Source organism: Papio anubis, chromosome 14 (genome assembly GCF_008728515.1).
Source record: "Papio anubis isolate 15944 chromosome 14, Panubis1.0, whole genome shotgun sequence".
Taxonomy (NCBI): domain Eukaryota; kingdom Metazoa; phylum Chordata; class Mammalia; order Primates; family Cercopithecidae; genus Papio; species Papio anubis.
Genome location: NC_044989.1, coordinates 56,618,841 through 56,907,198, shown reverse-complemented (window position 1 = coordinate 56,907,198; position 288,358 = coordinate 56,618,841). Strand labels below are relative to the sequence as shown.

General features: G+C 38.5%; 2 protein-coding genes and 1 pseudogene across 11 annotated transcripts; 1 reads left to right on the top strand and 2 right to left on the bottom strand.

Annotated features, from left to right (window-relative positions):
• Positions 1-58,783: 58,783 nt before the first annotated feature.
• CCDC85A (coiled-coil domain containing 85A) lies at positions 58,784-256,315 on the bottom strand. Of its 10 annotated transcripts, none has more exons than XM_017947545.3 (7): positions 255,417-256,182; positions 246,907-247,870; positions 100,530-100,606; positions 72,552-72,686; positions 69,101-69,220; positions 65,065-65,163; positions 58,784-60,698 (listed from the first exon to the last, which is right to left on the bottom strand). In XM_017947545.3, the coding sequence occupies exons 1-7, from the start codon at positions 255,678-255,680 to the stop codon at positions 60,609-60,611; spliced, it is 1,749 nt and encodes a 582-aa protein (XP_017803034.1). In that variant the 5' UTR covers positions 255,681-256,182; the 3' UTR covers positions 58,784-60,608. The 10 variants fall into 10 exon arrangements, with proteins under 10 accessions (XP_017803034.1, XP_017803039.1, XP_017803037.1 ...); XM_017947550.3 differs by lacking the exon at positions 255,417-256,182 and adding an exon at positions 248,162-250,695; XM_017947548.3 differs by lacking the exon at positions 65,065-65,163 and having other exon boundaries at positions 255,417-256,315.
• LOC103876961 lies at positions 256,193-256,728 on the bottom strand. The gene has a single exon (XM_009184232.4). It carries the CDS (start codon positions 256,685-256,687, stop codon positions 256,196-256,198), a length of 492 nt encoding a protein of 163 aa, XP_009182496.2. The 5' UTR covers positions 256,688-256,728; the 3' UTR covers positions 256,193-256,195.
• A 3,236-nt stretch (positions 256,729-259,964) lies between these two features.
• LOC108581639 lies at positions 259,965-265,713 on the top strand (annotated as a pseudogene).
• The last annotated feature ends 22,645 nt before the right edge of the window (positions 265,714-288,358 follow it).

Below are 288,358 nucleotides of genomic sequence, written 5' to 3'. Positions count from 1 at the left end.
CATATGATATAGTTTTGCAAAGAAAAATACATTCATGTGTAATATTAGTGTTTCATATGGAAAACAGATTAGAAAAGTAACACAATGATAATTTTATTTTTATATTGGGGGTTGAGATTATGGAATATTTGGGGGCTTTGTGCAATCGCAAGTTTTCTACAATGACCATTAGTATCAAAATAAAAATTAATTTTTAAAAATAAATGCCAAGAATGGTGTAAACTTGGGAATCTCAGTATAATCAGAAATGAAGAAGATATAAATTCTAACTTGTGAAGGTTTGTTCCTGGGCATTTGCCCAAAGGCAATGGGTACATTTACAGTGTCCAAAAGGAAGTGGCAGTGACCTGCTAACTACTGGGCTGACTAGCCACATAGGAATTTTTTTACATGCCATTTTATGGAAATCCTACCTACTTAACTAGTTTTCCCTGTCCAACTTCTCTCTTCAGAAAATTGAGCCTCTTCTAAATCCTCTTCTCTGCTTGTAACTTACCAGAATAATTAAAGACAGTAATTTCAGGCACTCAGAAGGTAGAGATATCATGAATCCAAGTCATTCATACTTAGAAATTTGCATCATCTGAAAACAACGCGTCTGGTGCACAGCTGGAACGTGAGGTTGAGAATGTCTCATTCTATATAATTGCCTTTAGGATAAGGAGTTTTGACACCCACCTGGGCCACATTTTTTTCTGACTTTCAGCTAACATTGCCTGGAAACAATGTAATCAAACTGCAATTTTGACAGGTCTAGCTACCTTCTGAGAGTCAGTTTGAATAATATAGGCAAAAATCTCACTAAAAATGTTAATAATACTAATTTTAATTGTAATAATAACAATAACAATAATAATTAGCCTCTATTGAAAACCTGTATGTCCAGGAACTATGCTCAGCTCTTCACTGGTATAATTTAACTCTCCTGAAAGTTAAATTATAACTTACCCTCCCTATAGGTTAAATACTATTATTGTCTACACTGCAAAAATGCAGAAACTAAGTTCTAAAAAGTTCAAATCCAACCATTGCCAGTCCTCTTAAATGGGAATCTTATAGCTAAACATTAAGTGTCTTTGTTTTGTTTTATTCTGTTTTGAACGTTTTCTACCACCCAGTCCAAAAGCTAGGCTCCTGACATGTGCGTCCTTGCCTGTCTTTTGACACCACCATCCCCAATTCTAGCTTATGGGATTAAATGAAGTGACATCAGGCATTTACACCCAGTGGATCTGGCTTGTCCCCCATACATACTCAGCAGGGGTAGTCTCACATGACACCTTCTCAGAAACTCAGGCATCCCAACATGGGCTCACTCTAAAGTCTGCTCACATCTTTCTCCTCTTCCTGTCTCCCTGGATATTTGCTGCTGTCACGGCTACTGGAAGGTGGAGATTTGCCCCTGCAGCTGTCACTGCTGCCCAGGCCCTCTGTGGAATTACTGCTCTGCCCACAGGCTCTTGGTGCTCCCCAAGTTGGAAGACCCACCACGTGTCAAAACGTGCTGTCTTTATTTCAAGCCTCAAGGGGATTTGAATCACGCCATGTTCTGGACAAATGTGGAATTAAAAAGTTCTTTTGCTAGGGCTCAGACTAGACTTGAGGACTTCCTGGACTGGAAGGAGGCAGTAGTTCACACTCCCTTCCATTTTCCCAGGCACAACACTTTTGCTAGCCTGGCCCCTTGCTGGACACCTGCCAAGCAAATGAGCACCTGCTGAGTAGCCTGAGCCAGGCTAGAGCTCCAGTTCATTGTACACAGCCAGACTCACTAAGCCTCAGTTTGCGGCAACTAGGACTTTAGTCACCAAAAGTTAAAATACCTATCTCTTTAAAGCTAAAGGCACATCATTGTGTACATAAAAGATAGCTGAAGGAAAGAAACACAGTTCAAGTATTAAATTCTTGCTAGCAATGAAAAGCAAAGTCCATATGAGACCTAATTTACCCATCAATGCCACCTGATTCCATTGTGGATATTTTTCATTTTAGCAGATATATCACTTTTTATTCAATTTACCTTCAATGACATTTATTTTATATTCAAGGTATTAAGAAAAAAGTAAAAGGACTCTGTGGGAAACGTATTATCTAAATGTTATACATTCATTGATTTGACTCTTCTAAGCAGTAGGTGACATTGCTAATGGTACTATAATTGAATTTTAATTATTAAAATATTTTCCCTAATGCTTTGTCCACTTTTACAACTGAAGAGCAGATGCAATGTTTATGTTAAAGAACAATCTTATGCCTTTAATTCAGAATCCACTTAATTGGTGAGTTAAGGATTTCACATACTTCTAAGAGCATTTGGAATTTTAATAAACCAAAATCTTCTTGGAACCTACAGAATATTGAACAAGCTTGGGCGTAGGAAACTATAACACAGAGACCAAATTGGGCCCACTCCCTGTTCCTGTTTTTGTACAGCTCATGAGCTAAGGATAACTTTTACTTTTTTAAATAGTTGAAAAATGAATAAAAAGAATACTATCTAATGCATTAAAATTCACATAAAATTCAAATTTTAATGTCAATAAAGTTTTATTGGAATACAGAAAGTCTTATTTATTTACGTATTAACTATGGAAGCAGAAAGTTGAGAAGTGACAGAAACCATATGTAAACTATTTATTTATATAACAGCTATGAAAACAGCAAAGTTGAAAAGTGACAGAAACCATATAGCTCACAAAGCCTGAAATAATTATTATCTGGCTCTTTACAGGAAAGTTTGTCAGTCTGATTGATTTTAAAATTTGTAATTTCACATTTGTATTTTCGTTTCTTTGTAATTTGACACAAATCCTTTGTAGGGACATGGATGCAGCTGGAAATCATCATTCTCAGCAAACTATTGCAAGGACAAAAAACCAAACACTGCATGTTCTCACTCATAGGTGAGAATTGAACAAGGAGAACACTTCGACACAGGAAGGGGAACATCACACACCGGGGCCTGTTGTGGGGTGGAGGGAGTGGGGAGGGATAGCATTAGGAGATATATCTAATATAAATGACAAGTTAATGGGTGCAGCACAACAACATGGCACATGTATACATATGTAACAAACCTGCACGTTGTGTACATGTACCCTAGAACATAAAGTATAATAATAAAAAAAAGAAACACAAAATACAAACAGGTGGATAAATTACCTTTCAAAATACTTCTGAAAATGAAGTGAAAAAGAATCTCTCTCCCCCTCCATATATACATGTATATGTGTATGTGTGTGTGTATACTTATATATTTATATATATATATATAAAATAAAACTACATTCCCACAGATAACTATTAGGTTTTAAATTTTTAGAAAACTTTGGCACATAGAATCAAGGGAAAATAAAGAACAATATTAGAAAGAACATGAACTTTGGATTCTGATAAAAACTGGGAACAAGACTTAGCTTTTATACTTACTAGCTCTGCAACTTTAAACACACTGCCTAGCCTCTCTGAGTCTGATATCTCAACTGTGAAATGGAAATGGAAATACCCACCTCACTAAAGTCAGAGGAAGGATTAGAAATAACATAAATATCCATTCATCTGTTGATAGAAACTTAGATTGATTCCATACCTTGGCTATTATAGATACTAAATGCACAAAGAAAATATGGTATATACCCAGTGGAATACTATTCAGTCGTAAACAAGCATGAAATCCTGTCATTCACAACAATATTCATGAGCATGGAGAATATTAAGTAAAATGAGTCAGGCACAGAAAATAAACACCACATGTCCTTACTAATGTATAGGAACTAAAAATGTTGAACCCATAGAAATAAAGAGTAGAATTGTGGTTACTATAGTATGTAAAGGTCAGGGAGTAGTGAGAGGTTGGCTAATAAATACAGAATTACAGCTATATAGGAGGAATAAGTTCTAGTGTTTTATAGCATGGTAGGGTGATTATAGTCAACAACACTTACTATATATTTTCACATAGCCAAAAGAGAGCATTTTGAATGTAATTAACACAAAAAAAGATCAATATTTGAGGTAATAGACATGCTTATTACTTCAATTTAATCATTACACATTGTATACATGCATTGAAATATTGCTCTTTACCCTGTAAATATGTATAATTATTACATGTCAATTAAAAATAAAAGATAAATAAATGATATAAGTAAAGTACCCTGGTTCCATATTTGGAATCTATAAGTCTTTCAAATGAATACTACATACAATGCCATGGTTTTAGTCAACCCTTCCTAGCAACGTGTGTTCCTGAGAGAGGTCTTTAAAAGAAAGCTCAGATTAAAAGATTAAGCTTCTGAGTTGGCTACTTGCAAAAACTCAATTTTTTTTTTATCACCACCACCCACCTACATCTACAGGCATATATTTTTCTTGGGGCAATTATCTTAAAGAATATAGGAGACAGGCATGATGGCTCATACCTGTAATCCCATCACTTTGGGAGTCCAGAGCAGGAGGATCACTTGTGCCCAGGAGTTTGAGACCAGCCTGGGCAATATGGCAAGACCCCATCCCTACAAATACAAAAAAGTAGCCAGGTATGGTGGCATGTGCCTGTAGTCCCAGCTACTCAGGAGGCTGAGGTGAGAGGATTGCTTGTGCCCAGGAGGTTAAGGCTGAACCACTGCATTCCAGCCTGGGCGACAGAATGAGACCCTGTCTCAAAAATAAACAAAAATAAAAATAAAAAGTATACATAATAGAAGGAAAACATTCAAGGATCTGGGGAACTAAAGAAAAAAATCAAAGTAAAGAATGATGTAACCAATAAAAAGAAATTTTCCAGAGAGAGGCAGAGCAAGATGACCGAATGCAAGCCTCCAGTGATCATCCCCCAGGCAGGAACACCAAATTGAACAGCTATCCACACAAAAAGTCACCTACATGGGAACCAAAAATCAGGTGAGCAATCACAGTACCTGGTTTTAACATCATATTAAAGAAGGAGGCAAAGAACAGGGTAGGAGAAACAGCCTTGAATCGCCAGCACACCCCTCTCCCATCCCCTGGCAGTGGCTATGAGGCAAGGAGAGAGAATCTATGTGTTTGTGGGAGGGAGAGCACAGTGATTTTGGGTCTTTGTTTTGGAATTCTGGGCTGCCCTGTCACAGCAGAAAGCAACATGTGACAGAACTCAGCCAACGCCCACCAAGAAAGCATTTAGATCAGCCCTAGTCAGAGGTAAATCATCAATCCCAGCCATTAGAGTTCCTGCAAGGACTGCACCATTGGCTACAGTCCTAAATAAACGTGAAAGGTAGTTTCACGTAGTAGTCTAGACTACAAGAACTGCAATTCCTGTGCAAGTCCTGGTACTATGCTGAGCTCTGAGACAGTGGAAACGGGGTGCATGAGACCTAGTCCAGCCTGGGCAGCCAAGGGAGTGCTTATGTCACCCCCTCCCCCAACCCCAGGAAGCACAGCTTGCAGCTCCAAGAGAGACACCTTCCTTCTACTCGAGGAAAGAAGTGGGGGCCAAGACACAGATGAACATCCACAAGTATCAAGACCATTCAGGAAAACATGATCTCACCAAACAAACTAAATAAGACACCAATGACCAATGCTAGAGAGACAGAGATATGTGACCTTTCAGAGAGATAATTCAAAATAGCTGTTTTGAGGAAGTTCAAAGAAGGAAGTAAAGAAGGCTTTGTCTAGCCACTTGGATACCAGTTCAACCACAGGAGAACAGGGGACCAGGCAGGATCCTGAGGCCCCTATTCCAGGCTCCAGCTCCTGGATGACATTTACAGACATACCCTGGGCCAGAAGGTCACCCACTGCCTTGCGGGAAAGGGTGCAGTCCCGACAGGATTCATCACCTGCTTACTAAAGAATCCTTGGGCCCTGAATAATCAACAGTGGTAGCCAAGCACTACTTGCCACAGGCTTTGGGTGAGATTTAGAGCTGTGCCAGCTTCAGATGTGACCCAGCACATTCCCAGCTGTGTTGGCTATGAGGAGAGAATTCTTCTGCTTGAGGAAAAGAGAGGGAAAAGTAAAGGGGATTTTGTCTTGCAGCTTCAGTACCAGCTAGGTCACAGTGAAGCAGAGCAACAAGTAGGCTCCTGGGGTCCCTGATTCCAGGCCATGGCCCTTAGATAGCATTTCTGGGCCTTCCCTGAGCCAAAAGAGAGCCCACTGCCCTGTAGGGAGAGATCTATGCCTAAAAGTATTCCAGTTGACTGAAGAGCCTTTGTGCCTTGAGTGAACACTGGTGATAGTCAGGCAGTACTGGCCACAGGCCTGGGGCACCATGGAGAGAGACTCCACTGCTTGAGGAGAGGAGAAGAAAAAGTGAGACTTTGCCTTGCAGCATGGGTGCCAGTTCAGCCACAGTAGAACAGAGCAACAGGTAGATTCCTAAGGATCCTGACTCTAGGTCCTGGCTCCCAGATAATATCTATGGACCCACCTGGGCTGGAGGGAACATGTTATCCTGAAGGAAAAGACAGAAGCCTGGCTGAATTCACCACCTGCTGATCGTAGAGCCCTTGGGCCTTGAGTGAATATAGGTGCTAGCCAGACGGTGGTCATCACAGGCCTTAGGCAAGATCCAGTGCTATGCTGACTTCAGGTCTGCCAGCTAATCTAGAGAATTCTTCCACATCTTATCCAGGACCACCAAGGCAGTACTTTGATGCGTCTATAATAGCCACAGCATTACGAGGTTTGGAGTGCCCCCTAATGCATACACAGCTGCAGAGACCAAAAACTTAGATTACAACACCAAAGTCCCTTCAAACACTAGGAAAGCCTTCCCAAGAAGGATGAGTACAAACAAGCCCAGACAGTGAAGACTACAATAAATATTTAACTTTTCAATGCCAAGACACAGATGAACATCCACAAGTATCAAGACCATTCAGGAAAACATGACCTCATCAAACAAATGGAATAAGACACCAATTACCAATCTTAGAGAGACAGAGCTGTGTGACCTTTCAGATAGATAATTCAAAACAGCTGTTTTGAGGAAGTTCAGTGAAATCCAGGATAACACAGAGAAGGAATTCAGAATTCTATCAGATAAATTTAACACAGAGAGAAATAATTTAATAATTTAAAAGAATCAAGCAGAAATTCTGGAGTTAAGAAATACAATTAACATAGTGAAGTGATATGCTTTGGATTTGTGTCCTCACCCAAATCTCATGTTGAATAGTAATGTCCAATGTTAGAGGAGGGGACTGGAGGGAGGTGATTGGATCATGGGGGTGGATTTCCCTTTTGCTATTCTTGTGATAGTGAGTGAGTTCTCATGAGATCTCATTGTTTAAAAGTGTTTAGCACCTCCCCCTTCACCCTCTACCTCCTTCTTTAGCCAAACAAGCTGTGCCCACTTCCCCTTCACCTTCAGCCAGGACTGTAAGTTTCCTGAGGCCTCCCCAGTCGTGCATCATGTACAGCCTGTGGAACTTTCAGTCAATTAAACCTCTTTTCTTTAGAAATAACCCAGTCTCTGGTTGTTCTTTATAGCAATGCAAGAATGAACTAATACATGAAGAATGCATCAGAGTATCTTAATGCAGAATTGAGCAAGCAGAAGAAATATTTCGTGAGCTTGAAGACAGGCTATTTCAAAATATACAGTCAGGGGAGACAAAATAAAAAAGAATTTTTTAAAAATAAAGCACACCTACAAGATCTAGCAAATAGCTAGAAAAGGGCAAACCTAAGAGTTATTGGGCTTAAAGAGGATGTAGAGAGACATCAGAGTAAAAAGTTTATTTAAAAGGCTAATAACAGAGAACTTCCCAAACCTAGAGAAAGATTGCAATATACAAGTACAACAAGGTTATAAAACACCAAACAGATTGAACCCAAATAAGACTACCTCAAGACGTTTAACAATCAAACCCCCAACAGCAAGGATAAAGAAAGGATCCTAAAAGGAACAATAGAAAAGAAACAACATACAAAGGAGGTCCAATACATCTGGCAGCAGACTTTTTACTGTAAATTAGAGCGCTGATAGGAAAAATACTTTTATCCTAGAATAGTATATCCAGCAAAAATATCCTTCAAACATGCAGGAGAAATATTTCCCAAACAAACGAAAGCTGAGAATTTCTTCAGCACCAGGCCTGTTCTGGAAAAGGACACTAGTGAGCAATAAGAAATCCATCTGAAGGTACAAAATTCACAGGTAATAGTAAGTACACAGAAAAACACAGAATATTATAACACTATAATTTTGGTATGTAAACTACTCATATCTTCAGTAGAAAGACTAAAACATAGACCTGTCAAAAATAAGTGCAACAACCCTTCAAGATATAGTATGATATGGCATAATAAGTTAAAATTGAAACAATAAAATGTCAAAAAGTGAAGGCATGAAGTTAAAGTGTAGAGGTTTCGTTTGTTTTATCTTTGCTTGCTTGTTTGTCTATGCAATCAGTGTTAACTTGTTATTAGCTTAAAATAAAATATAAAATGTTACTTGCAACTGTCATGGTAACCTAAAATCAAAAGACACACAACAGATACACATACAAAAATAAAATTCAACAAATTAAAACACACCACCAGAGAAAATCATCCTCACTAAATGGAAGACAGGAAGGAAGAAAAGAAGGAGGAGAAGGCTACAAAACAACTGGAAAAAAATAACAATGTGGTAGAAGTTCTTACTTATTAATAATAACATTGAATGTAAATGGACTAAACTCTCCAATTGAAAGACATAGAGTGGTGGAAACGATTAAAAACAAAAAACAAACAAAAAAAACAAGACCCAGTGATCTGTTGTCTACAAGAACACATTTCACCTACAAAGACACACGTGGACTGAAAATAAAGGAATGGAAAAAAGATATTCCATCCAAATGGAGACTGAAAAGAGCTGGAATAGCTGTACTTACATCACACAAAATAGAGTTCAAGGAAAAAACTATAAAAAGAGACAAATAAGGTTATTATATAATGATAAAGAGATCAATTAATCAAAAGAATATAACAATTGTAAATACATTTGCACCCAACAATGGAGCACCCAGTTATATAAAGCAAACATTATTAGAGCTAAAGAGAGAGATGGACCCCAAGACAATAACAGCTAGAGACTTCAACTCCCCTCTTTAAGGATTGGACAGGTCTTCTAGACAGAAATTCAACAAAAAAAAATCAGACTTCATCTGCACTGTAGACTAAATGGAACTAATAGACATTTACAGAACACTTCATCCAATGGGTACAGAATGCACATTCTCCTAAGTAGATGGATCATTATCAAGGATAGATGTATGTTAGACCACAAAACAAGTATTTAAACATTAAAAATTGTATTAATATCAAGTATCTTCTCTAAACACACGGAATAACATTAGTGATCAATAACAAGAGGAATTTTGGAAACTATACAAACACATGTGAATTAAATATGATCCTGAATGACCAGTGGGTCAATGAAGAAATTAAGAAGGAAATTTAAAAATTTCTTGAAACAATGAAAATGGAAACACAACATACCAAAGCCTTTGGGATACAGTGAAAGCAGTAGTAAGACGAAAGTTTATACCTATAAACACCTACATTGAAAAAGTAGAAAAGCCACAAACAACCTAATGATTCATCTTAAAGAAGTAGAAAAGCAAGAGGAAATCATACCCAAAATTAGTAGGAGAAAGAAATAATAAAGATCAGAGTAGAAACTAATAAAATTGAAACAAAAAACAATGGAAAATATTGACAAAAATAAAATATAAACAAAATCAACAAACTTATAGCCAGACTACCTAAGAGAAAAAAAGTGAGAAGACCCAAATAAATAAAATCAGAGAAGTAAAAAAAAAAGGCATTATACCTGATATCGCAGAAATTCAAAGGATAATTAGAGGCTACTATGAGCAACTATATGCCAATAAATTGAAGAACCTAGAAAAAAAATGAATAAATTCCTACACACATATAACCTACCAAAATTGAGCCAAGATGAAATCCAAAACCTGAACAGATCAATAACAAGTAATGAGATCAAAGCTGTAATAGAAAGTTTTCCAGCAAAGAAAAGCCTGGGACCCAGTGCAATTCAGTGCTGAATTCTACCAAACTCTTAAAGAACTAATACCAATCCTACTTGAACTATCCCAAAAAATAGAAAATGAGGGAATTCTTCCATATTCATACTACAAAGTCAGTATTACCCTGATACCAAAACCAGATAAAGACACATTAAAAAAAAAAAAAAACTACAAGTCAGTGTCTCTATGAACATTGATGCAAAAATTCTTTTTAAAAAAATTAGCAAACTGAATTCAACAATACATTGAAAAGGTCAGTCACCAAGATGAAGTGGAATTTATCCTAGGGATGGAAGGATGATTTGGCATACACAAATTTGTTGGGTGCAGTGGCTCATGCTTGTAATCCCAGCACTTTGGGAGACTGAGGCAGGTGGATCACCTGAGGCCAGGAGTTCAAAACCAGCCTGGTTGATGTGGTGAAACCCTGTCTCTACTAAAAATACAAAAATTAGCTGGGTGTGGTAGTGGGCACCTGTAGCCCCAGATACTCGGGAGGCTAAGGCAGGAGAATTACTTGAACCCAGGAGGCGGAGGTTGCAGTGGCCGAGATTGTGCCATTGCACTCCAGCCTGGGTGACAAGAGTGAAACTCCATCTAAAAACTAAAAATAAAATAAAGTACACAAATCAATAAATGTGATACATCATATCAATGGAATGAAAAACAAAAACCATAAAATCATTTCAATTGATGTTAAAAAAGCACTTGATACAAGTCAACATACCTTTATGATTAAAAAAAAAAAAAAAAAACCCTAAAAAACTGGGTAGAGAAGCAACATACCTCAGCACAACAAGAGCCATATATTACAGACCCACAGCTAGTATCATACTAAGTGGGGAAAAACTAAAAGTTTTTCCTCTAAGATCTGGAATATGAATACCCATGTACACCACTGTTATTCAACACAGTACTGGAAGTCCTAGCTAGAGCAATCAGACAAGATAAAGAAATAAAGGGCATCAAAATTGAAAAGGAGAAGCCAAATTTTTCTGTTTGCAGATGACATGATCTTATATTTGGAAAAACCTAGACTCCACCAAAAAACTATGAAGACTGATGAACAATTCTGTGAAGTTACAAGATACAAAATCAGCACAAAAAATCAATAGCATTTCTGTATGACAACAATAAACAATGTGAAAAAGAAATTAAAAAGTAATCCCATTTACAGTAGCCACACATGAAATTAAATATCTAAGAATTTACTTAACCAAAGAAGTGAAAGATCTTGACAATGAAAACTATAAAACACTCATAAAGGAAATTTAAAAGGACACCAGCAAATTGAAAAATATTTCATGTTCATGGATTGGAAGAATTATGAATCATATTGTTAAAGTGTCCATACTACCCAAAGGAATCTACAGATTCAATGCAATCCCTATGAAAATATCAATAGCACTCTTCACAGAAATAGAAAAAAAAACAGAGGAATCACATTACCTGACTGCAAATTATACTTCCGAGCTATAGTAACCAAAACAGCATGCTACTAGCATAGAAACAGAAACATATACCAGTGGAGCAGAATAGAGAACCCAGAAATAAATCCAAACACCTACGGTGAACACATTTTAGACAAAGTCGCCAAAAACATACATTGATGAAAGGACAGTCTCTTCAATAAATTGTGCTGGGAAAGCTGGACATTCTTATGCAGAATGAAACTAGACCCCTATCTCTCGCCATAAACAAAAATCAAGTCAAAATGGATTAAAGACTGAAATCTAATACCTGAAACTATGAAACTACTACAAGGAAACATTGGGTAAACTCTCCAGCACATTGGTCTGGGCAAAGATTTCTTGGTAATATCCCACAAGCACAGGCAACCAAAGCAAAAATGGACAAAACAGATCACATCAAGTTAAACAGCTCCTGAACAGCAAAGGAAACAATCAAGAAAGTAAAGAGACAACCCACAGAATGGGAGAAAATATTTGCAAACTATCCATTTGACAAGGAATTAATAACCAGAATATACAAAAATCTCAAACAACTCTAAAGGAAAAAATCTAATGATCTGATTTTAAAACTGACAAAAGATCTAACTAGACGTTTCTAAAAATAAGACACACAAATGGCAAACAGGCATATGAAAAAGGTGCTCAACATTATCGATCATCAGAAAAAAGCAAATCAAAACTTCAATGAGATATTATCTCACCCCAGTTAAAATCGATTATATATCCAAAAGATAGGCACTAACTAATGCTGGCAGGGATGTGGAGAAAAGGGAACACTTGTACAGTGTTGGTGGGAATGTAAATTAGTACAATTACTAGGGAGAGCAGTTTGGAGCTTCCTCAGAAAACTATAAAAATAGAGCTACCTTATGATCAAGCAATCCCACAGCTAGGCATATACCCAAAAGAAAGGAAATCAGTATGTCAAAGAGGTCTCTGCATCCCCATGTTTATTACAGCACTATGCACGGTAGTCAAACTTTGGAGGCAACCTGTGTCCATGAACAAACAAATGGATAAAGAAAATGTGGTATATATACACAATGGAGAACTATTCAGCCATAAAAAAGAATGAGATTCCATCATTTGCAACAACATGGCTAGAACCAGAAGCCATTATGTTAAGTGAAATAAGCCTGGCACAAACTTAACATGTTCTCACTTATTTGTGGAAGCTAAAAATTAAAACAACTGAATTCACAGAGATATACATAGAATGATGGTAACCAGAGACTGGTAAGGGTAGAGGGTAGGGCAGGGAAGTAGGGATGACTAATGGGCACAAAAATACAGGTAGATAGAACACATAAGATTTAGTATTTGATAGTGCGACAGGGTAGAGACAACATTAATTTATTGTACATTTTAAAATAAAAGTATAACTAAATTGTTCGTAACACAAAGAAATGATAAATGCTTGAGGTGATCTATACCCCATTTACCCTGATGTGATTATTATGCATTGTATGCCTGTATCAAAATATTTCGTGTACCCCATAAATATGTATGCCTACTGTGCACTCACAAAAATTTTTCAAAAAGAAATGCTCCAAAGTTGGCAAGCTGTGACAGCAACACAATGGTAAAGATTCTCAGCTCTAGAATGAAAAAGGTCAGCATTCAGATTTGATTTCTGTTACTTACTAACCATGTATTATTGATGAAGTACTTAAGCTCCTCCACTCTTTCCCCTCATCTACAAATTGAGAATCATATTAATATCTACCACATCGAAATTTTGAGGATTGAAAAAAGGCTATATATAACTAATTGAATGAGTAAGCAAGTTATAAGTCACACCTAATTCTATGAAAGTAACAAATAGTGCTGGAATTCCAAAGGAAGGAGGGGTCTGCATTAGCTGGTGCATTCAGGTATCTCTTATCAAAGGAGATGATATCCTCCTTAAGGGTGAGAAGGACCCACATTCATACAAAGCAGAAGCTAAAGAAAATACTTATGTAGACTTTTCCTTTAAATGGCAGGGAGCTGACTGAAATTTGGTAAGCCAGGGAGAAAGTGATACAAGATGATGTCAGAAGTCAGATGATACAGAATTTTTGAAGCCTTCATGAGGAGGCTGATTTTGCTCTTTATACAAAGGAAAATATTTAATGGATTTCAAACAGGGGAGTAACAGTATAGCGGGAAGAAAACTGAACTTGGACCCAGGAATCCTGACTTCACACATAGATGCATACTCTTATTAGCTGTGTAATTCTAACTAAGTTTCTAAATTATTCTATACCTCAATTTCCTCATGCAAAATGGTAATACTACTACTATACCAACCTCAAGAGTTTATTATAAGGATAAATGAGATAGTATGTAAACAGCATAAGACATATCAATGTGGTAAACAGCAGGTGTATGGGGGTGGGGGTATGGGAGGGTGTGTGTGGTAGAGATAGTAGTGGTAATAGTAATATTTAAACAAAGTACAGAACAATTTAACATTCAAATGAAAGAGAAATTTGAGCCTTGAAATTGTTATATTGGCCAAATGCTTAAACAACAAATACTATTAAAAATGAAAATCCCCATCAAAGGAAAATCTCAGCCTCAATCATTCACTTTCTTATTATCTGAACTTTGTCTATCACAATGGGGCTGTAGTATTACAGGAGGTTTGAATGCGACTCCCCAGAAATCTACTTGACCCAATTCCATGAATTAGAGAGGAGCTACAATATCTGGGATATTATTAGGAAATCAGGCCATCTTTGGAGTAGACTTAATGTTTATATTGAACTATCATAAGGATCAAAAAATGCTACTTCAAAAATTAATTGAATTAAAATTAATTTGTAAGGTCCTGTCTTCTTTCAAAAAAAACTTGCTACAGCACTTAAAATTCATAATGCAAGCTTATGAAGAAAGTCTCCAGATCTTGAGGTTCACCTAACATCAGAGAGAGCAGCACTCACTTCATGTTGCGATCAAGAGACCTGGGCCACAGTTCTGAAGTTATACCCACAAGCACCACCTGGTTGCAAGAATATTACCAAGAACACACTAAGGGACACTTAATGTGACATGCTCTAAAATTTCCTTCTTTTAGGGCATTTCTTCTGCCTTCTCTCCTTGTAAAAGAAAAATACATTTTTACTCAGCCTATGTATGCATGCTCCCTTGATTTGATCACACCGAACAGCTTGTCTATTGACTATATCATCAGGAAAGTGCTTTGACTCTATATTGTCTTCTAAGAGACTAGAGAAGAGTTTTTTTTTTTTTCTGAAAACTTGTGTTTGGCTTCTGCAGCCACAAGATTCTAAGTTTCTTGGGGTCAGGAACTAAGGATCAGTTTGCTCTCGCTATATAGTAAGCCACACCAAAACTTAATAGCTTTAAGCTATTAATCCTACAGCTCATAATCCTACAAGTCAGTGAGCAGTTATTCTGCTCTCAGCTTGGCTCCCTTAGACATCTGTAGTCAGCTGCAGGTCAGCTGAGCAGCTCTGGTCTAGAAGTTCAGTGCCTATAGGCTGGGATATCCTTGTTTCTCTCCACATGGTCATTCATCCTCCAGCAAGGGGGATGGTGGCAAGGCTTTTTGAGACCTAGGCTTCAGATTACCTAGCACATTGTCACCTTTGCTGTACTCTGTTTACCTAAGTAAGTCCCAAGATGAGGTCAGATTCAAGATGTAGAAAAATATTCACCATTTTATAGCCACCAGGTCCCACTGCAAAAGGTATAGATACAAAGAAGAGTGAAAATTAGAGGCAGTTTAGCAGTTAATCTTACTTACTTGTGACTATAGCTCCAGAATCAAGTCTAGTGGTTAGGCTATAGAAAATGTTCAATAAATAATTGCTGAAGGAATGAATGAATGTTGTATTTGGACCTCAGTCCCAAAAGATCTCTTATTTCTCACTGTGATCCCTGACTGATATCACAGATGTAAGTTGTGTAGTCTCTTCTTCCTATTCCTGTTCTCTGGCCTCAGATCAGTCCTGATGTCAAGTAGAAAACTGCCAGTATAACTAGTCATCATATCATTATCAAGGAAAAAAATCTAATGGAAATATTTTCATTCTGACCAGGTTTAAAATATTTAAACTTTTTACTTTGCATATCAAAGTGGGTAAGATAATTAAATGATTTCCACAAGTTGATGTTTTACAAGGATGGAGGACAAAAATATCGTGTTACACGTACATACCAAATACTGCTAGAATCTTTAAATACATAATCTTATTTAGTCCTCTACTATTGCATGTATTATTGTCCCTATTATAAATATTAAGAGGTCCAAATAACATCCCAAAGGACACCCAAATAGTAAGAAGCACTAATGACTCCAGGTCATACTCTTTCTTCTACAGAATGTGTCTTCTCAGGTCTAATCAAAAGTCTTGAGTCTGAATCTTCAAGCAACCTACAACAAGAAAAGTCATGAAATCTGAAATGGGAGTGTTAAATTATGAATCCTTATCCTTGAGGCAAGCCAATACCAGCTTCCTTTAGTGAAGAGGTTATCTTGTAGTTATGCAGGAAGTGGCAGAGGAAGATAGCTTCATCTCTGCATCCTCCATAGCAGAAATAAGAATAAGCTAATAGACCAGATTGACTGTCAAGGAGTTCAGAACAAAATGGTGGCCTGAAGACATGCCTGGACCCCAGTGAGAGACCAGTCATGGAACCATTAGGAGATGAAATATATTTCCATTTGGTCACAGTATAAGTGTTTTGTTCATGGCATTGATGAAATTATCTTTCCTTAAAATCTAACCCCAAATAGAAACAATTCAAACATCCTCTCTTTCTGAGATCTTCTATTATAACAAACCTCCAGGACTCATTCAAATTCCTTGTATAAAGTAGATTTTTATTTCATCAAATCTTTTGAAAACAGAGCCAGGGGCAGTAGTTCATGCCTGTTATCCCAGCACTTTGGGAGGTCGAGGCGAGCAGATCTCCTGAGGTCAGGAGTTCGAGACCAGACTGACCAACATGGAGAAACCCCATCTCCACTAAAAAAATAAAATAAAAAGTTAGCTGGGCATGGTGGTACATGCCTGTAATCCCAACTACTCAGGAGGCTGAGACAGGAGAACCTCTTGAACCTGGGAGGCAGAGGTTGCAGTGAGCCGAGGTTGGGCCACTGTACTCCAGCTTGGGAAACAAGAGTGAAACTCCATCCCCCGCCAAAAAAAAAAGAAAGAAAGAAAGAAAAGAAAAGAAGTAGAAATTATGTGACAAGATGGCATGGACAGAGAACTGGGAAGTCAGGGAGTCTTGTTCTAATACCCAATTTTGTGTAACAAGGTTTGTTTCTGAGCAGAACTCTTCATATCTCAGAGTACCATTCACTTCATATGGCAAATCAAACTGAAAAAAAAAAAACAAAAAACTATCATTATTGGACTAGCATATACCCTGAGTGCCTGCCACCTCCAGACGTCTATTAAGACAAATTAGTTAGTTCATTTTCATACATAGATTCCCATGCTTTCGATCCTGAGACCACAGCTCTTTGGACCAGGATCATACCTAGACTCAAAGAGCAGGCATCAAGAGGATGGCTGGTGACCTCTGCCCAACAGGAGAAGGCTATCCTGGATACCATCGCTGGCCTCATGCACCCTCTACTAACCTGTATCCTGCTGAAGCCATTCCCCACATAACACTGTATGTCGTAGTTATTATTTTTTTATAAATTTCTCCAAAATACACACAACAATCCAAGAAACTTGCTACCTAAACAACGGTTGGTTTATTTTAACTCAAAAGACAGATGTTACAATAACACTACACAATGATAAGGTCTTATCCTATAAATGCAAATGAATGTTAATAATCCTTGGCAAAACATCTGATCCCTAGAATTCAGCCAAGAAAGGCCTCAAAGGATGATCCCTTGATGAGGTGATAAATGGGTTTATAATACCAAATTGCAATAATTGAACCAACATTTTGGGAGGGAGATATAGGTGGCTGAGAATCAGGTTTGTTGGTTCTGCAAAGCTGGAGTTTGACATTTAAATGATCTACACGCGCTTTTAAAATTTTGTTTAGTTCTGCAGGTGATACAGTGCTTTTCTGAAGGCTAGCAATCTCCACGGCGAGAGATGTCAGTAACTGGTTGGACATGACTGCATTATTACTGTGCTTCATAGTTGTCTACCCTGTACTTAAAATTATCTACATCTGGACCAACTGGTTGACTTTGTTAGGACTCAATTTACTTATCCTTAAATGTAGGTAACAATACAAGGTTGCTCTGAGAATTAAATAAGAAAATATTTGTAAAATTTCTAGCTTAGTGCCTAGCCCTTAGAAGGTGCACAGTATATTTTAGCAATTATTTTGTTATTAATAATGTTATCACTCCTCCTGACAGCCTTTCCTCAAAACTTAATCAAATATTCTCCCCTTTTTTCTCCCTACACTCCTTAGGAAAAGTCACCACTCCCAAGAATTCAATTCTTAGATTTATGTCCCCAAATCCTGTTTTTTTCTTTTCTTTTCTTTTCTTTTTAATTATACTTTAAGTTCTAGGGTACATGTGCACAACGTGCAGGTTTGTTACATATGTATACATGTGCCATGTTGGTGTGCTGCACCCATTAACCCATCATTTACATGAGGTATATCTCCTAAGGTTATCCCTCCCACTTCCCCCAACCCCACGACGGGCCCCAGTGTGTGATGTTCTCCATCCTGTGTCCAAGTATTTTCATTGTTCAATTCCCACTTATGAATAAGAACATGTGGTGTTTGGTTTTCTGTCCTTGTGATAGTTTGCTGTGAATGATGGTGTCCAGCTGCATCTATGTCCCTACAAAGGATATGAACTCATCCTTTTTATGGCTGCATAGTATTCTATGGCGTATACGTGCCTCATTTTCTAAATCCAGTCTATCATTGATGGAAATTTGGGTTGGTTCCAAGTCTTTGCTATTGTGAATAGTGCCACAATAAACGTACATGTGTGTGTGTCTTTATAGCAGCATGATTTAAAATCCTTTGGTTATATACCCAGTAATGGGATGGCTGGGTAAAATGGTATTTCTAGTTCTAGATCCTTGAGGAATCACCACACTGTCTTCCACAATGGTTGAAATACTTTACACTCCCATCAACAGTGTAAAAGTGTTCCTATTTCCCCACATCCTCTCCAGCACCTGTTGTTTCCCGACTTTTTAATGATCACCATTCTAACTGGTGTGAGACAGTATCTCATTGTGGTTTTGGTTTGCATTTTTCTGACGGCCAGTGATGATGATCATTTTTACTTGTGTGTGTTGGCTGCATAAATGTCTTCTTTTGAGACGTATCTGTTCATATCCTTTACCCACTTTTTGATGGGGTTCTTTGATTTTTTTCTTGTAAACGTGTTTAAGTTCTTTGTAGATTCTGGATATTAGCCCTTTGTCAGATGGGTAGATTGTAAAAGGTAGATTGTAAAACTTTTCTCCCATTCTGTAGGTTGCCTGCAAACTCTGATGGTAGTTTCTTCTGCTGTGCAGAAGCTCTTTAGATTAATTAGATCCCATTTGTCAATTATGGCTTTTGTTGCCATTGCTTTTGGTGTTTTAGTCATGAAGTCCTTGCCCATGCCTATGTCTTGAATGGTATTGCCTAGGTTTTCTTCTAGGGTTTTTATGGTTTTAGCTCTAACATTTAAGTCTTTAATCCATCTTGAATTAATTTTTGTATAAGGTGTAAGGAAGGGATCCAGTTTCAGCTTTCTGCATATGGCTAGTCAGTTTTCTCAGCACCATTTATTAAATAGGGAATCCTTTCCCCATTTCTTGTTTTCGTTAGGTTTGTCAAAGATCAGATGGTTGTAGATGTGTGGTATTATTTCTGAGGGCTCTGTTCTGTTCCATTGGTCTGTATCCATGTTTTGGTACAAGTACCATGCTGTTTTGGTTATTATTGTAGCCTTGTAGTATAGTTTGAAGTTAGGCAGTGTGATGCCTCCAGCTTTGTTCTTTTGGCTTAGGATTGTCTTGGCAATGCGGGCTTTTTTCTTTTTTTGTTTTTTTTTTTTTGTTTGTTTGTTTGTTTCCATATGAACTTTAAATTAGTTTTTTCCAATTCTGTGAAGGAAGTCATTGGTAGCTTGATGGGGATGGCATTGAATCTATAAATTACCTTGGCCAGTATGGCCATTTTCATTATATTGATTCTTCCTATCCATGATCATGGAATGTTCTTCCATTTGTTTGTGTCCTCTTTTATTTCACTGAGCAGTGGTTTGTAGTTCTCCTTTAAGAGGTCCTTCACATCCCTTGTGAGTTGGATTCCTAGGTATTTTATTCTCTTTCAAGTAATTGTGAATAGGAGTTCACTCATGATTTGGCTCTCTGTCTGTTATTGGTGTATAGGAATGCTTGTGATTTTTGCACATTTATTTTGTATCCTGAGACTTTGCTCAACTTGCTTATCAGCTCAAGGAGATTTTGGGCGGAGACGATGGGGTTTCCTAAATATACAATCATGTCATCTGCAAACAGGGACAATCTGACTTCTTTTCTTAATTGAATACCCTTTATTTCTGTCTCCTGCCTGATCACCCTGGCCAGAAATTCCAACACTATGTTGAATAGGAGTGGTGAGAGAGGGCATCCCTGTCTTGTGCCAGTTTTCAAAGGGAATTTTTCCAGTTTTTGCCCATTCAGTATGATATTGGCTGTGGGTTTTTCATAAACAGCTCTTATTATTTTGAGGTACGTTCCATCAATACCGAATTTATTGAGCGTTTTTAGCATGAAGGGCTGTTGAATTTTGTCAAAAGCTTTTTCTGCATCTATTGAGATAATCATGTGGTTCTTGTCTTTGGTTCTGTTTATATGCTGGATTATGTTTATTGATTTGCGAATGTTGAACCAGCCTTGCATCCCAGGAATGACGCCCACTTGATCATGGTGGATAAGCTTTTTGATGTGCTGCTGGATTCGGTTTGCCAGTATTTTATTGAGGATTTTTGCATTGATGTTCATCAGGGATATTGGTCTAAAATTTTCTTTTTGTTGTGTCTCTGCCAGGCTTTGATATTAGGATGATGCTGGCCTCATAAAATGAGTTAAGAAGGATTCCCTCTTTTTCTATTGATAGGAATAGTTTCAGAAGGAATGGTATCAGCTCCTCTTTGTACCTCTGGTAGAATTCAGCTGTGAATCCGTCTCATCCTGGACTGTTTTTGGTTGGTAGGCTATTAATTATTGCCTCAATTTCAGAGCCTGTTATTGGTCTATTCAGGGATTCAACTTCTCCCTGGTTTAGTCTTGGGAGGGTGTATGTGTTCTGGAATTTATCCATTTCGTCCAGATTTTCTAGTTTATTTGCATAGAGGTGTTTATTGTATTCTCTGATGGTAGTTTGTATTTCTGTGGTATTGGTGGTGATATCCTCTTTATCATTTTTTATTGCATCTATTTGATGCTTCTCTGTTTTCTTCTTTATTGGTCTTGCTAGTGGTCTATCAATTTTGTTGATCTTTTGAAAAACCAGCTCCTGGATTCACTGATTTTTTTGAAGGGTTATTTGTGTGTCTATCTCCTTTGGTTCTGCTCTGATCTTAGTTATTTCTTGCCTTCTGCTAGCTTTTAAATCTGCTTGCTCTTGCTTCTCTAGTTCTTTTAATTGTGATGTTAGGGTGTCAATTTTAGATCTTTCCTGCTTTCTTTTGTGGGTATTTAGTGCTATATATTTCCCTCTACACACTGCTTTAAATGTGTCCCAGAGATTCTGGTATGTTATGTCTTTGTTCTCATTGGTTTCAAAGAACATCTTTATTTCTGCCTTCATGTTCATTATTCAGGAGCAGGTTGTTCAGTTTCCATGTATTTGAGCAGTTTTGAGTGAGTTTCTTAATCCTGAGTTCTTGTTTGATTGCACTGGTCTGAGAGACAGTTTGTTGTAATTTCTTTTCTTTTACCTTTGCTGAGGAGTCCTTTACTTCCAACTATTAGGTCAATTTTGGAATAAGTGTGATGTGGTGCTGAGAAGAATGTATATTGTGTTGATTTGGGGTGGAGAGTTCCGTAGATGTCTATTAGGTCCACTTGGTCCAGAGCTGAGTTCAAGTCCTGGATATCCTTATTAACTTTCTGTCTCGTTGATCTGTCTATGTTGACAGTGGGGTGTTAAAGTCTCCCATTATTATTGTGTGGGAATCTAAGGCTCTTTGTAAGTCTCTAAGGAATTGCTTTATGAATCTGGGTGCTCCTGTATTGGGTGCATATATATATAGGATAGTTAGCTCTTCTTGTTGAATTGATCCCTTTACCATTATGTAATGGCTTTCTTTGTCTCTTTTGATCTTTGTTGGTTTAAAGTGTGTGTTATCAGAGACTAGGATTGCAACCCCTGCTTTTTTTTGTTTTCCATTGTCTTGGTAGATCTTCCTCCATCCCTTTATTTCGAGCCTATGTGTGTCTCTGCATGTGAGATGGCTCTCCTGAATACAGCACACTGATGGGTCTTGACCATATCCAATTTGCCAGTCTGTGTCTTTTAATTGGAGCATTTAGCCCATTTACATTTAAGGTTAATATTGTTATTTGTGAATTTGATCCAGTCATTATGATGTTAACTGGTTATTTTGCTCATTGATTGATGCAGTTTCTTCCTAGCATTGATGGTCTTTACGATTTGGCATGTTTTTGTAGTGGCTGGTACCAGTTGTTCCTCTCCATGTTTAGTGCTTCCTTCCGGAGCTCTTGTAAGGCAGGCCAGGTGGTGACAAAATCTCTCCGTATTTGTTTGTCGGTAAAAGATTTTATTTCTCCTTCACTTATGAAGCTTGGTTTGGCTGGATATGAAAGTCTGGGTTCAAAATTCTTTTAAGAATGTTGAATATTTTCCCCCAATCTCTTCAGGCTTGCAGAATTTCTGCCGAGAGAGCCACTGTTAGTTTGATGGGCTTCCCTTTGTGGGTAACCCGACCTTTCTCTCTGGCTGCCCTTAACATGTTTTCCTTCATTTCAACTTTGGTGAATCTGACAATTATGTGTCTTGGAGTTGCTCTTCTCGAGGAGTATCTTCATGGCATTCTCTGTATTTCCTGAATTTGAATGTTGGCCTGCCTTGCTATGTTGGGGAAGTTCTCCTGGATGATATCCTGAAGAGTGTTTTCCAACTTGGTTCCATTCTCCCCGTCACTTTCAGGTACACCAATCAGACGTAGATTTTGTCTTTTCACATAGTCCCATATTTCTTGGAGGCTTTGTTCATTTCTTTTTACTCTTTTTTCTCTAAACTTCTCTCTTCATTTCATTCATTTGATCTTCAATCACAGATACCCTTTCTTTCACTTGATTGAATTGGCTACTGAAACTTGTGCATAAGTCATGTAGTTCTCATGCCATGGTTGTCACCTCCATCAGGTCATTTAAGGTCTTCTCTATGCTGTTTATTCTAGTTAGCCATTCATCTAATCTTTTTTAAAGGTTTTTAGTTTCTTTGTGATGGGTTTGAACATCCTCCTTTAGCTCAGAGAAGTTTGTTACTACCAATCGTCTGAAGCCTTCTTCTCTAAACTCGTCGAAGTCATTCTCCATCCAGCTTTGTTCCATTGCTGGCGAGGAGTGGCGTTCCTCTGGAGGAGAAGAGGCGCTCTGATTTTTAGAATTTTCAGCTTTTCTGCTCTGGTTTCTCCCCATCTTTGTAGTTTTATCTACCTTTGTTCTTTGATGATGGTGACATACGGATGGGGTTTTGGTGTGGATGTCCTTTTTGTTTGTTAGTTTTCCTTCTAACAGTCAGGACCCTCAGCTGCAGGTCTGTTGGAGTTTGCTGGAGGTCCACTCCAAACCCTGTTTGCCTGGGTATCAGCAGTGGAGGCTGCAGAACAGCAAATATTGCAGAATAGAAAATGTTGCTGCCTGATCCTTCCTCTGGAAGCTTCGTCTCAGAGGGGCACCCTGCCTTTTGAGGTGTCAGTCGGCCGCTACTGGGAGGTGCCTCCCAGTTAGGCTACTAGGGGGTCAGTGACCCCCTTGAGGAGGCAGTATGTCCATTCTCAAATTTCAAACTCTGTGCTGGGAGAACCACTACTCTCTTCAAAGCTATCAGACAGGGATGTTTAAGTCTGCAGAAGTTTCTGCTGCTTTTTGTTCAGCTATGCCCTGCCCCAAGAGGTGGAGTTTACAGAGGCAGGCAGGCCTCCTTGGGCTGTGGTGGGCTCCATCCAGTTCAAGCTTCCAGGCCGCTTTGTTTACCTACTCAAGCCTCAGCAATGGCGGATCCCCCTCCCCCAGCCTAGCTGCCACCTTGCAGTTCAATCTCAGACTGCTGTGCTAGCAGTCAGTGAGGCTCTGTGGGCATGGGACCCTCCGAGCCAGGTGCAGCATATAGTCTCCTGGTGTGTCATTTGCTAAGACTGTCGAAAAAGTGCAATATTAGGGTGGGAGTGTCCTGATTTTCCAAGTATCATCTGTCACGGCTTCACTTGGCTAGGAAAGGGAATTCCCTATCTCTTACACTTCCTGAGTGAGGCAATGCCCCACCCTGCTTCAACTCATGCTCTGTGGGCTGCACCCACTGTCCGACAAGCCCCAGTGAGATGAACCTGGTACCTCAGTTGGAAATGCAGAAATCACCCATCTTCTGCATCACTCAAGCTGGGAGCTGTAGACTGGAGCTGTTCCCATTTGGCCATCTTGGAACCTCCTCCCTTTTTTCTTAAAAGATCCAAATTCAACATCAAAAAACAAAGTTAACTATCCAACTGACAACGTTCTAATATCCAGAATCTATAAGTAACTTAAATAAACCAACAAGCAAACAACAAATAATTCCATTTAAAAATGGCAAAGGAGCTGGGCGTGGTGCCTCATGCCTGTACTCCCAGAACTTTGGTAGGCTGAGAGTGGTGGATCATTTGAAGTCGGGAGTTCAAGACCAGCCTGCCAACATGGTGAAACCCTGTCTCTACTAAATACAAAAAATTAGCCAGGTGTGGGGGCAGACACCTGTAATCCCAGTTACTCAGAAGACTGAGGCAGGAGAATCACTTGAACCCAGGAGGCAGAGGTGGCAGCGAGTCAATATTGTACCACTGCACTCCAGCCTGGGTGGCAGAGTGAGACATCGCCTCAAAAAAAAAAAAAAAAAAAAAGGGCAAAGGACATGAACAGACACTTCTCAGAAAAAGACATACAAGTGGCCAACAAACATATTTTTAAAATGCTCCACATCCCTAATCATTAGGGAAATGCAAATCAAAATCACAACGAGATACTATCTCACACCCATCAGAATGGCTATTACTAAAAAGTAAAAAAACAACAGATGCTTGCAAGGCTGTGGAGAAAGGGCAATGCTTATACACTACTGATGGGAATGTAAATTAGTTCAGTCACTGTGGAAAGCAGTTTGGAGATTTCTCAAAGAACTTAAAACAGATAGAATATCATTCAACCCAGCAATCCTATTACTGGGTATATATCCAAAAGAAAAAAAAAATTATTCTACCAAAAAGACACATGCACTTGTATGTTCATTACTGCACTATTCACAATAGCAAAGACATGGAATCGACCTACATGCCCATTAATGGTGCATTGAATAGGAAAAATGTGGTACGTATACACCATGGGATACTACATAGACATATAAAAAGAATGAAATCATGTCCTTTGGAGCAATGTGGAAGCAGCTGGAGGCCGCTATCCCAAGCAAATTAATACAGGAACAGAAAACAAAATACCACATATTCTCAATTACAAGTAGGAGCTAAACATTGAGCACTCAAGACCATACACATGAGAACAATATACAGTGCAAACTACTAGAGGGGGGAAGGAGGAAGAGGAGAATAGGTCAAAAATTACCCTTTGGGTACTCTGCTCACTACCTGAGTGTAATATAACCATGTAACAAACCTACACATGTACCCCCATCTCTAAAATAAAAGTTGAGGAAAAGAAAAGTTATCTTCCCTGCACAAAATTGGCTCTTCTTCATTGCTTTATATTCTTAATTATATCTCTATTGTCTCTTAACTCTTAGATTCAGATCTTTAGCCACGTTTGTGTCCTCCCACTGTCACATTAGCCAGGGCTGCAAAATCTTACTCCCTTGGGTCTTTCCATTATTCAAGCTCAACTCTCAGTAGATAAGCAATTGAACAAGTGAGCTTCCTATCAAACATTTTGTCTGCAGTTTGTCTTCTCTCTAACAGCCTTCATTCTACCTAGATTATATCATACTCAAGTTCAATAGCTTTCATATTTCTCTGAATTATCTCCTCCAAAATCTGCCAATGACCTATTTAACATCCCCTACTACTGTACTACATGAGCCCCCTCTTCCAGACAGATTTCTCTATTTATTGTGTCTTGAATATACATTTCTTTATTCTTCTCCCACTGCCTGGAATTGTTCTCTTTCCTACAAAGCAGGTGAAAACTTTGTATCCAAGAAACAAGCCTTGGTATTCTGTTTTAAATCTTGACCATAATTCAGATTCTGGAAAAATGAAAATGCATTAAAAATTTTGTGTCTATATGTCAACACAGTGTCCACAACCACCAATCCACATTGTTGTAGAGTGTTTCATCAAGTGGTTGCACCAATATCTTTCATCCAGGACACTCTTTACAATGAAACTTTGGCATTTCTCTTACCAAAATGTGGAGTCTATTTCTCCTTCCCTTGAATCTGAGTTTGTACTGTGATATGCGTTGGCCAATAAAATTCAGCTGAAGTGACACTGTGTGGTTTCAAAGAGTAAGCTTTCAAAATTCCTCATAATTTCTGTTTTCATGAACTTAGAATGTGTTGCTACCTGTTTGAGTGCTTTTGTAAGACTACCAAGCTATGAGGAAGCTTAAGCTGGCCATATAGAGTAGATCTTAGATGCACTGGCCAATGCCCCAGCTGAACTCAAGCCCCATCCTATCTGCCAGCTAAACAGCAGCAAGGGTGAACCCAGATAAGACCAGCAGAAAAACCACTTAGCCAACCCACATAATCAGGAGAAATAATAAACCATTGCTTTAAGCCATTGAGGTTTAAAGTGACCTGTTACATACCAATAATTAAACTCACTATCTACTCCATATATAAATGGTTCCAATTGTCAAAACATTTATTAAAACATTTTTAATATGAATCGTATCAGTCATGCTTTGTATTTGGTTGGTCTGAGCTTAAGTTTCTTCTTATCTAAAACGGTCATCCTACATTTCCTTTCTAATGAATTTTTGAAGAAGTTAGACAAGTTGTATGTGAGTGTCCCATAGTCTAGATTTGTCTAATTGTTTGTTGATGGGTCATTTATTTTTATTTTCTATCTCTTACATTTCCTATATCCTATCAAGTCTCAGTTAGAGTTAAAGCATTGATTACACTCAGGTTTGATATTTTCTTGGCAAGATGTCATGGACTTCAAAATGTATCCTATCAGGGAAGTTACAATGTTAGGTTGTCTAACTATTAGTGTGATGTTAAGTGTGATTTCTTGGTTAAGTTGGTGACAACCACATGTCTCCACTGTATAGGTATATATTTTTTTGCAATTATCAAGTAATCTGTGAGTTTCTTTGCTAGTTTAGAATGACTTGTTCCCTAATGGCCTGTCTCTTAAATGTATAACATTCATTATTGACCTGTTATCCCTGTAATCAATTACTTCACTAAGGGTTTCAAAATGGTAAATTTTTACTTTAGTTATGCTTTACACATTCACCAGCTGTTATTCTTCTGGAATGAAGAGTTTTCCCTTATCAAATTGGGCTAAATTACAATAAAAAGTTCAATGTAAATGCTTTATTACTTCTTTTATTCCATCTGGAACTGAATGCCCTGGCTCCAGTCTATGAAGTTTTCTCTTCATGGAGAGACTTAGTTATCTGCAGTAGTATAAGGAGGGCAGAATACAAATTAGAATTACTTCTATCATCACTAATCTCATTGTGGCAAAATCACTGACTTCCTTGAACAAAACAATTCTCAACACCTAAAAGCTTTATCATGTAATTAATTCTGTTGAAAAAATAAACACATTTGGTCTGTTTTTCTGATTTTCATTTGCAAAAGTAATCAGAATAAGTTAGAAACCTGAAACTCAATTTTCCTACTCGTAGATTGTGCTGCAACAATTGCACAAACAAATGTATTGTCATTCTCGTAGGTGACTTCCTACTGTGGAGAAAGCTCTCCAGTGGTAAATGTTTGTGCTAAAGATGGTATATCCAGTTATGTGTGTGGCAACAGCCCCCACTGAACCATGAAAATAATTACTGAACTTAAAGAGGATGAATTTAAATTATCTTGTCTGAGAAACTGAAACAAATAGACAATAAAGAAAAAAGAAGAGATCTTCAGAGACCATCATACTTGCAAACATGCTCATGAGGGAAGTCTCAGAAAAAGATGACAGAGAGAAAACAGAAAGAATACTTGAAGTAATGACCAAAAAACAAAAACAAAAACTTTCCAAACTTGATGAAAAATGTTAATCTACTATTCAAGAAATTCAACAAATTCCCTGTGAGATAAACTCAGAGAACCATGCACAAATACATCATAATTAAACCGTCGAAGACAAAAAAAGAGCCTTATAACCAGCAAGAAAGAGGCTAATTAAAAACAACCAATTTCTGATCAGAAACCATGGAGGCCAGAAAGCAGCAAGATGGCATATTCAGTTTGAAAGGAATGTTACGAATAATTGTCAACAAGTTATATAACCTAGATGAAATCAATAAATTTGTTGAAGTCACTTATTAGCAAAACTGACTCAAAAAGAAATAGAAAGTCCTAAGAGATGTATAATAAGTAAAGGGGTTGCATTTAAAAAGAAGAAGAAGAAAAGGAAAGAAAAGAAAAACGCTTTCCAGAAAAGTCTCAGAATCAGATGGCATTCCTGGTGAGTATTTAAAAAAAAAAAAAAAAAATTAGTACCAATCATCACATCATTCACAAACTCATCCAAAACATAAAAGAGAAGAGAATACTTTCCAAATGATTTCATCAGGCCAGTATTACCCTGATACCAAAAACAAAGATATCACAGGAAAACTACAAACTAATATCACTTGTAGATATACAGGTAAAAATTCTCAACATAACACTAACAAACTAAGTCTATCAACATGTAAGAAGAATTCTACACCATGATTCAGTGGAATTTAGTCCAGGAATGAAAGCTTAGTTCAATACAGGAAAACCAATCAATGTACTTACACCACATTAATGGAATAAATAACAAAAATATAATTATACCAATAGATGCAGTAAAAGCATCTGACAAAATCCAACTTCCTTTCATGATAAAAACAGTCACCAAAGTAGAAACAAGGTGTTTCTTCAACCTGATTTTTAAAAAATTTAGAAAAACTCACAGCTAACATCTTACTTAATGGTGAAAAACTGCAATCTTTCCCCTAAAATCAGAAAAAAATACAAGGACCTCAACTCTTGCCTCTTCCAGTCAACATTTTGCTGGAGGTTTTATCCAAGCCAATTAGACAAGAAAAAGACATAAAAGGCATCCAGTTTGGAAAGGAAGAAATAAAACTATGTATACTAACAAATGGCATGATCTTATATATTGAAAATATTAAATAATTCACTGAAAAACTATTATAACTAATAAGTATTGTAGGATGCACGATGAATGTACAAAAATCAACCATATTTCTATACACAGCAATGAATAAATGAAAATGAAATTGAGAAAATAATTCTATTTACAATGGCATCAACAAATAAAATAGGAATAAATTTAACAAAGGAAGTATAAGACTTGTATACTGACAACCATAAAATATCACTTAAGGAAATTAGAGAAGAACTTTAATGAAAATTTAATGGAAAGCCATCCCATCTTTGTAGATTGGAAGACTTAATATAATAGTATTATGTTGAGAATACCCCCCAAATTTATCTACAGAGTCAACACAATTCTTATCAAAATCCTAGTTGCTTTTTTTTGGCAGAAACTGACAAGTTGATCCTAATATTCATATGGAATTGCAAGGGACCCAGGATAGCCAAAACAACATTGAAAATGAAAAACAAAGTAGGAAAAATATCTCAATTTCAAAACTTACAACAAAATTACTATAATCAAGTACACAGGGTAGAACTCATATAGGATAGGCACAAAGAACAATGAAATACACTACAGAAATAAACCTATACATTTATGGTCAATAGGCTTTTGACAAGGGTACAAAGATAATTTATTAAGTGAAAGAATACTCTTTTCAATATAGAGGCTTGAGTTAAATGGACACACACAAACACACACACACACACACAAATTGAACCCATACCTCACACCACATACAAAAGTTAGTTTAAAACCATAGACCTAAATGTGTATGCTAAAACTATAATAAACTTTTCAACAAAAATGTAGGCTCAAGTCCTCATGACTTTGGATTAGGCAATGGTTCTTAAATATGACATAGAAGCACAAGCAAACAAAACAAAACAGTCAACAAATTAAACATCAAAACTCAAAACATTTGTTTTAAAGGAGACTATAAAGAAAGTGAAAAGACAACACCCAGAGTAGAAAAAAAATATTTGCAAAGCATAGTCTGATAAAGGACTAGTATATAGCATATATATAGAACTCTACAATTCAGCAACAAAGCCATAAACAAATCAATTTAAAAATGAGCAAAGGACCGGGCACAGTGGCACATGCCTGTAATTCCAGCACTTTGGGAGGCCGAGGTGGGCAGATCACCTGAGGTCAGGAGATTGAGACCAGCCTGGCCAACATGGCAAAATCCCGTCTCTACTAAAATTACAAAAATTAGGAGGGTGTGGTGGCAGGCACCTGTAATCCCAGCTACTCAAGAGGCTGAGGCAGGAGAACCTGAGAGGCAGAGGTTGCAGTGAACCAAGACTGGGACATTGCACTCCAGCCTGGGCAACAGAGTGAGATTCTGTCTCATAAATAAATAAATAAATAAATAAGCAAAGGACTTGAATAGACTTTTCTCCAAAGAAGATAAGCAAATGGCCAAGAAGCACATGAAAAGATGCTTGACATCATTATTAATTCTGGAAATACAAGTTAAAACCACAGTGAGAAACAACCTCACCCCCACTAGAATGGCTATATTAGAAGGACAGTAACAAGTGGTGAGAATGTGGAGAAATTAGAACCCTCATACACTGCTGGTGGAAATGTAAAATGGTATAGATGTTTTATTATAGAAAACAGAAGCTGCTCAAACGATTAAATATAGATTACTATATGACACAATAGTTTCACTCCTAGGTAGATACCAAAGATAATATAAAAATTTTGCACACAACTGCTCATTGCAGCCTATTCATAATAGCCAAGAAGTGAAAATGAGCCAAATGGCTTATGATTAACAGATAAATATGGCATATCCATACAATGACCTACCATTCAGCCTTAAAAATGAATAAACTTCTGATACAGTCTATAATATCAATGAATCTTGTAAACATGCTAAGTAAAAGAAGCCAGACACCAAAGTCACATATTGTATGATTCCTTTAACATGAAATGTCCAAAATAGGGAAATCCACAGCGACAAAAGTAGATTAGTGGTTCCCAGGGGATGAGGAATGGGAGAATAGGGCTCATTAGTCAACGCTAATGGGTATCCTGATGAGTGATGAACATGAATACGAATTAGATAGTGGAAATTGTTGTACAACTTTGTGAATATATTAAAAACCACTGAATTGTGCATTTTTAAAAGGTCAATTTATGGTACATGATTATAACTCAATTTTTCAAAAGGAAAATATCCTTGTAAGGTCAGTGTTAGCATTATCTTTTTAAAAAATGAAAAAACATCTTGTAAGGTCAGTGTTAGTATAATCTAGTGTAAGTGAGTTGCACAGCTGGTTAGCTTAGATTTTGTGACTCCGAAGTATGTGTGCTTTACATTGCAAGACAATATATATGCATATATATGCATATGTGTAGGTAAGTATCTTTATTTTTATATCTAAATATGTATGTATGTTTCCCAGAGGAGAGATACATCATTGCATTCATTCCCATTTTATTAATAGCCATTTATTGAATTTACTCTGTGCCAAGTACTGAGGACACAGAAAAAAATAAAAAGTGACCCATGCCCTCAATGTGGATTACTTTAGTATATTAACTATGAATGAAACAATGGAAGAAAGTATACTCTAGATCATTAAATGAGCTCACCCCTCCCAAATGAGAACAACCAACTCAGATGCTTGCTGCTATCATAGGACTTTTTTGTTCCTGATCTATATACTCCTTTTAACACTTTATTCCCCCAGCTGCATTCTCTTGCTTGGTCCTGCTGTGGATTCTACCTCTGACCCTCTGGAAAGAGTGTCTGTCCTTGATCTCCCCATATCACCCAGGTATCACTAATGGCTTCAGCCCCGTTTCTCAACTGCAACACCACTGACATTTTGGACCAGATAATTGTGGGAGCTGTCCTGTGCACTTAGGAGGCTTAGTTTCGTTTCTGCCTCTACTTGCTAAGCAGCAGTGACACCCTCTGCAGTTATGACAACCAAAATATCTGCAGACATTGCATATGTCTCCTGGGGAGTAAATCACTCCTGGTTAAGAATCACTTAGCCTGACATTTTCACTCTAAGATTCTTCTTGGGCTGAACTGCTTGCTTGGGAGGCTGTCTCTCCTAAACCGTGCCTCTCTAAATCAATCCCCAACGACAGTGTACACCCACTGCAGTACCAGGCTGCACGTGAAGGGGTACGTTAAATTCCTTGAAAGCTTGTTTTTAGTACTCTTCTTCAACAGCATCCAATTAGCTCTATGTAGCCACCATAATCTAGGGTATGTCTCTTTATAAAAACCCCTTTCTACTCTCAGAGAAATGCCCCTGATGGATTATTTAGTTTCTGGATCCAAAAATGTCAACACTGAGTTGCTGTGAAGAGGAAGTAGGACAGGTCAGGGCAGACTTCTGATCATCAGATGTTCTGGTTGCTTCAGTCCTGATTCCTCCTTCCTTCACCTTTTATACATGCTCTATTTACCAGGCAGCACTTAACTGAGGCAGCTGCCTCAGCTGGAAAGAATGAAATTGGGCAGGAACAAGCCTCTATCAGGCCCTGACTTAAGATGTTCTGGGCCAAAATCTGAAATGCAAGTAGGAACTTTTAACCTAACAGGGGAAGGATATATGTAAAGAAAAGACCAGAGAAAAATGTCGACCAACGAAATCATTCCTGATGAACAGTACCATTCAAGAACTTTCCTGTTAGGAGAGGCAGCCTATTCAAAATAACTCAGAGGAAAAAAAAAAATCTACTGTTGCTGTCTGTGGGAGGCAAATTCTTACCAAAATTATGAAATGGGTTGTATTGGAACTTTCTTTGACAGAAATCCTACTCACCTAGCTTGGGAGGAAAAGGGACTGAATAGCTTACATCACTGGGAAAACCAATGACTAAGGGTGGACTGGTTCAAGCATAGCAGAATCATCAGGTCTCTCCTTTACTCTCTGTCCTCTTACCTTCCTGTTTGTTTCATTAGCAGGTACACTCTTTCTTTGTAGTGATAGTCAGTCATCACTGGCATCTTATTTTAAATTTAATTTTTTTTTAATTTGTGGGGCACAAGTGTAATTTTGTTATATGTTTATATTGTGTAATGGTTAAGTTGATGCCTCACCCAAATAACATACATTGTACCCATTAAATAATTTCTTGTCATTCATCCCCCCTCTCAGCCCCTCACCCTTCTGAGTCTCCAGTGTCTATTATTCCATACTCTATGTCCATACGTACACATTATTTCACTCCCACTTCTAAATGAGAACATGCAGTATTTGTCTGTCTATATGAGTAGTTTCACTTAAGATAATGGCCCCAAATTCCATCCATGTTGCTGCAAAAGACATGATTTCCTTCTTTTATATGGCTGAGTAGTATTCCATTGTGCGTATATAACATATATACCTCATTTCCTTTATTCATATATCAATGAATACTTACAATACAATGATTACATATCTTTGCTATTGTGGATTTTCATTATCTATATCAGCCCCAAGAAAGGACTCTGATAAGTCCTACTTGCATTGCAACTGTACCTGTGGACCCATCACAGCATCAGGAGTCAAGAGTGAAGACAGGCCCACCACTGTCTGATTCTGGATGCCAGAAGAGGGGAAGGGCTGCTGGGACGGTAAAAGCCACAGAGGTCTTCTGGACGGTGAGGTTACTTTAGGGCTTTGCACTACTTTCTCCACCCTGCTCCCTCTAGGCATTTATTATCTTCTCACTACTGATCCACTGTCCAGCACTCCCCTCTGCTCTTCTTCTCACTACTTATCCACTGTCCAGCACTCCCTTCTGCTCTCTTTGGATTTATAGCTACCTATCTCCTTCGGCTCCAACTTTAACTGTATCCTTCAACCCCTCTGCCTCCCTATTAAGGATGAAATGCACAAATTGGGAGCCTGTGACAGAAATACTTGGAGCCTCCTTGGGTGAAAAACTAAAAGGATAAGGATAGAGTGTAGCAGGGTGAAATATGTAGGCAGTTGCCTTGCCTCACTGAGTGTGTACTGACTCAGCTCACTCTAGCAAAAGATGAGATTTTATTTACAGTCATGTGCCACATAAGGATATTTCAGTCAATGACTGACCACACGTACGACAGTGGTGTCATAAGATTACAAAGGAGCTGAAAAATTCCTGTTGTCTAGTGACATTGTAGCTGCCCTAACATTGTAGCACAATGCATTATTCACTGTGGTAATGCTGGTGTAAACAGATCTACTGCACTGCCAGTCATATACAAGTATAGCATATATATGTATAGCATATAATGGTAGTGATAACAAATGACTATATGACTGGTTTATATATTAACTAGGTCATACTTTTTGTTGTTATTTTAGAGTGTACTCCTTCTTACTAAAATAATAAGAAAAAAGTTAGCTATAAAACAGCCTCAGGTAGATCCTTCAGGAAGTTTTCCAGAAGAAGGCATTATTATAGGCTGTTATCATAGGGTGTTATTGCTCCTGAAGCCCTTCCGCTGGAACAAGATGTGGAGGTGGAAAATTGTGACATTGATGATCCTGACCCCGTGTAGGCCTAAGATCATCTGAATGTTTGTGTCTTAGTTTTTCAACAAAAAAATTTAAAAAGTTAAAAAACTTTACATAGAAAAAGCTTATTGAATAAGGATATAAAGAAAGAAAATATTTTTGTACAGCTGTACAATGTGTTTGTGTTTTAAGCTGTATTATTATAGAAGAGTCAAAAAGGTTTAAAAGAATGTTTATAAAATTAAAAAGTAACAGTAAGCTAACATTAATTTGTCACTGAAAAAAGAAAACTGTTTTTATAAATGTAGTGTTGCCTAAGTGTATGGTGTTTATAAAGTCTACCATAGTTTAATGTTCTAGGCCTTCACATTCACACACCATTCACTCCCTGACTCATCCAGAGCAATTTCCAGTCTGACAGGCTACATTAACGTAGGTGCTTTATACAGATGTGCCTTTTTTTTTTTTTTACATTTTCACTATATCTTTTCTGTGTTTAGAAACACAAATACTTACCACTGTGTTATAATTGCCTACAGTATTTAGTACAGTAATATGCTATACAGATTTGCAGCCTAGGAGCTATAATCCATACTATATAGCCTAGGTATGTAGTAGGTACCATATAGGTTTGTGTAAGCACATTCTATGATGTTTGCACAACAATAAAATCATCTAACAATGCATTCTCAAAATGTATCTCCATCATTCAGCAAGGTCTTACTGTATTTGAATTCATGTCAAAAGCTTAGGAATACATTCTCTCTGAGGTGAGCCCTAGCAAAATACAACATATACTTGGAAAGCTTCTAAGGAAGCCTGGCACTTGCCTTATCAATTCAGACAACACCAATTTAAGAATCAGTTAACATTACACCAATGGAGGCCAGAATCTGGAAACAGAGCTTCCCTCAAGGCCAGGCCTGTCAAAGTGGCCTCTCAGGGCCCTCACTCAAGGGAAAGTCCCTCGGAATCTGATCAACATCTCTGAGCCTATTCTGTGTTCAGAGTGGATCAGGGGACTAACAACCAAAGAAAACACATCACAAACCGCCAAAAAGGGCCAAACTTAGCTTCCCTCATCCTCAGGAAAATGTCACCTTCCTTGTACATCTTTCACAGCTTCAGTGGATTACTTTTTGTAGTGTTTTGTTTTTTTAACAGAAATTGGATCAGAAGGATTGTAGAAAATTATGTCAAAACCAGATATCACAAAATTCGGAATGATATGTTGGACTCTCCAGGTTAAAATAGACCCAACATATGTTTTGTTTTCTTGTTATCCCATGATGGCCTTGGCCACTGGGGCACCAGCCACCAACTAGTTAAGGACTAATACTGTCATGATTACCAAAGGCATCACTCCTATGTCTGTGTGGACATCTATATCAGCTGCATTGACTATGTCTGTAATACATACATGAGAGGCCAAAAGAATCATCTCTTTCTGATACATATATTACACTTGGCAAATACCAGATGCTCTCAACCTCTGCCACACAGAATCACCCGGAGGGCTTTCAAAATATACATATGTCCTGCTTCATCCTCGGAAATGCTGATTTAATTAGCCTCAGGTGGAGCACAGGCACTGGAATTTATTTTCCCAGTGGTTCTATTGTACAGACAGAATTAAATACCTCTAGCATATATAGAAAAACTGCTATTTATTTAGTTCTTGAATTTCATTAAACTTAAGTTTAATGCATTAAATTTAAATTTGCATTAAATTAAATTCTTAAAAAGCATTATCTTATGCAATCTTTTAACAACTCTACTAAATAATTACTGTTATTCTACCCATTTCATAGATAATGTAATTTAACTTAGGGAAATTAAGCAATTTTCCCGAGATTAAATGGCCAGTAAGGTTTAGAAGCAGAAATTTGTATCTTGTCTGTAGGCCCAAAGAGTCATGTTTAACAATTACATTATACTGTTTCCTATATGCTACCTTCTGAATAGATAGGATTACAGTAACCAGCTTCAGAGTAGAGAAAAATATATATACCTAATAAGAACAGAGAAAGAAAATGGAAAGTCTCCAAATAGATCATGGAGACCTGCTAAATCTAAAACAAGTAAGTGTATTGTTGCCCTAGCAGCTGTGAGGTCACTTCCTTGACTTCACATACACTATAGAATTTCTTCTTTGGAGAAGGAAATGATGACAATGACAACTGTGACACGGCAATAACACAGGAATATGAGTACCCTTACTCTTTTAGGTATCAGAAAATTCATAAAAATAAGATAAACACACTCGCACACAATGCAAGATTTTAAACAAATCTTAGAATTATCCACATAAGCCCTCTAACTTTACATAAGAGGAAACTGTGATTCAACTTCACACATATTTGAAGAAACTGACACTAAGTCTCTGGAATTCTAGTCTGAGCCACTTTTCCATGTCTACCCCCTCAGGAAGATTCAACAGCAGCAGAAAATAAACAACATGGTAGAATAGCATTCCTCCAACCTGTGCCCATAACATTACCAACTGAGCCACACTCATGTGCTCATGCTGAGAGTCAGGAAACAGTTTGCAGGTACGTGGCCTTCTTGGGATAGTCTCAGATCTATGTTCTCCATAATCTGCATCCAAAACAAACAAACAAACCAGAGTCTGTTTTCCAGAATGGCTGCCTAAACCATGATAAATGAGGCCACTGAAGCCATAAGGATTCAGGTTCCACTTTGTCAGACTTTCCAAAACTGTGGTTCTAGACACTCAGATCAGAATTACCCAGGGTGCTTATTCAAAGTACATGTTTGTGTGCCATGAGCCAAATCCAAATTTCTGGATAAGAGGCCCATTTTAACGAACCACTCAACTGATTCTTCTGCACATGAATGTTTAAGAACCACTGATCTCAGATAACGGCCTTTCCTTCTCTGGTGAGTTCCCAGAATAATCTGAATTAAATCAGTAACTTCACAACCAAAACACACACACACACACCCAAAAATATGTGTGTGTGTGGTTTTTTGTTGTTGTTGCTTTCTCAGTTCTGATTCTGAACTCATGCTGAGGACCATGACATTCTACTAGGAAATTCCTAGATATATCGCAAGCCAGTCTGTAAGGTCTAGACAGAGTCCTGATTCTTCTCACCTTTTCATGCTGGATGTAAGAACCAGCAGAGCATGGACATGTCTGTACTCTGACTCCCTAGAGCCCCTCAGTTCACTGATACCTTATCTGTCATGAAGAGGACCATTGAAGAGGTAAATGGCAGACACTGAGGCTTAGCTTCTGCCCTGTTCTGCTGCGCTTCCCTCAATCTGTGGCTTCCCGGAGAGTGACCCTCTGAAACTCCTGCAGTCATTTTCCATGTTTATGCTTTTTATTGTGTCTGTTAGACATTCAGGCTTTCAATTTCTGCTAGCAATGGAAGTACTAATGGAACTCTCTGAACAACATGGAAAGGTCTTACCCCTTCTTTTCGTGCTGTTTAACCAAAAAAGCAAAAATTCATGAAGAACACCAGGGCTTGCTCTTTGAAAAGAAGGCAATTTCTCCATATAAAAGACATCCATTTATTTTCATTCTAAAACTGATTTTTCAAGGCATCGATGTGCCATCTGTGATTTTATAGCCTCATAGTACTAGACCTATCTGATCAGGAATGCAAACCATCCTGACAATTTGATGTCATATATTTGTGTCACAGGTAGAAAGAAGCTGGAGAACAGGGAAAGACAGAGGAGCTGCCTACACATACCATCTGTATAAAATGTGTCCATCTAGGTATGGAAGTGAAACATGTACCGTTATACATGGACCATAATACATTACCTAATCCAAATCCTTAGTGAGTCTCTTCAAATAGAATCAATCCATATATTAAAGGTAAATATACTAAAATAGAAAAAGACTGGAAAATTCTTATTATCCAGCATCCTGAATAAACAAAATCTAAAGTTCTATCTAGTTTATATCCCTAGTTCAAATCTAACTCAACATGATCAAGATTTCTACAACATGGCACCAAAAGAGATTACAAAAGGAAAACCTATTTTAAACAAACTGTTAAACTAGAATCTGATCATCGGTTATAGCTTCCAGCTCTTGAGAGAAATATGGTAGTGGTGAGAAATCGAAACAAAAGTTTGGGCCTGGGTAATGGGTATAAATGCACACCCCTGTGTTATGAAACCCTGAATCTGATTTGCTTCAAAGCTGCATGAATCAAATGGTTAATGCTGAGACCCAGTGAGGTAAAACTAATGTATTCCCTCCCTCCATCAGGAACTGGACCTAGGATTGAGCCCTTATGTGGAGACATCCACAGAAATATCTGTGAAGATCTGGAAAAAATGAAAGTGTAGTGTAGGCTAAGAAAGCAATTGAGGATAACAAGGTAGCCAATAATAGAGGATGCAGTTACACATAGCATTCTGGTACAATCAGCCAGGTGGAAGAAAGTCTCCCATTTAGTTCCAATTGAAAACTAATTTTCTTCCTTAATCACAAGACTTGTCATTTTACTCTGAGGTGACTATCTACAATCAAAGTTTCTCAAAACAGAGGACAGTAGAATTATGTGGCCAGACTGAGACACTGCCACTGGCATCAATACAGGACATTTGTGCTTGGCCTAAAGAGCTGCCCATCAAATTGAGTATTAAATCCAGGACCATCCAGCTAGAATACTTCATCTTCTTCCAGTTCTCTTAAATACAGAGACACCGGGCTCCCCAGTAGTGGGAGCATTTAAAGAGCACATCTTTAAAAGGCAATGATTATTAACTACCAAATGGTCTTATTCACTTTTTTTCTAGAAATATTTTAACACTTAGTAATACTTAATAATATGTCATACTCACATGTGCCTCTCACAGTATCAGAACTCAGTAAATGTTGTTCAAACCATAAGACAATGTTTTATCATACTTTACAACGAATATAAATATATTTTAATCATTTAAAGTAATAAAACTCTATGTTTACCCTAAATGTGTTTATAATTTATTATTAATAGTATTTTATATATACAAACTGGTAAAATAAAAGAGGAGCCCAAGCAAGGGGAACCTGAGTTTGTTAAAGATAGATAAAGCATGAACACATATTTCTAAATATCTACTGCTCAGCTCTCAGAGTGCTTCTTTTTCACTTTATGGAGGAAGACTGGAAAGCTTTGCAGATACAGTGGACATTATCAATCTCAATCCAATTTTTACCTATTATTTTCTCTCTGCCTTTTGAGTACTTTTGAGGAAATGTGAAAGGTTGGGAAGAGACATAAAGCTTGATTTAGTTAGTTAATCTGTCTATCAATGTACTTTTAAGTATACTTCTTTTTATCCTGTAGTATGAAGTGCACCATGTGTACTAGTCCATTTTCACACTGACGATAAAGACGTATCTGAGACTGGGCAATTTACAAAAGAAAGAGGTTTAATGGACTTACACTTCTGTATGGCTGGGGAAGCCTCACAATCATGGCAAAAGGCAGGGAGAAGCAAGTCACATCTTACATGGATGGCAGCAGGCAAAGAGAGAGAGCTTGTGCAAAGAAACTCCTATTTTTAAAGCCATCAGATCTCATGAGACTTATTCACTCTCTTGAAAATAGAACTGGAAAGACCTGCCTCCATGATTCAATTACCTGCCAGTGGGTTCCTCCCATGACACATGAATTGTAACTCCCACAATTTCCAAGATAAGATTCAGGTGGGGACACAGCTAAACCATATCACCATGCATTACAAGCAAGTGCTTTTTCATGCATTTTTCACATTCCTCACAAACACCCTATGAGACACATATACTTATATCCCTTTGATAACTTAGGCTTAGATTTGCCGAAGGCTATTGATAGCTTAGGTTTGCTGAAGGCTATTTAGTTAGAAAGCGATAGAGTTAGCAGTCCAGTTCAGCTCTGCCTAGCTCCAAATTAGTATACCTAGCAATTACCAGACATCACCTCCTGCTGTAACCAAGTACCTTGTACTAATGTAGTGTTAGAGATGGGGATAGAAGTGGAGAACTGTCCCAATTTGAACCGAAAATTTGCAGAATTTAGATATTTCCCAGCATATGTGCAAAACTGGCAGGATGGGCATAGTAACATATATTTTCATGAGGTGACTTAAAGTTAATTTGCTTTGATTATTGGGGGATTTTTTTAAACCCTTAAATTCACATAGCCACAAAATATTTGTACAAATTCACAAGGCTCATATATCTACTGCAGCCCATTTAGACCCAGTCAGAGCTCTTAGACTCAGGTCAAGAACTTCATTTCTAAGGGAAGAAAGAACCAGTCACAGCAACCTTGCAATATTAACAAAATCTTAATCATAGTGCAGGGTCATGTACTCACCTTTGCCTGTTGTCCCAACCATCCACTCTAATCCTATGGTCGTGGAAGCTGAAGAGGGGCGAGTACTGGAAAGATTACACACTTATGTGGAATTGGAATGCAACACAGGCTGCTTTTGTGTAACAGACAAAACCACAAACATACAAAAGAGAGCACCAAATCCTATCCAATTTAGTTCTAAAACCCCATACAGCTTTGGCACATTGGGCGATAGGCTTGAGAAATGGTAGTGAGGCCTCTCAGAAATGTATAGATATCATCAGGGAGTAATTAATATGACCTGGGCGGGACTTCCAAGAAAAATTTTGGAGTTGGTCCTAAATGAGGAGAGAGACCAGAGACTTGACAAAAATAGTGGCTCAAAAACATGGACACATGCACACACACACATACTTAGTGGGGGTGGGGGCGGGGAAGAGAGAATTATTATTATTGCTTATTATTTTTAAGAAACTTGAGGGAGGGATTGGAAAGTGAAGAAAGCTTTCCTCAGCAGTGAAAAATGAAGTGAGAAGACTGGAACATAAAGAGCAGAGTCTCCAGTGTGATCTAGGAACAAAGGCTCAACTTTAAAAATGAAATTACTTTTATGTATTCTATTAGGACCCTTTTTACTCTCCCTTTTCTAGTGGGCCCATTGAATTCTGTTAAAGCTCTACAAAATGATTTCTCAACAGATTGTTTACCAAAACCATAAATGTGTCATGTAAGAGCCTCCTATCTGCTATTATTTACTGTAATTCAAATAACTGTCAAAATAAAATGTTAGTTGCTTTTTCAGTCAGAAGAGTCCCTTCAGACTGGGAAAGAAATGGTAATTAAAAGAGAATCCCTGCTGAATGCCATTGATCTTTCACTCGGGATTGAAATCTTTCAGTAAGAAATCAGAACTGACATATTAAGTTAATACGTGCATATAAAGTGTCAGTATGCTACAAGTATTTAATTTCAAATACTGATTGCAAAAAAATTAGACTATAGTCTTTTCTTAAAGCACTAGAGATTTCTACTTAGTTTGCTATAAGTGGCTTAATTTTAAACGTAGAGCTTCATATGTGCTACTTTTTAACTTGTAGTCATTGTATATTAATTATTTGTATATTACAGTGTTTTCTGGTTTCTGTTTTTCTGTGGTTTGGTGGTGTTTTTGATGCTGTTTATATGAACTCATATCATACGGTAGAAATTGATTATGTTGTCATGGAAATAATCTTTTGTTGAAGAGTTTACTGTGTAAAACCATCAGTTATGATAATAAAACACACTATGACAGCACTAGGGTGGGATTTTGTTGTCTATTGTTGCTGTTGCTTATTGATATTCTAGGTTTTGGTTTTTGTTGTTTATCAGTTTAGTTTTTTTGAGTTTTTTTTTTTTTTTTTTTTTTTTTTTTTTTGCTTTTGGATACTGGAAAGGTTTTATTTGTTTCCAAACCCATTGGCTTTTTAAAGACATATTATACTCCATCTGCTACACTAAATAACCTGAACTGTTATTTTATAGTTGAGATTAAAGAAGACCATAATAACCAATTTAATCATCCAGAAATATCTGTTGGGCATCTACTACATTCCAGGCACTGTTTGGGGCACCCAGGACATTTCACTGAACAAATTAAGAGGTCAAATGCAGCTTCAGGAAAAAGATGACACTTAATCTAGGTCCGAGCATGGGTGAGTTTTACATAGGAATCATGACAATACTCAAAACACACAAGGAAGGTTTGTGGGTAAGAGGGAGCATGGTATGTTACTTATTATGAATAAACAGTTGGAAAAAAATAAACTGAATGTAGCAAAGACTCCATATTAGAAACTGATGAGAGGGATAGTTATTTCTTACTCTGATATTTTGCACCTATTCACATTTTACAATTATATTGTATGTATTTCCTGTAATTTTATACATGTATTCCCATGTATAAAAAGTGAAATTTATGTCTATGTCTGTATCTATACAGCTCTTCATGCTGGTCTTCAGAGAAATATCTGGCATGCTATTAATGTCATTTTAATGTTTAAAATTCTGTATTTGTCATTTACTCTGGACTATGCATACAGTTGTCTATATGTAGACCATACCCGGAATGAAAAAAAAAAATCCAAAGAGGTCACCACCCTCATGAGCTTATATATGAATAAGTAAGAGACATACAACCTAATATATAACAAATAAATGGTATGTTAAAATATAAGAAGGTGACTAGTGCTATGGAAAAAGAAAAAAAGAGCAAAGCAAGAGAGGATATAGTAGGAGTGGGGTTGCAATCTTATATAGGGCAGTAAGGGCAGGCCTCACTGAGATGATATTTGAGGAAAGACTTAAAGGAGTTGAGGAGGTTATCTATGTAGATATCTGGGAAAAGAGTATTCCCAGAGAGAAGGACAACCAGCTAGTCATATGACGTAAGGTGTAAGTACATCAGGTGAGCTCAAGGAATAACTAGAAGGTCAGTGTGTCTGGAATGGAACAAGCCAGGGGGAGAGTAGTAGGAGAAAATGTCAGAAGATAGGAAGACTTACAAGCCTCTATCTGGAAATTGGAATATTCTTTAAGTAGGATGGAAAAACCGTTGGAAGGTTTTGAAATAAGGACTGACACAATCTAACTTAGGTTATAACTAGATCACTGTAGCTACTCTGTTGGGACTGGACCGTAGGAAGTGAGGGCAAGGATAGAAGAAGGAATACCAGATAGGAATGAAGTTATCCAGATGAGAGAACATGGTAACATAGCTTTAAAAAATAGGTGAATGAAGGGGTGGCCTGCCCCTCCACACCTGTGGGCGTTTCTCATTAGGTGGAACGAGAGACTTGAGAAAAGAAATGAGACACAGAGACAAAGTATAGAGAAGAAAAAGTGGGCCCAGGGGACCGGCATTCAGCTTACAGAGGACCCATGCCGGCACCGGTCTCTGAGTTCCCTCGTGTTTATTGATCATTATCTTTACCATCTTAGAAAAAGGGAAGTGGCAGGATAATAGGATCATCCTAGGGAGAAGGTCAGCAGTAAGACATATAAATAACGATCTCTGTGACATAAGTTTAAGGAAAAGTGCTGTGCCTTGATATGCATATGCAAACATCTCCATAAACCTTTTTAGTGCATAAAGAGCAGCACTGCGCTAGCAAGTCCCACCTTTCGCCCTAAGGCGGTTTTCTCCTTTCTCAGTAAACAGAACATACAATCGGGTTTTACACCGAGATGTTCCATTGCCCAGGGACAGGCAGGAGACAGATGCTTTTCTCTATCTCAACTGCCAAGAGGCTTCTTTCCTCTTAACTAGTCCTCCTCAGCACAGACCCTTCACGGGTGTCAGGCTGGGGGACGATCAGGTCTTTCCCTTCCCACGAGGCCATATTTCAGACTATCACATGGGGAGCAACCTTGGACAATACCTAGCTTTCCTAGGCAGAGGTCCCTGCGACCTTTGGCAGTGTAGTGTCCCTGGGTACTTGAGATTAAGAGAATGGTGATGACTTTTCACAAGCATACTGCCTTCAGGCAATTGTTTAACAAAGCACACCCTGCACAGCCCAAAACCCGTTAAACCTTGAGTCACCACAGCACAAGTCTCTTGCAAGGACAAGGTTGGGGGTAGGGTCACAGATTAACAGCATCTCAAATACAGAACAAAATGGAGTCTCTTATGTCTACTTCTTTCTATATAGACACAGTAACAGTCTGATCGCTCTTTCTTTTCCCCACAATGAACAGATAATAGGAGGTGATGGGATTCTGGACATATTATAAAAGTACTGCCACAAGATTTGCTGATGGATTACATATAGGAAAGAGAGAAAAGAGAGTCAAAGATGGCTCCAAGGGTTTTGCCCAAAGCAACCAGAAGGATAGAAATGTTAACATTTGGAAAACACATAGCCAAAAAGTAGATTTACGTGACTCAAGAACTCTAATTAAAAAGTGTAGATTGGATTTCTGGTTTCTGGTTCAGCATGTAAGCAGCTTAGAAGTTGCTACTCTGTTTTAACAAGTAAAAAACCTAGGCCAACTGAAAAATCAACTCTTATTTCCAACAGAGAATTGAGGTCACAGGGCAAACTGCTTCCCCCAGAATTGGAAATACAGATAAGAAAATACAGAACATCACAACCTACTGGGGAGAACCCACGAACTTCCATGGGAATCAGTACTGAGGTAGGAAAACCTAAACGGTATTTGACAAATTGGGAGGCTCAGTGTGAAAAAATCAGATAATTAAAAACTCTAGGGGACCCAGTCATGAGGCAAGTGGTACATTTTTATAAGTTTTACCTCCAGAAGCTCTACAAGGTCCTCCCAGTGAATGTTAGACAAAAGTTTCTTCCTCCCTCTGGGATGGGGAAGGGGAGAGAAACTATTTTGAAATATGCCAGAGCATTCTGTTCTACATGAGGGCTACACTTAGGAGAAAGTATTTTACCAGAGCTTAACATGAAGAAGTTTTGTCAGAGCCTAGCCTACCTGGAGGAAGGAAAATATGAACTCCAGCCAGTTCTAGCCTTCCTTGTGAGGGAAAAGAAATAGCCAATTCCAGCCCCATCTATTCATTCTGTTCCACCAAAGCCAGGGAACCTGGGGTACTGAGAAACACTGCCACAGCCCAGGGGTTCAGGCTTACCAAAATACTGAGACCTAATCATAGGACTGTAGAATGTTTCCCCTCTCCCAGTACCCCACCACTACCTTACTAAAGATCTTTTACCCAGTACATTATGTCTCTCTTTCAACAAATATTACAAAGCATACTAAAAGGCAAAAAAAAAAAAAAAAAAAAGAAAGAAAGAAAACATCTTGAAGAGACTTAACATGCATCAGAACCAGAGTTAGATATAGCAGGAATATTGAAATTATCAGACCAGGAATTTTTTTCAACTATGATTAATATGCCAAGGGCTTTAATAGAAAAAAGTAGACAATATGCAAGAACACATGGATAATGTAAGCAAAGTAATGGGAATTCTAAAAAATAATTAAAAAGAAATGTTATACATTAAAAACTCTGTAACAAAAATGAAGACCGCCTTCTGTGGGCTCATTACTACACTAAATAGAGGAGGAAAGAAGCTGTAAGCTTGGGAAGATGGCAATAGAAACCTAACTGAAAAGCAAAGTGAAAAAAAGCACTGGGAAAAAAACAGAGCAGAATACCCAAGAACTGGGGATAACTATAAAAGGTATAATATACCCACAGTATAAACAGCAAAAGGAAAAGAAAAAGGGAAAAGAATAGAGCAATGTTTGAAGCAATCATGACTGAAGAATTTCCCATAATTATTTTCATACACCAAACCACATAGCCGGGTAACTCAGAGAACATCAGTCAAGATAAATGTCAAAAGAAAAAAATATGTATACCCTAAAACAAAAACTACATGTACACATATCATATTCAAACTTAAGATAAAGAAAAAAATATTGAAGGAAAACAGGAAAAGCCACCTCACCTATAGAAGAGCCAAGATAAGAACTACATCTAACTTCTCCTAAGAAATCATGCAAGCAAGAAGAGAGTAGAGTTAAATATTTAAAGTGCTGAGAGAAAAAAATAATCAACTTAAAAATCTGTACTCTATGAAATTATCCATCAAAGGCAAAGAAGAAGTTAAGACTTAGACAATCAAAACTGAAGAGAATTTGCCGTCAGTAGAACTGCCTTGCAAGAAATGTTAGAAGTTCTTCAGAGACAAGGAAAATGAGGTACATCAGAAACTCAGATCTACATAAAGAAAAGAAGACTATCAGAGAATAAATAAATGAAGGTCACGTAAAAATTTGTTTTTCCTATTCTTAATTGATCTAACAATAATATTTTGTTCAAAATAATAGCAACAATGTGTTCAATTATGTATGGTTATATGTGCATTCACAGAGACTTATGTATGATTGTGTATAAGTGAAACACATGATACAAGGGACAGAAAGGAAAAATTAGAAATATTTTGTTATCATAAGGCACTTCCACTACCCACTAAGCGGTACACTATTATTTAAAAGTGGATTTGAAAGGATGATTACCAGAGGCTGGGAAGGGTAGTAGGGGGGTGAAGGTGGGTGGGTATGGTTAATAGGTACAAAAAAATAGTATGAATAAATGAAAGCATAACAGGGTGAGTATAGTCGATAATAATTTAACTGTACATTTTAAAATAGCTAAAAAAGAGTATAATTGGATTGTTTGTAACACAAAGGATAAATGCTTGAGTGGATGGATACCCTATCTTCTATGATGTGATTATTAAGCAATGCATGCCTGTATCAAAACTTGTTACACACGCCATAAATGTATACACCTACTGAGAATCCACAAATATTTAAAATTTAAAATAAATTAAAATATAAGTAGACTTGGATTCATTGTAAAAGTATATAGCAAACTCTAAATCAACCACTAAAAAGGTAATGAGGTATAATTTATATTATGAAAAAGAAGAGAAAATGGAGTCACATAAAAGTCTAAATTAAAATCACAAAAGGCAGAAAAAGTATAGAAGACATTAGGAACAAAGAACAAGAATAACAAATAGAAAACAGTAACAAATATGGTATATATTAATGCAACTATATCAGTCATCACTTTAAATGCTAATGGTCTAAATACACCCATTAAAAGACAGAGATTGTCAGAGTGATCAAAGAAACAAGACCACAAGAAATACACTTTAATTACAAACACAATATAGATTAAAGTAAATGGATGGAAAAAAATATATCATGCTAACACTAATCAAAAGAAACTCAGGCAGAAAATCAGTAAAGACACATTTGAATTCAACAACACCATCAATAAACCGGATATAGTTGACATCTATAGACTACTTCAACTAACAATAGCAGATTACATATTCTTCTCAAGCTCACATGGAACATTCACCAAGATAGACCACATTCTGGGTCATAAAACATGTCTTAACAAATGTAAAAGAAAAAAACTCATACAATGACCTGCTCCCAGACAACAGTGGAATTAAACAAAAAATCAGTAACAGAAAGATAGCTGGAAACTGCCCCACCCCCCACAAATACTTTCAGCTTAAACAACAAACCTCTAAATAACATAAGTCAAAGAAGAAATACAAAGAAAAATTTTAAAATATTTTGAACAAAATGGGAAAGAAAATAGAATTTATCAAGATTTGTGAGATACATCAAAAGCAGTGATTAGAGGAGAACTTATAGCCTTGAATGTATATACTAAAAAAAAGAAGAAAGATCTAAAGTAAATTATCTAAGTTTTCTACTTAGAAAATTAGAAAAAGAAGAGCAAGTTAAATCCAAACTAAGCAGAATAAAAGAAATAATAAACATTTGAGCAGAAATCAGTGAAATTAAAAACAGGAAATCAATAGAGAAAAATCAATAAAAGCAAGAGCTGGTCCTTTGAAAAGGCCAATAAAATTGATAATCCTCTAGTCAGGTTAACCAAGAAAAAAAGAGAGAGGACACAAATTACTAGTATCAGAAATGAAATAAGGGGCGTCACTACAGATCCTATGGATATTAAAAGGATAATAAAAAGGAATATTATGAACAACTCCATGCCCACAAATTTCTTGATCTAGATAAAATGAACCAATTCCTTGAAAGACACAATCTGACAAAACTCACACAGGAAGAAAAAGATCATCTGAATATGCCTGTATCTATTTTTAAAATTGAATCAATAATTAATAATTTTTTAAAACAGAAAGCACAAAATCCAGATTGGTTCACTGGTTAATTCTATCAAACATTTAAGTAATAAATTATGCTAATTCTCTAAAATCTCTTTGTATTAGTACATTCTCACACTGCTATAAAGAACTTCCCAAGACTGGGTAATTTATAAAGAAAAGAGGTTTAATTGATTCACAGTTTAGTATGCTGGGGAGGATTTAGGAAACTTACAGTCGTCATGGAAGAGGAAGGAGAGGCAAGGCACCTTCTTCACAAAGTGCCAGGAAGGGGAAATGCTGAGTGAAGGGGGAAGAGCCTCTTATAAAACCATCAGATCTCATAAGAACTCATTCACTATTATGAGAAGCGCATGCAGGGGAACCGTCCTCATGATTCAATTACCTACACCTGGTCGCTCCCTTGACACGTGGGGCTTATTGGGATTATAGGGATTACAATTCAAGATGAGATTTAGGTGGGGGTACAAAGCCTAACCATATTGCTTTTCTAGAAGATATAAGCAGAGGGAATACTTCCCAACTCATTCTATTAGGATGGCATCATCCTAATACCAAAACCAGACAAAGGCAATACAAGAAAAGTAACATACAAACAAATACTTCTCTTAAATGTAGGTACAAAAATCATCAAAAAAAAAAAAAAAAAAAGCAAACGAAGCCCAATTATGTATTAAAAAAACTATGCACCATGACCAAATAGTATTTATTTCAGGTATGAAAGTCCGGTTCAACATTTGAAAGTTAAATAATGTAATCCAGCACATTAACAGGCTATAGAAGAAAAAACACATGATTATATCACTAGATGTAGAAAAAGTATTTGACAAAATTCACCACTCATTAATGATAACAACTCTCAGCAAGCTGGACATAGAGGAGAATTTCCTCAACTTGATGAAGAACATCTACAAAAAACCTACAGCTACATAGTACTTAAAGGTGAGGAACTAGAAACTTTCCCACTAAGACTGGGTACAAAGCAAATTTGTCTCCTCTCACCATTTCTTTTAACGTCATACTCAGAGTTCTACATAATACAACAAGAACAGGAAATAAAATATATATAAGTTGATAAGAAATAAGTAAGACTGTCTTTGTTCACAGATGACATAATTGTTTTTGTAGAAAATCCAAAAGAAACAAACAAAAAACTTCCACAGCAAATAAGCAATTACAGCTTGAAGGGTACACAGTTAATATGCAAGAATTGATTGCTTTCCTATATGCTATCAATGAAGAAGTGGGATTTGAAATTTCAAACACAATACTACTTACATTAGCATCCCAAGCAATAAACTACTTAGGCATAAATCCAACAAGATATGTGTAAGTCTATATAAGAGAAACTACAAACACAAAGAACTAAATAAGTAAAAAGCGATCCTATGTTCATAGATAGGAACACTCAATATTGTTACCAAATCAGTTCTTCCTAACTTGATTCCAATCAAAATCCAGCAAGTTACTTTGTGAAACATTGACAAACTGATTCTAAAGCTCATGTGGAGAGGCAAAAGGCCTAGACTAATAAACACAATATTGAAGAAGAACAAAGTGAGAGGATCAGCAGTAGTCAACTTGAAGACTTACTATAATGCTATAGTAATCAAGACAATGTGGTATTGGCATAAGAAAAAAGAGATCAATGGAATAGAATAGAGAGTCAAGAAACAGACCCATGTAAATATAGTCAAATAATCTTAGACAAAGGATCAAAGACAATTAAATGGACCAAAGAGACTTTTTGACAAATGGTAATGGGGCACTGGACATTCACATGCAAAAAAAAAAAAGAATCTAGACATGTAACTTACCACTCTTTACAAAAATTAACTCAAAACAAGTTATAAATCTAAATGTAAAGTTCAAAACTCTACAACTCCTAGAAGATTACAATAGAGAAAACCTAAATGGCCATGGGGATTGTCAATAACCTTCTAGATACAACATCAAAGTCATGATTTATTAAAGAAATTGTTGATAAGTTTAATTAAAATTAAAAACACAAAGACAATGTCATGAGAATAAGAAAACAAGCCACAGACTGATAGAAAATATTTTCAAAAGCTACATCTGAAGAGGGACTGTTATCAAAATATACAAAAAAAAAAACCCAAAAAACCCTCAAAACTTAACAATAAGAAAAGCAGCAATACAATTTAAAAATGGGCAAAAGACACCTCATCAAAGAAGATATAGATGGCAAGTAAGTATATGAAAATACATTCACATTGTAAATCGCTAGGGGATTGAAAATTAAAACAACAATGAGATTCCACTATACACCTGTGAGAATGGTCAAAATCTAAACACTGATAACACCAAATGTTATAGAGGATGTGGAGCAACAGGAACTCTCATTCATTATTAGTGGGAATGCATAATGGTACAGCCACTTTGAAAGGCAGTGTGGCAGTTTCTTACAAAACTAAACATACTCTTCCCATACAATCCAGCAATCCCACTCCTTTGTATTTATTCAAATGAATTGAAGATTTGTGTCTACACAAAAACCTGCACATAGATTTTTATAGCAGCTTTTATTCATAACTGCCAAAACTTGGAAGCAATCAATGCGTCTTTCTGTTGGTGAATGGAAAAATTGTGATGCATCCAAACAATTGAATTTTATTCAGTACTAAAAAGAAATGAGCTATCAAGCCATAAAAAAAAAAAAATGGAGAGAACTTAAATGCATATTACTAAGTGAAAGAAGCCAATCTGACAAAGCTATATGTTACATGATTCCAACTATCTGACACTTTGAAAAAGGCAAAATTATGAAAATAGTAAAAAGATCAGTAGTTTCCAGGTGTTGTTTGGAAGGGAAGGATGAATAGGCAGAGCACAGAGGACATTGAGGGCAGTGAAACTACTCTGTATGATTCTATAATGGTGAATACATGTCATTATACATTTGTCAAAGCCTATAGAATATACAACACTCAGAATGAACCCTAATGTAAACTGTGGACTTTGAGTGGTAATGTACTAATCATTCATTGATTGTAACCATTGTACTTCTCTGATGTGGGATGTCGTTAGTGAGAGGTTGTACGCATGTGGAAATAGAGGTATTAAAACTCTGTATTTTCTGCTCAAATTTTCTCTGAGCCTAAAACTACTCTAAAACTTAGTTCATTAATTTTAAAAACTAAAGAAGTTGGTAATTCTAAAGAAAATATTTTTCAGGAAAAGTAGAGATTGTTATACTAGATTTTTAAGAAGCAGGCCCAAATATATGCTATTTATAGGTGATGCACTTTAAATAGAAGCACAAAAGTAATTTGAGAGTACAAAGATTAAAAAAGACACTATGCAAACCAACAAGATTTAGAAAGCTGGTGTGGCTAAAATTTATATCAAATTTAGTAGAATTCAGGGCAAAAAAATGTTATAAATCTAGAGACATTTCATAAGAGTAAATGAGCAATTCGTCAGAAAGATATAGCTTATTTTCTCTTCCTTACATGGGTGTTGGTCACTAAAAAAAATTTTCATCCCCAAATCCATGTCAGCATTGGCTGCTGGAGAGCTCAACTGAGACAGCAGGGTTGACTCAACATATAAAAATTAATAAATACGACTCACCACAATAACCAAATAAAAGAGAAAAATCAGATGATCAACAAAGTAGACGCAAACGGTTGGCAAAATTCAATACCTGTTAATATTTTTAAAATTCCACCAACTAGGATCTTGGTACTCCTACACCTAGTTTGAACTGTGACTGGGCAATTATAGCAACCAGCGTCTGATAAGGACATGATGACCACACGATGATTGTCATGAGTGAAAGTCTAGGTTGCCCCACCAACCAAGCCACCTGAACCAACGGAAGTGCTAGCTAAAAATGAGAAAGCTAAAACTTTTTTTTTTTTTTGAGACGGAGTCTCGCGCTGTGTCACCCAGGCTGGAGTGCAGTGGCGCGATCTCGGCTCACTGCAAGCTCCGCCTCCCAGGTTCAGGCCATTCTCCTGCCTCAGCCTCCGAGTAGCTGGGACTACAGGCGCCCGCCACCACGCCCGGCTAGTTTTTTGTATTTTTAGTAGAGACGGGGTTTCACCATGTTAGCCAGGATGGTCTCGATCTCCTGACCTCGTGATCCGCCCGCCTCGGCCTCCCAAAGTGCTGGGATTACAGGCTTGAGCCACCGCGCCCGGCGAAAGCTAAAACATTTAATACAGGTGAGAGGAGAAGGATTATAAAAATCAGTTATGGCCTTGGGATCAACAGCAGCAACAAGAGTTGTAGCTCATCCCAGTAATGCTTGTAAAATTTTCCAAGAAATTATGATGAATTAAGCTGTGGCAGGGTAGAGTAAACTTAATATGAGATGCAAACTATCAGAGCAACGCAAGAGGAGGGACACTAATGGAAAATGCTCCTGTTATGCACAGATCCCCTCAGACCACTTTATCATTTCTGTTTTCCCTAATCCCAGTTTCTATACATTTTGCCACTGATGGGCTACACCTGCAGCTCTTCTTTGCCCTACTGCTCTCAGGTTACCGAGTCACTTGTGCAGAAAGGCAAAAGTGTCTGGACCGTACATTCTCACAACCACATGCCTACACCCTTTCTCTTCATTTGGTCCTTTACACTTAAGAGATAGCATGGTAGAATGAAGCCCATCTTACTTGCTCAGGACAAACTCTGAGGTGCAATTTACACTCCATAGTTTCCTTATAGTATCAGGTAGAGCTATCCTCCAGGCCGAAGCTATCCTCCAAAAATTTTTCTCGGCCGGGCGCGGTGGCTCAAGCCTGTAATCCCAGCACTTTGGGAGGCCGAGACGGGCGGATCACAAGGTCAGGAGATCGAGACCATCCTGGCGAACCCGGTGAAACCCCGTCTCTACTAAAAAATACCAAAAACTAGCCAGGCGAGGTGGCGGGCGCCTGTAGTCCCAGCTACTCGGGAGGCTGAGGCAGGAGAATGGCGTGAACCCGGGAGGCGGAGCTTGCAGTGAGCTGAGATCTGGCCACTGCACTCCAGTCTGGGTGACAGAGCGAGACCCCGTCTCAAAAAAAAAAAAAAAAAAAATTTTCTCTTGCTTAGATTCTTCCCTTCCCTTTCCTACTTCCCCCATTTCCTTTCTGGTTTCTCTGGAGAGCACTTTCCTTGCACAAGAGGAGAGTCTGGTACTGGGACACCCAACCTAAAATATTTTGTTATAAACCTCCACAACACCTTATATTTCTACTTCATATTACTCAACTCATGGGCAATGATTTGTTCAAAGCCTATCTTCCCTGCTAGTGTGTAAAGTACAAAAGCAGAGGGACTGGGTGCTTTTGTCAACCCTAGTGTCTAAACTACTTTGTGGCACATAGATTCAAACACATGTTGTATGATATATGAATGAAAACAAACCAAGAGTATCACAATTAATTAGTGAATTGGCATGTTTGTGATGTTTTAAAAAGAAACATTATTTGTTTCTTTTTACATAAAAAGACTTTTATACATAAAAATGCTTTACTGCTTGTAAGTGGATTTAGTACATTGCCTTAGGATAGATAAGCAAACACCACTACTAAAAATAGAAATTCTTAGGAATCCACTTGTGATTTTTCAACCCCTTGGGGCACCTTTCTGTAACTGTTATTGGTTTGTTCTATATTTTCTAGTCTGATTATTCTTTTTAAAAGACAAGAGAGACTCAAAACAAAAGCAAAGTTGGTACTAATTGCACCCATTACCAAAGTTATCCTGGGCATTCTTCTCCGTGGGTTCCATCCTTAAAGTTAGAGTGAATTGTATGATGTTCAGAATATCTGATTACTTGAACAACATCAGCAGGGCACAACACATGATGTGAGCCCAAAATCACCACAGTTGCTGTTCACATCTGCTAAGCGGGGCCTTAACGAATTGTTCAGGTCATTAGAGAGGAAAATATAGGACAGAAAACGTGTACATTAATCCACACACTGGGAGCTCTTCATTGAAGAAGGAACTGACTGGTGAGTGCTCTCAGTCACTTAATGACACCAAATTGCTACAAGTAGAGTTTCAGAGTAATTTTAAGGCAAAGAATACAGAAGAGATGAACAAATGCAAAAAAATCAGAGTCAGTTTTCTATGATAGCATGCCTAGAATTCCAACTACCAAACTGATCCAATTTGAATTCTTTGTTTTTAAAATCTTTCCTCAAGTCTTCTTCTTCCTCTGTGAGCTGAATACACTTCATCCAATATAAATGCCAATTAAGACATGTGCGTTAATCATGATACCTTGGCTCCACTTGTACTATCTTCCCTTTGGGAGCAAAAGGAAATTTGCTTCAAATAAAATAATTTGGGCCCCCTGTTATAAGTTGAAGAGGATCTTGGTGAGGAAAAAGTCAATGTACATTGTGTGTAGAGGTATCTTTATAAAAGCCTCATGCTAAAATTTTAGAGGTTGTTATGCCATCTTAGAAAAGAACGAGGACTATGTTTCACTTTATCCACTATAGAAATATATTATTTGGATATTTTTAACTCAGTTACTAAATCTGTTTAACTATAAATGCAAATTCTTTAAAAAAAGTGTGTATGTATATATATACACACACACATATATATGTATGTACACACACATACACACACACGCACACATACATGTGTATGACATATTTATTCCAAACTTTAGATGAAAAGTTTATTCACAACAGCAAATGAAAAAAAAGGGGGGGAAAAGCAGAGTTGTTTTATTTTTGTTCTGTTTTTATTGCGGATGCTTAGTATTTTATTGCGGATGGCTTAGTATTTCCTTAATTCTCCTGTGGAATGACAGTCATTTTTAACTACTGAATGTATTGATATCACAGCTTTTTCAAAAATATTTTTTTGAAAATGCCATTTTATATATATATACACATATACACACACACACATATATACACATATATATACATATACATATATACACACACATACATATATACACACACACGAATATACGTGTGTGTGTGTATATATATATCCTGAGTTACTTCACTTAGAATGATGGTCTCCAACTCCATCCAGGTTGCTGCAAATGCCATTATTTCATTCCTTTTTATGGCTAAGTAGTACTCCATGGTGTGTATGTATACACAAAGAGGGGAGGGCAGAAGCAGTTTTCCAATTGGACATGCCCACCAGTCTGCCATGTAAACTTATCATTGCCGTGGCAACACCTGAGAGTCACTGCCTCTTTCCATGATAATGACCCAATGACCCATGTATACACCATGTATACCCAATGACCCATGTATACATGCACATACCATGGAATACTACTTAGCCATAAATATGAATGAAATAATGGCATTTGCAGCAACCTGGATGGAGTTGGAGACCATAATTCTAGGTGAAGTAATTCAGGAATGGAAAACCAAACATTCTGTGTTCTCATACATAAGTGGGTACTAAGCTATGAGGAACCCAAAGACGTAAGAATGATATAATGGACTTTGGGGATTTGGGGGGAAAGTGGGAGAAGGGGATGAGGGATAAAAGATTACACATTGGGTACAGTGTACACCGCTCGGGTGATAGGTGCACCAAAATCTTAGAAATCACACCTATAGAACTTAGTCATGTAACCGAACACCACTTGTTCCCCAAAAGCTATTGAAATGAAATAAATAAACAAAATAGGTCAATTAAAAAACAACTAGGAAATAAAAGGAGAGAAGGATGAAGAGCAAAGGTAGAGAGTGAGAGAAAGCACTGTGGAAACTTACAAATGCAGACTCTATATCCCTTCATTGTCAGACTTTTAAAAATCTTCTGCTGAATTCTAGCAAAATGAATCTATTTTTATTGCTCTCTTCCTGAATCAAGGAGAGAGCAGTTAAATGCAGGAATCAAAATGCCTAGCTATTGTCAGTTACCCCAGGATACCACACAATGCATGTATCCAATTCCTCCTTGTTTGGAGCACCCTTGTAGCCATCTTCCTTTTTCAACAATACCCTTCGTCATGTACTTTGAATTATCGATTCATTCTTCATTCAGATAGTTTGTCTCCCTTCTTTCCAAAATTCATCATAACTGCTGGCCCATGGAGCACATTATTTCTTATGGTCTAGTGGGGTTATGCATTTATTTATCAAAATACTGTTTAAATCATTTTTAAGGTTTGAGGCAAGAAAAGGAAGCTGCAGCAGGTACTCATCCTGCCGTTTTGAAATGAAAGTTTTTTTCTTGTTTACTCGGTGAGATGAAAAACAAATACAGAATCAAATAGTTGTAGAGATTTTGTTGTAAAACCTACTGTTCATATGTGAGTATCAGACCAATGTCCTTTATTTCCCCTCCATTCACACAATCATCATCTTTGATTGGCCAGAAAAGAGCCTATGGTAGCCTGGATGATGTAAAAAGAACAGAACTTCACAGTATTTAACTGCACAGCTAGAATTACTTTATCTGGTAGTGACAGACCTTCAGCACTTATGTGATTTTTCTCTTCCAGTCTAATAGTACAAATTGCAACAGACCATGGGGTCTGGGATCCTATGTCTTTGACATAGGCTCAATGGTCTGTCAAGACCATTGAATTTTAAAATAAAGGCAGCGATAAAAACCTTACAACAACTCAGCAATATAGATGTTATCTCCATACAGCATGTGAGGAAATAGTCTCAGTGAAGTTAAATTGCTCAAACTCACAAAGCTAATTATAAAGTCAAATGCTGAACTTGCTGGCCCAAATTCTGCCTCTCTGAAGTCAAATGTTCTTTATTGAATGCTGCACTTAATACAGCATCTTTAAGATAGCTCCAGCCCAATGTGATGGCTCTTCTATAACTTCTACTGTATTCACTCTATAATTCCCGCCAAGAAAACTCTTCATCTTGAGAGGTTGAACCGTATGAAATTACTGTTTTAATAATCCAAAAGTGGTCAAATATTGGCAATTTCCTATTGTTCAACCTACTATACTGTCTGTAATTGTGTAACAGGGTTGATAATTTTTAGTCTTTAGAAGGAAAAGAATTAAAAATGTATATTAGCATATGAATTCCTCATAGCAGTGCCTTGAGCTTTGTTGGGCATCTACCTTGATAAGCCAGCTTGAGGTAGGCAGATCCTTTCCAGGAATAGATTCCAACCAAGGTTTCTACTGGGGAAATCAGGTTGCCCCTGTTATAGAGGTGGTATGAGGCAACAAGAAGCTTACTACAGAGTGTGAACTCTGGAAATTAGTGGAAATCATTTGGCTATTGCTTACTCAGATCAAGAAACTGGATGTTTGAGGCAATCCTATCTCGATCTCAAGGATCAAAAAGCTCCAGCTAGCATCCCAGATACTACTCTTACATGTATTTCTTGAGAGTAGTCCGCCCTATGAGTCAGGAACCAAAGCTGTGTTTACTCACATGGCAGTGATAGGCATTCATTAAATATTCGTTGACCTAAGGAACAATCATCCCAATTAGACTGTCGTTATTTTACTGGATATTACATAAGATGATCTGAATTCCCTACAGTGCCTTAAGCACGAGTTTGAAACTTGAAAGGCATGCATTTAAAAGCTCAGATTCGGATTGTCAGTCTAGCAGCTTCAAGGCTGGTAAAAATATTCTGCCAAGATAGATACATTAACCTTTGTCCCAGAGAAGATAAGATCATAAACTAATAACCTGGTCACATAAGAGAATGGTGCCACTCATTTTGATTGATAAAGGTATTAGGTAGTAGCAAGATTCAGGCACTTAGTTGTCCATCTTCTCTGTCATTTAAAGTTGAGGCTAATACTAAGTGTAGAAAGCCTTATTCCACAATCTTACTAGTGACATCCAAGAAGTATGTGTGTTCTCTGAGCACACTTGTGTGTGTGTTTTCCTATTGATCTCTTAGTCACATGTATCTATTATGCCTTTCCCAATAATGTATACGTTTCTTAAAGAGGCCAAGTTTTCCATTTATTTGGTGCTTCCCCTCCAAAATATTTCCTCCTGATGACTAATGTTTTAAAAATAAGTAGATAATAATGAAGTTTAATTTTAATCTATATAAATTAACAGACTAAGAGGATTTTATAACAGAAACATTTTTAAATATTTTAAAATATCATTTGAAAGCTTTAACTCCATTATAATGGAGAATGGTGCAAGTTGAGGAATATCTGAATATTTAATCCCTCATTATGAGCATATTTTAAAACATGCCTTTGGTTTATGTTTAAGATAATGAATCATCTGTATTACTATTATTACTACCATCATACAGGAGCATTAGGACATGTAATGACTATTACAAATGGACTTAATTTAGGAAAGACATTTTGAAAAAGACAAAAACACTGTGAGATTAAATAATTTATTACCATTGCTAAGATGAACACATATACTTAATACTCAATTTTATGCAGAACTTTAAAAAAATAGTTTTAATACAGTATCAAAATTTACACAACTTTATTTTGTCAAAAGACCAGTGTCCCTTGTATTAGCTTCTGCAGGCTCTGCTGCAGGCACAAAAGCTTATTTTAAATGTCTTCAGAGTATAGGAATACAACAATTTAAGGATGAAAGCTTTCCTAGGAAAGAAGGTGTAAATATAGCAAGCAATTTTCTTTTATAGAGTAATAACATTTTAAAATATAACATTTTTAAAGGGAAGCTTAAATTGTAACCCAATTATGATAATTAGAGAGATAATTCTATAGTAAATTAATACATAAATATTTTCTGAAAATAGAGGGATGATTTTTCATCACAGTTAACATTTTTGAAAGTATAACAAAATTCCTTCACAGTCTCCTACTAGTGACAATTAACTCATTGTGTAATGAGCCCATCTAAAACAACAACAGAGAATATCTGCTATGAATCAAATCTCAGAAATGTAGAACCTATCCCAAAACTGGGAATTGTTGCATTTCTACTTTTATAATCTTAAACTACCATAAAAACGTAGCATTCGGTCACAGGCCTCTTGCACATTCATACAAGAAACTATCATTGCATTTGGATAAACACAAAATACCTATCATAGCATTTCCAGTACACACATTCTAATATTATATATATGTATATGTATACCAAAAATAAGAAATAAACTAAGCAAAGCTAGCACACCTCTTTTTCAAACCTCAGGGAATCTGAACAAGAGCTTTTAGCCTCAATAATGAAGGACATGCGGCAGTTTCATAAAATGTTAGATTGCTGCAGTAGGCAAAGAAAGCTTTTTTCATAAATGCAGTGCAATATTTTAAAGTTTACATAAAGTTTATTAAATATACAGCATGTCTAGAAACTAAATTATAGAAATTGACATCTCACAACTCGAAACACTTAGAAAAATTATGTTTGCTAGTTTTTAGTTGAAATTGTTAATATGAACATCAATGGATCCACTGAATGAATATGAAGGCTTGTATGCCCCAAGATGTGTCTTTATGAGAAACTCATTAAGATGAAAAGAAAAAGATATATTTATATTGATCAATTGAAGTCAATGGTACTCTCTGATAAGCACTCTACAAAGTCTTGCTACCCTTCTAGCTGGTAGGGAGAATTTACGTGGTATTTTTTTAGCACCTAGAAGTCAACACCAAACTCCAAAAACTTAATCTTATCTTGCATCCAAATTAATTATGAATCCGGAATTAGTAGTTTGTTGGTTGACTGAAGTATAAGAGGTAGATGCCCAACTCTCAAACTTGGGAAGCTGGAAAATACCTCTTCATATCTTCAATATGACATGGTAGAAAACTCCCACCATTATGTGCAAGGAGTCAACTCTATTCAGAACACTGAGGCTCCACTGGACTCTTAAAACTATGCAGATTTCCCAATTACGATATTATATCTGGGGATAAAAACACTTAGTTCTAATGAAAACACTGGTACCAAAATGGTGATTTTCAAAGCTACTCTTTTTGAGATTTTCAAAGCTATCTTGTTTGAGATTGACTGTTGTGGACATTGAGGTGAGATACACAGAATATCAGCTTGAGGGTAGAAGTTGTACTACAGGTTTTAGAGGGGAGATATGTGCAATGTACAATCACTCCATGTTATTCCATGAGTCCAGGTTTGTGGAAACCCACTGTTTCCTTTTTCTTCTTCTTGTCTTCTATCTCTTTCTGGCAGTGGTGATCTCCTGTTTGAAAAAGAGCGCATCTCACATTGGTCCTTTGTACTGGTTTCCTGACAAATGTTGCCTAATTCCAGGACACGAACCTGCAGCATCTCCAAGTTTCCTCCACACAACCTTCAAAAAAACAGAAGATGAAGTGAGTATCTTACTTTTCCTCTTCCACAAGGAGATTTGCGTTTCTTAAGGGTAAATTAAGAGAGGAGCAAAGATGAAGTAAAGACAAGAGACAAAATATCCACATGAATGAGTTCAAATACAAAATAAAATGTGATGACAAGCTTCTTAAAACAAAAGAACTACTTAGTAGTTGGGACTACTAAACCTTGTTAGTAACCAGGGTCAAAATTTTAAAATGATATATTAACTTACTGTAGTTACATAAGTGGTCCCCAACTCTGACTGCACACTAAGCACTTGAGGAGCTCTTAAACAGTAATCCCCATCCTCGAAGATTCTGATTTCACTGGCAGAAGTGAGGCATGGACGACTGCGCTTTTTAAAAAAGCCCTAAAAGTAATTCTAATGTGTAGCCAGAATTAAGAACACCTTAGCAAGATCATAATGGTTCCTATATTATACACCCATAACAAAGGATATCAGTATTTAATGCGCTGAGGAAAATGAAGGAGCTTTTGTTATTGAGCTATTTAAGTCCTGAGGTGGTAGTCTTAGGGCCACTAGTAAATTTCTCTGGCTTTTTCTACAGAGTGGGGTCATCAGTTGTCACAAATCTTAGCTACCAAGCAATATGATCTCTCGGATTTCCAAAACAGAAAGCATCCAAATGTAGGAAGATGATAAGAATAAATTCAAAATCACTGAAAGAGATACAATTACAATATGTTAGAAGCTGGGCCACACAGAGAAACAAAAGGTGAGACCAAGAATAATGTAAGCATAAATGTAAAACTACTGAATTTGCCAATAATGTATCAATACACTAACATTGATTGGAATACACACACATGCACATGCATGTATGTGCACATGCACAGTAACAGCCAGACCCTCCCAGACTATTTCACGCAAGGGGTTATGATCAGATTGATTGATTGCACAAAACTTTACAATACTCTAACATGAACATAAAACTAGTTTGTTCATTAATTATTCACAACTATTCCTTTTGTTTGGTTTTGTTTTTGCTTTTAAATAGAAGTGGATACTACAGGGAAACCCAATATCATTAATAGTAATACACAATATAGGGTTCTGTTTACCTTCATTTCCAAGCCAAAGAAACTATTAATCTCAATGTTTCAGCATATACCAATACATGGGATAAATATCTTGTACTCAAAAGGAGCTGAAGTTAGGGTTCTTAAATATCTGGAAAGGAATTATTAATACATAGCAATGGATGGCTCAAGCTATACACAAGAGGGTTAGGAAAGTCTCATTTCTTAATAAATTGACACGAGACAAACACTGAATCAAGGAGCCAAAGGATGCTATGGACTTTCCTTTTCTAGCCCTTAAATATAATTACATCTATCCAGAATGCTTTGAATGTGTGGTTTAGAAGCAGAGGGTAGACTTAAGGACCTTACAAGGGTAACAGACACCAGCACCAGATGATTACAACTCAAAAGTGCAACTCCTCTTCAAATACTGAAATGTAGAATGCAATGAGCTTACCCCAGATATAACTATGTGGTGAAAGGAAACTCTTAAAGAAGGCAGAACTTTGAAATAAACCAACAATACTAAGGTTGACACAGGAGTAGTGACTTATTAACTAAAAAAGGCATAACAGGTGTGTGTTTGAGACTGTGACTGAGATGACCAATCAAGTATTTCAATTGTCCTCAGGGAATTTACAAGAGCCAGACAGACAAATCTAAAATAAAACAACTACTACAAAAAGACAGATTTACTATTTCTTAGGGGGCAGTATATTAATTTCTGTAGCACCGTTTGGGAAGAGAATAGCTAACTACATACTAACCCACATAAGGTAATATGAATAATAATCTTTTTGCTGTGTAGATGTCAACAACATCTTATCTCTAGGAGCAATACTAGAAACGACAGCAAAACTTCTATCGTCCCAAGTTCTATCTGAGTCTTATAACCCATCTCATATTATGAGAAAGCTTTATTTTTCTGCGACATTATTATAAAGGCATATAATTTCTCTACTAGAAACCAAGCCTTCATAATTTTCACTAGTTTCACAATTTATGCAACTGCTTTTACAATCTGCATTTTTCTTTATTCTGTGGCATTTACTATGTGTTTTTGATCATATAATTAATAACGGTGACAATAAAATTTTTTGATTGTTTCCAAATATATAAAATTGCTTAAGAATCAGATTTGGGTTTGTTTGCATTTTTTCCTCAAATTCTGGGGATCGAAGACAAAAGCAGACAGAAAGCATACTCCTAGAGAACTTTTAAAGGTAAACAAGGAGGGCAAGCTTTTGGCTTTCTGAAAGTATCTTACATAGTAAAAAATAAAAATAATACTGTATGGTGCCTTTCAATTCATTTTTGAAAATGCAGGCAAACAAAAAGATCAACATAAAACTAATCAAAATCCAATCCAGTAATGGGTCTCTATTGAGACTAAGATACGAATTTTCTAATGTCCAGAAACTGAAAGGAAGGAAAGGAAAGGGAAAGAAACAATCCTGGAATTTTTTGCAGAAATTCTGGCATTAAGCACCATGGAGATGGCCCCCTCTGTAAGATACGTGCTTTTCACTTTTCGTTCCTCAGGAAAGGTCCTCAAAGGAAATCTTGGTGTACTCCTGACTTCACTATTCATTAGAAAATAGTTTGAGCAAGTAACTTAATTTCTGGATCTTAGTTTCTTCAAATACAGAATTAGAGTGTTTGGGTTCTTACCCAGGGGTTCATATCTGAATTGCCTGAGGTCTGATGTTAAACTCAGAGATCTGAATTATGAAGGCGGTCCATATACTATTCTTTGGACAAACACTGGAGAATGACCTCTATGGCCCCTTCTAGTTCAACAGTTCCTATTGTCTGAACTTTCTCTCTCATTCCACAGTCAATAGATGAGAAGTAACAGGCATTCCTAGGTATGTGGCTTGCTTTTTAAAATTTATCTGCGGGAAATATTCAAACTGAAAATCTTAAGCACAGGTTGAAAAGCTACAGAAGGTGAATGGTGGTGCATTTAGGAAAGATGACATCTAGAACTAGTGACCTTTTGAAAACAGACAATAGATATGCAGGAAAGAAAAACAAATAACGTAGGAAGAGTTGGAAGAGAAAAATCGGCCACAACACAGGCAAGCAAGAGACTACAAATCTCATTCTAGCACATAAAAAATGCCCAGGGAACTTATGTAACATTTACTGGATTCCAGAAACATCTCGAGGAGGTAGATGAGTAAGTGTCTGAGAAAATCTGGTCCTAATAGATTTAAAGCTGAAGGGTATTTCTAAGCAATTTCACATCCTGATAGGATAGAGAAAAGAATATGAGGATAAAAGTATAATGTAAAGCCAATTAAAATCAGTGTTTAATATGATCAGTGCTTAACCATGATTTCTTGCTTCCTCTACAATATTCCATTTAGCTATTTAAAACTTCACAAATTATATTATTGATTAAATGATACATCCCACGTATATTACTCAAAAAATTAAAATTTAGTCAGGGATTAATAGTAAAATCCAAGCCATATTAATGATTGCATTGAATATGCATCATGAAAATAACATCTTTTTTTTTTCCTGTGGTCTCTGACTTCATAGACAGATTTCTATTTGTCTATCCTCTTTTTTCTTTTCTGAGACAGGGTCTCATTCTATTGCCCAGGCTGGAGTGGAGTGGTATGACCATAGCTCATTGCAGCCTCAAACTCCTGGGCTAAAGCATTTTTCCCTCTTCAGCTTCCCAAAGTGCTGGGATTATAGGTGACAGCCACTGTGCCTCACCTAACTATATTTTAGGTTCTTATCTGTTTTTCTTACCTTACTATATTCTGAGTTTGGGTCAACAACTGAAAGCTAAAGATAATACTTTGCATGACATGAAACACACATATATGATATATGAAGAACTAAGCAAAATTACCTAGTAAGGTGGCAATTTTTTCCAAGAATAGTTACAAGTAAATCTAAAGGTGGCTGTATTTTCTTTATCATAGGTTTTAAAACACTGATCTTTAACAAACTTCTTAGAAGTATAAAACAGAAACCCATTTATTTTTATCAAAATTAGAAACATATTTTAGACAGTAAATTTAGTATTTAGAAATGTTTGTAGAGTCTTCTGGAATACAGAATTGGCTGATCATCTCTAAATTGAATATTTTGTAACATGATTGTGTTAATAAAACTACAATAAAATATACTGAATATAAAACCAAGGGAAATTTGTTTTATTTTCATATAAAAATGTAAAGGCATTTGGTTAGCATTTTTAAAATATTCATAAAACAATAGCTAAGCTACGATGTGGCTTTCAACACAGAATACACAATAAAGCACATTAAACTTACATTGCACATTTCTCTGACTATAGCTTTTTCTGTCTCACTAAGGTCATGTTCATACTCTTTACCCTGTTGACGATCTATAGTTTCCTGAACATCCAAGACCTGGATTTGTTGAAAAAGAAAAGCAAATTTCACATGGAAAAAAGCTTGTTAGTTATGATAAAACCATCAAGGAGCTCCACTTTGTAAAACCTTTAGTTTTCTCCATGTCTACATATCAGAGTGGATTAGTATATGGCAACATACTTTTTAAGTAGCTGATTGTTCTGAAATCTATTTGAAATTATTCTATTTGATTTTCAAATGGCCATTAAAAGCTATCCACTGCATCACTAATAATCAATGGAATTCATTAATGTCTAAAATAAGCATATGCATTTACATTGGTCATTAAGATAACCTCACTGTGTCAACCATTTGGATATAGTCAATAACTCTTGCTCCACTGTAATGATGACCAATATAATTAACTATGTGCCAAATGGTCCAAATGATATGTAGACATGGCCTGCATAAAAGATGACTAAAAAAGATGATAGCGACAGGTGAAACTGGTCAAAACCCAGGAATATGCACATTAGAACTACTGACCTCGCAGTTCTTGCCTGGACATGTTCCCAGTGCCTGAGAAAAGGCATGTGGAGGTGGCTCTTTGATAGTATCAAAGAGAAGTACTGGCTCCTTATAGTGAAAATATTTGAACAACACTTTAAATATTTTTCATGAAAGCAAAATGTCTTGGAATAAAATGCCTTTTAAACAATTTTAGAGCCCTATGTTTCCACTTCTCTAAATTAGTCCTAAATAGGTTGAAAATAATATTCCTTTAAAAATATCTAAAGTTTTCTTGTGGGTACTTTTTATACTATAAAAGGAGAAAACAAATTTGGCTTTCTGTGTTGTTTTTATCTATATCAGTTTATAAATCAAAGTGCTGAAGTAATACAAAAAACTAATGCTCTTCCTAGAATTTCCCACAGAATCCACACCAACTGCAACACTGCTAAGCTACTTGATTCTACTGTCATCATGGTCAATGCTGATGGTCAAATCTAAAGATGCTACCTGAGAATTTACACCAAGTGAGCCAAACTAAATGACTTAAGCATGAAGTGGGACCTTCAGGTCAAGTTCATAGACACTATCTGAATTGAAATAGAGTTCAATCCTGTAATAATTAATCTAATCACAAACTACTCTCATTAATTTGAAACTTCTAGCCATTATTATTATAAAAATGCCACTTCCGAGCCCTGATACCTCAGATTACAGTTAATTTACCTTCTTTACATATTTAGAGAAAATCACTGACTGTTCTCGGTGAATATTCATAGAAAACATAAAGAGCTCCTTGAGCAAGCAGCTCATTTACCTACAAATTTGATTTGTAATGCACCTTAGAGAAGTGTACTTCAAATCAGTTAATTTTTACTAAATGAAGTAAAGTTCCAATGAATAGTTATCATAAATTTTAAAACAAGAAAAATATAGTGTTATTATAAATGTACTAATTTCTTACAGTGATTTACATTTCCCCACAAACCATGACCATAGATTTTATAAAGCCTAGCATTTTCTATAAAATCTATCAGAAAGTGAGAAACTGAGCCACTGTACTAATTATTCTTTTCAGAATAGACAAATCTCATGAAATAAATCAGCTCTAGATAGTTGGCTCTCAAAAACAAAACATGTCAAGTGGCCACAATTTCTTTTTCTTATATTGAAATCTTTTTAAGATGCATTTCCCAAAAATGATGTTTGTATATATTTCTGTGTCCTAACACAGTTAACTCATGGAAGCAAACACATTTGATATTCAAGGGCCCCAGTTTTCTAATAAAGATGTTTTAGTTGCTCAGTATCACTCATCTGCCAACCAACGACATTTGGTTGATATATATATATATATCAAGAGAGGGAGACAAATATACATATATCAAAATATATATGTAAATATATATCAAATATATAAATATATATCTCTCAAAATATGTATCTCTCAAAATATATACATAAATATATATATATATCTTTATATATGTATATATTTTGTTTGTTTGAGAAGGAGTCTCACACTGTCACTCAGGCTGGAGTGCAGTGGCACAATCTTGGCTCACTGCAACCTCTACCTCCCAGATTCAAGCAATTCTCCTGCCTCAGCCTCCCAAGTAGCTGGGATTACAGGCGCCCACCACCACGCCCGGCTAATTTTTTGTATTTTTAGTAGAGACGGGGTTTCACTATGTTGGCCAGGCTGGTCTCGAACTCCTGACCTCATGATCCACCCACCTCAGCCTCCCAAAGATAAAATTGTGTAAATTAGAACTAAATTCAGAGAAAACTGAGGAGCTCTTCCTTGACCTCCCCTTCCTTTTAGGCCACACTAACAGCTGCATTGAGAAATCTGGAAAAGATTTCAGTGTGACTCACTATGCTGCTCTGATTCAAATAACAATTGTCATTTAATAAGGCAACAGGCTGAAATGGCTTTCAAACAGTTTGAATAGGAGGACAAGCTGCTGCTGTTGGAGTGTGTGCAGATGCTATAACACTACAAGATAAAAGCCAATCTCTGGTCCATTTTCTACTTCTAAAAGGCTTTTCAGATAGCTAGTGCCTGATTCATGCTAAAGTTCATCCAAGTGCTGCCACAGAGAACAAGACTATTCAACAGTCCATAAACCAATACCCACCAGAGGCAAAGCAGTGCCCCCTCACACTGGCTGTGCCTTCCCAGGAATTCCTCTCAGTTGCTCACTTTGTGAATTATCCCAACAAAGACAGAAAATGCCAAGTGCATTGTCAATGGCCACTAGCATGGTTGCCCTACCTTCCCTCATCAATCATCAGTATATGTTTAAGAAAAACAAATTCATTTTGTATAAGCTAAAGCAAAATATCCTGAGGGAGCAAAATCTTCTGCTAAAACTTAATCATCTCAAAATGAAATAAACATTCTGAAGTTCTCATCTATGTATTTGTTTTGTGCAAGCCACAGAAAGTGCGGTTCACTCCAAAAGAGGAGTGCATCTTCAGGCTGATGATAAATCATTTTGAAATTGAAACAATTTTAAGAAGAGCTGTGAAACTCATGTGGTAAAAGCAGAATGGAAGCACTCTACCTGTTTTATGGGTCAGAAACGTTTGATCAAAGCTACATGTTAGAAATTATAGATAGATTTGTTAGACAGTGTTTCATATTCTGAAACTGATAAAATTTCAAGAAACCGTCTCAATTTTAAGATGATTTTTATTGCCTGCGTTAGTTTCTTCTGAGATAGGTAAATATTTATATTGTTTATTGTTTATATTATTATATTGTTTATATTATATTGACTATTGTTGTACTTATAGTCCTGATTTTTCATTAATTTTACTTATTGGAAAGCTCATTATTGGTAAAGAAAATAGATGACAAATTTTAGGCAAATTTTTGTGAAATCACTGCAAAACGTGAAGAAAGACACAAAAGTAAAGTAGCTTTCTGTATAAGACCATATATCTATTTTCTATTATTCTATAACGGGGCATTAACTGGAGTTTGAGAATCTAATTTCTACTTAGAAGAGGAAAGACTAAGTTTTTATTTATTTCATTACTTTATTTAAGTTGTATAATGTACTTCAATTGCGTCAAGAAAGAATAATGTGGTATCCTTCCATATTCTGACCAACTATTAACTCCCTATATTTGAAGACATCCATGCTACAAACATTGCACATAAAATACCTATCACAGTTTTTTACAAATATGGATATACATGCACAGACTTCAACTTCGATGCCGATAGATATGAATCACATTACTCAAAACAAAATGATAAAACTAGAGATTCAACCATAAGTACTCAAACTCAGTGTCAGTTTAGAACAATTAAAATCATACTTCAAAAATTAAGATTTAAAAAGTTACACCATAAGGAGTCAAAAAATAAAATATCTATGGTTCAAGCAAGACTGTGAGGACTACTAGACTACAGCGAACAAGCCACAACACAACTGAAGCTCTGGATAAATGGTTGCACACGATTGGTTACCTTAAGAGAATGTACCACAGGTTCAGGCTGCTGGGAAGGTGTGGCATGTCCACTGAAGCTAGCTGCAGAGTTGGGTGAACTGTTACTCCCATCAGCCCCTGATGACAACCTAAAAGAACCCTTAGTAGAAAATCAACAACTTTGTTATTAAAACAAAAGTCGTTTATAACTACAAAGATGTCATTCAGTATTCAATTTCACTACTAAATGAGAATTAGCCATTTTGTTACTTTTTCCTAACCTATTCTACAATGCTATCAGTCTGTTCATTGGAACACACTTGCTGATTGACCAGCAAGAAAACATAATGAAGAGCCACCTCAATACATTGCCAGATGCCATCTCTGAAATGCCCCACCCCCAAGGAATGGCCCTTAAACATATTTCAAGAATGATTTTTGAAACTCAAAGATACTCAAGAGTAGGAAATTCATGAGTTACTCCATAGCTGAGTTAAACATGCTCACTCAGCAAGCCAAATGCCATATTCCATATGTCTCAGAATATGCAGACACATCACATTCTTGTGTTGGAGAAACTGTGTCTCTCACAAAACCTTTTTTTGAGGGAAAGACCTATAATAAAGCATTTTCAAAAAAGATTTATCCAAATTCAACATTTTCTTTAAAAACTGAAAATTGTCCTTTTCTGGTCTTTTTTAAAGATGAAAAACATAATAGATATAAATTACATATTTTTAGTTTAGTGGTTCTTCAACTTAATTGGTGAGAAACTAGAACCTGTACATGATTAATTTGACATGTGCAGGCCACATTCTTCTGTACAAGAACTGGAAATTTCCCCTAAGGATCTGTACTTTTTCTAAAGGGTGCTTGGGGGAAGACTAATGGATCAGCAAAAAAAAAAAAAAAGAGAGTATCAGTTATCTACTCTTCTAGAAAAAGCAGTCACATGGGAATTTTCTAAATCTATTTTTACATAGATAGATCATTATACTATTAGGGAATCTGAGATTTTAATTTCTGCCTATCAACCTATTTACAGAATTTTTCATGACTAATTGATTAGTAATTGCTCCACTCAAGATGATTCTATCAATCTAATACCCTGAAGAGGAGTCACTGAAGGTGTATCATGAGAATTCATAAACAGAGAGACAATGGTAGTTTGGAATATTAATTTGCAGAATCTCTCCATCACCCAGGCTGGAGTGCAGTGGAATGATCATTGTTCACTGCAGCCTTCAACTCCTGGACTTAAGCAATCCTCCTACCTCAGCCTCCTGAGTATCTGGGACTACAGGCATGTGCCATTATGCCTAGTGACATTTTATCTTTTTCACAGAGACAGGGTCTCACTATGTTGCCCAGGTTGGTCTTGAACTCCTGACCTCAAGTGATCCTCCTGCCTCAGCCTCCCAAAGTGCTAGGATTACAGGCGTGAGCAATTATGCTCAGCCAAGAGAATTTTTACGATGTACATTTTAGAAATAAGAGGAGAAATCTGCACCCAGCAATTATAGGTATGGATTACATGTAAACCATGCTTTATAGGGAAAGCTTATTATTATTAACTTAATGTTATTATTATTGCAGATTATTATTTTTGCAATTTGGAAGACTTTCTCCCTTTCTTTCTTGCTGTCATTTCTCCTATGTCCTCAAAGACTCCCCCTGGCAGCTCACTAGCCTACTGAGGCCACATTCTGTTCCCTGCTCAAAGAGTTCTACAATCCAGTCAGATCCTACCCCCAGCCTCACTAGTCAACAAGGAGAGGAAGCAGTAGGATATGGCACTTAGGTGGTTTCCTCTGCTTCTGTCCTCCATTGCTACTAAAACTAAAATGTACAGCAGGTGATGAAACAGGATTGTCAATTAGAACAGCCCCAATCCCCTGTGGGAAAAGAAATTATAAAATTTATTTTCCTATATTTGCAACCCAGATCAAATCACATACAATAATGCCTAATACATCTAATGGAAGGGAAATTATCTGAAGTTTAAAGATGGTTAAGGGACACACCCTTCACCCACCCTTACATTTTGGACATCTTCTTCCTCTGTACTTTGGATTATTTGGAATCAAATGGTTCCAAAACTCAGGAGTTATAAAAGGAAGCTCCTCTTTCCTGAGTAATGCTGGTCCTATACTCTTCTCTTTTCCTCCTGGTACCACTCTTATGAACGATTCCCAAAGATTTCTCAGGTTACACAGATTTCACTTCAAACCTCTTGTTTAGGACCCACCACTGCAGTGCCATATTTCCTCTGACTTAAAAGTCATATTTCCTCTAATTTAGAAGCCAATAAACCTTCCTACTCTGAGCTACCTCCTTCCTATTTTTACTTTCAAATCCTTTTCTGCCCAGCCTTTCTGCTTCAAAGGTTCTCTTTCCAGACCTGGTAAAAAGATAAGCATATCAATAATACCATGCATGGGCCTCTATCGTTCAGGGCATTTGGGTTTAATAGAACTTCTAAAAATCAATGTAAACAACATCCTTAAACCAAATCATCTGAGCCATTTTCTATTGTTTAAATGTAAACGAGGTCCTGTTGTGGCCATATCTATTCAAAATCACACATTTTTTTAAATGAAAGTAGTTTCCTTAAAAAAAGGGCGGGGGCTACAATAGTATCTTGCCTAGAGTATGGGGGGGCGGAATTCATCATTTAGGGATGAAAGTTATACTTCAAACTAGCTTTGGGAGCCATGGACTACAAATCAACCAGAAAGATCAAGGCTTATATTTTATTTTGTTTTTGTGAAGCCATAAAGGTAACCAAATACCTGGTGAAGTTTAGTTCCAACAGATGTTAAATAATGTTCTAGATTGCAATAACAGAATGAAGCACCTCATTCTATTGTATCTCATTTAGTACTATAAAATAAAAGGTTAGTTTTCTATGCACTTAGTGGAATCAGACCAATATTGGGAGAATTATGAGGGTTCAATTTACATATACTCTCAGTTGACTAATATAATTTCACTGAACTATTTAAAAATATATGCTACTGAGCCAAACAGGGAATTTAAAAAGAAAAAAATCTTACTAAAACTGGAAATGTGATTTCCAGATTGAGTGGCTTGTTTTCAAGCTACATATGAACACACAGTGCATGCATCACCTCTGTCAGTAGACAATTTTAAAGGGCAAAGGAGTACTTTTCTGAGCTTGTCTAGAGGCATATGATTTTCAGGACCACTGACCTAAACTCCTTTTATCATGAAATGTCCAGGGTACCTTTGTTCTTCTCTCCTGCATGGGGTTGCTCCACTTTCACCCCCATATGTGGGGGGAAAAAACAGGAAAATTGTTTAGGAGGTGAAAAATTCTACTCCCATCCTCCCTCCCCAGACTTAGACATACAACTTTCTTTCATGTGTATGAACTTGTTTTCTACCCCCCAGTATAACTTTTTCTCTAGCAACAGAAGTCATCTGGTTATGCACAAGCAAATGCATCCAGCTGACTCATCTTCACTCACCGGGAGAGTGGGCAGGCATCGTCCTATTCCTCGGCACCCTTGCCACCACTGCAAGACCCGCCGGGCTCTGGGCCCCCAGCCTTTCTCCATATTTGAGCTGTTTCTAGTTGGAGGTTGCCTTCTATTCTGGCTGGCCTTATATTTGGAACAATATGGTACAATCACTCAGAAAAATACTGTTTCCCAAGTCTCAAGAAAGCAGATAGAACATGAAGCTTAATGAGATGAACCACAATGACCACAATGGCAAGCTGTAACATGCACCTGTAGCTAGGGAAAAAATCAAAATAAAAACAATCTAAAGTCCTATATATTAGACCTAATCCTGATTTAAGTTTCTGGTAAACATATAACTACATTATCAATTCTATCAAAAAGTAGATGATAAAGTCAAAATTACAGAAAAAACTTGAAGGTACTTAAACAACTTTATTTTATGGGTTTTACCAGCATAAAATAAGACTATGTCTTACCTGGATATTATATAGAAATAAAGTACATAACTTCAGAACTTAACAAAAGTTATTTGAAATACAATTGGCAGCACTATGCCCTTTTGTTAAGAAGTGCAATTTGGGTATACATATTCAATAATACTCAGAAAATTGAAACTGCACCAAATTTTTAACAAAATTTCTGCATATTGAAGAGTATGTAATCAGCTAAGAGGTCATCACTGCATTAAAATAAATATTTTACATAGAAAATCTACATAATTGTCAAACTTTCTATTAATAAGTTAACTAAAATTTTTTTGTATTTATTAGAACTAGAGCCATCACATAATTGAAATGAAAAGAAAAAGGTCCTTAATTTTAGCTTTTTCCATCACCAAACTATATAATCCTATTAAATGATCAGAAACAAAATGAACTTATTGGAACATGATTTCCTCTCCTGCCAACTTTCACTAAGACCTATAACTAAGAATATTATGTCCCATGGAATAAGAAAATAATTTTAATAATTTTGGCACCATTTTGTGGCTTTTAATTTTAATAATTTAAATTATTGTGCCTAAATGTTGAGGTTGACTTTAGAAGACTGAAAATAAGGACATAAAATTTTAGTTCTCATCAATTCATTTTTTTTGAAGTTAGTGCTTTATATCTGAATAGTATTGGTCCAATTTTCACTGTTGTCTAACTTTTGGAGGTTGAAGAAAGAAAATGCACAATGGTCTTAAGTGAAGTAAGAAAGAGAAGAAATAATGACCAGTAGTTGGTACTCACAAAACTCTTTTCTGAACCTATTAAATTGGCACCAGTTACCTATCAAATAAGTCACACATACTCTATTTCTCACATATAACAGAGGCAATTATATATTTGCACTTGGGTCATAATGTTAATTTCATCATAGCAACATTAATTTGAACATTGCTCTTTTGATAATTATTCCATGTGTAGCGTCTTATTTGTTTCCATCATCAAAAGAATTATCTCCAAAAATTTATAATATGGTTCACAGCTTAATACTCACCTCCCACCCCAATCTGCATAGTTCTATTTCTCAGATGATCATTAATGAGTAATGCAAATTTTATAGTTATTTTTACAAGTAAGGAGATCTAGTATCTGAATTTGATTATTTCCATAACATGCACCTCTCAGATCTTATCCTTTTTTGGATTTAACAACTGAGTAAAACATATAGGAATTCTACTTTCATTCTTTCTTAATGTATAGCAAGGCTAAATCCCAATGCCTCTCCATTGTAACAAAGTTTATCATCATACCCATGAAATCTAAGGTAGGATCTATGACCGCTTGGAAGCCAGCTGGCAAGAGCACCATTTAGCTACTATGTCAAGAATTCACGATCATTTCCAACTTTCAGAAAGTAGATACTACATAAAACAATAGTACTGTAAAATGTTCCTTTAAAACATATTAAATATGTATTTTATAGTATTATTAATTTCATAACGGGGACAATAAACAGGGTCTAGATCTTTGTGGAAGAATAAACTGACGATATAACCATTTTAAAGGAAAAAGTACTCTTTTAGAACCAGGATTAACTTTCTTCCCAGATCGGCATATAGTTTTTTTAATGTAGGTATACAGAAAAATGTGTTCTGGGCTAGCCATCATCTTTGACTTAATAACTACATCAAAATGGCATTTATAGACTAATGAAGGCTTAGTGTTTCGCCAGGCCTACAATTGCCAAACATGGTGTTTTCTGAGGACGGATTCATAAAACATAAGAAGCCTTCAGTAATTCAGTCATTAAATTTGTTTCTGGCAACTTTGGGGCTCAAAATGGTGGAACTCAGATTCCGGTCACTAATTGGAAGAACAATTCCAAACAGTGTTAAGACTGTCACTTCCTATTTTCTGAAGAATTCTGTTTTGCTTAGTTTTGTTTTCTGTAGTTTTCTAAACTTCCAAGTTTGTGAAAAAGAATTCCTGAATGACCTTAACACTCCCATTGTGTGGGAAGTAAATTATAGATTACTTACTCTGTGGTAAGTACTCATAGAAATCATAAAAGAATATGAAGAATTATGAATCACTGAGTCTCTTTAAGTTTCACTATAACTGTACTATAGTCAATAGTTTTTATTCCTTGAAAACTCTGGAAACTTCTATAGAGGTAATAGTGTAGGGTTTTTCAGAAAATGAAAATTTGTGAGGAGGAGGGAAAAGTGAAAATCAAGTACTGAAAGGAAGAAAAAGAGGGAAATCCAAACTGTACTTCTGACTCACCAGGCATCTCAGCAAACTTCAGACACACATAAATGTTCCTCTTGAATGATGAATAGAAAAAGTCCCCAAGAACTGTTTGTTGGAAACCTCAGTAATAAAGAAAGTATAAAGTGACCTATGTTTTAAGCTAAGAAGAAGAAGAAGTCAGCCTGACTTGAAGACTTTTACCTTACTGACTTTGAAAGGCATAAAGATGGGCAAATGAATTCACATATGGGCATTTGCATGGGTTTAGTATGAGTCAGAACCTTTAGTCCTCAGGACTTTCGGGGTCAGATTCTGGTTAGTTCTTCAAACTTCAACAGGGTATAAAATTCTCTGTACTTAAACATGAAATGAACATGAAGTTTTCAACAACAACATCTGCAACATTTTCTCTTCAAACTATGACCATTCTAATAACAAATAGTTCTCATCTATTTATTTAAAGATGCACAAGGTTCTCTAAGGCACTATAGCTTATCTTTCCCTTATTGCTCACAATGAGTTATATATGGGAATGAAGGAAACAAAAACCAATTTTGCAAAAAAAAGACCATTTAATTTTTTTACAGTCATGTTTCTTTTCTCAAATTTGCATGAATTAAGTGTTACTGTTCCTCATAGAAATAATAAAAAACACTAAGAAATGTCCAATATTATATGTTATCTAAAATACATGAATCACAAAATGATGATCACTCAGAATTTGATGTGTGATCTCTGCAATAGGGAAAATCACCCAAAAAATAAAGCTCCTAGAGAAATCCTTTAAATTGTTTTCATTAGTAATGAAGTCAAGGAAATTTTTTAATTTAATGAAAATGCTTCTTAAGAAAAAGTTTTGTTTGCATGCCAGAAAAATAGAAAACAAATATACTGGGTTTCTTATTGAACATATACATATACATATATGTACATATGTATGTGTATACATAAAAATATATATGCACTATATAAATATTTCCAATTGACTAAAAATCACATTCAATAGAGTAATATTGTAGTGTTACATAAAATAGTTTCTCACTTTGATATAAATCAGATGTAATGCACTTATAACAAACTTGAGAGCCCAGCCCTCTCATTCACTATAGAAGGCCAACTATGGAAGCCTGAAGATTGATCAGCTAAAGTGGTTTCCTGTTACTTAAAGATGCTTAATTTTTTATAACTCCTGAACTTGGTTAAACTATCATACAATGCTTAATACCTCATCAGTGTGTATGCCTAGTTTAAGGGGGAGAATAAATTCAGTTTTCAGTTATTACAGGGCAAGGCAGATGCTTTGCTCAATCTAATCAGGGAAATAATATTTTGTTCAGTTTGGCCAATCTTCATTCTGACATATTGTAAAACTGTTCTAGCACATAAATAGAAGCTCTGATTGGAAGAGACTTTAAAGGTCACCTTAGCAAACCCTTTCCAAGAGATTCTTGTGCATAGGCTTAGAAATGCTAAGATCCTCTTGCCTTACTCTAATGATAATATTTAGTTGGTTATGTCCAAAGAAAAGTGCATTTTTCATTTAAATTAACTAAAGAATCTATTCAATGCTGATTTAAAATAATAAGTAATTCCCTGGATGTACAGTCATTCATTTATTCACTTAATAAACATTAACTTAGTAACTATCAGAGGTGATATTGCATGCAATGGCATATAGATACCTATTCCAACAAATTGTTGTTAAAAGAGAAACACAGTGAGTTCAAATCATAGACTCCAGGGTCGCAGTGCCTGAGTTTAAATTCTTGATCTGACACGAGCTGCATGACTTTGGACAAGCTGTATGACCTTTCCATGCCTTAGTTTCCTCATCTATAAAGTGTAAATAATAATGGTAAAATGGTACAGTCACTCTATGGGTTTGGAAACTTACATGGAAAGAGCTCTTAAAACAGTGTCTGGCCCACATAAGTGCTCTATCAGCATTTGCTGTCCTTATCATGAATGTTTTTGCTTTGCTTGTCAACATATTTTATAACTTGTCAATTTATGTCCACATGTTTATTATTGAGAGTGTCAGTTCTCAACAGGGGCGGGGGTGATTTGGCCCCCAAGAGAAAACATTTGGCAAAAATGCCTGCAGACATTTTTACTTGTCAAAACTATGCAGTTTCTACTGGCATTTAGTGGGTAGAGGCCAAGGATGTTGCTAAATATCTTAAAATGCACAGGACAGTCCCCTCATAAAGAAAGGATTGTCTAGCCCAAAATGTCACTATAGCTGAGGTTGAGAAACCCTGATTTAGAGAAAGAGAACTATGTTGGGAAACTGCAAAGCAAAATTTCTGGTGACAGCTCTATAGCAGATTTTGCATATGAGGACATGTTGCCCACAGGATTTGGAGCTTGAAAGGATTTAGAAGGAAACTCCTTAAGCTTCAGCGCTCAAGTGGTCTAAGTATAAAGGCGGCCACGTTTCCACCCCCAAATAAGAAATTACTCTAACAAAAGAAACAGAATTGAAAATACCCATATCATCCTACTGTAACAACACTAGCAGAAAGAGGATACGCTGTGGGCAGCCACAGGGCAGTGGTCCAAAGAAAAGAGTTCTTGAGATAGAGACATATAGTATGCTACAGTACCTAGAAAATCGTGACACCAATCCCACATAGAGAATACAATCGGCAGAAGGGGCTCTGTGGAAGTTATAGAAGATCATAAAGCTTCCTTAACAATTTGCTGGGCAAAGATTCTGCACTTAACTTGAAGCAGTCACATTAGGAAAGAATAAAATTGCCAGCAAATAGAAGTGGGGGCCTTGACACATGAAACATCTCAGTGCCAATGAGAGCATTATAAGATAATCGCAAAAGATTAAATAGATAAAAAGATAAAAGGGAGATTAAATCGTAAAAGATAAAAGAAATAAGAAGGAGAAATCTGGACCGGGAGGCAACTACTCTCTCCATCACATGTGGTGAAGGATTGTAGCCTATGTACAGACTCCTCGGCGGGCAGAGGACTTCTTAAGGGCATGTTTTTGACATAACAGCTCTCAATCACTAAGCTCCTACCACGTTAGGACTACCTTAAGTGCTGTCCATTAAAAGATTACTAAAATTGGCTAATCTGAGCTCCTAAAATGCTAGGTGAACATCCAAAATATAGAAATAACTCAAACATCTCAATAGCAAGGAAACAACCCAACTGAAAAATTATCAAAGGACCTGAATAGACATTTCTTTAAAAGAAGACATAAAAATAGCAAAGGGATATATGCAAAAATTCTGAAAATTCTCTAATCAAGAAAAAAAAGCAAATTAAAACCACAATGAGGTATCATCACATGCCTTTTAAAATAACTATTATCAAAAAGACAAAAGATATCTTGGCAAGAATATGGAGAGAGGGGAACCCTTGCACACTGCTGGTGGGAATGTAAATAAGTATAGCTATTATGGAAAACAGTATGAAGGTTTTTCAAAAAATTACAAGTAGGACTACCATATGATTCAACAATCCCACTACTTGGTATACATTAAAATTAAACAAAATCAGTGTGTCAAAGAGATCTCTGCACTCCCATGTTAAGTGCAGCATTAGTCATAACAGCCAAGATACGGAAACAACCTAAGTGTCTGTGAATGGATGAATAAAGAAAATGTGCTATCTATATATGACAGAATACTATTCAGCCTAAAAAACGAAGGAAATCCTGTCACTTGTCACAACATGGATGAACCTGGAGGACATTATGCTAAATGAAATAAGTCAGGCACAGAAAGATAAATATTGCATGATTGTACTCATATACGAAATCTAACAAAAGTTGATTTCTACTTAGAGAAAGGTGGTTACCAGGAGTTGGGAGGATTGGGAAGGAGAAGGAAATATCAAAGGATGCAACATTTCAGTTAGACAGGAGGAATAATTTCAAGTGATCTACTGTACAGCACGGTGACTACAGTTAATAATATATTGCATTCTTGAAAAATGCTAAGAAAGTGGATGTAAAGTGTTCTCACCCAAAAATAACTATGTGAAGTGATGTATACATTAATTAGCTGTATTAAGTCATTCCACAATGTGTATATACTTTAAAACACCATGTTGTACACAGTAAAGACATAATTTTATCTATCAATGTAAAAAAAGTTTTTTTAAAGATACTAACTGTGGGCCTGGTAATGTTTTCAGTAATTTATACCCCAGAGTGATTTTTCTTTCTTTGGGTCCCAGAAGTCTCCTTCTAGTCTATGCGCTCATTCTTTAGCTCCTGGGTTGCAGAGAGATCCATATGATCCTAGGGAGGGTCAGGTTGGTTGGAATGGCTCAGCAGCCTTCAAAGGAATTGGATTAGAAGCATGTAAATATTAATAACTGATACAGATGAACTACTACACACCAGATTAACATCAGCTCTGTGCTCATTTGACCTTCTCCACTCTAGGTACATAACTGTGGCTGCAACCGTTACATAAAATGTGGGTATCTATCCTAAAAAACAAATGAAAGTAATATTAATTCACACACCCCTCATTTATTATGCCAAATAATGGCTGAGAATGATGTCTGTGGAGTCACAGTGGATGTGGTAAGCAGCTTCAATTCAGAGAACCTAAAGTCTTAGGTTGCTGACATGTTCAGGAAAAGAAAATTAGTTCTATCTGCCTGTAGTTGAAGGATGTGAGCACAGGATGTGAGGCCCAGAGTAGCAAGAGCTGAGTATGACATGACATGCAGGAGTTGCATGGGAAATCTCCCATGCCGTAAGAAGGATCTGAAATTTATTCTATGTGGAGCCACAGATGTAACAGGAACTGATTGGTGGTGGACAGATTGATCTGGTAGTAGTGTGGAGAATGATTGGGAGGGGCCAGACTAGCTGAGAGGAAATTCCAACTAGGAGATCAACAAAGAATTTGAAGGGAAAAAATATTACTTATTGCCTACACTGGAAAATAGCAGAAGAAATTAAAAGGACAATATTGATGGATTAGAGGGCAAGACCCTATGAGCTTTAATGTCTATTTGAATGTAGGCAGCGAGGTTGAAGGAGTTATCCAGGATGACTATCAGCTTTCTGGTTAGGTACTAAATGGTCATGCTATTAACCAGGATAGAAAATACTGGGGGAAGTAATAGACCCAGCTCCTTCATCAGATTTTTAAAATCAGGATCAAAGAGGTGATTAATAATGCAAAGCCCTGAAGCATTCTTTGTCACAAATACCCTCCAAAAGGTTTTCTTCTGACATGTGAAATAAGAGAGTTTGCAAAACATTTAAATTTTAAATGATTTTAACTTCATCCAGTGCTCACTGTATCACTAATGAAAATATCTCTGCAAACAATAAAATGTTATTGGAAGGAAAAGAAAGTAATTTTGAAATACCTGTTCCTCCAGGTGAAACTTACAGATACAGAAATATAGTTCCCAGAAAAAATAAAATGAAATAAAAGTAATTACAGAAGGTTAGCAGGATGCCTTTTTACAAAAATTACAAAGGGCAAACCCCAGGAAGAAAAGAATTAATATCTTTTGAAAGGGCTAAGACAGCAAACACCTAGTGTCTCTGCAGCCAGAGTGACAGCAGACAAAGAATAACAATGAAGGCCTGGTTGAAAAAAAGAAAAAAGAGGCTGTCAAACAATACCTAGGAAACATAGGCAACTGCTTTTAGGCAATGAGTCTATGTGCTTAATACTTGACTTTTATTAACTATAGAACTCCCAGTGAGAAACACTGAAATTCCTACAGAAAAAGACTGATACTTCTAAATTCCTTTTCAATCAGGCTGGTATTAAAGAGTAAAAGGTGATGGCATTGCCTTTCAGACATATCTGAATACTTTCAGGTGTAGGGCTTATTTTTTAAAAGGGAGAAAAGGAAAGCACAAGTAGGACAGAGAGTGTAAGGGCATGGAACTGAATTGCCAGTATGGATGCAATGGCAAAGAAGTAATGCTAATTAACATTGCATCTGACTTCCAGACCAGAGCCAATTAATAATTGTGTTAAACACCTCAGCATGCTATCAGGGCCCAGTGGAACACATGCACTGAGCTAGAGCCCCAGGAACTAAACAGTGACTTAAAATAAATCTTTGCTGGGTTGACTAAGAAATAGTCCACTGTGAGGTAGTGTTTGCTGCCCTAGCTTTGGCAAAAAGAAGGGTCTTAAAGTTCTTCGATGAATCTTCTAGTATGTGAAGCTCCCATGCAAAATAGGAAGGTCAAGACAAGAAAGATGCTAATAGAGAAGCAAGAAGAGTCAGTTTCTTACAAGGACAGCTACCTCTCTAGGATACATACAATAATACAAACAAGCACAGCTACCCATTAGGCTGTAGGTCCACCCATGCCACCTGCTGAAAGATCTATCATGGAGCATTAGCAATGATCTTATGCTTAAATGTTTACAAAAACGAGAGTAGCCAAAATGAATCTGGGCAGCGTGGCCTCTGCATACTTAGTAGTAGTAAAATCTCTGGCAGGAAAAAATGAAATCCACCATCAGTGAGACCATCATCAAAGCACAAAAGGAAGCATCATGGAAGCATGAGCTCTTATTGTCACAAACCAGTTCTTACTAGGAAGGAAGAAAATAAAGATATTTTAAATATATGTTTATCTGTGCCCTACCTTCTTACAAAAAAAAATTATGATGGAAAACAAAATTTTTTTATTCAAACTATATATACACTCATTTAACTGAATCATATTCAAAAGGATAAGTCTAAGGCACACAGAGTTAAAACAAAATATAAAACATCTTTGCAGAGTCAGTCCATTGAAGTAAGTTCCTAAATCATCTGCACCCCTGGGAGACTAAAAAATCTAAATGGGACTGGAAGCAGTGGCTCACACCTGTAATCCCAAAGTAAGCACTTTGGGAGGCCCAGGGGACAGATCACCTGAAGTCAGGAGTTCGAGACCAGCCTGGACAACATGGCAAAACCTAGTCTCCACTAAAAAAAATACACAAATTAGCCGGGTGTGGTGGCACAGGCCTGTAATCCCAGCTACTTGGGAGGCTGAGGAAGGAGAATCACTTGAACCTGGGTTGTGGAGGTTGCAGTGAGCTGAGATCACACCACTGCACTCCAGCCTGGGTGGCAGAGTGAGACTTCATCTTAAAAAGAAAAGAAAAGAAAAGAAAAGAAAAGAAAAGAAAAGAAAAGAAAAAAAAAAAAAAAAGCTAATTGGGTCTCTCTTTGCAGTCCACATTTGGCTCCTCTCTTTAAATCTTGGGGTGTCCAGGATACAGTCCACAAACCTCTTCTCTTTTTTTCCTCAACATTCATTGACAAGAATGGGAATTCAGTCCCATCGTTTATATATATATATATATTTCGTTCTTCCCAATTTTTTATCTCCAGCTCTGATAGCTCACCTGAGTTTGAGATGTACACATCCAACTCTATGTGACATCTCCTTGTTGATGTAAAACACCGCAAATTGACTATGTCCAACTTGATTCCCCCGCGCCTCCTAACCTGTTCCTCCCAGTCTTGCCTATCTCACTAAACAGCACCACCAATCATATGATTGCTGAGATCAAAATGCAAGGAGTCATCCTCAATTCTTCCCAGGGTTGACACTTGTATCATCCCTGGGTTGCCATTCACTGCATAGTCTCAGTGAATTGTTCCTTCTGGGGCTGTCAGTACCCAACCTGTGAAGCCACATGTAGTCCCTTTCCTTTACAGTCCACATCCCATCTGTCATTAAGCACTCTTAGCTCTACTTAAAAACACCCTGTGAGTCTAACCCCTCCTCACCATCTCCGCCCTACCACTGAGTTCAAGCCACTGTCAGATCTCTTAGACTACCAAGCTAGCTCCCTAATGAGTGTACCAATGACCCCTCTCCCTGTCTCTACCTTCTTTAGTCTAGTCTTTACCCAACATGGAGAGTGATCCTTCAAAAACGTGAATTGATGATATCACATCCCTGCCCAAATCCTCCAATTTAGCCTTCCGTCAACTCATATCCAAATCCACACGCTTGAGCTTGGTCAACAGGGCACACAGGGTCTTCCTGTTTCTCCAACTTCATCTCCTTTTATTCTCCATTTTACCCACTCTGTTCCAGCCACATTGGCCTTGTCCCTGTTTCTGAACTTGTGTCTAGCTGATTCCTAATTAAGGCTTCTATCCTTGCTGTTCCCACTTCCAGAAATATTATTTTCCATGCCATACTTCCTTTATTCAAGTCTCCTCAGATGAAAGGCCTTTCCTAAATATTCTCCTACTCTAGTCACTCTCTTATTCTATGCCCTGCTTTTGTTTTCTTCATAGTGATTACCTCTTTTGGGTAATGTATTATATATTTATGGTTTTAAAGATAATAATCTAGCTACTAAAATATAAGCTGCATGAGACAGAGGCCTTAACTGTCTTATTCAAGACTGTATTCTCAAACAGTATCTGTACATAAGAGATGCTCAAAAAAGACTCAAGGGGTGAAAGATTAAACGAACGGCCAATGCAAGCCATCAGCCTTCCATGACCTACAGAAATTCTACTCCCTATTTTTAAGGGATGTTTTGCTTGTGCTAAGAAAAGCAGTGGAAGCCCACTAATTATCTACCACTGAATAAATATTCCTGTACCAAACCAACAATAAATGTTAACCTTTCTCATTCCAAATAGTGAGGTCACTGCTTCTGTTTAGCCTATAAGAGATTCTGGGGATAATAGAGAGCAGAAGTAACTGGAATAAAAAATGGTTTCATCTCATCTCTCCATACAAACTTTGACCACAACTATTGTCACAAACTAAGGCTTCTTGCTTAACACAGTCTATTTTTTTCTAAAGTCTCTGGGTGATAGGAAGAAAATGGCAAAAATTTTCAGGGCATTACCCAGGTAAAGGTAACCCTTAACACATACAGCCAAAACTTTCTGAAAAGTTAACAGAAAAGTTCTGAAGAGTGACACTGTAAAGTGTTAGGAAAGGCAAAATTTTAAAAGAAACTTAAAAACTAGAATTTTTGCAATAGTATTATCCTGAAAAACAATCTGGTTAACCAGTAGTAAGTTCCCCAAGGCTGGTTAGAGATGTCTTTAAAAAAAAAAAAAGAAAAAAAAAAAGAAAAGCATTTTTGCTAACTCAAGAGAGAAATAACCCAGAGACTAATGAGCTTCATAAACCACTCTTTGGCTGACCCTCAGCAAGTCACTTGTCCTCAATGCTAAAATGGAGAGGCCTATCAATTAGCTTCACGTGGTAGCTGTGAAGGGAGACTAATAAGCCTGATTGCAAAGCATTCTGAAAACATTAAGTGCTACAGAGAGGCTTGAAAATTGCTAGGTTGACATCAGTCACTGACCAAGCATTGTGAATGTATTTGGTTAATCTTTTTTTAAAAAAGTGTATTTTATATTTAATTGACCAGTAGTAAATACATGTATTTATAGCATACAATGTGAACATCAAAGTGGCTAATCTTTTTAAGCTCTCTTCCACCATTTGGCTCTTCTGATGTCAATCGGTCCTGGTGAAAAAGACAAGTAAGTGAGGATTCTTCTCACTTTCCTCTAAGTCTTGTCCTGACCCACAGAAAACATGGTGAAGATGTGAACTAGCCTTTGTTCTCCTCTGTCCTTTCGAAAGCACCTTGCAGATTCCCAATGAACAGATGCTGCAGAGACAGCCAACCAAAACACCTTCACCTTTCCTTTACGAGAACACATACATAATGACTAAAACCCACATATATGACAAAGATCATGTGAAGGGACAATATTAATATGAAGAAACTGAAAAATGCAGAATTCACTTACTTCCTACTTTTTTCTGCAAGTTTCTCCTTTTTTCATGAAGTGCCTTCACTTAAGAGAAAAGGGCGATTGACTTCTGACTCCTCCTTAGCCAGAAATGGTTTTCTTCATCCATCAAAAAATATAGATTTAGCGTTTCACTTGTCTGTGAAGGTGTATATAGAAATTCATGTTCTTTCCAAGCTGCTGCCTATGTGGTATCTATTTCAAAGATAAGCCTGTGCCATGTTAGTTTCTTACCAATCTCTCTAAGACAGGAAGAGATCGCCAGGATACAAAAGTAATATAATCAATCACTCACTAAAGGGTACCTACAATCACCATAGACATATGTTTCAGAAAAGTACAAATTTCCTATTCGATGATATCACAAAAACTGTCCCTTCTATGTGGGAGGATCTTCCCTTTTCAAGTCAAATGCAAGCATCCTGGTCTCCAAAAAGTTCTCAGCCTAAAGCTAAGAGATTAATTAGAAAAAAAATACCTTGCCTCTTGCTCAAGCAACACTGGTTAAATCACAGCACACTTCAAATCCCAGTACTCATAACTCAGAGCAGGTTTTGGGATGACAGGACAAAGAATTTGAACTAATGCAAAAATAAGTAGCAAATACTAGGAAGAGCATTTGTATAAAGTCTTTATGTACAAAAGAAAACATACTCATGCCTGTAATCCCAGCACTTTGGGAGGCCGAGGCAGGTGGATCACCTGAGGTCAGGAGTTCAAGACCAGCCTGGCCAACACAATGAAACCCCAACTCTACTAAAAAAAAAAAAGAAAAAATACAAAAAATACAAAAAAGTAGTCGGGCATGGTAGCAGATGCCTGTAATCCCAGCTACTTGAGAGACTGAGGCAGAAGAATCGCTTGAACCTGGGAGATGGAGGTTGCGGTGAGCCAAGATCGCGCCATTGCACTCTGGCCTGGGTAACAAGAGTGAAACTCCATCTCAAAAAAAAAAAAAAAAAAAAGAAAGAAAGAAAGAAAAAAAGACAGTCATATAAGAGACAACCCAGAGACATGGATGAATAAATTATTTTAGTATCAAACAGGGATCAGCAAACTACTGCCAGAGTTAAATCCAGGCCATTGCCTATTTTGTATATAAAGTTTTGTCCTAATACAGCCACACCTGTTCATTTACATGTTCTCTGTGGCTGTTTCCTGCTCTTCTCACACTACAATGGCAGGATGTGAGTAACTGAAGCAGACCATATGGTCCATAAATTTGAAAATATTTACTACCTAGCTCTTTGCCAAAAAAGTTTGCCAACCCTGGTATAGAGAATGAAGAAGTCACTACAGATTGGAATAATCTGGGACATTTCTGGAGAAGGAGGCAAGGTGCTTAAATGAACAGGAAAATAAGTGATAAACAGACAAATGTCCTTTGCTGAGTAACTGTTTATTGGAAGCTAGAAATTTCTTAAGAGTTCTAAAAGGATAAGACCTTCCCAACTGGATAAAACATTAGTAGAGAAATGAACTCTCGTGGTAAATATCAAAACAGATGGACTAAAAACTAAATCAGGTTTCTTGGTCCAGGTTTCCTGGGATCTGTAGTATTCAGACCCCAATACTACAGCAGAGGTTTGTTTTGGCTGATGGTGGTGGAGGTAGTGGTGGTAGTGTTATTTTCACAGCTATCTTGCTTCAAGAGATACACGAGTGTCACGTGACAAGTCTGAGCAAAATAGAAATACTAGACCAGAGGTAACAGAAAATCTGGACAGAAACCTTGCCTCTGCCCATTAATAGGTGACATTCTCTCACCTATAAAATAGAATAACCATAGGGGGTCAGAATGGGAATCATCATCAAGATGGACTCAACGCTGGGCCAGTATCCAGGACCCCAGCTGATACTCAGGATGTGGTTAGTGCTTGAAACAGAAACAAAGCACCAGGTTGCAACTGATGACACACTGGTCTCCATATTGTACTGTGCCCTGTCTGTAACCTGAGTCAGATCCAACTGTAAGGGTTATAGACCCTTGTAAATATCCATCCTCCTCTGGCATAAGCTCTGTTTCTCACAGAAAAAAAGGTCCATTTCAGGCTACAACCTCATCATTTAAGAGAAAAGAGCATAGCAGAAAAAACAACAACAACAACAACAAAAAACAGAAATGGACACTATCCCTTCCATGACCTACAATGTCTCTCTCTGGGCCCTAAAGACTTAAGATACTGAACACACACTGAAAACCTAGTAGGACTCATGCCTTCAAAAAACATTAAAACATTAACACAAAAGATATATCTAAAATAAAAAGCATAGTTTAATAAGGCAATAAAAGTATTTAAAATGAATGTGATAAAACCACTGAATATTTTCAAATGCTTTAAAGACCAATTATTACCAATAAATTATGGCATCACCTGTAGCCATGAGAAACTACCCCAAAATACTTCTATCATGAATTGAAAGATGTCTTATCACACTCTCATGACTGATTCTGATGAATTTTGTCAATATTAAGATCCTGAGCATGGTGGATATTTAAGTGAACATTTGAGGGCAGCTGTCCCTACTTGCTCTCATGCCTATCTTGATCTCTTCTTCAAGTGACAACAGCTCAGTATGACTGGTTTCCCAACCAAGAGAATCCTCTCCAATAAAATCAATGAATCAATGCCCAGTAGACTGCATGAGACACCTTCTTCACAAGCGGCCATTTAGGGCTCAATCTTTTTATTTTTATTTTTATTTATTTATTTATTTTTTTGAGATGGAGTCTCGCTCTGTTGCCCAGGTTTGAGTGCAGTCGTACAATCTTGGCTCACTGCAAGCTCCGCCTCCCAGGTTCACGCCATTCTCCTGCCTCAGCCTCCCGAATAGCTGGGACTACAGGTGCCCGCCACCATGCCTGGCCTACTTTTTTATTTTATTTTGGTTTTTTTCAGTAGAGGTGGGGTTTCACCATGTTAGCCAGGATGGTCTTGATCTCCTGACCTCGTGATCCGCCTTCCTCGGCCTCCCAAAGTGCTGGGATTACAGGCGTGAGCCACTGCGCCTGGCCTAGGGCTCAATCTTAAAATGACCTCTCCAAAGTCCTTTTCTTTTCTATTTTTCCCTTGAGATGGAGTCTTGTTCTGTTGTCCAAGCTAGAATGCAGTGGCACAAACTCAGCTCACTGCAACCTCCGCATACCAGTTTCAAGCGATTCTCCTGCTTAAGCCTCCCAATTAGCTGGGATTACAGGTGTCTGCCACCATGCCTGGCTAATTTTTGTATTTTTAGTACAGATGGGGTTTCACCGTGTTGGCTAGGCTGGTCATGAACCCCTGATCTCAGGTGATCCACCTGGCTCAGCCTCCCAAATCCAAAGCCTTTTTCCATTGGCAAAGAACCTAGGCTGCCATCACCAATTATCTGACCATTTAGAGAACTTACTAACAAAAGCATGCGAGTTTCACTGGTTAAAGAATCACGTATTAAAATGGGAGAGTGGTAGAAACATGAGTAGAAAGTGAATGGGGCTTGTTCCAAACAAAACATTGCAAACTACAAAGTTGATAAAGTCCCCTTTGTTTAAAACTCTTTGTCAGAAATATTTCATCCAAATTTTAACGGTAGCTTCTGTTAACTTTTGGCACTCAATATTTGCTAGGCACCCAAAAGCATAACGACCAATCATTCCCACACAATTTAGTTGTGACCGAATGTACTGGTTAGATTTATTTCTGAGTGTGCATTTTATCTTTTCCTCTTGTGACATTTCTGTAGTTATAGACACTAAATTTCATCATATATGAAAATGCTTAAATTAAAAGAATTATCCCCCTTTGACATTAAGACACACCTGCCTTGGGTGTCACAAACAATTGATAGAGCTTGGCTATTAAAAAGCCTCCCTTCTTAGAGCCAGCTTTTATATAAGTCCAGAATGGCTCCCATCTGGTCCTGGGTTTATTGGTTATTTGTTATCTGTCAAACATTAGAACTCCTGCCTTGCAAGTTATTCTGTAGCAAGTGAGAGGCATTTTAGGTCATGAAAAGACAATACCCAATTCCTTTACTTGCTATGCTGCATTCGAGTCAGATTGACACGTCTTCTGTAATCTGTACATTTCTCAATTCAATCTTTTTCCTAATATAATTGCTAAGAACAACAGTTAAATTAATAAAACTAACAAACAATGTAATCCAAGGGCTTTAAGTGAAGACGTGAGCTGTCTTATTTTATTTTTCTCTTTTTTAATAATAATAATTCAAAGGTTGCTTCTATACCACTAACCTATATTATGTAAGTTACAAAAACTGTAAAGAGAAAAAAAAATTCTGAAAGAGGGTTTCATTATTTTGGGTCTCAGTTAAGCATTTCTGAAAACACAAATACCTGAAGTGAGTACATTTTTGTGAGATACTGTGAAGTTTGAGGACAAAGAGTTCTCCCAAAGGTAAGAAATGGACTAGGTAGACACATGTGAATTGAGGAGAATAGAGTGCTTTCAAAGGGGAAAAAAAATTCTGAATAGACTGTGTCTTGACCAATAGTAAATATTCCTTCCCGCCTCCATTTCCTGGGCTTAACACTAGACCCTGGGTAAGGTTGGGAGCCTGGAATAGGGTAGAACCCAGGTAAGGGTGGGGGAATTTTCTCAGCCCAGAGAATATTGGAAAACTTGGGAGCTCCAATCCTAGGAGCTGTGGGGAATGGCCAGACTGTGGCAGCCAGTCAGTAGCCAGTCAACAGCCAGGCTCAGGAATGGTGAAGTGTGGAAACCCACAGGACTAGACTTAAGACAGTAGGTGAAGACTTATATACCTGATGGGGGAACAGATCCCAAAAGCAGATTCAAAGGGGTTGGGCCCATGGAGAACACTGTGATCATCTCTGCGACCCCAATTTGGGCTGGCGTGGCCTGAGGAAACACAATCTACTCAGTAACGCTATGTTTCCAATTGTGGCTGGGATGTTTTTCAAAAGACTCCATTGATTATTGATGTCAGAATACTTTGTAGAATTTTTAATTCTAAAATAAAGCCTAAATCATCTTCTAGTAAGAATTACTTACCAAGCCATTGAAGGCCCTTAAGTAGTGAAACAATTAAACTAAAGCCTATAATTTATTTAACATGCTCTTTCTTCATCCTGCTTCTCCAACATGCTTTAATTAGTGTCATGTGTTAACACGCTACCAGGTTAGATAGGCTCGGAGGCCCTCAACCTAAAAGATCATGTACAAGAGCTTCTTCTAAACGGTAAAAGCTACACTCATTACTGTGTCACTGTGTGCCTCCTACAATTCTTTCATTATGTCAACCAGAAAATCTAAAGAAAGGCCTCATCCACTTCTTGGTGGCTATTTCAGATGCTTTAGTCTACAGAATGAATCCAGTAAATCAGGTATCCTTTGAAAAAAAACATTTTCTTCCTCTGTATGTTATTCTTTATGTGTATCACAAGCACAGATGACTTTGATTTATATGCAGCTTCTCTTTCATTATTCTCCCCAGCATAGCTACACTGAAAAAACTAATGTGTGATACCTCAAGTCTTTGTCATCTCTTTGTCATAACAATTTATTTTGGCCGGTCTCAGAACTGAATTCCTGAAAAGTATGCTACATTTAAAAATAAAGAATACCTATTGTTGGGTATAAATTACACTTACATAAAAGTTAATTTTCTAGCATTTCATATGTTAGCATTCTCTTTTGTCATAATTTTTTAAATTCCCTCTGTGAAATGTCATGCCTCCTTTTATTGTATGCAATATGAGAAATGTCATGTCTTCTTTTATTATATGCAACATGAGATAATATGTGGTCCCTTTAAAATATGTTTAAGTGTGATATTTTTAAATTTTTCACATTAGTTCATGAACTCAGGTGAGAATATCCTAAGTTTAGGTGATCTTTACCTGGGCCAGTATGGCCTGAGGAAACACAGTCTACCCAGTAACGCTATGTTTACAATCGTGGCTGGGCTGTATATACCACCCTTCACGAGGCATTTTCTTCTCAAATAATGCCTAAGAATTATTTCTTCTCAAATAATGCCTAAGAATAACACTGCATCTCCCCCAAATAATACGACTGTTCCTAGTCTTGGGCTCTCTTTAAAAGGTTGCATTGGATTTAAAGGACAGCTTAGTGATCTTCATTGGGTATCAGAGAGAACATAACAATACAAAGAGCTCTGCATTCACTGGGTGATGACCTGCCATGGCGGCTGTATCACCATTCCATCAGCACTTCCTGTGGGTTCCTCTTCACCAACTAGATACAACCAATTCAATCTTCACTGCTTCTCTCTATCTGTTCTTGAATAAACAGCCTTTATTCTGAGACTTGGTAGTTTGCAAATGTATAAGGCATGAGCCCAAGTCTTTATTTACACCGGGTCTCAGAATGTTCAGGGTTGAAAGGAACCATACTTACAAATGAAGGAAAGTTAGCTCTTTGGATCTAACCAGAGAGAAATCCACAGGCTTTTACCACACTTATTTTATTTTTAAATATGTATATTGTTAGGGAAAACTAGAACTCTTATGTTCATTATATATGATTTTATAAAAAGAATAGTAAGAAACATTAAGGGGACTGCATATTATCGCTCCAAATACACATAAAGCCAACACTAATTAGACTAGCGAATAAGCACATTATCTGTGTATCTGATATGGTCTGAGCCTTAAATATACATGCCCATGACTGTATGTTATTTAGATAGATTTAATAGCTATCTGATGAAATTTTATTAACTTTAGAATCCAGTGAGGTAGAGTAACTCCCATGATGTAAGTAGACATCTGTAAATTAAAGACCCAATATAGTGTAAAGTTGAGGTTTTAAGGAATCCAAGTATCAAAATAAAAAGAACACACCTGTTTTGTATATTCATTATACAGAAACACAAACTTTCTCTGGATAAAGAGTCATAAATTTGCAAAGCTGAGTAGGTCCTTCCATATCACCCGTGACAATTTTCTTTTATAGACAAGCTATATAAGACTTAGAGAGGTTAGGGGTGTCCTCCCGGTCTAACAGCTGATTAAAGACAGAGCCAGGCAAAGAACTAGTTCTTGTAACCCCTATTCAGTGTTGTTTCTAGCAATTCACAGTGCCTCTTTGAATTACTGGCAGAGTCCAAAGTCACTGCTGACTTTGTCTCAGCTTCCTAAACACAGCTCAGTGATGTTTTGCTTATTTTTCATACAATGACAGCTTTTCAAATGTAATTTAAGAAAGTCTTGCCAGGCGCAGCGGCTCACACCTGTAATCCCAGCACTTTGCGAGGCCGAGGCAGGCGGATCATTCCAGGCCAGGAGTTTGAGACCAGCCTGGCCAACATGGTTGGACTCCATCTCTACTAAAAATACAAAAATTAGCTGGGCGTGGTGGCGCGCGCCTATAATCCCAGCTTCTCAGGAGGCTGAGGTAGGAGTATCACTTGAACCAGGGAGGCGGAGACTGCAATGAGCCGAGATTGCGCCACTGCACTCCAGCCTGTAGAGCGAGTCCCTGTCTCAAAAAAAGAAAAAGAAAGTCTCAAATCACTTACAAATTTATTCACTTAAACTGTTTGATATTGTCAAAGAATATAGATCTTTATTTATATGACATTTGTGATCTATATTATGTTTATATTTAGGCAACATAGATATTGCCTATATTACATTTTTATTTGCTTTATATGTAAAGGATATGGAAGGCACCAACTTTAATTATTAATGTGTTATATTTGTAAGCATGTTCACTTTGCTCAGGCTACAGGAAAGAAAACAAAAAATGAAAAGTAGAAAACTTTTAAATGAAAAGTGCCTAAATCTCATTGTAGGAAAGGTCTCTGAACCACAGAGGAGTAGGGCAGCTTAGTTTAGACGCTTCCTTTCCATGAGTCAGAGATGTAGTGACCTCCAGCAGGAAATGGAGATCAAAGTAAGACTGCTCTACTGGGAATCACAGCATCTTTAAAAGCTTCCTAGAGGCCAAGATGTCATAATTTACTACTTTTTTGATATCCACATTGCAGTGGTATTTACATTTAATTTAATTAACTACATTCCAGAACCTAACACTATACAATGTTTTCCACTTTCTATGAGCCTGTTACCTTACTTCATTAGAAAACAGAAGACTGGATTACAGGCGCCCGCCACCACATCCAGCTAATTTTTGTATTTTTAGTAGAGACGGGGTTTCACCATGTTGGGCAGGCTAGTCTTGAACTCCTGACCTCAAGTGATCCACCCACCTCGGTCTCCCAAAGTGCTGGGATTACAGGCGTGAGCCACTGCACCCGGGAGGCTGAGGCAGGAGAATCACTTAAAACCCAGGAGGCGGAGGCTGCAGGGAGCCAAGATAGCACCACTGCACTCCAGCCTGGGTGACAGAGAGAGACTGTCTCAAAAAAAAAAAAAAAAAAAGAAAAAAGAGAAGAGAAGAGAAGACTGTTTCATCTTTAACTTTCAACTTTTTATTTTTGGTTTTATTTTTAAAGCAAAAGAAGAACAGAAAAGCATTTCTATAAGTTCATAGCAACATTAGCTTCTCTTATAATTCCCTTTCAATTTTTTTCCCCCAAATATTCCTTAGTATTGCTTCTCATAAGTACCTACATTTCTAGTTGATATTACTATATAGCCAAACCTAAGACTGATAGGATCCCATAATTTTTTGTGAAAAATTCTGCCAAGGACAGGTAACAATAATGCTACATCTTTATGGCTATTACAAATCAAAAAATATGTTTTGAATGTACCTTAGTGATAGAATTATTAATATACCAGTGTAGATATAAAAAGACCACACTATTAAATATGAATTATTGATAACACAGTCCTAAATAGTTTAGTACCTTTTAAATAATTCTAATAAGTTTAATCAGCAGCATGGCCATATTTTGTTTTAATTTCCCTTTCACCTATATTCTCCCATTAGAATGAAGATTTATCATCATGTATCAGAGGTTCTCAAACAAGAACCCTCAAATATGAGGAAATCTCTGAAGAATATTATGAACCCCCTCACTTTGAGAGCCTCCATGTGCCTTAGACATTTTTCCTGTGAATTATACTCTCTCTGACGTTTTCTCTGACAAATTTTAGGTTTTCCCTTAATCCAGTCTCCATTTATTTAGGTTTTCTAGCATAATTTTTTTCTCCATAAATTTACTTTTCATATCTAATTATCTCTTTTATCCCAACACACCCACACCACTTGTGCTGCTCCCATCTGTCTCCTGAAAGCTCTATTGAACTACACATAAAAGCCTTTTTCCTTTAATTATATAAATTATGTCAATTTAGAGAAAACGTTGTTCCATAAGACTATTCATTTGGTAGAGTCCATTTTTTCCCAAGTATGACTCCAGCAGCAACCAATCCTTAATGGATTTAACTGATTTTTCCTATCAGTAGCATCCAGATTCTACACAGTTTGTGCAACATAATTAGGGTCGCTCTTTATAAGAAAAAAAGTATAATTCTGCCCAAATGTCTCCTCAGGAGTGCCAGAATGGTAATTTCTATGCAAATAACAGTTAAGGAATACCATCACTTGCTTTAAGGATCCTGGAAAGCCTTACTCTGTGACAGTTTTTATACAACAGTTATAGATTTTTATTTTTCAGAGCAATTCCAGCCCTAAAAGAGGCATACATCTATGGCCCTATGAGACTAAAACAAACAAAAGGCAAAGCAAAGTCAGAAAATGTGAAAAGGATAAAGAGGCAAAACAATACATATCTATCTCCACAGCAAACGAGGAAACACACGAGGGGAATAATGTGTCTGAGAGAAGCCTCTCTTCTCTGCCCGCATGCTAGTAATTCTGCATAAACACCGAGGTGAGGTGAGGGAGGACTTCAGAGATGAGATGCTGGACCTGCGCTGTGTGTTGCCATGGAAGTGAGAGCTTGATTTCTTTAGCTCCTAGGTACCCTTCTCAGCACTTCTGGCAACAGTGACAAGTTCTTTTCCTTTGTTCAGAGACTGATCTGGCAACCACCTTGCCCCTTGCCAAGCCACTGAAAGACTGTACTGCAAGGCCACATTGTAACCAAATTACTTGAGAGGGAGACTTTTCATTTCCATTACTAAAATTAGACTCTTCTGTGTGTGCTAGCACTACGGAAATAGAAACACTTGCTGGAAGGGGCTCACTCAGGGGTGATCTGAGTTACCATGCCTTTCAAACAGGTTTGCAGATCCACAGTCCATGTTTAGGTATATGACAGTAGGCAATTCCGGGTGCCTTTACAGATTCAGAAACTGGTTTGCAAATGTTGACTTCAAGAGGTGGATGGTTTGTTCTTGGGAGGGTCTCTGGGCACAAAGAACATATACTGCTTTCCAAACAGATGTTGGCGCCAGATCATTTGATCAAAAAGAACAAATTTCCCAGTAGGACTTTTAACAAATGTCTTTAATTGACTTAGGAGCTACAGCAAACTGCTTGTTCATGCCTCTAGTCAAGTCTCCTTATGATGCAAAATCCCAAGTCAGCATAAAATAGGTGAGAATAGTTTAATAATAATAATTTTACCTCAGCATTACATCTGAATAGTAACTGATGTCCTAAAGGGTAGCACTATTTATTTATAATAAAATCATCAGGCAGGTATTCTATATCATCCATTTAAAGATATTTTCTAGTTGAATGGGCCTCATTGCAGATGCAGCATATAAACATATCGACTACGTCTGGATTACAAAATCTTTGTGACCATCAAGAAAAGGATAATGAACTGAGTAGAAAGAGCTAAGCAAGGTTTTTGAATTTGGGCTAAAAATCAAATTTCAATTTTAAAATTTCAGTTTTAAAACCATGACTGTAACTCTCAGTTCCCCCTACCCACCCTTTTGGTTCACTCTGAACCAAAAGGTCCTCTCTTACCACATTCTGTTAGGCATACATTTTCCATGCAGGGGTGGGTGGGTATTTGTGTGTATGTAATCAATCTTTATGATTCTCAAGTACTTTGGAAATGTGTCAGGGAGAAGACCCTGTAAAATACACTTTTTGTTTCATTTATGTTGTATACCATGACGTTAAGAAAAACTGAACATTCATTTTAAAGCAGGAATACAATACACGTCTAACAAATCTCAGATGGCTAAGTAGATCCAATGTTAGTTTTTAAGATAAATGTTGGAAAAAATGAATTTGTCAATAAGATAAAAATAGGTTTAGTAGCTTAATTACACTGAATCACATTAATGGTATTAACGGATTAAGGGAGCCACTGTGCACATGCTAGAAAGAACACTGAATAGGCCTACATCTTATGCCTGGCCTTCATTAGCTGCCTGACAGGAGGACGCTCCTAACCTCTGTGAACCCAATACACCTTGACTGAAAAAGGGGGTTGTCCTATGTATGTGACACACACAAAGTTCTATACAGCTCTGGAAATTGATGATTCTTTGTATAGAGAAAACCTGTATTTATTTGTAAGTATGTAGAGAAGATAGGTGTGTTCCTTTTTATTTTGATACAAAACTCCTTAAAACTACTTTACACCCTACTATGTCATTATTTACAAACGCCTACTTACGTTATTCAGAGTGACTCCATCTCACTGGATTCAAAAGTTAATGAAATCTCATAGACAGCAGCAACATTTATTTAAATAAATTTATTTAAGCACAATTTTTGTTTGAAGTTCACATCACATCACATATGCATGCAGTGGAACTGACAGCCAATGTGAGCAGTTTAGCATTATGTGTATTATGTGTACTGTAAGAGATTATATGCAATTCTTTGAAAAGATTTAATTGCAATCTTTAAAAAATGTTCCCATTTGTTCATGTGCTCGGAAGAATATCCTAATGTTCAGGTGACCTTTAACTACCATTTGTACTAACTTTGAAGAGGCATTTTCTTCTCAATAATAATACCTAGCACATAATGCAGCATTTTCTAAAAATTATAAGACTGGTTCTTACCTTAGGATACCTTCGAAATGTTGTATTCACAAACTGGATTTAAAATACTGCTCAGTGATTCTTGCAGGACACAGTACACACCATGGCAGATCAAGGAGCGCTACCTTCACTGGGGATGACCTGCCATGGTGGCTGTACAGAGGCTCCATCAGCACTTCCTGTGGGCTCCTCTTCACCACTGGATAAAACTAACTTAATCTTCACTACCTTTATCTGTTCTTCAATAAAGAGCCCTTCATTCTGGGACTTGAAAATTTTGCATATGTATAAAACATGGGCCCAAGCCTTTATTTACACCTGAGCCCACAAAATGTAAGAGCTGAGAAGAACCCCTTCATTTACAAACAAAAAAAATTGAGGTCTTTGCATCTAACCAGAGAGAAATCCACAAGCATTTATTATACTCATCATGTTCATTTTTAAATATTTCTATTGCTAGGGCAAAGTTGTGACTTTCTGTTCATTATACACAATTTTATATAAAGAATAAAAGGAGTATTGAGGAAGATTTCTTCCTCCAGGACAATGCTTTATGTAATTAGTCTAAGCTCTAAACTAAAAGCAAAAATCCTGGCTACAGACACAAAGGTATTTTACATACTTGGGATTCCCACTGCCAACTACATTCTTACTTCTGTTTATTCAAAGACAAATGGACATGCTTTAATAAACTTGGGAGTGAAAAGAAATACCTTCTGATCAAGACATAGCGAACAAGCTCTTACAATTGAAAATCAAGTATTCAAATACTGAGATTAACTTGGGCTAGGATGTCAGCTTTTCTCACTGAATTAACCTTGCAAATCAGCTAACATCATAGTTAGAAATAGTTTCTGCAGGGAAATCTCATGATACATTATTTGTAATAGTATCAATGACGCGTAAGAGTAAGTTGTACAGGTAAATGCCTTTGTGTAATCCAGCTGAAGTCTCAGTCTCTCATGAGAATTCTCTTTACATGATGCTCACTGTTCTGAGACCCATTTATTGTGTTCCATCCTAGGGTCTTACCCACTGTCTGTATTCATGTTAGTTTGTATTTATAGTAGTTGCAACTGGTACCTCTATTATATCTTAGTAGTAACTGACGGCAACACTCTCTGGATATAGAAATTTAACAGAAGTACTGTTTTTGAATTGACAGATCTACTGCATTCTTTGCATATGTCCAATAGCATATTTCAAACAATGGGTTCTCTTTGCATTAAATTTCTTTGACAAGTAAACAGCTGTTTAAAACTAAAACATTGTTTTCCCATTTGTAACATCACTGGAATCAGCAAGAATCTGGCATGGTATAACTGATATCATTTTTCTTTTGTAATGCTACATATCATGATGGTGCATCCCACATCAATAACATCTTAGAATCTATAAAACATGATCTTTCTTAGCCACTTCGTAGAGAGAAAAAAAAAAGAAACAAAACAAAATGAACCAAAAACCTTCTTTGGTAGCAAAATAGTAATGTATTTAAAAGGATATAACTGAACACTTTAAATTGAGTAGTTCTTTAATCTAGCTTAGTCTTAACTATGCAAGTACTATGTATTCAAATATACATCCACATATCAAGTATAGTTAAGGACTCTTCTGATTTTCCTTCAAGACTTCTAACACTCACTTTTACAGATTTTTAAAAATCAACGTTGTTATCATTTTCACATTTGTTGTGCCTCTTTTTTTTATATATATAAGATGGCATATATGCTTTTTGCTTTTTGATGTCAGCCTCAATTCCTTTTCAGAGGGAAAAATCATTTGGATTTTTTTTTCTATTTCTTTTACATTGCCAGTTGCCTGAGAGATGGCACAAACATGTTTAATAAACTAACTACATTTTGCTACATTTTGTAGGTTTCTTTGTAACAAGCAAGAAGTTAGATGTTTTCAGTCAAGGGCCTTAGCACAGTCATACTGTGAATTTAACATAAAAGGCAAAAAGGAACACAAAAAAAATTATAAAGGAAAATAATGAAGAGCAAAGAGAAAACAAACCCACCAATAGTATTTTATTTCATGGCACAAACAATCTCTTCTGTCATCATGAATTCTAACACACATACAGTTTGAGAAGAGAGAGAAGTACAGAATTCCACCCTTAGCCTCAGTTTCTATTACTCGTAGTCAACCAGGGCCCAAAAATATTAAATGGAAAATTCCAGAAATAAGCAAGTTTTAAATTGTGGGCCGTTTTGAGTAGTGTGATGAAATCTCATGCTGTCCTGCTCCATCCCACCTGGGCTGAATCTATACCGTCTACACTTCCTGCCTGTTAGTCACTTAATGGCCATCTCAATGATCAGACCAATGGTCACAGCATCTCAGTGCTTGCGTTCAAGTAACCCTTATTTTATTTTATAGTACTTTACTAATAATAACTTTGTTATTAGTGTTGTTTATCTCTTACTGTGTGTAATTCATGAATTAAACTTTATCATATATATTTATGTATAGGAGAAAACATAGTACTGTAGCTTGTGGTACTATCCATGGTTTCAGGCATCCACTTGGGGTCTTGGAATGTATTCCCCTTGAAAAGGGGGGACAACTACTGTAGGTTTATTTCACTTAATCTCATGATTTCCAGAAGACTGTTAGCCAATGGAAGAAAGAAAAAAGGATTCTTATGATAGCCCAAATCATCACTAATGAGCAAAAGTAGTTCAAAAACAAAACAAGATTTAAAAGACCTAAAATGTCTTTCTAAAGGGTCTTTGCATTAATGTTCAAATTTCTTCTCCTGAAATACCAACCTGAAGATTGGTTAATCTTTGACATTTTATTTAAACTACTGATTACTAGTTGTTTGAGGTTTAATTTTCCCTTAGTCATTTATGAAACAGAAATAATCACCAGAATGTAGAAAGAACCCTAGTGACTAATTTCTTAGAAAACTTCTTGTTATAAAACATTAATATATATTATTGTTCACATGCTTGGAAAGGAAATCAACCTAGAATCAGTAGATTTGTTCAACTCCTCAACAAAACATTTTCTGAAAACCACCTCCTCAAAAGGCGAGCATCATTCTCATCAAGTTAACAGCCCATGGAAAGAATTTTATAAGTGAAACATATAGGAAGACATTAAACATCCTGGAAAAAGTGCCACTTTAGTAAGGGGAAAGAAATGAAGTCCCAAAGAAAAACTGTCATTTACTGCCATGACTTTGTTGCACTGAAAGAGTTCAATTATACCGCAAAGAATTTTAGAATGTACTAATTTAAGTATAATGTGAAACCTTCCAACTACCTACTGCTTTGCCTAGTTCAGAAATTAGCAAATTTTCTATTTAAATAAGAATCCTGTATCCACCAACTACATGCATGATGTATACGAGTAACACTATCCACATGTCTTTATTTTCTGCTTCTCATTATTTTATCTTTCTCCTTTGTTCTTCCTTTCAAAATTACTTCACATTCTCATTTCAGACATCTGCATCCTTTAGTGTAACACTTAGAAATCTGGATAAGATGATGGCCATCATGGAACGTAATCACACTCTACATTGATGAATGGCTATTTACAAAATGATTTCTATGATTTAAAAGAGAAAACATCATTGAGCTTTTAAATTTCAAATAAAATGCTACAACTCAAATGGCACTGACTAGCTATGAGCTTCTGGAAGTCACCCACCTGGGGCAGCATGCGATTTTCTTCCTCCAGCTGTCTTACTCTTGCCTCCAGCTGCCTAACATAGGACAAGGTTGATTCTAAAATTAAAAAGAAAGAACTCACATTATACACACAAGTCTTGTTTGGTGCACTGTCAGGATATTTCTGGCTTGATTTATTCAAACCAGATAGTGACTACTTAAGTCTATTATTTAAAATAAGAAAAAAAAATATCTCCCAGAAAAAAACAGAAGCCACTGAAACGAAAAACAGTTTTGAACAATTTTACAATGTTAAGAAATATTAGATAAGATACAAACTGGCATGTTAACAGGTGGTAGTACACACAATTGACAGATGATTAGTATTAGGATTCTATACAGAACTCTTACAAACCAATAAGAAAAGACAAGTAAAGGTACGGAAAATATTTCTCAGAAGTGGAAACACATTAGACAAATAAACCTAAGAAAAGCAGTCCAACATCATTATTAATTAGTAAAATCACACACACTCAGAACAGGGCAAAACCAGAATTCAAACCTGGATCTAATACCGAAATCCAATCTCTCCAATGTCTAAGCCCTTTTAGCTATTTTTAATCACTAAGAATTGAGACATTTCAGAGGAAGATATTTCAGAGGAAGACATTTCAGAGGAAGTTTGATCCTCTTAAGATGGAACAAATATTTTTCTGAAGTCAAATCATTTCTCATAAATCTTTCTTAAATGTTTAGTATTTCCTGTTCCGAAATAAAGTGTATTGAGGTCAATTAAATATATATATATATAAGAGAAATTTATAGATGGTGAGATTGCAGGCTTTTTGCATACCAACCAGCCTCGGAATAATAGGCATCTTGAAGACAATTATACTCTTTTCTTCTGATTTTGTACATTTTGAGTCATCAGTGAGTTGTTCCACATATACAAGACTATTTTGTAATGTTAACTATAACCAAAATAAACTACAAAACTCCATTAAAAAAAAAACAAAACAAAACAGAAAATAAAACAAAATTTTTCAAACATCCAGTTCTCTTTATTTCCCCCAATAAAAATTTCAAGCCTTAAGAAAAATATTAGTTCTTTTCATAAACCTACAGATATTGACAGAAAAAAACATGAAAGAGCTATTTAGAGTTAGAATGAATTTTGACTGATTTTGGCTGTGACAGAGACCCAAGTTTTTCACACATCTTTAGGTAAACCAGGAGCAGACCTGAAATTGATTATTGTTTTCATTCCTTCACGAGCTCAGGCATGCGCTGAAAGCTCAGAATCATTATCATGCTTAGTTTCTGTTCCATACTGAAACTCTAAAGTTTACGGCTTTATGTCAGGAAAAGGGGTCACAGGTTAAGAAAAGTGAATTTTTATTTCTGGGAACAATCTGATAGTAGCTCTTCTTCATTAAAGTGAAAATATTCAAGGTCTTCACATAGTAGCAATTCATTCATCACACAAGAATAAACATATTTCAGGTGCAGTGAAAGGTACACAGCAATAGACTTTCTTCAGAGCACACTTGTGTTACATTAGGTAGCTAGTCAAACGTGAGCAAGGCAGGAGAGGGCTCCCCACAAGCCCACCCACCAAGAATGTCAGGCAACCATCACGGGATGGTCAGGTGGTTGTTAACTGTCTCTCTAAAATAATAATTAGCTGCAGCCAATACCAGGGAAAGGCAGTCTCCCAACAGATAGAAAAAACCTGGCACTGGTGATCAGCGGTTTCCCAGTAAGATCTCTGGGGTTGGGCAAGTGGTCTCAAGCATGTGTACTAAGAGGAAAAATAGCAGTTAAACTGGTATATGACCTTCCTCTGGGAATGTGAGACGGCTAAGGGAAGAATGCCTCAAGTGAGCACGCATACATCTTCAGTAAACACACTGTACATGCTCCCCTCCCAAGTGCTAGCAGGCCACTGCACATGTGGACAGTCCACCTCAAGGGAAGAATCAGGGTAGAAGGGATATGAAACCCCAAAGCACACCAATGTAAAAAACCCAAGTCAAAAGGTCAAACAGTGCACTAGATCTCTCAAGTCACCTACCTGACCCTCTTCCAAGTGTACTTTACTTCCTTTCATTGCTGCTCTAAAGCTTTTTTTGTTTTGTTTTTTGAAATGGGGTTTCACTCTTGTTGCCCAAGCTGGAATGCAATGGCGTGATCTTGGCTCACGCAACCTCTGCCTCCCAAGTTCAAGCGATTCTCCTGCCTCAGCCTGCCTAGCAGCTGGGATTACAGGCATGTGCCACCACGCCCAGCTAATTTCATATTTTTAGTAGAGATGGGGTTTCTCCATGTTGGTCAGGCTGGTCTCGAACTCCCAACCTCAGGTGATCCACCCGCCTTGGCCTCCCAAAGTGCTGAGATTGCACGCATGAGCCACCATGTCCGGCCATTCTAAAGCTTTTTAATAAACTTTCACTACTGCTCTAAAACTTGCCTCGGCTTCTCCTTCTGCTTTATGCCCCTCAGTCAAATTACTTCTTCTGAGGAGGCAAGAACTGGGACTGCTGAAGACTTATACGGTTTCGCTGCTGGTAATACTTCCACAGTTAATATTGAAGCAGAAGAACCTCCTCAGTGTTCACGTTCTTCAGCCTCAGACACACAAAAAGGGCAAGAGGCAATACAGTAGTGCACCTAAGCATTTGGAGCCCCTAAGGATCCACAGGATGGATATTGATGCCCTGATCTGAAATTCTTCATGGAAACACAATTATTTTTATGTGGAAATAGTTTATATGAATCCAATTCCACTTTTGTGACCTCTAAAGCAATGAGCTAACATTTTATTTTCCTTTTATTTTTTAAATTTTCTAAAATACATAAGCATCAGTCCTTAATTCACAAATACAACAATTAAGCTCATCTCTGACTAACTTAGAGCAGCCTGCTTTCCAAAATAGTATCCAGAAAGCCCCCATCACTGACATTAACATGGTGACCCATAGACCTCACACCATTGGAGAGGATTAGCTTTGAGCATTTCTCATATAAGAAAATAGAAACATAGGTAAAGAAAATTGAAGACATTTGCTAAAGATATCCTCTCATTTTTAGCTTAATAAAATGTTAAAACTCTGCTTTCTGGACTCTTCCAAAGAGGAAAAAAAGTATGCAGCATAAATGAATACCAACGTTATTGATTTCATGAGTCTGCTTTACTCTTGCAAATGAATAAGTGATTCGCAGATCATCAAAATGTGAATGTAGATTGCCTGATTTACCCTGTTTTGCAAGCCCTGCTCTTTCCTCTGGAAAAACAACCACTTGATAAGGCCATCCAAATGAAAAGTTGATCAGCAATATTCTATTTAAACCGCACAAAAATAAACTTATATTCTTTTTTGTTCACAATTTACACCCTATCTTTATTGCCCCTATGCTGCACTATCTATAAGGTTGTGATACTTAAAACAGCTGAAAAGACTACAGAGATTGATTCAGGTGATATTTTTAAAATGCTATTGAATGGAATTTGTTTTAATTTAGTGACTGTCTTCAGTCTCTTTATCTATTTCTCTTTTCAAAATCTTTGTAGTTTATATATCTGATGTTTTCACCAAGTTTCTACTTACATTATGAAACTATTATGTCAGTTCAGGAAAAAAGGGGTAAATTTCTGAGTTTGGAAAATATTCTCTAACTCCCATTTTTAACGTTCCATTACAATAGATCATGTCCACATCTTTTTTCTAAAGCATTCACTGCAAATATGGGCTGGGACAAGAAGAGACAGAGCATATTTTTAAATAGATGAAATAATGAAAAAAAATAGCTTTACAGTGAAGGCAAAGGCAAAAATATTTTGAGTTCATTCATTCAACAAATATTTATTGTCACTGATTTGTGTCAGGCACTATTCTAGGGTTAGGATGAAGATAAAGCCAGTTATTGCAAATCTTAATAAGTTTCTCAGAACACACATTCCCTATTAGATTACAGATGTTCCAGAAGGTCCTGTCAATTGTTCCAGGCTCTTAGCCCCTGTTGCAATTATTACTTAACAATTAATGGATACTCAAACAAAAATACACTCTTCCTGGGGGTAAAACACAGGAAGAATATCTGATCTACATGTATAAATAAGAGTACTCAGGCTGTTTTGTTTTATTCAGAAAGAAATTGATTATGCCATCCCTTAATGGGAGTGGAGTAGAAAAATATTTTTCTGGAATATACTGTGAAATCAGTATTGGGTCACCAAGTCCCTATAGGAAAAGCCATTAAATCAAAAAATCCAATCTCCCAATGTGACATGAGAAAAAAAGAAGAAATATTTGTTTAGTTAAACCCTTGGGATTTCGAGGTTTGTTACTTACCATAGATCAGCTGAGGCCAACTAGTAGTGCATAACCAATCATTAAATTTTTAAATGTAAGCTATATTTTAAATAAAATAGAATTTAAAAAAGTATGAGAAACTCAACACTTTTTTTCAAAAGGTCACATCCAAATCCACATCTCAGTCATAGCTAATTATTAGGAAAAATTGATAGAATTTTCTCATGGTGTGAGGAAGAGAAGAAAAAAGCCTTTTGGGTACTGGAACACATTGACCACATCCGCTACAACCCCCTTCCCCATGCTGCTTTTTCCCTTTTTTGTCCTTTTTCAAGGGTGTCAACTATAAAATAAGCCGATCTCCTGGAACACTCAGGGAACATGATGGATAGCTGTACCTAAGGGAAGTGTTTGCCTAAAACTGGCATTCATTTTATCATAAAGTCATTCATAGAAAGCTGCATTTGAATGTACTATAATTTAAATTGACCATTACATTTTATACCACTGGCTGACAGCTTCACAAAACTGAGATTTCAGAATGCCATTTCTGGCTTTTAGAACTCTGAGAATGAGGCTCCAAAAGAGAACCAAAAATAGCCAAATTCTCAGGTACAAAGTACATAAATATATAATGCATTAAAAAAGGAGCCGGCTGGGTGGTTCACGCTTGTAATCCCAGCACTTCCGGAGGCTGAGGCAGGCGGATCATGAAGCCAAGAGATTGAGATCATCCTGGCCAACATAGTGAAACCCCGTCTCTACTAAAAATACAAAAATCAGCCAGGCATAGTGGCGGACGCCTGTAATCCCAGCTACTCCGGAGGCTGAGGCAGGAGAATCGCTTGAACCCGGGAGGCAGAGGTTGCAGTGAGCCGAGATCGTGCCACTGCACTCCAGCTTGCGTGACAGTGCCACACTCTGTCTCAAAAAAAAAAAAAAAAAAAAAAAAAGGAGCCTATATTCAAGAAACTTATAAGCAGTTGGGGGGAAATAAGGGAAAAAACAGTAAGGTAATTTGAAATTTAGTGCTAAATCCTGTAAAAGGGGAGCAAAGAAAAGTCAGCATTAGCAGTAGTTCTTATGAAGGAGAAATTCAAGCTTAAAATGCATCAATAGAATTTTGATAGGCCAGAGAGATATGAGTGGAGCCACAGATGAACCTGGGCCAGAAGCCAAAAATGATCCTATTGTAAACACAGAAAGAAAGGAATCACGTGACAGAAAAGAAAGGGACATGCGGGTGCAGGAGGAGAAGCCAGGTTATTTCCCACAGTCACCTATCTGGAAAAGCTAACATCAAATCACGATAATCCAGTGGCAATTTGCTTTAAACCTCCCAAAAGTTATTTTATTTCTCTTTCCACCCTGGGAAACCTATGGGCATCTAGACATTAGAAAAGTAAAGTGAAGCAAACAATATTGATGTGAAAATCCAATGAAATCCTCAAGATGTTCTTCGGGTGAATCTCAGGCCCATTTTCAAAGCAGAAATGATTCTTTGAACCTACGTGTAAAAGTTTACAGCATCTCTTGCAAGAAAAACAAATTAAGAAACATGCAAAAGAATTCCACTAAATTCCGCATCTTCTAAATTCAACTTTTAGCGGTAGAATGTACCTTAGACGTTTTCTAATTCAACTTGTGCCACAATCCTCTGACTTGTTTTGCAAATGAGAGAACTAAAGCTCAGAGTGTGATGAACTTGGTTGCTAACAATGGGGACTAGTCAAATATATTCAAACAATTGTGTTTCATTACTCGAGCACCACATTAATTCTCATATTGGATCTACTAATCATGAAGTAACATACATACATAAATACTAAGTTCTTTTTTTTCTCTCTGACTTTAGATATTCTTGACAGATTTACCTTTATGGTAACTTGATATTTCCTTGGACAATATTCTTGACTTGATTTCACTTCAGCTAACCTGAAATGCATTCAATTGTATAAAGGAGCTCTGTTCATTTTTTCTGTTAGTTTGAAAACACTCTGATAAAAATGCTAAACCCTCTTAACTTCCCTTTTGTTTCTAAAGCAGTGTTTCCCCACAGAACATCTATCCTTGAAATCACCCACAAATCACACTGATGATTGTATACAAAAGGTTTATTATTGGTATCTGCAGCTGTCTAAGGTTTGTCACACTTCTGAATGGTTTTGATTAGATGAAGTGCTGTCATATCTCCAAAATTTCAGGGCAGAAAATAAAATCTGGTAATGGTCCATTCTAACACAAACTACAGCATTTGTAAGAGTGTATAGAAGGCTGGGCACAGTGGCTTGCACCTGTAGTCCCAGCACTTTGGGAGGCCAAGGCAGGCAAATCACCTGAGGTCAGGAGTTCCAGATCAGCCTGGACAATATGGTGAAACCCCGTATCTACTAAACATACAAAAATTAGCCAGGCGTGGTAGTGCATGCCTGTACTGCCAGCTACTCGAGAGGCTGAGGCAGGAGAATTGCCTGAACCTGGGAGGTGGAGGTTGCAGTGAGCCGAGACAGTGCCATTGCACTTCAGCCTGGGGGGACGAGAGTGAAACTCTATCTGAGATAAATAAATAAATAAATAAATAAATAAATAAATAAATAAATAGTGTATACGAGGAAAATTATCTGGAAGACTATAGTGGCCATGAGTTTACAGATGTTAGCTTTTATGTGGCTCTCAAAGAATTAGTCTCTGTGTTGGCTTGATTGTTTATCCCTTTCAAAAATCATGTTGAAATTTAATTGTCATTGTAACAGTATTAAGAGGTGGGACCTTTAAGAGGTGACTAGGCCACGAGGGCACCACCCGCACGGGCGGGATTGGTGCTCTTATAAAAAGATGAGTTTGGGCCAGGTGTGGTGGCTTACGCCTGTAATCCCAGCACTTTGGGAGGCTGAGGCAGGTGGATCACGAGGTCAGCAGTTCGAGGCCAGCCTGGCCAACATGGTGAAATCCCATCTCTACTAAAAATACAAAAATTAGCCTGGCATGGTGGCAGGCACCTGAAATCCCAGCTACTCGGGAAGCTGAGGCTGGAGAACTGATTGATCCTGGAAGACAGGGTTGCAGTGGGCCCAGATTGTGCCACTGCACTCTCCAGCCTGAGCGACAGGGCAAGACTCCTTCTCAAAAAAAAAAAAAAAAAAAAAGAGTTTGGCCCCCTCTTGCTGTCTTACCTTCAGCCATGACATGATGTAGCAAGAAGGCCCTTACTGAATGCCAACCCCTTGATCTTCGATTCCCCAGCCTCTAGAACTGTGAGCTAATAAATTTCTGTTCACTATAAATCACCCAGTCTGTGGTATTCTGTTATAGTAGCAAAAAGTGGACTAAGATAGTCTCTCTCAGCAAAAGAGGCCAATAGCCACATGCTTTCCAATTCAAACTTTTCAATAAACCCCAAGCTCTAAAGATATGACTTGCACTCATTCCATATGAATCCCACTATATACAGGGCTTTTCATATCCCTAAGGAAATTACTTCAGAACTGTGTATTTTAAAAATTATTACTGTTCTGAAACAAGTGTTTTTCTTCTTCAGGAAAGCAAAGGTCAGCCTCCTACTTAGAACCCTTATTAACTCCACAAGTATAAGTGATTATATTTCTCACTGAAATTTGATGCTTTTCTTATTTAAAAAAAAAAAAATTGTTAGAACCAGCACTTTCAGATTTGCCTGGATATTTAATTCATACTGCTTTATTAACAGAAATAGAATTTTTAATGGGGCTTTAATTGCCCTAAATAATCTAAAATTGATATCAGATCTTGCTCTAGTCCACTATTTATGAAGCATATTCTACTCTTCTCAGACCTTTTTCTCTCTGCCCACCCAAAAGAGATGACAGTTAGTTCCTCTCCCTCTCCTCCCATGCAGAAACCCTTTCAGTTTGTCTTTGGCCCAGAGCTCTCTTAGCTCTGTGTCTCTGCCCACACATTCCCCTAGCCAGCAGTACTTTCCTTATTCTTCTCTGCCTAGTCAAATACTCCCTATTCCTCCTTTCATGGAATGAAAAATAGCTTTGCAATAATTAGAAATGCCAAAGATTGGAATATACTGCTTTGCACCATAATGTGTTCATGTTGTTGGAGGTATTCAGAGAAAGCTCAATGAGATTTTGCAAAGCTCTCTACCTGTGTATATTGTTAGGCTGATCCCTTTAATTCTGAAAGCCAGTAATTCTACAATATCAAATTCTCCCACTCTGCAAGTCTCTTTCAATTTTCCTTTTCCTCAACTCATCTGTCAGTGAATCACATATTGAATGTCTTGTGATTTCTCTACCTATTTCTTACAGTATTGTTTTCAAGTTTTGCCCAAAAATGCTACATGACAATATTTCACTAACCCTCAAACACTGACTAGTTGTGTTCCCTGCAGGAGTTTAATGAATATTTGGTAATTTACTTTAATATTAAAACACTTCCTCACCCAATAGTAATTATCTGCTATGTGCCAGATATTGTTCTAGGTCCTGGGGATACAGTAGCAATCAGGAATGATAAGATCTGGGTGTTTATGCAGCCCACATTCCAGTGGGGAAGACAGGCAGTAAAAACCAAATAAGATATTCTATGAAGGTGATTTGTACAACAAAGCCAACAAAACAAACACAGAGTACTAGGATAGAGAGATCTGGGGAAGACAGCTACTTCAGGAAGCAGGGTCAGGGAAGAGCTCTCAGAGAACTAAGATCTGCATGTGAAAAAGCCAACTATGCAAAGATCTTGGAGAAGAGGGTTTTAGGCAGAAGGAAAGGTGGTGCTCAGAAGCACTGGCTGGGAAGACCCATATTCTGGAATCTAGTCATGGAGAGGGAAGTGACAGCAGCTGGAGACAGGAATCTGTTTGTCTTGTCACCTTCCTCCACTGCTTAAATTTTTAAAGCCTTGTGCTCTTTTTGGCTGTTTATACTTAGACCTAGTTTTAGACTCTTCAAGTTATTATGCTTTCCTTTTAACAAAAATGTAGCATTATGCGTGGCTCCTCTCTCTCACACCCCACTTTCCCTCCATTGGGAAATTTTTTTTGACCCTACCTCCAAAATATCTTAAGAATCCAACCTCACAATAGTTTCTTACAAAGGACCTGCTTCTATTCTTGCCTCCTCCTCCCCCAGGGCTATTTTCACTCACAGTCTATTCCAAACCCATGGCAGCCAGGGTTTTCTTTCTAAAATGCTAAGTCTGATCGCATCATTCTATATTCCAACCCCTGCAGTAGCCTCACTATTTTGCTCCAAATTAAAGCCAAAGTTCTTAAAAAGTCCATCAGGGTCCTATGTGATCTGACTACCTGTTTTCTCTCTGACTTCATGCCCTCATTCACTCTGCAGCAGCCACAGGGCCTCCTTTCTGTTCCTGAACACCATAGGTGTCTTCTTGCCTCAGGAATTTTGCCTTAGTTGTACCCTCTTCCTGGAATGCTCTGCCCCCAGTCCGCTGTTTGGCTAACTTCCTCACCTCTTGTAAGTCTTCATCCAAATCACAACTTCTTACTGAGACTCGCCCAGTCCTCTCATTTGATCCTGCCACCTGCCACACCTCCAACCCACGCTCCTGATCTGCTTTATCCTGCTGTGTCACCGTACTAACTTTATTTTCATCAAAATACTACACCACCTTCTACCATATACATTAGCTTGTTCATATGTTATGTGTATTATATAAGGTCTGCTTCTCCCTACCAAAATGTAAACTCCACAAGACAGGGATCTTTGTCTATCACGTTAAGTGACATAGTTGAGTACCTAGAATAGTGTCTGGCACAATAAAATTCTATTGAAGGTATCAACCAGTGATGTAGAAGGTCCCCTAAAGGAAATTATTTCATAGTATAGACCTATACTTTTCCATTATTTCAGGCAAAACAGGATCTGTATTTAAATGGGGCCTCATACCAATTCTGTAATGCCATTTGAAAATCACTCGATGGAACATTAAACTTCGGATGGAAACTTTGACAGGTTCTCAAATGATGTCAGATCCAACCATTTGTGGGTAATTTCAATAAAAATCTTAAGTGTTCACCAGGCTCAAAAAGGCAAAGGAGGGAGAGAGGGGGAAAACGGGGGCAGTGAAAGAGGGGGAGAGAGAGACAGAGAGACAGAGACAGACAGTGAGAGACAGAAAAAGGGAGACAGAGCACCTGTCGGGGAGTGCTATGTATGGCCTGAGTGTTGTGTCCTTCCAAAATACATATGTTGAAACCTAACCCCCCAGGTGAGGGTATCAAGAGATGGAGCCCTTAAGAGATGACTAAGTCATGAGAGAATGGGATTAACACCTTTATAAAAGAGGCTTGAAGGAGCCCTTTCCCCTTCATGGCAGGCGCTATCTATGATTAATGGGCTTCCACCAGACACCAGATCTGTGGGTGCCTTTGTCTTGGATTTTCCAACCTTCAAAACTGTGAGCAATAAATTTCTGTTGTTTATAAATTACCCAACCTAAGGTATTCTGTTATATTAGCTTGAAAGGACTATGAAGGGGTGACAAGAAGAGAGGGAGACACAGAATTAGGTATGGAGGGGTCTACACAATATAGACTATTTCTGCCACTAAAGTCTTGGAATACAATCTAAATGCCCCTCAGCTAGAAATCTGCTTAATAAGATTCTCTTTTGCTTTCAAATGCCCACTGGAAGGAAGTTAAACTTCACCTGAACATTCCACGCCATCCCACCTCCCATCCCACCCCGCTGGAGGTGTACTGAGGGAGCAGGAGCAGGCACAGCTGTGAGCAATGCACGGGGCAGGTGTCAGACACTGACTGAGGGGCTCTACCTTGCCAGAGAGCAGCCTGAGGTCAGAGGGGTGGAGGGGTGGGCAGGGGACAGCAGTCCATATCAAAAGGGCATCTTTTTGTGAAGAGAAAAATCTAAAATTTTCAAAGGAAGGGAAAAGCAAAGCTATGTGCTGTCCTGTATAATTATAACGAAGGCTGAAAATACTGAATCATTTTCCAAGAAGGGTTTGATGAAAAAATCATGAGTGCTGTTCTTTTACTGCCATGCAAGTGCTGTGTTTTCTGAAACAGCAGTGATTTTGGTTTCATTTAGTATCTTCTATAAAAGAGTAAACAAATGAACATCTAAAACTGACAGTTTGTACATAAATCAATTTAGAAACCAGAAAAAAATTATTAGGGTCTATTGTACCAGAAGATAATCACCACACATGTGTTCAACCCCCCAATCTTCCCAAAGCAAAGAGTTTTTTGGGTTTTTTTTTTTTTTTTTTTGTATGAATTTAAAAGGTACAAGTGCAGTTTTGTTACATGGATATATTGCAGAGTGCTGAAGTCTGAGCTTTTAGTGTAAACATCACCAAATAATGTACATTGTACCCATTAAGTAATTTGTTTTTAATTTTATTTTATTTTAAGTTCTGGGATACATGTGCAGAACGTGGAGGTTATGTAAGTATACAGGTGCCATGGTGGTTTGCTGCACCTATTAACCTGTTGTATAGGTTTTAAGCCCCGCATGCATTAGGTATTCCCATTAAGTAACTTATCACTCATCCCCTCTCCCACCCTCCTATCCTCCTCAGTATCCAGTGTCTATTTTTATTCCACACTCTGTCCATATGTACACATTACTTAGCTCCCACTTCTAAGTGGGAACATGTAGTATTTCCCTTTCTGTTTCTGAGTTATTTCATCAAGATGATGGCCTCTAGTTCCATCCATGTTGCTGCAAAAGACATGATTTCATTCTTTTTTTTAAGGCTGAACAGCATTCTATTGTGTCTATACATATACCACATTTCCTTTATTCAATCATCCACTGATAGACACTTAGGTTGATTCCATATCTATGCTATTGTGAAATGTGCTCCTATAAATATACAAGGGCAGGTACCTTTTTGATATGATGATCTCTTTTCCTTTGGGTAGATACCAAGTAGAGGGAGTACCAGATCAAATGATAATTCTATTTTTAGTTCTCTGGGAAATTTCTATACAACTTTCCATAAAAGCTGTACTAATTTACATTCCCACGAACAGTACACAAGCGTTCCTAAAGGAAAGAGTTTTTTAAAATGGGGCAAATGGCATTTTGTCACATATGTGCTCTTATTCTCCTGTTTACTTGGTCCTTGGGAATTGGTACCTGGTGGTTTCAGCTTCCATTTCTCTCTATATATGGGGCTCTATGTGGTCAAACTTTGCCTTATAGTTCGTTTCCAAACTGCCCTATGACTAGCACAATGCTACGTGCTAGAACAAGTTGAATAATGGAAGAAAGGAAAGAGGGAGGGAGGGAGGAAGGCCCTCATCATTCTGTTCCCAGATACTACTGAAAGTTTTGTGTTCCCAGGACAGTTTCAAGTAGTGACTCAAGATGCAATTAAATTTCCACCTATAAAACACACAATAACAAGCAATCTAAACAGAAGCCTGGCTCAGAGGAACTTTTGTATGCCCTAAAATTGCTTTCACTTTTACTCTTCCCTTTGAAAGCATCAACCCCACAAAGGAGGTGCCAGGTAAGTGGCAATACATTGGGCTACAGAACTGGGGACTACATGGAAAATATTTCAATCTCTCAGGAGCTATTTAGCATGAACACCGTCATAACAGCTATTCAGGGTCAAAACGTGTCTTACTTTCCACTGTAATGTTGCTGCTGTTATTGTCATTTCCCAGAGAAAATAACTGCCTTTCCTAATGCCAGAGGATAAAAGCGGATGCCATTTTAATAAATGTAACAATTTTCTTTAATGTATGTGACCCTCGTGTAAGTGCATCCAGTCAGTATTGTCAATGAATGCACAAAAAAGGAAATTGGTAAAAAACAGGAAATCTGTAGAAAACAAATTTTCCAAGGATAGTAAACCTATAAAAATGTTATTTTCTCTTAGGATAATTAGTGTGCCTTTTATGCATATTTAGATGCTTTTAAAAGCCTATGTATGGTTGGCTTTTTAGTTACACTTTTCAGAAAAACAAAAATAATTTTTGTCAAATTATACAGCAAAGCATCATTAATTTGAACTTGATCAATTGGAAATTCATAAACAAATTCATTGAATTTAGCCAGCATATACTCTGTACTGGCTATGAAACAACAGATGGCAAAACAAACTCATATACAACGTAACAACTGAGGAATGTTCCTTTATATAAGAAAAGCGAAGTTTTCACATTTTACTTAGCATTATCTATCTATACACAAAGTGATTATTTCAAATAAATCCAGTTAGTTTAGATAAACGAAATTAGAAATCACATATTTTAAACTTTTTTGTATGTTGGCATTTTTCATATATTTATCAACAAATACTTCGTAATTACTCTGTTAACATATTTATTAAGTACTAACTACGTGCTAGGGATACTCCATTGAAAAATAAGCAAACAGGACTCCTCTCCTCCAGGAACATTCTAGTAGGGAAACCAGATACATAAATAAGCACACCACTGCCCTGTATGCCCCACCACCACTTTAGCTTAGATCTACATCATCAGAGAGGATCTGGGGTATCCAAGTTGAGACCTAAATATAGACATTTGAGCTTTCCAAGCAGCAAGAATAGAACTTGAGAAGTCCCCAAGATGGCAATGAGCCTGAGAGATTCAGAGAAGGGACAGAAGACTGAAGTGGTCAAAGTGAAGTGAAGGAAATGAGGGGTGAAGGGAGAAGACAGGGAGGATGCAGTTGTCTCCTCGAACGGAGACAAGTCCCAGGGCATCAGTAAACTAACATAAGGAGCTTGGATTGTATACTGTTTGCAGGAACACACTGAGGAAGAGGGGGTGTGGTGTACTGTGGGCACATAATCTGATTTGTATTTTAAAATGATCATTCTGGCTGTCCTATGGCACCCAAAGAGAAAAGAAACAGGAGTGGAGAGTGGGTGACCACTGAGGGAGCTGCTGTGGGACTGGACCGAGAGATGACTGTGGGTTGTGCATGAGCCAGGGCAGTGTCGCAGAAAGCAGCCAGATTCAATATGTCTCCAGGAGGTAGAGCCAACAAAACATACGCAGAGGGTAGATGTGACGTATTAAGGGAAAATAAGGATTCAAAGATCATTGCTATATTTTTGGCATGAATAACAATCATGCAATGACTTGGAGAAGAAGCACAATTGGGGTTTGAAACCCAAAGTTCTATTTTGTTCATGTTAGGCTTAACATCTCCACCAGACAAGGAAGGGAAGATGCAGAGTACACAGTTACCTAGGTGTGTCTGGAGTTCAGAGAAGAGACCTGCAGTCTTGGTTTAAATGTGAAGTCCACAGCAAAGAGCTGTTGAAAGAAAGTACGGGGATGAACAAGGGTCTGACGACAGAAGTCAGGTGCAAGAGGCAGAGCTACAAAGCAGAAACCCTTCCCCAATTAACTTTATCCCCTTCTCCCCAGCCTCGAACCTTAGAAAGCTGAGCAAGTATCCAGCCTCCTTCAATAGACACAGACACAAATCTCCTGTGTCTTCCACTTGGGTGCATTTCAGTGAGTTCTCTCTATCCTTCAATCTTACCTCTGTTCTGTTCCTAAATCCAACCCTCTCCTTGTCTTGCTTATCTCCTGCTGCTTCCTTTCAGCATGCTTTTCTCATTCTTCTTCATCTGGGACCCCTTGCTCTTCAAGGGAAATTTGGAAAGAGTGAATTATGCACAGTGACAGAGTATGGGTTCTATTAGACTTCCTGGATTCAGATGACAGCTCTAATTCTTCCAGTTTGTAACTTTTAGCCAATGTTTTAACCTCAGTTTCCTCATCGGATAAAGGGGATAATTACAGTATCTTCCTTATTAGATTGTTGCAAAAATTAAGTGAATTAATAATGAAAAGTTCTTAAAGCGAGGACTAGCACAGATATTTAGCATTTGGTAAATATTAGTCTAAGCAGTCAAAGTGAGAGCTGAGCAATGCTTAAAACTCTTTTTTTTGGGGGGGGTGACTTACTCTACTCATCCCCAGTAATTACGGAATATTTCTCAGTACTTGGTCCTTGCCTTCCCTGATTTATATCAAGGAGAGACAAAACTCTTTCCAAGCATACAGACATTTTATTCCATGTATTCCTATAGATCTCTATGTTAAGGAACTGGGGCATACTAACTGGGTGAACTATACCATGCTGAATGTTATGTCCACTAAAATTAGAATAATTATACTACTAAGACACTGTATGCTGGGATATCATTTGTCACAGCTTAAAAATTTTTTAAATGTAACAACCATACTGATTTAGCATAAAAGGCAAATATGACAAATCTTTAGGAGTAATTCTAAATAACTGAACATATACACAAGGAAAGAAGAAGTTATTTTATTAGGGCATTTGAAGGGACCAAAGGCCAAATGCATACCCACCACAGGAAGGGATTTTACCAGTTCAAACAGCTCTGGGTTGGAAGTGTTCCCTTTTAATTCAAACTCTGTGAATGTCCAGGCATATAAGCATCATTGGGTTTTAATTTTCAATAATCATTCATGAATACTGAGGTAGATGATCTTTCAGGCTCTTTAACACCCACAATTCCTGGGTTACAACTGCCATGCATTTTACAATAAGCCTTATTACTGGTTTAACTGCTAAAGGCAGCTAAGATAGTCTTTCTAAAGGCGTATGTATATTATGTTACAATTCTTTCATTTCTTCATTACACAAACATTTATGGAATAGCTGCCATGTATAATATAAGGCTTTGGGAAAGCAGAAAATATTTAAGACAATGTTACAATGTTCTGAGAAAAAGAATAAAGCACACCCATGTGACAGATGCATACCAGTTCCGACTATGGTAGTTAAATATCCTTAGCTGAGGCTTGTTTACATTTCAAAACACTCTTCTTAAAAGTACTTCCATACAGATTTCTCTCCTAAACTCTGTATGCTTAAAAACTCTTTGCACTGAAAAAATTACCTGATTAAGGAAAAAAAAAAAAAAAAAAAAAAAAAAACCTTCACCTTAATCCTATTGTAAAGGAATATTACTTGATGCCAGTAACAACAAATTATTGAATGCTTGCAAAAACAGTCAAAAAGTTATGGAAGAACGACATACTCTAAGCTTTTTATTTGATAAAACTATTCTAACTAAACAATGTATCAATTTTTTTTTTAACTTTTGGTAGTAAAATTGAAATAAGAAACAAATCTCAAGAGTCCTCTTAAATCCAGCCAACACAGGGCAACCTAAATGTGTTTACCCAGTTCTTTATGCCTTTTAATTTTAGAAACACTTCACAATAGTGTGGTAGGGAGGAAAAGTTCTGGTCAGGAAAATTCCTGCTGACCTTGAAGTTCATTTGGGCCCTTCAAGTTTCACAAGGATTCCATCATTTTGTCTTCACTAAATAGTTACTAGGCAACAACAGACTAGTCAATTTGGTTAAGCAAGCAAATCAGATGACACAAAATAATGCTAATGACATTTATTTGATTTATTATGTATCAAGCACTTTGCCTAAAAACACACGCATTTTTTACATATATTTAATCTTCACTGCAAAACTAAGAGGCAAATAATATTATCCCTATCTTACAGATAAAAGACTGACAGCTTAAAGATGTTAATTCCTCAAAGTCACAAAGATAGTAGGCTGCAATTCTGGAACTTAACCTGAGGTGTGCCCAGCAAAGCCCACTTCTGCAGCATTATAAATAGTCCTCACTGCTGGAGAACATAGACGCTGCAGAGAGACAAAGTAAAGGCCAAATTAAGCAAGTTTCAAAGAATTTGAGCGGCACCAAGTCTGCTTGATTTAAACCCTCTTCCTTATCATTATACTTGAATGCAACACTATCCCTCAGTTAATGCATTTGTTGAAGGAATGAAAACCATATTTTGCCTAAGACACAATAACTGCATCAGGTCCTTAATCAATTCAGTGGTGCCTTCAAATAAACAAGAGTCAGCTGAAGTGAAGACGGCAAGTTTTAGTCAACAACCAAGCCAACCAAAGCAAAGTGCTTGAATCTGCTAAGTCATTAGTGGGCTTAATAAATACAGATGCCACTCACAATGCAGTCTGCAAAAAATTTCACAAAGTTCTTACAACCCAACTCTCAGAGGTAGATAGAAGAAAATGACAGACACAGGCAAAGCACAGTTTCTTCTGGCTTGTAAATGTCTAATTTTAGTTTTCAAATGAACTATTTTCCTGAATCTCTCCTGGATTTTCTCTCTTCTGGACAACTTGAGGAACCCAAGGAAATATTCACTCTGTTCAATTTAAATCCATGGCTATCAATACTGTTAACATTATTTTTGGTAGATAACAAAAGATAATTTGATATATATCACCTAACAGAAGTGATCACAGACATTAGAACAGAAGTTGCTTATTCCCCATAAATCAAATATCTCAATATGCTATTTTTAAAGTAATCCATTCTTGTCCACAAAATCTTACGGACTCTGAGAATATATATCAATATTTATGCTACCTGAGAAATTGGGGTAAATATAATAAACTTCTACACCTAAAGTAACTATTATCTACAAATGATGGTTTCTTAGGCTAACTACATCTCCATACAGCCTATAATTATACATATAATGACCAAAAGGATATTTTAAATTCATGCTGGCCATACAATTAATCTGTTAAATTTGGTTCTGCTTACACTAATTTTCAGATTGATTTTATATATCACAGAAATATTGTGTGCTGTATTATAAAATCACATTCTTAAATCAATAATTTTTATTCACCCTCACAAAATACAAGAGTGCTTCTTTAACTTTCAAAGCAGATAAAATAGAAAATCTTTAAGTTTTCATGTTAGTTATCCCTTTTCAGTGCATGGTCATTTCAACTGTTTATGGGAAACTTTAAATTATGAATGAAAAAGAGAAATATAAATAAAAAGTGAAGAAATGAATAGAACAATTAAATCCATGTACCATAGGGAGGGAACTGTGATTTATTCATGTTTGTAAGCCCAAGTCTGACACTAATATTTTACCCCAAAGAGTCACTAAACTAAGGTGCATGCCTCTTGGACATAAAAATACTACCTTTGAGTATTTAAAGAGTTAAAAATATCTCTGTAAAATTCAAGACTAGGAGAGCTAAAAGAAAATACAAGCAGTTGACTTCATGGAATAAATACAATTGTGAATGACATAGAAGTGCAAATAACAACAAAAACATTCCCCTTTAGAACACATTAAAATTATGTTTAAAAAGTCTACCCGGTCCCACATGGTTTGAGTGAGACATTCTAATTAAAAATAATAATAATTAAATGATGTTTTAATACACTTGGGAAACTTCCAATTCTTATCTAGTAAGATATCTCAGGGCATGCTAGGTGGAGGGAGGCTGGCCAGAGGAGTGTCTCCTGCTTGTATTTCTTTAATTAATAGCTAACATTATTCCATCCTGGCTACTCAGGAGTACATAGCTATAGGGAGCATCACCACTGTATAAAAAGAATTATGAATCTATTTCCCCCTTGAGAGAGGACAAAGTCATGCAAGATTTTAAACAATGCAAGAAATGGAGGGTCTGCTAACAGAACTGTCTATAAATACACCCTTCTCCCCTCTGTTGGCAGCTCAGCTTTCTGTCATTAGCACCAATGACCCAACTGGGGCCTCCGTTTGAGGCTCCTGGCTTAGCAGATTTACTGAGAAAGGCTTCTTAAATCATCATGTTATATACAGGAATAGGACAAGATGAATTGTTTTTAATTTGCAGTTTGTCCTTAAGAAGTACCCAAGAACATTAAGATGGAATAAAGCAATAGACCCATGGCCCCTGTAAATTCAAATCCATGAAAAACGATGGACACCTCCTACATTTATAAACGTATATATCTTTCCATAAATGACCGTTTTAATGAACTGATCTATAGAGAGATCAATCTTCTTAGTCTAAATAACAATTCATTTGAAATGTATTCTATTTGCTCTCTATGCGGGGGTGACTGAGAAGTCAATTTATCATCAAGAGACGCCAACTTCTCATATCCTATCATTGCTATCAAGCTAAGAATTTAGTTCCTAATACATATGGAGAAAAATGAATCGCTTGGAAGGGGTACACATAATAAGTCTGAAGCTACAGCTCCTCAATCCTATTCTAGTAAGAGTCAATCAGTCCTTTGCATAGAGGTTTAGAAAAATACTCGCTTTGTGACAACCAACATGATTGTGTATTTGTTAAATTTGTAGGGAGGATTCAGAAGCTCAGCCAAATAATCCACATAAGCTTAGAGAAGGTTCTTCCCCAGGAAGCAGCATCAAAAAGGGAAGCATTTGGAACTTTCTCAGACCCACAGGGTCAGAAACTTTCTGTCATTATCTTCTGTTCACTCCAACCTAAATAGCAAGCAGATGATATAGTAGCACCAAAGTTATCTATCTTGAACACAAAATCTCCCTGGAGCCCTAACCCATACACTCTCGCAGTGGTGAGATTCACCCCCCCATTTCCTACACCTTCAGAAGCGAAATTCTGTCTTGCTATTCAATACCTCTGCACCTGAATTCTAAGCTGACTGCCTAGTCACTTTGTGTGTGGTGCCCAATGAATTCCCCAGTCAACTTCCAAGACATTACACAGGGTCCTGGTCTGTGAATCTTGGGTCTTTTACTTGACTTCAAGTGCTGAAACTGTCAAAACTCAGAGGTCTCTCTTGAGATGATGGCTGGTACATGAATGAAATGCAGATTTACGAGGTATCAATTCCTTATACATTCAGCATCATTGTGGTGTCAGCTATAACCATTGTTTATTTATTCTATTGTCTGTTCCATATATTATATTTTACTTTTATCAGCATCTAAAAAGAGTGTGAAATATTTATTTACTGCCAAACAGCATTTACCAGGAGTTAATGAGTTCTTTTTGAAATTTGTTCTGGTGCTTAAGAGTTACCCTGTCTTTGCCCATATTCCCTTTATGCTACTTTAAGAACCAGCTCCCTGAAAACATCATCTGGAACTTGGTGTGGACTAGCAGTTAGAAGCATGGATGTGAGAGCTAGACTGTCTGGGTTTGAATCCTGGCTCCAGTACCTACTCTGTGGATTTGGGCACATTATTAAACTCCTGTGTCTCAGTTTTCCCATTTGAAAAATGGGTCAATAATAGTACCTACCCCATAAGGTTGTTGTACAGATTGAGTTGCTATGTGTAAATCACCAAAGACAGTGCCTGGCATGTAGCTCCTTCTAGCAATTTATTATTACCTGCTTCCATTCTAGTGCTAACTACAGTTTTGATATCACCACCCACGCCTCCCCCTCCCCATTTCCGGCCCTCTCCAGTGGAGTTGGTTACTCGCTTTACTCTGCTCCTGCTCCAGCACCATGACGGCAGATCTAGGACTATGCTCATCATTGGTGCACAATCGTCTACCCATTGCACCCCACATACTCTTCAGACTAGCTTCCTGTCCTTGGTTTTCATGGACTACTGTATCACTCAGCCATATATACTTAACACCAGCAAGAAAGAGCAGTTTTCACTGGGTGCGCTCACTACTGCATGGAGCACTAAACATAAGCATTGGGAATTTGAAATAGGAGTGAAAACCAGATAAATACAAATGAATACAAAGATTCAAAAGGAAGTGAATGTCTTATGCTTTGGAGTACCATTGAATAAATGACTGTGCACACAAAATTTGTTCAATTAGTGTTAGTAAACTGACTAACTACACTCTAGTTGTTAATAAACATTTAAATTGGGCCAAAAAAGGTTATCAATAAACAGTATATTTATTTATGCAATAAATATTTGAATGTTCCAGATGCTGAAATATAATGGAGAATAAATAAATAGATAATAATAGATGAGAAACAAGAAAATAAACAAAAATATTTTTAAATGTGTTAAGTGCACTGAAGGAATGATCCGATGATCAGAGTAGGCATCTCTGAGAAATGACAATTGGTTGTTAACTAATGAATGAATGAAAGCCAGTTGTGGTTAGAGGATGAGCATTCTAGACTGAAAGGACAGCTCATGCACAGGCCCTGCAGTGTGGATAAGCTTAGCACGATGGAGGAACTGAAAAACAGCCTTCCTCATTAGGGTCTAGCCTATGAAACAAGCAGGGAAAGGTGACACAGAGTGTCATAGGCCATCGATGGAAGGACAGCAAAGTATTTTTTAAATAGAGAACACAATGAGAAAGAAGAGTATTAAGCATTAAGTCTTATATCTGTCTCAAATCAGCTGAGTGATCAGGGTCATGTGATTCCTTCTCGCTCTAAAATTCTATTAAGTCTCTGTAGGAAGTGATGTATTGATAGGCACAGATAAGACATATTGGCTTTAACATCTTGGACTGACTATACAAAAATGCTAAAAGAAGGCGTTTGAGTAGATGAAATGCATAGCAGACATCAGCCTTTACTACAAGAATAAAGAAGATGGACTGGATTTTGGAAACTGTGGTAATCTGGTGAGTCAAGCAGAGAGTGAAGCGATAATAGGTAATCCCCCAACTTCATACATAAAGTCTCCTACTTGAGAATGGAGGTGGTATGAATAGAGAAAATGGGAACTGAAAAGATTACACAGCTACAGGCAAGCAGATTTGTAAACAACTTAAGAGTTTAAAAAATCATTTTCATTCCTTTTTCCAAACTAAAATGGAGACTTCTAAAAGTTTAATCTCCAAAGAATTGTTCAAGGGCATCAATCAAAATAATCTGCAGGGGAGCTTTGAAATAAACATCCCTTTCCAGTCCCTCCTGAAAAACTAATTTCTGATTATGAATACAATTCTAATATTTCAGGTAAAATTTCCTCTTAATGAGGAAAAAGAAGAGTCTGGGGACAGATGAACTGAGTTGCCTGGTTAAGTATTTAATTTTCCACTTAGCTTTGCAAGACAGGAGAGACAGCCTTAGTTCATACATTAATATTTATGAAAAATGGCATAATGTTTCATTTGGAGAGAAGATCGCGGAGAAATGCTATACTGGCAATGCCAGTGTAGATTTTTGGATCACTCCATACAAGGGTAGGTGTGTTCCTTAATATAGAAAGTAAAACCTCCAAATAACATGGAATTGATTTTGTGAAAATATATTTACAGATAAATTGCTTAAAAGGATAGCAAGGAAATCAGAGTAACTACATATTTTCATGAAAGTTTGCTGCTTGAAAGAAAAATCTAAAATAATTGGTGCCTTCAAGTCTTAGCTGAATTGACTTGGCTATGAGAAATACAGGCTTTTAACGATAAGATAAGGCTTCCACTTTGCCATCTTCCATTTACAGGTACATCTCTTATAACATGAGATAACCTTAGTTAATTTCCCAATATTTGGAGCTAAAATTTGCCCTCTGAATAGAAAGTCCACTTTAACAGAAAATAGAAGAAAAATCGTAACTCTGGTTTAGGGATGTTTTTCTAGCCATGTACAATAAGACATACAAAAAGAAAGACATTTTAAAAATATCTGTGGCAACTATTGTTAATACTTTCAATTTAATAAATGTCAATGATACCTGCTTACCATAAAAAAGTGACATTTTGCCATTTTGTGAATAACTGCCTGAAATAGAAGTGGGAATCTTCAACCACACATTTATTCGGCAAACATTTATGGGCAGTCAACTATGTATCTGTACAAAAATAAAAATCCTTAAGAGTATACTTCACAGAACATCCCCTTACTAAATAATTTCTCAACACTTTTTGCTTTATCCTTACAGTAGTCATTGTCTCTATTCAATCGATAGGGCAGATGGGATCTAGCTAAGTGAAGTGAGTTTTTTCAAGTACTAAGATCATATCTACACCAGTAAACCACTTCAACAGCTTCAAAAGAATTGACCACTGAGCTTCAAAAATAACTTGTCAATTATGTAAATAACAAAGTTAAAAATAAAATTCAGGTAAGTCACTGGACTGATCTTCGTATGCACTCAACAGGACCAAAGTTCCTTTGAGTGGGTCCTCAGACCCAGTATAAAACAGAACATTCTGAGGTTTTGCCTAATATACAAGAGAAAAAAATCCAAAAAATATATAAATCAGTTTTCCACTAATATGCAAAAATAGCTTATAGGAGAATTATATAAACCAACATATATATATAGATATATAGATATATAGATATATATACCAATTATATAAAACAATGTCCTGCCAGAGATTAATGGTTAAAAGCTGTCCAAACCAAATTTGATGCTGGGACAGTTCTTAGGATGATTCCAAATGAAAACTGCCAACATTGTATTTGAAATGTATAATCTCAGCTGTTAACTAACCCAAATCTCTATTTAAGTTATTTTGACAAATATGTCTAAGGGACAACCTTGACATTATGTTCCTTGCCAACATTCTGTCTGAATCCTGGTGTCCCAACACCAAGCTGACCCCTAGTCTAGCTGGCCTACAGAATTTCACCGAGCTGGGAAAATTCTGACTTCAAACTAAGGAGGGAAGTTGGGATTGGTTGTTCTCTCAGTTACACTCTAGTTACATGCATTCATTCTTACAGGTCCTACACACCTACTGCCTGCCTCAAAGAGGGAATTCTCACTGTTATCCATAATATGAAATACACTGCCTGACATACAGCAGAGTCTCAAATATATTTATTTGAGAAGGTTTGATTTGCTTGTGTGCATTCATCATCTAAACACTACCCCTTTGCAAAATCTACAAATCCCACCAATCTTTCAAGAGCTGGCCCTTATAGCCTTTTATTTTGGCAGAGCCCTCACTGACTAAATCAGCCTGTAAAGGTCAGTCCCATCTCTGAATTCATACCATACTTTCCCTTCACTCAATGGCATATCATACAGATTAACACCGAATCCCATTCTAATTGATTCCATATGGTGGTCTTACCTACTCAGTTACATGCATTCCTTGAGGGTCGTTTGGTTGATATCCCACAGTATCTGGCACAATATTACTCTCATGGTATAAACTGCAGAAGTATTTTCTATGTGAGTAAATATTTTTAGTCTCAAAGTTATTACCATAACTTGATTCAACCACTTAAAAAGTCACTTTTATTTGCACCAAGTTTATTTTACAAAATCTTCCCATTCCCAAAAGGAGGGGGGAGAAAAAGTGAGCTGTTCTTTAGTTATTTATGCAAAATGCAGTCTGCTAAAACAATTAGTATTTCTTCCTACTCTTGATAACAAAAATGTTTAAACAGATTGTATGTAAGGAATTACCTCAGTCAACCTCATGGGAGGTGGAATGAGATGGGCAGAATTCCAAAAGTTTATTTGTTAATGAGTTGTTTTGAAAGAGGAAAACACATTCCCAGTGGCAAAAATAATGCTCTATGTGGAGGTTAGTTTTCCAGAAGCCTATGACAGATGAAGCAAAGGGAGATGGCAGAAAGAGAAGTTCTTCTAGTAAGGGAATAGAAGCAGACATGGGGAGGCTGACTTTAAGACCAACACCAGGCTCTGGGAAGGGAAGGAGGAACAATTACAGTCACTATCCACACCCTTTCCTCTAAGTGATGATCTGGGAACCAGGGACCAGTGCTCCAGTGCTGGGAGACAGGAAACTCCAAACAGCAGTAGGGTCTATACTATAACTCTCAAGAGGAAAGGGAGAAGGAAATACCAAGTTAAAGTTGTGGGAAGGGAAGGAACCATCTGTGGCCACCCAACTGGACAGGCCATTAGTGTATCAACAGCCTCAGAAATGCATGCGTATGCTCCAATGGCAGGCATCTGAGAAATCAGTGAGTCCAGCCTTTTCCAAGTTATATCCCTTCCAATTCCAGAATCCCTCACCAAATCAACCAGGGGAAGAAATATTCCATGGTCAATCAGTTTCAGAATTGCTAGACTAAATAAAATCACAGAGCATCACTGGCTATTTTAAGATAATAATGAGCATTACAAATCTTAGTGATGTTGGGGTAACATATACTATGCAGCACTTCCAAAACTATTTTAACACAAAATGTTTTTTGGAAAGGAAAACTCTACACAGGTCATAGGTTGCAAAATACACATCAACCCACCCTTCTCATTCTACAGATGAGGAAACTGAGGCCTAGAGAAGCAAAAAGAAAAAAAATTCCAAAAGATAGCAGGCTTAGTATGTGGAAGAGCAGGGATCAGAAGTCAAATTTTTCTATTCTAGGTCAGTACTATCTGTTCTATACCATCACACATCTGACCCCAGCTCTGACCACAGGTTCAATTCTGCTGAACAGCTATGCCTTAGCCCTGACTTCTCTCCTGACAATCCTGAGGCTCTGCTTCCACTCTCCCACTATGGCTATGTGCCCGAGCTCATTCAAGACTGCCCTTGATTCCTGTCCCTGGTCTATTCTGCTTCATACTAGATCCAATCTCAACTCCTAACTCACCTGATCTCTGCAGATTACGTGCTTCCAGAATCCCCATGACAACATGACTGATCACCAGCCAAAACTTCACCTGTTGCCCTTAATGGACCTCCTCAATGCTAATTACCTGCTTGCAACAACACTATCTCCTGGTATCACATGCTCCCTGAACAGGCCAGGCCCAGCCCTGAATATCTGACTAGAATGCCTCTTATAGCTTCTGCTGGGTCCAACCAAAGTCCCTGCCCTCCCTGTGAGTGGCTGGCATTCCTGTCCCACCCCTGTTCCTTCTGCTACCCACTGAGCTATTTGTTGCCACAGGCAACATCATGTTCCATGCCTGTAGGACAACCTTCTGCCACAGCAAGTATCCATGGCAACCAGATGGGGCTGGCAAATAGAAGTGAAGTCCACAGGCAATTCCCCAAAGTTAGCTTAGCCAATAGATGATTTATTAGAGCAGTGAACGTTTGGCAAAACTGAGTATACAGGACTCCAAATCCTCTTTGTTGCACCATGGTCTGCTGTGCAATGACATGGCTTAAAGCAAGGGCCTGGAAAACGAGAGGGAAGCCCCAGGCTTGGCTGGCCTAAAAACAAAAATACCGCCCAGAGAATGAAACAAATGAAGGTAGGATGCAAATCAAGGTATCAGTTCTCCTTATTCCCACTTCAGATTCAATGACATTTACTGAAGGCTTACAATGTGCCAGGCTCACAACAAGGAATATTAAAAGAATAGTAAATGACGAGTTGATGGGTGCAGCACAGCAACATGGCACAAGTATACATATGTAACAAACCTGCACGTTATGCACATGTACCCTAGAACTTAAAGTATAATAATAATAAAAAATAAAATAAATAAAAAAAAAAAACAAAGATAAAAATACAATTAAAAAAATAGTTAATATTGCTTTATAATTTTAAAGAAATATAGCACACATGAGATATGCAGGCTAGTTGGGAAAACAAAACTGAAATGTATAAAAAGAAAATTTTACTTAAAGGCTATTAAGATAAAAATAGAAGACAGAGTTACAACAAAAAAGAACATGATTAGTTGCCAACTGGATTGTACAAAGAGCCATAGCCATGAATGTTCAGGACAATACAATTCCCCATCTATAAACATAATAAAAGACTTTCAGGATGCAAATGGCAACAAGTTCATCTAATGTATCATCTATCCTCCCATAAAATGAGCACGTTAAGACACAACTAATGTGAGAATTAAATAAGACAGAATCTATAGAAGCATTTTAGAAGCATAAAGCGCTCTCTACAAACTTAGTTATCCTGCTTTTGTATGTCGGGATGATAGACTAACAAGTTTATCCTTGATATATAAAACTAGAAATATTATATCAAATCAATTTTAAGACTTGTAAATAGTCAGATTTTCAAAATTAGAGATCAATTTACTTAGTGCATAATAGGTGCTGAATAACTAAAATAAATGAATGTTAAAACGAAAGTGCTACACAGAAAGTATTTCCTTTTTGCCAAGTTAAAATCCTTAAAAATCATTTTATAAAGTAGATATTCAAAAACCAAATCATGTTTTCTTAATGGGACTGTACTGTAATTGGGTGTTTGTTTCTGACCAAGGGTTTGGTATTATAGCTGTCACAGGTATGATCTATAATGTCATAAAAGCAAAAATAAAATCATCATAAATCTTTATAATCCTGTAAAATAGTAAAGTTATTCTTCAAAACCTGTATTACGGGCATCATGTATGGTATACTGATTATACAAAGGGCCCTAAATGCATCATAAATTGTAACTACATCACAAAATACAACTTTATTACATTATACATTCAAACCTAAACTTCTGGAGTCACTATAATAACCATTAAATATTTAATTATTAATGATTTCTTGCATTTTTAGCACTGTATCCAGGTGTTCAAACACAGTCCAAGGAATTCTAATTTAGGTCACATTTTCTCCTGATAAATTTAGAGTGCAAACAGGCACTGTAAATCATTCCATAAACTGACAGCTGCCCTCACGGTGCTTTGCTGTAACAAACATCTATCTACAAACATCGTGTTTGTAGTGACAGTCACGTTCCTACACCTCAAAACTTAGTCTGCAAAGTTACCAATTCCTCAATGTTTCTCTTAATCATTTTTTCCTATCCTTTGCTTCATTCAAAGATTGAAAAGCAGATCTCCAATATCATAGCCAAACAGGGCCACTCGGAAGCAAGTGCCCCTGATCCTCCTTATCTACTGCAGCCTCCAGTTTATCTGAACTTCCAAGTACAGCTGGGTTTCTCAAACTTTAACATGCACTCAAATCACCTGTAGATATTGTTAAACTGTAATGCTGGTTCAGGAGGTCTGTGCTGGGATGTAACTCCTGCGGCTGCTTTTCCACGGACAACCCTTTGAGGAGCAGAAATAGAGCACTATGAAACCCTGAATCCCTGCACCAATGGTGAGACCATGAGCAAGTTACACAGCCTTTAGAGCAGGTTTTACATCTGCAAAAGGGAAATTATATTGCTACATTTGGGGGAATTATTATAAAGATAAACTCATAGAAAAGCTCTTAGCACAGTGCCTGAACGTGCAGTTAGATTCTCACTAAATTTTAGTTACTTTCTCTTCATTGTAAAGTCATTAAAAACAATGATTAACAGATCATTAGCTTAAGCTTTTAAAAGCAGTCTCAAAACAACTCTCAGCAGAATAGCTAAAAGCCAGCAAAAGCCAAAATTCTATGTTTGAGCATTGACGGAAACTGTCAAATAAACAGGTTAAGGCATTGAGACCTGAGGAATGTTATGAATGATGCAGTGTTAATGAGGGCAGGAGGGAAATAGGAAGCGGTGGAAGAGGAAGTCTGCTCCAAATAATTGACTATAGAATTTGAGACATGAAAGTGTGTCTATTTCCCTCTCTCTCAGCCTTATCACCAGGGAACCAAGAATTCTAAAGAATTTTTAAAACCGGAACAAAAATAAGAATCAAAATCACGATTTCTAGATTATGTCATAAGTCAAAACACCAGCAGGTAGGAATAATATATCTATGGAAAGGTCTAAGGACACTGTCGTCGAACTTAGGGGAAATGTGAATGTCAAAAGTCACGTTATATGTTTTCTCCCCAAAAGTCACCAGCACTGCAAGGACCAACAGTTCCTTGATGATCTGAATTCAAGAGAGACAAATGGCTCAAGCTCTGGGGAAAAAAGGACTTTAGCAGTGTTCCTGGTTTCTGTCAATTCACACCTACCAAACCAAAATGGAAAATAGATGGAACTAATCCTCTCTTCCTGAAAAGCACATGCAGCTGTCCATATAACCTTGCTTCCATCTAGCATCCTGGAAGAATTCTGGGTGCTTTTCTTCTTAACAATACACAGTGCTGTAGACCTTATATAGTTAGATGTCAAGGGAACAGCTCTGATAACAGAAATTCCATTTTTCTTTTGTCATCTTTGGGGCACATCCTTAAATGGGCATTCTCAAATGCTGAAGTAGATCAAATTGTTTGTTGTTTGCTTGACTGGTCTGGTCTGGACTGACTTGGTTCCTAATACGCAATCATCACTGTGGTCCAAACTTCTTAGGCCATGTTATAAGTTGGAATAAAGGAAAGCCGTTTTGTCTAAAAGAATTATTTTGAGATGTCTTTCACATCCAAGATAAACACTGGGGATTTCTCGTTGCTTCTAGTAGCTGCAATTGACAGGACTGAGTACAAGAAAATCAAATTCCTGCAAGAATATGAGCTAACCTCCTCAGTATCCTAAGCTGGTCCTCAGTCAGTCAGAAACTGTGTCCTGTATTAGGGGACAGCTCTCCTACCTAGACTTCTCCCTTACCAAAATAAGCCAGCATCCACTCAACAATCAGGTGCATCAGTAAACACAGTCATGACATTTTACCCAAGGTATGTCCCTGTCTCACTGTAAAGTCTAAGTGTAGGTTAAACAGTGGTTAAAAATGGAGACTGAAAATGGCTCTACCCCTGTCACAAGTTGGATGAGACCTGGAGAAGTAATTTATTTAGGTCTTTGGTTCCTCACATCTCAAATGAAACAAACAGGTAAAAGGTGATGGTGTGAATAGTGTGACTCCTCCAGGACCTTGTGCAAATATATAAAGGGCAAAGAACTGAAGGATAAGGAAAAATAGTATTTTTCTCTCTTGGGCAAAGTGCACATTATATTATAATCACTTAAGATGCAGCCATAAAAAGTCTGCACATGAAGCTGACATTCAGCCAACCGTGCTGTAACGCAGCCAGCCTCAAACCCCACTGCCAAAACCCCAGAGCAATCTCAAAAGTATTCAAATCTTCAGCACGCATCCTTTTAGGTCCTCAGCACAATGGTCAAAGTCAATGACAACCTTTTACATCGGGATACACAGTAACTTCTTTAGTTTGTTCAAAACCCTTCCTAAAACTGTTTTCTAAATGTGACTGTCCAAAGATGAACCATTACCAAGGAGATTCCTGTTCCCCAGTTTACTAATCTGTCCTAGTTCATCCAACTGCCTCAAACTTTATTTTTAAAATCGCTTTCATTGTTCACCAAACACTATACACAATCTTGTCACATCTCACTTAGGATCACCATTATTTTCTGGGCAATATCTTACATTGTGACATTAAATAAACTATCACTATACCATAAAGTATTTTAGAAACATAGTCTGTAATGCCAACCAGGGTCTGTGAAGCTTTTATTATAATTAAGCTGGCAGTGTCGTTTAATGTGCTTCAAGCTGAAGTCCATAAAACACATTTGCAAAACTGCTATGATCTGTGTAGCTGCCTATTAGATTTAAGAGCTAGGTCTGATGTCAAGAAATCTAATTTGAACCATCACAGAAAGGTCTCATATCATAAATTGATTATTTTCTCTTTGAACAAGAAATACAACTCTGAAATTTTACTCTATACATTGCTACCCTTCTTATAAGAAGTTTATTTATTTTTATTTATTTTTTTTAGATGGAGTCTCACTCTGTCACCTGGGCTGGAGGGCAGTGGCGCAATCTCGGCTCACTACAAGCTCTGCCTCCCGGGTTCAGCCATTCTCCTGCCTCAGCCTCCTGAGGAGCTGGGACTACAGGCACCTGCCACCATGCCCGGCTAATTTTTTGTACTTTTAGTAGAGATGGGGTTTCACCGTGTTAGCCAGGATGCTCTCAGTCTTCTGACCTCGTGATCCGCCCACCTCGGCTTTCCAAAGTGCTGGGATTACAGGCGTGAGCCACTGCACCCAGCAAAAAGTTTAATTCTTTTACATAGAAATAATGCCCATGTTCCCATATGACCAACAAACATCATATTTTACTCTCAGTACAGCAGAACTATCATATTAATAATGGTATTTTCCTATTATTTCTATAGAAAGCACAATCCCAAGTCCCAGTTGGAGAATTTTGGAAACTGAGAAACCCACAGATCTCTCTTCCTCTGAAAGAGAGTTCTGGCTTCTAGAAGAGCTGCCCCTCACTTTTCCCAGCTCACTCTTGACAAAAGCTACAACCATCACCACCTTCTCTTCTCTTCATCCAACAGCCTGGAATTTACAAGGCCAGGATTCAATCCTAAGTCTACGTGACTCCAAAGCCAATCACATTGTCTCCACTACAGTGCAGAGATCAATGATTAAGTGTATGCAGCAGATCTGCCAAAGGAGTTGGGCCGGTGGACTTTCAATAAACATGAGTTCTCTTTCTTCCTCTTCATAAAAAAATGCCATTCGGAATGAAGTTTCCTCTTAAATTTCAGGGAATGTCAGTACCAAGTAGAAACAGAACCTTCCAACAAACATTCAAGGTGGGTATTATTAGGTCCTATTTTTCAGTTGAGGAAAACCAAAGCTCATAGAAACTGTGTTGTTGTGGTGGTTGTTGTTGTTGTTGTTTTCCATGTCTGACTACCTAGAAGGCAATAGAACCAGATTTTGAACTTCAGCTTTTATGAATCCAAAAGAAAGTTCATCTGGCCACCTCCAACATTAAGTCTATTTTCTAAGTTCAGCAGCTTCCTAAATAAAAACCCACTCCCTCAAACACACACTGAATGGGTCCAGACCTCTTGGATAAATCTGTTGATGAAAGCTCCCCCAACACTGTCTTCCATTTTAGTCCAAGATAGTTTGAGTGGGAGGAAGGGAGGAGTTCTCTCTATAGTGGTACAGACAGCTCAAAGATTGGGTTTCAGAACAGAAACATTTTGATAAATATGAAATGTCTTGCTTGACAAAATGTCTGAAAATGGTGAACTATACTGACTTCTCACAACTAGTTTGAGGAAGTGTCAAGAGTTGCCTGAAATGGTTTGGTACTGTCAAACCACCAAGTCTCCAGATATTCTCCTTAAACGGCGACTCATGCTATGAGAGTACAAATAGGATGATACTGGGGTAAATAAACTTCAGAATTAGAGTGACACATGTAAAACACACTTTCTAAAGACACTTAAGTGTTTACTGTTGAAAATATGTCATCATAGCTGTGTTCAGAAAGGCTTCTCTTTTCTGCATTCTAATGCACAGCCTAGCTCACTTTAAATGGCAAAAGACACTGCTCAAAGCACTCAGTCCTATCTATGAGTTATATCCACTTGTCCATACCCACCATCTTGCCTCGCTAAGTAAAAAGACATAGCATGAGAAAAAGACACGAATTTTAAAGCCATGGGGACATGTGTTTTAATCCTGGTGCTGTCAATTTTCAGGTACATTACTTTGGGCAGTCTTTACTCTCCCTGAGCCTCAGTTTCCTCACCTGTAAAATAAAGATAAGAATACCTTGTATAGTTACTACAAGGATAAGAAATAACCAAATTAAATAACTGCCATGAAATAAACATTCAATCAATGATATACTAATTATTACATCCATAAAGAAGAGCAAACCCAGTTTTCATGTGTCAGTGTCACTCAATATGCAAAAAAGGACCATTTACTCAACACAAACTTATTAGTTCATTAAATTTCTACCCTACCTCCTATCACTGGGTTAGGCACTAGCGTTACTCCTGTCAATGAAGGGAGACAGCAAGGAGCTTGACTACAACGACCTGATTGCACTGGGACTTGAACACAGTTTTTTTAAAAAAAGCATATATGATAATTTCTGCACTCTAGAATTAATATATTTCATCATGACAAACTTTATCTATCTTTTTTTCTTGCTTTGCATACTTAATAGTAGATAATCCCTCTAACTGATAAGACTGTATTGTGCAATAAAATGACAAATGAGTTTGAAAACAGTTTATTTATAAGAAACAATTTCTTTATAAAGGCTTGTATCTATTCAAAGCATAGGAACTAAATTATAAAGATAATCCCCTAGATTGTTCTGATTTGGGCTGTAGTTCTTGAATTTTTATAAAATGCTTAATCTTATCTCTATCTAAAATTAGTAGAGGGCCACATACATTTTGGAAGAAGCAAAACCACTATTCTAAATTTTCAATCAATCATTCCAAAATAGGCTAAAATTTCCTGAACTAGAAAAAAAAGTCTTCCTAACATGGCAACAGCTAGGAAAAAAAAATTAACTCATATCAGACAATAACCTCATCAAGTCTGGCAGTCTCCTACTAGATTGTCTTGTCTGAGAGGATAAGGCACTGCCTCTTTCTCACTGCTGTAACTCAACACCTAGCTTAGGCCTGGCACATAGTAGGGCTTCAACAAACAGCTATTGCCTAGCCAAGTGATGGAAAAATTACTTGAAATTTTAGTATACCTAGAAGATCTCCAGTTACAAATAGTATGGGTCATTAATTGCATGAGGCTACTGTATGCAATAAACATACAGTAATAAAGCATTTATAATTTATATTCATATGACATAACCGCTTATACAACCATATATCCAAATGTCATTAATTGAGAAACCCCACATTTTTTTCTGACATTTGGATGTATGGTTGTATAAGTGGTTATATAATGTGAGTTAAAATTTGAATATTTCTATAAAGCATTTTCAAGCTAACTCAGAAATAATTGTTGTTTAAAAAGATCTGGGCCAGGAACGGTGGCTCACACTTGTAATCCCAGCACTTTGGGAGGCCGATGCAGGTGGACCACCTGAGGTCAGGAGTTCAAGACCAGCATGGCCAACCTGATGAAACCCAGTCCCTTAAAAATACAAGAATTAGCTGGGTGTGGTGGCAGGCACTTGTAATCTCAGCTACTTGGGAGGCTGAGGCAGGAGAATCGCTTGAAGCCAGGAGGCAGAGGTTGTACTGAGCTGAGATTGCACCGTTGCACTCCAGCCTAGGAAACAACAGTGAGACTCCGTCTCAAAAAAAAAGGATCTCATACATTGGAAGTTTCGCAAAACTTACAGTAAAAGGAGAGACAGGCACAGCCTTCCTGTTATATTGATCACTGTAGCCGTTACACTTAGCACAGTCCTGGCACTTAGCAAGACTTAATATGATGTTTGTTAAGGCAATGAAAGAAGGAAGAGAGTAAGAGACAAGAGAATCACTTCTTGGAGAGAATTTATAGTCCAATTAAAAAGAAATGTGTCAATCTTCACATTGTCATTTTGGGTACCTAATGTCATTATCTGGGAAGCAGGAGGACTTGATTATTAAATCAGCAATGCTGATTACACAATCAGAAGTACTCTGTACTGAAATAAATTCAGCAATTAATCAAAGTCAATGTGCCCACTTGTAAATATCAATATTGAATTTTAAGCATATAAACCAGCCAATCAATTAAACCAAGACCATGACTTTAATCAGTGAATGCTGAGATACAATTTGCTGGATTCTGACTGTAATGAAACTTGTGTCATTGTTGAAACCTAATCCTGCTGCCTGTGAGGCAAATACACAAATTATAGAATCTTTTGAAAACATTAATATCTATGGACTGTGCCCTTGCCTTCTGAATAACTCTAGCAGTAGATGTTGCATACTACAGAGTACTCTTCCAACTTCCAACTCTATAAACACAGAGGGGTTACAGCATTTAACAGCATAGGAACCAAAGACTGCCCAGGTTCAAATCTCCACTTTACCACTTACTAGCTATTTGACCTGGGGCAGGTTACTTAACCTCTCTGTGCTTCATTGTACTCATCAGTAAAATGGGGATAATAAATAATACTTACCTCACATGCTTGTTGGAAGATCAAATAAGTTTATACTGTATTTGCTAAACTAACTGTTCAGTAAACACTAGCCATTACTAGTAAACATATGTATTCATCTCCATTCCTTAAAATGATCATGTATCAATAGTATAATGTCCTAAATATAATCATGACCACCATTATGCTTTTTTTATTTTCCTAATGATCCTGAGGATAATATCCTATACTTTTTTTTTTTTTTTTTTTGGAGACAGAGTCTTGCTCTGTCGCCCAGGCTGGAGTGCAGTGGTGCAATCTAGGCTCACTGCAACCTCTGCCTCCTGGGTTCAAGCGATTCTCTTCTCATTCTCTTCTCTTAGCCTCCTGAGTAGCTGGGACTATAAGTGGACACCACCACGCCTGGCTTTTCATTTGTTTGTTTGTTTGTTTGTTTTAGTTATTTTTAGTAGAGATGGGGTTTCGCCATGTTGGCCAGGCTGGTCTCGAACTCCTGACCTCAAGTGATCCGCCCGCCCTGGCCTCCCAAAGTGCTGGGATTACAGGCGTGAGCCACCGCACCCAGCCTTATCCCATACAGTTTTATTGAAGCATATTAAAAGGAGTATATTGAGGTCAGATATTTTCTTTAAAATATTTGAGAATCTATCTCACAGATTACCCCATGGATAAAAGTTTGGAGAGTGAGCAATAGGTGAACCCTATTTTTTGTACATTTACTATTTCATTATTTCTCAGTTTTACTTTCATCACAATGTTACTGTGGGTGATCCCGTCCCACAGTTCTCACAATTTGAATTTCCTATTCCACCACCAGCACAGTTGCAAATAAAATCACTTAGTGTTCTTTCACCTCATAATTAAGTCTACTTGGCCTGGTGAACTCTCACATAAATGTACCAGTCCTAGAGAAAATTTTTGATGCCACTGCACAAAAGTCAAATTTTTATGCATATCATATTCCTCAGATTTAAAATTCTACTCAGAATACATTTTCAGTGCCATTGTTCAGTATGAGGGCATTTCAGAAACATTTGTTTGAAATGTCAGTTCTATGAATTCTCCATAAATCAAGAAAGCCCAAATAACAGGTGCTATATCCAATTAAAAGTACAGAGTCAAAGGTCAACTTTATTGTAAGTGGCATTAGTCAGGAAATGGCTTTGGATTTTAGTTAACATGCCATATTTCCTAATAAGAATGCACTTAACAACAGCTTCGTTCATAGATATGCAAGGAACAATCACAATTGCCACCAAACTGAAATGATTTATGTAACTACTTTCATTTGATGAAAATCACTAGGGCATAGAGATCCAACATCCACTCTTCCATCATTTTGTTCCAATTCTTATCTCTTTCACAGATCCTTCTGGCTTTACCTGAGATGATGAACTTCCTCAGCTTTTAGTGTCAGTTCCCCAAAAGTCTGTGCAGACCGTTAGCTCCTAACCAATCTCCATTAGGAGACACTCACGTCGACCAATATCTTGCTTGCCCATTAATGATGCCAGAACATAACAGTTCAAATGACCCTTTATACTTGTCAAAAACTTGATCCTTGCATTCACCAAGGACATTTCAAAACCTTTAAGGATATGGTAATTTTCTACTCTCAATTTAAAAAAAAAGTATCTGGTAGTTTCTCATCTGCACTACAAACATAGCAACCATTCAGACAGAAAAAAAAATAATGATTTCGTCCTCATAAGGATCAATTCCTCATTCATTCTCCCAAGTCTTCTGCTCATAGCAATTACTATTCTTAGAAGCCCTTTCCTGCTTGGTGCCCTTTAGGAAATGCCTACTTATTCTACCAGGTTCAGGGTTCAACAAGTTCTCTTCTACCTGTGACAGTCCTTGCTCATCTTCCTCCATTTCTTCATGCAGTAAATACTGATTAAGCACTTACTCTGTGCTGTATTGTGCCAGGAATTCAGAGTATAAGAGAGAGAAAACTAACGACTAATGCCCCCTGGGTTCTCGTAGTCCAGTATTATGTCTTTTTGACTATTTTTAGCTTTAACCACAAAATTATACACACTCTTTCATTTAATACTACATCATAACTATTTACTACATGTCATGACTGGGGAGATACAGAGGAAAGAGACATAACCCCAGGCCTCAAAAAGTGCACTCCAAATCAAGTACAGGGGATAGACAAACAAGTCAATGAAGAATTCCAATGCAGCAAGATGGGTTTGTAAAAGATCTTTCAGGGGTGAGGATGAGGTCGGGGAAACCAGCAAGTTCATTCAAAGAAGCCATGGCATGTAAAGAGAAGCACTGGCTTGGGGATCCAGAAACCTCGCTCGACCTGCTTCACGGAGCGAGGCAGGACACTGAGCACACCACGGAACTTAACTTCCCCACCACCCCTACTTGGTTTTCACAGCTAAAATGCCCTAACTAAGCCTGTTGATTTGTCTCACAGGGTTAGGATGAACATCAAATAAGAGGAAAAAGAAACTGTGATTTACTAAGGACCCATTCTCAATTCTTACACTAGACTGGCTACAGAGAAGGAAATAAAAGAAAGCTGAAAAAGACCTTACATAACATACACAAATAAATGTAACACACACAGTGACTCTGACTTAGATATCTGTAAAAATGAGCTTTATGTTGAAATCACAACATGAGACTAAGATAAAGAAAGGTGACTTTGTATTGTAAAGATGGTGTCTGGACAGACTAATTTCTATCCATATCTCTTTGTGCTAAACAAATAGTATAAAACCAAATACATTTTTTCCCAAATGGTTTTCCTCCTATAATCATGTGGGTTCATTTTTCTGTTCCAAAATTCTAGAAATCATGCCCATTTCTGTCTTTGACAGGTGACAGAAAAAGAATTCGTGTGGGCCAAATATTACATGTTACCTTCAGTGGCTTTCCCCTTGAGCTCAACTCCAGTAAATTTATCTCAGAAGCTCCTCATTACAGCTTGCTTCATCTCACCCATACAAATATCTCCTTCTACTACCCTACGTGAAACAACTCTTTCACTTTAATGAGGCAGATCTATTTATGGTCTTATTTATTTATTTATTTGAAGATGGAGTCTCGCTCTGTCATCCAGGCTGGAGTGCAATGGCATGATCTCAGCTCACTGCAACCTCCGCCTCCCAGGTTCAAGCAATTCTCCTGCCTCAGCCTCCTGATTAGCTGGGATTACAGGCGCTCACCACCACACCCGGCTAATTTTTGTATTTTTAGTAGAGATAGGATTTCACCTTCTTGGCCAGGCTGGTCTCGAACTCCTGACCTCAAGTGATCCACCTGCCTCGGCCTCCCAAAGGGCTGGGATTATAGGCATGAGCCACTATGCCCGGCCTATTTATGATTTCTTTTTTTAATTACACTTTAAGTTCTGGAATACCAGCTTGGGAAGACTGCAAAAAGGAAGTGTAATATCACTCTTTCCATTCATCACTGCTTATAAAATAGAACCAGAGTTTCAAAATCCAGATTACTTAGATGATACTTAAGACTAAACTTTGGAGTTTGTGTTTGTAGGAAAAATAAATATGATTAAATGTGACTCAAACCAGATTTGTAAAGCAAGATTCATCAATGTTGCAAGGCAAACGTCACAAAGGCAATCATGCCACTGTTCCCTCGTGGGAGATTATAAAAGTGGGCCAGTCTCTCATACTGGCTGTCATGCCCAAGACTGCTACCTGTTTTTATCATGTGGGGTTATGTTGTATATACTTTGAATAGCTTCCTTAAATCCTCTGGGGAAAAATAAAGGAAGAGTATAAATTCATTGAGTTCACAAACTCCAAGGTATTCCCTTCTGGAAAGTCAGGCAGCAGCATGCCTGAGCATATAATGGCATCCCTGTGTTTTCTGCTCCTGTGTTTCTCTTGCATCTAATTAGTGTCACTGGATCAGATTCTAGAGTAAGCTGCTTCTACACAAACCAGGTTCAGCATCAACCCTAGATGACTAAGATTGCCCTTATTGGGGAAGAAAAGGGGAGAGAGGATTGTCAACTCACCAACATATCTGAGTCAACTTACCAACAAATCAGCATTAAATTGCCCTTGCTAATGGTCTATATCTGAATCTACTCTTAGCATCAAGAAACATTTTTTCCATATTCATTCACTTTTTCAACAAATATTAATTTAGACCTACTTTGCATGATACATGGTATTTACCCTGAAGGATCATCTTATGGTCTAGATACTAAAGTCCAACTGTATCCATTCCTTCCTCATAGGAAGGCTGTGTCCCTATCCTACTCCCCCAGTGTCTGAGGCTGTGCATTGATAACCTAACAGGCTAGCTCCTCTAGGTTTGGGAATCTCAGTTGCTTTGGAAGGGCCTAGTTTGCCTAGACCGAGGTGTACTCTCTGTTTCTGAATGCTGGCTGCCTCTCAGGCCACCGCTAGTATACACTATTTTGTCACCCAGATGCCTCTTGCTCACCTCCCACAATTCTCTCTCCTTTTTCTAGAACAGGGCCTGCTACACATGGCAAAGCTCATGTTACTTGCACAGCTGCTCACTTCTTACAGTTTTACTTGGTAAAAACTCACTCTTCAGCCCCATGTCAGACTTTTTCATAGAGTTGTAAAAAGAAATGGATGGAGGGGAAGGTAAGCACCAGCTGATTTCCTGAGGACAGCAGCAGGGAATCACGGGTAATATTACTTCGGGGATTTTATTTAATTGTCTTTTTGCTTAAAATGACCTGTCTCTTACTTTACCCAGTTTCTTGATTTTCTTGATTCAGTATGTGTATTCACTGATGATAGCCTTTTCTAATGTAATTGCAGCAGCTGGAATGTCCTTTTCTGAGTCAGACAGACTGTAACTGACCATCCTCCATTCCTAGCATTTTCTTTCTCATGTTCAATGCTGCTCATCCAACCATCAGCCAACGTGCCAGGAAATCTGTTTTCAGTGGCAAAGCTAGGAAACAAAAGACGTCTGGGCTCCAGAACAGAGTACAGCCTCGGGATCCCAAGCAGAGATTATGAATTTTAATTCTCTTATTGCAGCACAGATGCATCCAGGCAAGAACATTAGAAAAGACTAATCAAGGAAGAAATCAGCAGGGGGCATCCATGCAGTAGATCACTGACAGCACTCTAAACTTAATACAGCCAAGGCTAATAGCCTCCTCAAATCCTCTTCTCTCATTAAAGATGTCCTGAAAACAAGCTACCCAAGAATATTGCTGCAGTTATCACAGTTACCAAATTGGCAGGCAATATTCTCTAAGTGCACTGGGCCTGGAGCTGAGGATTTCCTGTGTAGCCTTTACTCTTCCAGACTGAGTGCAGCTGTAAGCGGAGTAAGAGCGGAGGTATCAGAAATAAATAATGCATGAGAACTACAGGGGGGAAAGCTTTATTCAGGCCTTCCACGCTGATGCATACCTAAACCCTGCATTTGCTAGAAGGTGACTAGATTTGCTACCCTGTGTGCCCCAAATGATAATGAGAATGACAGGGCTGAAGAAGAAACTGTACCTTTGATCCTGTCCTTAGCCTCTCTCCAGCTGTTCTTGCCCACTATGTGTCTCAGCCCCCTCCCAGGCCTCTCCCCTCCAGACTCTTGAAACTTGGCTAGCTAATAAAATCACAGCATTTCAAAGGCCACAAAAGTAAACAGAAGTGGTATGCATGGTTAAATATGTCCTATTTGGTTAATGGCCCAAATTTCAAACCTCCTGTCACTGCCTCTCCTAATTCCCATCTATTATCTGATCTCTAGATTAGTGATGTCATTACAAACCATTTTAAGTGATCTCCTAGATTCCAGTTATCCTAGAAAAAGTTTTCAGGGGAACATCACACACCAGGCTCTATTGTGGTGAGGGGGAAGTGGGGAGGGATGGCATTGGGAGTTATACCTGATGTAAATGACGAGTTGATGGGTGCAGCACACCAACAGGACACATGTATACATATATAACAAACCTGCACATTGTGCACATGTACCCTAGAACTTAAAGTATAATAAAAATAAATAAATAAATAAATAGATAAATAAATAAATAAATAAATAAAATAAAATAAAATTTAAAAAAATTAGAAACTAGAAAAGGGATAGTAACCTTAAAAGATTTCCTAAATTCATCAAATCCTCAGGAAATGCATGATACCATACACCTCAGAAAGGTGTTTCTTAAGAATTTCTTGACTCAAATTTAGCTGAGCCCTGAAACAGAATTTAGGACCTAAATACTCATTGAAAGTGTTAAAATGTTTCTTTAATGAATGGTGGATCAAGATCACTTCTTTTCCATAATGCAGCCTATAATTTGATTGAAATGAGGGCTCTCCTTCATTTAAATTCCTTTCCAACATGAAATTCCATGTTGCTTCCTAGGCAATGCAGGGGTCTGTCTAGCATTTATTCATGCACCGGAACCCTCACTTCTGTAATTACCTTCTATCAAACTCAGAGTAGTGGGCATCATTTCGGTCTTGTGCATTCCCTCTCCTGCTGCCATTTCTCAACCAGTGCTACTCTATCAGCTTCAAATGACCTGAAAAAACCTCCTTGGCACAAACTGCCATTCAGCCAGTGCATACACTAAAATAGAATCATTTTTCAACATAACATCAACCCAGGAGGTTCGTTGGCTATGCAAGATGGTTCTGATGCCTGGGGCATGACCTTATAAATCTCTTCTGCAGTCTGTGCAGGACGGCACTGTTAGGAATCACAGCTGTAACCATTTCCAGAGATGAATATGTTGTTGATGGCAGATCATCGTGTCTCAAACATGGAACAGGTTAGAAGATACTACCATTTCACAACCCTGTTTACACCCCCACACACTGCCAGTGGTTGGTGCCAAGCTGCAGCTAACCATCTGCCAAATGCCACCCACTTTGGCCAAATGGCCTGAAAAAGAATTAAGTCCTATACCCAGTTCCACACCAATATCCAAGTCCCCGACATCACCTCACACGGGAAGCTCTGACGCTCACCTGGATTTGCTGACCAAATACTTTGTCCACTGCCCTTTGTTGTTAAACTTCACTGACCTTACTGAGGAAAAGGCTTTCTCCTGGCCCTCAGAACTCACAATGTAACACAGAAAATCTACCAATGAGGGGCCACTTTCCATGGCCCTGCACTGTGATTCCACTTGAAATACAGCATCATTCAGTCAGTTAACTCTTGCCTACTGAATAGCTACATCACAAATGTGCCAACTCTTAGCCTTAATCCTTGGACAATCATATAAACACACTCTGGAAACAGAAAAAAAATACATAGTTGTTTCACACAAAGGTCACACAATAAAAAAATAGGCTCGTACAAAGACTAGTATCCAAGGAGCCTACGAGAAAGATGTGGTTTTCCAAGCACAGAGCTAGAAGAGAGGAAATGCCTCCCTGCTGTTCTGAGTAAGTTTCCCCAACTCATCCACAGTCCTCTTAGCATACCAGTAAGAATCCATTTCACAGAAGCAACCTTGCTCTTGGCTTCCCTCTCATTTCCTCTGATCATTTTAGTGCCACTGTGGGAAGCATTTGTAATGCACTTACAGACACATGCCCCCACCTCTCAACGAATAAGTATTTCCTTAGTAAATCCCACTGAGAGCACACTCCAGAAAAAAGCAGTGCTTGCAAAACATCTCAGGTTCATTTTTCAGAATTCAGAATGAAATGACTAACCCCTGGTATACAATAAAAATGATTAAATGCAAACACTACTGAGCCTGTATAATAAATATTTCATATATTAATATGTTTTCAAAAGTCTTATTTCATTTTTACTGCTTTTCTATATGGCGTTATTCTATTTTAGTACATGGAATGAAATAATCTTTCATGAAAAAAGTAGGCATTTCTGGCCCATTTTAAATAAGCAAATAGATAATTCTGCTATTAATTTGCTATGTAAATTGTTTAAATTGCTAACTCTTTCTTCTTTCCACTATTATAGCAGTTCACTTCTTCCCAAGGAAACTGGAAAATTCCCTTTCAAAGTAAACTGTTCCTTCCCTCACGCCCCAGATGTACAACCCAGGTGCTCTGTCCTATGATTCTTTTGTAAAACCAGCCAGAATCCTGATAAAAGCCCTTCTGAATAATGCCTGCTTAAGGTGCATCAAATATCAAAAGCCACCAAAATTCCTTTTCCTACTCTAGAAAGGAAAAACACACTGGTTAGGGATCACCTCCATAAAAGTAAGAAATAATAGGGTGCTTGGTGACCGTTCAGCTGCCTTCTCCTTCTGCAGGCTTATGTATGCTTCAAAAGGTCCTCTTCTCATTTTCACTTGCTGTTTATGGAAAAGGGAAAGAAGAAAACATTCCAGGAACTTCTCAGTAGGTATGTTATAAATAGTTTTTAAGTTATTTCATAACATCCTGGCACAGTAGGGCAAAAAGAAACCCTTCTGAACTATTAATGACTCTTTGGGATACACCTTTACCACAGGTGCTGTTGCAATAGCAAAAAAGGGCACCCAGGCCATCAGACACATATTTAGAAGCTTCTATAAGAGGGAAATATTGAGGAAAAGAATAAAAAGAGGCAATGAAAGCTATACCCATGAGATCCTGCCAGTGTGCTAAAGTTCCTGATGTCATTTTCACATAGAGGAAAGGAAAATTGCTGCCTGTAGATTTCACATTTTTAAAACCGACTTCTTTCTTCATTTTCAGGGCTGCCTGCCTCCTTTCTCCTTTTCATATATGTAAGAAAGATGTCAACACTTACAGACTTAATTAGAATGTCGTAGAAAAACCTGTCAGCTAGATTTGCAGAATCCTGACACAGAAGTTCTTGGGCACACATCACCTGGGCAGTGACACTGGTGGCTCTGCAACTTACCTTCTCACCTGGCCTTTGCCGGAAGCCGGAAGCCGATATGATAGGGGAGGGAGGGAGATTCCTCCAGGCACTTCCTTTTCAGTCTATCCTCCAAGGAATTTCCTGACACTAGATAATGATGCTAATACTCAAGAAGTCACTAAACAGATACCACCTTCTTAATTTGCAGAGAAATGATCCCGAACAATAGTGAGTGGCAGAAACTCACACTTCTAGAAAGAGGGGCCATTTCTTTTTGTAGGAGCCAAGCACTTGCCACGTATACCCCACACCTACTGTCAGCCCTCTGAGGGCCCTGATGGTGAACTCCAGTGGCATCCTTTCACAAAGAGGTCAACCTTCTTTCCACTAGCCATGTGGAAGCTGATTTGCTGCATCACAACACTGTAAAGCTATCAGCATATTATTAATCAGTTACATTTATGCCATAGGCAAAATCTGTCCATTTGTGAAGAAGTCAACTCACCATGAAAGATCATGGCTTAGTCAATGGAAACCTTAAGTCCCACTATATAAAAGAATGAAAACCCTGCTATAAAATTCAAAAACATTGATCTTAAAAACTGTGAGCAAAAAATAAATACTTAAAGGTCCAATAAACATACTGGTTAAATTGACCTCTTTCTTTGAAGCTCTGAGACAAGATTTATTGGGGGGTGGAGAGGGGGTATTTAGGGAGGTGTCTGATTCATTAAAATAAAAAAAAAAATCCAAAACAACTGGTCCATTCAATGAAAATCTAAGCACAGAAATACATAGCAACTAAAATCTGACACACTTCTTCAGCAATCTGGATGCCATAAACACAATGTTTTGAATTTACACCAGATAATGCAGACAATTCAATTACTTGAATTCAGGCTATCACGTATTTAGTCCTCAGCATTGCCAAAATCACTGTCATAATTATTACTACTTGCTAACACCACCAACCCATCCTGGGCATTTCAGGGAGCTAGCTAGTAGAGCTACCAGCCTTAGTAGTTACCATGTACTACTTTGCACCTAAAGTCCTCTTCAAAGCACCAAGACTTATAGCGACCTAAGAGTTTTAAATGTGATATTTTCCAGAAGTTCTCCTCTACAATCCAGCAACCCAGAAACATTATCACTTTTTCAAACATAAGTCTCCAAGTTCTGATGCTGTTTAGACAAACTGTTTTATCTGTCATTGTCAGTCAGTCCCTACATAATCATAGAGGAAATGACTGATAAAAGATATGAATCAAATTGTCAACTCTGAATAGAGTTATATGCTTGAGATGGACAAGGAAATAAACTAATTCCAAGAAGCCACTCCTAGACCAAGAAGATCAGTGAGTGTATAACACTGGCCTTAAACAGTCCTACAGAATGAATAAAAATGCCATGACTTGGAAATCTGATTTTTTTAAAATTTTATTTAAGTTACGGTATACATGTGCAGGATGTGCAGGACGTGCAGGTTTGTTACATAGGTAAACGTGTGCCATGGTGGTTTGCCACATCTATCAACCCATCACCTAGGTATTAAGCCCAGCATGCATTAGCTACTTATCTTTTTTTTTTTTTTTTTTTTTTTTGAGACGGAGTCTCGCGCTGTCGCCCGGGCTGGAGTGCAGTGGCCGGATCTCAGCTCACTGCAAGCTCCGCCTCCCGGGTTTGCGCCATTCTCCTGCCTCAGCCTCCCGAGTAGCTGGGACTACAGGTGCCCGCCACCTCGCCCGGCTAGTTTTTTTTTGTATTTTTTAGTAGAGACGGGGTTTCACTGTGTTAGCCAAGATGGTCTCGATCTCCTGACCTCATGATCCGCCCGTCTCGGCCTCCCAAAGTGCTGGGATTACAGGCTTGAGCCACCGCGCCCGGCCTAGCTACTTATCTTGATGCTCTCCCTCCACTGCCACCCCCACCACAGACCCCTGTGTGTATTGCTCCCCTCCTTGTGTCCATGTGTTCTCATTGCTCAGCTCCCACTTACAAGTGAGAACATGTGGTGTTTGGTTTTCTGTTCCTGCATTGGTTTGCTGAGGATAATGGCTTCCAGCTCCATCCATGTCCCTGCAACGGACATGATTTTGTTCCATTTTATGGTTGCATGGTATTCCATGGTGTATCTGTACCACATTTTCTTTACCCAGTCTATCATTGATGGGCATTTGGGTTGATCCCGTCTTTGCTATTGTAAACAGTGCTGCAATAAACATAACTGTGCATGTATCTTTATAGTAGAATGATTTATATTCCTTTGGGTGTATACCCAGTAATGGGATTGCTGGGTCAAATGGTATTTCTGGTTCCAAATCTTTAAGGAATTGCCACATTCTCTTCCACAATAGTTGAACTAATTTACATTCTCACCAACAGTGTAAAAGCATTCCTATTTCTCCACAGCCTCGCCAGCATCTGCAGTTTTTTTACTTTTTAACAATCGCCATTCCAACTGGCGTGAGATGGTATCTCACTGTGGTTTTGATTTGAATTTCTCTAATGATCAGTGATGTTGAGCTTTTTGCTTTTTTTCCTTTTTTTTTTTTTTGAGACGGAGTCTCGCTCTGTTGCCCAGGCTGGAGTGCAGTGGCCGGATCTCAGCTCACTACAAGCTCCACCTCCCCGGTTTACGCCATTCTCCTGCCTCAGCCTCCCGAGTAGCTGGGACTACAGGCACCCGCCACCATGCCTGGCTAATTTTTTTGTATTTGTTTATAGTAGAGATGGGGTTTCACCATGTTAGCTAGGATGGTCTCCATCTCCTGACCTCGTGATCCACCCGCCTTGGCCTCCAAAAGTGCTGAGATTACAGGCTTGAGCCACGGCGCCAGGCCAAGCTTTTTTCATGTGTTTGTTAGCTGCATTATATGTCTTCTTTTGAGAAGTGTCTGTTCATGTCCTTTGCCCACTTTTTGATGGAGTTGTTTTTTCTTGTAAATTTGTTTAAGTTCCTTGTTGATTGTGAATATTAGACCTTTGTCAGATGTTTCTCCCATTCTGTAAGCTATCTGTTCGTTCTGATGACAGTTTCTTTTGCTGTGCAGAAGCTCTTTAATTAGATCCCATTTGTCAATTTTTGCTTTTGTTACCATTGCTTTTGATGTTTTTGCTATAAAATCTTTGCCTGTGTCTATGTCCTGAATGGTACTGCCTAGATTTTCCTCTAGGGTTTTTATAGTTTTGAATTTTACATTTAAGTCTTTAATCCATCTTTAGTTAATTTTTGTATACAGTGTAAAGAAGGCATCCAGTTTCAATTTTCTGCATATGGCTAGCCAGTAGAAAACTGATTTTAAAGGTCTATGTCTGGTATAATTTTGGCTTTTCTCCACATGGAATCCTCCAGCCTAGAATGTTGTAACAAGTACATCTGGTAGGCAGCTAATGGGACCTAATATATGCCACAGATGTTGACTCCCCTTCTATCAAAGCTGCCAGCCAGTAACCAGGGGGCATGAGCCCTGACTCTGGTCTTCTCCAGCTGGGGGTAGCCTGGTCCACTCATTGCCCTGCACTGTACACCTGCTCTCATTTCTATGTGTGCCATGACATGGAAAAGCTGGAATGGTGTTCTAAGCCCCCTTGATTTCTCCCAACTTGGCTATCATATTGGGTTTAGAAGATTATCTGCTCTATTTTAAAATCAAGGGAAATGATGCCAATATGGGTTTGCACACTATCCTAGGTTCAGCTTCTTTTTATAAGCAATATCATATATGTCATTGATGGGCCGTGGTGGAATAGAAAGACACTCAGCCAGGAACAAAAATCCTTCCCTATGACAGCCACAGTACCTTCATGGCCCCTGAGAAGATGTATGCACCAATGATATATCCAGGGCTCTCATGTCCCATTGTAAGCCAGAATTAATCATATAGAGTTATTTATTTATTTATTTATTTATTTATTTATCGCCTATGTGAAAGGCAGGTATGAGTGGCCTACAACACTAAAAGTAGGCAAAACTAATCTCTTTTCCCTCATCCTACTTAAATCTAACTAAATAATCACATCATTCTCCTCTTTTCCGGAGACTGAGAGAGGGCTGTGGAGGGCAGAGGGGTCTATAGGTCCCTGTCAAGACCAAAACTGAAAGGTCTGGACCAATAGAAAATAGGAGAAAATGTGTATCCATTGTTAAGTTGAAAATTATGCTGCAACTCAAAATGTGCCTGTGCTGCAATAATAAATGTTTTTAACTCAGGCATTTGTTTTACTGAGACATATGTCTCAAATATGCCTAATTCCCTCCATCTGTCTCTTTAAATAACACTGTAGTGCAAGCTATCCTTTGCCATCTCTCACCTGGGCCTGCACCAGCCTCCCACTGGGCTCTCTACTTCCATTCTTCCTGGCTACAATTCTCCCTTCAGGAGTCAGCATGAGCTTTCTCACATGTCAATCAGGTTATGTCCTCCCTCTCCTTAAAACTCTAAAAAAAAAAAAAGCCTTCCCATTTTTCTTTGAGTAAAAACCAAACATTTAACTCAGCCTGCAGGGCCTTACATGTTCTATCTACATTTCCAACTTCATTTCATGCTATGTGTCCCTTTGTCTACAAAGCTCCCAACACATCAGGCTCTGACAGCCCACCAAACATTCTTTCCCACTTCAGGGTCTTTGTACTTACTGATCTCTCTTATCTTCTCCCAAAGTTTCAAGTGAACAGTATCTTTCTATCCTGTAAATCTTCAGCTTAAACATCATCTACTCAGGGAGGCCTTTTCTGATTGCCCTAGCCATAGTAGCTCCCACATTGCTATTTTCTCTGAAGCCACTGTCACTTACTTTACAGCACTTACCATCAGCTGTTTTCACTAACTAATGATATATTCAGTCCTTTATGCCTTTATCTCACTCTAACGCTGTCTTGTTCACCCCAGTGCCCAGCACAGTGCCTGTCTCCTAGTGGAGGTCTCCATCAGTACTTGCTGATTGACTAATAGATGAATAAACGAGAACCCACAATATGGTTAGATCCATCTATGCATCTTTTTGTCACTGAGCCTCTACTCAAAGATTAAGACGTTAAGGTTTTCTTAGTTCTCTCATTATTCTATGTGTACTCCTCAATATTTGCCTCTAAATGAGAAAGGAATACATTTACATTTTATGAAAACCAAAGTTTCACAATTCATCAATTGTGCTAATAGCAATTGCCATATAACCCACAATATAAGTTCTTCGAATAATCCCCCCAAAAGAGTTACATGGTCAAATGAATCTGCAAAATACTACACATTTTTTCTTTTTCTTGTTTTGACTTGGAAATCCACAGTGTGTTTTAGCATATTAAAGACACCAAAAGAATTCCAGTAAGGAAACCTGACTTTGTTTTAACCCAAGATTTTCCATGCTTGTGACAAGAGTCAATTTTTCTAATAATGCCAATTAACATCCCTACAAACTAGTATACCTCAAAATAGACTTTGGAAACAATTTTCTAGATAAATGTATAGAGGAAAATGTCAAATGTAGTTTTCTTGAGAGACGTCCTTTTGGTTCACAGTAAAGAAGCTGGTGATATAATTTGAAACACTAACAATGATAATTAAAAATCAATTATCTATAGACCAGGGGTTGATTACATAATTTCAGAACTATCTACACTATTTGCTTCTTCTGCCTGTCTTCTAAATAGTTAAATGATCACCATTAGTGATGTTACTAACTATGGATTCAACAAACAGCTAAGTCTGAAACAGTGAAACAGCAACATTTCACCATGGACACAAATAGGGACACAAATGTAATTCATTTGTCATAGTAGAGAGGCACAGAATCAGGCATATTTAATCTCCTATAAACACAGGAAATGGCAAAAAAAAAAAAAAAAAAAAAATCTGTTCTCTTTCCCACCCCACAACTATAAATGACAGATATTCATAGGGTCCCTCCCACCAAAACCAGAAAAAAAAAGCAGACTGAAAAAACAGAGATTCCATGTAAGCATGAGCAAAAAAGTTACACCTCTATCATTTACATGGATTATATAGTTAATAATTAACTATAATGGCTTAAATCTAAGACTGATCTTTGAGTGATTACAGACATAGAGATTGAGGACTCACTACAATTGAAATGTCAGCACTGATGCAAGAATAAGAGAAGAGAATTATAGAAGGATGTGGCCAGAATAGGGCAGAGCAGAGAAGCAGACTGTAGAATGACTCAGAACTGGACAATAACAGGAAATGAGGGTCTGGCTTGAACCAGGACAATCACCATCTCGACCCCTCTGGGATAAGGTTTGACCCATAGCCTAGTACCAGAGACAAGTTCTTCAATTTGATCTGCAGCTGAAATATAAAATATTAAGTATTAAAATAGAAAGCATCTGACAAAGATATCATACTTCACTGCCAGCATGTTCTTATAAGACTAGAATGTCCTGGTGGGCTTTACCTACACCCCCTTCAAAAATAATAAAACCATTAAATTAAGCTTCATTAATTGAAAATTCATGACAATTCAGACAACAGAGATAATATTTACATACTCTGTAAAAAGTAGATGGAAAGCAGACGAATAGTGGAAAGAAGATGGTGGGGATGACAACTGAGATCTTTTCAAGATCTGGTCCATGCCTATCTCTCCGCCCCACCTCTCACAATCTCCCATGCCACGTCTACCACTGTTGCACCCTGTGCTCCAAGCATACTAAACTACATAGACTCCTAAGTGTGCCACCCTCTCTCATGCTGCTCCCTTTGGTTATAATGTCCTTCTACCACCCACGTCAACCCCTTTGCCCAACTAAACCCTACTCATCTTCAAGACTTGGCTCGGATGTCTTTCATGAGCTCTTCTTCAATCCAACCTAGGGTAACTGCATCCCCTAGTCCTCATACAATCCTATCAAAATACTTACACTATGTTGGATGATCTATTTTCTTGACAACTTATTTGCCAGGCCGATATCCCCATGTCTGTCATATTGAATAGTAAACAATAACTAATAAACCTAGGTAGAATAAATAAATACATTAAAAAATCCATACTCAAAGAAGAGAGAGAGAAAAGAGTGGTAATCTGCAACCGAAGTCAGCTGATAATAAGAAATCCTGGGTCCTGTGTTGCCTACTGACTTATGAACCTGAATACTTTCATTTGGCATGCTAACTACAGCTTGGGCAGTTCTGCCTGTACCCTGGAACCTGGGTCAGCACTCCAGGTCCCTATCTCATCCTAGTGCTACTTAGGCCACCTCTGCTTACATTACTGAAACTCTTACTGCCACGTTAGTGAAACTATCAGCAACTAAAGGGTCATAAGGCTCTCTGTACACAGACCTTTAGAAATAATTATCACTTCTCCACTGCAGAGAGCAGATGTGATTTCTCCCTCCAACACAAGTCATTTGAACCATTAATATAGACACTGAACACTGAATTACACATTTTCAAGGTTCACTGACTAGGAAAATGGTGTTAATTTTGGTGCTCTGGTCTTAGGATGTATAATTTAGGCACAATCAGATTTGTTTTTAAAAAAACATTGATTTAATTTTAATGATGATTGGGGGCGGGGGAAGGAGCAAGAGGGCCCCAGGACATGAAATGCAGTTGTCTATTGGTGTGTTGGAAAATACACCACTAAACTTGGTTCTGGAAATGTCATTTTATGCCGAATTACAGGTAAACATAATTATGTCTCACACATCAAAAGTACCTAATTAGACACACTCTTCGAGGCTAAAATATGCAGGCAGACATAACTAATTTTAAGTTACTTCATAATAACTTCATTATTTATGAAGTGTCAATCAAAAACATTAAACTAGTTTGTATTTATAAGAAGAGCTTAAAAACTGACAGTGATTTCCATTGTAATTCATTCACGGTTTTCTGCTTTGGGAAATACACAAGTGTCTGATTATCTTGATGCTAAAAGGAAAAAAAAAAAAAAGAACAAAAGGAAATTTTAAGTAAGGAGTGGTGGGAAGTGAAGATAAAGCTTTGTGAATCATGACAAATTTGCCACAAATAAAAATGCTGGGATTGTGACCAGGTAGAAAACTATTCATCATACAAATCTGAAGACCTCTGTCTACTCCATCCCTCTATAATGAATAATCATCATGGCATTAGTGCTCCTACTCAGCTGTGGTGAGTAAACTGTCAATAATCCCAAGAAATGGGTTCAGGGGTGAAGCTGATGCCAGGCTCTGTAAAGGAGCCTCTGAGAAGGACTGGCTGGAAAGAGACCCCAAAGCTTTCCCAGAGGGCCTCTGCTATGATCTAAAACACCGTATGGCAGCTCTCTGTGGAAGACAAAAAACTCAAAGACAATAGGAAAGGAATTTAAAAGGCCTACGGTCTTGCTCTAAATAGGGGAAAAATTTCACACTCCCAAAAGTGGTTCACATTTATATGAACAGAATGTTGTATGCTGGGTGCTACAATGTTCCATTTCTTAAAATCAGGCAAACTGTGAAAAGAGGAAGAATTTGAAAAGGGTAAGGGGAGAAAATAAAGGAGAAAGAATTGGCTTAGAGCCAAAAAAGAAGAGCCCTGTAAACACTGGCTCTGAAAGGCTAAGTTTGCTGTAGATCTGATAGAAAAAGAATGTGGAATGACAGAGAATCAACCACACAACTCTAATATGCATTCCACAAAGAATGTGACTTCAACTTCAGATCACGACAGAGTTATCAGAACTGGGTCTTTCTGTCCTCCTGCCATAAACAACTAGAAAGTTGGTGGAATACTGGCCTGTTTTCAGACATGCGACAATAGGCACTGGAAGACAGTAATTGTTGAGAGAAGAGAAACTGTCAAGGTGAACCCATGTTTGCCCTGGTTTTCTGCCTGAGGATACTTTCCAGACTGTAGCACAGGAAAGTGAAGCCCAAATAGAGAACTATGTCCCTGAGCTGAGGAGATGCAAATTGAAGCTCTCAGCCACTGAAGCAACCAGAATGTGTAGGGCAGAGTACTGGAAATGAGACAATTCCACAGGAGGAAACAGGGCACTTAGAAGTTAGCCTGAAGGTCTCCCATGAGTCCTTGACAAAAGTCTGGGTTACAAAAGTGAAGAGTGAAACTCTCAGTCCTAGCAGAAAGTAACTACTGTAAGGCTGGGAGATGAACAAAGATACCAGATGTCATAACTATGCTGAGAGACATTGGAGCCCTGGTTCAGTCAGAGTGGAGAGATGTCAAATGCCTCAGCACTCAGTTAAAACCACAGAAAGGGCACCCCTTGGAGAAACACCACTCCCTAAAGTAAAGGTCATGTTTGTAGGACTAAGGATAAAACCTAAAATAGGGCCAACCTAAGAGGGAATAAAACCAAGTCCAACAGGATCAAGAAAACCCACCAGTAATCTAACTGTTTTCCAGAAGAAAATTCAATTTCCTTTCAAAGAACACAACGTACCCCAGATTCCCTACAAGGAATTATCCTTGATGTTCAATTTACAATAAAAAATTAACAAGTCATACACAAAGTAGAAATATGTGACTCATAATAAAGAAAAATAAGCAGCCAATACAGAGACCAAGAGATGACACAGATGTAAAAATGAGTAGATGGGATTTTAACATAGTTATTATAAATATGTTCAAGGGCTTAAAGGAAAATATGGACGTGTGAATGAACATATGGAGAAATCTCAGCAGAAATACGAAACATATAAAAGAAAGCCAATTCTAGTAGTAAAAAGTAATACGAAAAATTTAGCAAGTAGTCTTAGTAGCAGATTGAAGACTATAGCATAGAGGTTCAATGAGCTGGAAGACAAATCAATAGAAATTATCCAATTTGAAGAACATAGATAAAAGCATTTAAAAAATATTTTTAAAAAGAGCCTCAGTGAAGAGAGCTTCAATAATACTAAGTGGTCTAATATGTGCAATTGTTAGCTGACAGAAAAAGACAAGAGAGAATGGAATAGAAAAATATTTGAAGAAATAATAGCTGAATATTTTCCAATATGATAAAAAACATCTACTTATAGATCCAAAAAAGCTCAGTGAACCATAAATACAGAAATACAAAAAAAAAAAAAAACCAATTACAACTAGGCACATAATGTCAAACTGCTAAATATCAAAGATACAGAAAAAATCATAAAAGCAGCCTGAGAAAGACACATACATTAACTACAGAGAAATAATGATTCAAATTACAGCTGGCTTCTCATCAGAAATCATGGACCCAAACAACAATAAAACATGTTTATATTGTTGGGGGTTGGGTGGGGGGACTGTCAACCAAAATTCTATACCCAGTAAATATATCCTTCAAATCTGAGGTTGAAAAAAACATTTGCAGAAACAACAAAACCTAAGAAGATTTATATCCAACAGACCTGTACTACAAAAAGAAATTTCTTCAGGCTAAAGGCAAATGATACCAGCTGAACACTCAAAGGAAGCAAAGAAGAACGCTGGAAATACTAAATATGTGGGTAAATACAAAAAGCAACCTTTTCCTCTTAACTTCATTAAAAGAAACTATTTAAAGGCAAAACAATAGTATACTATAGGGTTTATAATGCATATAGAAGTAAAATATATGACATAACACAAAAGACAAGGGGGTAAAATGTAATTATATAGAAAAAATTCTTAAACACAAGTGTACAATATAAATTTTAAGACTGTGATAAATTCGGTATACATTCTGTAATTCTAGGAGCAATGGTTTTAAAAATATAAACTGTTAAAGTTATAAGTATTAAATTAACATTAGATTAATCTAAATATTAGATTGAATTAAAATGAACCAAAGAAAAGAGAAAAAAAAAGAAAAATAAGATGGAACAAATAGAAAACAAAGTTGTAAAAGTTGCATCTCAACTCAACCATATCCTTAAGAACATTAAATAGAAGTATACTCGGCCAGGTGTGGTGGCTCATGCCTGTAATCCCAGCACTTTGAGAGGCCAAGGCAGATGGATCACTTAAGGTCGGGAGTTCAAGACCAGTCTGGCCAACATGGCGAAACCACGTCTCTATGAAAAATACAAAAAAAATAGCCAGGCGTGGTGGCATGCACCTGTAATCCCAGCTACTTGGGAGGCTGAGGCAGGGGAATTGCTTGAACCTGGGAGGCCGAGGTTGCAGTGAGATGAGACTGCGCCACTGCACTCCAGCCTGGGCGACAGAGTGAGACTCTATCTAAAAAAAAAAAAAAGAAAAGAAAAGAAAAGAAATGTACTCAAACTATATTCAAAAAGCAGACACTGCCAGACTGGATAAAAAAGCAAAATCCAACATTTTGCTGTCTAAAAGAGACTAATATAAAATGTAAAGCCATATATATGGGGTCAAAGTAAAAGGATGAAGAATATATACCATGCAAATAATCTGCATAAGAAAGCTGGTGTGGTTATGTCAATAACAAAAAATAGTCTTTAAGACAAGGATTATTACTGTAGATAATGAAAGACAATTTATAATGATTAAAAGGTCAATGTTTTTGGAAGATAAGTTGTAAATACTTATCAGTTATAAATACTTATGTGCATAAGAACAGAACCTCAAAATAAAAGAAGTTGATAGAACTAAAGGCAGAAAGAGACAAACCTACAGTCACAGTTGAACATTCTAATACACTTCCCAGTAATAGACACAAGAGCAAACCAAACATTAGTAAGGATTTAGAAGTTTTGGGCTGGACATGGTGGCTCATGCCTGTAATCCCAGCACTTTGGGAGGCCAAGGCGGGTGGATCACTTAAGGTCAGGAGTTCAAGACCAGCCTGGCCAACATGGTGAAACCCCATGTCTACTAAAAATAGAAAAATTAGCCAGGCATGGTGATGCACACCTGTAATCCCAGCTACTCAGGAGGCTGAGGCAGGAGAATCGCTTGAATCTGGGAGGCTGAGGTTGCAGTGAGCCAAGATCATATCATTGCACTCCAACTTGGGCAACAAGAGCAAAACTCCATCTCAAAAAAAAGAAGAAAATTTGAACATTATCAATCAATATGACTTGAAGAACATTTAGACATCACTATATTCAGAAATGCAGAATTCCGATTCTGTCAAGTGCAAACGGAGTATCAATCAAGAAAGAGCAATAAAAGACATAATAAATTTCAAAATGTTGAAATAGTATAGATTATAATATGTGAAAACAACAGAAATAAACTAGAAATCAGTAAGGATATCTAGAAATGCCCAAGTATTTAAAAATTAAACAACACACTTGTAAATAACCTATTTTTCAAAGAAAAAAATCACGGGGAAATAGAAAGTAATGTATGATAAAAATACAACATTTCAAAACTTATGTAGATAAAACAGTGCTTAGAAGGAAATGTAGAGCTTTAAATACTTAGAAAAGATAAAAGGTTTAAAATCAGTGATTTAAGTTCCCTTTTTAATGAGCTATGGAAAAAGACAAGAAAATTAGACCCAGAGTAAATGGAAGAAAATGATATAGGTAATACAAATCAACTTAAGTAGATAGCACACAAACTATAGACAAAAGTAACAAAGCTAAAGTTTGTCCATTTGAAAGATCAGTGAAATTGACAAACCCCTATCAATATGGATCAAAATAAGGAGAAAATTATACAAATTGGAAATGTCAGAAAGGAAAGATATGTCATTACAGATCCTATAGATACCTTAACTCTTATCAGTAATTTTAATAATGTAAATGAAATAATTTCCTTGAAAAGTACAAGTTACCAACATCGATTCAAGAAGAATCAGCATAACTTTAATGCCAAAAACCAACCAAAGAACAATTTTATGTTTAAAAATTACATATCAGAATTTCTCATAAAAATAGACCAAAAGAATCAAAAAGCAAATCTGATCAAAATAATAGCAAATCCAAAACCAGCAAATTTTTTTTTTTTTTTTTTGAATTTTCTTTTTTTTTTGTTTTTTTTTTTGTTTTTTTAATTTATTTATTATTATTATACTTTAAGTTGTAGGGTACATGTGCATAACGTGCAGGTTTGTTACATATGTATACTTGTGCCATGTTGGTCTGCTGCACCCATCAACTCGTCATTTACATCAGGTATAACTCCCAATGCAATCCCTCCCCCCTCCCCCCTCCCCCCTCCCCATGATAGGCCCCGGTGTGTGATATTCCCCTTCCTGAGTCCAAGTGATCTCGTTCAGTTCCCACCTATGAGTGAGAACATGCGGTGTTTGGTTTTCTGTTCTTGTGATAGTTTGCTAAGAATGATGGTTTCCAGCTGCATCCATGTCCCTACAAAGGATGCAAACTCATCCTTTTTTATGGCTGCATAGTATTCCATGGTGTATATGTGCCACATTTTCTTAATCCAATCTGTCACTGATGGACATTTGGGTTGATTCCAAGTCTTTGCTATTGTGAATAGTGCCGCAATAAACATACGTGTGCATGTGTCTTTATAGCAGCATAATTTATAATCCTTTGGGTATATCCCCAGTAATGGGATGGCTGGGTCATATGGTACGTCTAGTTCTAGATCCTTGAGGAATCGCCATACTGCAAAACCAGCAAATGTTAAAAAAGAAAATTTCATGACCAAGTGGAATTTATTCAAAAAATAAGTTTGTTTGAATAGTCAAAGTGAATCAGTGTAATACATTTTAGCAAAATAAAAAAGAAAACCCATATTATCAGCACAGTCACAAAAAAAATTGACAAAATTAACACCCATTCATGATTTTTAAGAAAATCTCTCAAGAAACTGGAATGGAAGGGAATGACATTATGAAGAATATCTACAAAAAATGACAGGTAACATTGTGAAATATTGAATGCTTTTCCTCTAAGATCAGAAGATGAGTAGAGTACTTCTACTCAGTATAGTACTTGAGTTCTGAGTATGTACATCAAGACAATAAAATAAACTATACATATTGGAAAGTAAGAAGTAAAACTGTCTTTATTTGCAGATACATGATTGTTTACGTAAAAATCCTAAATATTTTACTAAGTATCTACTAGAATAAGAGAATTTAATATTGTCATAGGATACAAGATCAATATATATAAATCAACTGTGCATTTCTATATACTAGAAGAAAAAAAGAAAACATTTTAGTACCATTAACAATACTATAAAACTTAAGTCATTTGGAATGAATTTAACAAAAGATGTGCAGTGCTACTATTCCACAAAGTACAAAACACTGCTAAGAGAAATTAAAGTAGCCTAAACAAATGAAAAGTATGGCTGGGCATGGTGGCTCACACCTGCAATCCCAGCACTCTGGGAGGCTGAGGCAAGAGGATCACATGATGTCAGGAGTTCGAGATCAGCCCCGTCAACATGGTGAAACCCCGTCTCTACTAAAAATACAAAAATTAGCCAGGCATGGTGGCTCATGCCTGTAATCCCAGCTACTCAGGAGGCTGAGGCAGGAGAATCGCCTAAGCCTGGGAGGCGGAGGTTGCAGTGAGCCGAGATCGCGCCATTGCACTCCAGCCTGGGCAACAGGAGCGAGACTCCATCTCAAAATAAACAAATAAATAAATGAAAAGTCAATGAGAAGATTTCATGTTATTAATATATACAGATACAACACAATCCAAATCAAAACATTAGCCATTCTTTGTAGAAACTGATACAATTATTTTAAAATATATTTGACCCCAAATTGTTGAAATAATCTTAAACAACAACAAAATGTAGAGGACCCACACTATTTGATTTCAGGACTTACTGTAAAACAACAGTTATCAAGACAGTGTGGTATTAATGTAAGGACAGAAAAACATAACAATAAAATCTAAAAAAGGAACCACACATATATGGTTAATTGATCTTTGACAAAGTTGCCAAGGTAGTTCAATGGGGGAAAGAACAATTTTTTCAACAAATTGTACCTCAATATCCACACAAAAAAAGAAAAAACTCTCAAAACTTTCCTCACATGTTAAGAACTAAGAATAATAGAAAAATGGATCACAGACCTAAAGATCAAATCTAAAATAATAAAAGTTCTAGTTAAACACATAGGGAATAACATTTGCAGTCTTAGAGTATGCAAAGATTTCTTGGAATATAACAAGCACAGACCACAAAATTTTTAAATGGATATACTGAACTTCATCAAAATTAAGAATTCTTCTTCATCTAAACACTACTAAGAAAATGACAGGTCAAGCTACAGATTGAGAGAAAACATTCTTATTCACTATTATTTATACATATTTGACAAATATGTATATATCTTTGAAAAAAATCCTTGATTACAGAATATATAAAGAATTCTAAAAACTCAATGAAAAATATTAACAGCTAAATCAAAAAAGGCAAAATACCTGAACAGACACTTGACTAAAAGATCACAAATGGCTGATATGCACAATATAAAGTGCTCAACTTCATTATTCATCAGAGAAATGCAAACAAAACCTAAAGGACACTGTTACATACCCACTAGAATGGCTAAAATAAAAAGGCCTCACAATACCAAATGTGTATGAGGATGCAGAACAATTCAAATTTTCAAACACTTATGATGGGAGTGTAAGATGATATAACCGCTTTCAGAAATTATCCGGCAGTTTTTTATAAAGTTCAGCACACACCTACCCTCTGACTTGCAATTCGATTCCTAGGTACTCATCCAGAAGAAATGAAAATATAATATCCACAAAAGACTTGGATGTACGTGACTTTATTCAGAATAGCCAAAAACTAGAAACAGCCCAAGTCCCATCAACAAAACCATATATAAACAAATTGTTATATTTATACATTGGAAGAGAAAAAAATATTTTTAAAAAAGCATGAACAGATAATACATGGAACAACATGGCTTAATCTCAAAACCATTATGTTCAGTGAAAGAATCCAGATACACAAGTAACTACTGTATGATTCTGTTTATTTTAAGCTCAAGAACAGGTAAAACTAATGTATGTCATATAAATAAGAATAGTGGTCACCTAAATGGTTTAAAGATTCACTGTAAGAGGGTAAAAGGTTACTTTTGGGGGTGATGGAAATGTTCTAAATCCTTATTTAAGTATTGGTTACATGGACATACTGTTGGCCAAAACTCATCAAATTGTATACTCACAATATATGTATTTCACTTTGTTTAAAATTTCACCTAAAAAAGTAAGAATCTAGGATTTCTGGTGGCTCCAACATCCTATGAATATTAATTTCTAATGTCAAAGGATAATCTGAAGTTTATGAGTGAAACTAGTCAATAATATAACTTTATTAACATGTACTACTACTTCCTCACCAAAAGTTTGTGATGGAGAGAGAGAGAGAATGGGCCAGAAATAACTTTTCTGTTAGATGTATGTGCTAACATCATTGCCTCCCACCTCCACCTCATTGTTCTCTAACACTATCTCTCTAACACTAAACAACAAGGGATTCTCTCAGTAGCTGGATCCTAACTTTTATCACTGTTGGCAAACTATTAATACTTGGGTGTTGAAGCATCACACTCTCGTTGACTAAGAAATGGCTCACCCAAAGCTATGACGCATTTTCAAACACAAGTACACTGAACTTGAGACGTCTTTAAATAAGATCTAAATTGCTCTTAAAGCCAAGGTCCAGAAAGGGTAATGACTCTAGCTGAGCTGCATAACCTTGAAGTAAAGAAGGAAGGGCCTTTGCCCAGCTGGCCCACAGAGAGCCAACTCTAGATGCTAGGCCAGCACAAGTGCATGAACCATCAAATTCTATGGAACTCAAAAGTGCTAGAGGGAGTGAAAAGGTTCTAAGAGAGAGAGACACAATACATTAAGTGAATGCATGCCTTGTGTTTAGGGGTAGGGGGATGAGGATAGTATGTAGTTCACAAGAAATTTTAAAATGGCATATTCCTTTTGAATTTCTTATTCTTTCAGGTTTTAGCTTTAAGGATTAGGCAATTTTGCTTCATGGGAAATAACCTGTAGTTACAGCACCAATTTTCTTAAAATCCGTGTATCAAAGAGAAATCTGCACTCACCTGTTTATTACAGTACTTTTCATAATATCCAAGATATGAAATTAACCTACATTTCTATCAGTGAATGAATAAAGAAAACAGGTATATATACCCAATGGAATATTACTCAGTCATTAAAAAGATTTCATTCTGTATTTGCAGCAACAGGAATGAATCTAGAGGACAATATAGTAAGTGAAATAACCCAGGCACAGAAAAATAAATACTACATAATCTCACTCATATATGGAGTCTAGGAAAGTTGATCTCATAGAAGAACACAATACAATGATGGTTACCAGAAGCTTGGGTGGTTAGAGGAGAGAAAGGAGAAGATGTTGATCAAAGGATATATAATTACAGTTAAAATAGAAGAAATATTTTTTAAATTGCAGAATAGGCAAGTTTATAGAGACATAAAGTAGAGAAGTGATTGCCTGGAGCCGGGGGTGAAGGGGAGAGATAGGTGGTGGGAGGGGGGAGAAACAAGGAATGACTATTAATGGTTATGGAGGTTCTTTGGGGAGTTATGAATATGTTTTAAAATTGTGTGGTGGTTGTACAACTCTGTGAACAAACTGAAAACCATTGGATTATATATTTTTAAGTGGGTGAACTGTATGATACGTGAATTATAACTCCATAAAACTTTTTTTAAAAAGCCTGTCCAGGGCTTTGGAAATGCAATGCAAATTCCCAAAGACCTTGAGAAGATAATACTAGCCACACACCTAAACTGAGTCTTCTGGAAGGTCAACTTTCTAGTTCACAGTCCATTAAGCTTCATGCTAACAAGGGTACAAACGCAGACCAGAAGAGAGGGGACTATGGAGCACAGAGACTCCAAAAGTCCTCTGGCAAATCACAGCTGGCCTTGGGCCACCCCAAGAATGTTGATCCTTGGCAGCAGTTTCATCATTTAAGAAGGAGATGGTTTGTTCCTTCCCCCTCGTGCCTCCTGCTGAGCCCTAACACACACACTAAAAGAGAAAGTAACCTAGAAGAAATGAGAAAAATAAGAAAGCAGACCAGGGCCAGGTGCAGTGGCTCATGCCTGTAATCCCATCACTTTGGAAAGCCGAGATGCGCTGATCACTTGAAGTCAGGAGTCTGTGACCACCCTGGCCAACATGGTGAAACCTGTCTCTACTAAAAACCAGAAATTAGCTGGGTGTGGTGGTGGGCTCCTGTAATCCCAGCTACTCGGGAGGCTAAGGCAGGAGAATCGCTTGAACCCAGGAGGCAGAGGTTGCAGTGAGCCGAGATTGTGTCACTGCACTCCAGTCTGGGCAACAGAGAGAGACTCCATCTCCAAAAAAAATAATGATAATAAAAAATAAAAACAGACCAGGCTACTCCCATGCCTAATCCCTCAGACTGAGTTGAGAAGGACAAAATGATAAGATGATCCTTGAGCCAGATATCAGATTGAAGTATTCAGCTGGACAAGACAGAATTAGACTTTGTTATGCATCTAAAAGTGATCAGGAAGCTCTGGGATATACCTGAGATATCATTAAAACACATCAAAAAGCAACTCAACATAGCACAGTTGAAGGATATAATGAAGAATATATAAAACCATTTTATGTTACGTACCCAGACCCATTCAGACTTAAAAGAAAAAAAAAAAAAGTCCAATTCATTTATGAGGAAAGGATTTTCTTGATTTTATTCCTTAAAAAGGGAAGGAGAGTGAAGAAAATACCCAAACCAATATAGAGGATCTAGACACTCTGACATGGGGGAAAGACACTAAAGACACACAGGTTGTAATGCCACTTCTATACCGACAGTCACCTACTTGCATCTCTAGCCAGTACTAATGTACTGAGCTCTAGGCCAGCATATCCAATGGCAAGGTCCTTGAAGGTATGGCCTCCCCAGCCTCATCTCCCCCATGTTCACACGTGCTCACCTAATCCCATCCATGCCAAGCTGTCTGGACCCCGTGGCCTCTGTTGCTTTCCATGCATGCTGCTCTGTTGGTCCAATACGTCCCTTCCTAATGTCTTTGAATTACTCCAGCTTATCTTCCCAAACTCAGCACAAGGGTCACCACCTTTTAGAACCTAGGGGAGGTAAGTGCTACTCTCACTACATTATGGCATTTTCCAAGAAGAAAACATTAAGGGGCAGGTCCTTAGGAGACTCTGCACTTAAGGGCTAGAGTCTCATCTTACTCATCATGTTAGTATTCCCTATGCTGGGCAGAGTGCCTTATAGAGAGGGTGCTTAGGAAATGTTAGAGGAAGGAATAAATGAATTTACCAATGAAGATATGAAGTCTATCGAGGGTTTCAGAAAATTCTGAAATGTAATGTCTGAAGCCATCATCACATAGCAAGTCAAAGCTGGGGCACTGACCTATAACTTTAAACAAGTCATGTGATTTTTTTAATGCTTCCATGTCTCCAATGTCAAATGGAAACAAAAATGAATCTCTAAAAGTTTCTTTTCAGCTCTAAAATTCTATGATTATGTGTCCATGCAGGATCTCTATGGAAAGGAGCTTAATTCAAAGAAGAAGAGAAGAAAATGAAGGACATTTTGGGTTTTCTGTTCCCAAAGAGTTTTCAGGAGAAAAACAACCAATGATCTGTTCTAAATGGCTTCATCATGCCTGCAAAATGATAGGCAATGCAAGATGATTCTTACATTTTACCTCCTTTCCTACTTCCTAATTATTAGAAAACAGACACAAAAGGCACAGATAGAAGCTTCCCATGAAGGAAGACAAGGGGAAATTTTCCCAAAGAATTGCCAACTTGGTACCCAGGATCCAGCTTCTTCATTTAAGCTGCTGAGTTATTGTGAAAGAATGAAAAAAGTCATCAAAGGAAAAAAGAATAATCAAAAAGTGTGGCCTCAGACAGTCCTAGCAACTCAAAGCAGTTTAGAACTGGCCTGATCTTGGACGATTAGGAGACTATGTTCTTTGCTCCTCAAGCTGTGTAGTAATTCTAAGACCCTAGTGTCCTTAGCACTGGCTAGACGCTGAAAACAAAGTTCACTGCTGCAACAGGTGATGCCTGCCTAAGCCATCACTCCCCAGTTTGCATTTGCAGTCCAGATGTACATCAACCTTCAAGTTGAAATACAACAAATCCCATGACACAAGTTTACCTATGTAACAAACCTGCACGTGTACCCCAAACTTAAAATAAGTTAAAAAAAAAATGCTTACGTATTAGTCCATTTTCATGCTGCTGATAAAGACATATCCAAGACTGGGCAATTTACAAAAGAATGAGGTTTATTGGACTTACAGTTCCATGTGGCTGGGGAGGCCTCACAATCATGGAGATTGTGAGCCGAGAGAGAATGAGAGCCAAGCTAAATGGGTTTCCCCTCACGAAACCATCAGATCTCGTGAGACTCATTCACTACCACGAGATCAGCACAGGAAAGACTTGCCCCCATAATTCAATCACCTCTCACCAGCTCCTCCCACGACACGTGGGAATTGTGGGAGTTACAATTTAAGATGAGATTTGGGTGGGGATACAGTCAAACCAAATCACTCACCAAAGCATAAAAACCACCCTGGGCCACTTTAGCCAGTCATCTTCAGAAAGTGGTGTACCAGGAGCCAGTAAGCAAAATAAAAAGCACTCAAAAATATGTTTCTAGGTCCATAACCTTGTTAACCAATCCTAGAATTGCCATATTCCTGGGAATAATTTTATATTTATACTCAGAAGTTCCAGTAAGAAAAAAATTAATGAGTTTCTAAATTTACCTAATAGGAATATAAGGAGGGGAGATGCCCTAAATCTATTTCATATGATGTAAAATTCTCTCAAAGCTATCAATCTGAGTAAATCGATTAACTGTGAAATCCTTCTTTCTTGAGCCAAATTTAAACAGGATACTTATAGAGGGTAAGGAAACATCATGAGGCTATCCCATAGCATCTTCATGCTCTGACTCAGTCTTTTCTCCTAATTAGTAAAAATGGACCTACAAAAATACCAAAACAAAAGGGCAGATTTACTCAGAAGATTCATGATGAACTTTTGCCTCCTTATTCTCAGAGGGAGAAAGGATTTGGCTTTTGCTTGTGGGTAAAAATAACAGAACAAATTCTAACTTATTACAGAGCAATCTAGGTGTAAAGGCCATGATGAAGATAAATAATACCAAGAGTATACGGGATGCATATGGCTACAAAATATTATATCAAGCAGTCAGCACTCTAAAGCCAGATTAAAACTGGAACATTACATGGGCCCCTGTATTCAGGCTCAGTATTGGTCAATAGTAGAAAGCTCTGTCCTAATTTCCATTTTTCACTCTTTGCCATGTGATGTAAATACAGGATGTGGACAAACAGCTAAAAAGTGAAAATTTATTTAATAAAATGAGTGTTTGGTCTATATGATGGTAAATAGTTGGTATAAGGTCTATATGATATTAAATAGTCGGTGTAACTGATTCTCTTTAAATGGCACCTCTAGCAGTGATGATCTATTTCACAGTGAAACAATTCTAACTTTAACTTCTAGCTATACTGAGCTACTGTACTCCATTTACCAAGAAAGGCACTCTACAAAGGACTACAAATACAGGTTGTTGTATTCATGCCACCATGTAACTGGGGATGCATTCATTCAAGGCCAGCAGGCCTAATATAAAGACTGAGGGCTTATATTAATATAACACATTCATGGCAGGTTTAAGCAGGTTGCTGTGAACTCAATAATTCCCCACCGACCCCCACTAACAACAACAAAAATTCATGGGTTGAAACCCTAGCTCCCAATATGGTGGTATTTAGAGATGGGGTCTTTGGGAGGCAATCAGATTTGGATGAGGTCGTGAGGATGATGCCCTCATGATGAAATTAGTGTCCTTATAAGAACAGACACCAGAGAGCTTGCTTTCTCTCTCTTAACCCACACACACCAAGAAGGCCAGAAGGCCATGTGAGGACATAGCAAGAAGATACCATCTGTAATCCACAGAGAGAACCCTCACCAGACACTGACCTTGCTGGCAGCCTTGATCTTGGACTTCCAGAATCTGGAATTGTGAGGAATAAATTCTCGTTATTTAACTCCCACGGTCTATGGTATTTTGTTATGGCAGCCAGAGCAGACTAAGACATAGGTTACGCTTAATAGATTATAATGGCTAACTTCATGTGTCAACTCGGCTAGACCACGGTGCCCGGTCATTTGGTGAAACACTACTCTAGATGCTGCTGTGAAGGTACTGTGAATGTAATTAACACTGACAATCCATAGATTTTAAGTGAAGCAGATTACCCTCCATAATGTGGGTGGGCCTTATCCAATTGGTCAAAAGCCCTAAGAGCAAAGACTGAGGTTTCCTGAAAAGGAAGCAATTATCCCTCAAGACTGCAACATAGAAACCCTACCTAAGCCTCCAGCCTGTTGTCCTGCTCTGTGGATTTTGAACTCAAAACATTAACTGTTGCTTAAATTTATGGCCTGCCAGCCAGCCCTAAAAATTTCAAACTTGTCATCCCCCACAATCATTTCTTAAAATCAAACTCTCTCACTATATATATAATATATACACTTACATACACACATATATACACACAGATACTATTGGTTCTACTTCTCTGTAGAACCCTAATACACAGGTTAAGCAGAACAGTATAAAAGAAACATGGGATAGACAATGACTGGGACCAATGGTAGGGGCAGGAGAAAAGAAAACAATACACAGATATTTCACGAATGATCTACAAGGGCTGGGTAGTTTTAGAGTTCACTAGTACAGCATAGCTATTTTATACTTATCAACTGATTGAATACCTCTCCCATCCTCCAGATGCAGTTAAATTAAAACGTTTAGTATTGTCTACTATGATCATGTTTAGTGTTTATATATCATCTTAGTGCTTTCCATAGAGATAATAATTGCCCAGTCTTCTCACTAGCATAGTCCATAATTCATTTTTCTTTAATCTTTGCCATCAGATATGCCTTATGCCTAACAAATGATTTTTCTTCATAAGGAACAAACATCAGATGTTCCATAAATTCCATTTTTTTTCTAGACTCCCTCCTCACAGTTACCCCATGTCCTCCTACTCCCAACCCCAGTTCTGCTATACAGCTGTCATCCTGGGACTTCCCTTTTCCTTTCTCTAGCATTATATACATATATTTTTTTTCCGGAACCCAGGTTCTCCTTTTTTCTTGGTTCACTCATTCATTTTGTTGGGTTACATCCTCCAGTAACCTTCCAAGAAGGTTATAAGAAACGTACATTTTAAAACATTTTTATTTCTGAAAATATAATTAATCTCATACTTGATTGATCATTTTCATGGGTATGAAATATTAAGCTGAAAACAATTCCTCCTCAGTTTTAAAGGCATTGTCCCTTTGTTTTCTAGAATTCAGTGTTATTATTATAAAGTCTAACTCCAATTTTTTCTGTTTATGTCTTTCTTTTTTCCCATCATTGGAATACAGCAATGGTTTTCCTTGAGCTAGGCTTTCCCCTCCCATATAATGAGGTGCTCAGCACACCCTTTAGAAACACGTCTTTCAGTTTTGAGAATTTTAAAATACGATTTCTATGTTAATTTCCTGTCCCCCATCCTTGCGGCCTCTTTCAAGAATTCATATTAGATCTGAACCTCACAGATTGATCTCCTAGTTTTCTTATCTTTTATACCATATTTTCTACATGTTTGCTTTTAGTTTACTTTCTAAGAGTGCTGTCTTCTAAACTTTCCTTTGAATTTTTTTTGGCTATATACTGTTTTATTTATAAGACCTCTTAATTGTTACTTAATAACTCTTTTATTGTAACATCCTGTTCTTAGTTCATAAATGTAACATCATCCTAAATCTAAGTAATTCAGTATGGTTATCTTAACATATTCTTGTCTTCACTTCCTCTCTCTTTTCCTTTTTCCAATTTGTCATGTTCGTCTGTCTTTCATGTTGAAAGCTTTCTTCAAATACCTTGTAATATCGGCCTGCATATTCACATTTACGAGTTGAGGCACTGAAATTCTCCTTTAAAGGTTGGAATATATAGGCTGAGCATGTTGCCCTGGAGACTTCACTGAAAAGCAGTCAGTCAGAAAAAGCCCTTTTATTGAGAGACTCTGAGATGTAAGGATTTGGAAAACTTTTTATCCAAGAATCATTTTTTTCTCAAGGTGCTAGTATTCTGCTCTCCTGCCTGTGGTGAACCTTCTATGTAGACTTACTGAATCTTCTGGTTTTCAGCTCTGTAATTTACTTTTACTCTCTGCTATATATGATGTCCCTGGGTGTGGAGCTTCCCAGTTAATTTCTCCAAAGAACAAACTTCAGTTATTCTATGAGAAAAGAACGGGAGGTGATGGGGAGAATATCACATGACCATGTTAGGTAGAGGAGGGCCAAGGATCCCAAAACTCCCTGTTCCTATGACCCTTCTGAATAAATGCATTTGGGGAGTGTTCAGACCTGCCTGCTGTTTCTGTAAAACACACTACTTATAAGACCGTTAGGAGTTCTAAAATATTAATCTACTTGGTTCTGGTTTATATCCCCCTCTGCAGGATGGTAGGTAATACTTTCCTCTGTTTTGTTAAGTTTGTTACCACTCCTCTTTCTTCTTTTTACCTTGTTAAACTTTATTAACACCTACTACTCACTGATACCACCTATCCCATATTCTTTAGCCTTAGGGATTAATACTTATTATTAACACATAACTTTAGTCTGCTAGTATTTAAGTGGAGAGGCAAAGGAGTTAAAAACAAGAAGTAAATTTGTGACATTACACTATGTCCTTTCAAGCAAAAGGACCAAGACCATCTTCTTAGTCTCACAGAGCTGAGCAAACATATTTGGAAATGAACACTCCTCACTACCCACCTCTTTTAGCTTCCAACCAGGGTGTTCCATCTTTAGGCAGAAGTTAAAAGACTGGAAGGAAGCTCACACATCCAAATGGTACAGGACTCTAGCCTCTATCCGTTACCTCACCAATGCCATCATTTGCTAAAGACAGCGACGGAAAGCTACTGATACGACTAGCCAAGTTCTGATCTATTTCTGCCTCTGAGCTGACTCTAAGCAGCCAGTACTTGACTTAGCTTCCTGATCTGGTGCTTCTCTTCTGCTCAGAAACAAAGGAAATGATGCCCTTGTCTGTGCCTCACCTCCCATCAGGCATGGTCAGTTGTTCAGCAACAGAGACCTCCTAATTGGGCCAAACCTTTGGGATATAATGATGGATCAGGAGGAGCTTGACAGGAAAGAAAAAAGCCAAACTGACCTAATACATTAGCCTGTCAGTTTATGAGGCAACCCCAGCATCTCTGTCCTAAAACTCACCCGTATACCTCTGACACCTGCTGTGTAGGGCCTATGAACCCAAAGCAAGCAGCTTGCATAACACAGACAAGGAGCAGCTCTGGCTCATACACAATGTCCCCCACCTCCAATTAGTTCTCTTGCTTGCTGGACTCTGAGTCCAGCTAACCTATAGCTGTTTGCCCCTCTTCACTATAGTTTAGCTTTCTGGATCCAATTCCTTACTCACCTAAACACACATGCTATATACCAACCCTGCCTGTGTGCTCTGTTCACTGGCAATTCATTACTCATGTTGTTCTGATCCCTATGGAAGACCAAACTCTATAGCCCCACATAACTGACCCACATTTGACCACTGCCTCATAACTTCTGTTTAGCAAATCCTACAGGAGAAGTGACATAGTGTACTAGTAACACATTACATGCTGTAGCCAGACAGATCTGGGTTCAATTACAGTTCTGCCAAGCTGTGGGACACTGGGCAAGCCACTGCATTTATTTGAGTCTATTTCCCTGATGTAGAAAATAGAGATAATATAAATCCTAGTTCAAAAGTTGTTAGGATGTGAAGAAATAATACAGCAACTAGTAATTAACACAGTGCATGAAACAGAAAAAGTACTTGATTATGTATTAGTCCCTCCCATCAAAGCTGACTTGAACTAGTAATAAATTTAGTGGCTTTCCCATGGTGGACTGCATAAACTGCCTACAAAGCATCACATGGACCCTGTCTGCCTTGAGTTCCTACATTAAACACCTTTGTCTTCATTGCTGACTTCTGGATGCTTCTAAATCAGTCAGCCTTCAACTGCACACACAAAGCCAAACTTTGAGAGCCATTGCAATATCCAATGGACCTTAAAAATAGAAAAAAAAAATTAAAAAGAGAGTTTCTTTAAATTAATCTGAAATTGTAAAAATAACTACAAAAATGACTCCTCTAAGTTTAACAGTTCTTGACTTAAATAGAAAAAGCAGCTACGCTCAGGGGTACACAGTAATTTATATAATATAGCACATACCCACAAAGTATCTATTACTTTTCATCCTGGGTGTTTAAATGAAAATGTGAAGATACTATTTAACTCAAAGCTTTTCTTTGGCATTTTATTATCACATTTTCTTTGAAAATCTGGCTAGTGGCAACATTCTACATGACTGACTATTCAGGACTCTTCATTAAAAAAATTAGCTTTCAAAGTTATCTAGTAATTTTTTTTCTTTTTAGGTATTTTTCTTTGCTAGCAAAGTGTGAAATTATATAAACAATATTTTTAAAATTAATGCTAATTTTTCCATAATTCCTGAAATTTTGCCAATTTCCATTTGCTAAGATAAATCATCAAAACTCTCTGGAGTCCACCACTCATTAGTCTAAAGGACAGGTGCAAATCAGCAGTCCAGACTGACATAAACACATATATACGTTCACCCACCAAGATCTTAATAATTTCTCCCATGAAATGAAAACAGGTAGAGTGTACTTGACAGGCTATTTCTACACAAAATGAATCTGACACTCACTCAGCCTGGCAATGCCTCTACTGTGAGAAGGCATTTAGCAGACAGGACTTGTAATAGCAGAACAACTGACAGCTATGCATGCTCTGTGTTGAGTATAAAATAAAACTCACCAGCAAAGCTAATGTGGATAGAAAATACAATAGTGCTGTTTATTGAAATGGACCATCTGAAATATTATGAGAGGAAATGGATGTTAACTCTTCCTTATGTCCAGAGTCAGCCTAATATTTGCATATGCTCACTTAAAAAAAAAAAAATGAAAGGCTTTTGTAGTGAGGGGGATGATGGTGCTAATGGGAGAATTGAGACAGCACTAATTGAAAACAGAGGATTTAAAAGCTTATGCTTAACTTATGACAACTGAATGTGAGCCTGAGAGATGGAGTTGCTGGTGAGGGAAAGTGCCACACCCTTTCTCTGGAGAATTTGATGAATCCTCAATACATGTTAGCAAAGACAAATTTACTGTAAAGATAATGAAGCTTAAGCCTTGGGACCCGCACTTGTAAGGGCCTCTTCCAAGAACATAGGAGGAGCCCTAGCAATATTTTCACACAGACTTATGTTTTTCTAAATCCTGAGAAAATGAAATCTATTACCACAACCATTAAGATTGCTTCCTTCCACTCCAACTTTTCTTCCTTCACATACACACACATAAACACACACACATACACACACACACACACACACACACCCTTGCCAAGGAGTATTGTAGTGTGCATAGGCATTTGGGGAGCCAGCAGAGCTGCGAGTACATTTAATTGGGAATGACTGGGATATGTTTATGTGCCCCACGTAAGGTAAGTTATTGCTCTGGGTCCTGGTGGAGGATGCTCCTACCATTTACTGTCCCAATTCCCCTTGTGTTGTGGCCCAAAGATGCCGGGCCAAAGATTGTGAAATAAATGTGGCCTATGTTATTCAGCACCAAGAAGGGATGAGGTAAGAAAGGAGAAAACAAGGCCTGAAATAAGTGTTCAGAGCCAAAAACTAGTCTATGGAAAAGTGTTCCAAATGTTACAGAAAGATACTTACAGTGAAAGAAACTTGATAATTTTCCAAATTTGACAGCGATCCTAAAAAATGCACACGGCATTATGAATAAAAGCTAAAATTTTCTAAACTAACAATAACAAAAAAAAGCTCAATCAATATTGTCGAAGGGAAGACTGTATTATCTTCCTATTCTCTCTATAGAAGATATTAGAAAAATTGTTATTGTATGAAATGATCAAAGAGTATGGAGCCAAAAATGTTTTTTTAAAAAGGACAACAGAGGTTATTTAAAACATTATACAATCTTCCTAGATATTTTGTGATAATGATGTCACATTATCAAAATTTTCTTGAAAATCTGTAATTTGTTGTGATTTCTTTTCTGATTTACTTGTAACTTTGTCATTTTTTTCTTTTTTCTTTTCTTTTCTTTTTTTTTTTTTTTTTTTTTTTGAGACGGATTCTCACTCTGTCACCCAGGCTGGAGTGCGGTGACGCAATCTCAGCCCACTGCAACCTCCACCTCCCAGGTTCAAGCGACTCTCCTGCCTCAGCCTCCCAAGTAGCTGGGACAACAGGCGCCCACCACCACTCCTGGCTAATTTTTTGTATTTTTAGTAGAGACAGGGTTTCACTGTGTTAGCCAGGATGGCCTCGATCTCCTGACCTCAGCCCACCTTGGCCCCCCAAAGTACTGGTATTACAGGTGTAAGCCACCGCGACCAGCTTGTCATTTTTTACTTTAAGACCTCCTTCAAAATTTTGTTTCAAGCCCCATGAAATCTGAATCTGCCTCTGTAGATCCTTAGAGATTATTGTCTTCAATGCTCCATAAGATAATTGATTCTTATTCCTGATATATATGTGAAAGGCATAAAAACTTAGAAACTTGACCTTACTTAGTGTTAACTGAACAGCTCATGTAAATCTTCCAAAAATATGGAATACATTAACCTGAGAAGTAGTAAAAGCATAATTTTTTCTAAGATTTTCTTTCATTTATGTATAAAGCTTCAGGGGCATCACTTAACCATCATCCAAAAGAATATGAACATAGAAAGTCTACGAGATTTGTCCTTGCAATAGCTTTTCAGGAAAAAAAGCTATTGACATAGCTTTTCTGAGCCTACCAAACTTCACACCAAACATAACGAGGTCTAACACCACTACCCATTTCACCCGTTTCTCTGAATTGGGTTCAAGGAGAAATTTCAGATGTCTCTAAATCCTGATAGTTAGATTTTGGCTAGTTAGTTTTTATTGTAAGTGTAATTCTAGGCAGAAGTTCAAAATAGCCTTGAATTACATTGAATTCCACTCTCCAGTGTTCCCAATGAAATATGGGTCTATTTGGCACCCCTCTGAGGTTAACTGTTTAAAACATAGCCAGTTTCATGCTGAATGAGGGCCATGTGCACTCAGTAAACCTTCTCAAAAGCCTCCAGAGCTCACTGTGGATGCCAGCATGCTCGAGCTATATCGGCGCTCCACAGTCATCCCATTTGGTCCCAGTAAGAATGAACTCAAGGGCCTGTGTACTATGTTGAATATACCAAATATCTTTTTAAATAAGAGTTTTTAAAAACATGGATAAAAACATAGTTAAGATGATTTAGGTGTGCGTCATATGTAAAAAGGCAATGAGCACTTGAAACACTATTATTCCCAACATATTTAATCAATCTTTTCATACATCCTAGTCGTGTTGGGTTAAAAAAAAAAAAAAAAAAAAAAAGATCAGAAATAGCAGTACTGGTTGTTAAAGAGATCTGTCCAGGGAGCTGGCTTGAAATCTATTCTGCAGCCTTGGCTAGGGATGGTGAGAACTGGAGAACTGGCAAGAGAGTGGGGTCTAGGGGGGTGGAAGAGGAGGAGTTAATTGCTATTTTTAGGGCCAGCGAAAATTGTTCCATTTTAGAACAGCATCTACTTCTCAGTTGGAAATATCACAAACCAAGCCAAAGAACATATTTCATTGTCCATAATTACATACTACACTATCCCTATATTGTATATTAAAAAAAAAAAAAAGGATAAAGCTGTCTTCATTTGCCTAAGCACATGGACACTCACAAATAGAAAAACCACAAATATCTTGCTCTCAGTAGGGAATGGGTCTGGCAGCTACTCACTTTTTCTCCAGAGCAAACCACATCACCCACGTGAACGTTAATAGTTTCAGCCTTAATTCACTGCTAACACATTTTAAAGATTTTCATTTGAACAACTTGCTAATATTCCTTTTCAATAAAGAGGACATAACTAAGGGTCAGGTCTATAAGTAGGCAACAATAGACGCCACAGGGAGGCAAAGGGACAGAGAAACTCAAATAACAACAGTAACCTGGAAGCTGACATCCCATGTAACACTCTCAGTGAAAATCAAAACCATAAAATATAAATCTGCAAAACCCAAGGTTTTCTTCAATTCATTTCACATAAATCACAGTGGATCTTTTTTGGAGGAAGAAGATTATGGGGGGAGGGCGTTATTTTTAATTGACAAATAATTGTATATATTGGGAACAATGTAATATTTTGATACATGTATACATTGTGGAATAATCGAATCAGGCTAATAACATACCAGTCACCTCCGATACTTATCGTTTCTTTGTCCTCAGAATCCATTGTTTTAGCTATTTGGTTTGCTTTTATTAGAAACAGGGTCTTGCTATGTCACCCAGGCTGGATTCAAACCCCTGGACTAAAAGCAATCCTCCCATCTCAGCCTTCTGAGTAGTTGGGACTATAGGGGCACACCAGCACACCAGATTCTTTCAGCTAGTTTGAAATATACAATACGCTGGGCGCGGTGGCTCAAGCCTGTAATCCCAGCACTTTGGGTGGCCGAGACGGGCCGATCACGAGGTCAGGAGATTGAGACCATCCTGGCTAACACGGTGAAACCCCGTCTCTACTAAAAAATACAAAAAACTAACCGGGCGAGGTGGCAGGCGCCTGTAGTCCCAGCTACTCGGGAGGCTGAGGCAGGAGAATGGCGTAAACCCAGGAGGCGGAGCTTGCAGTGAGCCGAGATCGCGCCACTGCACTCCAGCCAGGGTGATAGAGGGAGACTCCGTCTCAAAAAAAAAAAAAAAAAAAAAAGAAATATACAATACATGATTATCAATCATAGTCACCATGCTACATAATAGAGCACTATAACCTATTTATCGTAAACAAAATTTTGTACCCTTCGACCGACATTTCCCCTTTCCCCACCCATATCCTGCAACTCTCACACCCCTAGCCTTTGGTAACCACCATTCTACTCTCTATGTCTATGATGTCTACTTTTTCACATGTAAGTGACATCATGCAATATTTGCCTTTCAGTGTCTGGCTTATTTCACTCAGCATAATGTCCTCATTCATGATGTGGCAAATGACAGAATTTCCTACCTCTTAAAGACTGAATAGTATGTCATTTTGTATATATTCTACATTTTTAAAATTAATTCATCTACTGTTGGACATTTAGATTGATTCCATATTTTGGCTAGTATGAATAGTGCTGTGATAAATATGGGAGTGCAGATATCGCTTCAAAATACTGGTTTAATTTTCTTTGGATACATACCCAGTAGTGAGACTGCTGGATCAAAGGGTAATTCTATTTTTAGTTTTTTGAGGCACCTCCACACTGTTTTCCATAATGTCTGTACTAATTTACAATACCATGAACCGTGTGCAAGGGTTCCTTTTCTCCACATCCTCACCAACACTTTCATTTTTCATCTTTTCGATAATAGCCCCTATAACAGGTATGAGGTGATATCTCACTGTGGTTTTAATTTGCATTTCTCTGATGGTAACAGATAATTAGCATTTTTTCATATATCTGTTGGCCATTTGTATATCTTCTTTTGAAAATATCTACTCAAGTCCTTTGCCCTTTTTAAACCAGGGTTATTTGTTTTCTTGTTATGAAGTAGATTTAGTTCCTTATATATTTTAAATATTAGCACAGTTAATCTTAACAGGTAGCTGTGTTAAGAACACAGGTAGAACTCTCCACAGAAGAGATTACTCTAGTTACTTTGTTCAACTATAGGCAACTTTGACACATCTGGCCAAGGGGCAATCTGAAAGATAGCTTTTCTTCCTTTCTCTGGCTTGTCCTTCCCCTTTCAGTGCCTTTTCATTTTTCCCTTTCCCTCTTCCTATTCCTTGTCTGAGACTTGGGAATGCCAGGAGCATCCATGAGCAAAGTCTAGCACCACAAGTCATAAAGTCACATAGTGGCAAGTGCTGTGGAGAAAAATAAAGGAAGGTAAGGGGCAGAAGTAACCTGGAGGGGTGGGGGGTGTTGTTACCGTGTTATTTTATATAGGCAAGTCCAGGTAGGTCACCTTGAAAGTGTGACATTTTGCCAGAGACCTGAATTACATAAAGGATTGAATCACGCAAGTACCTACAGGCGAAAGGCAGAAGGAAAAGCACATTCAAGGGCCTACTTCGTGTGACTAAAGAAGAGAAATGCAAAGATGGCCTGGAGAGGAATGAGTGAGGTGGAGCATCCTGGGAGGTGAGGCAGAAAGAAGGCAGGGGCCTGATCACAGAGGGCCTGTCTTTTAAGTCCTACAAGAAATTCTGGATTTAGACTGTAAGAAAGTGAAGACAATTGGAAGGGCTGTAAATAGAAGAGTGACATAATGGCAGGATGACTCTGGTTGTTGTATGAAGACTAAATAATAGAAAGCTAGGGTGAAACATGGGGACCAGTTCAAAGGCTACTGTAATAATGCAGGAGAGAAATGATGGTGGCTTAGACTAGGGTGTTGGTAGTGTAAGTAGAACAAGTGAATGGATTCTGGATATGTTTTGAAAATAGAGCTGAAAGGATTTGCTGGTGGTTTGGGTATGAAATAGACAAGATGTAAGAGTCAAAGGTGACTCCTAGGATCCCAGTCTAAGAAATAGAAAAGATGGTGTTGCCATCTAGTTAAGACAGGGCAGGCAGCCAGAGGAGCAGGTTTGGGGAAGATGGGGATATTAGAAGCTTGGTTTCAGACATGTTAGGTGTAAAAACCTACTGGATATTCAAGGAGAAATATCAAATAGGCAGTTAGATATAAGAATCTGGAGTTCTGAAGGAAAGTTCAGGCTGGAGATAAAATTTGAGAGTTGATAGCATAGAGATGACATAAAGATTAGATGCATGGCATGAGACTGGATGAAATCACCTAAGGCAAGTCTGTTTAACCCACAGCCTGTGGACCACATGCAGCCCAGGACAGCTTTGCCTGTGACTCAACACAAATTTGTAAACTTCCTTAAGACATTGTGAAATTTTTTTGTGATTTTGTTATTTAGCTCATCAGCTATCATTAGTGTTAGTGTATTTTAAATGTGGCCCAAGACAATTCTTCTTCTTCCAGTGTGGCCCAGGGAAGCCAAAAGATTGGACATCCCTGACAGGAATGAATGCAGATAGAACAAGGAAGAAGGCCAAGGACTAAAACCCCAGGTAACCCAGTGTTATAGTGTGTAAATTGGAGGAGATAAAAGGAAATTAGCAAAGAAGTCTGGGAAGGAATCCTGCATAAATTATCCTATTTGCCCCACTGTAAAAAGAGAATGAATCAACTTGCAGTTCCTAAGAGCCATGCTCTCTACTATAGGAAGAAGGCTGCTCAAGTGTCTACATCATCCCACTCATCTTTCAGTCTAGCACATATTCTTATATACACAGACACATACTCTCAAGAACACACACTCACAAACACCCCCTCACACCCAGCTTGCACATCCACAAGACCAGCCCAATATACAGCTAGAGTGCAAACTTAGGAGACCATTCTTGGAAATATCCTGGCCAGGGCTCTGAGCAGACCGGCAGAGAGGGGGCGTGGAATAGAAACTCACTTTGGAAGTTTGAGGCTCTGTTTCAATTCAATTACATAGAATGTCTTCCCAAAGGGAGCGAAAGGCAAAAAGTAAATTATTCTAGGTGTCTCCAAACATTCATTCAAGTTTTAAAGAAGAATGGATTTCTTGATCAAGTTTTATTACTTATGAACACTATCTAGAAGCTCTCTTTGAATGTGTATAGGCAGTGCAAGACAAAGAATTCCATGGCATCATCTCCCCTTATGCATCAGGGATACAGCAATCCTAAGGGTGCTGGGCTGTCTTCAGGAACTCTGTCTTCAGGATTATACTGTATTTCTACAAGATGTCACAGTGCCCAAGAAAGGTCAAGTTTTATACACTCTAATTAAGTATTTTCACTTGCTTTGTGCTGCTTGCAGTATTTCTAGTGCTTTTCTGAACTAAGGATTCATTTAGTCCCCGCTGGTCTCTTTGTTAATGAATGCTTTAAGTGGTCTTGAAAAAAAAAAAAATGTTCTCTGGGCACCTCTTATTTCTGAAGCAATGGAATTGAAGCTGTAGTCATATGTTGCCAAACTAATGGAGTAATCCAGTGGGAAGAGAAATGGGCAAACCAAATGTCCTGGTTACATATATGTGGCTAAATACTTGTACTTTCTATATGTGAACTGTTGTGCTGGCATCATATGAACATTCTCTATTCCAAAGAACTTGCCTGTGATGGCTCTATCGGAAAGCAGAATCTTAAGATGCAAGAGATAGGAATATTCTGCCTTAAACTGACTTTGAGCATGAGATCTGACCCTGCTGTAGTATCTAACAAATACAATTACCACTTGCTATGAGATACCACAGAGAATTTAATGAAACCTAGCAATGTGTGAATGGTTTATTGATGGCTACCATTGGTCATAAGCATCTCCTAGTGAGGTGAAGACATCTCTTGATTACCTGGGGACACTTGAGTCACACCAACTTATCCAGAAGCACCTACTCTCACAATCCAGGCCTTCTCATGAGAAAACCCTTAGGAGCCAAGGAAATCTGGGCAGAAGTCCATTTGTATTAGACTGAGAAAAAGAAACATTTCTGGCAATTAGTCATGGAAAAACTGAGTCTTTATGAGTGAACCTTATTATTCTGTTTGCAGTAAATTCCAAGAACATCTTATGTACTCCTATTCACACTAAAATAACAATGAGAAAATTTGAAACCAATAATAAATTCTGAATAATTACCCCTCCATTATCCATACCTCAATTAAGGCTTAAGTAGAAAAAAAATCAGCTTAACCTTTAAGAGGGGTAATTGTGCAGCCACAGGAGACTGAATCTTCCCACTGACCTCTCAAATTTCCTCAACAATCCTAAAAATCTCACCACCTGAAATTGGACTGAAATTAGAGCATTTTCTTAACTGAAAATACCCCAAAGCCCTATAACACATCCTATGGCAGATGTTCACTACTTATTGGATGAATGAATGAATGAATCATTCATTCATTTCATTAGCTCTTTCACTGCAGCCCACCTGGACACTGGATCTTAAGAAGGTGGTTGAGGTAGAAGGGCCAGAATCCGGCTTAGGCTGGGCCTCTGGGCAGCTGAGAGCTAAAGTGCATGAGTGAAGGATATCATGAAAGGGTGTGTGAATAGTGCTCTAACATCTCACTTCACCTACAATACAATTTGCACCCTCCAACCAGCCTCCAGGTCAGTTCTCGCTGTGCCCACGGTGCCCCACCCTCCTCAGCATCCAGGTGATGCATCTTCAAGTCACTAGCATTGTTTCCTCTTTCCGAACAGCAAATGTACTGCTAGCTTATTCTCATTTCATCAGATGGTAAGTCCCTGAGGACAGGGACCATGACATGCATATGTTTGCATCCTTGACACCATCCAACACCATATTTTGCATATATTGGATGTTCACTCAGCAAATGTCAGGTAAATGGAACTAAGTAAGATGAAGCACACATTGTGGGAATATAACAAAAGTGATACTACCAGGGTGCACCGTATGCTGAATTTCAGACTAGCTTAAACGAGATCAGTCTTAGCATATGAATTTGCTTAACTGATGTATGAGTGTTCAAAATGGCAGCAGACCTGTGCCAGAGTCACTTGGGATGTAAAATACATTCAAATGCATTGGTGATGTGCACACAGCACCAATAAAGGGAGAAGAGAGAGAACACCTGGGCTTATAAACTACCTATTTTATAGCGCTGCTTCTCTCTATAAGGTATAGAGTCTCTCTATAAGAATGGCATCATGGTTTTCAAAGTGCTACCACAGTTTCTTTCACATTCTCCCTGATGAAGGAGGTTTCATTATCCCCATTTAAGAGATGACAAAGCTGCATCTCCAAGAGGCTTTGTAAATTTCCCAAGATCACCTGGGGAAAAGTGATCTAGGATGCAAACCCAGGGGTCCTGATGCCTGTTCAGTAGTATGTCAACTTCATTACTAAATCAGACAGTTTTCATTTCTTTCTTTAAAAGAACCCACTAAATTTGCACGAGATGCTTTTGTAATGCCAATGTGTACTTTGAAAATGGTTACTTTCTGTGAAGGCAAGATTTATCAGAAATAGGAGATCTAATAATCAAAGGTTAAACTCCCTGAGGCAATAGAGAGACAATTCTGGCTAAATAAGATAGCCAGCAAATAGAATCATTATTCTAAAAGAGGACACTCTTTTATATGTCTAAATGACCTTTTTCTTTACTAAAGTAATAACCTGAACAAGGTTGTCTGAACATGTATGTACCATACACATATACATTCCACAGCCAGTGAGGTTTATGCCAACTCCAGGCAACATCACCCTCACATGATGCTTCCTGGCAGCAATGCCTGGTGAAAGTCATGAATGTAATGTGACTACTAATACAGCCCTGCCCTGCTCAACAGGCTGAACTATGGAGCCAAATCACATTGCTACTCCTGCAGGCAAAAAAGCTACCATGACATTAGAGCAGCTAAAAAAAGATTGGACAAATTTATCATGTTTGTGTAAACCCAGATTTGAATAAATTTGTTCCACTAAAGTTTTATTTCAAGCGTGACTTATATTATGGACACTGGCAAACCTCTTCTTGAAAACAACACTGATCAAAGGAAAGATTCTTGTGGTTCTCTGTCAGATTCTTTTTATTCCCACCTTTACCCCAATTCTAGCTGAGATCCCTGGGAAAGCCAAGCTCAACAAAATCACTACACCAGCAGGAGACCAATGGTGTTTCAGGGATGGCATGAGTTTTTCTGGTTTTTTAGTCCATTTTCCCGTATTATTGTGGTCCCACACTACCTGTGCAGCCTCCAAGATGCACACTGATTTTCACATTGGTATTTCTCTGGTCCGCATCAATCTTCCCTGCTCTTTGACCATCTGGTTCCCCTCAGATCCTACTTCTCTTTTATTGTCTTAAAAGCTAGTTTGGGTGCTAAACTCACTACCTTGAGTACCTTGAGTAAATCCCCCTATTCAGATATGACAACACTTTAGCAGGACGGCCAAGGAAGTCCCCGCAACATAGATTCATAAGGAAAAGGCCCCACTTGAGTTTGGGGAAGATAATCCAGTTATCAAACTGGCCCTTAAGATGAGTTATGAGAAGTTTAGCATTCAGTGTCCAGAAAGGCAAGGAGAAATCAAGCCTGACATGTGTCATCATCAGTATTGAACAGGCCCAATTTGGCAAGAAAGGCAAAGAAGCTTCCTAGTTTTAAGTCCATTAAGGACAGAACTTTGGCTAATGGAGAAATTTCTAGTCCTTGGAGAATAGGCTCTGGGAAGATCTAGGAAGGTGACACAGCTCCAGCCACTCAGGCAGAGTTTCAAATGGTCCCAGACTCAAAGAGAAACATTAAGCTGAAGTTGAAGCACGTGCCTTCTAAAAATGCCAAGAGGATCAGGTGAAAGCTACAACTTCATGGGCATCCAAGGACCAGACACAGGAGTACAGAAGCAGAACTAATTCTACCTCCACCCACCATGGACTGGAAGCTCCCAATGGGCACATTCCTTGTCCTACTCAGTATGGCCAGGGATTGGAGAGGCCTGAGCCCAACGAAGGAGACACTGGAGCAAAAGGCTGGGATATGGTGCTGGGAAAGCCAGGGCCCATTGGCTCCTAGGTCACAGCTTTCTCTCACGTCTCTTCTGCTCTTTACCATCTGAAGGACGTAATTCCAATAGGCCAGCCTCTAGGAGTATGGATGGTGAGGCAATCAGTGCATATAATCCTGTCCATAAAAAAAACAAGCCTTATCCAAAAACAATGTCAAAAATTTACTCCCCACCATTCTAGGCTTCCTGTTTCTGTCAAGTTCCTTGCTCTTTCCATCTTTAGTACACGATAACCCCAACTGGTCAGCACAGCACAGCCCCTCAGTTGACAATCATTGCAGGAAAAAGTCATAACCTAGGTCATTATAACCATTTGACATCCAACCTCACCTGGGCCTTTAAGGTCGCCCAATCATTATTTTATTCACTTAGTGTTGGCCCTAAGTCACCCGACCTTCAGCAATTATCCTAAACTTTCTCAAAAGCCTTAGCTCCACATCTTACCCACCTACTCACTCTCAGCAGAGGACTTCATTCCGTATTTTACAGAGAAGATTGAAGAAATCCAACTGGAAGTCCTCCATATTTCCTTCCATTCTGCTTCAAAATCTCTGTACTTCAGCTTCTTTCTCATTTCTCAAGAAGAAATGGCCCCCCTCCTCATCAAGACAAACACAGACCTGATCTCTTTCCTTCTTGCATTTTCAAAGACCTAACTTTATCAGGTAACTACTTTCTCTCATAATTCAATTTAAATTTTGTCTGCTAACTTCATCCCTGCCACAGATATATTCCGGTCTCTCCCGTCCCAGATTCTGCTTTGCTTTTCAAACTATCATCCCATTCTACCAAAATTCTGCATGAGAGAGTGTAAACTCGGATGCCAAACAGTCTCATCCCAGGCCAACTCTCTCCATAACTCTCTGTGGAGAAAGACTCAGGCCAAGTTCAGGCCATATTGGAAAATGGAGTCTGACGAGGGGTGGCGAGGTGTGGCAGGGAGAGTGTGGCCTATCTGCTGCCACGGAAAAATACACTGTCTTCCCTTTACACCATCCTCTCACCCTGTAACTTCTTACACCCTGACTTTAAGTGAGATTTTAATTAATAAATCAACAGACATTTTCTCATTCTTTGTTCTTTCCAATACCCTCCTTTTTCAAATTCTTTGTTCCATTGGTTTCTGTACCACAGCACCAGTTTCATTCTTCTTCATCTACCACAGCCATGCTTCCACGGCCTCCCCCATCTCTTACCTGCAGGTTTGCTGTGGGACCCTGTTCTTCATCCCCTACATCCTCAACTCCCTCCTCAGAAGCCAATTCACTCCTTCAATATCATGTACAGCTACCAAGTCAACATCTCAAAGGAGAACATCTCTGATAAATCCTAACATGGCTATGATTTAAGAAAGTATAAATCCAAACCCATTATTATAGCTGATTAAAGAACATCCCTTACTGCTGACTTTTTATTTCTGTTGGTGAAAATGATGTCAACTTCTTATCACCATCTTCATTATCTTTCTCTTCCCCTCCATCAGTTGCTAATATCCAAAGATTTGGCATCTACAACATCTTTTATATCTTCTCTCCACGTCGGGTTCAGAGAGGGACTCTCCTTGTTCAGATTCTCATGGTTTCTCATGTATGACATCACAATAGCTTCCTAACTCATCTCCCTGCCTTCAGTATCTGTTCTCTAATCTGCCTTGTAGATACCTGAATAAACACCTGATTGAGTTTCTTTTAAATGTTTTATTACCTCACTCCTCCACTCAAAAGTGTCAAAATTCCTTACACAATCACCTAAGACCTCCACAATATGCCCAAACCTACCTTCCTCCCAAATGTTTTTCATGTAACTTCCTCCCCACTAGACTTGCTTGACTGCTTGACTTGCTAGACTGCATGACTCCACAACCCTAACTTCTCCCACCTCTCATGTTTTCCTCCATTGTTTTTGGCCCCTCATTGTATGCTTGCCCCTAGCTGTTCATTTTCCTCTTTCGCTATCCCACCATAACATGGGTTCACCTCTTAATTTAGGTTTCACTTCAAATACCATCTTCTTCATGAAAGTTTTCCTAATCCTTTAATTGAAAATATTGTCTCCATTCTTTGAACTCCTACAGTGCATTGGGCCCCACTGTGACAGCCATCACATTCTGGACTGCATTATAATTTACTAATGCCTTGCCACCACACATACATATGTAGTACTCTAAGATACCTTATGTCAAGGACCGAAACGTACTTAAGTTTGTGCTTTCAGAATGTTCACACCATAGCATCTCGCACACAGAAGGTATTCACTAAATGTTTTACAAACTGAATAAAAGCAAACTGAGGTCTATCATACACTGAGTCATGGACAGTGAGCTTATTGACATTCATGGTATCAGAAGGGCAGTACTATATGGACTTCAGTTGAATCTTCCCCCTATAAACAAGCTCTTTCCCTTTCCCTCTCAAACATGTTTGACAATTTGCATCTGTTTGAAATTACTACCAGTTATTTTTAAAACCTTCAAGCACAAAATGAAAAATAAATGGCCCTCATTCAGCAACACTTTACAACTGGTACCTGATTTATTTTTTAATCTTTTCAGATGAGTCTGCAGGGCTGTTCAGTCTTTTCACAACTTCTTAAGTCACAGGGAATTTACTAAATGTAAGTGGCAGTCATTCATGCCACTTAGACATTAGGCCAGGAAGGTTATATTTATCTGCCTGGGCAAGGAAGTCAAATCCAGTGAAACAATACCTAAGTCAACTGCAGGGCTCCTAAATGAGGATAAAAAGGGCCTGCCCTACTTTGAATTTTTACAGCGAACAAAGAAGACCTAATCCCCTAAAAAATATCTGAGGTGCAAATTAATTCTGATCGGTACAATTCATTCCCTCCTTACGCATGAGCTATTTTAGTGAGCTACTTTATAATTGAATTTTCTTTAGGTAATTCACAGCTAGACTGACAGGTTTTAAACTGATAACACTGATCAATAGGCCACCAAGGACACATTGTGCCCACTTAATAAATAGTAATAATAACCAGGTTTCTGACATCTGAAAGATATTCCCATTAATTAATTCTCATACGCCATCCTAAAAGGTGCCTTGACTCTGCTTAAAAAAGATGTGTAGTCAATTCCAACCAGGAGGTTCGTTCTATATTCCCATAGAAATAATACAATAACCAATGCACAATTACAGAAAATGCAACATTTACTATTGTTTTTAATTTTCCAACAATAGCCATTTCTTAGGGTCCTCTGCATTTTGACCTATAATCAAAGCATATCTGAATTCTGAGCTTTTTTTGAGCTAACTTGAATTTGCAGTCTTGCCACGCAATTTATTGCATATTTCAGGATTATGAGCAGTTAACCTCTAAGGATCTTGAATTCTACATATGAAATGTACATCTGTTCATCTCTCCTATCAACCCATTCATTATCTCAAATATTTCTTTTTCCAAACTCTCCTCCCATTTATTGCTCTTACCTCTAAGAAGGAAATGTGACTTCTTCTTACCAATGTTAACCCTGTATTTCTTCCATTCTCATCTCTTCTAAATTTTATTTTCCTGTGTTCATTCTCTCTTTCATTCTGTACCTATCATCACATTCAGGATTTACTCTCCACTATCCCTCATAAAACAAAACAACAACAACAAAAACTCCAACCCATAACTTTAAGAGTCTCACATGATTCTATCATTTCTTTCTCCTTCCTAGAAGATCATCAATGACTTCCTCGATTCCCAACCCAATGACTTGGTCTTATTCTCCATCTTCTTTAATGTGTAGGGCATTTGACACAGCTGGGCCCTGTTTCCTTCTGAAAGGCCGCATATCCTGGCTGTCAAAACTCCCAATCACTATCCTTTGCTCCTCCTCTGTCTCCTCTGATGACTCTTTTTGCTCCTGGTGCCAGCTATATCTTTGTGTTCCCAAAGGTACAGCTCTTACCATCTTTTACTTACCACCCTGTCTACCAAAAGCCTCTATCCCTTCCTTAACCTTGTGAATGGTTCCTTAATTCTACCATTCACCTGGGAGATAAAGGCTACCTCCCACTTTTTGACTCCCTCTCCTTCTTCACCACCCACATTTTAGCAGCCAACAAATCATTCTGGGACATTATTTGCAATGTCATTGATATGCTTTATTTCTTCCACATAGCCATAAGCACCACTTCAGTAAATGCTATTATAACCTCTTACAGAAAACTATACCACCCAGTTCCTTGCCATGAAGTGGGGCCATGTGGTCAGTATGGCCAATGGACCATGGGCAGAAGTAATGTGGGTCACTTCTAGATGGGAACAGAGAAGAGCAAGGTGTGGTAAGTCCATGTCTTCTCCTGTGTCACACCAACAGCAATGCTGAGAGAGGGAAGCCTTCATCAGCGGTGTCCCAGAATCCCTATAAAGAACAGAACCTCCTCACCAAGCTACATCATTCATGTAGTGAGAGGAAGAAGCAAACCTTTGTGATGCTAAGTCCCTGGAAGCCTCTGCTGATATCCCTGGCTAGATCCAGTCCCCTACTTATACACTCTCATGACACCATATATTTTTCCCTTATAGTACACATCAGTGTTATTTATTTGTTGGTTCTTTGATTAATGTCCATCTCCTCTTCTAGCCATGGGCTCCATGAGATCAGGGACACCATGCTTGTTTTAGTTCACCATTAAAACCCAGTCTAGAACAGCAGAAAGTAAGAAATGAATAAATGCTTGTAAACTGAGACAATGTTGCTCGTTTTTTGTTTCTGCAATGTCTAACACAGTGCTTGGTGAAATACTTGGTTTTTCACATGAATTAATTCATCAATATGATACTATCATACACGACAGATATAGGAATAAATGTCTTATCTCTATTTGTTTCAGGATGGGGTCCACATTTTTATCCTTGATATCACTGCTACCACCACTACCCCAAGAACAAGGAGACAGCATCAATAACACCTACACAGCATCACCAAAGAAACTGCTGGGAACCCTCCACGAATGTTAAGAGGACTTTATGAACTATGAACAGGAGCTAGGTATTAATTCCTTCACATTCATCAAATTTAACAGCCTTTCTCATTTCTTCAAATACCTGAACGATTACCCCAGCTAACCCTGCCTGCTGAGAGGGAAAATACACATAAACCACGCATTGAAACATATATGTATGTGAATATATATGTATATGTGTGCATGTGTGTGCATGCACATGTATCTTCCTTAAGAGTAGAGCTCAGGGGAATAAGCAAGGGGATACATAAGTAAATATGGCACTTTTATTTAATACCCAAATGTGCCAATCATCACTCATAGCCATCAAAGCCAATGTTCGCTCAGATGGGCACAAAACCAATCACACCTGTCCTTTGTCCCAAATCTACATTCTGAGGAAACATTTTATTTAAGCTAGCAAACAATCTCAGCAACTGGCATCACCATTCTTGCATGTTTCCAAGCAGAAACTTAGAAATCATCCTTGACACTTCTTCCTATTGGTCTCTATGGCTAATTCATCAACAAGTCCTATCAATCTTTGCTCCAAAACATCTCTCAAATTCACTCTCTTCTATGCATTGCTACCATCAGCCTTGACTAAGCCACCTCTTCTCCAGTTTAGAATACTGCAATAGCTTTTTTAACTATTCTTCTCCGATTCACCCTAACCCCTATTCAATCCATTCTCTACCATCTCTGAGTGATCTCTTTCAAATTCAAATTTTATCCCCCCCTCCCTAACTCAACTGCTTTTAGGATGAGATGAAACCTGTACTATGGCTCAGGAAACCCTACGACATACTGTACTAGGAACCTTCTCTTTCCAACCCACTCTGGTCTTCTTGTTCTTTACATGCTTCCTGCTCCCTCCTCCCATGGGATCTCTTGCCTGGAAACTTCCCTCAATCTTTGCCCTACCTCCTGTCCTACTCATTCTTCAGCTCTCAGCTCAGGCAATACTTTCCTCAAGAAGCTGTTTCTAGTCTCTTGTTCTAGATAAAAATCTCTAAAGCAGCTTATGGTGTTAGAAGTTTCAATCACAGTTTATCCTTGATGGGGGTAGGGACTTGAAGAAAACAAGAGGGGGCTTCTGGGTGCTGGTAAAATTCTGCTTCTTAATGTAAGTGAAAGCTACACAGGAGTGTTGAGTTTGTGCAAGTTTGTTGAGCTATACACCTATAATAAGAACAGTCTTCTTCTGTCTGTATATTTTACCTTTTCTGTTATTTATTTATTTATTTACTTTTTTTGAGATGGAGTCTTGCTTTGTCACCCAGACTGGAGTGCAGTGGCGCGATCTTGGCTTACTGCAGCCTCCGCCTCCCCAGTTCAAGTGATTCTCCTGCCTCAGCCTCCCTAGTAGTATAAAAGGCTTTTTAAAATACCAAGGGACGAGTTCATGTCCTTTCCAGGGACATGGATGAAGATAGAAACCATCATTCTCAGCAAACTAACACAAGAAGAGAAAACTAAACACCACATGTTCTCACTCATAGGTGGGAGTTGAGCAATGAGAACACATGGACACAGGGAGGGGAACATCACACAGTGGGGCCTGTCAGGGGGTCGGGGGCTAGGGGAGGGATAATATTAGGAGAAATACTTAATGTAGATGACGGGTTGTTGGGTGCAGCAAACCACCGTGGCACACGTATACCTATGTAACAAACCTGCACGTTCTACACGTGTATCCCAGAACTCAAAGTATAATAAACTAAAAAATAAAAATACCCAGCATAGCCTGATCACAGTGCAATTCTCCTTTTACATGCTATGTATTTTCACAGCTGCAATTCTACATCATTTGATTAACATCTGACACTCCACAGAGTGGAGAGCGTAAGCTCCACAGAAGCAGGATGAGTTCCCTTGCCATTGACCCTATAATACCTGGCCTAGTTAAGTACTTAAAAAATAGTTGATGAGCCCGGGAGCAGTGGTTCACGCCTGTAATCCCAGCACTTTGAGAGGCCGAGGCAAGTGTATCACGAGGTCAGGCATTTTGAGACCAGCCTGGCCAACACAGAGAAACCCTGTCTCTACTAAAAATACAAAAAATTAGCTGGGCATGGTGGTGGGCACCTGCAGTCCCAGCTACTCAGGAGGCTGAGGCAGCAGAATTGCTTGAACCTGGGAGGCAGAGGATGCAGTGAGCTGAGATTGAGCCATTGCACTCCAACCCCGGGGGACAGTGTGAGTCCATCTCAAAAAATAAAATAAAATAAAAAATAGTTGGTGAACAGCCAGAGAAACCACGAGGGCATGAAGCCCACAGAGAAATAAAAGACTAGGTCAAACTGAATAGCACAGACTATTCAACAAAAGAAATTACGGCCACCTTCTCCCCTGCTATGGGCAGTCCACTTGTTCGGGGTTCCTTTCACCTCCAGTGCCCATCCTGGAGTAGTGCAGCAGAGGCTCCTGCTCCTTAACCTAGAAAGAACAAGCCCTATGATGCTCAAGAAAGGAAAAAAAAAAAATCAATAAAATGACCAAAGAAGGGACAGTAGGCAAGGAGTCCCAATAATAAGAACAGGAACAGCAAGAAGAAGTAGCATAGGTAAAGACGAAGAAAGGAGCTGCCACTGAGACAGCAATGAAGGAAGGAGCAAACGGACCCTGCAACCAGCAACACAGACCAAGGGAGGTTAAGCCAAAGAGGAGGGTGCAACATGATACAAACAATATTTATTAATAGAAAAGGAAAAAGAAACAGCAGAACCCATAGAAAATAAGCATTTGTAGAAGAAAGTGTCAAGACTAAACAGCAACCAAAGTGGCAAGGCCACTATTCCCAGAGGAAAACTCACATGAAACCCACCAACATTTTCCCAAAGAGCAACCCTTATTTTCCACTCATACAGGTCCGATATTTTCAGATAATACATCTATGTGTTCAGCAAATATTCACTAAGCACCCAATATATACCAGGCACTGGGCAAACTTGGGCTCACAAAGGATTTGCTACCTACAGGAGAAAGGAGAGCTCTCAAGACAGGGCTGCTTTAAGAAAGGTCTAAAGCGACCCATGCCCCTTGTTTACCCAAAGTTTACCAACACATTATTGCAGTATTATTTATAGGTCCCAGGAGATACCCCTGGGGGATGAAAGAACTCATGAAACATAAGCACAGACAACATTAGGTAATAAAGTGTCAGACCAGAAACATATAAAATGCATGGAAAACACGCACACACACACGCAAGAGAGAACTAAATTAAATGGAAAGAAAGGGAGTAAATAGAAAGGGACTCGAATGAAAGACAAAATAGCAGAGAAGAGAGGTCAGATAGCAGTATTGGGAATATGACAGAAAGAAAAAAAAAAGATGACATTTACAGTAAGAGACCACTGTATCTAAAGTCTTCCAAATGTACTTCTAATATTCCTCTACTTGCTCTAGTTCAATAGATCAACTCTAGCAATGACAAATGATAACTCAATGAACAGAGACTTGATTGTTTATTAACCAAATACCTCAATTTGGTGGAGTGCTTTGATATTTTTTCAAGAAGCACACATTAGCAATTTGAATCACATTGCAACTCTTCCTATAATATATCCCCTTCTGGAAACTCAGGAAAGAAACTGCCAACCACCACTTCTCAGGAAACCCAGAATGTCCTGCCCTTGTCTCCTCCTGTTCTCCCGACTCTCTCTCACTCAGCTTCTACCCTAGATAAACTGACTACCATATAGATGTCACTAAGCATTTCCTAACTTCTTTCCCCTGACCTGGTTTGTATCCTCTTATCCTTGATAGGCTAGTACAATATCTTTTTCAACAGCATTCAAGCAGACAATTTACTTTGTTTTCTAACTTCAAACTAAAAATATTTTCCAAAGGTTGCAGAGACACAGGCTTGGGTACATGAGAAAAATGGTAAAAATCCACTACAGTCTCTGTGCCAATTACAGAATAGGGTCCAGGGCACATTTTTATTGCTCATGCTTGGAAAAGCACTCCAGCTTAAAATTTACTATATTTTAAGTGGGCTTACCAAAAATTAAACAGGCAACAAACTCTTAAATGAATTAACATTTGCTTCCAAATGCTTCTTGCTGTCCCCAAATGCCCTTCCCCTGCCCTTCACTCTCACAATAACCTCACAGTCCTTGCTCACATGTTTTAGAGAAGCAAAACCTACAAGTACACAGATATCATCTACAAAGCCCCTGCCTGTCCTTCATGGCTGCTGGCACAACTGAAGGCATTTACCGTTTCAAGACCCTCAAAAGCAGAGGCAATGCAAAGAATAAGGCAACGAAGCCATTTAAATATAGCTATGGCAGGGCCTGGCAATGTTACAGCAAATTAAATTTTAACGAGACACAGAAAATGCTGAACCTTCAGAAAGTTTATCAGAGGAAGGGGCATCTGAAGGACACAAATGCCCCAGGGCCCAGATGTAGATACAGAGGAATAACTACATGCCACGACCACTCAAGGTCAAGAATTTGCAAAATATACAGATAACCAGATGCGGGGAGACCAGCCCCTCTGCAAATTTGCTGGCTTTTACTTAGAAGGCAAAGAAAATTGATAAAAGCTACTTCTTGAAGGCTCAGAGAAAACTGATATGTAACAAGGTCAAGTTTCTGTGTCAATGAAAGATGCTGTATAAGCAAAGGCAGCTGATGTAAATAAAGTTGCTGACCAATGACCCAGTGACCTCAGAGCCTCCACAGTGTGTCTTATGAGGCTGTTCTTCAGGGACAGATTCACATATGGGCCTGTATCAGATTGCTTTCATGGGCTTCTTCAGATTCACTCTACCCTCCTGCTCTGTACCCCAGGAGGCTGCATAAAACCAGCTTCCCTGCCTTCTAGCATCTCACTGGGCATGGCCAATAAGTATCCCTGGCAAGAGATGGGAGCAAAGAAAGAAAGTAACAGGGGTTTCCTCCTCTTTCCTAAACTCAGTCTGTGGTCTGGCATTGGTGCATCCCTCTGCCTAAGGCAGAGCTCATGTCTGGCGGCCCTGCTCCTATAGTGACAGCCACTTCCTCCCCTTTTTCCAGCAGCTCTGATCTATATGAGTTACAGCAATGGATTGTCCAGACCTCTAGCTTCCCACTGGGCTCAGTCACTGGCGAGCATCTGCAGGATAACAGACAGAAGGAAGAGAGTAAGGTCCTGGTATTTATTCCTGGACTTCCTCCCGCCAGTGTCATCTTGGGCTGCGCTCATTCCTTGACTGAAGGTCACAGCCCCGCCCTAACCTTTTCTAGACTCCCATCTGTTCTTGCCAAAACAGGCACTTCCCTGATATGATCTTTAGGACAACTATGGTGGCTAAAGGTATGGATTTTGGCATCAGACTATCTGACATGATTTTTCTAATCAATATCCATGTGACCTTGGCCAGTGACCTTCCCTCTTCAGGCTTCCTCACCATGAGGATCCTAATGAAACCCAGTTCAGACCAGTGTCCTGACAATGAAACCATGTCGGTGGCATTCAGCTCAGCCCAGCCCTGCCATGTAAAGTGCTTGATAAAAATGAACTTACCATTGTCTCTACTGTTATTTACAATTACCATGCCCTAACTCCTCACTTTTGACTTCCACTATAGCCTGAAATTGCTACATTTGTGTTGAGCCTCTGCCTTGTCAGAAGCCATGTGTTAAAACGGAAACACCCCAGGCAGGACTGAGTCAACTGCCACAGTGAGAGCCCTAGGATGCCAGGGACTTTGAGTGGAAACTGAGGCCTCTGGAGATAGGCTGGCCACAAGGCAGAGAAGACAGCACAGGAAGGGAGGTGGGCAGACACCAAGGGCCTGTCTGCTTCCCTGTCTCTGTGAGGGCAGGCCATATGGGTACAAGGAGCATCTGAGCACACCGCTCCATTTGGCACCTGGTTACAATGCCAGGGCTTCCCCATAACGGAAGTAAGCAAGGCTGGAGACCCAAGCAAGGGAGACCGTTCCAGGGCCAGCCAACCCCAGAATACACCTTTCATCCTAAATCTATCATCCTTCCTGATGGCTGGCAGAATATTCTTCCTCTAGGGCCAATGTTTCTATGGAATATTCAGAGAGCAGAAGCATTTATCACAATGACATATCCTAACTTCCAGAAATTGAGACATCTAGAAATAGCCATCTGGGTATTATCACTTATATCCCCTGTCACTTTCTGAAATGATCCAGTGAGAGAGAAAGATAAAGTTCTGTGACTCTGAGCAGAGCAGGTAAAGCATGGGTACTCCTGACAAGTCTCCCTGCTCTCCGGAGCACACTGCAGCATTTTGATAGCACTCTATCTTTTCTCTCTGAATGGCTTGGGCCTCTCTAAATAGCTTAGAGTACCAGCAAAAGATTGGCCCCAATTCCAATATCCTCAATTTTCCACTTGTTTATTTGAATCAATGTATCCTCTTCTTTGTCCTGTGATCTATAGAAGAGAATTAAACAAGGCTGTATTTTATAAAATTGTATTAGAAAGAAAAATATATCATCTCTCTTCTGTGTCCCTCACATCCCCTATGATATCTTTTTATAGGTTTATGTTTTTTCATGGCCTAGTCTTCTCCATTTCACCTTTTTATCAAAGCACAAAGCAGCCACTTTTATCAGCTGCCATCAAAATAAGACACTGTTTGGAAACACTCAAACGAAACACTTCAACTTTAAACAAGGTGGCTTCAAGGACCCCATTTTGCTTTGTGAGCTCCTATTGCATTAAAAGCCTAAATGGTCTCAATGAGCTAAAGGAGGAAAATGCTCCAGCTACTTTAAGATTGCAGAAGAACCGCCTATGAAAAGTACCAGTTGCATGATGTATACAGGGGAAAAATTGCAGAAGGGGAATATATCTTTCAAGTGTGTTTCTTCTTTCCCCCAGGAATAAAAAAAGACACATGTCTGCAATCTAGATAAGTATTAAAAGAAATTTTAAATTTCTGTTTATTCACTGTCACTGGATATGAGTGGGTTACTATTACTCTTCTCAAGCAACATATTTTCATTGTAACCCAATATCGAGAGTCCCAGTGACTGCTGTGTTCTGGTCACCTTCAAATTACCCCACTAACGTGGGGCAATCTCTTTACACATATCCAGGACAGTCTTGGTTCCTGGGCAGAACCTGCACTATAGCATAACCACATTTTGAGAGGATATGATTTAGAGTGCAGCACATCTGAATCTTCATAATAAAAATATCATTGAGTGAAAATCTTATGAATTTTCATAGAAAAATGTTGAAAATTATAATAATCACAACTCCCTCAAGAACTTCACACATACTTGGATCATAAGGATGATTGGAATGAACTGTCCTTTCTCAAAATAAATATATTTTCAAACCATGAAGTCAAAAGTAAAAAGTCCTGAAAGCATCAACCTCTGAAAACAGAACAGGGCAGAAACCTATCCAACAAGTGAAATTTTAGCTTCTTTTTTTTTTTTTTTTTAAAGATCAATAAAAGAAGTCTGTGCATTGGAAAATAAGATGTTCAAACCTACGCTAATTATAAACATAGATCAACGAAATATAATTGAGAGTCGGAAATAAAACCTCTCATTTATGGTCATACGATTTTCAACAACAGTGTCAAGGCAATTCAATGGAGAAAGGACAGTCTTTTCAATAAATGGTGCCAGAACAACTGGATATCCACAAAAAAAGAATCAAGTTGGAACTCTACCTCATGCCATATACAAAAGCTAACTCAAAATGGACCAAAGATCTTAAAAGTAACAGGTACAACTATAAAACTTTTAGAAGAAAACATAGGCATAAATCTTCATGACTTTGGATTATGTGGGGTTTTTTTTTTAAGATATGACACCAAAAGCATAAGAAAATAAAAACTGGATTTCACCAAAAAATGTTTTTATGCTTCAAACGACATTATCAAGAATGTAATGACAACTCACAGAATGATAAAAAGTATTTGCAAGTCATATTTGATAAGCAGCTTGTATCTAGATTATATTAAGAACGTCTATAACTCAAACAATAGAGACAAATAACGGGCCAGGCGTGGTGGCTCACTCCTGTAATCCCAGCACTTTGGGAGGCTGAGGCAGGTGGATCACCTGAGGTCAGGAGTTCAAGACCAGCCTGACCAACATGATGAAACCCTGTCTCTACTAAATACAAAAAATTAGCCAGGTGTGGTGGCGCATGCCTGTAATCCCAGCTACTTGGGAGGCTGAGGCAGGAGAATCGCTTGAACCAGGGAGGTGGAGGTTGGGGTGAGCCAAATAACTTGTCATAGTACATTTTCAGCTGCTATAACAGAATACCTGAGATTGGGTAATTTATAAAGAATGAAAATTTATTTCTCCCAGTTCTGGAAACTGGGAAGTTCAAGATCAAGGAGATGGCATTTGGTCTGGTGATACCAGATGATACATCCACATATGCCAGAAGGGCAAGCTGCCCAAATGCTATATGAAGTCTCTTTTATAAGAGCCTGAATAGCCTCATGGCTTACTCACCTCTTAGAGACCCCACCTCCTAATACCATCACATTGGCAACACCTGAATTTTGGGAAGGACGTATTCAAACCATAGCACAACCCAATTTTAAAATGGGCAGGAAAAGAAAGGCAGAGCCAATGACCAAATAGAAGCCTCCACCAGTGGTCCCCCTTGCAGAACACCAAATGTGACAACTATCTGCAAAAAAGCAACTTCATAAGAACCAAAAATCAGGTAAGCAATCACAGTAGCTGGTTTTAACTTAATATCACTGAAAGAGGCACTGAAGAAGATAGGAAATAGGAAAGATAGTCTTGAATTGCTGAGGCGACCCCCTCCTCATCCCCTGGCAGAGGCCATGTGGCATGAGGAGGGAATCTGTGTGCTTGTGGGAGGGACAGTGGGCAACTGTGGGATTTTGAAATTCAGTGCTGCCAACAGTGGGCAGAACTCAGCTGGTGCTCATAGAGGGAGCATTTAGACCAGCTCTGGAAAGAAGGGAATCACCCATCCCAGCTGTTGGAATTTGAGTTCAGCAAGCCTAACCACTGCAGGCTAAAGTGCTGTGGGATTCTAAATAAACTTGAAAGGCTGTCTAAACCACAAGGACTGCAACTCCTAGGCATGTCCTAGTGCCGTGCTGGGCTCACAGCCAGTGGACTTGTGGGGCACATGACCTAGTGAGACACTAGTCAGGGTGGCTAAGGGAGTGCTTCTGTCACCCCTCTACAAGCACAGGCAGCACAGCTTGCAGCTCCAAAAGAGACTGCTTCCTTCTGCTTGAGGAGAGGAGAAGGAAGAGTAAACAGGACTTTGTTCTGAAAGTTGGATACCAGCTCAGCCACAGTAGAACAGGGAATCAGGCAGAGTCGTGAGGCCCCCATTCCAGGCCCTAGCTTTCAGATAACATTTCTAGACACACCCTTGGCCAGAAGGGAACCCACTGCTTGAAAGGAAAGACTCAATCCTGGCAAGATTCATCACTTGCTGACTAAAGAAGCCCTTGGGCCCTGAATAATTAGCAGCAGTAACCAAGTAATACATACTGTGGGCCTTGGGTGAGACTCAGATGTGCTGGCTTCAGATGTGACCCAGCATACTCACAGCATATTCAGACTGCAGAGAGCCTCCTTCTGCTTGAGAAAGGAAAGAGAAAAACAGAGGAGACTGTGTCTTGCAGCCTAGGTACCAGCTTATCCACAGTAGGGGAGAGAACCCAGCAGGTCTCTTAGGATCCCCAGTTCCAGGCTTTGGGTGTTAGATGGCATTTCTGTACCTACGCCGGGTCAGAAGGGAGCCTAAGTCCCTGAAGGGAGAGTCCCAGGCCTAGAAGCATTCAGCACAAGTTGACTGAAAAGCACTTGGACCTCAAGTGAATTGTCAGTGGTAGCCGGCAGTACTTCCCATGGGCCTGCAGTGGTGGTAGGCATGGGGAGAGATTCCTCTGCTGGCACAAGGGGAGAGAAGGGTGGGAAAAACTTTGTCTTGTGGTTTCAGGGCCAGTTTAGCTGCAGAATAGAGCACCAGGTAGATTTCTATGGTTTCCAACTCTAGGCCCTGGCTCCTGGACATCTCTGGACCTGCCTGGAGCCCAAGGGAATTTTCTGCCCTAAAAGGAAAGACACAAGAGTGGCTGGATTTACCACCTGCTGATTGTAGAGCCCTAATGTCCTGAGTGAGCATAGGCAGTAGACAGGTAGTGGTTATAGTGGGCCTTAGGCAAGACCCAGTGCTGTGCTGGCTTTAGTAAAGAAAGAAAGAGAGGGAAACTCTACTTGTTGGAGACAAAATAACAGAGGAGAAAAAGCTCTCTGCCTGGTAATCCAGAGAATTATTCTAGAACTTATCCAAGACCACCAAGGCAATACCTCTATGAGTCTGCAAGAACTATGGTGTCACTGGGCTTGGGGTGCCCCCTAATGCAGACACAGCTGCAGTGACCAAAATCACAATACCAAAGTCCCTTCAAATACCTGGAAAACTTTCCTAAGAAGGATAGGTATGAACAAGTCCAGACTGTGAAGACTACAGTAAATATCTATCTCTTCAATGCCCAGACATCGACGAACATCTACAAACATCAAGATCCTGCAGGAAAACATGACTTAAATGAACAAACTAAATAAGGAACCAGGGGCCAATCCTGGAGAGATAAAAATATATGACCTTTTAGACACAGAATTCAAAATAGCTGTGTTCAGAAAACTCAAAAAAATTCAAGATAACACAGAGAAGTAATTCAAAATTCTATCAGATAAATTTAACAAAGAAATTGAAATAAATAAAAAGAAGCAGAAATTCTGGAATTGAAAAATGCAACTGACGTACTGAAGAATGCATCAGAGTCTCTGATAGCAGAATTGATCAAGGAGTGGAAAGAACTAGCAAGCTGGAAGACAGGCTATTTGAAAATACACAAAAGAGATAAAAGAAAAAAAGAGAAAAATGAAGCACTCCTACAACATTTGGAAAATAGCTTCAAAAGGGCAAACGTAAGAGTTATTGGCTTTAAAGAGGAGGTACAGAAAGAAACAGGGGTAGAAAGTTTATTCAAAAGGATAATAACAGAGAACTTCCGAAACATAGACAAAAATATTAATATTCAAGTACAAGAAGGTTATAGAACACCAAGTAGATTTAACCCAAAGAAGATTACTTCAAGGCATTTAATAACTAAATGCCCAAAGATCACATATAAAGAAAAGATCCTAAAAGTATCAAGAGAAAAAAAAATCAAGTAACATAGAAGGGACAGTCTTCTCAATAAATTGTGCTGGGAAACCTGGATATCCATTTGCAGAAGAATAAAACTAGACCCCAATCTTCCACCATTTTCATAAATCAAATCAAAATGAATTAAAGACTTAAGTCTAATACTTCAGACTATAAAATTACTAACAGAAAACATTGAAGGAATTCTCCGGGCCACTGGACTGGCAAAGATTTCTTGACAAATACCCCACAAGCACAGGTACCCAAAGCAAAAATGGACAAATCAGATCACCTCAAGTTAAAAAGCTTCTGCACGGTGAATGAAACAATCAACAAAATGAAGAGACAATCTGTAGAATGGGAGAAAATATTTGCAAACTCCCTATCTGATATAGTTTGGATATTTGTCCCCACCCAAATTTTATGTTGAATTGTAATTACCAGTGTTGGAGGTGGGGACTTAGTGGGAGGTATTTGGCTCATGGGGTAGATCCCTCATGAATTGCTTAGGCCATTCCCTTAGTGAAAAGTGAAATCTCACTCTGAGTTCACATGAGATCTGGTTGTTTAAAAGTGTGGAGCATCTCCTCCCACGACTCTCTCTCTTTCTTGCTCCGTTCTCACCATGTGATGTGCCTACTCCCCCTTTGCCTTCTGCCATGATTGTAAGCTTCCTGAGGCCTCTGAGGATACCAAGCAGATGCCAGCACAATGCTTCCTGTAAAGCCTGCAGAACCATTAGCCAATTAAACCCTTCTCTATAAATTACCCAGTCTCAGGTATTTATAGCAATGTGAGAATGGCCTAATACACTATCTGAACAAGGGATTAATAACAAGAATATATAAGGAGCTCAAACAACTCTATGGGGAAAATGTAATAATCCAATTAAAAAACTGACAAAAGATCTGAATAGACATTTCACAAAAGAAGACATACAATTGGAAAATAGGCATATGAAAAGGTGCTCAACACCACTGATCATCAGAGAAATGCAAATCAAAACTACAATGAGGTATCATCTCACTCTAGTTAAAATGGCTTTTATCCAAAAGACAGGCAATAACAAAGGCTGGCAAGGATGTGGAGAAAAGGGAACCTTTGTATACTATTGGTGGGAATGTAAATTAGTTCAAACACTATGGAGAACAGTTTGGAGGTTCCTCAAAATAACGAAAAATAGAGCTACCTTATGATCCAGCAATTCTGGTGCTAGGCATATACCCAAAAGAAAGGAAATCAGTATATCAAAGAGATATCTGCACTCCCATGTTTAATGCAGTACTGTTCACACTAGCCAAGATTTTGAAACAACCTAAGTGTCCACCAACAGATAAATGGAAGAAGAAAATGTGGTATATACCATGGAGTACTATTCAGCCATCAAAAAGAATGAGACCTTGTCATTTCCAAGAACATGGATGGAACTGGAGGTCACTATGCTAAGTGAAATAAGCCAGGCACAGAAAGACAAACTGCACATTCTCATTTATTTGTGGGAGCTAAAAATTAAAACAATGGAAATCATGGAGATAGAGAATAAAACAAGGGGTATCAGAAGCCCAGAAAGGTAATGGGGGATGTTGGGGGAAAACTGGGGATGGTTAATGGGCACAAGAAAATAGACAGAATGACTAAGATCTAGTATTTGATAGCACAACAGGGCAGTTACAGTCAATAATAATTTAACTGTATAGTTTTTAAAAACCTAAAAGAGTGTAATTGGATTGTTTGTAACACAAAGGATAAATGCTTGAAGTGATGGGTACTCCATTTACCCTGATGTGATCATGTGATTATTACACATTGTATGTCTGTATCAAAATATCCCATATGCCATATATATATATATAAATCTCCCACACAAAAAAAATTTAAAATGGCCAAAAGATTTGAATAGACATTTCTCCAAACAAGAATAAGCAGAAATTGAAACCTTCATATATTGTTGGTAGGAATGTAAAATGGTGCATCCAATTTGGAAAAGTTTGTCAGTTCTTCAAAAAGTTAAATATAGAGTCACTGCTTGATGCAGCAATTCCACTCCCAAGAGAATTTAAAACAAAAGTTCACACAAACACTTGTACACAATGTTTATAGTGGCCTTCCTCATAACAGCAAAAGAAAAAAAAATGGAAAGAACTAAAATTTTCATCAATTGATGAATGGTATATTATCCATGCATTGGCCTATTATTTAGACCTAAAAATAAAATATCGACAGCAACATCAATGAACCTTAAAAACATCATGCTAAGTATGCTAAGTAGGAGTTGCAGGCACAAAAGGCCCACATAATATTGCATAAGTCCATTTGGATCTGGAAAATATCCTCATTGAATGAGGCCAGAACATGCCTTTTTCAAACTCCAATTCCCAGAAATAATCTTTACTTTGGTCTGAAAAATCAAACTCAATAACTGTTGATGAACCCCCTTAGCAAAGCAAAACTCACCCCAGAAACACTGTTCAATGAATCTTCATCATAAAAGTGAATACTGCCAATTCATTTCCCAAGTAAATAATATGCCTCCGTGTAGGACAGAGCTGTTTTACAAGGTTTCAGATCTTAACCTAAGTGATTCAAACTGGAATGCACTTGGCTACCTCCCAGCAACATGTAGTTTGCTACAATGTTATTTTAAAGAGGGAATAGGAACAGGCCAGATTAACCCTACAGAGAGTAATTTGTTAGCAAACAGAAGGCTTTAGTCTGCCAGGTTTCATAAGCATGCCACTTTATGCCATGTCTCCTTGGGGCTTCATCATCAAGAGGTGTCTCTCTCCTGCCCACCGCTTTTAAACAAACAATAGTATGACATGTACCTTGAGCATGAGGACATTTAATTATCTCTTTTTCTGACCCAAACAAGCTGACTATGCAAACTCTGCAGTCATATAACGACCTTCACATCTGGCTGATTAAAATGACAGTGAAATGTCTGCTTAGGGAACCTCAAAAAGCATACTCCTCTCTCTTCAACATTTTAAATTTCAGTGCACTTGGGAGAGGAAACCTGTCTTCTCTTTTCAAGCTTATTTGCCTTTATTTTCAGCTGCCAAAGAAATTCTTAATTATAACAATCCTTTATACTCTTGGATAAGTAGTGAGTATATCAGTATGATGCTCCATCTTATAAGGATAACATACAATTTTAAAGAGATATAAAGGAGTTACATAATCTTCAGCAAAGTCCATCACAGACCCATAGAACTAAGGTTATACATGACACCTATCAAATGGCTCAATGCTCTGTAAAAATAAATAAATAAATAAGATTGGTTTTATGTAGAGTGGGCCCATGTTTCAAAATTACTATGAGTTTTTAAATCTTATATAGTGGTCTTATAGTAGAAAAATGATCAATTCCTTGATAAGAAAGAATCTCAGTGACTATGTGAACAAATTTAAATTTTACAATTTAGTCACTCCAATTAACCTAGTATCCTCATAAGACAAAGCTTCCAAATAACTTTCGAGATCTTTTTTATATTCTAAATGTTTGATCTGTACAATGTCCAACAAACAAAAATATGGGCTACACAGGCTGTGCCAGGAATAAGTCGTAGATACTAAACATTTTTAATAGGTTGTATTGTTTGTTTTCTAATCTAAAAAAATGAATTCTGAGTACCACTTTTTTTTTTTTTTTTTTTTTTTGAGACAGAGTTACTCTGTCACCCAGGCTGGAGTGCAATGGTGCAATCTCGGATCACTGCAGCCTCCACCTGCCAAGTTCAAGTGATTCTCCTGCCTCAGTCTCCTGAGTAGCTGGGATTACAGGCGCCCACCACCACACCCAGCTAATTTTTTGTATTTTTAGTAGAGACGGGGTTTCACTATGTTGGCCAGGCTGGTCTCGAGCTCCTAACCTCAGGTGATCCGCCCACCTCGGCCTCCCAAAGTGCTGGAATTACAGGTGTGAGCCACTGCACATTGTTATATTATCCTGCTACCCTGTGGCAGTATGCATAGTGGAAAAAGCAGAGATGAATAATACAGTCAGGCAGCCCAGGGGTTCAAGTCCAGAGTTTTCATGAACTAACTGTGTGTGAATTTGGGAAAGTCACCAGGAAAGCTTCAATCCTGAGCTTTCAACGCTGTAATGTGGAGATAGTAGCTACCTTTCAAAGTTACCATGAGGATGCAACAAGAAGTGAAACATTTCATGCATAACACAGCACACGGCACTACACCAAGCCACCAATCCCTATTAGACCATTCGTAATAGGCATCCCATAAATATCCTTCTCTTCATTGACAAAAGAAATTACACTACATTCAGCATTCAATCATAGCAAACTTTGTTCTCTCTCTCTTAAAAAATATGTAATTGTTAGGGTTAGCACGGCATCACAGTTAAGAGCTCCAGCAAAAAGATGGTGAAATCTGAGTTTGAATCCTAGCTCTACTGCACACTGCTCAGTGGACTTAGACCAAATTTCTTAACCTCTCAAATTCAGTTACCTTGACTTTAAAATAGAGACGATAAAGTACTTCCTTTAATGGGTTGTTATGGGGTTTAAATAAGACATTAATGTAAGCTGCTTAACAAAGGGCTTGCCATACACTGGCAATTATTGCTATTACCTAGCAAGATTGTTAACAATTTTTTTCTTCTGAATTCATGTATAAATCTTCTGAATCTCCACGACGTTACATGAAAGCAACATCAAGACAGATGTTGACAACTGCTTTCTGCCTCCTGTACCCAACTTCCCCAACCAAATGAGCTGGGCCTGCCTGTTACGTAATTATAACTGTAATTAAGGATAATCTTGGTGAACTACTAGTAGATTACCTGTGCTAAGACATGCCAGTAATCTAAAGAGGATATCTGACTTTGGTGGAAGTGCATAAGCTATATCTGAGTGAGTGACTCTTTACACTGAGCAAGCTTTGCAGTTAGCCATCTTGGTGAAGCCATCAGATTCTGAGTCTATCCTCAGAGAGAATCCCAGCATAAGAAAAATGCCGAAATAAGCATCATTAAGAAATGCCCTTTTGCATCAAATCAGCATTTTGCACAAATTAGTTAACCAACTGAAATACATTTTGATGAGCCACATAAAAAAGAAATTCATAGAAAAGCTGGACAAGATAGAAAAGAATACAACAGAATCATCATTCTTACAGGGGAGGGGCCCTACCTTGTTACTTCCCTGAAAGACAATCTAATACCTTTTTGGTAACGCAGCATTATTTGAGTATTCAGGGATAAGAACAGAAATAAGGATAATGTGGACATAAGAGACCTGACAAATTTGTGCAAATGTGAGGCCAAAATGATGAAGCATCCATTTACAAAGAAAAAAGGACTCACACAGATCTGGATTCTCGTCATGGCTCCACTAGGTAAGTCTAAAGTTTATTTAATCTTGTCTGTCCTGAGTTATCACCCCTTGATACTCTGCAGGACACTTTTAAATTTTTAAAGGAAATGTGAAATATGTGGGTGGAGAGTTAATAAAAAATAAAAATGGATTCTCATAAAAGGTCAAGAAGTGTGAGGTCTCACGCCTCCTCTAGCCTTCATTAGTTGCTCTTCCACTTCCCTGTGCAGCAAATCCTCTCATCTCCTCTTTCATTATTAGCTGTACCTGAATTCCACCTTATGAAGAAGGCCAAGTCAGAAAAGGATTATAGAAGTCAGGCACAGATCATGCCTTGTCATCTGTCCCATTCTCCCAGCTGTCTCCAGCCTCTCAACATTCTGATCTGTCAGGCACATTGCCTAACCTTTTCCAATGGCCATGATTGTGTTGCTTCTCTGCTCAAACACAGGGAACACCTTCCTACTGCCTTCCTCATACCAGTCACAGTATGCTACTAGAGTGCCCACTAGGTACCAGGTACTGCACAGGGACCTTTCCTTCATTATTCCCAATGCTTACAATCACACTGGAAGTAAGCTGTTACTATTCTGTTATTGCATTATTTCTTAATATTATTCAAACACTATATTTGGTCACATCTGTATTTTCAGCCTTTTTTCTAGCATCATTCGTTGAACCTCAACCAAACTGAACATCTCACTCTTTTCTGTTCACACTTTGTATTTCTTTCCCTTTGAGCCCTTGCTAGTTGGTGGCTTTCCCTCCAGCAGGAATGTATACCCTTTTCAAAGCTGCTCTCAAACACATATCCTCCACCAAGACTTCTCTTAGCCGGAAAGAGAAGAGAATCTGTCTTGTCCAGCTTTTCTTAGCCAGAAGAGACCTCACACTTCTTGATCTTTTATGAGAATTGATTTTTATTTTTTATTAACTCTCCACCCACATTTCACACATTTCCTTTCAAAGCTTAAACATTCTCTCTTAATTATTTAAGATCCCCTTTGTACCATTTGTACGGGACTTACACTGAATCTTCTGCATCTGTTTTTCCTCTGCTAGGCCACCCATTTTCAGGAGACTGAATATTATGACATTGATGCCTGTGCTCAGCATTAGGTGCACAATACACGTCTGCTGCAGGAATGTCTTATGGATGGACACCAACTTTGAAAAGAAAAAACTTAGTCTCTATTTTCAGTGTCTTATACATTCTGCTTCTCTCATTGATTGGTTTTTCTTTTTTTTTTTTTAATACTTTAAGTTCTAGGGTACATGTGCACAACGTGCAGGTTTGTTACATATGTATACATGTGCCATGTTGGTGTGCTGCACCCATTAACTCGTCATTTACATTAGGTATATCTCCTAATGCTATCCCTCCCCTTCCCCCCTCCCCACAATAGGACCCGGTGTGTGATGATCCCCTTCCTGTGTCCAAGTGATCTCATTGTTCAATTCCCACCTATAAGTGAGAACATGCGGTATTTGGTTTTCTGTTCTTGCGATAGTTTGCTGAGAATGATGGTTTCCAGTTGCATCCATGTCCCTACAAAGACACGAACTCATCCTTTTTTTATGGCTGCATAGTATTCCATGGTGTATATGGGCCACATTTTCTTAATCCAGTCTGTCACCGATGGACATTTGGGTTGATTCCAAGTCTTTGCTATTGTGAATAGTGCCGCAATAAACATACGTGTGCATGTGTCTTTATAGCAGCATGACTTATAATCCTTTGGGTATATCCCCAGTAATGGGATGGCTGGGTCAAATGGTACTTCTAGTTCTAGATCCTTGAGGAATTGCCACACTGTCTTCCACAATGGTTGAACTAGGTTACAGTCCCACCAACAGTGTAAAAGTGTTCCTATTTCTCCACATCCTCTCCAGCACCTGTTGTTTCCTGATTTTTTAATGATTGCTATTCTAACTGGTGTGAGATGGTATCTCATTGTGGTTTTGATTTGCATTTCTCTGATGGTGAGTGATGATGAGCATTTTTTCATGTGTCTGTTGGCTGTATGAATGTCTTCTTTTGAGAAGTGTCTGTTCATATCCTTTGTCCACTTTTTGATGGGCTTTTTTGTTTTTTTCTTGTAAATTTGATTGAGTTCTTCATAGGTTCTGGATATTAGCCCTTTGTCAGATGAGTAGATTGCAAAAATTTGATTGGTTTTTTAGTCTTTTCCCTAATTTACCTTTTTCATTCACACGCAAAAACCAATATCAAAGTAAGCCTCCTACAGTATTCAATTATTTTTCAAAGTACATCTAATGGTTGCTATTTAATCAGGGCTCTGGTTGGTTCTACAGTTTGAGTGTACAGAATACTACCTATGCTGTCTACAGTCATACCACCCTGAATGCACCAGATCTCATCTGATCTTGGAAGCTAAGCAGGGTCAGGCCTGCTTAGTACTTGGATGGGAGAAAACTACCTGTGCGTACTTGGTTAACAATTCCAACTAATGAGATTATCCACTTTTTCATTTAGACAAGCTTGCAGATTAGGAATAAGTATTTAGCGTCATAGTTTTCTCTTACCACATTGCACGTCACTTCATATGAAGGCATTTCATATAATTCACTGATGGTATTTTTAGCTTTTACATAGGTCTCCAAGGAAATTTAATGGAAATTAATGACCCTAAAACCTTACATCTGTTTTGATTCGTTTCTGATTTTAGTAAACTGTTTTTCACAACCCGAGATGAACTCATTTGTACTCAGGCTTATAGGTACATGGAACATCTACTAAGAAGCTATCTCTATCAGAAGAGATGATAAAAACTATTCAACCTTTCATAATGTGGTAATTATTATTCAACAAATAATTAAAACATAGTGTCTTCCCTAAAATCAGCAAACAGGCAGGACAAGAAAAGAATGTGTAAACACTCAGGTAAAGGAAGATGAATACATAATCAAGGAGTAAGAACAACTAAATCGATTCTGAATAACTTTAGGAAACATCTAAGGGGGCTCTGGAGAACATGCACATTTGAAAGGGAAATGAAAGCCAGAGAAGAAAAAAAAAAAAAAAAAGGTAGGATAGATAATGAGTGACTGAAGTGAAATAGGTACATTGGAGAAAAAGACTGAGGAGTTGCAAGATGAATCGATATGGGAATAAGAATGAAATACAAGAGACAATGAAAATATGTGGTGGTTTAATTTTTTTAATCATAAAGATAATTGCAGCCAAGACATTCGGAAGTGACAAGAGCAGCTGCTGAGAAATGAAAAGCTAGGTAAGCTTGAGAGAAGCCAGTTCAAGGGCTATTCACTCAGGTTCTGCTCAGGACAAGGTACCATGCTAAGAGCTGCTGAGCAGATCCTGCCCTCCAAAGAGATCCTGCCCTCCAGAAGCCCAATGAAAAGACAAAAACAAAGTTAGCACTGCAGCCATGATACATCGCATGATCAAGATGCCTGTCAAAAGAGAAGCAGCCAGAGATCATGAGGAGAAGAAAGTAAAGGACTATGAGCTCATGGTTTCACTCCCTAATGAAAGCAGTGATACAGCACTGGATGTTAACTACATGGACAGATACCCTCTATTTTAAATACTGAGGAATAATACCAAGAAATAAAAGATGGTCTAGCTAGCCTTTTAGTGTAGAGAGTACTTTACAGGTTTCCTCATGACTGAGCTTTTAGACAAATTTTATCCTTCAAGAAATTTGAAAATTATGCTTGAGAAACAACCCAGCACTTACATTTCCAATTTGATTATGCATCAACCAACTTTCCCCCCTTTTTGACAGAAATTAGGGAACATCTTTTATCGACTCAGACTGCAAAATAGGACTCAACAAAATGGAATCAATTTAAGTAAGCATCAGTGAAAGAAAAGGAAGAGAAATACAAGGCCTTTCCCTCAAGGAGCCTTCAGAAGCTGCAATTCAGGGGTTGGTTATGGAGGCCATTCTCAGATTTACTAACATAACATGTGAGTATTACTATAAAATCTTTTACAGCGGGAGTCACCAAACAACAGCCCGTGGGCTAAATCCAACCTGTTGCTTGTTTTTGTACAGCCCACAGGCTAAGAATGGTGAAATTTTACAAAATATTTTATGATGTAAAATATATAAAACTCCAATTTCATTGTACATAAATTTTATTGGAATACAGTCATACCCATTCATTTATATATTGACTACCATTTATTTTCACTATAATAATGGAGTTGGGTAGTTACAACGGAGACCTTTTAGCCCTGCAAAGCCAGCCTAATATTTACTGTCTAATTTGAACATGCCATGATTCTTCAACACAAATGTTTAGCATGTATTCCCTCTGCTATTCTTCAAAGGATGAGACAAGGAAGGTATGTAGTCTCATCATTATGGAACAAGCTCTGGAGTAAGAAAGACAGTGTTCCAGTCCTGGCCCCTCAGTCCCCTGTTATATAATTTGACTTAACCCTGTCAGTCTCAATTTCCTTGCCTATCTGGGAAAGTACTGTCAATATGCACCAACCAGTCAGTAGCCCAGGTCTACCAGGAGCTGGATGGGCTGGTGCTTTCTGAAGAAGTGAGAGTTAAGCTTAGATCTGAATGACAGTAAGAGACAGAACTGCAGAGGTGAACAAAGAGGTTCCCAGGCAGAGACGCTGCCTAATGAAGACAGGCCTTACAGGGGGAAGGCTCAGTGGGTTTGGGAAAAAGAAATGGGACAATGTAGGCTGGAGCACTGCAGGCAAGGCAGAACCCTCTAGGGGAAGGTAAGGAAATTATGGTATTATTATGTCACCCCATTAAGTTTTAATCAAGGTAGTGAGTGATCCAATGTGATTTGTTATACAGAGACAAAAGAGGGGCAGTTGGGAGACTAGAAACTAAATGAAATTGTGCAGGCAAGAACAATGGTGATGCCTTGGAGTAGGGTAGTTATAATAAAGATGGAGAAATACGGGAATGACCTGGATGTGGAGTGGTGAGGGGATGTGTATTAGATCATTCTCATGCTGCTATGAAAAAATAGCGGAGACTGGGTAATTTATAACAAGAGGTTTAATTGACTCACAGTTCCGTGTGGCTAGAGGCCTCAGGAAACTTTCAATCATGGTGGAAGACACCTCTTCACAGGGTGGCAGGAGACAGAATGAATGCCAGCAGGGGAAATGCCAGAGGCTTATAAAAGCATCAGATCTCATGAGGCTCATTATCACAAGAACAGCATGGAGGAAACCGCCCCCATGATTCAGTTACCTCCATCTAGTCCTGACCTTGATACATGGGAATTATTACAATTCAAAGTGAGATTTGTATGGGGACACAGAACCAAACCATATTAAAATGCAAGGAATCAAAGGCAACTAGGAGATATTTGGCTTGAACAATTGAGTGGTACCATTTTCTAACATCAGCAGTCTCAGGGGGAAAGTAGCTAAGGGGAAGAAATTCAGAGTCTGGTTTTGGGCATGTTACATTTCAGATGCCAATTAGATATCCCAGTAGTGATGCTGAATAGGTATCAGGTGTTCATTCAAAGTCTTATGGAAAAGTCATGGCTACAGGTACAGATTTGGAAGTCATCTGTATTAAGTTAGAATTTAAAGCCATGGGACCAGATGAAATTATGTAAAATGCAGGAAGAAAAGAAAGATGCACATAAGATAGCCCTGGGACCTTCCAACATTGAGAAGTCAAGCAGAGGAGTAATACCAAGTCCAAGACAAAAAACAACCAAAGTAGGCAAAGGAAGTGTGACATCATGAACACCAAGAGACAAAGCGTTACAAGGAGAGAACAGCCATCCCTGTCCAATGCTGTGGGTGGTTGAATAGGAGAGTTGTACCCTCTGGATCACCATGGAGCTATCTCAGTAAAGTAGGGGGAACTGAAGAGCTACTGGAGTAGGAGGAGACAAGAACAGGTAGTGAGAAGTGAAAACAGTAACTACAAACATCCCTGATGAAGCTCAGGATCTTTTTCCTGGAATAATAATGTACACTAACACACGCAGCATCAAATATTAGAGTTGATTACATTATAGAGAGACCCCTCTAAAGCCATGAACTCCCTAAGGTTTTAGGCACCCCATTAAAAAACCTCGGTCTACAGTAAAAAAAAAAAAAAAAAAAATACTGCCAAGGCTAGGTTCTTTTACCCAACTGACTCATTCTTAGATTGAAGCCAAGAGTCATGAGTCTATAGACAATTCTAATATTTTATAAAGCCTCCTGTATTGCCTATGTAGTTATTTCCTTTAAGAATGTGTCTCTTTTCCACAAAACGGAATTACCTGGATTCAGAACCCATAGACTTAATTATGGTGAGTTGAGTCTGCTTGACTCCAGCTGTTTCACTGATTTCTATAAGGGACACTACCAGACTGAGGAGGTAGTGCAAGAGCCAGGCTCCTGAGAGACTCTCTATAAAAGGCTGCAGTACCTTATCCTGCTACCAACTTGTTTTTCTTTCCATCTCAGGCTAGGGACACTATGATTAGCATAAGGTGTTTTACCATGAAAGCAATTAAGATGATTTTATTCTTCAAATTCTTCCATGAGAGACTCTGGTGTCATGCTAGTTGAATGAGCTGCCAGAATATCTTATCATCAGATCCTAGAGAGTCAAAATTTCATAAAGACAAAGTAGTATTCAAGTAACTAATTGTTTATGCCTTCAGCTTGCTCCTAAATCTTATGCCTTTTAGTATAAGGGAAATATTCCAGACTATGTAGGCCAAGTGTACTGAATTTTTTAAAGCAATACTAAGATGTGAGAAACATACAAGCAGAGCTTATGTGGATCATACTTTGCAGCTCATTTAAGCACCCAAGCAGACCCTCAGTAGCAAAAGAATAAGACAAAAGTAGAATCTGAACCCGAAATAATTCGTTCTTCTAATTTCCTCCAGCATTCACCCACTAGACCCTTCCAGAGGGCCAGTGCCAGAGCAAAGGTCAAGAGCCGAATGACACACACCGTACCTGTACTCATGGGGGCTCAGACGATAAACAAGTAAAAGTAAAAAAAAAAAATGAAATAAATTTTCAAATGAGACATTTTGTTGTTTTGAAAAGAATAATCAAACAAGGGTCAGAACACAGAGAATTTTTTTAAATGGATGATCACAAGGGGACTCTCGGAGGAGGTAACATGTGAGCTGAGACCTCAATGACAAGGAGGGTCAGCCATGGGCAGATGTGAGGAAGAGCGTTCAATTTACACTTTTAAAACCACATTTCCAACATAGAGCTTCAAACCACTGGAAAATAACCTGTGCTCTGCAGTTTAGCGGCAGTATTTCTAATAGCAGGAAAATAAATATGAACTCCTGGGATTGCCTATAAAAGGGAATGAGTCATTATCTCTTTTATGATGTTTTCAATGACTAATTAAGAGAGTAGGGAACACACAAAAATAACTGCTTGTACTTTTACTGCCTGTGTTCAGGAATTACATCATCTGCCCAAGGCATCTGTCCCTAGAGTAAGTCTATGTTCCTAAATTATCAGTCATCAGTTACCAATATCATAAGCAAAGAAGGGTTTAGTTCCGTTAGTGTAAGTAAGTGTGCAAGTTTCATCCAGCTTCAAGAAAACATTCAAAACACAGAAAATGCAAGTAAAACATGAGATACAAAGACTACTGAATATGCTGGGCTTGATGTTGCCAAATACCTTTCACTGCTGATTCTGACAATGAATTGCCCCCTGCCCAAAATTGTCCCAGCAATACTTACTCAAGCATGATTTTACTGACATCATTAATATTTGTATCAACCTCACTAAGATTCTCTGACAACTGCATAAAGAAACAAATTTTCCCAGTGAAATGTCACAGGCAAAATTCATCTATATCCTGCTTATGCTAAAGCAAAATTAGTTCAAGATGAAAGTCATATTAATTCCCTGGTGAAAACCCATTTGTTGGAGCTGATTCATCTTTGCCTCAGACAAAACACAGTGTAGGCTCTTTGTGACTAATTTGTACTCCATATTGTTTTGAAAAATTGATCATTTTCACGTTTCATTCAGAAAAATATATCTAGATATAGATCCGGCTGCTCTGACTATACTTCAGTATGGTTCTATTACCTTTAAAGACAAATAGACCAAAAAAAAAAAAAATAGAAACCAGACATCCATGATAACCACCAAGTATGCCTTTCCTTTTTCTCTCTTTCTCTCCTTTCCTTTTCAGTCATCTTTTTCTCTCTTCTTCCCTGTAGCTCAGGCTTGCTACCAGTACCAGTCTTACAAAACCTTGAAGAACTAAAGTCTAAAATGGTGGGCAATCACTGACCCACAGCTTTTTTCCAGAACTACAAGCAACAATGTTACTAATCTTGCCTTAAAAAATACTTCTTTAAAGTCCTTTATAAAAACCAAAGAAAACATTACACATGTCCAAAAAACTCAGCCAATCAAAGGAAAAAACAAAATGCACAGTAAATAGTACAAATTTACAGACGTAAGTCTGTGTCTTAATCACATACAATTAAGCTCCTCATAAGCTAATAAGGTAAGGGGGAAACACACTGGAAATAAAATGACAAATGAAGCTTTGGATATACCCATCCAAGGAAAACAAAATTGCCAAAGAGACTAGATCCTAAACTCTGCTGGGAAAAGCACCCATGTCACAGCAATCACAGACTATGGTAGAAAAATCCTGTTGGTGGCTTGGTTTTTCATAAAAGAGATTCAAAAGCAGGCAGAAGTTCAAAGGATCTTCAGAAGATCTTGCAATCACAGGTATCCAGTTCCTGTATTGCAACTGTGTATTTGGAAAACCTTAATGAGAAGTCTTGTCATTTAAACGTATTATTGTGCAATGAATGGAATTTTAGAAGGTAGATAAAAATATATCTCAACTTGACTTTGAAATTTAATATGGTCAGGTATAGCGGAAATAAAGGGGAGAAAGGGCTGGGCGTGGTGGCTCATGCCTGCAATCCCAGCACTTTGGGAGGCTGAGGTGGGCGGATCACTAGGTCAGGAGATCGAGACCATCCTGGCTAACACGGTGAAACCTCATCTCTACTAAAAATACAAAAAAATTAGCCAGGCGTGGTGGCGGGCACCTGTAGTCCCAGCTACTTGGGAGGCTGAGGCAGGAGAGTGACGTGAACCCAGGAGGCGGAGCTTGCAGTGAGCAGAGATCGTGCCACTGCACTCCATCCTGGGCGACAGAGTAAGACTCTGTCTCAAAAAAAAGCAAAATAAAATAAAAAATAAACGAGAGGAAGTGGAGGAAGAAAGACAATGTGTAGACTTTTATTGCATGAAAATGCTAATACCAGCAATAATAAAAGCAAATATTTATTGTACACTTACTATGTGCCAACCAGTATTGTCTCATTTAATCCTGAGAACAACCTTATAAGATGGGTACTATTATTATCTTCAATTTACAGATACGGAAATTAGGGCACAGTGAAGTTAAGAGACTTGCCCATATCACAGAGCTTGTATGTGACACAGCCAGAAAATAATGCTGGACTGGCTGACTCCACAAAGGAAGTTCTGTTAAGAGTTATTCTCTGATGCCCAATGAGGGAACATTAGTCTTCAGCTCTACTCTGTGCTATGTCCTTGGAAAAAGTATTTCAATCTTTCAACAACTCAAGTCATTTCTGCGATTGTGAAAAAGGACTGATCTGTCTTATAAGTCAGTATAGGCTCACAACAGAGCGGTAAGTACTATACAGAGAGCACTGGTGTCCAAATTACAGAACCTTTCACAACTCTTAAAATCTAGGTGAGCGTCACTGGACAAGGGCAATCAGACCATTAACAAACCCACAGGGCCTTGTGAAACTGGCCTCAGAGGCTGTGAACTCTGACAGGAAAGAAGACTGGACCAACAGGTAATCACTATAAACACACAGCTATTAAATACACACACACACACACACACACACACAAATGGGGATGGTTCCATGTGTCGAACAATGGCTATGAATAATTCCAGGAAGGCTTCCTGGAGAAAGAGGGTTTGTGGGCTATAATATTTCAGAAAAGAACAGTGAAAAGTAAAAGAATATTCCTCCACACACACAGGTAGACTGGACAAGTCTTCGGAGCATAAACCTGAGATCCAGACATGCTATCTACGCAGCCCGAAAGGACAAAAACCAATTCCTGCTTAGAACATTTCTTAAAAGACAAACATAAGAAAGATATTGCTGCCATGGTCCATTTCTCTTCCCCTCCAGGCTATTTTTCCACAACTAATAAAATCATTTAATAAAAAAGCATAAAACCTTGAATTATTTTTAAAATCTGAAAACATGTATCCTTCCCTCTGTTGCCAAGCAACACACTCCAGCTACAATATGATCTGAGACTTTGATTAACATTCTCAGTTGTATAGAAAACATATAGAAACAGGATATCTTGATTACAGAATGACACTTTTAAAAATAAATAAATGGAACAAAAAACAATGTGAAGAAATAGAACTCATATCCAATCAGTGGGTTTTTACACTAGAAACAACAAGCCATTGGTTCTTGAATTTCAGAAGCCTGACTAACAATAAAAGAGGATTCTATGCAGCTACTCAAGTTACTAAAGACAAAAACAAAACAATGTCACTCTTTCCACATTAGCTAAAATTATTGTTAGTTATTGAATTGTTTTCACTAGCTTTTACCCCTTTCTCAGAATAAAAGGTGTTAAAATTTGCCTATTGAAATTACTCAGGAATCATCCCCTCTCAGTATTTCTAGAACAAAGAAAAAGCCATTAGTACTCACTTACAAAATTCCAAAGTTGCAGATCTAGTCCATCCTAAGAGCCTTCTACTTGTGCTAGGAACTCAGATTTCCAAACTGTGGCAGAAATGTAAGAGAGATATTTTAAAGGTGTGACTAGCATGCCCATTAAATTCCTTAATCCTATGAAGTGGATGGAAAGAGTGGGAGGGCTGGGGAATGGTTGCCATTATTACATTTGGGAGACATAAAGATGAAGATGTAACAAAACACAAGGAAGAGATGAAATTCATAATACCAAGGTTAACAACACTAAATGTAATGAAGCTAAAATGCAAGAATTGGGAAAATACAATTTAAAAGGTTCACTTGCAAAAAATCATGCAGTTTTAGTTGAAAGGAGGTTTAATAGGAAAAAAAAAAGTATGACATAGTTGCTAAAAAGCCTTTTAGAAAATGACTAAATGCTTACTAAGTGCTGGACATTGTGGTAAGTGCTTTCAGTCTTAGTTATCGGGACAGGTATCCATCCGCTCATCCATTCAAAATATATTCAATGAGTATCTACAATGATCCAGGCACTGTACTAAGAACTGGGTACCCAATGGTAAGCAAAGCAAAACAAATACAGTCCTTGCCCTCATAACATCTATTACTGAGAGACACGCCAAGGTTTATTACATTTATTTTATGGATGAGGAAATTAAGGCACGTCAAGTAAATTTCTCACAGAGCAAGTAAATGGCTGGCTTGGAATTTTAACTCAAGTCCATTTGACTCCAAAGCTTAGAGTTTTAACTACAGTTCATTACACATGCCCTGAATGCAAGAGGTGATAATCCCATTGTAGCTTGCAGTGATATCACACTTGGAGAACTGTGTTCAGTTCTATGCGACACATTTTAAGAGCGGCACTGAGTTCCTCTCCATATATTCCAATGTATTGAGCAGGAAAATGAAATGTCTGGAAAATATATCAATTCTCCTCGTTGTTGTTTAACCAGAAGAGAAGAGTTAGCTGGAAATATGATAAGCATCTTTATATAAGAGAAGGATTTTTACATACAAAAAGCATGAGATTTACTCTATGCAGCCTTGAGACAAGAGCAGGATCAAGGAGAGAAAATAATGCAGAGGAGGAAGCAAGTATCAAGATGGACATCCCATGTTAACAAGTCAGAAGATTTAATATTGTTAGGATGGCAATACTTTTCAAATTCATCTATAGATTCAATGCGATCCCTTTCAAAATCCCAACTGCCATTTTTGCAGACAATGACAAGCCTACACTAAAATACATATGGAAATCCAAAAGACCCAGAATAACCAAAATAACCTTGGTGTGGGGGAAACAGTTAAAAGACTTATATTTCCTGATTTCAAAACTTACTACACAGGTACAGTAATAAAGACACTGTGGTACTGGCATAAGGAGAGGCATATAGGTCAGTGCAATGGAATAAAGAGTCGGAAATAAACTCGTACATTTACGGTTAATAATTTTTTTTTGAGACCGAGTCTCCCTCTATTGTACAGGATGGAATGCAGTGGTGCAGTCTCAGCTCACTGCAAGCTCCGCCTCCTGGATTCAAGTGATTCTCCTGCCTCAGCCTCCCAAGTAGCTGGGATTACAGGCACGCACCACCATGCTCAGCTAGTTTTTTTTATACTTTTAGTAGAGATGGGGTTTCACCATATTGGCCAGGCTGATCTCGAACTCCTAACCTCGTGATCCACCTGCCTCAGCATTCAATCAGGAGTAAACAGTATTTTCAACAAATGGTGCCAGAACAACTGGATATCCACACACAAACAAATGAATTTGCACTTCATGAAAAAAAAAAATGAACAAAAATGGATCGTAGACCCAACTATAATAACTAAAAACTATAAATATCTTAGAAGAAATAATAGGTGTGTATCTTCATAAACTTAGGTGAAGCAATGGTTTCTTAGCTATGACTTTAAAAGCAAGGCAATAAAAGAAAAAAATAGACTTCATCAAAATTAAAAGCTTTTATGCTTGTAAGAAAATGAAAAGATAACCTACAGAAGGAGAAACAACTATTTGTACATCATATATCTGATAAGGGACTTATATCTAAAACATACATAAAGAACATTTACAACTCAATAATAAAAAGATAAACCAATTAAAAATGGGAAAAGACTTGAATAGACATTTCTCCAAAGAATATACAATCAATAACACATGAAAGGATGCTCAACATCATTAATCAAGGAAATACAAATCAAAACTACAATGAGATACCACTTCATATCCACTATGAAGGTTACAATAAAAAGGCAAACAATAGCAACTATTGGTGAGGGTGTGGAGAAAGTGGGACCCTCATACACTGCTGATGGGAATGTAAAATGGTACAGCCACTTTGGAAAACAACTGGCAGTTTCTCAAAATGTTAAACAAAGATCATGTGGCTGCCAAATGTTGACATTCCACTCCTAGGTATTTATCTAAGAAATATGAAAACATTTGTATATAAATGTTCATATCTGCAATAGCAATATTTATAACAGCCAAAAGTGAAAGCAACCTAAATGTTCATCAATCAATGAATGAATTTTTTCAAATGCAGTATATGCATACAATATATTAGTGCCCAGTGAAAAGAAATGAGGTACTGATATATGCTAAAGACAGATAAACCTTGAAAACAACATATTAAATGAGTGAAGACAGTCACGAAAGGCCATATAGCATCTTCTCCCACTTATATGAAATGTCCATAATAAAAAAATTGATACAGAAAGAAAGATTGTGAGGGAAGATGGGAAATAACTACTAATGGGCATGGTGTTAAATGCAAATAATATTTTGGGGAGATAAAAATGTTCTAAAGTCACTTGTGGTGATAGTTGTACAACTTTGAATACATACTAAAGCCATTGGACTGTACATTTTAAATGGGTAGATTTTATAATATGTGAATTATATCTTAACAAAGATATTAAGCGAAGAAAAAGAAAAGGAGAAGGAAAGAGGGAAGTAGAGAAAGCCAGTCAGCAGCCTAAAGGTGCCATCAGACAGTTGAAGTAGATCATAGAGCATTATTTAGAGAAATGGAAAGACCTGATTCCTCATATCTTTTCAAATCTCCAATGTAGCCATTCCAGGTATTTGTATGGCCAGGCTTTGGGGCAACAACATTGATGGTCACAATAATACAGAGGTAGTGAGCACTTTTAGCCGATTAAATACAGAAGTAAATTCTCCTTTAGACTTATTATGCCTTAGGCTACAGGCTAAGCATATCAGGTTGTAATTACATTTTAGTTTGGTCAGGCAATGTTTCTTTTCTTTGACACAAGTAACTGTCCTGTAAAATGGTGATTATTGTATCAAACATGAAAGCAACGATTTGAATCTATATTTTTAGTGGATGAAAGTGAGATAGAATTATTGAGGATCATTTGTTTTTCAGGACTCCATTTTGTAGAGCAATAGTTGACAAACAATGGACCATAGAGGCCAAATTCAACCTGGTGGCTGTGTTTGTATATAAAGTTTGACTGGAGCAGGTCACACACATTCATTTATGTACTGTCTATATCTGCTGTTGTGTGCAGAGTTAAACAGTTGTGACAGAGACATACACAGCACAGAAAGTCTAAAATATTATCTAGCCCTTTACAGAAAATGTTTGCTGACCCCTCTCTCTAGAAAAATATGACTGATTCAACTTTTTAACAAATAAAAATTTATACATCCAAATGAACACTCTTTTCTTCGAAGCATTCACCTCATTAAATAGTTTATATTTATTTCAGTGATGCCACCATTGCACAAGGCTTTTCTGAAATTCCCTTTGTGGACCACTGTCTTTAAGGTCTTAAATACATGCTTTTTCATATCCTACCAATGGAAAACCTTGGCACTTATGTGTAGGTAGGTAATTATCTGGAATCAACATGGTAAATCAAAATAGGTAAAACTATCATTGGTTTAAAATCAGGAATGTATCTGAAGCAATTCAGCTGGCATTCCCAGGAAGCATGCAAATTGTCTTTGAAAGCAATTTCAAATGAGTTCCAAAATGATTTTGAGTAGAGATAGCATCTTTGGAATAATTACTGAACCTCCTACTGTCATTATTTTGAAAAAGAAAATTCATTTGGATATATAAATTCTGGTATATTGGTTACATCTGTCTCTTCACTTCCCAGTCACATCTCATATTGGAGACTTGGAATATATTTGTTATCAACGGGTGGGAAAATGTGTCTGATATGCCCCTGAAATTCTATGCCAAGAAAACAGATTTATGAAGACATTAATTCTCCATGGCTCAATTACCCATGATGGGTTCCCTAATAGCTGGAGGGCCTGTACATCTCCTTCCCTGACTAGGTCCAGAAATCCATTCTTCTATAAAAGTGAAAAATTCCAGCCCCAGTAGGTCTAACAGGGAATATTCCTCTTTGCATGACTGGCACATAAAAATAGGAAGCTTTTGTATTTCAGATGTGTTCTAAGTCTTTTGTCTAAGATATAGCATAATGGGTTATTCCATTAATTTTTAAAGTTGGAAGTCATTTTTATGTATATCAAAATATTATACTATGTGCCTTAAATATGTACAATGTCAATTGAAAAATTTTAAATTGGGAATCATTTTTAAAATGATATATATAATCAAAGACTTCTTCTCAGTGTCTACACTGTAATACTCACATAAACCAATGCAAAATGCATCACCTAGATTTTCTAGTTTTGCTTTATTCTTTAAAGCATAGTGATACGGTTAGAATATGTCCCCCACAGTTCATGTGTTGGGAACTTAACCCCCAGAGCAACAGTGTAAAGAGATGGGGCTTTTAAGAAATAGTTAGATTTTTGAGGGCACTGTCCTCATGAATGGATTAAGAATATTATCATGAGAGTGGGTTAATTATAAAAGGGGGCAGTTTGGCCCAGTTTCCTCTGTCTTGTGCACTTGCTTCCACTTTCCACCCTTCTACCATGGAATGACCCTTGCCAGATACCAGTGCCATGCTCTTGGACTTCCTAGCCTCCAGAAGTATAAGAAATAAATTTTTGTTGTATTCTATTACAGCAGCAGAAAACAAGGTAACACATGTAGTAAGAAATTAAAAACACTTAAAAATTTAAATGTGGGGGGAGAAATTTATAACCTAACAAATTCATTGTAGATTTTTATGATTCTGTTTTCATAAACTTTACCATTTTCTTTCATATCTCTAATTTGATAGCAATTATGAAATGAATTACCTTTACTGAATATTTCCTTAATATTTGATTTACTTTTCATATAAAAGTAACTCGTGTGTTACAATTATAGTTCATCAGCTATATATTATTTCATTATATTACAAAATTACAATAATAACTGCAATTGATATAAATAGGTTTGGGAATACACACAGTTAACTCTTAGTAAGCAAAATTCAACTCAGGAGACAAGTGTGCAAATGTAATAGAGAGTATCTCCTTCTAGCTGCAAGTATTATGAGTTCTACAAGAATCAGACAGTATGCTTTACAGAAAAAAATAGAAAGTATCAGTTAATCTGTTAAGTAGGTTAAATAGAAGCTGGTTAAGTGCACATCTACTACATAGTAAGTGTATATATGGTATAAAATTTCATGATAGGACCAAAATGCTTGGCAGTTGATGATTTTAAATTCCAAGAGAAGCCTTGTACACAGGCTGATTCTATTCTTGAGTAGCCATCTATGAACCCAAACCCACTTAAGACATTTCTACATGGCTAATCTCTTATTCATAAGCTAGTGTTTGCGACTGGTATACTAGGAAATGAAGTCAGAAAAGCAAATAACCACATAAAATGCCAAGAAAATTAGGACCTTCAACACAGACATTTTTACAAAATCGGAATTTATTTCAAAAAAAGGATGTTGTCCAATCCAGTGGGTCAAATGTGGTACTGACAGGGAGCAGGGCTGGAGACTTTCATGAGAGTGGAGAGACCATTTAAGAGCCAATCAAGAGACCCTACATCCTTGACCACCTGCATATTTTTTCCTCTAGATTTATGGACCATTTTATTATGTGCTATTTTTGGTAATGAGGAAACAAAAGGGAATGTATCAAAGAGGATATCAATGGAGATTAACTTTTATCAGTATTTTGTAGGTTAAGCCGACCTTACTTAGCTTTTAGACAATGCATTTGTGGCTTTGTCCTATCAAGCACACTGACATTTCTGATGTCTGATCTGCCGGAATGTCATTTCGCTACTGAGAAGAAATAATGAAGTACAAAGCTTCCTTTCTCAGAAATGTCTGACCTGCTAAACTGTCTGCAATTTAAGGAATACTGAGTGATAAAGTTTCTGGAGAACAAAGAACCACTCCCTGTCTGTGGTTTTCTGCCCTCATTCTTTGAAAGTACAATTGTCTTTCTTCAGAATCGTTATTATAAAGGTAAACTGCTTTCAAAAGTTTAATGACAGCTTACTGAATCTCTATAAATAATCACATCTTGTTCTCTGATGTTAATAGTTTAGTATTTTGTCCTTATATAACATAAGCATGATTTCATTCAAAAAATCCTAAATTATCTATTCAGCATGTGTAATATACCTGATTTAACAGCCTTTTAAGGAAAGAAGATAATAGTACACTGGAGTGAAGGAGTTTAAGATTAAGTAGAAGGCAAAATCAAAAGAGATTATGGAAGGGAATATTTGCTGCCTGTACTGACAAATATACTCATATGCACGAAAGGATGTTCCAAGAACTTAACTTCTCAGAAGTCCCTAAATATAGCTTGACTTCTGACCACCATGCATACATACTGTTCCCTCTACACCAATGATCTTGTCTTCTCTACCTGGCCAATCACATTTGTCTCTAGATTTAACTCAAGTTGTCACCTTAGTGAAGCTCTCCCTCTTCCCCATATGGTTGGTCACCTCCTACTCCTTGTTCCCACAGATCACTACACTTATCTCTATTATATTTACCACACTGTACTGTCACTGTTTCTGACTCTGTCATTTCTACTACATTTTAGCCTCGTGAAAGCAAGGACAAGGTCTAAGTTTTATCTGCTCCAAGGTCAGGCAGTAAGCCTGATATATAATGGTCAATGGAAAACTATATTATAAAATGGATGAAATAGAAAAAAAAAACGAAAATGTTTGGTAATAGGGGACAAAGTGAAGTTAAGATATTATTCAAGTGAAGTGGAAGAACATTGTACACTCACTTTCTTTGGTAAAAGGTATAATACACATGGATCTCTAAAAGCATGGGGGAGAGTAAGCATCCAGGGGTGAAATTTGCAAAGCAAGTGGGAAGGAGGGCATTCCAAACAGAGGAAATTGGCAAGCACATAATATATTGAATAGTTGGAAGGCAAAGGAAAGATGGGATTTGTAGGAAACTTTACAAGCAGTTTGTCATTACAGCAGAACAGGGGTTCAAAATGAGCCTAGACACTTAAAATGGTTGCAATTTTCATTATATGTCAACGGTAACTCAATACAACTGACTTTAAAATGCAAGATCATGGACTATTTTTAATGCTGTCTTGTTTATTGTTCTGAGAGTGTCCTCTAAGTTGGCATTTATTTCTTCATATTTCTGGTAGATTTTTTCTCCACAATTACACTGCAGGGGTTCCTGAAGGAAAATACTGTATTATTCATCTTTGCATCTCGTATGGCATCTAACGCAACACATAGCACACTGCAGGCACTCTATACTACTACTTTTGGTAGTGGGCTTAAGGGGCCCAGGAAAAGAAAACGTGTGTGTGCATGCACAGATGCATGTCGGTGTGAAGACAAAAAAATAGTATATATAAAATTCAACAACCAATCTCTAATACCCATGATCATTTCAGTTCATTCAATAAAAAATAGAGGAAGAGCTTGGAGAATTCAGAGCTTCACAGTTTGGAAGACATCTCACAGACTAAACATGTAAGTAACGAATAATTAGCATATCTTTATAGATGCATAAAATTATTTTCTCATTTCAGTAATATATTTTATGTCTAAACCTTTCAAGAAGTGTCTTTAATTGCTCAAAAGGTTAAATACTACCTTAGAAAAATTTAATGTCAAAAATCTGTAAATTTTGCCCAGTCTCTCCTTGCCCAGCCTCTTCAATAAGTTGGTGCCACAGGGAAAAATGTAGGAATTGTACCAGATGAAAGAAATTTCAGGGAAATCACCACTAGATGATGATAGGGTAGTCTGGGATAGAATCCTGACTGGTCAAACAAGCTCTAAAGGATATTTGGGGGACTAATGTTAAATTTTAAATATGGACCAGTAATAAGTAAGATGTAAATTTATTGACATGGTGGTGATATTATTATAAAATTAGTGATTATTAACTTAAAAGTAGACTACAAAACAGCATGTAGAATATCATTTTATTTTGGTTTATAAAACATATGTATATAGAAATGAATATGAAAAATGTACAATAGGCTACTAACAATGGTTATGTCTGCGTGGTTGGAAGACGGTGTTTTCATCTTCTTGAATTTTATGTGTTTTTTCTAATTTGCTACAACGTACACCTATTACTATTGGCATAATTAAAAGGTTTTTATTTTAAAAAATTAGAGAACTACATAACTATTCTTTCTTTTACATATATAGTTCTACAGTTTCCAGTTTGTTTTAAACTCTTCTTTCTCATAAGTAAAAAGAGGATATTTAGCACTGTTTATCTGCAGTCACAAGGCATGATAGATTTGCTGAAATTACTTAAGAGCATTTTCACTGAGGGAAATTTTATGTTGCTGTAGTTTATTCCTATTTCCTGTTGTTTTTGTTTTGGTTTCTGAACATGATTTTTCACACAAGATGTTGTCTCAGACAAGGTACCATATGTCGCCAAACCTCAGCAGGAGCAACTCAGAGTCTGTAAAACAAATTTAATGATGCTTTTCCATAAACTGACTTCCCTATGATCATTAAAATATGCACATATTTTAAGAAACCAATAATCAGGCAAACCTAATTAAGAAAGAGATAATTATGACTAACAAAAAGGCTGGCAAATCACATTCAGAGATGTATATTCGAATGTTTGTCATGATTTTCATGTACAATTAATATAACAACTACATCATATGCTTTAATTCCTACATAATTAAGACATACTACATCAAGCTTTTTGAAAGAAAACCAGTATTTTGGGCACTTTGCTTTTATTGCATATAGAAAAAGAATTTTCCTTTCATTCCAGACATTTACGCCTTTAGAAAAAAATCGCACCTTACCAATGCTGGCTCTTTTTACATGACATCAATATACATGGATAAAAAAGTGAAATGAATTAATTATCTACTTACTTTGTCTTCCTAACACAACATTCATTTTAAAGCACCAAACAAGTATGTCATGACTTCCTGTTAAAAATGGCTACGCAAATTCCCCTCCTTCAAAACCAATAAAAAATAAACCAAAAAATTAAAGATAGAAGAAACTTACACAGTGACAACTACAAAATGCAAACTGTGAAGCACACCTAAACAATGGAAGGTGCTGTTACTACATACTCCTGCTCCGACATCAGGGGAAATAGATGTACCTAAAAGCTCAACACAGATTAGGCCTCCAGGGAGGAGGCCCATCCAATGATAAGGGAGACCAAGAGGTGTATGTCTGGGGACAAGAGGACTAGGTGATAATCACAGGGACTATCTCTGTTGGCAATAAAAAGACACAGAAAAAGTCACAGAATATCATGGGAGAGATAGCTAAAACTTAAACCTTTTTTTACATTCTTATTTGTATTACCTCTAACCTAACCTTTGAGAGGCGAGTCTGACAGAGGAAAATCAGCAAGACCATGAGATTACAAAGTCAGCCTTTGACATTGGCAACTTTGCTGTGCATGACATTACCTGTTAAAGGCTAAATGCTAAGGCAACACAAACCCACAGGGCAAAGAAAATGCAACTATTTGGTTGCCTTGAACTAAAGCCAAAACTGAAACCTCAGATTGCCTGAGTTCACATTCCCTTGGCCCCATGAGCAAAAGATGAAGAACACAGCAAAAAGAAAAACACAATGCAACAGGAAAAAATTTCAGGTAAATAGTTCTCCACGACCTATGTCGTATTTTAGCTAGAAAAGCTCATAAAAGGAGAAATACGTTTCAAAAAAAAAAAAAGATAAAAATAATGTGGCAAAGTTCAGATAAAAAAATAGAAAAATGAAAATATTACTGAAATAAAAAACATATTAGAAGGAGAAATAAATGAAATGGATACAACTAAACTCAAAATCAGAAACAAGGTAGACAGGATACAGTCATCAAAATGGGAGGTTAAGAAAAAAAGACAACAAACATACATAATTGGTATTTTAGAAGAAGAAAAAGAATTAATGTGGATAAACATTCAAATATGTAATAGATTTCATTGGTGATCAGGAAGGAACAAATTAAAACCTAAATGAAATACTAGATTACACCCATCATATTGGCAAAAAATTTTAAGTTGTACGACAGTCGTTGTTGGTGAGCACATAGAACAATAAAGAGTTTCAGTCACAGCTAGTGAGAATGTAATTTGGAATATCCACTCCGGAACATGTGGCATTATCTATTAAAGCTGAAGACAGACACATTGCTATGACCCTGCAATGCCACTTCAGGGTATACATGCTTAGATGCACAAGTATACATATGGGAAAATCTTCATGATAGCTTTTATCACAATTGCCAAAACTACACATTTTGTGGATTATTCATCCAATGGGATACTATATAGCAGAGGTCAGCAAATTTTTTCCATAAAGAGCCAGACAGTAAATAAATATTTTAGGCTTTGAAAGTCTATGATCTCTGTTGCAGATATTCAATTCAGCCACTGTAGTGCAAATGTAGCAACAGGGAATAAATAAATCAATGCACATGGCTGTGTTCCAGTTACACTTTATTTATGGACAATGAAGTTTAAATGTCATAATTTTCATGTCACAAAATATTATTTTTCTTTAGATCTTTTCCAACCACTTAAAAATGTAAAAACCATTATCAGCTTACAAGTCATGTAAAAACAGGCAACAGGCTAGACATGGCCTACTCACCATAATTTACCGACCCATGCTATAAAGCAATACAAAAATATACAAAGCACAACTATCTGCGCAAGATTAATGAACCTTCAAACACAAGATTGGTTTATTTTAAAAAGTGATGAAGTTCAAAGATAATACAGTCTAAAGAAGAAAAACCATGATATCAATAGACATAGAAAAAGCATTTAACAAAATCCAACATTCAGTTTGATTAAAAAAAAAAAAAACTATCAGCAAACTAGAAATAGAAGGGAACTTCCTCAACTTGTTTTTTTAAAAAATCTACAGTTAACATCACATTTAGCAGTGAAAAACTGGATGCCTTCCCCCTAAGATTCAGAACAAGACAAGAATGTCCTCTCCTACCATTCCTATTCAACACCATATTGAAAGTCTTACTAGTACAAGAAGACCAAAAAAGCAAATAAATAGTATAAAACTGGAAAGCAAGAAATAACACTATCTTTACTGCCAGATGATGTGATTACCTATGTAGAAAATTTCAAAGAACTGACAAAAAATAAGCCAACAACAAGAAGAAGAAAACCATTTGGAACTGAAACTAGTAAGTGAGTATAATAGGTCAGAGGATACAAGGTTAACATACAAAAGTCTATTGCCTTCCTATATACCAGCAACAAACAATTGGAATTTGAAATGTAAAAAAAAATCATTTATGATAGCACCAAATAAGATATAAAATACTTAGGTATAAACCCAGTAAAATTGGTCTATATGTGCTAAACTACAAAACTCTGATGAAAGAAATCAAAGATGACCTAAATAAACTGAGAGATGAGACATTCTATGTTCATGGATTGGAAGACTCAATACAGTTAAGATATCAATTCTTCCCAACTTGATCTGTAGGTTCAATGGAATTCCAACCAAAATCCCAGCAAACTGTTTTACAGATATCAACAAACTGATTCTAAAGTTTAAGTGGGCAGATGAAAGATCCAGAATAGCCAACACAATACAGAAGAACAAATTTGGAGAAATCACACAACCCAATTTCTATAATTACTTCAAACTACAGTAATCAAGACAGTGTGGAATTAGTGAAAGAACAAACACATATGTCAATGAAATAGGATACAGAGCTCAGAAACAGACCCACATAAATACAGTCAATTGATCTTTAACAAAGAAGTAAAGTCAATTCAATAAAGTCCTTTCAACAAATGGTAATGGGATAACTGTATGTCCATCTGTACTCCTCCCCCATCCAAAAAAAACCCACAATTATTGTAGATACTGACCTTATATCTTTTATAAAAATTAACTCAAGAAATTAATGAGATACCTAAACGTACACTGCAAAATCAATCACTAGATTATTAGCATCCTGGCAAAGTCTTTCAAATATGTGACCACTGATCTTCATCTACAGTGTCCAAGTGGTGGGGTAATCAATGGAAAATCCTAATAATTCAAAGTAGACATTTTTTATGCAGCACTTACTGTGCACGGATATCAATCTAAATGCTTTACATACATTGACTACTGACTCTCTTCATACTCACTTAATACCCCTGAGGTAGGAATTATTAGCATCCTCTTCTTACAAATCAGAGCACTGAGGCCCAAAGAGGTTATATAATTTGTCCAATGTCATATAGTAGCAAGTGGATAAGCTAGGATTCAAACCTGGTCTGGCCCCAGATCTCATACTCTTAACATATTATATGTACTAATGTCAACTTTTTCCTTAGAAGGCCGTACTTATCCAGGCAGTCTTGTCTCAGTAGAGTGTTCAAGATCACCACCTACTATCAGCCAAACCTGGTCCCCAATGTCTCTCCAGCCTCACTGAACACGTCTGCTGCCATATCTTGGCCCTCTACTCACCTGCCATATCCTGCTACTGACTGCATACCTTCCTTCCCCAAATTACAATTCACTATACAGGGTTATCCTACCAAAGCTGTGCCATCTATAATCATGTCATATTTATGACAGGGGGGTATTTTTGGTTCTATTTTCAGTTATTAGACTTTGCTCCTTCTATGCCTGAGTTGAGGCAGGGAGAAAAGAAAATCACTTAAACAGCAAATTTTTATACTTGAAATAAATATTCTTTAATATCCAGTCATTAAAAGCATATTAGTCTCTGTTCGAGGGGTTCCTAAAGTGCACAATAATAAAAATTTTAAGAGGCAGTTCAATCTCTGTTTGGCCTAGATCCTAGAGCCTGGGGATTCAAGCAAAAGTCATTTATCTCCCCTTTTCTCCCAGCTTCCTAGAAAAATGCAGAACAACCTCTTAGAACAACTCTTTTTGTTTGAAACATAGGTAATTTTATCTTTGACTTGGTAAAGAACCTGCTCCAAGCTACACACAAATCTAAACTCTCCATCAAACAAGATTGTGGATCACAATAGCTGCAGTACCACCTTGCCACCCAAGCCATTCTGAACCTGTATTTATAAGGTGTGAGATAACACAGATTAACTTGAGGTATCGACCTAATAGCAGGCAAAAGGGGTCGAAGGACTAAGTGAGCTTGAAACTGTGAAATTCTGGACACACTGACAGCTTAAGTGCATATTTCTTCTTTCATAAATAATAGTGACCAAGGTGATCATTTGAAAGCTGTCAGAGCTGACATAGAAGTATGAAGCCCTAACCAAGACTATAGTAAGATGAGAGCTCTTCACTTCTCATTTCTTTGATTCTGGGATGTTATATCTCCTTTATACATAGTTAATAATAATTACCTTGCATATGAGGTTTATTCACTTCTAAGTTGCTGAGATTTCAATGAAAAAATAGGGAGCTGAGAGACAAAAGAGATGGCTATCTAATTGTCAAACAAATATAAATTAGGCAGATTATTATTTCCTCTTTGGAGGAAGTAAGGGACCTAACATTTATCAACAGCCACTATTAACTGCTACCCACACTTTATAAATAAGGTGAGGCTTTGAGAAGTGACATAAGGTGTCCCCAATGACATGAAGCTTAGGAAGAAACTGGAAACAAGATCTGTACAGAGTGTGTGTGCCTCCAAAGCTCATGTCCCTCTCACTATACCAGGTGACTTCTGAAAGAAGTTTCGTGAAAATTCTGCCTGCACACTGAGGGCACTAAGAAATGTGTCACCAGTGCAGGTACACACAAACGAAGGTTATTCTTGACATTTACCAATGAGGATTGTATTTAAGACTTTCCACTTTCGAAATACACACAAATATGTAGTCAAGATACAAAAATTTTAGATAAAGCCATTTGATAGCTTTCCTCCCAAATATATATTTATGTTTTCTCTTTCAGTGTGGAAAGCATGAGAAGTGATGCATTCTCCCTGTCAACTATGAAGCCAAAGGGTCCTCTCTCCCATTATATATACTCTGAACACTGCCATTCAGCAACAGTAATTTTGGAATGGGTTCGTGGGCTTCAATCAGTCAGCTATTCCATAAACATTTACCAAGAGCCCTACTTATGCCAAGCCAAGCATTGTGATACGTAGACAAAAGATGGCTTCTACTCTCAAAAAAAATCTGAATTAGAATTGGGAAGACACACAGTAAACAAACTATTATACTGGGATAACTGCTATGGAATCCGCAAAAACTCAAAAGATGAGGCCTTTACCACACAATGAAAATGGCAGAATACCAGCAGAGGCTTCTAGTGCAGAATTTGGCCAAGCATACCTGGCAAGTACTCAGAAGCAAGCAGCCAGGTATGACCAGAGCAACTTGGGGTGTGAATGTGTTAGAAGATATGGGAGCAATTTGGATATAAGGTCTATGAACTGAGCTGAGTCCAGATATTGTAGGCCCTCCTGTGTCATGTACAAAAGACATTGAGTTTTATGCAGAGGTACAAAGATAGCACTGCTGGCTTGTTACCAGAGAAACAGCATGAACTGGGAGGTTTTAGGAAGGTTGCTCTAAAATAGAGAACAGTTTGGAATGGGGTAGATATTAGAGATGAGGAGAACATCAAGGTAGGTGCCCCAACACTGGAAGTCCCAAGTGAAAAATTATGTGATCTAGGCTGATTGTGTACGTCTGAGTAACAGGGGATAGGGGACACACAGAAGCAATATTTTGGAGAATAAGTTGCCCAAATTTGTTGACATTCTAGGATGATGGATAAGGAAGAGTCTGGGATAACACGCAGTATTCCAACCAGGAAAATTGTGATGCCTTCTCTGAAAGAACAGAGTTTGGTAAAAAGGAAAAGGAATATTTTTAGTTTTAGTTATTTTTCCTTAATTAAAAAAAACCTCTGATTGCTTTATTTCTAACATCCCTAGTAGTGTAGCACTACTAAATAAGATTCCATTAGTTACAATGATAGTGATAACACCCACAGGATGTTTTAAAAATAATAGTCAAGCAAATGGCTTGACCCATACTTCCCAGAATAAAGAAATGCAGGAAGAAATGCACATAACCAAGAACAATAGATAAGAAAATAATAATATGAATAGGAGAATACATTTCTGCAAGTGCAAATACAAGACATGACCAAAATGAGCATGACTCATACTTCAGTGGATTTACCTTCTTCAGCCAAAAATCATATTCAGCTTCCTACAGGAAGTTTGCACTGTAAGTCCATGCTGCCTCCCACTCTTTTCCCCAAAGGGAACATTCAGATTTATCTTCCTCATGAACACTGACAAAAACAAACCCTAACTAGAATTTAGAGTTTATCTAAATTTGGAAGAACCAAGGAAGAACAGTTATCTCTAACTCAAATGCTCTTGACAATGGTCAGATAACAGAAGTTGGTAAAGAAGCATGGATGCAATGTAATAGGGAGTGGTGAAGACTACAGCAAATGAAAGCATGCTTGTCCCCCACATCAGTGGTTTTAAAACACAGTTGCAACTCCTTGTCACTTAGCTCATCAAGAACAGGTATCTATGACCACTCTGCTTGCATCTTGGTGGGCTTATGACTACTTCAACCAATACAGTACAAGACGGTAGCACAGTATGACTTCTCAGACTAGGTCACAAAATGTCAGGTGGCTTTTACCTTGTTCTGCTAGAGCACTTGCCCTTGGATCACAGAACCACACTGAAGGAGCCCTGACTATCCTGAGGTACCATGTTGCAGAAGACACATTAAAAGAATACATGGAAATTCTGGAATCTGCATCAAAATTCGGGGGATGCTCAAGGAACTACAAGTCATCCCAGCTCAGGTATATGATACATGAGTAAAGTTATCTCCGGATGGTCCCAGACCCCAGAATGTAAGTCTCCTCAGCAGAAGCCCGAGACATTGTGGAATAGAAACAAACCATACCTACTATGCCTTGTCCAAATTCCTGAGCCACAGAATCTATAAACATAATGAAAGGCTGATGTTTCATTACACTAAGTGTTGAGATGGTTTGTTACATAGCAACAGAAAACCAGAACACCTCCCACTAAAGAGGCAGCCACTGTGCTGTTTCCACTGACTGTTGCCAGGTGCCGATGCACGGCCAGTGTTAGGCGACCTTCCAGTTTACTAAGAGAAAACAGATACTTAGATTTGTCTATGAATTTTCCAATTGTCCAAACACCATTTGGGACAAATAAAACCTGACTGTGATGGCATTTGGCCCTTGGACCACAGTTGCGACTCCTCATGTAGTATGTAGATTATCTGGAGGCAGATATGTGCCTTCACAGACAGCTACTTCCAACGAGCATACACAGTCAGTGGTTCAGACCACCTTGCCATTACTACTCTGCACCACACAGGCTTTTGTTGTTGTTTTTCTTTAGATAATGTTAGGCAAGAATCAGCTCTAGTGAGGAGTGAGATATTTCCAAAAACATTCCAGGATTTGCTCTAGTTCTGTATCTTTAATGGGTTTTAAGGTCCATTTGCTAACACCTTAAAGTCATGATGATGGCAACAGACATTAAGGGCCAGTTAAGTTTGGAAGTCATAAATATAAGCTTAAATGGCATGCCTGGAATCTATGACCTATAAAGCAGGAATTCCACTGTTGAATAAAAAGTGAACCACATACATAACAATAACTCAACAAAATATAAATATATAAATAAATGAATGAAGAAATAACCATCTCAACAAATGATTGATCTTACCTTCCCTTACACTGTATTTTGGCATCTCCATAAAGTCAAAATCACGACCTAACTTAGGTCTCCTTCAGTCTTAAACTAATGTAAATTTTTAACTCTGTAAAACAGAAACTACAAATTTTCAAAAGTTCCTATTACCAATGCAGACCTATCTGTACAACTAGTTCATTATAGTCCACTATAGATTAAAGCCTGTGCCCAAAAGTATTAAACAACCAACAAAAAAGGTCATTCTCTGTGAACAATTCAGTAGAAGGTTTTGCATACAAGTCAACATTTAGTGCTAAAAGAAAAGGGGGGAAAAAAGGAACAGACTTCTATTTGCATGTCTGCAATTTTCCCCAAATATCACCCAGGCCTAAATTAATCTTCTTGTAAGTGACTACGGTTCTATTTGTTTGTCTGTTTGTTTTAATTTTCTTTATAAGGATCACAGAAAAGAAGTCACATGAGACTGAGGAAAGAGTGTTTACTTTCAAATAGGTTGTATTCAACAAATTAGCATTCTATTTACTTTCTGTGAAATCACTGTACCACAGCCATCTGTACTAGTGACTATGATATAAATTACCATATCAAGATTGAATATTAAAAAGACTTGGATATGTACTCAAGCAGCAAATTCAAAGCTATCACCACGCCTTCAGAGCAGGGTGGCTCAGAATGGCCAGATTTGACACCATGACCAAAAAGATTCTTTGCTTTCCTTTTGGGCTGCTTGAGTTAGACCAGACCCTGGGCCAGTATGCACAGAGATATCCTTGAGAAAGATGAAGACTGTCTGCTTCCCCTTAGCTGAATTACAAATGAAGAGTTTTGAGGTCTGATATGGGGTGCCAAGGAAATTTTGTTTTACACGGTATTTATAAATGAATGCTAAAGACCATGATATGCTAAGAATTTACAAGACAATGAGATGAAACATCCTGAGACAAATCCCAGGCTGCCAGCTCTTCTAATAATGTTCCTTTTGCTGTGCCTGCCCTTTATCACATGTGTTGGGTGAGCCTAGAGGAGGAAAAGGAAGGGAAAGCTTGAAAAAAAATTATTCTGAAGCTTATAAAGTCACTGTGAAAGCTTCTCTCTCTGAGTCAAGCTGGGTTTAAGACATTCTTCGACCCTATGGCAGGCAAGTGGTTCACCATGTGCCCAATCAATTATCTCAAGATCCTGCTCACCAAACCAGGCACTTCTTGATTTACATCAACACAGGATTCCAGGAGATGTGACTACAGAGAATAAAAGATCATATGTTGTAACCTATACCACTACTTCAAAATACTCTACTGCAGTGGAACTATATCTTCAGTGAGTTACCAAAGTCAATGTCGGTTGATGTGTATATCTGGATGTGTGTGTGCAGTGGGGTGATAGGGAGAGACTGTGCTAACACAAAACTTCATTGTATAGATAAAATTAGAAATTTAGTTTAGTTTCTTCTGGGCTAATGAAATTTGGTATCTTGAATACTATAAAAACCAGTCCTTAAGAAAGAATATAACATATTCTTATAAGAACTCAGAATTGAAAGCAGACATGCGACTAAGAAACCTAAACTTGAACTCACCGTTTCTGAATGGCAATCTACTGATGTCACAATAAAAATCACCTTTTTCTAATTAAGCCAATAAAACATGAATTATGTCCAAAGGGTTCCAGAGTGAATAATGGAGATTCAAAAAGGAAAAGGCTGAGTTGGTGGATTCAAATATAAATATTATGTTTCTTAGTAGAAGTTTATTGTTTCTTATAGTGAGCATTCAATATTATCAGCACCTCAGCAGCTATAGGTCGAAAATTGCAAAACCTTGGTTTCCTTTAAATAATTTATATTTTGTTTCCTTTACAGCCCCAGAAGGCATAATGAAATAATGAACAGATGGTGGACATGAAGGAGGAGAAACTGAAGGTGAAAGTTTTCAAAGATATACCAATTTATATATCTGTCTCTGAAAAACAAAAGCCCTATGCCTGTAAATTAACTTGACTGTATGTTTTTCACAACACACCTATCATTGCAGCTGAAATCAGGTGACAAGGAGAATCAAAAAATATGTGGGACCATCCATTTATGGATGTTATGTAGGACCATCCATTTACTGGACTAGAAATCTGCATGATGTGTCCAAAATGTTTGCTTCTTTTGGTGTCACCGTGGGTAACATCAGAGGTTTTCAAGTCAGTTTTGTAAAGTCAGCTATGTTCAATTAAGAGCTTAAGCAGAAATGGGAACAAACAAACCACCCAAACGTAGAGTTTGCTCCAGTTGAAGCTGGAGCTGTGCAAGGAATCAGTGGGGTGGCAGAGTCTGCCTACTCTTCCCTATGCACTCCCAACAGCCCCAAGGAGGCTCCACAGACCTTCTAGGGCTCAAAGGAGCACAGTCTGGAAACAATCTGAGATTTAAGATAGAACACAACAAGCTAAAATGAGGTCAAAATACTAAAGTGGAAAAACATCAAAGTAAATGAAATGTAAAAGTTAAATTAATTTTACTACACTAGACTAGCCAAAGGGTCCACAAGGTTGCAAGATTATTTTTCTACCTTTATTGTTTAAACAGAATTAGTTTATTGATTTTCACTTAGCAGAATATTTAGAATATTTCTGCCTCCCAGGCAACTGGGTGCTATTTTCCCCCAAAAAAATTACATCTTCATTTTGACTCAGAAGATATTAGTCAGAAGATAGATTTTCTTAACTGATGACTCCTTCGTTGTACAAATTCTCCAGTAATTCAGCATAACCTTTACTAGAAAAATAAAATAAGTAAAAAGCGATTAAATCATGGTACAAATCTGGGTATATAAAGCCCTCAAGCACTGATCATTGTAAAACCTCTTTGTTCAGGAACCCTTAATGCTATGGTTTGAGTGTGTTCCCCAAAGTTTACATGTTAGAAACGTAATCCTCAATGTAGCAGTGTTGGGAGATGGGGCCTAATAAGAGATGATTAGGTCATGAGGGCTCTGCCTTCATGAATGGATTAATATTGTTATCATAGAGGTGGGTTAGTTATCAAGATAGTGGGCCTGTTATAAAAACAAGTTTGGCCCCCTCTTACTTGCTTGCTCTCTTGTGCCCTCTTGCCCTCTTGCCTCCCATCATGGGATGATGTGGCACAAAGGCACTGGCTAGATGTCATGCTCATGGACTTACCAGCCTCCAGAATAATAAGCCAAATAAATGTCTGTTCATTATTAATTACCCAGTCTGTGGTATTCTGTAATTGCAACACAAAATGAACCAAGACATTGAAAAGAAATTTTAAAAACAAACTATTCAACTTGGAGCTCAATTTAAAATCCCAACAAGTTTTTTTAACGCTAAGGAACTAGCCTTCCTTGTCCACTTAATCACAAGGTTCAAAGAATGACGAACATTTTATATTCCTATCTGCGTGAGAAACTAATATTGCTATTAGAAAACATTCTTGGATTGTATTTCATGCCCTAAGTGATCTGGCCTTGACTCACTTTCCAAAATTACCTGCCACCACTTAACAAAGACCTAAGCACAGACCTACTCATCTCCTCACTGTTCCTTTAACACAATTTTCTCCCTTCCACCTCTACACTTTCTCTCCCAGACTTCCTCACCGCTCCTGCCAGCCTATCTAAATTCAACCATTCCTTAACAATCAACCCCACAACCAACCTTGGAGAAGCCATCCCTGACAATAGCAGCCAGTGACCGATCTTCCAGGCTCACAGCACCAATTGCTAATTCTGTCCATTTTCTTGCTTAACCACACATCTTTATTGTTACTTACCTCCTTCCATGGACATGTCTGACCGTGAAACACCTCACATAATACCTACTACCACGCTGTACCCACATGGAATACACAATAAATATTTGTTGAATAAATGAGTATGTGTTTATTCTCAATCTCTCATCTACACATGGAACAGTACAGAGATTTACACAAAGCAAATGAAATATGAGCAGAATTTGGTTTCCTACTACTACTCACATCCATGAGTCTTATCAGCTCATGCTTCCCCTTATTGCCATTTACGTTTCTTTTACTACGTTGTTTATCTCAGGACACACTCTGATTAGCCTTTAATTTGTTGTAATAAATCTCTATTATCCCTGACATTATTTAGCATGCATGGCTGCCTAATTAGTCAAGGCAATGATTTATAATGAAATTGCCATAGATTTTGCCCTTCCCTTCAGTTAATGCTACCCTCCCCATTTCACTGAAGAGCCTTACTCCAAACTAGTTCAAATGTCAGCTGTAAAGTAATACAAGTAAAGTGCCTAAGAAAGGAGAAAATGTCTGGTCTTTTGCCTAAAGGTTCCAGGAAAAAATCATCAAAACCCATTTAAATGGGACATAACTAAAACACACGAAGAGCCTGGTGCCACTGTTTCACCATTAGATTACTCTCTTCCAAACTTTAGTTGATAAGCCACACTCTCCCATGTAGTACAAAGACAGCAAAGAGGCCTGAGAAAATCAGGTCTACAATGGAGTAGAAAGGGAAATCCTTCTCTCTGATTTTCCAGAGCACTATCCTACTAAGCAACGTGGAGAACTATGTAAGGGACTACACATAGAATGCACATGTCATGCATATGGCCAGTCCCTTTGTGGTCTGCCATCTGAGACCTGGCCAAGCAAAAGAAAGCTACTATCCACAGATTTTGGAAGTATACCAATTACAAATCCCAAGTCACCTCTACTATAGGCTCTTTAGCTCCCTGTTTGCTGAGAAGTGTTCAGACTCATCACTGTGGTGCTTCAAAGAGGATGCAGTTTATTCTGATATTGCTAGATGAATTGCTGCAATCCTGACAGGTTTCTGACCAGGCACAGGAGTGCAGAGAGAATGTAGAACAATGGTTCTTTATGTCATGCCATGCATGGTGAACTTCTCACCTACACACAGAATTCCTGTCAGAACAAACATATCCTCATTGCTCCATGTCAGAAGTCCAGGCCCAGGTGCACAACTCCTGGAGGAAGTCAGGTGAGTAGCAGGTAGGGAGAAAAGCCGCCAGTCCAAGCCAACTAGACATACAGGTAGATTAATCCCCTTTCTTACTTTCCTTGTAAGAGGAAGGGCAAGAAGCTGGAAGCAGCATGGACTGTGGTTTCCGGCTTCCTCACCCAGAACCTGCCTAAATAAAACTGAGTTAACACTGTGGCTTCCATGTTTATTAACATACAAACCTGTGTGAAATCAGACTTTCTATAATGGATGGGATTTAAAAAATAAGGTCTTAAAATGTGTTCAGCACTATAAATGGACTTCGTTGCATTGTTGAATCTGAACACTTCATTATATGTCGTTATTATTCCAAAACAATGAATAGTCATGTAAGAATACAATGTTATCACTATTTCTTTGGAGAAAAAGATTGCCCTTTAGTAAATGTATGTAATTTTTCACTGTAAGTGTTTGAAGGATCTTCTTCCATGAAATTAGGATGTTAGCAGATGATTATTTTTACCATCTACACCTAATGAAGTAAAAAGCTAGCAATTCCAGGTTTATTCTCAGGTTTTATTTACCTGTGAAATCTAAATTCTGGTACTACTGACTCAGAAAAATCTCTATGCTAAGCCCCTTGCTTGATGGATAAATTATTTTGCCCACAGAGGTTGATGGTGTACTAAAGGCTACACAGCAAGAAAGTGGCAAAGCCAGTTCTGAATCTAAAACTCCAGCTGGGTAGGCATGCCATCATCAAGCCCTTTAGGAAGTTGGTGTATCACGCTATTCTTTTTAAACCCCATGGGAATTTAAGTCAATTATTGTAAAGTGTTTTAAACACATTTTCAATAAATGTCATTTTTATTCATAATTAAAATAGAATGTATCTAAAGGAGGTTTATAAAATTGTTTTTCATTGCTGTAAAACTGTAAATAAAGCTTAGATGCCATATGTCAATTTAAGGTAACCATATATTACCTTAACATATGGGTGAAAGTCCACAGGGATACTCGAAATGTAAAAATAACTACATATGCTTTGTGAATAGAAATAATCGAACCAGCTTAGCTCCCTTTTTCAAATGAATGCATTTTATATACCTGGCTGTACAGACTCTGCCAAAAATGGTTCCACTAAAGACAGATTTATGTGCTAGGCCAATAAGCTCCAAAGTGGGCAATTTTGAGACTGCAATGGGAAAAAAGCCAAAGAAATTAAAGATGGAAACCACATGGCACATAGTTTTAGAATAAGGGACTGAAAACTTGAACTCAATCTCCATTTAGGTGCTAAAGAGATACAGAAAAAAAAAAAAAAAAAACCCACAATTTTCAAGCCTGTTCTTCCACAGATTTTGAAAAGCTTGATTCCAAACTGTTTCTCATGAAAGTCACTATACTGGGGGAGCTATTCATGGCAAACCACCTGGATAATGTTTATTCCTAGACCTCAAATTGATCATAATTATAAATGTACTCTCTTCATAAGTGTCCTCATATGTAAAATAAGCTGCTAAATTCAGCCACTTTCTCCAATGACTCCATAACCAGAGAAATTCTGGTCAGCTTTTATAACAGTGAAGAGGACTGCCCTGCCAATCAACATAAGACCATTAACAACATGCACAGCCAAACAGATTCCTTTAAATTCTTCACAGCATCCCCCTCAAAAACTGATGTCTCACAATTGCCTTTGTCTGTTACTTTCACTCTCTCTTCCTTACTATAAGTTGAGTCTTACCTCACTTTCCTGTTAAATCACATCTAATCCATCATCCACAGATATGACTAATGACTTGCTTTTCAGGGTCTTATTATTCTGTTTGGGTGGATGGGTGAATTGGCACTTGCTGTCTAGGGAAACAGAAGAGATGCTGAATTAATGAGCTTGGTTAATTTGAATTCTCAAGAGTGGTTCAACAGACCAGGCTGCTATGAACAAAAATCTGCAACTCAGGTATTTTGACCTTTTAAATACCATCAAAAGAGGAATGTAAGTGTACTTTGCTTCTGCCTATAGTAGCATAAATCAGAATAACTGGCTTAATTAGTTTTGTTTGCAGTAAGCTGAGTTATTAAAAAACGCAACTCCTTGAGAGCATTTGGTGTTACCATCTGGCCCATCCCTTTGCTCCTGGTCTCTTTCCCTTCTGTTTCTTGCATTCCAGAAACCAACACTTCCCCAGACACAGCACTTTGGCTGTGAATGCAAGTGGCTATGTAACGACCAGACTAAGGTCAGACCATCTTCTCAAGAATGTTTATCTGGAAGGAATATGGCCTTGGGGTGAGGAGGGTCTGTGTGGGAGGAAAAAGGATACTAAGGTTGTTGAACTCCCAGGTTAGGAATAGGAATACTCCTTCTATTAAAAATGCATTTTGGTAGTTGTCCATCCAGCTGTGAACTGTGTGTCCCATCTGGCTTAATCAGAGGTTTCCAGGCAATAGATCTGAGCTCACCTAATAGATCACCAGGTCTTCTCTGATACTTTCTAAGCCAGAGGCTAGTGATACTCATTTATCTCACACTCTCATCACTGCATGTGTCTAATTTTCTGGGATTTCCAATAAGAATTGAGAAAAACTGGTTCCTTATTCCATTTAGGGTCTCTATCATTAACATTACCTCTACCTCAAGTGGCCTCTATGTGTAGAAGAATAAATGTCTTCTTTAGACAATTGACTCCGTACCCTGGGAGTCAGCTTGATTCTTTCTAGTCCACTACTAACTGATATCTGGCCTTGGACAATTCACTAACCTTCTTTGGAAGTCTCCCATTTCATTCAGAACATGAGTGGGTTGAGTACATCACAGCTCTAACATAGAGTATACTTTATGGCTTTAAGTTCTATGATTCCATGATGTTCTAAACTAAATACAGCTATATTGCCCTCATTTCTTCCTATTCTTTAGCATTAATATATACATCTATTCTCATTTAACTGAATTAATAACTATATATATCAATATATGCATATATATAAATACACATGTACATATTCACTACCAATTGGGTTTCTTTTCTACTGATAAGAAAACACACACCATGCCCCCAAAAAGCAATTCACGCTTTTTAACATTTTTTAAGAACTAGCAATTATAGACACTTAGGATGTTATAGCTATATACAGTCTAGATCAGGGGTTTCCCTAAAAGTCAAAAAGTCCCTCAATAATTAGAAGAAAGATGAGAAGACTTTTCACTTTTCTTTATAATCAAGACCAGAAGGCAAAATTCTGAGTTTAATCCAATGATGACTATATTTGACTAGATTTCACTAGACAAGCCAACTCACCCAGTGAGTATCAGAAACCAGTTTCAAATGCCTGGCCTTCCAAAGTTAATCTAAATGTTCTATCCCTCAACCATACCAGCAGGTAATACTGGTGCTATAAATATTTTGTTTGCCAGGTTTTAAAATTTTTAAAGGATTTACTTTCCTTCATATGGCTGAAAATGAAGGTGAAGGAGGTATTAAAAAAGCCATTCAATATCTTTAAATGTAATGCATTTAACATTCTTAAATATACATACAAGAACACTAAATGCTGTGTGTGCATGCGTGTGTGTGTGTGTGTGTGTGTGTGTGTGTGTGTGTGTGTGGAGAGATGAAATAATTGAAATATAGTTTTTGAGCAACTACCAAATCCACTCTTTTTCCCTTAGATATCTCCTGTCTCATAGAAAAGCCTATAGAAGGCCTAAATAACTAAGGTTCTGAAAAATTTTTAAATAAAAAATAAAACTATTAGATATAATTCCTGAAGTTTAACTTATCTGGTAATTGAATGTGTGCCTAATTTTGATCAAGAGCCAGGACAAAGTCCCAAGACTTCTTGTATTCTTTCATTATGATTTGAGATAAAAATTCCATAATACACATAATTTGTATTATGTAAAAATGTTAAATGAACAGCCATCTGTGAATAACCCAGTTATTGCCTTTTATCTTTGGAACAACACACCAGTATTGCCTTTATAAGGATGACAATGTAACCTGCTACTCCTCTGCCATTTTCCCTTTTCAAAAACACCTCTTCTGCCTCTCTGCTGCTAAAGGATCCTCTATCTAAGAAAGAGCAGAGGTTCTTTCTACTGGAAACACTTGCACGGCACTCTAAAGAGAAAGCAATTTATGTCAGGAGCAGCAGTAACTTGAACCTCACTCTTTTGCAGATTACAGACTTACAAATTAGAGCTGAGATTTTCTGTCTGTATCCTCAAGTGTCCCATGGTCTACTCTTGATATTGAATCTCAAACTTCCTAGCTCTCTTGAAAATCAGCCCATTTCAGAACAGGTAACTATTCTTAATAAGTCCCAAAATCAAATTCAAAATAAATATTTTTTCCAAATATGCTCAATGCTCACCATTAATATTATGTATTAAAGTACTATCGAGGGCAACTTGGTTATACCAAAGTATCCAAGAAGCAAATATTTGAGTTGATAATATTATAGAAACATAGTGCCTCACTTATCTGTAGTTTAACAGATAAGTGTAGAAACAGATATCCATAGAAACTACGTCTCTACTAAAAATACAAAAATTAGCCGGGCGTGGTGGCACATGCCTGTAATCCCAGCTACTCAGGAGGCTGAGGCAAGAGAATCACTTGAACTAGGGAGTCGGAGGTTGCAGTGAGCCGAGATCACACCACTGCACTCCAGCCTGGCCACAGAGCGAGACTCCGTCTCAAAAAAAAAAAAAAAAAAGAACTTTGAAAAGCTAAAATACTTATGGTACATGGACTATGCACTGAAGCTCGTATAGTTTACTCTTAGAAGGACACCTCATGGTTATTTATCCTTATTTTAAACACATTTCTAAGCAGAGCAGTTATCTGCATTCCCAAGCTATGACCAGCCATCGGAAACAGCAGAAAAGAATTTAGAAACAACGAGAAAAGGAGCTACAGTCAGGCCTGCTGAGGTCAGCAAGGAGTGCAGCTGACATCATGGCAGTACTAGAAGTGACTGGAAATCTATTTTTAGGAGTTTAAAAAAAAATACTCATACAGGGCCATTAAATGAAGGAATCCACAGTTCTATCTCTAACCATCAAAAGTAAGTCATAGAGCCTAAGGTGATAAATTTCAGCCTGGAAAACTTACTCCACTCACAGATACACTGACCCAAAGTTGCTACACAAGTAAAACATTATACTTATTTATTTTCTTAAAGCTTTGGCAAACTTTGACTTTATACTCTTAGTTCTGACCAGTGGAGATCGACTAAGATCCCTATATCCATGCCTCCAGAATAATCTGTCATTACTATGACTTAACTGTATAGCCTTACATGTTTTGTATTTGTATTGCATTCATTTATTCATGTACTTATGCATTTGTATTCACGTGTCTGATTCATTTGACACTTGTGAAAAGCTGTGACCCGATGAAATGGAATAACTCACCATAGCTTTTCACTTCCCCATCCTTCGTTCTAACCAATTTCAGTTAAAAGGAAATGATAAATGCATCACTAATTCAAAGGTCATATTTTTTTCTACAGTATCTTTTGAAAAGTTGATGCCAGAGATATAAACATTTCATTGGTTTCAACTGAGTCTAAAGGACAGGATTATAATCAGTTGAAAGAAATTATTGGTTTACTTTATGGCAGCAACTAGCTTATGTGACAGGATGCCAAAGGCACTTGAACATTAGTTTGACCAAATAGAAGCCAACTGAATGTTTGGCATTGTGCAGATGCAATATTAAAGTTACTGAAATGTATATAAACATGTGAATATACATACATACACAATGTTGATAGACAAGCAATCTCCGTAGGAAAAAGATGAAAATGACCCTCCAGATTTAAATTACGTTTATAGCATTACATCATTGTCAGTGGAGTTGAAAACCTTACATTGTACTAGGAAATACCTTTCTAAGCCATCTAGGTTTTCCAATAGTTTTCCTCGGATATATATTGCAATTTTCTTAACAAACTACATTTTCAATATTAAGCTTTCTATGGTATTAAGTCAAAATGTATCCTTATGATAAATGTAATATGCCTTGCATATACAAGTATGGTACAATAAATCAATTTTATCAAAAACTTAAGTCGATGTCTTATCAAACTGTACATAAGGTTACCAAATTACAGTATTGAAGCTCGAAGAACAAAAACCATTATTTATTTCTTTAACCATCTGTCAGTTCACACAATAGAAAATACACACAGAGGACCTCAATTAAAACCAGTTCTAGTATTCTATAATTGTAACTGCTAAAATTTTTCTCCCAGGAGACATTCAATTTCTATCGTCCAAATTCATTCACAAGTGATGTTCTCACTTTTCTTAAGCAAAATAAAAGATTTATGAGAGTAATTATTCATGCTATAGTATACACTACTTAATTCAATGACAATCCCGCTTCAGAGAAATACTGCTGGGGTCTTCCACACACAGGTTATCTGACCCCTCGTAGACAAGGCCACTTTGTGTTATCAACATTTTTTGTTTACTCATTAATAACCTCAACGGAGGATAAGGAGCAGTCTTAAAACTCAGGGTGAAACCTATAAAGTGGGAGATTTGAAACGCAATATTCTCTTGTGGGAAATACCCATTAGCATTGCAGGCAGTGCATGATCTACAGGTGTCACCGACCTCTACCGTGAATAGGTTAGAAACTCATGTGCTTCTTTTACTATCTGGATGTGAAAGCTTTAAAAAGTAAAGCAGTCATGAGCCTACTCATATGCCAGAGTTTCCCTCAAATTAGCCTAACAACTCCACCCATCAAAAACACAAATTTTCAACTCATATCCCAAAATAGTATGCTATTAGATAACTTTAGTCTAGAATGGAAAGAAGTTTTATAGTAACAGCATCAGTCCTCAGTCCTGGAGTTAAGCAAAGGAAAAGGAGAAGATTTCTTCTTCCCAGGAAGCCTAAGTATTTGAAACCTTCACTCACACCAACCCATCTTAAGCAAAATCACTCACTGAGGACAATGGTTTCCAACTGGTCCACTCATTAGAATCACCTGAGGAGCTCTTTTTGCAAAGTGCCCAAGTCCAGTGCCAGACCAACTCAATTTGCATCTCAGAGTGCAGTGCAGGGCTCAGCCCCCGGTATTTTTTCAAAGCTATCACAGTGATTTTAATCTGCAGCTAGATTGAAAACCACTGCTCTAAAGCAATGGTTTTCAACCAGGGGCAATCTTGCCTACCACGCCCCCCAACTGTGGAACATTTGGCAGTGTCTAGAGACATTTTTTATTATCACAACTAGGGGAATGCTCAGAAGTAAAGCCCAGGGATGCTGCTGAACCTCCTGAAATGCATAAGGCAGCATCTCACAACAAAGAATTATCTGGCCCAAAATAATAACAGTGTAACTGTAAAGAAATCCTGTACTAGAAGAATTGTTGGGAGAAGCAGCCTGCTCTTTCCATTTCGAGAGATACCCTCACAAAACAAGAAAAGAATCAATAGGAAGCTTTCAGGAGGAAGACTTACAACCCTGACACTCCATTCAGCAAGACCAAAGTAGCTCTAAATGGACCTTGTTTAATGCAGGTGAATGACTTCCTCATGCTAATGTTACTCTCACTGAAACTTGCTCTGACAAGGCAAAGGCAATCAGACCCACCAGGATAATTAAACAATTCCTTTTTTTTTTTTTAGAAGATGAAGAAGAAAGAAGATAATGAAGAGTACCATTTCTTTGTCTATTTATTCCTTCTCATTTGCCGGTCACCAGCAATATGTGCTTCTAGAATTAATATCAAACTATTTTTACTATTTTTCTCTTCTGCATTCATTATGTCCAGTGGGTGAACTACTTGTAAGGATCTCTGATCATCACAATCTTCTTTGTCTTGAAGGCCAATAACAAACACAGCTATTGCTAGAAGAGCCTAAATCATCCAAGACATCCATGACCCGAGCTAAATAGTTACCTGTTAAAAAGCAAAGTCCTGCCAGCTAGTATCTGGAAGCAAAACTACTTCATTTCGTTGTGGAAGGAAACACTTTCACCTAAGAAAATTCCATTCAACCTTGGGTGTCAATGGAATTAAGTAAGTGAAACCCCCATTCTCAATAGTTGAGGCAGTCAGTTTATGAACATTTATAAATAGCAGTGATTATTCGATTACTTAATTTACAAATATGAATTAAGCAAGCAACATGAATGAATAGACAAATGCCTTAATGCCTAGATGTGATACGTGTTGAATCTACTTCCTATTTGAAAATGGAACTCTACACAAACTAGAAAGAAATCATTGAACAATAACTTCTAAAGAATTAAATGCATTTTTGAGAATTTTGTTTAGTTTGGAGGTTTAAATATTTCTTTTGTTTTTGCTTTTGTTGTTTTCTAAACACCTACTAATTAAGAAATTATTACAGAGACTTAAGATGCTTTTAAGAGAGGAAAAATACCTAAAATTTATCTTTGCATTCCCAAAAGAAACTCTTAAATGAGTTCAACTCTTTTATCCACCGAGTTTGTAATTATAACCACAAGAAGATTTATAAATGCTCAAGGCATAGTCAATGAAAACAGTCATCTTTTTCACTGATGTTCTCTCAGTGTGCATATGTGTATGTTTTGGGAAAGAATGCATAGCTTTACAGGTAGGACAACACCCTGCCAATGTATATTTCATTTCTGTTTCAGTCTGCCATAATGCACACACACTTCCCATTTGTTTTCACGTGCTTTTTGTTCATCTAAAAACATGCAAGTGCTCATCCAAAACACTCATATTTCACACTAACCCCAAACAGAATGACTCTGGAAATGAGTCAGCAAATTTGCAATTCTGAATTAACCTTGATACTGCTTCCTATCTATTTATACACCAATGATTCAAACAAATTGTGTGAGGATTTAAAAATGTGAAAAAGCATGTCTTACCATCCATATCAAAAATTAATTTGTAATGGCAGGATAAATACAAGTTTACCAATGCCCATGTTTATAGGCTGATGATCCATAAACATCTCATTGTGCCACTTCATTTTCCAATTAATTACTGAAATTAAAATACAATGCAAATGCACTGCAAATATACTCTGAGGATATCAACTGTCAGCACAAGATTGGTCACTTAAGAATGAGAAAACTCGAAGTAGACATAAGATTTGAACTTCAGTATCATTCTATTACATCAGTTTTAACTAAATTAAATTGTTAAATTTTAAGAAACATTTACCTGCCCCACTAAGTTTATCTGTATCCAGGCAATAAGCTACGATGTAATGTCATCTTTACCAGGAGATACACCTTACTTACAATGCAAGGCATTGTTTAAAAGCTGCATGTAAAAACTTTTCTTAGAAGTCAAAATTATATGGTGATTAAACTAGAGTTCTTTATATAAAGAAGCCCTTTTGTAAAGAGAAATTGTTTTTTAAGTGATCCACTTGTCCCTAATATTTTCTTTCTAGTTTAAGAGACAAAGTTTCCTTATAATGGTGCATATACTTACTTCTCAAGCTCATTAAGAAGTAATCAAGAAATGGAAAAATCATTAACTTTACCTTCCCATTACTCCATTATGCCCCCTCCAAAGACAAGCTTCATGGCCAATGACCAATCTCATGATAGTAACACAACCAAACCTTCTTTTTAAATGACTTCCATCTCTTGTACAGAATTGGGCAGCCAAGACTGCCTACAGCAATGGGGTAGGGATGGGGGCAGCATCTCCACAGCTCTTGGAAAGAGTGAGTGAAGGTTCAACCTTGGAAAGGCACCAGCCAGGAAGCCTCAACACAACAGGTGAATTGGCTTCTCTGGGCCTCCACCTCCCAACAACAGAGAAAGCAGTAACCGCCCATCTTTCCCAACCTTTTTATTTCCACCTGTGCTTAAAAGAATATTGCATGCATTTGAAGTCAAGTTTCAGGAGTCAATTTTCAGCACTATGAAAAAAGGATTAAGATAAAATAGGAATCCAACAGGTAAATCCCCAAATACAATATTGAAAAGTACCCCCTTCTTGTCACTGCTAAAACTGGCAGCCTCCTCCACTACTGCTTGGAGTTGGCTGAAGACTCCAGAGCACCTTTCAAACAAAGCAAAAACCCTCAGATATTTTCAATGAAAACAAAACCCCACAGTTTATAAAATCAATTGTTTTAGCTCCAACTCAACCACAGGTAACATAAAAGGATTGTGGAGTTGTTTTTGTTTTTTATTCTTTAAGAAATGATTTTTCTCTCTTAAGTTCAAAGTGGTTTCAGATCCAAGACGCAGAAAATTAAAACTCTTCGAAAAGGTTTAAAAGCTCAGGTTTAACACTGCCTCCGCAAATGTAGCGGACGTTATGCTTTAGAAACCAAGAGTGTCCAAACACATCTGTACATTTTAAAAAGATACTTTCAAACAATCAGAAAAGATGTCTCTTGCAATGTAAGAGAGCATATTATTTGGAATATGTATAAGGGAGTTTGATGACAGTGTTGGTGGATTTTGAGTGAGTAGAAAGGGAATCAGCTGATGCATTTTATATGCAAAGAAGTGTCACAGATTCAGGCCCCCAATACAATGGGAAAAATCCTTAAGGTAAAGTCAGGCATATTTGTAGCCATTTGGGCAAACCAGCATCAGGCCTGTTTAGGAACATCATACTTCTTTTTTAATGTTACTGGTTTTTCATAGAAATATTCATTTCTTCTTGTACTTAACCTATTAACTGGATACAAAATCCTTTTGGCAACCATTCCACAGACAAGCTCTAGCAGGAAACAGCACACCACTAAGAGAATGCTCAGATTTAAGATGAAAGACTCTTAAAATGGTTCTATTTTTTATCTCCAATACCCACAGATTTCCCCTTGACAACTCAGGGTCCTAAGGAATTACCGTTCCTCTCCCTCCCATAACCCCTCATCCCCAACTTTCTTCACACTGACTGATAACTGTATAGAATAAAAACAGATGGAGAAGAACCCCACATCATGATTTTGGGTCCAACATTTGCTCCTTCTCCAAACCCACTCCCTACCTAGCACCTGCACTTTCTTACATGGCTGGAAAGCCCATCATCATTCATAACTGTCTACTGAGTTCCCCAGCCCAAGCAGCACCCCAGCACGTACTGACCCACCGTTCATGCCACTGTAGACATTCCGGTGATGGGGTGACCCGTCCTCCTGCGCCTGCCGTCTGAGGGTGCCCTCCCTGCTGCCTCCGCCACTGCCTCCACCTCCTCCACCGCCTCCTCCGTGTTTGTGATCAGGGCTCCCTCCATAATGTTGTTTGAGGTGCTCCGGGCTGGTGCCCCTGGCTCTGGGGAGATGCTCTAGGCTCCCCCCGAGGGCGGGTTTCTGAAGATGCTCCGGGCTCCCTCCACTGTGCCTGGCGTGTTCAGGGCTGCTCCCTGACCGGTGCTTCTGGAAGTGTTCCGGGCTCCCACTCAGCACGTGCTTAGGCAGTGTTTCGGGGCTGCTCCCTGGATGCGGGTGCCTTTGCTGTTCGGGGCTGCCCTTGCACAAGGGTTTGTGGTGCTCCGGGCTAGGTCCTTTGAGTGCTTTGGGGTGATCTGGGGTCCCACAGGCCCTGGGTTTCTGTGGATGCTCGGGGCTGGCGCTCCTGTGCTTGGAGTGCTCTGGGCTGCCCTCGCTCCGGGGCTTCTGCAGGTGCTCCGGGCTGCCACTGCTCGCGTGGTGCTTGTGGTGGTCCGGGCTGTCAGTGCTGCCAGTGCTGGAGGTGCTGCTGCCGTCACCCACATCCCGCACGTAGGGTGTGGTGGAGGCTGTGAGTTGGCACAGGCTGGCCTGGCTGTCGATGGAGCAGCGGCTGCCCGCGCAGCCTGCACCCTTCTCCTCATCTAGAAGCACACAGAGCTCCTTGAGCTCCATGTTCTCCTTCACCACTTCCTCCTGCTTCACCTCCAGCTCCTTCAGCTTCTGCAGGTATAAGGCCACTTCCTTGTGCATCACCCCGGCAGTGTAGCGACCCAGTCTCTGCCACTCCCGGGACACCCTCTTGCCTTTCTGTCGGTCATCATCCAGGAAACAGCAGAGGTCCCTCAGTTCCTGGTTGTCCTCCTGGAGTTTCTGGTTGATATCCTGAAAAGACAGACACAACCATTCAAGGGAAGCAAGCATCTGAGGTGTCAGCAGGCTCAGATTTCCTGGAAAGGGAGAGCCTGCAACTGCTGAATTATCTGTGAGGTTAGCGGAGGAGGTAAGGGAGTAGGAGGAAACTAAAGATTTGTAGCTGTCCATAAAAATTAAACTAACTTAAGTATCAGTTCTATCCCTGCACAATACTTTACTTGCATTATGTCATCTAATTTTTACCCACACATTTAGGGGATAATAATTATTATGGCTCTTATACAGAAGAGGAAACCAGACCTTACAGAGCTTCACTTGTCCAAGGTCACCCAGCCAGTAGTTAGGGAGCAACCAGCTCATTAACAAGAAATCAGTCACTAGAAGAAAAACAAGGCTCAGGCCCCACCCTCAAGAAAGAAAAATAACTGCTTGTGACCTATGAAATGCTTAAAAGCCCTGAGACAATAGACCTTTCAACAGAGTAAACAGCAAGCACTGCTTAGATCTTCAGCCCTGACATGGAATATGCAGCCCCAATTCCCCTGGTAGGGAAAGGCACAATTGCCCTCTAGTGGCATTTCAGCCCTGCACATCCAACCCCTACTTGCCACACCTACCTGAACATCTCCCTGGCATCTCTCACTTATCTCAAGCAACCTGAGTCTTAAATTACGAGATCTCTCTCCCCAAACTGCACCTCTCAGCAAATGCCACCTCTTTCTGTTCCACTGTTCTTTATATGAATCTGGGGTCATCCTTGGCATCTCCTTCTCCTTCAACCTTCCATTTCAAAACCAAATAAGGCTTTGGAGCTCTACCTCCAAAATTTAGCTCATCTTGTCATTCCCATGTTTGAAATCTTTTAATCTCATGGCCCTTAGGATACAATGCAAAATCCTTTAAGTCAAAGTCACACAAGGCCCCAGATGCATTGACTCAGCCTACTTCCCCTGCGTGAATGATGATTCATTTGTTTATTCACAAATATTCAGTAAGCATTTATTACTGTACCGGGTACCAGTCCAGGTGGTAGGGATATATCAGTGGACACAGCAAAGACCTTGATATCGTACAGCTTTTATTGTGGTGGGAAAGACTGGCAAAAAAAACACGTATAGAACATAACGTCATGCAGTGAAAAGTTCTGGAAAGAAAATTGAAGCAGGTTAAAGAACACTCTTTTTCAAGAGAAGATACCTCTACAGAGAAGGGAAACATTTGAGCAGAGACCTGGGTGGAATGAAGGAGCCAACATTTGAGTGAAGATGATCCCAGGCAGGGAGAGGGTAAGTATAAAAGCCCTGAGACCAGTATGAGAGCAAGAGCTCAAGTACAGGGAGGTCACCATGCCTAAAGAACAGAGAGCAAGTCAACAGACATGGGAAAGGGGGTCTGAGAGGCATCAGAGCCTAGAATATGCAGGCCACGTCAGCGACGGTAAAGGCTTTGGGTTGTTAGGGAGCTAAGGATAGAGGAGTAACATTACATGATTCCTTTTGTAAACAGCCTCCATAGTTGTGTGGAAAACAGACTGGCTGCGGTAGGGGAGGAAAGAAGGGAGGGTCAGGATAAAGTGGAAGCTGCGAGATCAACAAGGAGGCTCCTGGGCTGGTCCAGGTAGAGGGAGATGATGGTGGTTTGGATGTGTGGTAGCAGTGGAGAAGGTGGGAACACCCCTCCTCATCATGCACTGAGGCTGTGTTTCAGGTCCTCAAAGGGCAAGGCCTTTCCCTCTTTCACTTGGAATGTTCTCCCCAGCCTTCTAGAAAACCATCAGGTCTCATTTTACAAGTCACTTCCCCATAGACACCGTTCTATAGAAGGTCCACCCCCAATCTATGGTCTACCATCATCCCTCAGACTTACTTACAATTTGTAAGCACAAATGTGGAGTGTGATCATTCATTCTAGACTACATCTTCTCTAGAATCACAAGAACTGAGACCTCATCTATTTACTTCGGTGTATCAAGAACACAGCACTCCCAGTGTAGATACCTGAAGCCAAGGAATTTTTAAAATGACTAGTGGAGTTGCCACCTATTCTCCATTTATGCATACAGTCAAGGGGCCAGCAGTTCCTTGAAGCACTGTAGTTTGGTAAGGATGAAACAGGGGCAGCTACAGGGCTGCTACCTAAGATTTCACTGCTTCAAAAAGCCTGGAAATCTTTGGTCTTGCGAACCAATCCAGAACTAGAGGTACTCAGAAAGGGCACTGCATTCATTTAGACTCAACATAGACTCAACATATGCCCCTAACATAGACTAAAAAACAAATTAGAAAACACCTGTCAACCACATCCTCCACTTCCTGACAGTCATGGGAGTGAATTTGTGGGTCTTAGGAAGCTTATGCAGCTTAGTTTCTAACTCCAGTTCTAACTCTCGGCATCACCAACAATTCTGTTTCTTTGTTTCTAATTCCCACCTCTCCTTTTTGCTTCTCATTGTCACTTTCTGATTTCAGGCCTGACCTTTGCCAATAGCCTCCCAGGCAGCCTCCCTGCCTTCGTTTGCCCCATCTCCTCCTTCCCCTCACCCACTCCGACACAAGCACTCCGCAATCAGACTGACCTTCAGAAACACTCCCTGCTACTCACGGACATAAAGACGGCAACAACAGAAACTGGGGGCAATTAGGCGGGTAGGAAGGGAGGTAAGGGTTAAAAAACTATCGGATACTATGCTCAGTACCTGGGTGATGGGATGAATCATACCCAAACCTCAGCATCACACGGTGTACTCAGGTAACAAACACGCACATGTACTCCCCAAATCTAAAATAAAAGTTGAAATTTAAAACAAACAAACAAAAAACAACACCAGCTGGGCGCAATGGCTCATACATATCTGTAATTCCAACACTTTGGGAGGCCGAGGCAGGTGGATCACTTGAGGTCAGGAGTTCAAGACCCATCTGGCCAATGTGGTGAAACCTGTCTCTACTAAAAATACAAAAATTAGCTAGGCATGGTGGCACGTGCCTGTAATCCCAGGTACCCAGAAACCTGAGGCAGGAGAATCACTTGAACCTGGGAGGAGGAGGTTGCAGTGAGCCAAGATCACGATACACTATAGCCTGGGCAACAGAGTGAGACCTTGTCTCAAAAACAAGAACAAGAACAAAAACAAACAAACAAGAAAAAACACCAAAAGTACCCCTGCATGTTTTGCCTCTCCTGTTTATCAATCCCCATCACCTTTCCTTTGCCAGGGAAAATGAATACACCCCTCAGCCAGGCCTGAAAGGCTTTCCCCTGCCCTTCCACCTTTAGCTGTCAGCTAATTATGAACTACGATTATGTCTGTGCATTCCAACTAGAAAATGTCATCTTCTACCCCATATGAACCTAAAAGGAGAGATTCCTCCGCGAAGTTTCCCCTGGCACAGAACAGTACCCACGGATGAATGAATGAAGTAACTTTCCCACTCACTGTTTAAGGCCTGTATCACACTCTAGCTACAACAATCACTGGGCATCCATTTTTTCTCCTTTCTAATGTGGACATCTTAGCTCCTGGAGGGCAGGGTCTATTCCAAAAGTCTTTCTTTGAATATGCAACATATCTGGCATGGTGTTTTGCATACAGTGGACACTCAATATGTGTTTATGGACTGATCAACCATATAAAGCCCCAGGCCTCTGGCCAAAACAGGCTACAGCTATAGCTATTGAGAAGAATTTCTTATTGTTTTCAGCAAGCACTAGCTACGTCAGAGTCTACAGTACTAAGAGAATAAACTATCCCTTGATATTGATGCTTTAGAGGAAATCAGAAGCTGTGGATATTTGGAGAAAACAATGATATACAAAATTAATCTTTCTAAGCTCCAAAAATTATTCAACATTTAGTTTAATCCTGGTATTTGATAGAAAGTTCAAGTCATGTTCTCTTTCATCTAAATAAATTTTCATATGAAAATAATTCCCTTTGACTATCCTACAGCTATTTCTGATTTCTCTAGAGCTGGAAAGTAAACAGGACTGGTGCTACGCAGGGCTTCATGGAGCTAATGCCTTTTCCAAAAGGAGTGAAACATACACTTCTCAGCACTCCAGATGGAGGAGATAGGAGCGGGTACTGGCCCACTTCCTTTTCTATATCACAGTTCCTTCTTTCTATTATTAGTTTTCTTGAGAATATTATTTACTATTCAGTTCTGAGCTATTTCCTTCGCCTTCTGATGAACAGCTAAGCAGCCAGCTTGATAATAACCTTGTGATCCAGCTTCTTCAAACCTGCCTCATTAAGACTTGGGCTTTCTTTTGCAGAACACTAGGTGTCCTTTTAACATTGCCATAGGCCACCAGATATTATCCAAGTGTCTAAGTGGACTTTAAAAACTTTAAGTCCACTTCGTAGCACACCAACCAATATTTCAATCTTATGCCTGAAGACTATCAAGTACTGTATCTACAGTTAAATAATTGTTTTAATTTGTGATTTTGCTTCATTGCAGAGCAGGGTGGTGGGCAGGTGGGTGGTTGGGTTAGGAACCAATGAGGGAAATTAATGCAATGCAGAAAACAAATCTACAGAGATTCATCCCCAAATCGGCCCCCAACCGGGATACTGGGTCAGAGCAGCCTGAAGTGTTGGTATATGCTCAGCAGTCGGAAGACATGGTTCTCAGGAATCCAGTTCCTTACAACATAACCCTAACTAGAATCTCCCTTCTCCACCCCTTCCAGGACCACACATCCTAAGCAAAGAATGTCAACTAGCCAAAAGAAAAGGAACGCAGGCCGATTTTGAACACTTTATGTCTGTCTGACCTTGAGAAAACTATCTAACCTCACTGGGGTTTCTTCATCTAGGGTATATTTCATCCTCATAAAACCTCATGTGGAATTAAAATCTCCACGAGCAGATGAGGAAACCAAGGGACAGAGAGTTTAACAGTTTGCCAAAGCTGCCCAAATTGTCAGAATCCAAATCCTTTATCTTTCTACTTCTCGGGGCCCCTACGCTGCCCTGCCTCCCAAATATTTAAACACAAACAAGTCAATCAGTGCTAGGACCCGGCCACAGGCCCCTGAGAAGTAAAGAACTGATGCTGTCATCTCCTGTGTCCACAGCTACAATAATACCTAGTAGCCTTACAAATATTTAGATGCAATTTCAAAGTCAGCTCATAAAAAGAGGCATAAAAAAGAAAAAGTATCATGGTCTTAATTCCCCCACATATGTAGTTCTCAGAGAGTACTCAGATGCACCCCCCTCCATAACAACAACAACAACAACAAAAACAGTTCTTCTTTTCTTCCAGTTAAGCCAAAATAAATAAACGTACCTATCATTTATTCAGTCAACCACATATATGGATTACTATGGTGTCCAAGGAAGCTCTAAGCCAAAATAAAACAGGGAAGGGAGAAGGCTGGCCTCTCCGAAGAGTAAAACCACAGCACATTCACGGCTGAGTCAGAAGCCTGGGAGTCTGCTCCTTGCAGCAGCACAGGGATGACATGAGAAGAGTAGAGGCTGCATCAGAAAGCAACCTGCCCCCATCATTTCTGAACTTGACAAGGAAGTAGACTGGAAAGTCTTTTAATGCCAGGTCATGAATCTAGATCACAAGGAGACTTTCCTACTTGGGCGTAAGTGCCCTTAGCTGACCTAATAGCTACTTCTCTACGTGAAGCTACTGGAATGAAGCCCAGGCACTCTACCAACCCACTCTACCACCCCCCTCCCCTACCCACACATAGACCCTCACACACAGTCAATCCACAGAAACTAAAGGAAATTTCAAGTGTTTCTGAGCTATTATTTTGATGCTCCATACTATTAAAACATTTAATAGTAACTCTTCCAACTCTTCTAAATCACACGATGGTTCAGACCATGGAAGAAGCTCAAATTAGAGGGTGACAAACTAATGTCCCCTTGTCCAGCTCTGCCTAAGAAACCAAAATCTTGGAGACACACAGCCATAGATTTGTAAGTCCTTTCCTGATGACAGTAACTACCATTTTATAGTCACGTATTAAACCTTCCCCCACATAATCATAACTTGTCATAACACCCTCAGAAATAGTTATCATTGATTGTATTGGTGAATAAAATGAGGATCTGAGAAAGTAATTACCCAAGCTCACCCTCCTGGCAAATGAGGTTTCTAGAATTCACTCACCTCTGAGATCATCTTCCTACTACATTAGCCTGCCTCTATTCCCCAAAGAGCCTGGCACTTAATAAATACTCTGTTAGTAATGAATTAAACCAAAAGAGAGAGCAAGCCTTGGGATTTTTCTGACTGGAGGAATATTCCTACCTGCACCCACTCTAGGGACTATATGACAATGAGTTCCGGCCTCAGGAGAAGGCCATCTCCACCTGAACTGGGCCCAGCACGTAGGTGAGCCTTGGGCATTCTACCCTTCCCACTCTTCCTTGCCCCGGAACCCAGAGCTGGAGCACTGAGGCAATTCAGGAACAGCATCTACTGCCTGATATGTGGGGATGGGAGTGGAAAGGCGACAAGAACAGCCTGTGCCTTCGGGAATTTGCTCCCTGAAGTCCCTGCACTGATCTCGTTTGTGTCTGGCTTCCTATAAACAAAGCAGAACAATGAGAGGAAGGAATACCAGGAGGCACCAGCGCTAGCTGGAAGGAGAGGAAGTTTGCGGTGCTCCCCAGCAGGGCGGTTCCCGGCCACCCGTGTACTGCAGCTGGGCAGGCACACTGCTCCAGACCCAGCCCTCTCCAAGGAGAAAAGAAAGTTAGTGAGCTTGGGGGGACGGGGGCCGTTTCCCCTCTTTTCCTAGAAAAGGGTGGCAGGGGGGCTGGCTCAAAAAGAAAGATCACTGACCAACACCTGGGGTACCCTGTCAAAACCCTGCTCCTTCCACACTGAGTCTCTTTGCTCCTCCCCTTTCCCCCAGTCAACCTAGGGTTAAATGGGAAGGGGAGTAAGGCAACTCCAGGCGACGCCTTCCAAACTCTGGAAGAGGGAAAGCACAGGAGTCGGTAGAAGCGTGAAGGCAGAGCTTGAACTCCTATGTACCCGGTGACACAAGACAGCTCTGAGGGTGGCGCCCGCTGCTTCTCCCGGGCACCCCGCCAGCCGCTCTCCCTGGCAGTGGCGCCCTTTCCTCGCCCTCTGCCCGCCCAGGAGCTGCTGGCCCAGAGCAGCCGCATCCCCGACCCTCCAAGGCGAAGATCTCCTGGACTCACCCCCTCCCTGGCCTTTCCCCCTGACTGACTGAAACCTGGCTCCCCAAGACTGATTTTCCAACCTCCCTAAGAAATAAAAGGTCGGTGTGCCCTTCACCTCCCTGCCTGCTTTCCAGTGTCCTCCGCGTCCGCGCCTCCCGCCGCATTGCACCGCGAACAGCCAGACACTGGCGCGCCCCGTGTTGGGGAGAAGAGAGGAGCAGACGCCTCCAAAGTTTGGAAAAGTTTCACAGGGACTGGGGGCAGGGGGTGCCGACCGGGAGAAGGGAAGGATCACCTGTTGAGGGAGGGAGGGAAAGTTTGCCTGGCCCCGCCTCCCCGGGGCACCCAGCTCCCAGCCGCGCCGCGCCTCCCCACCTGGCCCGCGCTCACCTTGAGGCCGCGGATCTCGCCAAGGTGCAGCTGCAGGCGGCGGTTCACCTCGCGGATGAGGTTGCTGTGGTCCAGCATCGCGCTCACCTTCTCCGCCTCGGCGCGCCGCAGGCTGCGGATCAGCTCCTCCTTGCTCCACTGCAGCAGCTCCTCGTCTGACACTTTGGACAGGTCCTCCACGGGCGCGGCTGTGGTCGAGCCGGCCGCGGCTGGGGAACAACTTTCCGCCGCCGCCGCCGCCGCGCCTCCGGCCGCCTTCGACATGGTATCTGCGCGGTGGCAGGTGCAAGTGGGTGGAAGAGGCGAGGCGACTCCCGAAGGCGCGGGCGCGGCGGGGCCGCCTCCGCCCACACCCCTGTGCGCTCCGGCGAGTCAGCGGCACCGCCCAGGGGCCGCTGGGTTGGGGCGGCGGGGGTCGCGCTGGGTGGCCATCCTACCTCGCCATCCCCGCGCGCGCGCCCGCGCTCCCCCAGGGCCCGGCAGCCAGCCGCTCGCTGCTACTGAGGCCCGTCCCAACTCCGAGCAAGTCCATGGTGAGGGGCGCTGGGAAGCCCGGGGCAGCCGCGGGAAAACCTCGGGGACGGCGGGGGAGCTGCACCCCCGTTCCCCTGCCCTCTCCTCCGCCCTAAGCCGAGACTGTCGACCCCCGCACTCTCTGCCTTGCACACAGGCGCGCACGCACACGCACTTTCCTCCCCCTTGCCCAGCTGCAGCCCCCGGCTTCTCCCCTCTCCTAGCGTGGAGGGCGCGCCCGGCTCCGCGGCGCCTCCCCGGCTACTCTAGAGACGCCGCGGTGGCTGCCCGAAGGCTGCTGCGCTCCTCCTGTCGCCTTCGCTGCGCCCGCGGCCGCTCCTAGGCTGCTCCGGGAAGCCTTCGATTTGCAGAGCCGAGTCGAGAAGGGGTGGAGGGTGGGGGACCGGCTGGAGGAGGAGCCTGGAGCTGGGGCCACCCGTAACCCGCAGCAGCTCCCGCATGGGCTGGACGCAGCTGCCACTCGACCGCTGTCCGGGCCCCCGAGGTGCGCTCCCCGCTGTCCAGCCCGGGAGGGCTGGGGGCGCGGCTCCTTCTGCTCCCGGGTGCGGGTGGGGCTGGAATGGGGAGAAAGTGCGGAGCTGTGGCCGCCCGGGCTTTGGGAGGCTCGCGCGCGCCACCGTGTGGCGGAAGAAGCTCCCTCCTCTGTCCTCTGTCCTGGTGACCGCGCTTGTCACCAGGCGGGGGAAACAGCTGCTGACCCAAATGCGAGGTGCTTGGTATTTGGAGGGATAGGGCATCAGGAAAGATAGGGTAGCAGGACCTGAGGGATAACCAGTTGTTTGCACTTTGGAGAATGGGAGAAGAAGCAAATGGCAAAAACGGGGGTTGGGGGAAGGGGTAGCTTGAGAAAATCCAAATGGTCTGAAAAGGGGGAAAAGAGGCTTCAGGGCACTGCTCTTTAGGGACTACCCATCCCCACCTCCCACCCTCGCCCCACCCCTAGCCCTTTGTCTCTTCTAAAAACCCACTACTCTATGAAGAAGCTTCGGGAGAAGGTACTGGATCTTTTAAAATTTTATTTGAAAAATATCAAAGCCTTTAGGCGAAAATAAAATACCTTCATCTCCTGCTTCCTGAAACCTAGATTTTAAGGTCAGCACAGTCACCTCCCCTCGGAGCAAAGCAAGCCCCCTCAGGCAAGCTGAAATGCCAGCCAAGGAGATTTCCATTTTCTTCTATGCCGCAGGCTGCCAGGCGTTTACTGGGTCGGCTTTTTTATGATGGTTATTTCTGGAAGGAGGAAGTCTGAGTCCCTGGCTTCTATCTTTGGGCTATCCTCTTGTAAAGTTGGGTGGAATCCTCTCTGGGCTGAAAACATGCTTTTGCCTAAAGAGGTGGATGCCCTTGACTGGCATGTTATTTCCAGTGGGGGACAGGGCCGGAAAATGGCAAGGATCTACCCCACCGGGTTTCAGTTAACCCGGGTGCAGAGAGAATAATCTCTATCTGGTAGGATGAGAATCGAAATCAGTCCCTTCACCCGCCGGTCAGTGTGTGTCCTCTATTGGGGACACTGAGACCTGGCTCCCAGGAGAGGCAAAGAGAGGTGGTACTGCTTACTGTGACCAAGAAGGCCCTTAACATTCCCCTCAGCTTGACTAAGCTTTAGACAGGTTTCTTCCTAACTGTAGGCCCCTGACCTTCCTTTTCTCAGAGCATTTACTTCAGCAAACTTCCACTGATGAATGTTTCCTCTGACCCTGTGATATGTAAATCTCTTAGCCTCTTGCTGGGTTTCACAGCCTGGGGATCTTTCTCAGGGATCTGTGAGGCATCCCTTTGAAATATAATCATGAGGGAAAAGAGGGTCCCTATCTCCCAGTGTTTGTGGAAAGCAGGAGCCTAACTAATAAGTTCCAACTAGGAAACACAAATGGCCTCATTACACTGACCAACTTCCCACCCTAATCTCCTCCACTACTCTTCTACTAGCTCCCCTCCTGTTTCGGTGGAGTTGACTCTGCCTCCCTCTCTCTCTTCCCTATTGCAGTAGTCTTGAATAAATCCCCCTTGTCTGTTTAACTATATTGGATACAATTTTTCTTTGACACCTCCAAGCAGCTCTCATGCCCACAGAAGGCTCTGCTCAACACAGTTCCTAAGACCGATTTTGTCACAGAAAAGGAAAGTGAAGGTCAGAAAAAGATAAGTCCTATCTCTGTTACATGTTAGTTCTTGTCCTTGAACAAATTATCCGACCTTACTGGCCCTAGGGCAGCTAATGATATGAAGTGCTTGATCGAGCAACCCTACAGAAATGCAACCTTATTATTACTGATGTTACATACTACACTGGGCAGCCTCTTGTCTAGAAATAGGAACCAGGACTTCTGTGTATTCCTCTATCACGGGTTCTTCAAGAGCCCTATTCTAAAATGAAACAGCCAGCCCCTTCTCTCCTAACTCCCTCTGATCAGTTAGCACCTAATGGACATGAGAGATAGATGGCTGAGAGGAGAAATTAGACTTGTGTTGGGAGGACAAGGAAGAAGGAAAGCAAAAAAAAAAAAAAAAAAAAAAAACTCTCTGCAAATTATATACACTAGCAGTGGCTTACAGTTGAGCTACATCATCTTAAGGTTTTGATGTTTCTAATTTTGGTCATTGATTCAGAATAATAATTTTCTGCATGAATGAATAATGTTGCTTCATGTTGCTAAGGTCATATATGGTGTCAGGAGCTTCACTTGACTGCTAAAAACAGAAACTCAAAAAACAGTCACTTTAAAAAAATCACTTATTTTTTCTCACCTACGTGGTATTCTAAAGAGAGGCAGCTGAGGGCTGGTATGGTGTCTTCATGAGGTGGTAAAAATCTTAGGCTCCTTCTTTCTGCTCAGTCCCGTTTGGCATGATTGCCTCATGTCCATAACATGGCTGTTGGAATTCTAGCCATCCAGCTACATGTAAGGCAGGAAGAAGGTAACAACAACTGTAAAGGGGTACATGCCCCTTTAAAAAGTTTTCCTGGTGGCCAGAGGTGGTGGCTCATGCCTGTAATCCCAGCACTTTGGGCGACCGAGGCGAGTGGATCATTTGAGGTCAGGAGTTCGAGACCAGCCGGCCAATAGAGTGTGCCACTGCACTCCAGTCTGGGCAACAAAGTGAGACCCCGTCTCAGGAAAAAAAAAAAAAAAAAAAAAAGTTTTCCTGGTAATTGACCCAGTTAATTTTCTTTATGTTCTAATAGGCAGAGCTTACCATATGATCACCTCCCAGCTACAAGGGAAGCTAGAACATTTGTTAAAGTTGGGTATATTAATGTCACAAGTAAAATCTGGGTTGTTTTAATAAGAAAGAATAAAATGGATATTAGGTAGGCAACTAACAGTTTCTTATGCAAACCTTAGCAGTTTCTTATGCAATCTGAACTCTGAGTAAGTTAAATGGAGGTTTCTGAAAACCAGCCATAAATGACCCTAAGTCTTTAGTCCTGATGGTTTTATGTCATATGATTTTTTTGAGTCAACTCTATTTCATCCCAGCTCACTGTTGCCCAGCCTAGGTTCTCACTAAGTCTCACCTAACCCCCCTCACTGGTCCCTCTGACTACAGCATCACCTCTCTCAGATCTGCTTTCCACACAACTTCCCAAGTGAATCATCTCTAGTCATAAAAAGTCAAGTCTAGCTGCTTTACCCCAAGATAGATTGAATTATTGCTGATAATTTTTCACAACCTCCCTATAAAATGAATTAACATCGGCTGGGTGTGGTGGCTCATGCCTGTAATCCCAGCACTTTGGGAGGCCAAGGCAGGCAGATCACGAGGTTAGGAGATCTAGACCATCCTGGATAACATGGTGAAAACCCGTCTCTACTAAAAATACAAAAAAAACATAGCCGAGTGTGGTGTCAGGCACCTATAGTCCCAGCTACTCGGGAGGCTGAGGTGGAAGAATGGTGTGAACCCGGGAGGCAGAGCTTGCAGTGAGCCCAGATCGTGCCACTGCACTCCAGCCTGGGTGACATAGCGAGACTCCGTGTCAAATAATAATAATAATAATAATAATTAACATCCCCCTGCACCATGTGACGTTATAGTCCTCCGCTACAGAGAACAGTTTTTCTCCCCTCCTCACTGGGATTGGGAATCGTATTGCAAGCATATGACTTGCTGTACTAACGCATGTGTGTGCACCTGACGATGTACCCCTTCTCTGAAGAGGTCTCAAAAGGCATCTGTCTGCCCACTCACCCATCTGTACTTTCCATGCTTCACCAGGAGAAGAGCTAACCTTGGGTAGCTGCCGTTCCTTCAGTCTGAGCCATACACTCAGCCACACCAGCCAACCTGAAGACCTGCAGCGTGAAGCAGAGCCATGCTCACAGACTCACAGACCTGCATGTGAGAAAACAAGACTATTGTTTAAGCTGCTTACTTCTGGGGAGATTTATTGTGCAGCATTATTAATGCAATAGTTAGCATGTACAATCCCTTGCCTAAATCCCTTTGGGGCATCTCAGCACCTTTCTCTGGAGTGAAGCTACATTTCTTAGCAGAGCATATAAGATGGACACAGTCTGACGCTTACCTACTTTTTCAGCTCCACCTTCTACCATACTTTGCCTCATATTTCATACTTTTTCAGTTCCAAACTGCCTGTAGCTCCCTGTCAGCATTCAGTGTACCTCTGTGCCACACTGATGCTCTTTTCTCAGGCATAGAGTGCCTTCCTTGCCTTTTCCTTCTGAATAACTTCTGACCAGATCCTTCAAAAGGCATCATCTACTCCAGATTGCTGGCATCAGCCCACATTTCCCTGGCAGAGGCAAAGGTGAGTGTCCCTCTCCACTCCCATAACCTCCAGTGCATACCTCTAGTGCAGTACCTAAAATAGAATGCTGAATTATAGGAAAATATAAGCAGAGGCTCAGACTAATCCAGTCCAATCCCAACAAAAGGGTTTAACTCCAGCCAGGATTTAATATTATCTGTTTTCTGCTTTCTCCAAACCATACAGATTTTTGTCATGCTCTACAGAACTCCTTGGTGCCATTAGGGATGTTACTGAGGTCATTGCTTATGACACCCCATAATGCCTTATAAAGACTGCACCTAATACCCATGGTCCATAGTTTTAATCCTATGGACACTGAGTTTTGCAGTTGGTTATGTATTCCTCTTTGCGCTGGCTTCTAGGAAGTTAGATCTAAATTTGTGGCCCACCTTCAGTAATTCAGAGAAAATTTAATGAATGTAATTTGTCAACTAACCTGACTTCCATCGTTTTCTCACTTTCAGATTTCTCCCTCACAATTTCTTCTTTTTAACCCCATGTGTGTGTATCTTTGCAAGTTACTGCTGGCATTTTTAGTAAGGCAGAAAAGAGAGAAAGGGAGAGAGGGAGGGGGAGAAGAGTCTCATCTTCAATTATAGACCCTATAATGTTTTCTGTCTCTCGTTTACTTTGGTGTCTGCTTTGGCTTGAACATGTGTCGCTCCAAGATTCATATGTTGAAACTTAAACCTTAAGGTGATGGCATTAAGAGGGGACCTTGGGAAGGTGATTAGGCTATGAGGGCTCTGCCCTCATGGATGGGATTAGTGCCCTTATAAAAGGACTTGAGAGAGCAAGTTTGTCCCTTTTTGCCCACCCTTCTCTTCTACCAGATGGGGACACAGCATTTGTCCCTTTTTGCCCCTTTTGCCTTTCCACCATGTGAGGACACAGTAAGAGGCACCATCTGTGAAGCAGAGAGTGAGCCTTCGCCAGACTCTGAATCTGCTGGACTCTTGATCTTGGACTTCCCAGCCCCCAGAAATATGAGACATACATTTCTAATATTTATAAAGTATCCAGTCTAAGGTATTTACCTTTAGCAGAACAAATGGACTAAGACCATGTTTTTTTCCTCTTTTAGCTCCTAAGCTCCCTGGAGACAAGGTCTATTTCCTAACACAGAGTTAATATTCAATAAATACAGGAGGGAAGGAGGAAAGGAAGAAGGGAGGAGAGAACAAGTTTTCCAAGGGCCTTCATTCCGGTTTTTTAAAATATCCTTGTTTAGGTTGGGTCGCCATCCAAACACATACACAAGACCTCTTCCTTTTGAAAATATAATTACTGTTTAGTATATGCTATTTTGGAAGTTAGAAGAGTGATATGTAGTTCAGAATTTTTTTTAATATTTCAAAATTGTTTAAGTGTAGGATAATATGATGCTTTAACAAGTTAGCTTCTCTGCAAAAATGCACTTCAGGCAATGAGTTTATTTGCTGTTGATGCCAGACATGAGTAATCATACATATGAACAAGGCTGAGGTTTATCTCATTTTTCTGTGTTGCATCAAATAACACAGCCAGCCACTGAAACGCCCTATCTTGCTCCATCAAGAACCAATTTCCCGGGCAATACCTCAAAACTCAATAGAAGTACATTCGATTTTAGCTTTGTTACCTAATTCTGAGTTGAGATCCAGAGAACACAGCCATTGTGTGGAACTAGTAAGTAGCTGAGAATGTCCCCAAAATAACAGAAACCTCCAGTGGTAATGTTATTGATGGATGCCCCCAAAGATGCTTACACTGTGAGCTACTCCCAAAGTGCTTTGCCTTATCCAACCCTACAAACTGAACATTTAGGAGCTTGCTGCCCTTTATCCTATTTTGTTCCCCCAGGTACTATGGCAGAAATGGCCAGGGAAGGGTTTATCTAACCACCAGGAGTACCCAAAGAAGAGAGGTCCAGCCAGCCTGCCTCTCAGATTGTTAAGATGTCAGCTGTCTTTTGCCTCATGGAAACAGCTGTTCTGCCCCCTCCCCAACCCTAGAATCACAGCTACACTCTGTGGGTAGGTTGAAGCATGAGAGAAAAGCCTAAAGCAGAGGGTACTTTAGGAGCCTCTATCTTTTGTTGTTTGTAAAGAAAATTGGCATATCCCTGTGTAATAATCCCTGGACCAGTAATGCTATCTCTACTATTAACCTTCCTCCAGGTCTCTACTGCATGAACTGTCAATCTTGGCTGCATATTGGAATTACCTGGGGAGTTTCAGATGACCCCTCACTAGATTTAGTTTGTCTGGGGTACAGTCTGGACACTAGGTATTTCAAAACTCTCCATGTGATTCTAATTGCAGCAATTTGAGAATTACTGTTGTGGATAGTATAGAACACCATCCTGTAGAAATATAATACAAGCCACAAATGCAAGCCACACATGTAATTTTAGATTGTCTAGTAGTTGCATTTAAAAAGTAAAAAAAAAAAAGTGATACTAATTTTAATAATATATTTTATTTAACCTAACATATCTAAAATGTTATTTCAACATGTAATCAACATACACATTATCGAGAAATTTATACTTTTTTATTAACACTTCAAAATGGAGTGTGTAGCTTGCACTTACAACACATCTCAATTCAGACCAGACACCTTTCAAGTGCTCAGTAGCTACATGTGACTAGTGGCTGCCATATTGGCCAGCACAGCTGGAGACTGTTTGGGGGGTGAGTGGCAAAATGAGAGTGGCACCTGTAGTGGACTGAATAATGCCCTCCATCCAAAAGGTATCCACCACCAACTCATCCTTAGAACCTGTGGTTGTTATCATGTATAGCAAAAAAGGACTTAGTAGGTGTGATTACTTTAGGTATCTTAAAATGGTAAGATTCCCTTAGCTTATCCAGATAGGCTCAAAATGCAATTGCGTGTTTCCTTATCCAGGTGGGCCCAAAATGCAATTGCATATTTCTTTATAAGCAGAAGATTTCACAAAGAAGAAGAGAAGCCAAGAACCACAGAGTCTATGATTGGAGAGATGTGGCTGCAAGTCAGGGAATGCTAGCTGCCACTAGCTACTGGAAGAGTCAAGGAATGGACTCTCCCTGGAGCCTCCAGAGAAAACCTAGCCCTTCTGACACCTTGATTGTTGCCTCATAAGACTCATTTCAGACTTTAGGCTACATATGAGAGAATAAATTTCTGTTGTTTTAAGCCACAAAGTTTGTGACCATAATAATAAACTAATATAGCACCATTTATAACAAAGCACTGTGTTTTTATCTGTATTAGTATAGTTATCACAGTCTTTCTTACTTTATACCTGGTGGATACTTACTGATTTTCTTTTTAGAGGGCAGGGATCTGTCTTATTCATGAATGAATTCTCTGCTGCATGCACCTGGGAACTAAAGTGTTTACCATAGGAGCACAGTAAAGGTTGTTCAAATGGATCTGAAACTCAGTCTCTGGGGTGCCCGTATTCTCGTGTGCATACAGGGAAAGCACAAAGGGAAGGCTGCTTCCTGAAGAGATCTCCATATGGAAGACCTGCAGATCACAAACAACCCACACAGCCATTGCCTGGTCTCCTGGTCACTTGTGTTTTTGAGAAGCCATAACTCCAAGAATATCGAAGGGAAGAAAATGCTGAAAAGCAGGGGCTGCCTAACAGGTCTGGCTTGCAAGGCAAACTCTCGGCAGACCTGGCCAGCTTCTGCTTGTCCCAGGGCAATCCCACCCCCATAGGATCTGGAATTTTTCAGTCCCTTTGCTAAGATTCCTGAAATAGACTTAATGAGGAGCCTCAGAAGTGAAAATGCCTCTTCACACATTTGCTCAAAAAGATTGCTTTTCTCCTAACACAGAAATCAGCTGCCTTGAGGATGTGCAAGTTTGATTAGGGAGTCTGCTCTTGCCTATTTCTCAAACAGTTCAGGCCCTGACAGAATCAGTATCACCCTTAGGGCATTTGCTTCAAATGCCCCCCATATAATCAGAAGTTATAAATGATAACCCAAAAGTTGAGGTACATTCATTGCCTTTCAGAATGAAACCTTCTAAGGGGCCATGGTCATATTGTGACTGGACAAGAACTATCATGGATGAGGCACATCATCTTTTGGAACCATCTATGGAACAGACATTATTCCATTTTGCAGAAGAGGAATCTGAGGCTCAGGCCAGACAGATGCAGCTAACGTTGAGTGGCATCCTGATGATCACCTTCATCAGAAAAGGCAGGAGTGCTTTGAGGACTACAGGTGGCTCTCAGGACCCTGACCTCCATGGCAGCCTTCAAGGAGTGGCAAAGGGGGTCCACAGTGGCATATGCAGTGAGATCCAAGTTTTAGCCATTCAGAGTGGAGCAAGCCAAGAATAAGAACAGGTTCTGATGGTGACAGAAAAGGAGTCCCTGTGTTTTTGTCACCCGGGAAAGGAATCCTGATTGGAGGATAATTTTCATAGAAGGGAGTCATAACTTGATTCCTGTTTCTCTGGTCGCATCTACAGAAGTTCCCAAAACATGCTCTTTCCCACTTGGGGATGTTCACATACGATGCTCTGTGCCTAAGCACTAGTATGTTGCTGGATAATTCCTACACCTTCACATCTCAGTCACAAGGGCATTGCCCCAGATATACTATCACTGACCGACTTATCTACAGTACCTGCTTCATCTTGAGTTCATCACCTTGTCTGTTTCCTTCATGCCACTTATCATTTGCAGTTATTTTCTATTTTGTTTGTTCATATTCTACTTTCAGCTGTGGAAGGCATGAGGGGAAGAGCTGTGTTGGTGTTATGCCTGACCTGTACTAGGTCCCCAGTAACTCTTATTGAATAGATGGATTGCAGGTTTTAAGTATTTGCTAATCAGCACCTACTAAGCTCCTGGCCATGCTGTGCTTTATCCCAGTACAAATTCCCCTCAGGAACTCTGATTCCATTGGTCAGGAGTGAGACCCTGGAAATGTGTAACTGAAGGCTATTTCTGATGCAGTCAGTAGAACATGTGGGACCCCTGTACCTGCCTCCCTCACACAATCTTTATTTGTTCTCTTTGCAGTGGGAGTCATGGCAGCAACAATAATTCACACATTAATTTCTGCGTGTTTGGGGTCCCTGGGAGTATCCTATGAATCCTGTTTGCATTTATGCCATTTGTCTACCCATCAGAATCTATGAATGAGATGTTAGGGCTACTGTTATCTCCTATACACGGTGAGTAAACATTCCCAAGGAAGGAGAGACAAAGGCCACCACAATCTTTGGGGGGGGGATATTCAGGGCAGCCAAGGACTTCAGCTTTCTAGAAGACTCATTCTAAGTTCCTTAGAACCTAAAAGCAACACACATCCTCTAGGTTACAAAAGAACTCATTCTCTCAGAAGCTAGACCACCTAAGGTTGGCTAAATGAACTTGACACAGGCTTGAGTGAGAGGAAACCAACTTTAAAACCTGTTTTAGCAATAGTTGGAGAATGAAGCTAGAAATGGCAACAGTAGGGAGCAGGGACCCTAGCCACATGGAGGTGGCATCAAATAAAAGAGCAGGAAAGAAATGGAGTACCTGAAAAGCGATCTTTACTCTGGGTCCTAACTATGCAGCCTGTGTTCCGTGGACTGGCAGCATCAGCTTCACTAAAGACATGTTATAAATTCAGAGTGTCTGTCCCCACCCTGGAACTACTGAATGGAATCTGCCTTTCGACAAGATCTCCAGATGATTTGTAAGCACATCAGAGTTTAGCAAGCGCTGACCTAAGCCAGTGCCATGGAGACTTGGTGAACTAGAGAAAAATTCCTTAAAATTTAGGAAATTTCTTAGCTTGGGGGAAATTCTACTGTGAACTAACCAAACCTCAATCACATGCAAGGATAATTTGGGGAAACAAAGCACTCTTGTCATTGGCAAGCATCTCAGCTCCTCAAGGAGAGTATAAGCTCATCGGAGCAAGGGAGTGTTCATTAAACTTCTGGTTCTCACAGAGTGCAGCCCTGTGAACTAGAACTGGAAAGTTGGGAAGCAGTGACAGGTCAAGTAAAGATAAACCTGAAGAGTTGACTGACATCCGCTTCTGCCATTTTCTCTTAAACATTCTTTGCCTAGAACTTCAGCCAACCTTCCTAAGATGGTGGGTGATTCACAAAACTTTAGAAGATGGTTTAGGATCCTGTTATTAATGCTCATAAGTATAATTTACCATTCCTCAGAGGTGGTATTTCCAGAGTTGGAAGTGTGGCTGTGTTACTTTAATCTGCGTTATGTAAAAGTGCAAGAAATTGTGAAACCAATTTGGATAGCAGCTGAAAGCAAAACAGAAACAAATCATTGGTTCTCTGGTTCATTGACTTTCATCTTCTCCCTAGGGCAAAAGGAATTCTCTAGCACCTCGTAATATCACTGCTGCTCCTTCACCACCCGTTGTGGATGAATGTCAATGATAATTCTTAGCAAGGGGCCATATGTCATTTACTGAAAACGTTACCTCACATTTAGCCTCTATTGCAGGAATCTGTTTGATATCACAGTGCCCTGAGTTTGTGCAGTTTGAGTGTTTTTTAAGAAAACTGATGAACAAAATGGTCCATATATGTTCATAGTTATTAGTGTGCCTATGTTTATCCAGAGATGTGTGTGTGTACATTTTTTTAAATTTATTTATTATTATTATACTTTAAGTTGTAGGGTACATGTGCATAACGTGCAGGTTTGTTACATATGTATACTTGTGCCATGTTGGTGTGCTGCACCCATCAACTCGTCATTTACATCAGGTATAACTCCCAATGCAATCCTTCCCCCCTCCCCCCTCCCCATGATAGGCCCCGGTGTGTGATGTTCCCCTTCCTGAGTCCAAGTGATCTCATTGTTCAGTTCCCACCTATGAGTGAGAACATGCGGTGTTTGGTTTTCTGTTCTTGTGATAGTTTGCTAAGAATGATGGTTTCCAGCTGCCTCCATGTCCCTACAAAGGACACAAACTCATCCTTTTTTATGGCTGCATAGTATTCCATGGTGTATATGTGCCACATTTTCTTAATCCAATCTGTCACTGATGGACATTTGGGTTGATTCCAAGTCTTTGCTATTGTGAATAGTGCTGCAATAAACATACGTGTGCATGTGTCTTTATAGCAGCATAATTTATAATCCTTTGGGTATATACCCAGTAATGGGATGGCTGGGTCATATGGTACATCTAGTTCTAGATCCTTGAGGAATCGCCATACTGTTTTCCATAATGGTTGAACTAGTTTACAATCCCACCAACAGTGTAAAAGTGTTCCTATTTCTCCACATCCTCTCTAGCACCTGTTGTTTCCTGACTTTTTAATGATCGCCATTCTAACTGGTGTGACATGGTATCTCATTGTGGTTTTGATTTGCATTTCTCTGATGGCCAGTGATGATGAGCATTTTTTCTTGTGTCTGTTGGCTGTATGAATGTCTTCTTTTGAGAAATGTCTGTTCATATCCTTTGCCCACTTTTTGATGGGGTTGTTTGTTTTTTTCTTGTAAATTTGTTTGAGTTCTTTGTAGGTTCTGGATATTAGCCCTTTGTCAGATGAGTAGATTGCAAAAATTTTCTCCCATTCTGTAGGTTGCCTGTTCACTCTGATGGTAGTTTCTTTTGCTGTGCAGAAGCTCTTTAGTTTAATTAGATCCCATTTGTCAATTTTGGCTTTTGCTGCTGTTGTTTTTGGTGTTTTAGACATGAAGTCTTTGCCCATGCCTATGTCCTGAATGGTACTACCTAGGTTTTCCTCTAGGATTTTTATGGTATTAGGTCTAACATTTAAGTCTCTAATCCATCTTGAATTAATTTTCGTATAAGGAGTAAGGAAAGGATCCAGTTTCAGCTTTCTACTTATGGCTAGCCAATTTTCCCAGCACCATTTATTAAATAGGGAATCCTTTCCCCATTTCTTGTTTCTCTCAGGTTTGTCAAAGATCAGATGGCTGTAGATGTGTGGTATTATTTCTGAGGACTCTGTTCTGTTCCATTGGTCTATATCTCTGTTTTGGTACCAGTACCATGCTGTTTTGGTGACTGTAGCCTTTTAGTATAGTTTGAAGTCAGGTAGCGTGATGCCTCCAGCTTTGTTCTTTTGACTTAGGATTGTCTTGGAGATGCGGGCTCTTTTTTGGTTCCATATGAACTTTAAAGCAGTTTTTTCCAATTCTGTGAAGAAACTCATTGGTAGCTTGATGGGGATGGCATTGAATCTATAAATTACCTTGGGCAGTATGGCCATTTTCACGATATTGATTCTTCCTATCCATGAGCATGGTATGTTCTTCCATTTGTTTGTGTCCTCTTTTATTTCACTGAGCAGTGGTTTGTAGTTCTCCTTGAAGAGGTCCTTTACATCCCTTGTAAGTTGGATTCCTAGGTATTTTATTCTCTTTGAAGCAATTGTGAATGGAAGTTCATTCCTGATTTGGCTCTCTGTTGGTCTGTTACTGGTGTATAAGAATGCTTGTGATTTTTGCACATTAATTTTGTATCCTGAGACTTTGCTGAAGTTGCTTATCAGCTTAAGGAGATTTTGGGCTGAGATAATGGGGTTTTCTAAATATACAATCATGTCATCTGCAAACAGGGACAATTTGACTTCTTCTTTTCCTAACTGAATACCCTTGATTTCTTTCTCTTGCCTAATTGCCCTAGCCAGAACTTCCAACACTATGTTGTATAGGAGTGGTGAGAGAGGGCATCCCTGTCTTGTGCCAGTTTTCAAAGGGAATTTTTCCAGTTTTTGCCCATTCAGTATGATATTGGCTGTGGGTTTGTCATAAATAGCTCTTATTATTTTGAGGTACGTTCCATCAATACCGAATTTATTGAGCGTTTTTAGCATGAAGGGCTGTTGAATTTTGTCAAAAGTCTTTTCTGCGTCTATTGAGATAATCATGTGGTTCTTGTCTTTGGTTCTGTTTCTATGCTGGATTATGTTTATTGATTTGCGAATGTTGAACCAGCCTTGCATCCCAGGGATGAAGCCCACTTGATCATGGTGGATAAGCTTTTTGATGTGTTGCTGAATCCGGTTTGCCAGTATTTTATTGAGGATTTTTGCATCGATGTTCATCAGGGATATTGGTCTAAAATTCTCTTTTTTTGTTGTGTCTCTGCCAGGCTTTGGTATCAGGATGATGTTGGCCTCATAAAATGAGTTAGGGAGGATTCCCTCTTTTTCTATTGATTGGAATAGTTTCAGAAGGAATGGTACCAACTCCTCCTTGTACCTCTGGTAGAATTCAGCTGTGAATCCATCTGGTCCTGGACTTTTTTTGGTTGGTAGGCTATTAATTATTGCCTCAATTTCAGAGCCTGCTATTGGTCTATTCAGGGATTCAACTTCTTCCTGGTTTAGTCTTGGAAGAGTGTAAGTGTCCAGGAAATTATCCATTTCTTCTAGATTTTCCAGTTTATTTGCGTAGAGGTGTTTATAGTATTCTCTGATGGTAGTTTGTATTTCTGTGGGGTCGGTGGTGATATCCCCTTTATCATTTTTAATTGCGTCGATTTGATTCTTCTCTCTTTTCTTCTTTATTAGTCTTGCTAGTGGTCTGTCAATTTTGTTGATCTTTTCAAAAAACCAACTCCTGGATTCATTGATTTTTTGGAGGGTTTTTTGTGTCTCTATCTCCTTCAGTTCTGCTCTGATATTAGTTATTTCTTGCCTTCTGCTAGCTTTCGAATGTGTTTGCTCTTGCTTCTCTAGTTCTTTTAATTGCGATGTTAGAGTGTCAATTTTAGATCTTTCCTGCTTTCTCTTGTGGGCATTTAGTGCTATAAATTTCCCTCTACACACTGCTTTAAATGTGTCCCAGAGATTCTGGTATGTTGTATCTTTGTTCTCATTGGTTTCAAAGAACATCTTTATTTCTGCCTTCATTTCGTTATGTACCCAATAGTCATTCAGGAGCAGGTTGTTCAGTTTCCATGTAGTTGAGCGGTTTTGATTGAGTTTCTTAGTCCTGAGTTCTAGTTTGATTGCACTGTGGTCTGAGAGACAGTTTGTTATAATTTCTGTTCTTGTACATTTGCTGAGGAGTGCTTTACTTCCAATTACGTGGTCCATTTTGGAGTAAGTACGATGTGGTGCTGAGAAGAATGTATATTCTGTTGATTTGGGGTGGAGAGTTCTATAGATGTCTATTAGGTCTGCTTGCTGCAGAGATGAGTTCAATTCCTGGATATCCTTGTTAACTTTCTGTCTCGTTGATCTGTCTAATGTTGACAGTGGAGTGTTGAAGTCTCCCATTATTATTGTATGGGAGTCTAAGTCTCTTTGTAAGTCTCTAAGGACTTGCTTTATGAATCTGGGTGCTCCTGTATTGGGTGCATATATATTTAGGATAGTTAGCTCTTCCTGTTGAATTGATCCCTTGACCATTATGTAATGGCCTTCTTTGTCTCTTTTGATCTTTGATGGTTTAAAGTCTGTTTTATCAGAGACTAGTATTGCAACCCCCGCTTTTTTTTGTTCTCCATTTGTTTGGTAAATCTTCCTCCATCCCTTTATTTTGAGCCTATGTATGTCTCTGCGTGTGAGATGGGTCTCCTGAATACAGCAGACTGATGGGTCTTGACTCTTTATCCAGTTTGCCAGTCTGTGTCTTTTAATTGGAGCATTTAGTCCATTTACATTTAAGGTTAATATTGTTATGTGTGAACTTGATCCTGCCATTATGATATTAACTGGTTATTTTGCTCGTTAGTTGATGCAGTTTCTTCCTAGCCTCGATGGTCTTTACATTTTGGCATGTTTCTGCAATGGCTGGTACCGGTTGTTCCTTTCCATGTTTAGTGCTTCCTTCAGGGTCTCTTGTAAGGCAGGCCTAGTGGTGACAAAATCTCTAAGCATTTGCTTATCTGTAAAGGATTTTATTTCTCCTTCACTTATGAAACTTAGTTTGGCTGGATATGAAATTCTGGGTTTAAAATTCTTTTCTTTAAGAATGTTGAATATTGGCCCCCACTCTCTTCTGGCTTGGAGAGTTTCTGCCGAGAGATCTGCTGTGAGTCTGATGGGCTTCCCTTTGTGGGTAACCCGACCTTTCTCTCTGGCTGCCCTTAAGATTTTGTCCTTCATTTCAACTTTGGTGAATCTGGCAATTATGTGTCTTGGAGTTGCTCTTCTCGAGGAGTATCCTTGTGGTGTTCTCTGTATTTCCTGGATTTGAATGTTGGCCTGCCCTACTAGGTTGGGGAAGTTCTCCTGGATGATATCCTGAAGAGTGTTTTCCAACTTGGTTCCATTTTCCCCCTCACTTTCAGGCACCCCAATCAGACGTAGATTTGGTCTTTTTACATAATCCCATACTTCTTGCAGGCTTTGTTCATTTCTTTTTCTTCTTTTTTCTTTTGGTTTCTCTTCTTGCTTCATTTCATTCATTTGATCCTCAATCGCTGATACTCTTTCTTCCAGTTGATCGAGTCGGTTACTGAAGCTTGTGCATTTGTCACGTATTTCTTGTGTCATGGTTTTCATCTCTTTCATTTTGTTTATGACCTTCTCTGCATTAATTACTCTAGCCATCAATTCTTCCACTTTTTTTTCAAGATTTTTAGTTTCTTTGCGCTGGGTACGTAATTCCTCCTTTAGCTCTGAGAAATTTGATGGACTGAAGCCTTCTTCTCTCATCTCGTCAAAGTCATTATCCATCCAGCTTTGATCCATTGCTGGCGATGAGCTGCGCTCCTTTGCCGGGGGAGATGCGCTCTTATTTTTTGAATTTCCAGCTTTTCTGCCCTGCTTTTTCCCCATCTTTGTGGTTTTATCTGCCTCTGGTCTTTGATGATGGTGATGTACTGATGGGGTTTTGGTGTAGGTGTTCTTCCTGTTTGATAGTTTTCCTTCTAACAGTCAGGACCCTCAGCTGTAGGTCTGTTGGAGATTGCTTGAGGTCCACTCCAGACCCTGTTTGCCTATGTATCAGCAGCAGAGGCTGCAGAAGATAGAATATTTCTGAACAGCAAGTGTACCTGTCTGATTCTTGCTTTGGAAGCTTCCTCTCAGGGGTATACTCCACCCTGTGAGGTGTGGGGTGTCAGACTGCCCCTAGTGGGGGATGTCTCCCAGTTAGGCTACTCAAGGGTCAGGGACCCACTTGAGCAGGCAGTCTGTCCCTTCTCAGATCTCAACCTCCGTGTTGGGAGATCCACTGCTCTCTTCAAAGCTGTCAGACAGAGTCGTTTGCGTCTGCAGAGGTTTCTGCTGCGTTTGTTATTGTTTACTGTGCCCTGTCCCCAGAGGTGGAGTCTACAGAGACAGGCAGGTTTCCTTGAGCTGCTGTGAGCTCCACCCCGTTCGAGCTTCCCAGCAGCTTTGTTTACCTACTTAAGCCTCAGCAATGGCGGGTGCCCCTCCCCCAGCCTCGCTGCTGCCTTGCCGGTAGATCACAGACCGCTGTGCTAGCAATGAGGGAGGCTCCGTGGGTGTGGGACCCTCCCGGCCAGGTGTGGGATATGATCTCCTGGTGTGCCTGTTTGCTTAAAGCGCAGTATTGGGGTGGGAGTTACCTGATTTTCCAGGTGTTGTGTGTCTCAGTTCCCCTGGCTAGGAAAAGGGATTCCCTTCCCCCTTGCGCTTCCCAGGTGAGGCAATGCCTCGCCCTGCTTCAGCTCTCGCTGGTCGGGCTGCAGCAGCTGACCAGCACCGATTGTCCGGCACTCCCCAGTGAGATGAACCCAGTACCTCAGTTGAAAATGCAGAAATCACCGGTCTTCTGTGTCGCTCGCACTGGGAGTTGGAGACTGGAGCTGTTCCTATTCGGCCATCTTGCTCCGCCCGAAATCTGTGTGTACATTTTTAATGTGTGGATTCTTGCCATTACAGCAATTAGAAAAGACCTTGGACAGGGAGAGTAAAACACATGGTTAAAATATATAATTACATGCCCATTTTCTCAGGAAAAAAAAATTAAAATCTATACCAGCCAGGATCTCCAGTGCTTCTTCTGTAAGAAAGTATGCTCCAGAGCTTACCATTCTGTTTTTTCCAAGAAGTGAGATGTTTAGAAAGAGGGCTCGCATGTTTTGATGGCTCTGTCAGGCCTGTAGGTCAGGGTGGAAAGAGCCCAGGAACCTGGACAACCACTCAACTAGAGAAGAGATCTGACCTCTAGTCACCACCTGGCCAGGGGGACATCCAAGTGTCACCTCTGCAGCTCTGTTTTCACACCTTTAAAACGAGAATGAAAATAAGTGTCAGTCATAACTCTTTGTATCAAAACAGTAAAAGGACCACATTTTGAAAAGTACAAATTGCCACACCAAAATGCAATGTGTGAGTATTTCTTTATGGATGTCACTCATCCCTATTTTGCTATGTCTTTCTCCAACCAGCAAAGGTATTCCAAGGATTCACCACTAATCTAACAGAGGGACTAAAACCCTTAATTGCTTCTATTACTCTGGAGTTCCAAGAACCACCCATTTTACATGACTCATGCTAAGACCTAGAACTTTAAACCACAGCCAAACCCTATACTACATGAGAGTAAAGAGGGACATAATATTTTAAGGTGTAGTCATTGGCCCCCTTCCCCATCTCTGCACACCAAACTCCCCAATTACTACTACAGGCTTAGGTAGTCCATAAGGAAGCTTTGTGTGAATTGGCAAAAAGCACCGCTTCCTCAGGTGGTGTCTCAAGTAGTGTATTAGTCTGGGTTCTCCTGAGAAACACAAGCAATAGGACACACACATGGCGAGAGAGGGAGAGACAGACAGACAGAGAAACAGAGAGAGAGATGTATTATAAGGAATTGACTCATGCAATTACAGAGGCTGAGAAGACCCAAAATTTGCGGTCAGCAAGCTGAAGATCAAGAAAGTCAAGCGTGTAATTCTAGTCAGAATCTTAAGACCTGAGAACCAGAAGAGTCAACGGTGTAAGTTCCAGTGCAAATACAAAAGCAGAAGACCAGTGTCCCAATTTGGGGACACTCAGACCACAAATTCTCCCTTCCTCTGCCTTTTTTTGTTCTAGTCAGGTCTTCAATGGATTAGATGAGGCATACCCATTTTAAGGAGGACAATCTGCTTTACTCAATCTTCAAATGTTAATCTTATTCAGAAACACCCTCACAGACACACCCAGAATAATATGTAACCAAGTATCTGGGCATTTACTGTAACCCAGTCAAGTTAACACATAAAATTAACCATCATAAGTAGGATGCATGGAGAGCCACAGCTGTACTCCAGCCCCCACCTGCCCCTAGGCTAGATACCTTAGTGTATAGCTCAGTCTACACAATCACAAACAGTGGCCCTGCCTACTATCTACATTGCTCTAAAAAATGGCTTCCTATCCTCTCTAGAATCAGGTACCCTAGAGCCCAGCCTTTGTGGCTCATTCAATTCATTGTATCCTCCTTCAGTCCCATCAGAGATTCTGGACTGATCATGGTTTTGGCCTCCATATACTACCTAGAGCTACTCCCAACAAATGTTATTTCACTTTACAAATTGTTAGAATGCAGCTACCTTTTAAATTTTTACCTGTGGCTCCTCAGACAAGCATCTGATTTAAGGGACTTACATAGGTAAGGGGTATAATACTGAACCATTCCTTTCAGTGGAAGCAGCACAGATTTCCCTGGACCAGTGGGTCTGTGCAACACATTCAATTTCCCCTGAGTGAGGAATAAGAGAATAAATACAATCAAAAAGGAAAAACATCAGGGAAAAGACAAACGAACATGAGTCCACAATGCAAAGAATGATGTAAATGAACAGGGAGATAAACAGAAATAACAACTGAGAAAGCATTCAGTGTGCACTGCATCCCAGAAATGACACTTGTGCAGAAGTGTAGCACACAGAATGAATCACTGTTTACCATCCACAGTCAGGGTGCTCTCAAGTTTAACAATTAGGAGTGGAATGTGCAGTGCCTGGAGATGAGTGGTATAGGTCTGGCATCAGAAAGCAAACAAACAAAACCTACCTTTATTATTTCTCCAAAGAAAAAAAAAAAAGGAGAGGTGGAGGGGAGGCATATAAAATTTCCCATATAAGTTTCACATGTACAATGTACAAATGTTTCACAAAGTGAAGGGTTGGAATAAATGGCAGTTCCAAGTGGGTGAAAAAAAAAGGCTCAGATGTTGTTAAGAAATATAAACAATGCAGCCAGGAAAGTCTGGGGGAATAGAGTTCTTGCTATGGTAACAGGTTTAGAAACCAAACATGACTCTGATGTGGAAATGCAATTTTTTATGCCAGAAAAATAAGCATAAATCGCCTTGCCTTAAAATATATATTTTCAGTGCTCATCCCTGAGATCTGAAAACCTGGAAATGAATCACAGACCCAAGAAGGCAGAAGCTTTGAGATTAGTAGTGTTAGGTGATTTTTCACACAAAGAGTGTGGAATTCTGGCCTTTTGACTGCCAAATGGATAGGAGAGCTGTCATAGGCAGATGTTCTTCCTGCCAAATCAACAGCTAGCCTTGTAGAAACTCAGCCTAACCATAGTGATTGGGAAACCCAATTTCAGGCCAGCTTGTCCAACAGAAATTGTGGACAAGACCCCCAAATACCCTTAGTATTAAAGAACCTGGACCTCAGTATCCAAATAAGGCATGTCATTATCCATTATTCTCACCAATCCAGTTGCCTTGCCAAGGTAACCTAAGCATAATCCCCCTTCATCAACATACTTGCATGTCCAGTGTGCATCTCAAACCTAACCCACCCAAACCTGGGCTCCTAAATAGTCTCCCAAACTTGTTCTCCCTGCTGTCTTTCCATCTCAGCAAATATCAACTACATTCTCCCTGTTGCACGGACCAAACACCACGACGTCACCCTTGACTTTTTCTCTTATAACCCTCATCATGTCATCTGTAATTCTACTGTCTCTACCTTCAAAATATATCTAGGTTTTGATTGCTTCATACCCCTTCTACTGGTATCACCCTATGCAAACCACCACAGTTTTTTTTCCTGGACGATTATTGTAGCCTCCTAGCTACACACCCTGCTTCTTTGCCACCCGCCAGCCTATTCTCAGCATAGGTAAAATATAAATCAGATCATATCATTGCAATATGCAAAACTCAACAATGTCCTCCATCTCACTCAAAATGAAAGCTAAAGTTCACATAATGTCCTAAAAGGCTTTGCACTATCTCTTCTCCCATACCCCAGTACCTGCCTGACCTTCTCTCTATTACCTTCGCCCTTGTTCACTCTGCCTCAAACACATTGACTTTGTCCCTTTTGACATAACAAGCTTAGTCCTTCCTCAGGTCTTACTGATGGGATAGTACTTACTGCTTCCTCTGCTTAGAATACTCCTGCCCCAGGTATCTTACCTCATCACTTCCTTCAGCTTTTAAGGTCTCAAAAATCTCCCTAATGGCTTTCTTGGTCACGTTTCTTGAAATATAATACCCTCGCCAGTACTTCCAAACCTTTTCCCAATACAGATTGGCAGAGAAAGGGAGAGGGGTGGTTCCTCCCAATAGTCCCAGGGTGGAAGTCTATCTAAGGTTCTGCCATCCTGTAGCTGCACAATCTGGAACATGTGACCTCCTAGCCAGAGAAAGGGGAAACAGAGCTTGGAGGTGGCACACTAGCTCTTAAATGCCTAGACATGAAAATGACACATGTCAGTTCCATGCCTATTTCATTGGCTTCAACTAGTCAGTTTCACATAATTGCAAAAGAGCTAGCAAGTGTAGTATTCCAAGTGTTCAGGAAGGAAGGGAGAAGCAAACATGAATGAATTCTGTTTCAAACATGAACGGCTGTTTCTTCTGAAATCCTTCACTTCTTGGGTAACTGGAATCTCTATCATCCTATCTTACTGCTCTAAAACATGCTTGTCCAACCCATGGCCCATGGGCCACATGCAGCCCAGGATGGCTTTGAATGTGGTCCAAAACAATTTTTTTGTGATTACATTTATTTATGTATTTATTTATTTTATTAAACTTTAAGTTCTAGGGTATATGTGCACAACATGCAGGTTTGATACATAGGTATACATGTGCCATGTTGGTTTGCTGCACCCATCAACTCATCATTTACATTAGGTATTTCTCCTAATTCTATCCCTCCCCCAGCTCCCCACCCGCCGACAGGCCCCGGTGTGTGATGTTGCCCGCCCTGTGTCCGAGTGAACTGATTGTTCAATTCCCACCTATGAGTGAGAACATGCGGTGTTTGGTTTTCTGTCCTTGTGATAGTTGGCTGAGAATGATGGTTTCCAGCTTCATCCTTGTCCCTCCAAAGGACATGAACTCATCCTTTTTTATGGCTGCATAGTATTCGGTGGTATATATGTGCCACATTTTTTTATCTAGTCTATCATTGATGGACATTTGGGTTGGCTCCAAGTCTTTGCTATTGTGAATATTGCTGCAATAAACATACATGTGCATGTGTCTTTATAGTAGCATGATTTATAATCCTTTGAATATATACTCAGTAATGGGATTGCTGAGTCAAATGGTAATTCTAGTTCTAGATCCTTGAGGAACTGCCACACTGTCTTCCACAAAATGGTTGAACCAATTTACACTCCCACCAACAGTGTAAAAGCGTTCCTATTTCTCCACATCCTTTTCAGCATATGTTGTTTCCTGACTTTTTAATGATTGCCATTCTTGCTGGCGCTAGATGGTATCTTATTGTGGTTTTGATTTGCATTTCTCTGAAGACCAGTGATGATGAGCATTTTTTCATGTGTCTGTTGGCTGCATAGATGTCTTCTTTTGAGAAGTGCCTGTTCGTATATCCTTTGCCCACTTTTTGATGGGGTTGTTTTTTTCTTGTAAATTTGTTTAAGTTCTTTGTAGGCCCAAAACAATTTTATAAACTTTCTTAAAACATTATGAGTTTTTTGCTTTTTTTTTTTTTTTTTTTAGCTCAGCAGCTATCATTAGTGTATTTTATGCATGGCCCAAGACAATAATTCTTCCAATGTGACCCAGGGAAGCCAAAAGATTGGATACCCTGCTCTAAGATTAATCTTAGAATGATTTCATTCGTTCCTTCAGCAAATATTATTTGAGTGCATCTTTCTATGCACAGGACATTACGCATGATGTCAAAGATACAAGATACGAGAGTTGGTGTTATATTTCTGGCTACAGAACCCCATGGCAGAGTGAGAGAAGCATGCTACAGTGTGTGACACCAATATTATCCCCTACCCAAAGTCCATGGCATGCTGCACACTCCACACTGAATGAATGTTCACAATAGACAGAATAGTCTTATTTCTCCCAGGAGTGTTGCTGTCCTAAGAGAGTGCTACCAATTAAGCTTCCCTAAAAGTACTTGCATCCCTCTCAGAAGCTTATAGATCCACAGTAGACATATGTAACCATATAACTAATCATGATATCCTTTATTCAAGAAACAACAACATATAAATGATCATTAATCTTCCCAAAATTGAGCACAAATATTTTCCTTCTTCTTTGGACCTCAGACATACACTATAGAATTTTTTGCGGCAATTAGGAATAAAAATCTAAACATGCTCACAATGTGAATAGAGTTTAATTTTTTTAAATGTAGTGTTTAGTAGTCGAAAATTTAAGATAAAACAAGATTTGTGAATAACACGACATATGTAAGATAAAAACACAAAACACTTGTTCAAGGAAGCATGCATATTCAAATATATATGTGAAACACACTGAAATAGCTGCTTATGGGAAGAGAAGGGAAAAGGAGTGGGAATCAGAATGAAAGAAGGGGAAATAATAACATACAAGAGAATCCTTGCATAGACCATAGTGCTAATGTGGTATCTACTGAGGAATATTACTAACTTAGCAAATACACAATTTTACATTCTAAATTCTTTTTGTTTTTTGAGGAAGCACTCCAAAAACATTTGGAATGGATTAATGGAAAGGCATCAGTTTAAAATTAGTCTTTAGACCGGGTGTGGTGGCTCACACCTGTAATCCCAACACTTTGGGAGGCCGAGGCGGGAGGATCATCTGAGGTCAGGAGTTCAAGACCAGCCTGGCCAACATGGTGAGACCCCCCCCATCTCTACTAAAAATACAAAAAAAAAAAAAAAATAGCCATGCATCTTGGCAAGCATCTGTAATCCCAGCTACTTGGGAGGCTAAGACAGGAGAATCGCTTGAACCCAGGAGGCAGAGGTTGCAGTGAGCCAAGATCGTGCCACTGCACTCCATCCTGGGTGACAGAGTGAGATTCCATCTCAAAAATAAAATAAAATAAAATTAGCCTTTAGACTAATAAGACAGGTTGGGAAGACATCCTTCTATATACTGTGTTCTGATCTAAGCCCAAAGCTAAGTCTGTAAATAACCAACAATAATACATAATATTTTTTTCTATCAAATTGACAAGCATAAAAAATTGTAACATTCTGTGTTAGCAAAGGTATGAAGAAAGAAGCACTTTCAAATGGATATGAATATAAAATAGCACATCTTTCTGAAAAACAATGTTTATTAAGATTCACAAAAATATTATAGCCTTTAACCCCGGACTTCCACTTTTAGGAATTTATCATAAGAAAAATAATTTATGTACAATCACATATATCAAATGGTTTGTGGCAATATTACTTGACATAACAGACAATTGCAAGTAGCATAAATGTTCATAACATTTGCAATATAATTGCAAGTAACATAAATGTAATAAAGATTTGTTAAAGTATGGTACATCTATAGGATAGAATTTTATTTCATTAATACATAAAAGTAAAATTAAATGTTTATGATATATTACTACACAAATATAGCATTCTAAAATATGCCATATAATCCTAATTTTGATGACAGGAAAGAAATACACTAAAATGTTAATAGTTATCTCTAAGTTAATATATGCAATGAATATAAGTGGTTCTGATCTATTGTTGATATGTACTTAATTGGAAAAATATTATAATAAAAACAGTAAATATTTCAGATTGTAATTCCATCTATTATATTATGTCTCTAAGGCATGAAAAAAATTATTTCCATGCTAAAGTTTTTTTTAAATTTCTTTATTATTTAGAGACAGGGTCTCACTCTGTCACCTAGGCTGGAGTGCAGTGGCACAATCATAGCTCACTGAACTTCAAACTCCTGGGCTCAAGCTATCTTCCCAGTTCAGCCTCCTGATTGGCAAGTACTGAGGTGCATGCCACCATACCTGGCTAATTTTTCTTTTACTAGAAATGGCATCTTGCTATGTTGCCCAGGCTGGTCTTGAACTCCTGACCTCAAGCAATTCTCCCACATCAGCCTCCTAAAGCATTGGGATTATAGGCGTGAGCTGCCACACCAGCCTCCATGCTAAATTCTTGAAATGATATGCTTCCCTATTTACAGGATTCTCAAATCTTTTTCATGTGTACATTTCAGTCATTACCCAGTCACATTTCACTGTATCACTTTTAGCCACTGCATCATCCCTACGGTAAAAAAGCAAAGAGAAAGTCATTTTGAGGTAGGAATAGGATTAACAAATATTCTCTATAATTTTCTAGACCTTAACCAATAATTCACTGAACATCTTATAAAGATTCTGTTTGTTATTAAAATCAAGGGATTCCATTTTATCAATATGGGTGTTCTACAGTTGTCATGTCAGAATAGAAGAGAAATGACAAGATATTATGAGCCATTTAAAGCTAAGAGTTATGTTAAAGCCCAGGTTGGCTTTTACTTTAATAATAAAAAATAAATGTTATTTAATTTTTTTCACTCTGAAATATAAAACCCTGGAGGTCTGGCAAGATAAACAAGAGCTGGATAAGTTTGAAATGCAAGCACTGATATATTTTCTATTTTTCTAGGAGTAAAAACTCTAGTATCTTATCACTTTAATAAATAGATTTTCTTAGGGGAAAAATTTAAAAATCTAACACAAAAAAACAAAATCTAGCCTGGCTCCAGATTGAAATTTCACCAAGAGCAAATGTTATCTTAAGAAATCACATTTTAAAATTCCACTGTAATGGATGTAGCAATGAGAACAAATGTGAAATTTTTCAGTCTGTTAAACACACATCAACACAAAAATGAGGCTTGTTGGTAAGTAAAGGAAAGATGGCATATTCTTCCATCAGTACATATAAGACAAGAATTCCAAGGCCAAAAGTTTGCAGTTAACGTCACTTGGAAGATAGTATTTTTTAATGTATCATTATTATTTTAAGTTGTCACTAATATTTAGAAGAGTATACTTTTTTGTTTGAATATGCATCTAACACTCATTATTTTGAGCCACTGGCTTGATGTAATTTTTTTTTTTTTTTTTTTTTAAACAGGGTCTGGCTCTGTCGCCCAGGCGGGAGTGCAGTGGTGTGATCTGGAGTTACTGTAACCTCTGCCCACAGACTCAAGCCATCCTCCCGACTCAACCTCCCAAGCAGCTGGGACCACAGGCACACACTACCATGCCCAGCTAATTTTTGTATCTTGTGTAGAGACGGGTTTTCCCCATATTGCGGCTGGTCTCAAACTCCAGAACTCAAGTAATCCACCTGTCTCAGCCTCCCAAAGTGCTGGGATTATAAGCATGAGCCATAGCATCTAGCCTGGTCTAATTTTTAGTTAGTTAGTTAGTTAGTTTTAAGGAGCAGAGAGTTTAATAGGCAAGAAAGAAAACTTTTAAATTTTCTTTTAAAATTTAAAGAGAGAAGGCAGAAGAGGCTTCCCCATACAGAGACGGGGGCGGGGGCGGGGGCGGGGGCGGGGGGGTGCTCCAAAGTCGAAAGAGGAGGTCCCCAAGTATGGTGGACACCAGCCAGGTATATATGCAGAGGCTGGAGGAGGCAATGTCTGATTTGCATAGACCTCAAGGGATTGGTTTGACTAGGCATGTCATTCATGTAGCCTGCAAAAAAGCTGGCCCTCTCACCCTAGCCTTTTAATATGCAAATACAGGGCACCATGATGTTCTACACACATGGGGATAGGTGGGGGCCATGTTGCCAGGAGCATGTGGGGAAAGGGCAAGAAGGCCAGGGAATCTCCATGTTTTGGTAGACCCAGTTTCTAATGGTTGGCATTTGCATATCAAAGGCTGCCAGCCTGGCTGTAAGAGCTGGAGCTTCACAAAAAACGTTTCTGGAGATGCTATAAAAAATGAAAACTAGGCCGGGCACGGTGGCTCAAGCGTGTAATCCCAGCACTTTGGGAGGCCGAGACGGGCGGATCACGAGGTCAGGAGTTCCAGATCATCCTGGCTAACACGGTGAAACCCCGTCTCTACTAAAAAATACAAAAAAAAACTAGCCGGGCATGGTGGCGGGCGCCTGTAGTCCCAGCTACTCGGGAGGCTGAGGCAGGAGAATGGCGTGAACCCGGGAGGCGGAGCTTGCAGTGAGCTGAGATCCGGCCACTGCACTCCAGCCTGGGCGACAGAGCGAGACTCCGTCTCAAAAAAAAAAAAAAAAAGAAAACTTCCCAAGGCCCCCTTTTCCTCTCTATCTGCCTAAAATAATTTCTTAATAACTCCTACAACAGTGCCCCCTGTGGAGATGCCACACTAACTGCTGTCAGAGGGTTTGGGGCGACGACTCTTTCTGGCTACTTCCTGCTGAAAAGGGGCTTCGAATGGGGAACAGCAGCTAGGGCTCCTCCTGGGGTTGATCTAAGGGTCCTGGGAAGAATGGCGTGTCCATGTGTGGTTCAGTTTACAGCACCATTTGGAGTTTGATTGCTTCTAGGCAAGAAGAAACAATTTGAGTTATAGTATTGAGTATACAGGGTCCAAATATCAATACAAGACATATAAGTAAGAGAGGGCTTAATAAAGGGGTTAACCAATTCTATAAAGACTAGAATTCATTAAAGAGGGATTGTAGCCACCCGGGGCTGAAGCCAGCATTTTCTCTGAGCCTGTTAATAATTTGGAGTTGATTTTCAAGTACCTGTAGATTTTCCTCTACTTTATTAGAAGTGTTAATCCAAAAGCAGCATGTTTCATTTAAAACTGCCCCACTAAACCCAATAAAAAGTCCTAGCAGACTCAGTGGCAGTAAAACTTTCATGCTTCCTTTTTGTAACTATTATCCCTACTATAAGGATACTAATTAAGCAAAACATGACAGCAATGGAAACTCTCTGTCCAATATTTCAGTTAGAAGGTGATACCATGTATAATTCTATTGCAAATAGTAGAGTGAGAAGAGCAGTTCCCACAAGTGTGGTGTGGTAGGTAATTTCCATCGAAAATTTTCCTTGCCAACATATAGAATTCCCCCTTGGGGGTCTATGAAGTTCCTTGGTTTTATTTTCCCAAACAAAGAAACCTCAGGGTTATGGGCACCTTATTCACTTTCATTACATGGCAGAATTTGCAAGATAATTGCCCAGAACTAACATATTGATTCACATTTTTACATTACCCGTCCAGCCCTCTTTCTTTTCCCCTAAGCTGCAGAAGATTACCACTTGACTCATAGGAATAAGCAGAGTTAGTCTAAAATATAGGCAAAAAGCTTAAAAACGATTAATGAGACTAGGATTTAATGACAAATGTATGATAAGCTTTGGAGCAAAATTTTTTTCTCCAGTCCTCATTTTTGGTAAAAACTAATTATGAATAAACTTTGGTCTTATACTTGGCCTGATTATTTGCACGGAGTGCAGTAAGAATGGTTATTTTTACGTAGGCCTTTTGGAGTGGCTTTGATGAAACTCTGTTCCACAAGGAATTTCAGATAAGACTTTTAAAGCCCATAAGATCTAATTTTTAAAAACACATTATGTAGATTACTTGATCTACAATGAACAACCTGTAAGACCAGATGTCTTTAAATGCAGCTATTATTTTTAAAATTAATGATTAATTCTGATGTCTTGCTTTTTAAAAAATGATAACCCTATCTGGATCTATAACTTCTATTATATCCTCTTATTCAAATAGGAGACATGAAGCTATCCTTTGTATCACACATTGCTATGAAATGAATGTTTATATCCCCCCAAATCCATATGTTGAATCCCTAACTCCCAACGTGGTTGTATTTGGATATAGGACCTCTAAGGAATTAAGGTTAAATGAGGTCACAGGGGTGGGATTTTGATCCAATAGGATTAGTGACCTTATAAGAAAAGATACCAGAGAACTGACTAGCTCTCCACATGCACAAGCAAAAGAGGTCATTTATGTAAACACATAGCAAGAAGGCAGCTGTCAACAAGCCAGAAAAAGAGCCCTCACCAAAAGCCAAATCAGCTAGAACCTTTATCTTGGACTTCTAGCCTCCAGAATTATGAGAAAATAAATTTCTGTTGTCTAAGCCATCCAGTCTATGGTATTTTGTTATGGCAGACTGGGCATAGTTTTATATATATATATATTTTTTCATGTAATTTATATATTTGTTTGGTACTTACTTTGTACCAAACAAATCTGATTAAGTTATTGATTGATTGGATTCTACTAAAAATAATCTTCTACTATCTAGACTTTGAATTTATTCTTCAAATCTGTGGCACTCATGCTATCATTCTCCACTCCTAAGTAAATAGTAGAGTTTACTAATTGATCACACTGCTCTTTCCTACTGAATCTAATAATTCTTATCAGCATTCTAAGCAGCTACTAACAATTGATAGAGATGTTTAAGTTGAAATCCATTCCCAATTCCTGTATTAGACTAAAAGCTTATTGAGTGCTTGTATACTATCTTATTTCTTTTTTTTATACCCTATAACACTTCACATGATAGAAACTCAGTAAATACTCACTCAATTTAACAAACTGAATTTCGAATATAAATCTTGTTTAAAGAAAGTTCCCTATATAAGAACTTTGGGTCATGAGTCAACATAAACTTGTTTTGATTCTACACAGATACATAAGAAAGAAAGCAACATACTTTTAACTTTGACTGAATTTTCATCAAGTATGAATAATGAGCTGTAGCAATGATTTGAATAATAATTCATAACAATAATTCATAATTTATAATAATAAATGGTATATTATGCACCATTATGTATTAACTTCAAAGCTAGAAGATTCAAGGACACAAAGAAGTGGAAAGCCCGGCCTCTCGCCTTGAGGAACTCTCTTATCTAGTTGAAATATTAGACTTTCACACCTAAAACTTTTACTCACAATACAAGCAGAGTGTGACAAGTGCCACTGCCAAGTGAATGGTTTTGACAATAGCAGCATAAGTGTTTGTAGGAAGGAGAGAAAGATTTTTCCTTAAAGCTAAAAGGAAATTCAATAGGTGAACCAATTCCTGCAGAGTTCAATTATTCTTCCTCTATTTCTTTCTTTCCTTTTTCTTTTTTTTTTTTTTTTTTTTTAACTTTTGAGACAGAATCTTGTTCTGTCACCCAGGCATGCAGTGGTGCTATCTCGGCTCACTGCAACCTCCACCTCCTAAATTCAAGCAATTCTCCTGCCTCAGCCTCCTGCATAGCTGGGATTACAGGCATGTGCCACCACACCAGCTGATTTTTGTATTTTTAGTAGAGATGGGGTTTCGCCTTGTTGGCCAGGCTGGTCTCAAACTCCTGGCCTCAAGTGATCTACCCACCTCAGCCTCCCAAAGTGCTGGGGATACAGGTATCAGCCACCTTGCCTGGCTACTTCCTCTATTTTCTTATAACAAGGTCCACTGCGATCTTCTGTTGATCTATCAGATTAGCTATGGGGACAATCATTGCATATTCACCAAAGAGTTGCATACTCTGTATGCTGACCTGCCCCATAATATGCAAAGCAGACAGAGGAGAATGATTTTCTAAATCCTTGAGAAGCCAGGGATGCGACATACTGTCTTCCCTTTGGTGACTCAGTATCTTGAATCAAAGTCTTACCATTCTGATTTATAATGTTCTTGTCCCCAGTGGCAACACTTTACAACAGAAAAAACATGAGACTCCAAAACCACCTTTGAGGCAAAAAGTCTAAAAAGAAACAAATTGGTGTGTTTCCTACCCCAAGATATGCACCTCTTAGGGCTACATCTGCCTTGCTCAGTTAAGTCAGGAGAGTAGAACTTAAACTTTTAGCTAAGAAATAATTTGACCTTGATGGACTAGTGGTAGTGAATCATCATTATCATTAAAATTACCAAGAAAATAGCCTATAACACATCACAGGGTAAGCAATAAGCAAATCAGCAGCACATCTCATTAATGGATATATTTATTAGCATTTGATTACAGACAGATTCTAAATCATTCTGAGATTCTGTCAAAAGTTTTTTTCTAAGTAGAAATAGATGAAGAAGCCAAAGTCATAAGCTTCCCATGCATGAAGACTCAAACTACCCTTTAAGAACCTGGAACTCACACCAAGTGGCAGACCTGAGTTTTCAGAGTAGTTCACTAGAGTAGATACTAGGAATCATGTCTCAGAGTATTTTTTCCTTGGCAGTCATCCAGTTTATTTATAGAATGACATAAAATAAAATAAATATCCTCAAACCATGTTCGGTGTCATAAAGAGATATCACTTATTTTCCTCTAAATTAAAACACATGCACACACATACACATACACACACAGTCTTGTTTTCAAGATGAACAATCACACCCTCCCTTCCATACCCTTTACCTTCAACCCCACTGCCCTATGACACCTTGTTTCCAGAATAGGAGAAACACAGAATCTGGCCGATGAAATAGCTTATTTTGTGTGAAAATCCACATATTTTTAAGAATGGGGATGAAAATGACTTCATTTTTTAGAAGAGCTGGAAATTGGTAGAGCTTTCCCTGTTTAAGAAAAAGTAGGCCGGGTGCAGTGGCTCACACCTCTAATCCCAGCACTTTGGGAGGCCGAGGCGGGTGGATCACCTGAGGTCAGGAGTTCGAGACCAGCCTGACCAACATGGAGAAACCTCGTCTCTACTAAAAATACAAAATTAGCTGGGCGTGGTGGCGCATGCCTATAATCCCAGCTACTGGGGAGGCTGAGGCAGGAGAATTGTTTGAGCCTGGGAGGCGGAGGTTGTGGTGAGCCGAGATCGGGCCATTGCACTCCAGCCTGGGCAACAAGAGTGAAACTCCGCCTCAAAAAAAAAAAAAAAAAAAAAAAGAAAAAGTAACATTTGTATGACCAAGTTACTCACTTTATCCAAATATTAATAAACACCTGCAACAGCACTAAGGACAGAAATATTGCAAAAAGGGAAAAAAGCGGGTGAAGGCTAGCCCTCTTCTTCTTATTTTGGGGAAGGTAAGTAGGCATGTGACTCTTTTTGGTCCCCTCTTTCCCCTGCCTCTGCCAGCCTCCACATGGGCACAGAGCCAGAAGCAAGACTGGTAAGAGCACATGTCCAGTCTCTCCATCACCAGCTCTCACTCCCATGCTCACCTGGAGAAATCATTGTCTGAGTCGTTTACTATCACTTCTCAAATCCCTGAAGAAATCCCCAACAGGTGATGAGTTATTTGGCTGGAGTTCCAGAGATGAGAGGAAGAAAGAAAAAGGGAAAAGAAGAGGAAGAAGAATCAACATTATTGAGCTCCTAGGAAGTACCAGATATGTTATATATTCTATTTAGCTCTAGCAATCAAATATGAGATAGTGGATTCATCTGAGACCTATGTCTAAATCCCAGCTCAGCCTCTTACTAGCTATGCAACACTGTCCTCTCTGGAAGTCAGTAGTGGTCTCATTTGTCAAGTGGGGTTGCTAGTAATAATAATAATCTTCTAGGTTTATAGAGAAGAATACATG

Coding starts and splice junctions, on each gene's coding strand:
- LOC103876961 (XM_009184232.4), bottom strand. CDS start 256,687: ATGCCCTATCCCTCCAAATACCAAGCACCTCGCATTTGGGTCAGCAGC.
- CCDC85A (XM_017947545.3), bottom strand. CDS start 255,680: ATGTCGAAGGCGGCCGGAGGCGCGGCGGCGGCGGCGGCGGAAAGTTGT. Junction 100,607..246,906: donor TGTCTACAGTGGCATGAACG/GTGGGTCAGTAC, acceptor TTTTAATTTTAG/AATCAACCTTGTCCTATGTT. Junction 60,699..65,064: donor TAGTCAGAGAAATGTGCAAT/GTAAGTTTAATG, acceptor GTTTTTTTGAAG/GTTGTGTGGAGGAAACTTGG.